The sequence below is a fragment of the Cygnus atratus genome, chromosome 3, assembly GCF_013377495.2.
Source record: "Cygnus atratus isolate AKBS03 ecotype Queensland, Australia chromosome 3, CAtr_DNAZoo_HiC_assembly, whole genome shotgun sequence".
NCBI classification, from domain to species: Eukaryota; Metazoa; Chordata; class Aves; order Anseriformes; family Anatidae; genus Cygnus; species Cygnus atratus.
Window position 1 is genome coordinate 82,551,276 of NC_066364.1, and position 288,358 is coordinate 82,839,633.

At 38.2% G+C, this 288,358-nt stretch overlaps 2 protein-coding genes and 1 long non-coding RNA gene across 3 annotated transcripts; 2 read left to right on the plus strand and 1 right to left on the minus strand.

The window, feature by feature from the left end:
* Positions 1 to 11,899: 11,899 nt before the first annotated feature.
* PLD5 (phospholipase D family member 5) lies at positions 11,900 to 189,493 on the minus strand. The gene is made up of 11 exons (XM_035560217.2): positions 189,345 to 189,493; positions 184,267 to 184,452; positions 116,677 to 116,813; positions 82,622 to 82,790; positions 75,336 to 75,450; positions 51,151 to 51,278; positions 24,432 to 24,629; positions 20,353 to 20,492; positions 18,177 to 18,342; positions 14,118 to 14,232; positions 11,900 to 12,135 (listed from the first exon to the last, which is right to left on the minus strand). Exons 2-11 carry the CDS (start codon positions 184,450 to 184,452, stop codon positions 11,900 to 11,902), a joined length of 1,590 nt encoding a protein of 529 aa, XP_035416110.1. The 5' UTR covers positions 189,345 to 189,493.
* On the plus strand, positions 16,181 to 23,139 carry LOC118254715 (uncharacterized). The gene is made up of 3 exons (XR_004780740.2): positions 16,181 to 16,254; positions 22,449 to 22,545; positions 23,016 to 23,139. It is a non-coding gene; the product is annotated as an uncharacterized LOC118254715 (long non-coding RNA).
* Positions 184,519 to 185,328, plus strand: LOC118254064 (basic proline-rich protein-like). Its single transcript, XM_035559049.1, has one exon. It carries the CDS (start codon positions 184,519 to 184,521, stop codon positions 185,326 to 185,328), a length of 810 nt encoding a protein of 269 aa, XP_035414942.1.
* Positions 189,494 to 288,358: the final 98,865 nt, after the last annotated feature.

Here is a 288,358-nt window from a genome sequence, read left to right on the forward strand (position 1 = left end):
TCTATGGCCTTGTCCTTTGGCAGAGATCAGGTTAGACAGTTTTAATGATTTCTAGAACTTAAAAAGCACTGCTAAGCTCTTTGCTTCTTTTCAGCTTTTTTTCCTGGTATTACAAGATCTCTGATAAACGTTGTTCTTTCTGGTTTGAGTAATGGGACAGTTGGTAGCTATTGAACAGCAATTGATTGTCCTGTTTAGTCAGGGATGAATTGGCAATGAAAAAATGGAATTCCCTGCTGGGTTGGAGTGTTCACAGGTAAATGGTGTCCTGGAGAAGGCTGCCCTTGCCTAACACCAGGAATCTGACAGGTTCAGATTTGGCCAGTGTAATTTTAGGAATGTGAATAGTCACATCTACGTGTGAAAGAGGCGAGGAGTGGTGCCTTGGCTGTACAGCTGAGTGACGCCAATTGACAGTTGCCTAATCTGTGCTTTCCCTCTTCTTCCCAGGGGACCTGTGGCCAGACTGCATCAAGGACGGTCACCAGTATGTATTGCCCCAGTATACTTCATCTGGGTGCAGTCTGGAAGAGCACTGGTTGTGGGCCAGCAGGAAGGCAGAGAATGCTAACGCGGCTAAGACATGAGGTACTGTTCAAGCTTGTACTGTGCCCCTGTTCTCTTTACTGATATAGACATAGTCAACAAGACTGCTTCATAGGTCGGGTCCGTTTAGTGTGAACATGATTGATGGAGAGACTGATGTGCCTAAAAATGTGGTTCAGGCGTGGTATGTGTGTCTGAAGCCTGAAACACGATACAGAAGACCTGTGTTCCAGTAGCTGTGGAGGTGACAGAGGTGTGCCAGCGCTGCACATCCCTTGTGCATCTCGGCTGGAGGCACCAGCTGTCTGTTGGGGCGTGCCTCCAGTCTGGGGGGTACAGGAGACTGAGGGCTGGGGCTGGGATTTGGTGCTCATACAAACAAACTGACTGAGACGGAACACAAAGAAAATAGGAAAAGCATTATGTACTGAAACGAGATTCTTTTATTTCAGTGCAGTACAAAGAAATAGGAGTTACTTTGCTTTGAATGAAAGTATTGAAACTGAAAAATGAAGCTTGTGAAATACATTCGTGTAGTAGTAGGAATCCTTGGATATCAAAGCAGTGAAAAATGACAGCTATGACGCTGCGGCATTAAAATAAATATTTACATAGCTTTAAACTAATGCATTGCTTTTTTTTCTTCATTTAGTGTTGAATCGTTGGTAACTTAGTTTGCAGCACTATAATATATTACCCACTTTGAAATACTGACAATGCTATTTTAACCATTGGTCTTTCAGCCAGTGATTTCCTTATGTTTAAAATGTACTGGTACAGCAGCAACACTCTTCTGTACCAAGCAACAATGCCCCCCCCCCCAAAAAAATCCCAGCAAAAACAAAGCCAGCCTCTTTTTTTTTTCTTCCAAAGAAGGAATCTGCTCAGTTAAGTACATTGACCTTCCGTTACATATAGTAACGCTGTAAACAGTGGGCCCAGCTCACAGACAAATAACATGAACTCATTAAGTTCAAGAAAAAGTTGTTTTTCAAAAAAAAAATCTTCTATGTTGCCTACCATCCCACAGCATGAAACACAGTAACTGCTCAGTTTTGGACGTTTTAAACTAGAACATCAGCTTTCAAATTGAATCAGGACAGGTCATCTGTTTTCCTAACAAGTGCAGATGAGGTACATTTTCAAAGGTATTAAAATGTACTGTCATACTGGTTTGCATCACAGTCAATAGCCCCATGTACTTGGTGACTTTTTAAGTAAGTAAACGTTAATTACACAGGTATTGCTATGAACCAAGCCCATTGTTTAAAGGAAGCACAATTCTTGCCAAGTTAAAAGTCTTTACATAAGAACGTAGTTTTATAATGAAGAGCTGCTGTGTGAGTTATTAAAATCTTGTGTCTTCCTGCTTGCGCTTTGTACCAATGCAGAAAATGGACAAACATGCAGTAAAACGTAGCATCATTTAGAAAATAATGTGTTAAAAAATTCAGTATCTTATATTAAAGCATTTACGCTGCATAGGCATTCATATAAGGATATAGTATAATAAAACTCATCAAATATACAAGCATGCAGCAGTTGCCTTATTCACAGTTCTAGAAATGACCACACATTGATTTCCTTAAATATAAATTGGGTTATCCAAAATAGATTTTGCAGCCAGTCTCCTTTGCAGTGGCAAACTATGTTCTCATGTGCATTGCAGATACTGACCTATATAACAGGCCTAAGCTATGCCACTGTATTGTACACATCTGTGATAAATACTGTGTTTGAAATAGGAAGGATACTGAGAAGTTACCATACTTCTCGTAGTAGAGCTTGGAGACTACGCAATGCTTGAATTAAACAAAAAATATAAGCATATTTACTGTATTCTCCTTAGAGAGTAACACTGCACTCTTGCCACATATCTAGCTACTGCATAAGCTGGCCATGCAGTTTTCAAAATAAGTTTAGACAGGTTTTTCTATTTGAGATTTCACCCCATCAGAGAAAGTACAGTAGTAAACTCATATAGTACATACCCTTCCTGCCCTGCAAACTTTACAAAGGACTCCTGCTACTCTTAGGTTGTGTAGGGAAATAGAATACAATGCAATGCCAAAGTCACACCCTCAGAGAGGTTTTCTTGTCTTCATTTAATCCTATACAGCCGTGAGCTTCAAGCACTTAGACGTCGCAAGACATGTCAGCACCTAGGTTAGACCCTTTCTGTGGCTGAAGGGCACCTGGAGGGTAAAGTTGGGGATATGTGGTTTGAAGTTGTCTGTGGTTTTGACTAGCTTGTTATTGCCTAGCTTGGCACGCCAGTCTGGTACGTGACTCCAGGACAACAGCGAACAGAAAGTTTGGAGGCAAGGCTTGCGTTAAGATTGTGTGAGGTTTGAAAAATTGGGCTCTAGAGCCTGGTTTTGGACATGCCAAGGCGAAGTTGGAGTGAAGATTATGACTTAAACCCTTTCCCCCTTTCAGATATTTTTTCCGTAATGCCCGCATTCTGCTTTTTCTCGTCTTCGTGTATAGTAGCAAAGATTTTTTGGTGTCTTTAATCAACATGTGCATGTACTTCCTTTTTCTTGGCACTTCAAGTAAAGCTAGTACAAGTGACGTCGCAGGATGTCACAACACCCAAGATGCAGGCAGCGGGGATACATCGCTGTGTAGAAAGCAGCAAAGGATTCCTACAAAAATAGCATGTGGGAAGTAATAGCTTGATAGGGAAAAAGCCAGATAATGAGCAGAGAGGGAGGGAGCAGAAGCATTGGCTAATGAAAAAGGGGAGTATGGAAAAGGAAGAACTGGGGGCAGTGGTTGCTGGAAGAAAAGGAGAGTGTAATCCTCCCTGGAGCATTTAGTTCAGAGAGAAGCATTGCCCTTTGTTTTGTAAAAAAAAAAAAAAAAAAAAAGTGAGCTTTGGCACACATGTACATGGGAATGAAAAGGCAAGTAGACGGCTTTGGTATGTGCTACCAGAATCTGTTACATTAACATACTTGTATGCAGTGGCCAGGAGTTTGCTTTTGTAATCTGTTATTTTGAGTCTCCCTCTCTTAACGTGGTGCGTATTCCCATTCCCTAGTGAAGGAGATGTGTCCCTTACCAGCCAGAGGCGTACTGCTTCCTGTCCGTCTCGCAGGAGGAAGGCAGCAGAAGGCACCGTTGTGCTAGAGATGTGTCTAGCTCCTGTGACATAGTCACTTCTGTGTGTGTGTGGAGCCTCAATACCACATCTGGAATCTGGTATGGGGACATCCGGAACTTGAGATGGATATGGGCTCATCTGAGTGCTTTTACTACATCGACTAACTGACACCTGGAAAATGGGCTCACAATGTGTTACAGCTGGCTTGTTGCTACAGAAGCTGTTTTTCTGCTTTTTCTCCAGACTTGTTACCTAAGATTTCTCAGTTGACATCTAAAGACACAAATACTGTGAGAACTGGCTTTATGTTGATTATTTGGCAGTAGGGTCTGTACAGATAGTAACCCCCTTTTTTGCTGGACCTTTACGCTATACACATCCATAGGTGGGCATAAGACCTCTGTTACCAAAACTTCGTATGACAGATCTGGTGATTCAGAGTCTTCACTGCATCTCTGACATACTAAGAGCAGCAGTTTAGATGTGGGGACTGTCCAGAAATATAAGAGCATTTTTATTTAGAGATTTCAACTTCATTAATCTGAGTACTACGCTGGCCTCCCATTCTTTTTCCAATTCTCATTTATTTTTTAAATCTTGGCAAAAATGAAAATGTGCTTAGTTTCGATCCTGACTTTGTAGGCATTTTACTATTTGCACTAGGTTCTTAGGGTTTCTTACTGAATCTGTCATTTATTTTTCTTTTCACAGGGGAAATTCTATAATCTACTCTGGGAATTTAGAGAATCTGGAGATTGTTAAAAGCAGATGTCACAGCTGCTTTGAGTATGGTGGGAAGGAAGAAGAGGAGCTCTCCAGAGAAATCTGACTGTTGGCTATAAAGAAGTTCATGCTAAGCTTTGAGCACCAAGTTCCACAGGACTGTACCGCCTTTTGCGAATGAATAGACATTGGATGGGTAAGGCCTTTGCTTTTTCTAGAAACCTTATAAGCTCTACTTCTAGTAGCAACTCAAATTGTTCTTGGAAAGAGGAGAAAGTACATTTGCATTTTTACCTGCCTCTTCAACCCCTCTCTCAAAGTGAAGGAACTAATTAAGTTCCTAAAGACAAGGGTCCTCTCACGTGGTCGTGCTAAAGTTAACTACGCATTTGACGCATTGCAAATCTGGCTGTATGTTAAAAAACAGTTGACGTTAGAATAAAGTGAGACCACCAAAAGAGGTATTTATGTCACCAGGTAATACTTATCCTCATTTAAAATTTGCCAAGCTTTTTTTTTTTCTTCTACCTTTTATCCCTTCTTCCACATTTTTCATGTGTGTCTGTCCAGGTGAAGAACTGAGGCACCTTCCTCATGTGTTTGAGCTCCTTTTTATACCTTCTCTAGTATCACAATATGTAAGGGATCTCTGAAAGGGCAAAAGGTTGTTGAGCAGCCCACAGTTACCATAAGAAGCAGGCAAATAAAGATATTTTTTCCTTGCTCCTTATGACAGGCAATGACAAGTGGAAAACCTGGAATGGGTTGCTAAAGGAGCAGAAGACAGAGAGAGGGCAAGTGAGATAACAAGAATAGTTCCCCAACCTTTAGAAGGAGACATCTGTTACTTTCAGAATCATCTTGCTTTTCTGTTAAGGTTCCCAAGTTTCAAGAAAAAAACAAATACAGGTATAGTGTCATTTGAAGAAATACAAATAAGGACTAATGTGGTATGATAGAATAGTGAGCAAATCTGTTAGAAAACATTTGTTAGCAAGTCAGTTGTTAAAATGTGGCTCCATGCTTATATTTGAAGAGTTTCTCATTGTGTTCTATACTGTCTGGTTTATATAGTGCTACATATAATGATCTGTGCCATTAATCTTTACCATGAAATTCTTTCCTCATGAAGAACCCCGTGAAGCCTCTTTAGAGTTGAAAATATAGTTCCAGCTTATAAGTCATTTATAAGCTTTACACAGATAGCATTTTTTTGGGGAAAAAAACAAACAAAACAAAATGTGATTCATGTGTCAGATTTGATGGCCTGATATGTGCTCTTAGTTTTCACTGTTGTATTACTTCAGAATATTTGCCTGTCCAACTTGACTGTGTTTGTATAGCAAGAGAACATACACAACTGCTGCATATGATATGATATTTGCAGGTATGTGCTGTGTTGTAAAGCCTTTGTTTATACAGTGCTAAAGACTGCTACTATACTAGAAAGAGCCCCATTTCTAGTATTGCTTTTCTTCTCAGTACCTGCTACATAGAACTTGATGGGCTCCTGTTCCTGCTATTAAACATATTAAGCTTGTAATTGTTAGTTTCCTTCCTGTTGCTCTGAAACTAATCATGGGATGGGAATTCACTCACGAAGAAAAGAAGGGTGAGTGTCTAAAATGCAGGATTTTGCAGGGAAAAAGCAAAGTGAGAAGTTAGCCCAGAGCTTTTAGGCCAGCATCTGGTCTGTTAACTCAGTCTGATTCAAGTTGGTTTGACTCTGTGGCTATTTTTCCAACCTTTCTCTCTACCCTGATTACATTTTAAGCTGTTGAGGGAAGGACTGCTATTACAATGTGCGATGCAGTGCCCAGGATGTATTCTTGCAAATTCATCATGATACAGATAATTTGCATTATTCACATTGGTTACCATGAAACTCAGAACTTTTCAGTATAAGCACAAAAGAATCCTCTGGAATGCTACAGTTGTCCACTTTACTAGAGTATGGTGTTTTTTTTTTTTTTGTAGCTTCAATCAACCATACTTTTGTTATTAAAGGGAAGACCAGCATGTTCTTTTTACAGAATTAAAAAGATTATTTTTTTTTTTAAGAATAAACCATTCCAGTGTAGAATTTGTTGTGAGCAAAATACAGCCAAGTCCATTGGCTGTGGTAGAATAACTCACAGCTAGAATTGCATTGCACTGTTAAAAATCTTAATTTTAACAAGGTATTCAGAAATAGGCCACAGTGGCTTAATTTTTGTCCTACAAATATATTTTGAATTTAAAAAAACAAAACCACTAACCTTAGTGTATTGTTGCAGTTACAGCGTATTGAAGTGAAATAAAAACATGTTTCCATGAAAAAACAAATTAAGTTATCCTGTTGGAACTGCTAGATTCCTTGTTCTGTTTCTTTGTAAATTCCCAATCTCAAGATAATTGTGCAGCTCTCTCAGGTTCATCTACTGACTTCAGCATCTGCTCAGTGTAAAGCATGTGAGTTCTTCCCTTGTCTAAACTGTTTTGGATGAGGTCTTTTCTACATGCTAGTTTGGCAAGCTTCTAAGGCATTTGTGCAATGTGATGATGCAAGAGCAAGCTGATTCAACACTGAAAAATTTGTAAGTAATGTCCAGCAGTATTTGTAGTGGAAAAATTACAGCTAAGAAAGCAATCCCTCTAAAGTATCATCGGAGCTTCTATAGTGTGCAAGTGTTAAAAGTGGAATATATTTACTTGTGTTTACCTCAGGCAGGTATCAATGTGAATTTAAAATTACCAAGGATTCATTCTTTTTACATAGATTGGATTGTGATTGAAAAACCATGAATATATATGTATAAAAAGGCTAGGATTGGAAGTAAAACAGTGCCAGTGTTCTCTGGGAACATACTATATATGTTGTTAGTGTTTTGTGTTAAAATGAAGGGTTAATTTTGAAGTCCAGAATGGTTAAGATGTCTTAGAGCTCTCTATAAGGCCAGTCTCAGGAGTCAAGTGCATGATATTCAGGAGGAAGATATTTATAAATGACTTCAGTTTGAAAATCTGGAATAGCCAGCTGATGTGTTACCATCTTACTCAGAAAGTCTGTGCTATTTTTCAGTAAGTACACACTAAAGTCACAAAAAAAAATCAACATAGAAATTCTCTGGATTTCTCCTCAGGGTTAAATGGCAGGTAGCATTCACACAGAGCTTAGTTCAGTTTTTATCTATGTAAAACTCAACAAAAAGTAGTAGAAAGAATTTAGGTAGCTAGTAGGAATGCAAGTAACAGGTAGGTCTTGAAAGTAGCATTCTGAGCATTTTTATTTACTTTATTCTTATCTGCTTTCCCCTGAACAATCTCTAGAGCCTGGATTTGCTGAAAGGAATACTGGGTCCTGTAAAACCTTGTACGGCAGCAAGAACCCACATTGAAATATGCCTTTCTTAGAAAAAAAAATGCTGAGGAGAAAAAACAAAGAAAGACAAAAACTTAAGTCCATTCCTGTTAGGTTACAGTTATGGCCGTTGTGTCATGGCACATCATGCTGCTTCTCTGTTCTTTGCAGAGAAAGCAAAAGTAGCTGCAGATACTAGTTAAGGGGAATGCATAAATTTTATGCCCACTCTATTGCCTCTTTTTTCTCCCTGTGTTAAAGACAAAAGAACACCACCCTTCCCCTACCACCAAAAAGACTCCCAACAGCAAAGCCCCAAATACCTGTTTGTTGTTTGGCTTGCAGCATGGTAAATAAGAGCACATGCAAGAGACAGAAAAAAGTAGTAGCCTGCCCAAAACAGCTTGAGGCATAACGTGTGAGATTTGTATAGTAACCACTGTATGAGATTTGGGCTTCACCCTTGGCTGAAAGGAATTTCTGTGGTGATTCTTTTGCTGTCGGCCAGGTATTGGGAGAATTCAGATTTTATTTATTTTTACACCTTGGCAGGACAGACTGCTTCAGTCATGATGTGGATTATAAAGGCAGGAGTAATTTGTGAAGTAAGTTTTAGAACTGCGCTTGGATAAAAATGCTTGGGTTTAAGTGCTTGTGGTTTGGACCAACACATCACGTTTGTTTTTTGTGACTCTAGATTTATGTACTAATCTGTAAACATCACAATGTGTAGTCTTCTTTCTTAGGAAGCTTGCTGTATACCTTTCAGTACTAGATATAAGATGTTAGCAGGACTTCACGTGAGGAACAGTTAAACAAAAACTTCTATGAATAAGGCACTAGTAAATGTTTGCAGCAAACAACAATTACAGTCTGTATTCTTTAAGAATAAAGCCGTTCTGTTTAGGAAATTGTCTTTAATATGACAGAGTTACCAATACCAGTTAGAAGGGGGTTAGAGAAAGTGCATCTTTTGGATTTTATGCGTGTGAGGACTGTGAGAAACTACGGAATGCAAATTCCTGTTAAGGTTGGAAATTTGCTGTGCAATGGTGATATTCAGAAGAACTAAAGCAAGAGGAAACTGGTCTAGACTGATCCCTGCTAAACCAACGTGAAATAACTGTAATGGATTTGCTACAGATTTATTTACATTGACAGAAGAAGCTGAAGCCAGAATTGAGGCTGCTGTAGCAAATCTAGTTAAACGGGAACAATGGTAACCTAAAAGAAATAATTGGCTGTAACAGATTTTAAAAAAGAATCTGCTTTTTTCTTTTTTTTTTTTTTCATTAATTTCCAACTTGCTGAAGTCCAAGGATGCACTTTGTCTGTTGGCTAATGTAACAGACCAAAGCCTTCTGTACTACTTTGGAGCTGCTGCCATTGTAAATAGCTATTAAAATAGCAATCCATACATTATACGAAATTAAATTTGAGCCTGCCAGTCCGGCTGTAGGATGGCTGACCACTATTTCTCATTAAAGTTGCTCAGAAAAACCCCGACCATTCCATCATAAAAACAGCATATACTACTTCTTTTTAAAAGTACTTTTATGTATCAGCTTTTTGGGGGGAGGGGGGGTGTCATTGAAGCACCAGAATTTGTTCATCAAGTCAATAGGAATGCAGTTGTTAACTGAGGGCCTCAGTTAATGTTTGATTGCATTTCCCTAGGATCAGTTCAATGAAACTACTATATCTGAATCGTTCATTTGCTATACTAAACAGAAGGTCAGTGGTAAGTCCACAGTCTGATCTTATCACTAAATACTAATTTGAAAAAAGACATTACCTTTAGCATTTTACAAATTTCTGTTGCACTGAGATTCTTCATTACTTGTACAAAATGTCATTTCAAAAACTTAACACATTTCTAATATCGATAATACAAGAGGGAAAAATATCACATTGATTCTTCTTGTATATTATTGCCATCAGGTGCTACAACTAACAACTCTGAAAAGTGGGGGGGGGTGTCTTTTTTTTTTTTTATCTTAGTGAAAACATGGTAGTAAATTTATCTCGAGCTTTAAGATCACCTATCCATGGGGACCATTTCTGATCTCTCAGAAAATTTAAAACTATCTTAAGCAGTTTTTAACCCCCCCGCCCCCTTTTTTTGCATTGACTCCAAAGACTAAATTCATTGGTGATGTAACCAATGGCTGAAATTGGTTAAGGGTTTGACCAGAAATGAATCTGGATGTATCTTAATTTAATAATAATAATAAAAAACACCCTAGATTTTGTGCTGGGGATCTCTATCATTCTTGCAATACGTATACTAAAGTTATATACAGAAGAAAGAAAATACAAAATTTTCTCTTTCCAAAGATCTCTCCTTTAAAGCAACTCAGGTAACCTTTTTCTTTTCAGATTTGTTTTTTTGTTTCTTATACAAATGTCAGAATATATGTTTTCCTGCAGGAGGGAAGTCTAATAAATTGCATGGGTTTATCGGAATATTATCAAATGTTCTTCAACATTAGAGCTGTGCAGAATCTTTTCTGTAAAAATTGACAACTAATTTTTTTTTTCATGCTTTCCAGTAAGATGATATATATCTGGGAAATTGCAAAAGAAACACAGTGTTTGTTAAAAGTGTGCCTTTTGCAGTCCTAACCAGTTTCATGGTGTGTCTCTATCTCTTGCTGGCAAAGTAGTATGTTGAAGTTGTGCATACATTGCCTTTTCATAATTTTCTAAACTGTGCTTACTTTTAAACAAAACTGACTTTTTTTTTTAAACTTTTCAAATGAAACTTGTATTTTAAAAGTCAAGGTGGCTTTTTAACTTGGTCTTCAGATTAAAATAATCCATTGGGACATTTTTGGTTTTGGTATCTCTTAACCCACTGCTTTCAAAGCACGCCTTCTGTAATATACAGCCGGGTGAAAACAGTCTGCATTTGGAAATAGTTACATGAATTATTAACAAAATGGAGAATGCAGTTTGCTTTCATGGCTGTATTTCTTCAGCAGAAGCAGGATAGTAATGAAACATTTTCATTAAGAAACCAAGCTAATACAGTTCTGGAAAAGAATCTTTTTAAAGAGCAAATTCACACTTTTACAGACAGTTGCATCTCAGGGCAACTGAGTCATGTTTGTAGAGGTGCCTGTTAATACCAACTGAAACTGTGGCCCAAATGAAGGCCTCATGGTTCAGTTTATGCTGATGTATTCGCTTATGGGGACAACATTTAAAAAAAGCCATTTCGCAATTTTTTTTAAGTGACAGGAAAGAAAAAATGTGTGAAAATGAATATATTATCATTTAACAACAATTTTTGCATAATTTTGCACAACCCTTGACTTTCCCAAAAAGTAGTATTTGATTTTTTTTTTTTATTCTATACACTTGACAAACTTTTACCTTGGGGAAAATTTGTTCTTGAACTGATTTTTCTTGCAATCTCTAGTTCTTTGCTTTCAATACGCAGATGTACATTGTTAGATAATACCATAATTAGAAATAACTGTTACGTTGAAATGAATCCGTATTACTTTGATGAAAATTTATTTAGCTGAGAGGTTTTAGGGATTATCGTGAATTTGATTAGGCTAACACCAGTCCCTGAAACCCTTCTCATTCTCTTAGGAGATGAATTACCAGTACCATAACTGTAATGTATTTTAAGGCTATTTAGAAAAGATGATACTTTAAATAAATGTTCAAAACTAGAAAAGACTTACACGACTAGATATTTATTTAAAGGGGATGATTTGTATAGGTGAATATTTGCTTATTCTTCTATCTTTTCTAATAGGGTAAACCTACCATCTACTTGTATGTCAATAATAACTGATCTTGGAATGCCATTTCATAGCTAGGATCTTAGTTCTGCCAAGGGTTCATTCTAGCCAGGATGGCAATTAGTGAAAATCTGAAAACAGCCTCAATCAATTCTTCTGTTTCTGTTAAGTTCAAATGAGGAATGTTAAAATTAACGTGGAAGCAAAAATTGACATTCAGTGTCAGAAGTAACAAATTTGAAAGTCTTAATATAGAGAATATAGTTTAGATAGTTTATATAAGTGTGCTTTTTCCTAAAAACACCCCCCAACCAACCTTTTTTTTTTTTTTTTTGCCTTTTTAAGTCTTTTCTCTGTAAATATGAAAGAGGGCTACACCCAATGTAATTCTTCATTGTTGTACTAAACAGTAAAATAGTCTTTCTAATTCACATTGCTCATGGCAGTCTTATTTGATGTTGCTTTATTAAGTTTGTGATTAAAGCAGTTTGGGATTTTTGTTGGTTGTAAACTTTTGGCATAATGTGAATACCAGTCTCTTTCAAAAACAGCCTTGAGTTGCTTTATGATGCTTGTGCTGTTCCCCGCGTCTGCTTGGTTGATAACAAGGCCCGCTCCAGCGTTCTGCGTAAATGCATTTCCTACCCAATCAAAATTACCTACAAGTAAAGGCAGGAATGTACAATGAGTGAAAACAAGTTCTTTATTTAAAAGCAATCATTCAAAACTAATTTTCTCTTGCCTTCTGTGTATTATGTATGTATATATATATAGTGTGTGTGTGTGTATATATATATATATATATGTATGTATATATATAAAAAAAACTCCATATACTTATTAACCTTTTCAGTGCCTAGAATGAAAATATTTTGGGGCTTTATAAACAAATTAAAGTACATGGATGAATAGTGGTTGCTCCATAATGCTGAACCAAACCACTAGATCTTTTAGATTACCTCTTGACAGATATTTCAGAAAACTGAAACAGGTTTTATTGTTTTACTCTACTGGTTACTACCCACCTTGTCAAAGTCTAAGGTAATAAATGAGAATTTCAGATGCTGATGGTAGCAAGTCAAAGAGGGTAACTGGATTAATGGTAAACCAAGTGTTTAATTTACATCTTTGTATTTCTCCAGAACTCATAACTATTTAAGATCTACATTTATAATATATGCAGTATTTTGGAGAAAAAATGTTGTTACTAGAGCAATCTTTCAAAACAGAATGTCTGAACGTTTATAAGACTTGAACGTATCTGAGAAATTTATACTTTTTCTTTAGGAGTCACTTAAGCTACTTCAATATGAAACGTTAAGAATTCTGAAATTGTCAAAGATGGTAAATTGAATGTCAAAGATGGTAAATTGAAGCCTCTTTTTAAGGGACCTTTTTTACTATGCTTTCAAGTAGAAGATAAATCAGGTCCTTAACATATATTTTTATTACTTTTGCACAGCTTTATTTCTTTGTCCTTACATCTCTGTGTGCGCATATATATATGGGGAAAAAAAACACCACCACAACAAAACCAGCTACGAACCCATACTGTGTAGACACTTCATAAGGTAATGAAATTTGATCTGGGTATTAGAATTTAAAATGGAGTAAAAAGAAGATTTCAGAGCTCATAAAATACTTAAGAGACCAGAGAGGAATGAGCTCAGCTACTTGAAGTGAAATGAGATATGGGTAAATTGAGAGGGGTGTGGGTGCATGTTAAGAGCCCATCCATGTGAGCTTTTCAGAGGAGCTTTTGGACATCTCTCTGTACTACTTGTGATTGTCTTACTCTTCTGTGTGCATGGACATGCTTCTGTGTTTGCAGGCTTTCTTTGCCCCAACTCCCTTAGAGAATACTGGCTTTAAGCCCTTGCAGTAAGTCAGGGTGAGTAAGCTGGCAACTAAAACATCAAACTGCAGCATATTAGAGTGCCTGTTTTCTCCTTGACTTAGTAAAATCTTAAAACTTACTTTTTAATTCAGTAGTCTTTTTTTGATCCTTCAGCTCAAGCACAGCTCAGTCAGTTTTATATATACATATATATTTAAGTTTTTATCATGCATTCAGTCAGCATTTGACTGATAGTGACCTTCTGCTAGGTGCCATGAAGAGACTTTATTTAAATGTACCTTAACCCAAAATACCAATTGGACACATATCTAACGTTAATAAAAGGAGGGTGTCTGGAATATCATTACAGTTAAATGGAATAAGATGACATTAGAAGGTAACGGCCATTTGTGGAGTATTTACTAGGTTTATTTACTAATCTGTCATAGGTTTATTAATGACATGGGAAATAGAGAGCAGTCCACCTTTATTGGACTGCAGGAACAGATAATATGGTGATCATCATATTTATTCTTACTTCATAAAGTATGCTGTATTTTTCTTTTAAGTCTATTTTTAACTACTGAAAGCAGTGTGCTGCTTTTGAGAGACTGATAGGAAAAATAAATTTAAGAATTTTTAAATGACAAGAGGTTCAAAGCTCAGTCTTCATCCAGGTTCCCAGAGAAATTAGACCAGTATTTTAATTAACAAGCATATCAGCTGTAGATTCCTCATGCATAAATGGGTATTGTTTACGGCTTTTGGCTAACAAACAAATATTCTTGAGATGTGGTTACTTACCAATGTATGCAGCTCCATCAGTCACCATATATTTGTTACGGTTTAGTTTGGGAAGGGAAGTGTTCTTCTGTTCTTTAAGAAAGCATGCATTCTCTTCTTCAAGGTCAAAGAATTTCTGCCATAAAATAGATTGGAGTTTAGGTTAATAAGAACTATTCTGTCATGGATGGAAAAAATATATTCTGCTCTTCTACTCTTTATTGAAAATAAGTTAGTGCTACAGAACAGCTCAGGGTTATAGGCAAGCATTAATTTTCATAAAGTACTGCATGTTGTATTTCATACTAAATTCTCATAGCTTGTGATATGCAGTATACCCTGGCGTTGTGAAGTATACAAAGTAAATAGCTACTGCATATTTTAAGCAATACAATGCTGGATAATAAAGGCTACGAAATGAAGAGCAAAAAAAAAAAAAATGTTCTGCATAATGAGAGATAGAAACTTGTTTAGTTCATTTCCCTGTTCATCAAGAAGCCCTGGCATTTGACGTCTGCTTCAGGATACATACTTCCAGGTAAGACAACAAGTTGAATTCTTACATTTATCTGGCACATTGGCAAGTTTCCTGCTGGAAACTACGCCGATCTCAGAAGCTTTTCAAAACCCCATAGACAAAGACCAGATTTACCAGACAACAAGAGGAAAATGCATCTGTTTTACCCTGAAGTGTGATGCCTGATAGATTTGTTTTGAGGAGCTGTAATGCACTCCTTAACTGGCTCAGTGCCAGACAGGAAGATTTTCCAGTACAATACTAAGTAATGTTTGTTTCATCAAGGAAATTAATAGCTAGACAGATTCCAAAAACAGAAGTGGAGAATAACATGATGAAGTAGAAATTAAATATTTACTGCATGACTTGGAAACTTTGATTGAGGTTATGGTGTAGAGCCTCAGAACAAATCTAATTCACGATACATTATTGATGAAAATGGCTGTACGCTGCACCTGCTCCGTGTGTCTGAGGAACTCCTGTACAAGCATGTACGGTTGACAGAAACTATGTACTTAGCAAGTTGGAGATGGATCTGAAAATGTCTTGAATTACTGGATAAAGCCAGAAGAAATGTTCATGTTATTCTCTGCACAACAGAACAGGAACCGAGATAGTTAGCAGCCATAGGGTGTCCTTCAAGGACATTAACTCTTCCTGGGGATTTGGAAACTGAAGCAACCTGCTGTGTAACTGACTATTATTGTAGGAACTAGTCTAAAAATTGCAAATGGGTAAACTATTCAATGCCAGGAAACAAAACATGATAAGCTTCATTCCCAGGGCTATGAGATTTAGCAAAAAGTCGCATATTTTGTTGCAAAAAAGCCAAGCACAATCATCATAGAAGCTTAGAGTTGTGACATTGAGATAGATTAAACAGATGTGCTCAACTGAAAAATCACATGCCAGTTTCCTATTTGTATAAGCTTGTAGGAGAGAAGATTTCAGCCTCAGGCAGGAAAAGATAGAATCCTGGAAAATGTGTGTTCTCCAGCAACAGCAGACAAGTCATTAATTCCTTGACAATGCAGATACCAGTAGGGAGCCACATCTGCCCTCACAAACAGAGTACACAAATGTAGCTCTGATAGGCAAGTAAACCACCACCAGCAGTAAGTACTAGCAGAGACTAATGTTCTCTACTGCGTACCTTCAGCAGAAATACCACCACCTTTGGTTAAAGTTTCATTTGTCTTTTCCATCCTTATTTTAGGAGTTTAGAACTTCAAAATTCAGTTGGTGCTTGGGAGCGAAGGTGTCATAGTTAATATACAGCACTTTTTTTGACTCACAGAACATCTGTATTTTGGTATTTCTGGTTTCCTGAAAATTAGCAAAAGGTTCTGTTTTTTGCTATCTTACCCTAGCATGAATATACCTGCACAGCTTTCAGTTGGAGGCTCAAGAAGGGTTTGTGCCATAGAGCCGTATACCTGGTCCATGGCACTCCTGCCTGGGCTCCTGTTCCCTGATGTTGCTTTACTCCAGTTCAGGCTTCCTGTGGGCTCTTGAGAAGCATGCACCTGCCTCTGGTCAGCACTGTAAGCAACGGACCTGGACCACTTCTAAAGCTTCTTTGGGAGTTAGACCGTGCATTTGTGCATGGAAGATGTGCTTCAAATGTCAAGCACACAAAACGTGAGTACTAGAATAAAGGTCCCAAGAGACATGCCAATGAGCACTTCACCTTGACTTTACCCTTTATGACTGAAGCTTTAATTACATGATCCCATTTGGCTGAGTGCAGGGAGCAGGACAGAGCACCCTAAAGGAGCAGCAGTTTGGTATGCAGTTTAACTCCTTGGTATTAGGCTGTGTGCTTGCTGCATTTACTATGTCCCTAAACAAAGCTTCCTCATAAATTCTTCTCGAGTCATCTTTTTTCAGAATGTGTATTGAATTTATAGTCTCAAAGTCTTTGTCAGAACGTTATTAAGGCACTGGGAGAGGTTAGCAATTTTAAGTTTTCAATCAGAATTTGTAACTTGAGTTTCTCTTAAAATTGCAGAATTCTTGTGCATAAACATATATAATATGTACCTGCACATGACAGTATATTCTGTAGAGTTCTGTGTTCCCTTTCCAACATGTACACACGTTACTACACTTTGATCCTGGCTAGAACAGAGGAATACAAAGGAAATGATTTTTTTTTTAAGTGCTCATCTGTCACGTTTTGTGAAGTAAATAAATGCCATGATGAAGCCTGTGGTACAGTTTGAGCCAAAATTGAATAGTTACCAAGAAAGTCTGAGCCTTAGGCTATTAATTATACCAAACCCATCTTCTTTAATCAGTTCTTACCTAAGGCAGTGACTTGACCAGTGTGCAGAACTTGTGAGGCACAGCACAGAGGCAACTGAATTCTGTTGTACCTTTAAAATTATATTTAAATCTGCTATGCTCCTTTTTTTTTTTTTCCTGGAAATCATTGTATTTCTATTTTAACTACAGTGATTCTGGCTAGAATATCTCTGCCTAGAACTCATTCTTTTCCTTCTATCATTCAGTTCTTTACAATATAATTCTGTACTAAAAATTTTACCTGTTTTAAGTAGATGGAAATGGATGTGACTATGTACAGCGTTAGGTCCCATTTAAATAAAAAATAATTTTAATACATAAAATTTCGATGAATGCAGAACAAGTAAGTTACTTGAAATTGAAGTGGCTTAAGCATTGTCAGTCATATGTAGTTTTTGTCTTATAAACACACTTTATGCTGCTTCTCACTTTAAGAAACTTGTAATAACTGTATTTCAAAGCAAAAATCTCTTTCTAGATATATACATAAGATACCACAGTGTCACACAACTCTTCTTTTCCCCTGCACTTGTTGTCAATTAAAAACAACAAGAAAAAAAAAAAAACTCAGGGGATTGCTTCAGGCAGTTATCTGAAAAAAATAAAAACTGATTCAAGATGACTGATTAGCAGTATCCCTTAATTTCATAAAAATGAATTGTATCAAATTTTAAGTAGTACTTACCATACATACCATACACTGTTCTCTGATACACATGTAACACTAGGTATTTCTTACCTTTCTGATCGCATGCCTTATGCGAACACATAATAGTTCTATTTTTTGTAATCCTGAATTTACAACCTCAATCTAACATAAAATATTATTTTTTTCTTATACTTTGTACTTCAGTAAGGGAAAAATAGATACTTATGCAGATGAACAGTAAGGTTACACAAATCCAGACTAAAACACGTTTGTGCTGTCACTTTTATCAGCCAGCATAAAGAAGACATACGGCTACAGTTCACTCTGCTAGCTTTGCCATGAAAGACCAGATGTAGTGTTTTACGCAAGCTGTCCCCCACACAGACTGCCTCTTGGCATCATTCTATTTTTCTGTCTTAATTTCAATGTCTGTTACTACTAGAAATTATTTTAGTTCACTATATTACAGTTCCTATGTTATTTAATGAAAGTTAAAGGCTTTGGTACAAACAGAGAACACTTTCCAGTTGTGAAGTTTTCTTGATTTTTTTTGTGGGGTGTAGGGGAGAATATCTTAGGATTTCAAAGCAATATGGATTATACTTACAACTTTCAAACTACAGCTTGGAACTTCAGTGCAAATAGCTTTGAGAGATGAAACAAAGTTAAAAGTAAGGGGATCTGTGTCTCTTGAGAAACTTATGAGAAGTCGAACTTTAATACTTCGTAAAACTAAAGCTTCTCGTATCTTCCCATCTAAATATGGCCAGTATCTGTGGAGAAAGAATACGGTATGTTCATATGACTTTAAAAAAAATAAAAATAATAAAAAAAGGATTTTTATCCAATCAAGCCTAGAAGACATCACAGAGAGAACTATATACATTTATTTAATTAATTTTGAATTTATTTTTTCTGTCTAAGAAACGCTGTTCTCATTTGAAGGCGTTCTCACTGAACAGATCAGCCAGCATCCTTTTTCATAGCATTCTGCCCTGCCACCGTGGGGACAGTGAGGCTGTGGACAGCTGAGCCGTAGCTAGGAAGGTTGCTCCTGCATCACTGCCTCTATTGAGAGCAGTGGAGGGAGAACCAGCAGAAGCTACAGCTAGAGGGTGCTGCTTACCCAGCCCAGACAGAGGGACAAGAAGGATTTTCTGTTGCTTACACAAGTAAGGGAACAGGGACACTGAATCCTCCTCTGACTGCCATTCTCTCTTTTCCGGTGTACCATACAGGCAGAGGACTGGAATGCCTTCTGTTAATTTCCTGCTTTGAAAAGGAGAGCTGTGCATGGTGCCTGCATCTGTTAGCAGCAGCAGGAGAGGGGTTGCTTAAGGAGGATGCTATCTTTTCTTGATCAAGATGGGAGAAATTCTTCAACAAGTGGGATACTGGCCTCCATAGTGCTCATCTCCCACCTGTTGAGTTGGCTGTTCTTGCTAGTTCAAGCCTTGCATTCCTGACTCTTGGTGAGACCAGGTCAGGACAGGGAGAATTAGATAAAGAAAATGTACATTTTCTTTATTCCAGCAGTGTCAAGGCATTCAGCCTAATGAAATCTGACCTCTGCAATGCCAGAAAATCTGGGAGCTGACAAGTTAGGGAAGCTGTGGCAGTGCAAAACACAAAGCCATGCTGCTAGGGAAAACGTTAAAAGAATTTACACAGGTGGCTTCTTTGGATATCTCTAATCAAGTGGATTTCTGAATTGTTAGGGCATGAGAACAAAAAAGGGAGGAATGTGGCAGGTAACATAATCTGCAACACTGCAGCAGTACTACATGTGAAGAACCTTTCCAGCATAAAGGAGAAACGAGAGGGCTGGATGCTGTGAAACAGGTTCCTACAGCACTACCCTGGATTCTGTCAGTGTGACAGAGGCTGTACATAATAAGCTTATCTGAAAACCCCTCTTCTGGATTTGAAATAGCTTACACTTGATATCAGTCAAATGATTTAAAAAAAAAAAAAACATACCTTCATGCAAAACTGGAAAAAAACACACAACCATGTTAATTTGGCCTAGTGGTGTTCAATTAAAGTGCATGGATGGAACAGCAAGCTTAAGTAGCTGTTCAATTCATAGCAAGCGTTACCAAGAGAAAGAGGGACCACTGAATACTTGCCTTCTGAGTTGGATGGTTTTAGAACACTGTGGTGGCTTCAGTTGTGGGTCATGTCTGCTTTTTAGTGGTCCATATAAACTGTGTGTTTAAAAGTTACTTGGTTTTGTTTGTTTTTAACATTTCTCTGTTCTTCAAACTACAATATAACTTAAAATGTAATCTGTGCTGAATTCAAAAATAGCTTGCATATATTTCAGTAAGGCTATGACATCTCCCATGTTTTATATGAGAACTCACAGCATGGTTCTTCTCTCTTACATGCACACCCACTCTATATTGGATAGCTATATGGTATTCATAAACTAGCAGTAGCTGTGTTAACAAGGTAGTGAATACAATAGCATAAAAAATAGGATTAATATGTAAGCAGGTTCTTGTATTTCTGGGTCTCTTGCAGGTGGTCAGACTAGACAAGTTCTGATCTCCTTCGATAGGCAGATCCAAAGCTTAGGGCCCAGAACTGGAAATGTCTTCTTAGGTCCCAATTCTGCTCCTACTTAAGTCAATGGCAGAACTCTCACTGATTTCAATAAGAGCAGAATTGGGCCCAAAGAAATTGGTCCACAATGGTAACTAATCTCCTCTGGGTTCATTTTCTCCAGCAGTTCTTAATGGCAATTATGACAGTGTGCTGGCCTGGACATGGACACTCACCGTTTAGCATTTGTGTCAATGACGATCGGAAGGTAGTCCATGACAGCTATGTACACAAACTGTTTCGCATCATCGATAACATTGTATATAGCTTCGATATCCAGGACTCTGTCCTTTGGGCAGAAGAGTTTAGGTGAATTCTGTGAAGGCAAAAATTCGAATACTGCATTTAAAATACGGGAATAGATTTTTTTCTACTCCCCTCATACCTCCTAAGATAGCAGGTACTATTCTGAATTTTAGTAGAGAATATTAACTATATCTTTACCTGTTCTGCTAGAATACTCAAACATACAAAGACTTATTTTCAAGGCTTAGTTTTGCCTTGAAAACTTCATCATTTAGATATGACTGGGTAAAATGCAGACAGCACAAGCTTGAAAGCAGCGCAGAAGCTCTCACTGAAGTTTTCACATTTCAAAGAATTTTGTTGCAAAGAGTTCCAGGACTGGTTACTGTCAGATGGTCCTGTTTAAAGTACCACACAGTCACCATTTGCTCAGTCACTGCTGCAGGGAGATGCTGCAGTTTTGCAAGAAACTTACCTTTAAAACCTAGCTTCAGGTATGGAGTAGCTCTGTACCTGGCACTGCGCCTAGGGCAGTGGGGCAGCCAGGCGAAGCCTGCCAGGAGCACCTGGCAGCAGAGAGGCCAGGGAGCTTCTGCTCTCCTGCCCGAGCAGAGAGAAGAGGTGGAGCTGCTGCCGCACTGCTTGCAGCTCCTGAGAGCAGAGGCTGCTAAAGGTCGGTCGCAGAGTGCAGGCAGGGGCCAGTTACTTACAGCCTGCTGCTGCTGTACCACCTCACCTTTGTTATCTGCAAGGGTGGCATCCAGACATCTAGATGACTGTTTTCTTTAGGAGGGGTTGACTTTTTTTTCTTTCTTTCTATACAATACCTGTCACCTTAGCGCCTTAATCCTTGACTGGTGTTAAAGATTTACTACAGATAAAGAAGTTAGCAAAATATGAGAAAATTAACAGTAGCAAGATTTCAAGACCAATATTCCGGATGCATTCCTGAACACTTAGAAAAACAACCCAAACCTCCTATGTTTTATCAGCCAGTCTGGAAGATGATGTTGTTGCTAAGCAACATCACAGCCACGATTCCTGACTCTTAAGAAAAAAAGTTCAATGACTTAATGTTGTCCTTGTTGTTTTACACAGCACAAAGATGGAAAGCAAAATACATAAAATACATTTTTCAAAGAATAAATTTGAACTCACAAAGAAGTGTAAAGCGATTTTGTTAACATACTTGATATCTAGTATCTGAAACATAAAGAGGCTGTTGCACGATTCTTACACTCAATATTTTCTTGAATAGAAATTTTAAGCTACAGACAGAACAGCTAAAGAACAAAATTGTTAATGCATTCTCATTTTCAGATGCATTCACTACGAAGACCAGAAAGCCAAAGATAGTTAGAAGAAAAACATTGGTTCTGCCTGTAACGCTTGTGTTACATTTCAATTCATTAGCATTCCACTAGTTCGCTTGTGGTATGGGCGACCCGCTCTGGTCATTTTAGTACTTTCTTGGTGTTAGCTGGGCAGTACTTGATGTGCTGATGAACACCTACCTGGCACGTCTCTAACATAACGAGGAAGTGAGACGTGTTTCCTAACTGCGTATTTGATGGTCACTGTCTCCCTCCATACAGGCAAGGCCTCTAACCATCTCAAAGCACATGTCATGTTGGCAATACACAGTGTGATAAAGAAGATCCTTGCTTTGCAAGATCTCTCAATTCCTTCCTTGCCCTACACAGTCCTCATGCAGTAGCTATAGGGAGCTAATTCAGACCAGGCCATTCAAATAGGTTCAGTAGTAGGTAGGTGCTCCTCACTGTGAGCAGTTTTTTTCTATGGCATCAGAACAATATGTCAGAACAACGTATGTAGAAGTTGTTTAGTTACATTAAAGCCCATTTTTCAGCCTGTTCATACAGAAGGAAAGTTACTTTTTTTTCTTACGATAGATATCCTAGTAACTAAACTGGCTGTGACTACATATTCAGGTAGCTCCTGGTATTAGACTTAGCTGATCGGAGCTTCTGAGTACAATAACTCCTTCCTTTTGTTTTCTGAATAGGATTTCAAGACAAGAGGCCTTTGTCCCACAGAAAAGGAGAACACATCAGAGGGAAGAAGTGCACATTCTGCCAACTGCATGCAGAAGAGCAATTTCTGTAAGAGTCTCTCTCCCCTTGTCTTTGTCTAGGATTCCATGTCCCTTACAGTTGGCCTTGCCCAGCTTTCATTACTGTGCACCCTTGCAGGAATGGCTTTCAGCAGGATTTCTCCATTTCTTACAGATTGCTTAGAAAGGAGTAGGAGTTTGCATGCTAGTTCCAATAATGGCAACTACTTCAGGTGGAATTAATTTCAGAGCTCCTCAGCTATCTGTTAAAAAGGCAGTTTTCTAATTTAATCTAGTCTAGGGACTAGCTTAAACTTACGCTAATAGAGACTAGCTTAATTAAGACTCTCCGAAATCAATGGAAGTACATGTATCTTCATAAAACTATTAATTTCTGGCTGTCTCGGGCACTTCCAGATTTTCAGTCATTTCACTTTGGAATAGCTCTTTGTCTCTTGAATGACTTTAGGAGTGTGAAAATCCTGGACACCTGACTTTTCCATGTCTCTCTTCCACCAGGTGAAGTTACCCTGCCCCATTTGACTGTCTGCAACAACATCTATGAGCTAGTGGCTCATACAACTTGTGTGCTACGTACCTTGTATTGTTTTAGACTTACCTGGCAATAAAATGGTGGGGTTTTCCCCTTGTTTTATGCAAAATGGTAAGTAACTCTTTATCATCTTCAGTATTTTCCTGATTTTGAAGTTTCTTTTTAACTCACGTTATCTCCAAAATGAAAGATACTCTTATCTTTCATTATCTCTGTCAGTCTGTGTACTTTTTTCCAGTTTTGCTACATCACTTCTGAGATGGATGACTGTTCCATTTCTTCCCATTAAAAATACACACAGTGCTTCCACAGGGACTGCTACTTAAATTTTAGAAGTTTCAAAATACCATTTAAAAATAAAAGTAGATAATGTTCTACAGAAGCATGAATGCTCTCAAAGGAACGGTGAGGAGGATCAATACTTAGAAATAACACAGATAAAAATCCAAGTTCTGATATCAAGCTTATTATATATCATTTTAGATATCTGATTTACAATTTATTTACTCCAAGTCATTCACCTTATATTCGCTAGTGTAAATAAATCAGCTAATTTGGAAGGCCTCCATATCATTTTCTGAATGCAAGAGGAAAAGTGAAATTTACAGAGAAGGAAAAAGAATAATGCACATGTTCTCCAGCAGTTTTCAGTCCTGTCAAATTGCATGTCACAGAAATCAGAATGAAAAAAATAAACTGTGATTTGTTTGTTCTGCACCATAAAAAAAGTAACACTTTTTAAAAAGCTTTCAACTATTGAAGTAACAACTTCTCCAGACAGCAGAATAATACATAGGTGACAACCATAGTGGTCTTTTCTCTGTAGCTGAGTTTCCAGTCACTTGCATGAGTCTCATTGTTAATAGCTGCTTCTGGCTAAGTACATGGCAGTAATGTGCATCTTTTTCAGTTCGGGCCAATTGAGAGAAATGCTTAAGTACAGGTGTAATCTACACCACATATGTTCCTATTAATGATAATTTCCATCAGTAGTCCTGTCAATTTCTAATAGGTTTATACGCCTTTCTGAACACACATTCTTTTTTTTTCTTAAACATTAGAAAAGAAAATAGAAGATATAAAAGCAAAGGTACTCAAGTGTAGAAGTAAAACTCCTTTTCTCCACCCAATATGTCAGAGAGAACACGACAATGTAATGGACTTCATGCAGGGAACTGAAAATCTGTATCAGTGAAGAGACATCAGAGTTTTTTCATACATGCTACTGAGACCTACTTAACCCAGTCACACCAGTCTGTTTTTTAATAGAAGAGACTGTTAGGAGAGTAAGCAGATGTTATATTTCTGGTCTTCCAAAAGTCTGATGAGATAAATAAGATTCTTCCCCTTCCCCCCTCCCTGCAATTCATGTCAGAACTTACCGACACAAAAGCTTCTGATTTAGTCTCATTCAGCTGCAGTGTCAGTTTATTCTGAGTATCGTACACTCCATATAGTCTCTTAGACCAACTTGGAGGTATTTTATTCTTGTATTTTAATGAACTGTACAGGGCAAATATCCTTTGTAAATCCAGGACGAGGCAGCTGCAGTTGTATACGATGACGCCAAGTTCCTTCATCTGTGAAATTAAAAGTTCATATTATTAGTGATATTTTGGCTGAGGGTTCTGTGGATATAGGCAGTAAGAACATCAACAGTTTCTGAAGGGTACCTTGTACTCAGCAATATTACTGTCAACAACAGGAACATCCATAACAACACTTTTTTCAAAGGCAAAGGCATAAGCTAAATTTTCAAAGTCAAAAGCAGGCAAAAGCTGTAACAGGGCTTGTATGCGCAGTATGTGTCGCAGCCGCATGCCTGGCTGCGACACACACTGCGTAGATGGACACAACTCGAGAGTGATGCCCGTTTATCACAGGCACCATTTTTCCTGTAGGTGTTGCTCAAACTTACTGCTTTTGGCTGGGGTGTTTTTTGTTTTTTATTTATTTCTTGTTTACAGGAAAAGCATCCTCTCTGCTAGGTGACAGTTTCTTACTTCAGAAACAATTTATCTTCTCTGACTTGCGGAAAAGCTGAAAGCAATGAACTTAAGTTATTTCTTGGCTGAAGAAGAAATATGATGCTTCAGCTTCCAATACAAGGATGAAAAACAGGTGTTTAATACTCTGAGTAGCTAAACTGATTGTGCTATTATACGCAGCATGATCCAGTATACAGTACAACCAGTTAGGACACAAAAAGGTTCGATTCTCAGCTCCACCATTGGAACGGTATCTCATGAAGGTACATCAGATTTCTGGTCGTCAGTTCCTTCACGTGTGAAAACAGAGACAGTGAAACACTTCAAAAGCATGACCCTTCTCACATGTAGAAGTATGAGGAAAACCAGCCCATATAGACACTATGGTACAATTAAATGCCTTAACCTTAACAGCCTTCCTTCTCCATTTAACTGAAGGCATGTCTCCTGATTATCGTAAGTCTTGGCTTGGCAGAGATCTCATTAACTACACATGCCCAGTACTTCTGGTGTTGATAGAATTTCACGTATATTTTCTGGATTCTGTAATCAAAGTGTTAACACACACACACTCTCTCTCTCTTCTGTTGCTTTATATCTCAGGAAAGCACTGCTACAGGCACATATGCTATTGACCTCTCATTATCTGCATTTCACACTATTTCGACCATCTCCAAAAATCAAGGAGACAACCTGCATGTACCTGTTGAAAAACAGTATGTAGGATAAATATTTAAAGGACCCATGCTGTTTTTCTGCAAGCAGACTCTCTTGGTAGCATGTCTCAGAGGTCTCTCTCGCATGATGAAGAAAATAAGGAGGATATGAACTCGCCAGCATGTTCATCCATTCAGCGGCACCAAAAATTCCTTGTTGGTTTCATTCCCTCAGATGAGTTCTCCACAATCACATGGCATGGGGTAGTTTCTGTTAGGGACGTGTCTTTCTGTAAAGCGGGTGCGAACTCTGAACCCACACTGTTATCTCAGAGCTTGTTTCTGCACAGCTCTCCCTGACTACAGATGAGAAACACTGTATGAGCGGGTAGAGGAAGGGAAGCGAAGGATAGAGTTGAACCTTTGCTCTTTTTCTGTACTCTTTTTCAACAAATCCCAATATCTGATATAAAAGAAATGTGATGGGTGGCAGGTACTTCAAGTCCCTGTATTGGAAATACTGCATACATAAGAACATACAACTCGTAGCAGTCTCATTCCCAAATACTTACTGAATAGTTCCCGCCCCAGGAACATTACCTAATATTCTTACTGCCTAAGTATTAATATTTCCACTAGTTTCTTTCATTTAATTTAGAAAAAATATGAAATTCCTGTATTAGCCTGCACAACCTGCAATTTCTGGGTAGTTGGAAAACAGACTACTTACTGCACTGCAGCCTTTCTTTTATGAATAAGCTGGTAAATTTATTTTGATGATAAATATAAATTATTCCATGCTGTGCCCAGCATCCTAGTCAAACAGTCTATTGGGAATAACATCTTTGACTTTTTTCCCCTGGGTGCTGGTATCTCTGGGGACACTCCTGTATTCTGCTTAAGGCTGTCGTGGTCCTCCACACGCTGTTTGTCTCCAAACATTTTTAACTATATGTTACCTCTGTTTTCACTGTGTATCGCCAATACCGCTCTCTTAATTGCCAGGCATGCCATTGCAAAGGACTTACTAATAGTATTCTGTTACATGTATCTGCATAATGTGGTTTAATTGGCTTTTCATGGCTGTTACTTGATTCTGACATAATTATGTGGTTACAGTTTTCCTTTCATTTATCAGTCCCATTATTACTAGCCCACTTTATCCCTTCCACTAAAAGTAAAGATAAAACAATGTCCTAACAATGCACCAGAAGCTGCCAGCCTTGCATCCATGTGCGCAACTCTCCTGAGAGGAGGAGAGCTTGCAGTGTCTTCTCCCTGTCGGTGTACTAGAGGACTGCCCTTCCACCTAAGCGCTTCTCCCTGTGGGGAGGTAAGCCCAGGGCACTAGCAGTGCGTTTCAGTGCAGTTTGGCAGGCCGCTGGACAGCCTGGCGCAGCTCCAGCATAGCCGGGCCCTGCCAGTGGCCCCTGGACAGGGCCAGCTGCAACAGCTGCTGGGCGCCCCAGCGCAGGCCCTGCACTCCCCACCCAAATCACAGGCTGGAGCCATTTCAAGAGACACATTTACAGCACGGCCATGAAACCTGGCTTCCCACCGTGTGGCATCTCAAGGTTGGCTTCCCTGGAGGCAAGCGCTGGTCAGAGCTTTCCCTGCTTCTGAAGCTGTGAGGAGAGCTCTCCCCCACACGGGTGGTCCGTTGTACAGACTGGGCTCCTCCTTTCCCTCTCCAGGAAAACAGCTACTCTCTCCACACAGCTGCCTGCTTTTATGGACTTAAGTTCAAATTTGCCAGAACTTGGGAAGTAGATCGAAAGTTACCAGAAGAGGGCAGACAGCGACTCACATGCTTACTGTGCAGAGCTCATTTCCTTAGGAAACCAGGTTAGATGGCAGTCTGTTGGCTCGTTACGGTCTGGTTCAAGTGCCACCTTACAGCACAATATAAAAACAGCACAAACAATGCACATTTGTATGCATTAAAACCCCAGCCTCCTCCTCTCTTATGGAACAGCCCTAAGTAGGTTTGGAAACCAAAAAAATACGCTGCTTCAGAAGCGTCTTCCACACCGAGCCTATTTTTACTCCCATACTCTGAGGTGAGGAGAGACTGCTCTTTTTCCAATTAATCACAAAGCCTATCATCCTGGAGGCATTTCAGAGAGTGGGCTGCAAGGATGTGGTGGTGACAGATTTAGTACGAAGGGGTATGTCATCTAGATAAGGGAAGATATTTTCTCTTCAGTTGGAGAGCTGCTGTTATTACAGACTTTTTTTTTCTTTTTTTTTTTTTTTCTCCCAAACAGTCTCAGAGGAGAAGCAGAAAAAAGACTTATATTGAAAGAATCAAAATCTTTGTGTCGGTCCCTGACTGAATTCCAGTGACTGAAACCTGTAGCTAAGCATCATCAGAGATACATTCTATGGTGAAATCCTCCAGGGAAAGAGCTCATAAAGCAAGGAAAGTATTTCTTCATCTTGAGTTTTTAAAGCAACTTACCCAGTAATGAAAGCATCAGTGAAAAATTAAAGTGAAGAAGGTCTCAAGAAATCAAAACCTTAATTAGTCTAAGGAAGATAATTCTGAAATGAAAATACTTGCAAATTTGATTGCCTCGAAATGGAACTGAAATACATGGACGTGAAAGTCACAATGTTGCTTGTGAGTGACATTTTCAGAGTATGTGTTGTGGTCTGGGAACTAGAATGGTTTCCTGGATAGGGAATTTTGACTCCTCTCTTTCCCTTTTTGTTAAGATCCCCGAGTGCTCTTCTCAAAAAATGAAAAACACTGGAGTGGGTTTTCCTCGTTCTTTCCCACGCCATTTCCATTTGTGCAGAGCAGCTATTAAAGTCTACCAAACCAGCATTTGTCTTTCTTGCCAGTAAGTGCTTTCTTAAACTACCAGGAGTGAATGGTTAACAAGGACTCAAGAAAAAATGAGTGGCTTAAACCTACCGTACAATGATGCTCTACCTACAGAAACCAGTTAAGCTACAAAAAATAATAAATATGTTTTGCCTAAATATGTATATGCCTAGTTAGGAAAATGATTTTTATCACAAGAGGATGAATGCCTTACTAGACTGGACAAACAGCAAGATTTCGCTAACAGAAATTTCTGCTTATTCTTTCCTCTTTTACATTTGTAGGCGTCATATACAAAATGAGAAAAACAAGGAGAAAGAATCTAAACCAATATGAGTGTGGACCCATCACACTAAGTACCACAAACTGAGAAACAGTAAGACTTTGCAAATACATTTGGATCATGGGTCAAGGTGGCACATTATGTCCTTAGCCTGCACTGCACAGACCAGACAGTGTGTTCTATATTTACCTTGGGATACACTCTAGGAAACAACCCCACTGTGTAGGCAAGGTACTATCTGACCTACATAAGAGTGGCACAATCTGGTTCACAGCTTGTAATATCTGTGTTGTGGTAAATCTGGCAGGAGGCTGCACAAAATTCCTTATTCTAAATTCCTAAATTATTCTAATTCCTTCTTCTAAAAAATGTTTTTAATGATTGCTCACTCTCAAGCCTGATCATGAAAGCACCGTGCAGCTCTCCTGAGGCATCAACTGCCATTTGCCCAAAAGCTCTGTCAACCTCCACGTGCCAGGCACCCATTGCCCGTGCTAGAGAAACGCTGGATTAAGCTACAGGTAGTCTACTGAACACTAAATTTACTCAGTAGACCTTTTATATATAGGACTGTGTGTGCATTTGCCACCCGTCTGCCATTTGCCTATGTTTGAAAATGTATTTCATTATCCTTTCAGACCTGTGGGGTTTTTAATGACCAATTTCCAAATGAATGACTGAGCAAAACCAGAATCACAACACCGTAGGCTAACAGAGTAACAAAAAGCATGCTGTACTGATATATCAATTACTAAGGTTTGAAAAGACCTAAGAATTTCTATAGCTTCTAAACAAAAATAATAGACAATGCATTAATTACTACCTTAGAGCAGGCCACATACATTTTCAGGGATACACTCACTATCTTTTCATAAAATATGCTATAAACACGTGGTAGCCTGTGCTCCAAACACACGGTTCCTTTTCACTTGGTTATCAGCATCACCTGTCCCCTACCGAAAATCTCCCTCTTGTTTTCATCTGGTACCAGTTAATGCTGAGAGAATCTTTTCAAATCATACCTAGCATCATCTTAAGGCTGCCTTCTACACGGCTGTTCGGTACCTCTCGCCAAAATCTGCTGAGTGGGTATGCAGCCAGACACAGGCGACACTGGCACGGGAACCTTGGCGGTGGTGCCGGAGGAGGAGGGTGCTGAGAGGGGAGCGACCGTCACCAAGGGAGAGAGAGAGGCAAGGAGATTGGAGAAAGGCAAAAGCATTTCATGTGTAGTAGTGTTTGATGGGACTGTTGTAGCAGACTCGGCTGTAACAGGATTACAGGAGCAGTGCTCATCACAAATTCATTAGGTGTAACAGACCCCACTCGGATAGCTGCCACCGTGATGTACAACAAAAACGCAACCCAACTCTGAAGAGGTTGTGAAGGCTGCAGCACTGCCTGCCTCTCTCTCACAAAACAGATGCAGGTATTAGAGCCCACCAGAATAGCAAAGCATGTACCTCAGCTAATGCTTCGCTAGAAATTGCAACCTACCCTTGTGCATCCTGAGCCAAAACACTCCCTCCGTGCTTGCTAGTAATACAGTGCTGAGGCTGCACAGCTTTGTTATGTTAAAAACAAAAGATAAAATTCAGTGAAATCCAAATCCAGCACAGTCCTGCTTCTATTTTTTCCTTTCACATTAATAAGAACATGGGACCTATGCTACTGTTGGGAAATAATAAATTAATACAAATGGTAAAGCACTATATTCTCAGGTGGTGAGTAAAACTCTGTCTCACTTAAGCTATCTGACAGTAAGTGTAAGATCTAAATTTACAGCATCTGTGGATGTAAAAAAATTGTCTAGGGCAAAATAAATTTTCTTACCTGAGTTCCCTGTTATTCTGAAAACCTCGTAGTGCTTTTGATTATTATTTAGGAATTCAAACATTAGATTTTGAAATTAACTGTTACAATGATACTATTGTTCCTGTTTTCTGTAGGCAATTTTATTGAATAAATGGCATTTTGAAATTCCTAGAATTTAACTCTTAACCATTCTCCAGCGATTCACCTTGCAAGACCTGTACATGGCTCTCTCTTGTGCTTGGCCTACGTCCCACAATTGCATAGATGGCACCAGAGTCTTCAAACGTTACCACATCGTGTTCTGAGACTAGCTCTCCTGGGTGGTTTCTTTGCCAAAATATAATACTTAAAACAACAACAACAAAGTCTCAACAATACCTTTGGAAAGGTTAACAGTTTACAGGCCTATGCGAGTTAAAACATTGAATCACAAGGAAACAGATAAATAGAGCCGCAGTCTAGTATTGTGCCCAGGTACTGTACTTGGACATTACTGAGAATAGGACGTTCAAGTTTCCGCAAGGTCCAAATGTAGGTTAAAAAACCGTTGATGAACAATAATAGAATAACACAAGACATATAAAGTCAGGAGTACATTCAAGAGCATGTAGCTCACCCTTGAAATTCGGACAATAGCAAGTTTATCCAAGTTTAACGCTCTAGTGGAGAGCAAACGCGGAAGCTTTACCATCGCAGCACTGACAAAGGCATTTTAAAAATCTTTGCACATGAAGAGTCTTTCCTACTAGGCTCATGACTTTCTAAAGACTACCACAGTAAAGAAGAAAATATTACCAAGCTATATGAAAGACAATAAAACCAGCCCCCTGAAGGCATTAATAACCCTCCTTTTTATAGAAGGTTTCAGTAGCATGCAGTAAAGCCACATGTTCAACTACAAAAAGTGAAATACTGAGTAGGTGCTGATTCAGTATCTACAGCCCATTGCATATCTGCATGAAATAGAGATGTTGGGGAAAAACAAATATGATCATGTAAATAAAGATTATTGCAGTACCCATCCACAAAGTAAGTTAGTTTCAGAGACTTTTGAGTGTGTGTGTAAAGCTGCACTTTGGCAGCTTTAACATACTGGTTCTGTATTAGAAGAATTCTGTCTAAATAATTTTTTAGTTTTATTTCTTACTGAAGTAGCTTTCTGAACTGGTAGAATTTCACATGCACCCATACCATGGCCCAGTCTGGGAACTTCCCAATTATGGGCTGCTCCTAGTCCAGGTTTTTCTCCAAGTGAAGTTGCTCACTCCAGTGACAAGACAGTGCCCACCCCCAACATTGTTACCATCCAAGGCTAAAGGTTAATTCTCCATCATCTGGGTTTTAAGGGATTTAAAAATAATTGGCAGGCAGATTTCTACTGAACTAGAAAAAAGATCCCTTCCACTTGACATCAAAATAAAGTCTCAGCCTGCGCTGGGAACTTGATCCCATCAGTGAAAATGGAAAACTGTCATTCAAGTCACTGTGCTGAAAATAAATCTCAATGCGTGACCGCGGAGAGAGAATGCATTCGATACACAATGCACACAGCATTTGCGCTGAACATCAGTATAAAGCCATAACATGCTCTCACAAAAAGAACGGAAGAGACATACAGATGGACCAGCTGTACCCTGATAATGTGCATTTGAATTGGCACCCACTATCCCTTCACTGGTCTTTAATTCTCACTTTCAACAAGTCCATTTGATTTCAGTCTGAGAGTCTTGTCAACTGAAAGTTCCAGGGAAATTGGAACTTCATACAATATTTTTACTTTTATTTCCTAATGGTAAAAAGCTGCTACAATAAGGCATAGGAGATAATTCAAAAGCTGCTAATTTTTGTGTCCAGCTCTTTTTTTTTTTTTTTTTTTTTGCTGGTCCACACACAGGTCAGGAACACAGAATTGCACAGTGATGCTCTACTAATTTCCACTTCACCTTACATTCAGTAGATGGCCCTACCATTGTTTTGCACAGCATCCTGATCTTAGGGAAAGTATGCTGAATAACAGTCGGTTCAGCATTTCATTTCTGCTGAAAGATATTACCACAGAGAGGCAGAACAAGCGAGGCATGCAAATGAAGGGGGGCTTTCTTTAAAATGGCATGGCTTAGAGAGAACTTTGTGCGGAAGAGATAGCAATGCTGCTTCAAAGCGGAAAACGAGAAATCCCCTGTGTCCTTGCCACATTAGAAAACAACCATCACAATTTTTATGTCAGCCATCTGCTCACTGATAAACAAAATCCATCAAAAATATATGCATTCATACAAACAGAATAAATAACATTTGTTTAAACCATGGACCACTGTGTGGCAATGCTCACATAGAACCCAGCGCCGGGAGTGGAAGTTTGGGCTTTGCTGCTGCTGTTGATGATGCTCAACAACGAACCAAGTGCGACACATCACTACTTGTCAGAGAAAGCCAGAAGGCAGAACTGAATCAGTTAAAAATTCCTCGCTATATACTCCATCAGCATAATTAATATCACTTGGCATAATCACAGCCTAATTTATCATTTTCAAATGACTTTTCAGTTTACAGTTTCATTACCCCCTCAAAGCAAGCACAAGTGTCTCTTCAGGGAAAAAGCAAACTTGCAACTGCAAGAAACCATTTTGCCAGAATCATATTTGATTTATTTCTTGTTTTACTGTAGGAAATCTAATTAATGTGAATTCTAATTTGATTCTGTTTCTCTTTTCAAATGCAGTTTTTGTTCCTTATATTAAAGAAAAGCACAGGCTAGGAAGAAAAGGACCACATTGTGCTGGCCTTCATTTCACTGCTGGCAAGCTGCAGCACATTTTGGTGCTGGTGTCACTCATGAAATTCAACAATTAGTTACCTCACTGGAACCATACAAAATTAAAAGGTGTTCTGAAGGAGCCTGCTAGCTTCTGGAAAAGCCTGGAATCTCCTTTACTACACACATACGCATACATCCCGCTGCCTCTTTCCATCTCTCCTGCATCAGAACCTGTATCGCCCTCCTGTCAGCCCTTATCGTGCAGCCTCCTCACGCAGCTGGAAATCACAGCACGAGCTCTTAGTATTTGTTCTCATCCTCGGCAGTGCTGCAAGGGGCAGCCTCCCTACGTCTTCTGCTGTATAACACTGAGAGGAGAGCACAGAGGACTGGCCTCAGAATAAAGGCACTATTTATCTAAACCTTTTCTCTCAAAGTGCATGGTTTCTTTGGGGCTTTCAGATTTGCGGGCATCAGGGAAATGCAGCAGCACGTAGTTGACTAATTGGATGCATTATTTATAACATCACTGACACACACAGAGGGTTTTCATTTTACATACCGAATAGAGATTGGTGGCAGGCGTGCTGCGGACACAAACTGGGACAATGACATTACATACGAATTACTGCTGTAACTGTTCAGCCTTGCCAGGCTACCTGATCAGACTTAGAAACCTCTTCCCTTGATGTCAACGGAGGGCCAAAGGCAAAGTTCAAACTTTTGAACCTTGATTAAATGACGTGTACAGGGCCTTGAGGTAAGTTAGAAATCCAACCAGTTTAGACAGGTAATTTAGCAAAATATTACACAGGCAGCCCCAGGATAACAGCTAGCCAATATGAAAATCTGTTTCAGAAATCCATGCTTGCTCTTTGTTCATATTCTTTTTTAGTAGCCAGTTTACTATTTTTGGTTGCTTCAACAAGGAACCATCTCCGCTGTAAAGATGTGGGCCTGCTATATTCTCCTAGGAAGAAAACTTGGAATTAAATTCATATATCATATTCCTGTCTCGTGACCCTAACTGCAGAACACATTGATGCAAGTTGCCTTAGTTTCACTGTGTTCCACTTACATTTGGGTCATCTGAAAAGCCTCTTGCTACTTGGTGAACTGGATTCAGCTGCAGTGTCAGCTGGCTGCCACTACATAAACAAATAGTAATAATGCATGCTGTGTCTATATCATCGTGGAAAGGGGGAAAATAAATCTATTTTTTAAGGAGAAAAAACAGGTCATGACCTATCTCAAACGTGGCAGATGCTAACCCTATCTATGTAAAAGTGTATTTTTTTAATAATGTTGTATAACAGCCCATGTGCAAGAAGCAGAAATACTGTGTCAAAGATGTCAGAGATCAAATATGCTAATAAAAGTATAGTATCTACTTAAATAGCTCTTACATGAGTTAACACTGAACAGAATGAAGAAGAAACAAAAAACAATTGTGAGACCATTAAGGCTTAATGCCATTGCTGTCTGCAATGTTGGGTAATAATCACTTTATAGGAAAAGGAAGGAAATACCTGAAAAGATACCTGAGAATGTGTTATTCCAATTCAGACACAGGCACAGATTTCTAGGTTGGAAGAGACCTCAAGATCATCGAGTCCAACCTCCGACCTAACACTAAGTACTCCACTAAACCATATCCCTAAGCTCTACATCTAAACGTCTTTTAAAGACCTCCAGGGATGGTGACTCCACCACCTCCCTGGGCAGCCCGTTCCAATGCTTAATAACCCTTTCGGTAAAGAAGTACTTCCTAACATCCAACCTAAAACTCCCCTGTCGCAACTTTCGCCCATTCCCTCTCGTCCTGTCACCAGGCACGTGGGAGAACAGACCAACCCCCACCTCACTACAGCCTCCTTTAAGGTAACTGTAGAGAGCGATAAGGTCGCCCCTGAGCCTCCTCTTCTCCAGACTGAACAAGCCCAGCTCCCTCAGCCGCTCCTCGTAACACTTGTTCTCCAGACCCCTCACCAGCTTGGTCGCCCTTCTCTGGACTCGCTCGAGCACGTCCATGTCCTTCCTGTAGCTAGGGGCCCAAAACTGAACACAGTACTCAAGGTGCGGCCTCACCAGAGCCGAGTACAGGGGGACAATCACTTCCCTAGACCTGCTGCCCACACTGCTTCTTATACAGGCCAGGATGCTGTTGGCCTTCTTGGCCACCTGAGCACACTGCTGGCTCATATTCAGCTGACTATCAACCAATACTCCCAGGTCCTTCTCGGCCAGGCAGCTTTCCAGCCACTCATCTCCCAGCCTGTAGCTCTGCTTGGGGTTGTTGCGCCCCAGGTGCAGGACCCGGCACTTGGCCTTGTTGAACTTCATACAGTTGACCTCAGCCCATCGCTCCAGCCTATCCAGATCCTCCTGCAGAGCCTTCCTGCCCTCGAGTAGATCGACACACGCACTTAGCTTGGTGTCATCTGCAAACTTACTGAGGGTGCACTGGACGCCCTCATCCAGATCATCGATAAAGATATTAAAGAGGACCGGCCCCAGTACCGAGCCCTGGGGGACACCACTTGTGACCAGCCTCCAACCAGATTTGACTCCATTCACCACAACTCTCTGGGCCCGGCTATCCAGCCAGTTTCTAACCCAGCGAAGCGTACGCCAGTCCAAGCCCCGAGCAGCCAGTTTCTTGAGGAGAATGTTGTGGGGAACGGTGTCAAAAGCCTTACTGAGGTCAAGGTAAACCACAGCATCAACAATTCAGCATCAACACTCGCAGTCTGAAAACTGGAAAATATTTTTTTTCCTCACATAATTTCTATTTGAGTTGTTATGGCATGTATAGCGTTAAAGATAATAAAATACCAGTCACAAAGGTGATAAAGATGTTTCCAATACACTATGCTAATAAGCAGAATGTACATCATGAAACTGTTTTGTGTGTTCATGGTGTATATATACATGGTATATACACGTGTTGTACCCATGCTGCAGAGCTACACACAAAATGATTTGCTAACCACAGAAACATACCGTACCATTAAATTTGAAAGAAATGCCAATTAAATCATTATATTACAAAACATTAAAATATATATATAAACAATAATATATAAAGTAAATCAAACAATACATTTACATGATGAAATAATAAAGTAAAATAAAAGATAATAAAAACATATTAAATCATTATATTACACAAATTTCCCCAACAGAGGAATTCTCACGACTTGTGAAACTTCCTGAAGACACCCCTCACACGTCTGTTTGCCCGTGCTGCCCGCCCCGTGCACCTTCCTCAAGCAGTGATTCAGTTTGCCACAGAGCAGTTCCAGGCAAACATGAATGATTTCACAGCTTTGGTGAGTGTTGTTTACTTCACAAAGTTAAGAAAAGTGCCTGCACGATGACTTCCAAACTAGGCCTTAATGTTTGTGAAGACTATATCAAAATCTGAACAGGTTTAGAGGTGCTGTTAACTCTGTACATTCATATGGAAGGACTGCTTTGTCGCAATCTATTTTGTTCTGCTTGGCAATTTGTGTATATAGAAAGATGAGGTTTTACACTGCACCTCAGAGCCATTATTCCTGTCACAGAATGACTGAAATGGTTGTCCTTCCTCGCAGTACTCATGGAGATCTATGGCCCTGTATTTCAGCCTGATTTACTGTGTCTTTTTCACAAGACAATACTAAACCCAGTTTTCCTTGAAAGGCTCCCCTGTTAAAATGGAAGGTGGCTGAGCTGCAGCACTGGGGAACCTTTAGGGGTTGAGGCAGTTGTGAATGAAGGTGTTTGTCTAGAAGGGAACTCTCTGCAATACCGAAGTATGCACGTGTGGGTGGAACCACTGACATACCGGGAATATACATTCATGATTATTTTAATGTTGTTATTTTAATTGTTTACTTGAACAAGGCTGATCTGATGGGGTATGCTAATAACTAATCCCTCAGAGAGGAATCCGCCTCCATTCATTAACATTACTGACCAGGATTAGTTGCGAGCAAGTTGTTGTGGGAGATGACAGAACAGGCTGTGGTGCATTAGCTCCCCCCGCAGAGATTCAACTGGGTTTTAATGAACAAGTTCTCTTTCAGCGCAACATCAATCACATCCTCGGGAAAGCAGGGAATTTACAGCCTTTCTTCCACCCACATAAGTCTACTTATTTCAGACTGTACCACTGGCTGTTGAGCTTGGTGCTGGGACCACTGGATCTGAGCGTACGGCCTGTCATGTTGTCTAGGACAGACAACGTGGCTGTAGACCTCATCGGTCTTTAGAGCTATGACTCCGGAGTTGTCTACCCCTTGGATGCTGAACTCCAGCTGTAGCTTCACATGAGCCACCCTGGCACAGATACGCAGCACAAACATGTTTGCTCTGCCCGTGCAGTTTGGCTCAGACTGGAGAGCAGAGGTGCTCAGGCAGGCGCTGCCCCACTTTGTGCAGGCAGCCAGCAAGCTGCGCCAGCATGGACACCGCACAGCCCCTCCAATGCAGCACCTGCAGGAATACACCTTACCTTCTCAGCACATCTCGCTGTTTCAGGGTTTCTTAACACAGATGAAATGACAAGACTTGCACTTGTAAATGTGCTTGGTTGCAGGGTCTATGAACTCAAGTCAAGCCCAGTTTGGGGCAGTCTGCTTTACTGTTCACTGCAGAAAGGCCTTGTAGAGGCTTGCTGGAAACAACTCTCACCACAGTGACCAATGCCTTTTATTTTTTGCCTCTTCTCAATAACTGAACTCTTAGGCTACCGAGTTTTATCTCTAAGGCCTTGGCTCCTGCAAGCACGTCTCAGCAGTACTGTCAGCTCACCACTCTGCCTGCCTGTTTGCTTCAGGACAGCAGCAGTGGACCTTAAAGCTGCCTCCAGGATAGTTGTCTCGATGATTCTTCTGTCCTCTGTGTGATGGCAGACAGTGTACACCGCTGAGATCCTGCTTGCCTGCAGTTCCCTGCACACTTCTAGAACCCACCCAAAGCTCTCAAGCCCGATAATCCTAACGCACTGATATTATTTGTCAGGTATCTGAGGGACCACACACAGACCAGAGCCAGAGACACTCTCTTTGCAAGATCTTCTGACTCTTAGTTGTTTCAAAATGTAGAAATGACATGGCGAGCATTAAAAAGCAAGCAAACAATTATGAGGTTATTTTTTACTGGAGAAAGAAATGTTTTTTTGGACTTCGGAGCTCCAACTACATGAGTATCCCACAAAGTTTTTTAAAGAAATGACTAACTGTTCAAAGTGGATGTTTCATCATGTTGTTCTGTAGGCTTATTTTTCATTGATTTATCCAATTTATTACTGACTACTCCTATGGTAGGTAAACCTGCTCTACTGAACTTTCACAACAAATTAAAAAAAGAGAAAAAAATAGGTATCTAATTTAAAAGGCCAGAGAGAGTGATGAGCATGCTCCTACAGTCAAAAGAAATCAAATAAAAATATGCAGCAAGCTGGGGTTTACCCTGTCTGACACTAAATGCAAAGACACAACGCAGATGATGCACATGAGAATAGAGCATGAGGAGAACTATGCTAAAAGGGAATGCTGCAGCACTCGGAGTAACGCCTTCCTAACACCTCGCAGCTGGGGATCTAGAGGAACTAGCAAAGCCAGCAGAGCATGGGAAGTCTTTTTGGCTTGAAGGGCAAGGAGAATACACAGCCCCAGGCTGTTTGCACTCACTTGATCGCAAAACCAGAAACCCACAGAAGTAAAGAAGAACAAGAGCACTGCCAGGCAGCAACAGAAACGCTCACAAAACACAGTGCAGCAGCCACACTACCCGTATTCCTGTCCAGCTTTAACCAGCCTTCTGTTTGCATTGTACATAATGCTAGCAAGAGACAAAACAGCCCATTTGCTTCACTGAGATTCATTTGTAAATACTGGATGGCCAGGTAATAAATTTCAAGCAGAGTAAGCCTAATGGGCAGGGCTGACTGTCCTGATCTACTGGATGTAAAACCAAAACAAAACAGGTCTTTCTCAGTTAAACCAAAACACCAGGCTTCCAAAAATGCAAACCCTGTACCATGATAAATACACACTGTAAGTTCTGCATGTTTCAAGAGCAGTATGTCCCCTGCCACCTCCCCACCCAGAGGAAAAGAAGGAAAAAAAAAAGACAATGAAAAAGGGAAAGCTGCTATCTTGGAGAAATGTATCAGTCATCAAACTGTTCTAGATTTGATTAAAGAGGGAGACCCTGGCCAATAGCTCCTAGCAAAAAACAGTAAATACATTTTCAGTCTGTCTTTTGGAAGACAAGCTGTAATAACTTCACAGCAGAGTTTTGACAATCCAACTGGCTTTCTATACTGTGAGAAATAAAAACAAAAAAGGAATTTAATTGTCAATACAGCTCTGTAATATCTATTGAGACACATTTTCTTCACATCTTGACTCATCCACCTGTGCTTATACATCTAGGTTGTGTTTTTATCTTACCTTTATAATGTTAGCTAGTTTTGGAAATAATCCCATTGAAGTCAACCGGATTAGCAGCATGAGTATTTTCAGGATTGGATCACACAGCTAATAACATACCCAAACTTTTGGGAAGCAGATATTCTCTGTTAAATATGAGGGATAATATTTAAGACAGAAATACGAATTCAGATGGAATATACAGGTATTCTGCTGCATATACTTTCAGTATAACATTTATCCGTCTGAGCTTGCTTGAACCCCGCTGGATGACGAAGCTGAAGGAGCCGTGTTTCAAGTTATTTGACACTTGAGACTGTGCTCAATTTACTAATAGCGATATGATACTGAACACCACGGGGACAGTAAGAAAATTAAGCAAATTATTAGAAGATGACAGTTAGGATTGGCAATGGTCTAAAGTGCACATGAGGGACAGAACTGTAGCTCATACAAGAGCAGCATTCTATCAGTGGAAACTCTCAATATAATGTTTGCTTGAGTGAAAAGATGCAATTCCACTAAATGTCAGACAAAGTATCTTATCTCAAAAGGACCAGATGCACCATTACATAACTTCAAGAGACGCATTTAGATAAAAGTTCAAAAAAAATGACTGACTGATTATAGCATGCTTTTTGTGCTGTGCAGTTCTGTAAAGATAAGATGCAACTGTCATTAACAGAAATTGCAAATGTACAGATCCTGTCTCAGTGATCAGATTGGAGAGGCAACTCTACTATAGCAAGATTTTTGAAAACAAATGAGATCATCATGATGTACTTTAAAGCGTATAGAAGTCCAGTACTTACTACACAGTGTTCTTATGGGAGGATAATTTAGGTCACACAAATAAATAGAAACTACAGTTTTTAAAGACACAGTTTGAGGAAATGATCATTTCCCTTTACCTGAGAGGGAAAATAAAAATAAAATGTTCCCAGCAGCATTCAAGAACCTCATGAATTGTGGAAAAGTTATGGTTTGGATCTGTATCCCCTGAAATGGAGGCCAAAAGTAGGAGGAGGAATAATCTTGTAATGAGTGGCATCACCTTCCAAGGGCTGCCCTTGAGCTGACAGGAATAGTCCTCCACATATACCTGGGACGAGACTTTTGAGTAAAGAACTAGATAGATTGCGTCCCAATGATTTTACCCCTGAGCAATCAGAGGATTGCTCCTCCAAAATTACCACAACCCCAAATTTCCTCCAAACTTCCCTTTGTGATGCATCTCTCAGTACTTGAGGATGCCATATTCTGCTTCCAATTTTTGTCATCTTGAAGAGACTAGGAAGAAACAGAGGTTAGGTTTTATCAGAGACTATTTGTCACAGAAGACAAGAGGAGGAGAAGGTGGTAGCGAAGAATTCTAACTACCGCTTTTGGCTCCTTTTTTCTTTGTTATAAGGTGGAGAGTCTGAACAACTAAATTAAAACCCTCGGGATCTCTTAATTCAGTTCTGTCCTGTCTGGTGATAACAGGCAAGACAGACAGCAACATTTCATTCAAGTGCGCTCCTGCAGCTGTCCTGCTGCAAGCTTTAGACAGCTGAGTCCAAAAAACTAGTTCATACAAAGACAAAATATTGGCTAGCCAGTTTTTCAAGGTCCTGTATACGGGCCAGGGCCATCCCAAGCACAAATACAGGCTGGGCAGAGAAGGGATTGAGAGCAGTCATGAGGAGAAGGACCTGGGGGTGTTGATTGATGAGAAGCTGAATGTGAGCCAGCAATGTGTGCTTGTGGCCCAGAAAACCAACCGTACCCTGGGCTGCATCAAAAGCAGTGTGGTCAGCAGGGCGAGGGAGGGGATTCTCCCCCTCTGCTCTGCTCTCATCAGACCCCACCTGGAGCACTGCGTGCAGCTCTGGGGCCCCCAGCACGAGACGGACAGGGACCTGTTGGCAATAGTCCAGAAGAGGGCCACGAGGAATATCAGATGGCTGGGGCACCTCTCCTATGCAGACAGGCTGAGGGAGTTGGGGTTGTTCAGCCTGGAGAAGAGAAAGCACAGGGGAGACCTTACAGCGGCCTTCCAGTACCTGAAGGGGGCCTACACGAAAGATGGGGAGGGACTCTGTCAGGGAGTGTAGGGACAGGACAAGGGGGAATGGCTTTAAACTAAAAGAAGGTAGGTTTAGATTAGGTATTCAGAAGAAATTCTTCACTGTGAGGGTGGTGAGGCACTGGCACAGGCTGCCCAGAGAAGCTGTAGGTGCCCCATCCCTGGGGGTGCTCAAGGCCAGGCTGGATGGGGCTTTGGGCAGCCTGGTCTGGTGGGCGGTGTCCCTGCCCGTGGCAGGGGGTTGGAATTGGATGACCCATAAGGTCCCTTCCAACCCAAACCATTCTGTGATTCTTTGATTTTTAGTTAACGTGAAGAAAAAGTGTATCTTTTGTCTGTTTTGTTTCTCCTGAATAACTGTAGTGTTCTTAATTTCGGAAAAATTTGGAATCCAATATACTTAGATTGTAAGTATGCGTAATGTAGATTATTCATGTTTACCAATAAAAAGCATAATTTTACTTATCTATTCCATCTTCAGATGCTTAATAAACCTTTTTCAGAATAAGAGTCATAACTCTCTGACATCTCATACAGCTAATTTGACTGTTGATTTGATAGAATAATTAGCAGAATAAATGAACAGGCAACTTATCTGTAATTATTTAAATGTACTTGATAATTCATACTTGCTACAACTCTGGTGTACTTTAGAAGTCAGTTTACCTGTAATCTATTTTGGCCCTCTTGTATATTTAACGTCTCAGGTGCATCAGGTAAAAACCTAATTCCTCAGATAAAACAGGTCACTGTTTCTAAACTGATAGCGTCGGTACAGTTTATCTAATTTTCCAATTAGCTTAGATTATGTAGATACAATCATTAGTTTCTGATTTATGACCCCAAGGGATTAAGAGGAACATAAAGAGGAAGCTGCCTGAAAAGGAAATGGTGTTGTTTCGTAGTCTTGTCTGGTAGCTGTCACTTCTGAAAGCATTGCAAGGCACTGTTGGGAGTCAGCAAGAACAAATCATTGATCCTCTGCAGCGCAGATGATTAGATAAACTTTTGCTATTCAAAACACCGCCTGAAGTAACTTCATGTAAGAAGCAAAGTCAGATAACTTTTACACATGAGACTGAGCTTAATTTACCAAGAATTAATGTCTTCCTGAACAAATACAGTGGTGATGACATCAGGTATTATTTTCCCAGTCCTCCTTCAGAGTTTTTTTTTTTGTTGTTGTTGGTTGGCTTGTTTTGTATGTTTTTTTAATGTAAAGAAAAATCAAATGCCTTTCTGAAATCGTACTTTGCGTTGGTGAAAGAAATCACACAAGGAATGCAACAGACACAAAGAAAACAGGAAAGACGAGAGCAAATTCACACTTGCTTTTTTGTTTTCCCACAAATAATTACGTTCTAAAGCCATTCAGCCTAATTTGGTCTGAATTTAGAACAATCAGAAGAATGAAGAATCCAAAAAATATACTGATTTAAGAAGCAACTGAAAAAAAAATCTTCTGCTAGCAGTTCTTACACAGCTAACTGTAAGACAGAAAATCATGGCCGTGCTTAGGAACTTTTCCTCACCATCAGTTGAGTCACAATTTTATGTAGGATTTTTAGGGATAATACTTTCAAGGTGTCACAAGCAAGATAGAGCAAATGACTACTTATAGAGGATCTGGATACTGGGGTTCATTTAAGAACCGATCAGGTGACACTTTTCTAACTACTTGATTATTTTGCAAGCACACTCCCTTGCTCTCCACTTCCTGCAGGGAGGTGGCTGCTGGCCTGGGATGCTAGCACAGGAAGTTGGGTCTGTCCCTGCTGTGTGGTTGCTCACCATTGCTCATCTCGAGCATCACCATCCCCCTGGCCTCCATCTCCTCACAGCTCCTTGACCTCCAGGATCTTGCCCCACTCCTAGGATCTTTCCTCCAGCCAGGAACTTCACCTTATTTTCAGGCCTACTTATTTTTTATTTTTATTTTTTTCCCCCAGATCATTTCTTCCCAGCACACCTTCTTTTTTTTGGCACACCAAGACTCACTTTTTTTCCCCTCAATCTAAGCAGTTTGTATGCAGAAGCACAACATGTGAGCAGACTCCCAGCTGGTGGTTCTGACTTCATCTCCAGTAACTGGAGGACTCTGGACGTGCCACTTTTGTTTAGCCCTGGTGTTCATAACCAGCACCGTAGATCAGGTAGACCAGTTACAGAGAGCAAGCAGCAGGCATTGAGAGCTCAAAATCTGGACATTAACTACCTCACACGTACACCCACTTACATGTCACTTCTTAGTACTGACAATTTAAGCTATTTTCTAGCCTATGACACAACAGTAGTCAATATTGGCCCGATTCCACTTCTAGTGAAGACAATCGGATTAATTTTTACTTGTTACAATAATGTCCCATAATAGAATTTTCCAAGGGCTGATTATTGCACATAAACATATTTTTCTGAAATGGTTCAGCTAATCCATTACGGTTGTTCGTCCACTGGATTCAATTATTCATGTGTGAATAATAAAGCTTTTCCAAAAATGTTGTTAGCAATGAAGAGCTGCAGAAGTATATTTTGGGCTGATTAGAGGTTCTGCTTGTACTACAAACCTCATGTTCCTTAAGAGAATTAAGGAGCAAAAAAGCATTTTCAAACTTCGCTGAAACTACTTGAGGCAGTCATGGAGCAAATGAAACATGATTTTTTTTTGTTAGTTCTTGCTCTTCATTAATATTATGGTTGATAATTTTTATATGATCAATTTATTTTAGTTACATTAATAAGCTACCTGGTCAAGTAACTAGAGACTAGAATATAGCGCCACGTCGCCTTTGTTGTTACTAGTGCAATCCACAGGCAGCAATTAATCAGAAGTAGTATGCAATTTTAGGTAGCATTGAACAAACCCTTTCTCAACAAACATTTTAGAGTAGATGTGTATATTTTGCTGACTAACAATAGACTTAAACGTGTCATTAACTTAAATATATACTTAAATACACTGCCCAGCTGTAGCCCAAAGATACTGCCTGACTTGTTCAATGGTCACAAAACATCTCAGGCAAGAGCCTGGGAATGCTGCGAAGATACTTCATCAATTGCGGCAATCACTGACTGAGTGTCAGTGAAAGCGAAAGGCAGAAGTTGTACAGACAATCACACAGATCTCCCATATGAGATAAAAAGTTCAAAGTGAGACTGAAAATTTTACCTTTACCATTTTCCTCTGTTAGTACTCCCCTAAAACACATTTTGCAGGGAAAATGGTACTACAAGCCTTTCTATAATTCTTTCAGGTTCACCAGCTTGATGAAAGACTTGTTTATACAGTTTTTGCACCATTTTATCAGTTTACAAAATTTACCAGAAAAAAGCTAGATCAGCGGAAAGGTTATTTCACTGATGCAATTTTACACATCGTTACTATATCTAGGAAAGTAATACCTCTCTAGGAAAGCAGTAAAGATTGTGGCTGCCCTGGTCCTAAGAAAATGAAGAAAAAAAATTATTGAGAACGAAAATCTGAAAGCCACTACTATAAAAGGAGACTGGTAAACTTTTAAGGAAACCATCACTATTAGTGTAACAGTTTATATCCCTGTCCAGAAATAATGCTTCAGAGCAGCAAAAATAAAATAAAATAAAATAAATAAAATAAAATAATTGTGAAAGCAACTAAACAAATTTACATGTTCAGTAAGTGTTTCAAAAAAAAAATATCATCAGCTCAAAGAACTGCAGAAGGCATATTTACTAGTCAAACATAGTAATACAATCAAGAAGAAACTTGATAGCAGCAAAAAGGGAAAAATGGTAACAGGAGCTTATTGATAACACTACTAGTAGTAGTTCAGCAAAGCTTTCAATGTTTCTAGTTAAGCACATTCATATGTGATGCTGCTAAGCCAGAGCTTCAAACAGAAGAGGGAGAGGAAGGGTGTTTCTCACCCGTGGGCTCCCAGTCCTTATCCACCTCGACCTCCATGCTGCACCCCCAGCCTCTGACTCAGTCTCTTGACTGAAAGTCATTTCTCAGGCCCAGCTCCCAGCCTCTTGTCCCTTGTCTGCTCAACAGCCCTCAGCTCTATTTTCCTGGCACATCATACAATTTCTCTCCTCCTAACTGATTTTGCAACTTTCTCAACACCTGCGTAGTCTCCATCTTCCCATTTCAACAAACCTGTCCTGCAATTTAACCTGCCTGGCTTCCTCCCTTAGCTAATTTCAGTTTTCCCTGGGATCATTGTTATTCAGCATCTTCCTTCCTTCCGACACCTCCCTAGCCTCATTATCTCTCCGTCACAGCCTCCTGCTGGTTCCTCATCCTCCTCACTAACTGGCTTTCAGTCTTGCTAGTGTTTCTTTCCAGTTTCAAAACAAGCAGCCATGTCCCTCTGGGTCCAGAGCAGAGCCACTCAACCTCCCAGCCTCCTCTTTCTTGGTCCAATCAACTCCCATTAAACCTCTGGGCCCAGATCCTGTAATACCTGCCTGAATTTCAGTGGCACTCCGCAACTATCTGGGTCCCTTAGCTGAGGTATATCACCGCACAAAAGCTCAGGGAATGAAGTGTGACAGACAGAAAAGGACTTTCTGAAGAATTACTTCTATGCATGCATGAATTGCAAATTTTCAATGGATTATGGCTGTATTTGGCATGTATTAATGACAACAGTTAAAGATGTATCCCTGACAAAATCTAGACCTGTTCAAAGAAAAGATCAGAATAGGCCACTCTGAGTGAAAAAGCCTTACTTTTTTAAAACTCATTTTTTCAGGGAGGCTGTACACTCACATTTACTTGCCTTCGGGGTTTAATTTCAGACAAAAGCAGATAGCTGGCATAGATTTCAGCCAAAATGATTAGTGTTTTGGAAAACTTGCAACCCACTTGAAACACAATTTTACATGGGAAATGCTGAGCAAACTTAGCAATAGACTGTGCCATCAGTCTTGTCCATAATGTCAAAGCTCAGACTCTGGCAAATATTAAAAATTTGACGGCAAAGGCACAAGGATATATGCAACTATAAATGTTATTCCCTAGGTAATGTACACAGCATATGAAAATCTCTCCTCCTAATGCAGAAAAACTACTTTTAAAGACAATATTAGCACTGTTTCTTGTCAGTGATGGCAAGTCAAGAAAATTACAACAAAACCCAGTAAGTCGCATAAGAGATTGATTTCTAGTGTCCAGCTTATAGATGAAGAGAAGAATTCTCCACATATATTGTAAAAGCAAATCTGACACCTTTGTACATGTGAATCCTCATGCTGTTTTTTCAGAGAAGCTGTTAAAAGTTAAATTATTATTTCAGCTTAGACTCAGATGCCCAAGAAAAGAATAATGCTAACAGTTTTGTTGTTGTTGTTTGTTTGTATTTCCTCCTTTTTCTTCACAGGGACAGAATAGCTATAAATCCAGTTATATCTACCCCAGTAACCTTGCATAAATATTCTCCAGTGAGCTGAGCTACTATATGTTAAGTACTCTGTACAGTAACGTCACACAAATGTTTCTACGCCTCCAGGACTCTATCAAGCAAGAGGTAAGAAGGGCAAAGACTCTGGCATTATAGCTCAAGGTGAGTATTTGCCAGTCTACAGGGACTTGCTCAAGCTTGGAAAGCTGTGGAGTTGTTGGGGTTTAGTTTTGTTTCTTTTTACTGAGGTAGTGAAATCAGGGAGTGGAATCAAGTTCCATCCCCAGCTCTGCTGCAGATTACCGGTGCAACCTTTGGCTAGTAAGTTTATCTGAATATAAACATAGTCACACAGGCTGACAGAACACATGGTGTCTTCCGGGGGGGGGGGGGGGGGGGGGGGGGAAGAGAAAAAAAAAGATTTGCTAGAGGAAGGAAATGTGGAGATTTTATGTAGTACATTACAGGCCTGATGGCACAAACAAAAATTATGCACAACTCCTGTCTGAAGTGTCCAGATCTTCAGGTAGTTCCTCTCCTCTATTACAGTAAAAAATCAAAGAGCTAGAATAGTTCCTGCTTGTTACAGTTCTGTGTGTATAAACCTGCAATAAATGTCATCTTCTATGGTAAAGGCAGGATTATTATTGATGTTTAAGGTGTGCAGGACAGAGCAGTGAAAAAGTCTGTATATAACTAATTAGGTAAAGACACAAATAGCTGGAAAAAAGTTTAATTTCTCAAGAATTATTTTTTTCTTGGAGAAAGAAGTATGTTATATGCAGGTATGATCACAAGTATCACATTAAAAGGGTTAGCTTCCAAAAGTACCCCAAATATACACAAAAGGTTTTGCCTGCTCATCACATTTTATCTGTTGTTAGTCTTTACCCTACACAGTTCTGTGTGTGAATATGCTCCTCTGTGTCAAGTCTGTAAATAAATATGGAAAAACAGTATTTTTATTTTCACTTGACTTGTACACCTGGAAAAGAAAACATGAATCTGTAGACAGAATAAACTGAATGTGCAGCCTACCACACAGAATCACAGAATGTTAGGGATTGGAAGGGACCTTGAAAGATCATCTAGTCCAATCCCCAACAGTTTATAATCCCCAATCAGTTTACAATCCCCACACAGTTTATAGTTGCATTGTGTGCCTGTTATTTTTTCCACAAATGCTTCCCCTTAGAACTAGCTTGTCACTAATAAAGGCTTGGTTACTAAATAAAGGTAGATTCTGCCAATATCCATTTATCAACACATAAACTAATTACCAACTGCACAACTTTTAAATTCCAAACCAATGGTTGAGGTTTGCATCCTTTTTTTAATTACAGCGAGACGAATACAAAGAAACTGCACTTGTACAGCACTGCTCCAGCCTCACACTAATAGAATTGGAGATGCATTTGTACAGCTTAGGCAAGCAAAACTAACAGCCACCTGACTGTATTTGTACAGTATCAAAAGCAAGCTCTGGAAATACTGTAGAAACCTGCTGCATCTTTAGCACAACTGCTACACCAGTGGAACAGGTGCTCCTATATGAATAATGCAGCGTACTGGCTTGAGCGCATGCAAAGGTTCAGTAGGGAGGAAGCTGTAAACATGCATGTAGAAAATACAGGGGGAGGTATGTGAAAAGATATGACAACCATGTACGGCTAAATCTTAAGCTTTTCATTGCATTTCAGGTATTATTAGATGTGAGTCTGAATGTACTCAAACAACTTACACTTGAACTGAGCTGCTGAATAATGAGCCCCTGCTAGCTACAAGGTGACTGACTCACTCACACTGGATGGCTTGTTTGAGTGAGAAGATAACTGCATGCTTGATAGGCCGAAGTACCACGTCTTTCTAGAATAGAAAGACCTACTTTAGACCTACTTTATTCTGTGATTTGCTGTAAAACTGGCCCTGGTGGTTTGCTGATTCAGAACCACAGTTCTGTTACTCTAAAAATCAGATGAGTTTTTAAAGAGACCATATGTGACTAATCAACAGCCCAGTCTGCCTTTTTACAGGCCCTTCCCTGTAGGTAAAGCCAGGATGCAACAGAAAATGTGTAGTGACAACTTGAGCAAGTTTTCTGCTGTTGCAAAACTGCAGAAGCCCTACCCCACTACTGCAGGCAGCGCGAATGCGTGGGCCTGGACAGGCCTGGCGCTCCCTGCTCCTCTACTCCCCAGCTCCACTCAGTACGTACTCTTTAAGGGGGCGGCCTGACCCTCAGGTGCAGCTACACGGGGACATTTTCTGATAATGAAAACCCATGGGAGCCGTGTTTCCACGTGTTTCCCCAGTGAGGACTCAGCTCTTTGCATCATTAGGTCCTACGCATGTGCCAAAGCATTTTCCTTCAGGAAAGTACTCAGACTAAAATGACAGGGTTCTGTGCTTGTTTTGCCTCTTATGTGAAAAGCTCAAGACAGATTATTATTTTAGGACTGCATATCAGATCTCTTTGACAGTTGCCCTGATTTATTAACCTATAACTCTGGGGTAAGGGAATTGGATACTTATATCAGATGTCAACAGGGGCCAAGCATCTAATATCCTCAGGCTCTTCTGAAACCCCAATGTGCATCTCTCAGCTAATTGAAAGCAGATTCTCTTCTACTGCAACTCGTGAGAGAAATTTCTTTTTTTCTCTGTACAAATATTCCTCTGGGCTTCATTTTATCACCACATAAAAAATATGCTAGTAAATGACAGTAAGACAAAAATAATCCAAATGCATACAAAAAATACAATGATAAAATTAACAGTGAGGAATCACATTTGAAACACAAAACTAGCCTCAAAGTTCAATGCAGGCATGCTACATGAGTTAAGATTTACTTCATCATGAGAAGACCAATCCTATAATGAAATCTTAAAAACTCCAACACAACACACACCTCCTTCTCCACAAAGTCATTACAAAGGACGTTCAAAATTATTCATAAGTTTCTGACATTCTGCTGATATTTAGAAAGTATGTTTTTTTAATAGTAATTAATAACTATCAACCTAGGACTGCTTCCTTTACCCTACGTTGTGCATTACAATTAGTGAACTCTAAAAGTACAGGCTCCACGCCCTGAATATGACCAACAGCAGTCTCACATGGTCATTTTTGCTCCATACCACTGACTATTACAGCCTTTATCAATCCTGAGACTGCTGGGGAAGAAAAGATACCTCCAAAAAGACAAATAAGCTGCATCATGGATGAATTACTTCTTCAAAATGGCATCAGACTGTAGAGAGTCCTCAGCACTGGTGGTTGGTAAGAGGCCTTACTGTACATCCCTCAACTCTCTTGCTTATGACAGAATTAAAATACAGAATTTTAATAGATACAATCTTCAATAGCCTTATGCTATTGACTTTCTGTGCCCATAAATCTATCCCTCCCCAGCTGTGGTGGGTATTTCAGGATATTATGTGCTATCCCCTTGTAATTCCTTCTGAATTTTGCTTTTTCTTATTTAAATGGCAGACAAGAGGGACTTGGTCATTCTCATGACACTATCAGGGAGTTTCTTTAGCAGTTTGTTTCCCAACACATTTGTTCAAAATTATCATTTTTTAAAAATAAGAAAACCAGAACTTACAACCTTGAAACAACACAATCATCACTGAAATCAATAAAGGCAATAACTTTTTTTTTTTAAATTAACGCAAAGCATAACTGTTGAGGATAGCTATTTCAATGAAAAGAAGTAACATTTATAGTAATACACTTGTGAGAAGACAGAAGAGTCATCAAAACTCTGGCAGTCCCTCTGCCAGCAAACTATCAGAAAAAGAAAGCTCTACATCTCCACTTGTTGGCATCAAAACAATACTTTTTTCCTTATTATACGCTCAAAGGGTATAGGAGTACTTTTTCAATTAAATTACCTGTCCCAGTGATCTCCAGTCTAGGCTGGCACTCCCAATGTACACATGCTGTTTATCAACAATCCAGAAAGATGACTGAAGGCGACCTTCATTATATGCTGACATGTTCATATACAGCACTTCAGCACCTAGAGATTTACAGACACAACAACAAAAAATACTGTTTAGAAGTACAGAAGTTACAGACATTAAAGAAAAGAAACTTCACATTTCAGGGTCTCAGCTATCAAAGCTACAAAGGGACATAATTAAACATATCATTAAGGCTTAAAGTCAATGATAGACAGTCTTACTGTCCCACTATTTCAGACCTTAATTAACGTATATTCCAGAAAAACAGGTGTAGGGAACATCCCCATGTGTTATTCTCTCTGCTTATTTACCTCCCTTTTTAGAATCATGTAATTGCTATTTTTTCAAGCACTGTATGCTCCTAAAACCCTTTTTAAAGGTCTATGCTGTAACTCTAACCTGTTACATATTATAATGACCTCTGAGATATAAAACCCAACTATATCCCCAACCTGAAAAGCAAACTCTTTTCCCTTGCCCTGTGCAATGCTCTGAGCACAAAGCCGGCAGTGGGTTACCGCATGGAACAGACATCGATGAGAGGACCCCACAGGGAACATTAAGGAGTGAGGAAAGAAATAGAGACCTGAAGTACGCTGAAGCTATGCTCAATGCTACTCATCTGTGACTTTGAGCCTGCCACTTTGTATTGAATGGTTTTCTTAAGGATTAAAGTCTGCTGAAATCAAAGGACCTACTTGCAGGGTTAAAAGCTGTTGGCTCCATCACATGAGTAAAAATGTCTGAATCAGCCCCATCAGTATGTTTGCAGCACTAAACACAGAATATATTCAATATTAGATGAATTCATGGGATTTCTCACATCATTATTTTTCTTTCAGTGCTCCAGTGTTTGTAAGATTAGGTGATTAATCTGAATTAATTATTGCTCAAGGTAATTTAAAGTAACCCAATCTCTTTTTAGTTGTCACAGTAAGTGGGGAAGAGAAGTGACAGTAAAGCAGACTGGAGGGCAGCTATCTCCCATTAAACATTCATGTGATCATCAGTACCACGAATTCCCATAATGTCTGAATATGAATCACAATGTTAGAATTCCAGTATACTTCAGGAACTAAAATATTTTTTATTTAACTTATTTCTGACCTTCTAAGAAATATTTGACTCAGTTTTAAGCTGTAATTGCCAGTGATAAATATTCCTTTTCATTATCATTATTATTGTTATTATTATTATTAAAATTACAAATCTCTCTTGAATGAATGGTTCCAGAAGTTCAAGCATCAGGAAAAAAATAGATATAGTAAGGCACCAAACTTGCAACACAGGACTTTAAGCAAGAAACAGTTTGGCTCATGGTCACTACAGTTACATTTCATGCTACCCAGCTACATTTCCCATTTTTTACAGGTATCATCTAACCACATTCATCTAAGCTTGGAAACAAAGGAAAGGTTGGAAACAAAGCGTTACTCCTTTGAATGTGTTGCTGTTTTCAATCCATGCATTAATGAGTAGAACTGTGCTAATTAATGAGATAATGCGCGTGAACTGGTAAAGAAACCAGAAAACACTATAGCAGGTGTTAAATGGTTTAAATTGTTTTCTGATGAATAAACAAAAGCAACTCCTCCTACTAGCTGAGGAAAACTGTTCTGTAAAGTGCTGAACTTCTAGCTGATTACCTGAAAACTGTGTTTAAAAATCAAGTTTAACATAGCAGTTTGCCTTGATCATATTTTCTTTGCATACATCCAATTTGCAACATTAAACAGCAGTAAGAATTTAACACCCACAACACACCTACAGCAAATATATTATAAATGAAGTGTTAGCATTTTCATATAGGAAAGGTAAAACTGCACCAACAATGATCTTTCTTCTCATAACTGAGAGCCTAAAATAAAAACATTTAAAATATTTTTGAAATATTCAGTGCTGAATAAAAATGTTGATTGCCAAAGTTACAACAGAAAACTATTTTACCAACAATATTAACATTAAAAATAGCAGACATCTTCAGTAACCTGACATAAAATTCTAGGTATAAGACCCCAGGGTTTGGGAGCAGTTCACATATTGGCATAACTGGTGGGAGAGGACTATCACTCTAAAATATAATCTAGGCTTCAATTACCAAAACAGAGATTATAGCCGTGCAGATGATACTGCTAGCATACATACCATTAAAAACAAAACCTGGAACCCAATTTCTTTTCCTTTTGGAAACAGCCAACTCATAAGGCTGAGGAAACAGTATCTCCAAGTTAATTTAAAAAAAAAAAAAAAAAAGAAAAAAAAGTTGTGTGTTGCAGGGAGCAGCTGCTGTATAGCCTATTAATGAGCCCTTAACTTTTGATGAAAGGAAACATGCATCAGTATTGATAACTGCCTCTGTTCTAGAAGCTCTTGAGATGTTTTGTTAAAATAGGCTTGTCAGGCCTTCAACACAATCCATCATCCCTAGCGTGGTCCAGTTCCCATGAGGAAATTAAATTGGACCGATCAATATGTGAAGTCATAACAGAACTCTTTATCTTGCTGCAGTCTCAATTACACAACGCTGGGGGTCTAGTGAGTTCAACCAGAAGGCACAATTTGTAGGTTTGATTGCTGATGTAGATGCCAGACTCTTAGAAAATAAATCCAACAATTTTGGTTCACTGAACATTAAAGTGCAGGATAAGAGCTTAGAGAAAACCAGTGCTGTCACTCAAAACCTGAGTGGATTTGCCTATCCCACAAAATCATGCACTGTGAAGGCTGGGCCAGAGTGCCCATTTCTCACAGGAAGAAAGAATACTGCAGGGATCAAAGCGTGCTTAAGTGACAGACATTTCTCTGAGTAATACTTCTTCTAGGCAGAGAGGTTTGCATCCTCTAACAGGGTGATGACTGATGCTGGCTGGGGCACACAGCAGGACCCTGGCCTTGGGAGCCTGGGCCTTCTCAGGCCGTGTGGGGGGAATGTGGTCCCTGAGGGGTGCCAGGCTGCTGCTCCGCCTCTTGCTCTGCCTTTCAAGGGGGGAGAAATAATACAGAAGGCAACAGGAGTACTTCAAAAAGACTGACCTTTCATCCATTTCCCAAAGGAATCCCAAAGCAGAAGCATGGCACAAGAAAATGTGATTTACCATTTCTAGCGTTGCAAAGTGCTGTTTGGTCTAGCTGCCTGCTCCCAGGTAACTTGATAACACTAACAATGTTATCAAGGCCACAGGGCAGGCTTGACTTCTAAACAGGAGCTTAAGGTCAGGGCTTTTTCTGCATACTTCAGTCCAAACACTCTAAGCTGTTAGTGGGAGACTTTAATCAGGGGCTTATCGTACAGGTGCTCTATTAGGAAAAACCTTGTGTCATCCAGAAGCACATCTTGGTGCATCTGTGTTACAGCATATGCTAGCTGGGGATTTTACTACTGCTGTGGCAAGGTCACCAGGTGGCTACACAAACTGGGAGACTTCTGTCCTGGAGGCTGCAGCAGGCCGGGGTTCACAGGGCTGCTGCTGTGCCTCCAGAGCCACATCTATGAGGCCGACTGCAGGAGGTTCACCAGGAGCCTCTGATCCCACGTCTGTGTGCAGCCTGGAATAGTACCAGCTTGTCCTGGTACAGAGGCAATGTCACTGAGCCAAATCACCTCTCTGGTGGATACAGTAAAACTTTTTTTGTAAAGAAGACTGAGAAAGAGCAACTGCTTAGGCTGCTATTATCACAGCTGCCTTGAAAGCAAACATGCAAATTCTGCCCGCAACAGTTTTCAGCAGCGCCAGTTCCAGGCTAAACTTGCAGTGGAGTTAGCAAACATAACGCCCAAGGAACAGAAGCTTCCTTTGCTTGTACCACGGCTAAAATTGGCCTTCTGTCTTCACAACTCTCTTACTCTCACTGTAAGTCTTTTTAAAACTAGACAAAGAAAAATTGGAAGGGGGAAGGATTTAAGGACTGAGATGAGAACAAGGCAGAAGTATCTGGGAAGCTGCAGCAACAGTGAAGAATGATTCACAACAGGCAGAACAGTGATGAGAGAGAGCCCTGACCACATCAGCCCTGACAGGAGGGAGCTGTGCTGCAGCAGACAGGCAGTGGAGAGGGATGCAAAGCCTGATGGCACATGCTGGGACAGCAGAGCCCCAGGAGAACAGGCTGTGGAGACAGGCTGGGCCCAATTGCCCCCTGCTAGACACAGGGGAGTTGTAAAGGTGGAGGAGATGAACAGGCGCTTTTTAATACTTCTCCTTCTCCATCTTTGGAAAACAGGGCCTGTTATGTGCAGGCCATGGGAGCACAGCAGGCAATGGGAAGGGGGAGCTGCACAGAGCTGTTGGTAGGCAGGGGATGTGGGGAGATTGTAGAGGGCTCCCAAAGGAGGAGGGACAGCAGGATGCAAGGAAGCTCTAGTACACAAAATGAGTATAGTCAGTGAAAGCAATGCTGTTTATAGCTCTCTTGTATATTTGCAGTTTGTACCTGACCAATGCCCCTGCAACGCATCCAATCCCCTGCTCATCCTTCAGCCACCATTCCCCACATCACATCATCACCAAACTGGCCACAGTAGAAACAGCTGCTCTCCTCGGCTTACCCCATTCTTGCTCTCCCTTCACTCGTCATCATGTGCCTATCCTTTGCTCATGGCACTGTTGTTTTTTTTTTTTTTTTTTCCCTCTCCTAATTCTGCGTATTCCCAAGCAAACACTCCTAGTAATATGACCTTTAAAAAGGAATCTGAGAACCTGAGCCATGGCCTATTTGTTTCACCCTGCTGCTGACAGTCTCTTGGCACACAAATATACACATTTTGATCTATACATTTTGGACAGTGGCCTCAAGCTGAAGTCAAGAGCAGGCTTACCTTGTCCAGACCGTGAACCCTAGAGCTCACAAGAGTACACACACTCGGGCACCTTGCACAGCCTCTCTGGGAGGCTACCACGCTGGTGGGAGGCAGCACGTGCTGCACTTACCGTGGTGCCATGCACCAGCTCCACTCCTGCACCTATGCTGAGTCTTCAGAGCAACACAGATGCAGGTAATACTTGTATTGCAAAAATAGCACAATATCATGTGCTAACTCAAAGATCAACAAAAGATCCATTATTATCCCTAAATCCCAAACTTATTAAAAAAATTTGCTCACTAGAAAATATGAATGTGAGTACACACACATATATGGATGTATACATTTTCAAAGTGAACACCTCATTCCTTACATTTTGCAGTAGATGCTTCCATTTTACTTATTTGCTTTCAGCTGCAAAACTTACTACAATGTACACTTACAAATAAAAATAAGTTTCATTTTACTGAGACACAAATCCAGAGTGTTCCATACCCTGCCAAGTGGCAGAGTACCTGCCCCATGCTGGACAGACACAAGTGACCGAGGCAGAGGATCATCTCCCCAGGAACTTTTATGCTCTTTTCTTAGCTGACTGCAGAAAGTCTGGAGTTGTTCCAGAAGCTCCATTAGTGTGACCTGCCAGCACTCAGAGGAGGACAAGTACAAAAGCAGAGGAATGCACAACTTGACAACACAGTTATTTTTACTATGTCTCTGAATGATTAAAAGGCAAACTAGAATATTTACTATTTCTTGCTCTTTATGGAATATTGGATTTAAAATGCAATTTAAAAGTCTGCCTGGCCCCAGAAGGATTAATGATACAGACTTTGAAGAGAAAATACTCAAGGACTTTTAGGGAAATCTCCGATGGTAATACCTTCACCACGAATTGGCTGTTTTGCTTACACTCTCCTCCATTCCTCATCTTCCCCCCGCCCCCTCCTCTTCACAGGACTGATCCTACCACTCTGGGTGTTGTTATTCATTCACCGTATTATTTGCACTCTGGGTGCTGTTCATCACCTCAATTTCATACTAATAATAAAAAAAAAGCATAAATACTTTAACAACTCCGTATGCTACTGGCACACACACATACAAAAATGAAATCATAGGTACTCAAAGAAACTGTGTTCTCTTACAAGATCAACCAATACCCAAAGAGCCTTCCTAATAGAACTAGTGTCCATACCACCTTGAGCTTATATTGCCTGCCCTAAAGTGTAGCACTCAAACTGTATGCTGGACAAAAACGCCTTCCTTCGGTATGAAATTCCCACTCACTCCCAACATACAGCCAGCCATACACTATGTGCACATGCAGCTTCTCAAAACAATACAAGGCCCCAAAGCTATTGCTGTCTGCAGTAAGACGAGGCTGTTTCTCATGGAGTCATGTTCATGAAAAATTACTGGGTTGTTACTGCCTTCCTTTACATCATGTGTGGTCACCGATACAAAGACAGCTTTGAGGAAATCAGTGCACACGAGAGGGATCTCCAGCTGCAGCTCCGTGGGCCCCTCTGGGCCATTGCTGGAGAGATGCAGGTGCCTGCAGCAGCCTCTGGAGTTGAACTGGACGGGCTGACAGGCTCAGGGCTGTGGCGTGGATGGTTCAAGGGGAACATGCAGAAAGCACTCTGCTCCCTGCACGCTGCCACCACTCGGCTCCACTGGCACGCTCCCTAGCCAGCTCACTTGTCTGAGCCTGGCTGTAGCTTGGAGGAAAGGCTGCTCGGGGAGCACTTCCCTGAGCAGATGGGCTGCAGCCAGGGATCTCCCTGCGGAGTTGCGGGTGTGGGAAGAGGGAGGTCTCTGTCACTGCCGGCTGACTTCCCAGCCCCCTCTCTTCAGGCACCGAGCCAGCTCCTCGCCTGATTCCCTTCCCTCCCCAGCAGACCATAACACACTGTCAGTGTGATCGGGGACAGCAAACATCCTCCACAATCACCAGTAGTTTTTGCTTTGTTTTGCACCCATTTAGTGCATTAAAATCATTTCTGTGAACCAGCACAGCCCCAGAAACTGCTCTATCCACCCAGCTGGGGAAACCAAGAGCTGAACATAGGGGCAGGAGTGAGCAGGAAGGAGGAGAAATAGGGACAAATGGAGCATTTCAAAACCCAGCTCCCTGTTTGAAAATAGAGTATTACAGAATTACAGCTGGCATGGTTACTTTTTTTTTTTTTTTTTTTTTTTTAATTAGCAATAATATTGGCATGAACAGATCTCATGTTCAGTGACTCTTCCCTCCACCACCTCCTCCTCCTGGGTAGCTTTTTGGGCATTCAAGGAATGAACCTGATCAGAAAACAGACCCAGGTTAAAAAATCAGTTAAGAAAAAAAAAAAGGTTATTTCAAATGAAGAACTATTCACAATCAGTCCAACTCACCACCTGGCTATGGTGACACAACTGAAGGCACAGCACAAGTATGAGTGGCTTGTGGTTGGGTGCAACAAGATGCAGTAACTGTTTAGGCCAGTGCTGCCATTTAAAGGTACATCCATGTGATCTCAGCCTCAGTTCCAAATCCTAGTATGTGTTTGCCTTTCATCTCGCATAACCATTTCCATCACGCAAACAAAGGAGATATGAGGGCAGTAATGGCATTTGCTTGCAACGATGTTTCCCACGTGCTTACACCAGGGTTTCACAGTGAGAGAGAAGATCCAGAAAAGACCCATCAGGGGATCTGCATGTGTGCAGTTTGCTCATGGCATGCGGGACGGCAAATCCTTGAGAACAAAGGAAAGGTCAGAATTAATTTCTTTCAATTCCTTGTTTAACTTCAATGACATCTTGGGAGCTAGTTAGTTCCCAAGGCAACATATATCCAAACACATCCAGACACTGGCTTCCACAATTTCAAATGTCGGCCTTTGGTGCTAGTCCACGTAATCAAAATACCAATTTCTCAGCTAAGTACCCTGCTGTAGACAGAGTTCAGCATCAGAGCATTACAGCTCTCACCCATGTGAACACATTTTGCACTGACTGCTGTGCCCTTTTGATTTACTCAGCAGAAAATCCAACAAATAACCAAAATGCTTCCTGCCCCATGTCACAGGAGAGATGTAAGAGATGCCTGACAACATTTCTTTGTAAAACCTACTCATAGCAACTAAACACAATTTCTGATTCACTGAACAAAACACTGAAGGTCCATCTTAATACAGGGTGGGCAAACCATGCCAAATACGATTACAGGGAAATAAGAGGTCTCCTCTTCACCTGCAGAACAGATACAGCACAGGCACGCTCCACTCAAGCTTCCCCACAGATAGCAAGTAGCTCAGCTGATTAATCACATACATGCATGTTTAACTAAGCTATGCACTGAATTTTGGACTGCAAATATGGAAAGAACTCGTAGGACTCTAGACCTCTGGTCCTTCCAAAGACAGAAATCCAGTTTCCAGAGGACACTCACGTCTTTCTCATTCTGTAAGTCCATAAAGCACTGAGATTCTATACGGAAAACCACAAAACACAGTGAAGCCCTATATACATTAACAAACCAGTATTTAGAAACGGGAATTGAAGCCTGAAGTACCTTACTCCAATGCAGGATATATCACCACATTAATTTTAAAAGTAAAACAACCTTCTTAACACCATGTAAAACATTTTTATTAATAACCCGTGAAGCGTTTTTTGACTTTTATTATCATTTGCACTGTAATAGTTCTTTCCTTTCTTCTCCCTCTGTTTTCTTAAATGCTGTGGTGTATACTTGATTTTTTAGGTAAGATTTTTAGTTGTTAATTTAGAATTTTACATACTACATTTTCCACCAGAAAGCATCTATTCTACTCTTAATTACGGCACATACATGTTACAACCATGCCTTTGCAAGGCACAGGCTGCCACCCTGTATATTTTTGATACGCAACTACTCCACAAAATGCTAGCAGCCAACAGTACAATTCATTATATGAAATAAGTCAGGAAAGCTGACATGCTTCAACTCTGCTCTTTCCCACCTGGACTTGCTGTTCTGAAGCCAGTGATTTCTGTACTGTATCTGCTAGAGAAACCCTTACTGGCTGGGACAAAGTTTAGGACTCTGATTTTAGGCTATTTGTAAAAGGAAAAAAAAAAAGTCTTAATGCAAAAGAATTCAGAGTATCTTCTAAAGATCCAAACAGTTTTTCCTTGCCCTCTAATAATTATATTAGAAGTATATTCATGCCTTTGTTAAGGGGCTTTACTGCATGATGCAGCAAGCATGAGAGACATCCTCACATTTTGCACAGATGTGACACTGACATCAGAATCAGTATTTTTCAGATTTTTACTTCTTTTAGAGCTACTTAAGGTATTTCATATCAATAATCATAGATTTTTAAATAAAACTTTGAATAGTAAGAGAACTGATGATCAGTTCAATTCTTTTCCCTTAGCAGAACTCAGCATTTTTCCTAGAAAAATGGTAATTTAAATTACATTTTCTGAATATAAATCTGTTTTGTGAGTCTGATGATTCAGTAAAGTCTGTAAGACAACAAGTGTACAACAAAGTTTGACAGAATATATATATAATCTTAATTTCCATATTTTTTTGTTCTCCATTATTGGAGAGTAGGCTGTTCATTTACTAGATGAAGCTATAAATGTGATTGCTTTACAGATTGGGAAAAGTAATTTTCTTAGCTGATTCAGACGACAAAGCACATTACCACTTAAAGGAAGACTATTACACTATCAGTAAAGGCATTACTAAAGTTGGATTGTGGCTTTTTCTCTTTGCCTAATTATAATTGCATAAGTTTTTGCTATAAAAGAAAGTTATTTTAAATACAATAAAGAGATTAGTAAACTCACACACTGCTCCCCTCCACTTTCAAAGATTTTTTACTTGGATTAGCATTATGAAGAACTAGATTGATTCATACACTTCCTAGATGAAACATCCTAGAACACAGGAACATCTTTTTCATCTTAACACATGAAGAATGAGAATCACAGCCCTCTATGAATGAATATTTTAGGGTTAAATCCCTTAAAAAAAATGCAGCAACTATTTATCTCTGACTTTATCAACGTCATTTCATTCTGACATTTATATACTCTAAACCCTTCAGTATTAGCATCAGTCACTTCTAAATGTTGACTAGTAATAACAACACTTGTGCAATTGCTGACAAGATGTGGTCCTCAGACATCTGCAGTTCTGCTTTGGCTTTTGTCAGTCTCCTTCCCACAAAGGAGAAATCCCAGTTCTAGAAGGTGAGAAAGTGTGCTGCAGGGCTGGCAAGAAGGTAAGGGAGGACAGACTGTGCCTCCTCAGAGGGTGGTATTATTTGGTCCTAGCCCACTGGTTTTTATTTTTTACAATACCTTCATAATAGAATTGTCTTCCTGCACCTGCATTAACTTATGGCCTGAACAGCTCTGGAATATTATGTCCAGGCTACAAAAAGCCAGAAGAACAGGCTGACCTGGCCATGACTGTACAAGGAAAGAAGAGGCACAGCCAGAACCAACCAACCTGGGTCTGCCAGTGGCACAGTCATTTCCTTCTACTACTTCTCACTTCTCTAGCAGCATCTTTCCCCAACTCTTTCCTTTGATTCTGTCCTATTACCCTGCCAAGTCAGCCTTTGACTTTTCTAATTTTTTTTCCAGATAATTCCTATCTCAATTCCAATTATTTTTCTCTGCTTTCGTCTACTTTGTCACAAGCCCACCAAGAACATGCCTGGCCTTTTACCAGTATTCTTTTCTGATGTTTTCCTAATTAATTACTCACTTTTCTGTTTCTGCCCTTCTCTTTCATCTGATTCATTCCTCATAGATCTACCTGTTATTTCATTTCCCCCACTACTTTCCCTCAATGTCATTCTTCCTCCCTCTCCCTCGCTCTCTCCCACTTCAGGCTCAGTTTATCATTTCACTCTTGCCTTTGCCTACTAATTCACTGTTTCATGTATCACATATATTCATTCAGTTATTCATACACTCCCCCACTCTCCAATTAGTTGAGAAACATTTTTTTTCTCTAACTACATATACAGCATGATATATTCTCCAAGCCTTTAAAAAAAAAAAAAAAAGGAATGAAAATATTATTTTTCTTGGAGTTTTACAGGTATTCACAGTTTTGGGTGCCCAGCTTGGTCCTTATTTTATTTTGCATGTCCTGCAGGTATTAACTCATGATATACAACCCAAAGGTATACAAAGAAGATTGCTTACAGTTTAGGGCTCTGGGAATTGTGTTTTTTTTTTTTTTTTTTGCTTTCCTATTCCAAACAACAACTGAACCTGGGTCTAAGGTTCTTAATAGAACAAGGCACTTTTATAGCCTCTTCTTTTATAGAAGCATATGCAGAATAGACACTGCAGCTCTGCTGGAACTGACTGAAGTGACTCATGCTTGATTTACTATTGCTCTGGCCATCTCTTTGAATGCATTTGTGAGGGCTTCAGCATTCTGTTTTGGTTACAGAGATGCTTCATACATTAAAATGGAGAAATTTTAGAGACAAATTGACATTCCTTAGTGGCACAAGCAGAAAAATCCACACAATGAACTGAGGAAAACTAAAAAGCATGTAGGGAAACAATGCTTTGTCTCTGGGGAAATACACAAGGGATACAAATCAATAGTTTGTCAGCTAGCAGCTTTTTAACACAGATTGACTTTCAACCAAACAGTCTATTTAAAACGTAGAAAGCAAAATAAAAGGAAGCCACAACTCCACACATTCTATGTTATTAGTTGAACAAAGGACACATGCAATGTACCATCAATATTTAAGTGACAGCACACTGAAATCACAGAGGAGTTTGGTGTCCTGCAGGATTAGATCAGAAGTATCATCTAATTTCTTCATTGTAAACATCTGCAACCATCTGTGAAGGACAGAAGTAAAGATCCTATTATATTATTCAACTAACAGAGCACCAGGCCTGTAGGACTTTCCTTACACTGGGGTCCCTATGAGAGTGGGGCCAGAAGGCAACACGTACAGCTCTAGTCCCAACAGTCACATCATGGACTCGATGCCAATCCCGTCAAGGCACTCACTCTAAAAGGCAGTAGAAAGCACTGCCATCACTTCAGAGGCCCATCTGAAGTCGCTAGCTGGACACCCTGCCGGGAAAGCCTGAGGGATGACAGAATAGAGAAAAGACAGAAGGGGAAATCAAGTAGATTTGGACTATAAAATGTGTGTAAAATGGAAATGTTAAAGACTTGAAGGTGACCATGACTGACTATTGACGTGAAGTATAATGAATGCACAGGCAAGCAGGCAACTTCTGCACAAAACCAATGAGAGATCAAACTGAAAGCAGTACCAGACATCAACAGGGTCATATGAAGCACAGGAGATGGTTCTGCTAGGGAGGGCCTTGGAATAAAGCAGACTGCTGCTGTAGGACCTCTCTCGTGTGGTGCAAAAGGCAAAATGGAGCAAATAAGGCTAGGTTTTAAGAGGAGGGAAAAAAAAAGAAAAAAAAGATAGTCTCATATTTTGAGTGGCTTAAAACTACCCAGAATGTTTGGATCCCACAGCTGATGTTCCACAAAGCTGCTCTGTATGAGAGAAGTCAGGGCAGGGCAGGCACAAATCTCAATTTCTGAGGACTTAATTTGAGCCCCTAGGGTCTATCTAGTCTTATTCACAATGACACTGATGTAAACTAAGTGCTACGCAATGATAAATACTCTGAAAAAAAAAAAATCAACAGATTGTGTCACAAATTGGCATCAAAATAAGTGGACGTCTTGGCACTTGTCTCTGTGTCATTTCTTCATCTGTAAAATGGGAACTAAGCTATTCCTCCACTTTCTGTGAGAATGATGAACATCTATTCTTGAATATTCATGAAGCACTCTTATTTCAGTGTTAACATCACAAGAAAAAAAAAAGGAAATAAATTTGTCTGCAGATTAGGTCTTGACGAGTGCTCATTAAGCAAAAGATGAGACTACACAATGAAAATGATAGCAAAATAAAATACTATATGGATACTTACATGAGCATAAGTACCTCTGCACAATGAATTTTATAGGGTTCAGTGGGAAGAAGTGTATCACATTCACCTAAATTCTGCATCATAGCGCAAACAGTTTAATGGCACAAAAGGTCAGGATGCAGAGGATATATTTTACATGCCATAAGTGACTGTTTCATGTTCATATTAGAGAATGCACCGAGTAGCAACTCCTGATTTATTTTGAGGAATGCATAGTATTGATTCAAGCTGCAACTACCAAAAAGCCTCTGTAAGGATGACTACACTAAAACTCAATGTCTTTATAAGGCTGCATCCCTTAAGCCCCTTCTGGTAATACCTATTTTCAGAAAGAAGATCTTCATAACACAAGAATATACGCTAAGAGGAAATCAACCACCAAAGAGAAAAATCTTTACCGGCTTCCTGGCAATACTTGAAAACATTTTAATAGAGACTCAGTTGTAAACGTATTATTACCAAAACCCACCTCTCCCAAGAGATGATGTAAGTACAGCTTGAAACCAGGCTAAAGAAGAATATTAGGAAATGGCATCCTTCAATAAGTAGATTTGAGTTCAAGAGAGCAAAATAAAATAAAATATCGTAACATAACATAACAAATAAAAAGGGGAGGGGAAAGGAAAGGAAATAAACTCTTGCAAGTTAAATAAAACAAGTTAAAAAGATTGTGAAGAACAATGGATACTGAAGCTGCAGAATACATTGGTACTTGTGTGTAGTGTTTTGTAGATGACAAAAACATGCACAGATTCAAAAGCAATTGTTGAAAATCAAACACCACAACAAATTGCTAAATTCCATCACAAGGGAGTTCCTAATCTACAAATTGCTAAAAGAATATACAGGGTAATGGAAATATCATACTCCAATTGGTTTTGTTATGCTCTTTTTATAAGTGTGTGGTTCTTATGACTCCAGCAAGACAGAAGACAGACCTTCAGTCTGCTGCCATTGTCTGATGGCTGAAAACAGTTGCTTTGTGACCGTTTGCTTACAAAATCTCATTTTTGAAAGCCTGTCATTGCAATCTTAATAATACCCTGTTGACACAACTTTGAAGCTCAGTACAGATATTATACACTCCTATAACTTTACTGGTATTTTTCCCATCACTTTACGCAAACATAGCTACTTAGATTAAAAGCACCAGAAAGCGGGATCTGTTTTGTTTTGAGTCATAGAAGTGACTATCAATTTCTGCAGTACATAAAGACTTATATTTTCACGCTATATTTAGTTAATATTCTGCCTGAAGGACAGAAAAGATGCTGAATGCACTCTGTTCTCAAGTTCAAGCATTAGAGACAATCACTCTATAAGGGTGTGCAACGAGAGATGGAAATGATGAAGAGTAATGCAGAGATATCATTCTGGGAAGTTTTCTTCCAGATGAATTACTCTAGATCAAGCTTAATGTAATTTAATTCCCAACATTAGCCTGTGTAAAAATTCATAAAATACCATAGTGCAGTAGAAGCCTAAGATTAATTTTAAAAGTGATGCAGAAGATTACTAGAAAGATCAGTAGTAGTATAATAGTGGCAACTTCTTGTTACAGAGAGAAATCTTATTAACTAATGCTGTGTAAGACAGAAGGATTTGGTCACATGGGTTTACTTTATGGTACAACCTTACTGTATGCAGCAACCAAAAATTAGTAGCATATGAGTAGCTTTTCCAGAATGTTCATCAAAGGAAAACTAAATGGTGCAGCATCAGCTTAGTTTGGACATGTATTAATGCTCTTAGATACTTCTGATGACTTCTGGTATAACTCTGAATAGTATTTTAATTGCAGGTTCAACGCAGAAGTGTTGTATGGTTTAAACTAATCTGCAAAGAAGTGAAAAGAACTTAAAAACACATACACAACTTCAGAGATCCAAGTGTCAGTGTCATGCCACTTCAGACTGGGCTCTTTCCAGAGCTGACCACATTTGTAGTTGCATTATAGTCTAGATGACATCAAAAACTTGAATGAGGTAAGAGACCAAAAGTTCAGCATCACTGGGAAAGCTGAAGAATGCTCACAAACATTAGCAATCAGAAACAGAGCTAATCATACCAGCAAGACTGCAGCAATTGACTAAGACAGTTCTAGGAAGTCAGTCAGGCTTCAAGTGGATAAGAAACATATGTAAACTATATGAATGGACAAAAGAAAACTCATCAACAATAAATTAACCAGCTTTCTTTGAACCCCTATGAAAACACCGTTGGTTTTCAGCTCTTTTCAGGATGAGATAGTGTTAGTGTTTTTGCAACCATGAGAAATTATGGGGTACCAACATTTCTGCAAAGGAAGCACAGCTACCTAACAAATGTTTTCTGATCTCAAGCAGTCCTGGCAGCTCTTACCAGTTCTTCCAGTAACAGTAGGTAGGTACTTGCATCCTATCCATATGTTGTTAAAATGTCATAACTAATTTCTGCTAATACCATCCGTTATTGGCTCCTCTGTACTAAAATGTATCACTGACTCAAACCAACTACTGCCATGCAAAAATAATCCATTCCAGTATGCAAACTATCAAACAAGATTTGGAATTATTCCCTGTGGGGTGAACCTGCTATGTTGGACCTGACTAGTTACTACTAGACAAAAACAATTTGGCTGTTCACAAGAGGGCTGGATTACCAACACTAGTAGCTATTCTGGAACTTACAAAACACAAGTGCACCCATTTCTGCCAAATCTGTGAATACATATGCATTAGTAACAGACTCAAATTCAAAGGAATTTGCAAACTGCAAATATGTACCAAAATACTGATCAACTGTGAAAGACTTTTTCAATTAAAACTTTTCAAGCCAAAGAATTAAATTATTTCTACTAAACACCTAGCATTTTAAAAGTGCTTTAGAGTACATCTAATCTTAATTCATCAAGTTAGATATAATATTATTAACTACGGTTCTTTTAAACAATGACTACAGATATCGGAAAGCAAGTGATTGGTATTATATAATGCAAAAGTACACACTACCAATGGGAGGATGCTGTCTCTGGGAACACAACCATTCCTCTCAGCAAAGGCGTTCATTTCTAAGGGAAGTCTACAGACACAGGTGCTGTAGACCTTAGAATTAGAATTTGTCACTTGCATGTCTGGTTCTTGGTGGCACAAAGAGTTTTCGGCATAAAAGTGAACCTTTTTCCCACTCTCCCTCTTTCCAAAACAAGCCAGTACAACCCAAGACCCTAGTTGCTTCCAGAATTTAAATTAAAACATTTTGTTTTCTCTCTATTAGTTACGCATTTGACAGCCTCATACTGCTAATTTTCTAATGCTAGAGAATTTTGTAAGGCAGATCATGCCTAAACCTTCTTAAAGTGGGTGGGTTCCAGACTCATAAGAGGAAACTATCTCTTTCACATCACAATCTATTATGGTGCCTATTTTCAGGATATCTGTATGTCCAACAGAAGTTTTATTCCTAGAATAGGCACTGTTTTCTACAGAACTGTAATAAAAACTGGAGTAAAGCACCTTACTTTTTTGAGGTAAAAGACATTTAAACTAAATAGTAGGCAATGTCAATGGAAACTGTGCCATTTACCTCAACACCTCATTCAGAACTGCACAGAAGGACTCATTCTCCAATCAAGTTTCAAAATACTGTCCTACAATCAGAAGCTTAAAATAATTATTTCACAAATAATGGTGAGACTTTTCCTTCAAAAAATATCAGTGGGCAGCAGAAGGAGCAGAAGCAGAGCAAGGACTGGAAGGCCAGTTTCTTCCATCTCAAATAAATGTTTGACTACTACAGAGTCATGTTTAAATGGAGACAGAAATTAGAAGAATTTCTGCAAACTGTTAGAGCTCAAATAGGAAGGATCCATGGAGCTCCTGTACAGAATACCCTCTACATTTTCCAAACCTTCGTTATCATAAACCCTATTTTATGAGGTTAAAGATCTTCAATACTAGCTTACACAATCTTATTTCTGTCATGTGTCTGGTAAGGTAAGTAACTCCTTCAAGCTGAAAATTTGGAAACCTTCAGAAGGAGCAGGATTTTGAACATATTCTTCCAGAATTCAGGCAGATGTTCTATGTCAAAAACATTCTGTTTGCCTACGTGTGACTCTAAGATGTAATAAAAATTTTACCCACCCTCCTTTTTCATTCATGATTTATAAGGTTGGACATGGCTTGGCTTACCTTACACTGCAGGATCTAGCTCCCCAGCTGAAACAAATGAGAAACATGTCTTATGAGTCCTCATGGGATTTAGGCATAAAACCAATGTTGAACATTTCCTTCCTATCAAGACTTCAGTGGACACGTGCACATTTAGCAACATAAACTGAGGCAAAGGAGTTCAGGTGCCGAAACAGAAAGGTGTTTACCACCGCCACCCCAAAACAAACAAAAAACAGCTAAACAGGAGTTTCTGCATGTTAGTGTTAGGTAGATACTTGAATGCTTGAATTTCCAATGTGAAACTGAACCATCACTGTTTAACACTATGAAACTCAGATCAAATTACTTGTTTCCTTCAGGAGGACTAACCCCTGGTCCTCTCAAAGGATCCTGCTTACTAGTTCCTGAAAAATCAAAGACAAAATGAGTCTATTTTTGGTTCTAAATTTTAAAAGAGCAGAAACTTATCTCCAACACCCTTCCTCGCAGTCTTAACAGAACCTGGCCTGGCAAAGACTGATGAAGAAAGCAGTGGAGCTACAACTCTGTTCAGTGCCTTACATATAACCATCAACTGAACTTCAGCTCTTAAAAACGCTCTTTACACTCCTATGGAGCATGCATCTGTCAGCTGTTGTTAATTTTATGATACATTGTACAACTGGCCATCAGGGCAAGCAGAAATCTCTTCAAGACCCAAATTCAGGATTCCAGCGTCCCACTGTACAAATGGAGTGTATTTTCCTTTTAGTCTTTGCAATGTTTTTTATGTTTATTCCCAGCATTTTTTTCAGATGAAGATAGATTAAAGTCTTATTTAAATAGATACGCCTAGGTTATAGTTTCTATAATCATTTGGAAGGATTAAGAACAGTCTTTAAACCAATCTGGACCTTTCCAATGCACCAGAGCTGAATACTCATAAGGCCACTCCACACAGAGGCCTGTCTACTTCTGTCTTAAAATTTCCCATGATTTCTCTTTCATAATCTAATTAAAATCCACTGTCTACTTATTTGGAACACTTTCTCTGATACCGAAACCGAATATTCTGGGCTGAATGTAAGTTAATTTCATCAGTTTACCATACCATGCACTTTCACAAAACCCCAACCTCCCCTTTTCCCCACCAACCCCAACATTTTTACACTTACAGGAGCACATCAGGATGTGGCAACCTCTCCAACTCCTATAGCTTTATCTTTTCAAAAGAAAAATTTTAGTTTCTCCTAAATTAAGTTTCTCCCAATTTAAGGTTGGACTAGATGATCTTAGAGGTCTTTTCCAACCTGAATGACTCTGTGTTACTATGAAATGGAGGACTCCACATTCCTAAGGCTTGCAGTACACAAAGGCTCAAGGTTAAAAAAAAAAGTGCTTAACTGATAGCTTGTTTCAAAAGAAGAAACTGGGCTGATGTTATCAAACATTCTCCATCTCTTCTACAACATAATACAATTTTTTCAGTCGTTCTATATGATATGTTAAAATTATGAAGTCTTCTTCCCATTCCCTCACAACTAGGAATAGAGAAAGGGAATGCGATTGTGGCTGAAGGTAGAGAAGAATTCACATCCCACAAGCCTGACAGCTCTCAAACTACTCTAGACCTTAACTATGCCAACAGAAGCAGACAGAATACAGCTTTAAACACATTTCATCTGATATATATCACATTCACTACTGCTGTCCATTGTGAAACAATTTCATTAAAACAGAAGTAAAGGAAAACAAAAACAAAACAAAACAAACAAACAAAAAAAACTAAACACTAAAAATCCCTAGAAATTACATGACCTGGCAGAATAAGCCTAGCAAAACCAGGTTCCAGTGGTCCTGCCTCCATGGCCAACCCAAGCCACATGTTTCCTATCTCTGTGTTGTACCCATCATTTACGCCTGTGAGATCATACACTGAGCAATGCAGAAACTGAATGCAAATTAGAATTAAGCCAGCCAACAAAACAAAGCAGTCTGTAGCCAAACCATCCCCCTGAACGGTTTTGCCACATGATCACTGGTGCAAGAAAGAAGGTAGGGACAACATATGGTGAGGATGGCAAAGAGGAGGCTGGGATCATGCAGCTGCCCAGACAGACCGATTTGTCACAGAATGGTATCTGTTAGTGTTTGCAATCCAAAAGTGCACAAATAAAAGCTCAAAAAGCTTACAGAGTTCTACTTTCTACTGATTTCTTTGTCTCCCCACAATAATATAACTTTTCTGTTTTTCTAATTTGGTTGCATCTGGTTAGGAGAGAGAATAATCCTGGGCAAATGTGCACAAACTGCTCAGTGACTCAGAATTGTACATATGATCTAATGATTAGAGCCTGCGTTAGCACAGAGATTTCATATTATTCTTCAGTTTCATCAGTAACATTTAATAGCTGTAAGCTAAATTATCTGATTTTTTAATCACATTTGTGATATGGACAGACTCCTCTCTCCATATCTGTTGCAGCCAGCATTCACAAAACAAAACAAAACAAATTCCCTGCAAATATTTGAGAAACGACTCATAAAAGGGAAAAAAAGCAAAAAGAAAAGGAATGAAGCAATACAAATTGAAGAAAGGAAATCCATTGGCATGTCTTAGAAAGCATTAACACTGCCAGCTAAAATAATATTGTAATTAGCAAGGGATTTGGATTCTGTACATGTAAGAAATGATACAACAACCTGCTAATTGGAGACAATACCATTCAAATGTTACTGAGGAACAAAGAGTGGTACATAATTATGTGCAAGGAGTGGGAGGGTTACAAGAAATGTTTCAATCTAGTACACTGAACCACAGCTGAGAAAAGGCTAAAACAATAACCTTGAAAACAAGCATTAATAAGCTACTGTCACAGCACATGAAGGATAAAGAAGAACATGTTTGTTTCCACAGTGAGCCACATTTTGCATACAGGCAGACCTACCTTTCACAAGACAGTCATACACATATATGCATACTATTTGTATACACAGGTGAAAGTGAAATGTTGCTTTAACATTAACTAAAGAGAATCGAGACTTCACCCTAGGACTGCATATTATTAAAGGTACTATAAAAACAGCATCATAGTTTGTAGCCTGTTTAGTAATAATTTTGACAATATTAGCTGGGAGAACATACATGTGGTCATTTTTTTCAGTTTAGACTTTTTTTTTTTTTAATTTCAACTATAAAAAAAACAAATGCTCAAATATGACGTCTGGTGCCTGTGCTGGAATTAATAATTGCTAGTTGTCCCTGAGAGACAGCATCAACCAACTTCTCCTAACAGTGATGTAAAAAGAAATTCATTAATACTGTATTTGCAAAGCACTCAGATACCACAGCGAGCAGCACCATGGAAAAGCCTATGAGGAAATAAATCATTCTATATTCAGTGCAGGATCTGGCAGATGTGCAATAAAGAAAGCCTGGAGACATGCATTAAATAACGAAGATAAAAAAAGATTCTACCCATTACTAACAGAAATAATATCCCCTGAATGAGCATCATCTCCCTTAGGCATTAAATGTTTGATGTATTCTCATTCAATACAATGGAAAAGCCTTCTGATTAACTAATGTGGTAAGATTATAGCAAGCACCAGTTAGGTATTCCATGTAAAAGGTAGCATTGGATAATGTAATTAAAGTCTATCATAAATATATGTTCTGGGGCCTAGTATTTCCTCATTTCCAAATGCTTATTTTTGCTATGAAATAACACTCCCACACTGCAACAATTATTAGCAAATGTATATTATCCCAGCACCCAGAGGTTCCTATCACCACAGCTCTAGGTGTGTGGGCACAGTAAATCAATCTGTTTCACTCTGATGCTGCCAGACTGCTTCTGTCACCAAACTATCCTGCTTTACAGCTAGCTCAAGTGAGTCAGGAGCGCAAAAACGTGACAAAGAAAGGCTCAAAGGTAGTGACAAAACCTGCAGGTTCCCAGCTAGCTCAGATTTCTGTACTGACATCACTCATCGCTCTGTAAATCACTCATTTTATTTTATTCTATGACAGGTCAGTTTTGCTCTCCTGTCCATGTAAGATGGGCTTTATCTTACCCTGTCAGCTCAAATCTGAAGTCGGAGTTCAACTTTCTCCTGTTAGCCAGCAAGGGGGCTGAGGGACAGGAGGGATGTGCGAGGAGGACTAGGATGCGCTCATGGGTTGGGAAGTTCTACCAAAGCTGCTTTCTGCAGGAGATCAGAAATGGGGAGAAGAGCCACGGGGACTCCACTCATGTCTGTCTAGAAAAGTGAAATACCTGATAGAATAATCTGGCTGGCAGATGTAGTCTCAATATCCGTGCTGAGATGCAGCAGAGCTGTTACATGTTCTGACTATGGCATACAACCTGCTTTAGAAGGACGAGGCTAGCCTGTGCTTACCTAGCAAGGGGAAGACGGGCTCATGAATATGTGAAACTCCCAGAGCCCAACGAGTTATGTATGTGCTTTCTCTCCACACTACTGCCTGTGGCTCGGGCTCCAAGCATATTTGCTGCTTAGGGACAACCAGCTCCATTTGTTAATGGTGACCATGGAGTAGGGCTTGGACCCTCCTCTGCTCAATTCGGACATGCCACAAGAGGGACTTTGGGTCTAATTCAGCCAAATGTATTCTGGCTATCCATCTTGAGAAGCTTCGAAATTTGGCAGAGCTATTGATGTCTTTACTGCTTTCTTTCCCACTGGAGAAAATAATCAGTTAAAAAGGTGCATAACATACTTTCTAAGATAAATCTGACCGGTTGCAGGGGAAAAAATATTTATCTTCGTGAATATATGTGTCCAAAAGATGAGTCACAGTTCCCTTTCAGGAATCAATTCTGACTAATTTCTAAGGATGCAGCTGGCCAGATCCTCACGAGAAAAGAGATTAATAATTTTAGTAGATGAACCCTCCAGCACAGCATAGTAGAGTGTAATGACATGTTTGCCATCAGCTAAGATGACGGTAGCAGGTAACAGTCCTTGTTTCTCCAGCAGATGTGAAAAAAGCTAATACAGATATATTTTCCACCCACTGTGTCATTCTTATTATTGAACTACTGGAAATTGGAGCATACCAGTGAACTTCTACTTGACACAAGCAGGACACACCATGTGAGACGAACCATGAGTCATCTATTCATACAAGGTCTGCTCATTTCAACATAGAATTAAGACAATTAAATCTGATATTCTAATTGAAAGTGGCATGTTAAAACTAAGTTCTCTCTGTTCAGGAATGCAGAACTGAATAAAAATTTAACCAGTTTTAATGGGAATAAAAAAAACAAACCAACCTAAATGCAAGAGAACAGAGTTGACAATCACTACATCATAATCAGGACATTCTAACAGAAATATCCGAATTTGTAGACATAAACAAACTGAAACATGGAATAAAAAAAATCATTCACAGTGAGAAAAGCAGGAAGTCCTAATTTTATCTTTGGAAAAGGCCAACAGTTGGCCTATAATTACAAGGATCAAAGAGGATGGCAGCAAAACTCACAAGAATTACTACAGAGAAGTGACTTTGATTCTTTGTAGCTCAAGAGCACTCAAATATATTGATCCCTTCATTTGAATACTCTAAAATTTCCTGTCTCAGGAATCTGAACAAGACATAAGGGAAACCAAAGGTAATAAAATAATATAAGCTTATGTTTTATTTACTTGTTCAAAAAGCTCACAGGACTGATTATCTCCCACAAACTGACAGAAGTACTAATGACAAACACAGTTCCCTTCCCTGGTTAAAATTTTAGCTCATCTCTCTTTTTTTTTTTTTTTTGGAAAGGGGATAGCTTTTGATACTTTGTATTCTAACTAAATGACATCTAAATTATCTATTGCCAGGTACATCAATATAAATTTACAGGTTCTACCTATAATTGTGTGTGACTGGGGGAAACTTGGGACGCTAGAGCCACAGGGAAATGAAACCAGTTTTTCAAAGACAGTTTCATTGGTGTTGCTCTTAAAACATACATTTCTTTTTCAACACATCAGAAAAACATAATTCCTTACTTCATAGATGTCTGTCAAAGCTGATACATACTCACTGGTTATCAAAGGATGAGTATCACTTTTGGTCATGTAACAGAAATAATCAAAGTCCTGGAATAGGCAGTGTCATGAAGTGATATGTCTCCACGGTTATTACATTGAAATAACATGTCAGTTTTGATCAAAAGGTAATCTCTAATGAACCAGGACTTCGTCTAGTAATTTTCTTTTACTTTCTTGGTCAGGAGATTACAAAGAAGTTAAATAAAGATTAACTTTTGTTGGAAAAGTGTGTTCTTTGTTCTTTACCACACAAAGACATGTTATGTTAGGGTGCTGGTACAAGTAGCAACCACTTAATTTATTTTTTTAGAATTCCCTTTGTGATCCATATATTAGACAAATCTCTGTCAAAAATGATTGTTGTCAAAATACACAGGTTCTTTTTGCTATTTAAAGATATATCCTACCCCTAAAAATCATACTTTTATCAGATTATATAGAATAATTAATGTGTTATTATTCAGGAGAAATGTGTGTGAGATTGTTAGAACTCTTTAGGTATTCTTATTTCTTTTAGCATTTAAACGCTCTTTGCTGGTTTTCCACACAGTTTTACATAAAGCAAGTTTAGTCATGTAGTGTCAGCATGTAATACCTCTTTGGTTAGGGATTTTGAACTTCCAAACAATCATTAAGAAAGCAGGCACCTGAGAAATACTTGTAGCACAGGTTTCTGTGCCAGTTGGCTAAAGCTGACTGACAGTATTTTCCAGTGCTTCAGAATCATCAGTAGTGTAGACATGTTGGTTTACTAAATTATTTTGCTATTGCTTAAAAGAGGAAACTATCTTGTCCCACAGGATGTAACAGCAATATCTCAGGTTACATTGCCTACTATTAATATGGCTATAATGGCTTTAAAAATCTACCTAAACACCGCACCACATTTTTAACCACTTGCAAAGTGCAAGCCTCTACTTCAGCTACAGTAAGAGTTGTAAAAGTTTCAGATTTTTGATAGCAAGGCACCAAAGAGAGCTAAAGAATTATTGGACAACACTGCTCAACAACAGTTTGCATTTTATGTATGTCATTTGAGTCTGCATTTAAAGTAAAAGAAACATTACGTAGCAGTCAACAGCATAACAACATAAAGACCTTGGTCTTACCCTTTGTTTTCAAGTCATTTAATACTTTTGATTCCACGGGCAGGATATCGCTCACTAGTTTTATCTCAATATTTCGGGATGCCAGTTCAAGCAATTTTTCAAAAAGACGCTGACCCTAGGAAAAACAGGAAAGGAAAGCAGAAGTTTTAAGATAGAATTTTTTAAGTAGAACATCAAAAAAATTAAAGATGCACATTAAAACAAAACATTTTGTATAACAGCTGAGTAAATATGTTCCAAAATACAGTTAAATCTACCCTAAAGGTTAGAAAATTACTGTTCTGAATGACAAACTTGCTTCCTCCTTTTCCCAGACTGTGCAATACCATCAATGACAGGTGTCACACTGAGAATGAAGTGTCCGGTTCTTTATGCTTCATAAATGTATTTCTATATTAGTTTTCTTATAAATAATTACATTCTGTTAAATTAGGATAAAAAGTGCAAGGAAAAGACTTACAGATTACATATATTTTTGTATTGAGTGGTTTTTTTGTAAGTGGTTCTAACCATAGTACAAAACATTTTCCTGTGGTCACATGTTCGTTTTCAGATGAGCTATACCAGGAAGGAGAACAATAATGTAAATGTATTTCATACACTTCTCCTTTTTACGTTTTTTCTTTATTATGTCAACCCTATTTCTAACAGAACAAAAAAGGGAATTTCATACTCATTTGTATACACATTAGAACAGAAATCAAGGTAATTGTTTCATATGAGAAATACAATTTTCAATCAAGTCACATTTTTCCATGTCCAAGAAGCAAAGAAAAAGTAGACCTTTGCATTGTAAATGTTTAATTTTTGGATTCAATATCTTAAGTTAAAGTAAAATGCTTGGTTAGAAGCATCTAGCTATATGATGTGCAGAATAAAAGAATAAAATATCCAATGTACTATTGGATATTGTGCTGTGGTTACTACAGCCACAGATTTAGAACCCGCTTCCTTGCTGCTGTTCGAGCAGGCTACAGCAGGCACCACTTACAATTAGCAGTAGCATACACAAAATCTTTGGGTTTAATCAGCAAAGTGTCTGCCCTAGCTACATAGCTCACAGAGATTCAGTATTGTGTTGGTCACGAGGAAAAATCTCGTATGTCAAGCTAAAGCAAAAAAGCAAATCATATCAACTTTCAGTTAGGTAGAAGGTAAAGCTTTCCACAGGACCATGTTAGAGAATTCTCCATACAAAATATTACTCTAAAAGTCTTAGAAGGATCTTTCTGTTTGACAAAAACAACCAATGCAAAACAGTTTGGGATGAAGCAATCTGATGTTGTGTGTACTAACAAAACTTCAGACAGAAAACCCTCCTCCCACATCGCAACCAGAAGCAGAAAGCCATCCTTTGCCCTGTAATTACCTGCAGATTGACACTTGGAGCCTTGCTGGGATTTCAGCAGTCACAGAACCTAGCTCTTCATCTGTTTACAGTACAGACATATTTCCCAAGATTCACTTCCAAATGTCTGAATATATGTGGCAAAATAGGAATACCCAGCCTCCTAAAAACTAGGTTTCTCAATATTATAGAGCAGCCAGAGGCTGCAATGGAAACACAAAACTACTGTTTATGTTTTACTTCTGTTACGTATGCCTGCTTGCTGGCTCAAACCCACAGCACAGCTCCCTGCTCATCCCAGGGCTTGCAGGAATTTATCAGCCAACAACAGAGATCAGCTCCACTGTGACCCTGGGGGTCAGAAGTGCACTGGCTGCCCTGGTCCCCTTAGAGGGTCTTTCCTGCAATTGGTGCAGACTGGCACTCTAGTCAAATCTGGGACCTGCAATGACTGTACTGGTTTCTGCTCAGTTCCCAGCCCATGCCTTGACCCGTTTTACCCAATCTTAGTATGTGCTGATGTGACCAACACAGCACCCTGGCTAGACCACCTAGCTGTCTCTTACAGACAGTCTGCCATTTCAATAGGCCATCTTCTGGGTGAACAGATCACTCGGAGTGCAGCCCTGCGTTCCAGTCAAGGCATCTTCTCTGAAAATACATCTCTTTTCCATTACAGAACATTCAAAGCTATACATTTATCATGTTCTTTTTCATCATAATATGCTCATAAATGGTGAAACCTCACATTGATAGAAACATTTAAAGCATCTCTTGTGATGGTTACAGAATCATAAACTGTGGCTGATTAAGACTAGGAGCACACTCACCAGAAACGTGTGTGTTTATACAGGAATACAAAAACCAGCACCCCACCATCCAGTGTCAGAACTGGAAATAATTTCTGCTGTCTCCTCTCAGTGCATCATCCCTCAGCAGGGATCGAAACTCTCACCACGGCTTAGTCTAGGCACTCTGTACAACTATGACAAATACACTTGTCTTTAAAAATCTGCATGTACTACAGTAAAGTAGGATACTAGAGATTCTTTCTTCATTGTCGAAGTACCTGGCCTTCTTTTCCCATTAATATTAATTTGAAACTCAGTTTCTACACTTTCTGACATGTTTATTTGCAGTTTTACCATTTTGTTCTATGAAAAGGGAAAAAGACAGGACAGAAGGTCTGAAGAGTTTTGTCACTACTGTCAGCACATTTGAAATGCTTCTGTTGAATATAAACCTTCATGCTGTCATTCAGACCACATTTCCTTTGTGAGACAATATCAGGCTGCTGTGCGACTACGTGACAGCGATCAGAATAATTTCTATGGAGTTAGCTTGTGAGGGCTGAGAAGTAGTAACAAGCCAAGCGCTATGAAAATGCAGCATGCTTCTTTATACCTTATTTGCATTTTAACAGAATATACCATTAGGAAAAATGCCTATCCTGATGAAATATTCTCTTACACTTTCCACAGTGCTGTGTTAGCAAACCTACTGAAAACGACAAAATAGGCTGTAAAATGTATACGTCAAATGAACAGACAGACACTCTCATGGCAGCTTTAAACTACTATCCATCTGAAACATCAGTCCCAACTGTACACCATAGCAAGCTGGTGAATTTAAAACAGACAAAAAAAGTTACTACTACCAAAAAGCTCTGAAATTCCCCCCAAAGGAATTTCTTAACCCTTACTAGGCAAACTGATTCTATCCTGGCTGACTTCCCTTGCTTACTGTCATCTTTGTTAGTATGCATTCCTCATTAAAAATAAAACAGGGGATATATAAACATGAAAATGCTATGTTTATTAAGTTTTCTAAAATTGAATTATTGTGCTCTTTGTCAGCTTAGATACCTACAATTGAGACAATGCTTAGCTTTTATTGTGACAGAATAAAACTGGTTACTTCCAGATTTTTTTTTCTGAATTTATTCTACATAGTTCTACTAATATTTTAAAATATTATCCTACGATCAACCTTTTGGGTATATCTAAAAAACATCACTAACAATCACCGCTTGCCAGCAGAAACCAACAGAAGAAATAAATGAAGAAATAAATGAAGAAATCCTAAATTCAACTTTTGCTATGTAATGCTGAATAGAGAAACTCAAAAGCTTTCCTCATGTTCTTCTAGCAAAACAGGTAAGGAAAAGGGAGGAAATGTCGATTATTGGAATTTCAGAGTTAAAAAAAATGCTTTCACTATAAAAACTCTCACTTTTTAAAATTTCTTTTCTATGTCTCATTCTGTAGCAGCTGCATCAGGGAAATGCCACTATCTGAAGGGGAGAGATGGCTTTGTAAAGATGAGTTTACAGAAAATAAAATACACTGCAATCTCCGTATCTGGCTATAGCCAATTTCTGCTGGTAGCCACTAAGTTTTTTTAATAGTTGTCAAGGACAGATACTTAAGCTTTGGCAGTGGCATTTGTTCTACCAAACAAATCACGTAAGACCCTTGGGTGATGGCTGTCTGCAAGTGACACACAGCTCACCCTGAGATTCACTGCAAAGCCGGACAGCTGGCTTACATGACACGTTTAGGTGGAGTGGGAGCCTTCTCCCATCAAGCCATTTGGGAGTGCACAATAGGTACGTAGGTAACTAGAGATAAGTCAGAATCACCTGGTGTCTGTGTGATGAGTGTAAAAGTCAGACACAGGCCTATCCTCTGATCATCGTACGGTTCTGCAAATATCCATCCAGGGAGAACTGGCTACTCACGGCAATACCAATAAAACATGATAGCATTGACTCTTACTTGTTAAACTTAAAATGAAATTTGCAAGAGAAGACTTGCTGAAACTATATAAGGTCACTTTGAATTAATGTATCTAAACATGAGATGACTCAGAGGAAATGAATTGTGAAAATCGTGAAATTGGAATGATTTTATGTTCACCTCTCCCTTCACTGCAACTGAATTATAAGCTATCTTCCAAAATTGTTTCCACTGTCCTCTGATATCTCTGAACATCAGACTGCCACAGGAGGATTCACATGTTCACATTCTCCAAAAATCTCAAAGCCTTCTCTGTAACTACCCTGCTATCTTGAAAAATGCACAGATGAGAACACAAAGACGCCAAAGCACATTTTTCCTCTGAATGAGAAAAGCAGGTATAGAAAGCTTACTCATTATTTTGCCAAACAAATATTTGTTTACTTGACCTGCTAAGCTGTGGAAGCACACAGAACATTGTAGCATCATGTATCTGCATTTGAAGACTCCAATTCAGCAAGACTTATAAACTCAGATGCATGAGCACAGCAGCTGCAACCTGGACAGCTCAGTCAGCAATAACTGTTTCTTTAGATTTAGAACCACAAAACATGGCGAGACAACTGGTAAGGACACAAGGTAACATAACCACAAACAAAAACAAAGAAAAATACGGCACAAAATTCTGCAATTTTATACATACAAAAGCATACATGCTTATCTATAGTCCATATATATATTGGATGTGCATATATATATATATATATATATATATATATATATATATGCATTCATGTCTGTATACAATACTGCAGAAACTTCCTGCTGTATTTTTCTTCAGTATGTATATTGGACACAGATTTATGTGTGTATATAAATACACAAACACACATGTAGAGAACATAGCTAAACCCTATAATAAATTGAGAAAAAGCAATCTAGCCTACTCATCTCTTCTTTAAAAATCCACATCTGTTAAAGTGCTCTCATAAAGAAACTTGCTTTATAATATGTTGTAATATTCACAAAATGAAAATTGTTAGTTATACAGCAGAATGTGGGTCCATATGGAAAACGGTTATGTCCTTAGTCTCTGATAAAACAAGCATCATCCAGGGAACAACTAGAACTTACTAAGCACCTCAGAAGCTAGAAGTTTTGCATCTCCCTCCATGTAACACTTCTCCTGTGTGACGGCAAATTACTCCTGAACTCAGATTTGTAAAGACTCAAGGATGTTTGACTTATACTTCTGAAAATTACCGGATAACTGAAGATCCTCTCAAATTTCTCTTTCATTTTATTAGTGGAGAAAGCAAATGCAACAATACAAATTCTCTTCCCTCTTTCACCCACTAAGCTTGGTATACCTTCTCCAGGGCAGTGATTTGCTAAAAAAAACTCTGCTTCTTTGTCAATTTCTTTAGCAATTAGACTGGTCAATAACAGCACAGTGTTTTAGGATGAATAGACAAGCTTGACAGAGAGATCTATCAGCTGTTCAGCCCACACTGCTGTACAAATGAGGAAATGACTGGAATATTAATCACTTTTTAAACAGAAGTAATTACTTGCTTTTGTAAGACCTATGTATTCCAAATAGATAACTAAATAGAATATTATAAAAAATGTCTAATTTTTTATGATCTTAACAGTGTATTTGGGGATGAAGGAGCAAATCCACTTACATGTATCTTCTTTCTTTCCCTGCTCTGACATTCAGCAATATCGTATAGCTTTTACTTTGCATGAAAATGTGGAACAGTGAATGGATTTGATGCTTAACTGCTGAAATCCCAATTTCCAGTTTGCTATTTTTACTCTCTGTTTGGGATTTGTTAGGCTCTGCTGGTTTTGAAGCAAATGACATGTTGAATATTTTCAGAGAAAAAATTTTTAAAAGATTCATGCACATACCAATTCATGCACATCCTGAAAACATCTAAAGCACTATGTCTTTGAATTCATCTGCTTGAATGACAGTACATGGGTTTGAAGTTTCTTAGGCAGTAAATTTAAATAAAGCTTAGCTGCATAATTACATTGTGAAAAATCTCAATATTTTGATACTCAATAATTTTAGTCACTAACTATATTCCAATATTTATAAGCATTGTAAAAGGAAGGGTTTGGGCTACATTTTCCATTTGACTGCTCACCTCAAGTTTTCACTCATTTGAATGGACATGCAGTAGATTTATTCTGAAGGCAAGTGAATGTATGCCCTTCAATTAGGCTATAGCCTCTCTAAAAAGAAGTAGCACCTAATTCACAATTTGAAAACACAGGCTATTTGAAATACTATCTTTGGTTGCTCAGAATACCAGTCATTGTCATCAGCTAGCAAAAGGCATTTTTACTGCATAGCATCGACAGAACTAGAGAGGAAAGTGAAAAGTTTGTGACATAGTATAGTATTGTAGATTCCTTACAGTTACCCTGCTGTCATTTTAACCCAATTCCATGTCAACTGAGTGGGGTTTTTTTTCCATCAAAGAATCCATTTGGTTGAAATAGATACTCTCAGCCTCTCAGTTCTTTGATATCTTAGTTTGACAGGGTGATATTAAGTGGAAACCTGCCCTTACCACCTTTCTAAGAGGATTGCTATCAAGAATTATGTGTTTGTTGGCATAGTATCATTGTAATGACTGTCTCATTTGCTATGTATGATTTATAATTTTTCCTATTGCACATAATTGCAGAAATCCTGAACCCCCACCAAGATCCATTTTGAAAAGATATGAAGAATCATGTGATACATTTTGTACCAGATGAGTTGTAAGTGTAATTCTACTCATATATTTGGCTGCAGAATTAATCCACATACTTGATCTTTTACCTGATCAGTTTCATCAAACAGAAAATAAGTATATGGATTTATGGATATTCCCAAATTATGGATGTGTTAATAGAGGTGTAAATTTGCAGGTTTCTAAAGATTACACAATTACATCCTTTCCTAAGATGGAAGCAATATGAATATGTGATGGATATGTTTGCTAGTCCAGTGTGCCACCACTCTCAGAAAACTAATGTATTGTTAGGAAAATCCTCATAAGAAAATATTTTTTAATCATTTTTTAAACTACCAAACAAATAGGTCTGCTATAGGGAAGGGCTGCAGCTCTAAAAAATTAATAGTGAAACAACAAAAACAGATTGTTAAAGTCCCACCCTTTTGTTAGTCTAGAACATACCTGGCATGCTGATGGATGACTGTGATTGAGGTCCCACTGGGAAGATACTATGTCAACAGACTTTTCAGCCATATTTAGCAAATTCATCCAGCCTTGGAAAAGAGACAAATGAGATGGTGCACTGTCTGAATAGTTGATCCCTTCAGGAATATTTTCCACAAGAGCAACCCTGAGAATAGATAAGGAAAAAATAAGCACTTAACATAAGCACTTTTCTTTATGAAAAAGTCCCAAATCGTAAAAAAAAATGTCAGGTTTGGGCCTGTGGTTCAACATCTGCTCCCAGAGGCTCTCAGCAGTTGGACACCTCACAACTCACTCTGAAGTTGCCAACTGCCATGCTCTGCACTTCCCAAAACAGTAAAATGCAGAGATGATGTACTGTTAATGTAGCAAAGCAAACTAAGCAAAGCAAACAAAGCTTTTGAAGCTCTGCAACATTAAACATAGAAAAGTGGAGTCAGTCCTTAAGGTGAGGATGGAAAGCATGAAATCTCTTCATTCTTTGTGACTCTCATCCTTGCATTTAACTTCTTTAAGATGCACACTCCCAGGCATTCTGTAAAGGTCTGCTTTTACAGCTGGCATTTTATTACATTGCAGTCTCTGCATATGAATTCTCCCTTTCCAACTGCTTTAAGCTACCTAGTTGTTCTGCTTTGTTTACTTGCATATGGCTCTGACTAGGATCATGTAGTTAAGAAAAGGAGGAGGATTATGCTTATTTGTTTTTATTATTATTATTATTTAATTTCCTGTTCTTTTTGGAAGGCTCCCTGATCTTACTGTCAATATTGTTCAAAATGTTTGCAAATTACAAATATTCACATGGATCCAAGAAGCTAAACAAACATTGTAGAGACTACTCCTTTTCACTGCATCCAACTAAATCAAGTACTTCCAAACTGTTTCTGAACTTATTATCACTGTTAATTATCAACCTTAGCAATATAAATATGGTTTTCAAAGGTTTTTTTTGTTTGTTTTTTAAAGCAAATCTTTAATACAAACATCTAGTATAAATTAGAATTGGGAATTGGGCACTTTCTGTTAAAAAAAAACAAAACAAAATAGTTCAGTATCTTCCTACAGGGTTGTATGGAAAATTTTACAGCTATTTCAGAAAATCTAGTATGTTTGTGAAGTTAATACATTAAAAGATTAAAGTTTAGTAGTCTTTAACACTGGGGAAAAAAGTATTTTGATAAAGTAAATTTGTGGTATACTATATTTTTATTTTCCTGGCTTGGCAAAGAAATAAAAAACAGAACAGGCACAGCTCCTCTTTCATTAAAACTTCAAATATTCCCTAAAATCAAACAACATACATATTGCTAAACTACAGTTACTGACAAGGCTCTCCACAACACAATTTGAAAACACTATTCTACTGGTTAACATTAAACTTAACATCATTACAGTAACACCTGTAGCACTAGCAAATTAACTGTAAGAGATTAAAATTATAACTTGTTTTTTAATGTCTTCTAGTATGTTTTATTCTAAAGCATTTTAACTACGTTAACTCTTGTTTATAAACTTTTCAAAATAACTAGTGCTCTAAAATTAAACTGCCCTTATTCATCTATTGGCATTGCCATATTTTCAGAAAGAAAATTTTAGTCTAACACCCAAGGTTTCTAGATTTGTTTCTGCTGCACTTAATACTCTTTTGGAACTTAATAAACATTTAGTTAGAACCCTTGAAATCCTAGTTACTTTCTTTTTAAACAGTTAACGTTGCTAAGAGTCCCAATACAATTAATAGCTTCCATCGTCCCAGAGCTGTTGTATACAAGGACGGGCACCTACTCTCCAAAGAGGGAGAAATCAGGCAGAAAAGGAAAAGTGATCTCTACTAGGACATTGAAAAAAAAGACAGTGACAAAGATGAGAAATGAATTCATGTCTTTCTGGGCCTCTTCCATTGCCCATGCAATCACATGTGGATACGAGAGAGTTACTTTAAATCTTCTCCAAAGACATTTATTTGCTCAGGATATTGTCCACTCAGGTTTTGACCTGGCCAAGACCAGGGAGCTTAATATTATTTTTGAGATTAGGGCCCTGATCCAGCCAAACACATATATGCTTATTTCTGAGGCATTGACTTCATGTTATTGAGTGGTCAACTGTCTCCAAGTGGAGATCAGTAATGAGTGGTATTCCCCAGGGGTCAATATTGGGAGTGGCACTATTTAACACCTTTGTCAACAACATGGACAGTGGGATCAAGTGCATCCTCAGCGAGTTTGCCAATGACACCACTGTGTGGTGCAATTGACACGCAGGAGGGAAGGGATGCCATTCAGAGGGACCTGGGAAGGCTTGAGAGGTGGGCCAGTGCAAACCTCATGAGGTTCAGCAAGGCCAAGTGTAAGGTCCTGCACCTGGGCCAGGGCAATCCCAAGCAGAAATACAGGTTGGGTGGAGAAGGTCAAGGTGTCAGGGTCAAGGTGCCTCTTGGTAAGGAAGCTTGCCCTTACTGTTAGGCTGAACTTGCTCTTCACCAAGAGACCAGCTTCCGGCTTTTCAATCTACCATTCAACACACTAGGACTAACTAAGGGATTTTGATTATGCAGCTTCTGCCATTTTATAATTTGGGTCTGATTATATAATAGAAGCCAAATGCCTTCCAGTTATTGAAACCATTCTTCAGAATGGATAGTATCCGTTAATATATATTTCCCAGTCTTTTGTTTAAGCAAAAGACTTAGACTGTTTTTTGTTCTTTAGCAGACGAAAGACCTAGCTACGACACTAGTTAAAATGCTGCCTTTGGAATTCAGACACTTCCTTTCAGTAGCGAACTGATTTTGACAATAAATAAATAAATAAATAAATAAAACACCCTCCCGACAATACATTCCCTTTCCCTCTCAAAAACTCATTACCAAGCTCAGAATTTGAAAGAAAACACAAAACCAACTACCTAAGTTTCTAAGATTTTGCCTTCATAATCCTCCCTCCTCCTTAGGCACAACAGCAAAGTCCTAGCGCTTAGTCAAAAAGAGCTTTGTTAAACTTTCCTCAAAGAAGTTTGAGTTCACAAGCCCCAGTGTCATCAATGAAAGCTGTTTTGTTCCAATATGACCCACAAAGCTCTTTTTTGAACATGTAACAGAAACTTCCAGAAGAGAAGGTCATTTCCAGACTTTATGGAAGATCAGACAAGGTGACAATTTATTCCGCTAAAGTGACCTATTAAAGCAAAACAGGATATAGCACGATGGTTAAAGTAGACTTTACCTATACTCAAAATCATTAGCACATAATCTTATACCTGTTGGGTGAAATATCTTTCCCCTCTCGGATTTCCTGGTGCTTTATCTATTTCATCTGATTAATGCCAACACAGGCTTCAGTTATATAGCTGAATATTCTCAAACATACCTCACACAGACTGAGAAACCTTAAAGTAATGTTATATGATTCTGTGAAGTCATAGAGGGAGACAAAGATCAGAGCTGAGATTCAGGAACAGAAATGTGGTAAGCGGTAAATGGTATCTCATGCCTACCAAAGAATAGACCTTGACCTATATAGTAAGACGCTTCTAAGCCCAACTACAACTTGCATTTAGAAATCTCAGTTGAATTCTGTCCCAAGCTAAGGATTCTCCTTTATCTTTGACAGTTCTTTGGTCAGAAAGCAATAAGGTTCATTTCTGATCTTACATCAATTTTCTTCGTCTGAAGGAAACAGAGATGGTCTTAGATTAGGATCTTGGCTAATTAGAGTAGAAAGAGGACTAGGACAGTGAAAATAGGCAGAGGCAATATGTCTGTCCCTTCAATAAACTTAGGTTATTGGCAAACATTTATAGCTCTGTCTGTTGAGAAGTTTAGCTGTAACAATTATGCAAGTATAAAAGGCAAGTTTTTTTGAAAATTCAAACTTCATACCATATTAAAAGATTAAGCTGCTGAGTGTTATTCACTCCAGTTAGTATAAATCCAGAGTCTTACACTAGAGAGCATCCAGGTCTTAGGCACTTGAGTATGTCCACGACATCTGAATTTACTCACCATTAAAGGGAAGAAACGTAAGAACACATGGGAACCATTAGTATGAGATAATAAAGAAATGAAAGATAAACAGACAATACTTTTCAACACTTTTGCCCTACGGCTGCTGTGATTCAAACAGGAGAGGGGAGAGGAAAAAAAAAAAAAAAAGGAAAAAGAGGTGTATCAGCTGTGTCCCTAAATTAGGGTTCTATTTAAACATGAACTTTTGTGACCTCTCTCTCTTTCTTAATACAGAAGCCCTGGAACCACCAACCCCTGACTGGAGGACCACAGCTCCTCAGAAAGTTCCAGCTCTTCCTTTATACTCCATATTCTTAATACCTACTCAAAACCTACCATCTTTCTGACATTTGTCCTTTCAATTTTTACCATGTCACCTTCAAGCCTTCCACTTCTTCCTACATCATATCAATCCTACCACTCTTCCTCAGGTCTATTCATTAGCTGTCATGTTGGCCAAAGATCATCTTCTCTTTAGCTCAACAGAACCACAGCTGCAGTTCTTGTTTCTGAAAGGGATTAAGAAATATTCTTCTAGACGAGGTACAAATACTATTTCAAAAACATGCAGAACAAACTCTTTCCCGCATTCAGAGAAAAAAGTGTCCAAAAAAAAAATTAAAAGAGGTATTGACAGTTTATCAATACATTTGAATATTCTATTACATGCAGCGGTAAGGATTTGGAAGGTCAAGCCCTGCATTTCTATTTGAGACCAAACTCCAGAGCATAAAGTTATGTAGTGTATTTGGATAATTACATGGTATATCCGGTAAGGAAAAAATAAACCGTGTATTATAGATATTTACTTTGCAATTAATTCTTTACTCTAATTCTTTTAGTATGTTACAAAATGTATCATGATTACATTGTTGATTTCAATTTTAAATAAAATATTTTCCCTTTAAATTAATGACATAACACAATGATTAAAAGTGAAATGGAGAGCAGGTAAGATTGAATTAAAAATGGATTGTGAACTCTAAGTACTCAAAAGCACCTAGATTATTAGCATCTAACTGAGAATATCATGAGCTCTAACACTGAGAATCTCAATGGGCTGCGCATACATATATATGTGTGTTTGTACGTGTGCATGTGCCTGAATATATGCACACTTCAAAAGCTCTCGACAGACATTTGCTTGTCTGCTTTTTCAACTTTATTCATGAAGACTTTGATCTCCAGAGAAAAATCTGGGGATGATGAGTGCCTTGCTTAAAGATGATGCTTCGAATTTGATCTGCAGTGAACACAGATATGTTCAGATTTCTTGTGTTAAAGATATTTTTCTGCAAACGTGCAGCATAGTACTCCAGGTCCTTTATCTGAACATTTCTGAGTATTCAATAGAGCAGCCTAATGTGATGCTTAAATTGAAAAGCTGCTGTCACTGCTTCCCTAATGAATATGTGTTTTACACAGGATTCTGTGAAATCAGTGATAACACTGCAATGAGCATATTTACAGTTATTATATTAAGAAATCAAACTCTGCTAGAATTCTAGGGATATACAGCACCAGCCTTTGATTTGAAGGAAGATTCTTCACCTCTTGATTGTCTTTATATTCTGAATCTGGCTGGACATCCCTCTGGAAGATAATGGTAACCATATAAGATATGAGGATAAAAAGGTGAAAAACTTGCACAGTGTGTGCAACCAAATGTTCTAAATTAGATTTCCTAACTTTCCTTTCCCTGCTCATGTGAATTGCAACCTAGTGGGATATAAGGAGAGTTGCTTAACAGCATATAATGAAATACAGCCATAGCTACAGCGTGCAGCAAAGCACATTCCTTCCAGCTGCTTCAAGCCAAGGAGACATGTGCCAGTTCTGGGCTTCTGTTCTTCATCGCAAGTGGTCAGTGACTCCTCAGTCACACCTGGGCCAGTGCAGATGCCACCAGGACATCCTGGCACAAGAAAAGGCCACAGAATTTTATGTCAAAAATGCAAGGCAGGCAGATAGTTTGCTAAGTAAACGTGTACGTAGAGATGGTTAAGCTGTCCTGCACCTACTGCAAAAGGTTTGTCCGATCTGCCAACCTGCGGCCTAAATTCTGTGAATATGGTTTGTGACCGGGCTCAGAACACAAAGGGGTTGCCTGATCCCGTTTAACATGCAGCTGCAGGAGGTGGTAGTGGCACAAGAGTTGTAATAAACAGCCCTGCCTACTTCAAGTGTTCACTGAACACCAGTCTTAGGCACTTCAGCTAATGCCTAAAATTAGCAGCTGCCTTTTAGCTTTCCCCTTCTAAGGCTGTCCGTCTTTGCAATTAGTCTCCTTCAATTTTTTCTTATTGGTCTGCAGAAGCAATTAAAGCAGGCTAACTATATATACACTCATATTTTAACTCCTCACTACTTAGGCCTTTTTATGCTTTCCGTAATCGACTTGGAGATCACTTTGTTATTGCTGTTCCCACATAACTGCTTTTGTGCCCACTCATCACGACATCTACAATGCCAAATATAGCATATAGACATGCACAATGCATCAGTCACTTTAAGTGCCAGATTCGTAGCTGGTACAATATAAAAAATAAAAATTTCAGTCAGTAGTTACCACTGTGGAACAATATTGGTTTCCACCAATTGAAGATTCAGCTTAATTCTCTGGGACTACAGAAAAAATAACAATAAGCACTTCAGGAATACCTCTTCTCTTTGGACTGCCCTACGGATCATTATGCAAGAAAAAAATGAGATTGCCTCTCTCCCATAACACCATCATCAAAAAGAACGTACCCAATAAAGGAAAAAAAAATCCTACTGTTTCAGCTTCCTTTAGATGACAAGTAACACAAAATTTGTTTTAACACATCACAGGCATTATTTTCAAATAAAAGACCTGCTACACATGAACACAAATCATCCAAGGTTCAAAGCTGTGAATTACTTCTAATTAAATGTATTTTAGGTGACATTTCAGGTATCTTATTTAATCATTTCTCTTCAAGGGGAGTACTGCAAGAATCAATGAGCACCAGATCATCAATATCCCAACCCAGCCTGCGTCGGCAGCTCTGATGACCCTCTGTACTGTCTCAATAGAGATCAGAATTGGAATGTACCACAACTTTAATACTAACCTAAAAGTTCAGCACCCAGATAAATATATTTACTATTCAGTATAATACAAAAATGTGTTTGGATTGACTGATAAGGCCACTTAAGATGTCAAAAAGACAGCAGTTGAACCAAATCAGCGCAGGATTCATCTGACTGCCCATGTACTGATGGGAGCTAACATTTCAAAATTAATAATCACTTAAAAGGTCAACATACATGCTAGTCTTGCAATTCTTTGCTTGCTGTCATAATTTTGGTTTGCACCCTATTTAAATTGAGTAATTCCCATATTTTTATCAGAGAAAAATTTAAGACTCAAGTGAATTTTGCTTCACTGAACAACTGCTTGTTTGAAATACTCAAAAATAGGTCTCAAATGAAAAAGAGACACTTTTATATCAAAGAAAGCAATGGTATTGCTAGACACTAATCATAATTCATTTTAGAGTAGACTGTAACTGAATTTCACATATGAAAAGCCACAAGGATACAGAGGTCAAATGCTGCACATGATGTTCTGCTTATGGCTTTCTTTATGCATAGCAGGTATAAGCCTTGGGGATGCGTGTGAAATTCATTTAATGGACACAGACTAAGAATGGAAATTGCCATCTGCTCCTCATATGTTTGGGCTTTCTTTATAACAGTAGCCTAATGTAAATGTTTGAGTATGTCCTAGCCATAACAAGAAGCTATAAACTTTGGCTGTGACACACCTCTGTCCTCTTCATAGCTAAAACATGCTGCAAAACTTTTCAGCATCTTGCCATGTGTCAGAACAACCTCCCTTTAAATGGTGATTTCCCAATAATGTTTAAAGACAACATAAGGAAAACAGCTGGCATTGTGATCTTATGAAAAAGAAAAAAAAAAATACACAGATGAAGAAGGATGCCAAATCAATGTTTGCATATGCCTGACATTTATCTGGGGTCACAACAGCAATTCAAAAGCTCACATCTGCTCTACAAAACTTCAGGTAGCATAACAAATTTCTCCCATCAAATTCTCTCTACAACTTCATTCTCCACAACTTCATTCTTTCTTCCCCTTATTTCTCATCGTTTCCCTCCCTCAGCTTTTTCCAGGTGCACCGACCTTCATTCTGGCTCATTGTGGAGCATTTTGTATCAAGGAACAAAGAATTTCTCTTATAGCTATCCTTTTTTTTTTTTTTTTTTGGATGTTTTACACAATGAAACAAACTTCGCTGGTCTGCGCTTAAAATGCATCATTTTGAATGAACTATTCTCTCTTGGGAGATTTTCTGTCTCACGCTCTTGCGAGAAGAAATTTTAGGAGGCAGCCAGAGTGGGGTACCACAGTGGATCCTTTCTTGTGTGGATCCCTTTTTGGGATTAGGCTTCCCAAAGGCAACTGGCTGAGTCCTGTATGTTTTTCTCTGGGTATTCTTTACATCAGAACAGCCTGTTCCAACCATGTGCCATATTTTCTTTCACCATCTTTCACTCTAGTTCTTCTACACGTTGAACTCTTCCACGCCCTGGCTCCTCCTCTCCTTGTCTCCCTCTTCTGTGTATTACATGCTACGTGACCTCTTTACCTTTTGTTTTGCTCCTTCCAGTTTCCTGCTCATTAAATCTCTTCTGAATGACCTCCTTGGCAGAAATCAGCGTTGCTATGAAATCTGCAAGACACTTCTGTTTGTGTGGTCTGTTTTGCTCATCCACCATACCTGATTTGTCTATGTACAGTGAAAGCTCTTCATTAGCGGGACTCCTTGTTACTCTAGCATTCATGACAAACACAGGGGGATCCATCTGTAGTAAATTTCTAGGAAGTATTGCAGAAGGAAGAGGTAGCAAGGGCCTGTGAAAGTCTCCACTGACAGTATGTGATATTCAGGGACAGACTTTTAAGTACTGATGCTTAAATTGTCATCACTCTTTATATCAGAGCCATGAAGCAGGTCTAATTTGGCTTACTTTTTTTTTTTTTTTTTTTTTAAGGGCATATATTGATACCTTGGCAGCTTCCCAATACAGTATCAACAAGCACAGCACTGTCAACTAAGATTTCTAATTATTATTTCTAGTGATAGTTCTTTGAAACGTTGCCACAGATTACCATTAGCTGCAGCAAACAGGAAGAAACAGATGGTTACCAGACCTCCAAGCAAGTTAGATGGCAATACAGAAAGCCAAGTCCATGTGTAGGGACTTAAGTAAAAGCTTCTAACTTATCCTAACTGAAAGGGAAAAGGTTTCCTGGGTGATCAAGTCCCCGTCTTTGCTAGTTCAGGCAATTTTTCATATGCTTTTATTTTTAAATTTTCCAGACGAGGAAAAGATACTAGAACTGCAAATGGTTTTCACCTCCACTTTTTCTACTAGAATATTTTATCTTATCTTGCTGCTCTCAGAGGCAGAGACCTGCCTCACGTTACATCCTTTTACCTACTCTATCCTACATCTTCAGTAACCCATCTCTTACCTGAGAATTCCTCTCTCCTGTGACACTTTTATGGAGGACAATCATTTTCTTTCTTAGCTTTCGCCCTTCACAGCCAAGTGCCTTTAGTTCCTTTTTATTAAATATGCTCTTCATTCCTAGAACCTCCTCCTTGTTTTTGCTTGCACCTACTCAGCATGAGTTCAGCCTTCTTGAACATTCATGGTCAGATTTATACTTAGTAATCCAGATTAAAATTTATCAATGCCTTTCAAACTGGCGTTACTATTTCATTTGCAGTTCTGGATATACCTTACCTGCAGTATTGCACCTATCCCTAAGCAATTCTCTCTTCTTTTATTGCAGTTTCCCTAAGGAGCTGCTTCCATTAAACAGTGTAACAGGAAGAATCTAGTGAAATTACACTTGGACTATTGCCTAGGAGTGACTAAATCAAACTGTTAACCAAAGTGGTATGTATATCCCCATGAGAAACCAAAAGACATATTTAAGATCCATTAAAACCTCACAAATTTGAAAGACTTTTCCCATTCTCAGTCAGAGAAAAAAGGTATTTTTGGATCACCTATATTTATTTTCTGCCTCTAGATCACACATCTTCTGGTTCAAAGTTAATTCTAATGATGTCTGCAGGGGAACGTACCTTTAGGGGGCTCTATAGTCAGCTGGTGTTTAATTCACATACCTAGTCAGAAAGCTGACTAAACCAGACCTCTGCCATTCCCTGCTTCTGCATGACTGCTGTATTACTTGAAGTTCAATGAGTAAAACAAAGTGAAGAAATGCCAAGAACAAACAGACCAATTAAATGCCAGATGAATGTTGAAATGTGTAACAGACTTAAGAAAACCTTTTAACAACTCTTTTTCTGAAACTGTAAACATGTTCCAGCAAAACAGCAGACAGTTGAGATAGCTGTATTTCTCTCAAAGTTGCTTCTGAGGATATTTTGTTATTATTACTTTCAATTTATCCAAGAAGACAGTAACCACAGAACCTAAGCAGTGATAAGCTCCATGAAAAATGAAACATAAAAAATGTTGTGAAGCAGAGAGGACAAATAGAAGGTGAAAGTACAGGAAAGTCTGGGAAGAGCAATTTTGAAGAGTTAACTCAGTCCCTGATAAGAAATCATATCACAATTGGGATCTGCAGAAAACAAAATTAAAAAAATTCTACTGAAAGACCAAGAATTAACCCTTGGCAAAAATACTAGAATTTGCCAGAAGAGAGAATCACCTATGTTGTATTGAATCCCGTGGAAGGCAGACAGCCCTCTGAGAAGTGAACATAAAGAACTCATATCTCTAAGGGACAACTTGATTGGAATTTGCTCTGCTGCAATTTGTATCCATTGCATCTTGTCCTATTACTGGGCACCCTCAAGAAGAGTCTGGTTTTCTTGTCCTTATAAGCACCCACATAGAAGTTGTAGAAAACACTGAGATCTCTCCTTTCCCTGCTTTTCTCCAGGCGAAACTGTTCTCTTAGCCTCTCCTTGTACTAAGCAATCATTTCTCCTGCCCTGCTGGCTATAATCTTGCTGATAAAGGTCAGTATACAGTTGCCCTCCTCTGACTCATATTCAGCTTATTGTCTGCCAAGAACCCCCAGATCCTTCTCTGCAAAGCCTTCTAGCCAGTTACACAGGGTTACTCCAACCTGTGTGCGGGACATTGCATTATCCCACTTCTCTGGCCTGTCAAACTCCCTCAGAGCAGCAAAACAACCCTCTAGCACATCAACCATGCTTCACCCCATCAATTGGCATTGCCTACAAACTTGCTGAGGATCAGTCTGTCCTACTGCACAGGTCATTAATAAACATCTTACAGTCCTGGCCCAAGTATTGATCCCCGAGGGATGTCACTAGTAACTGGCTGCCAGTTGAATTTGTACAGATGATCACAACCCTCTGAAACCAACAACATAGCTGATATTCCACCTCTTCCCTGATGAAATAGCAATGGCATTAACCAGACCATCATCTGAATAAAACAGAAGAAATGGATTCTCCCTAAGTCACGAATACAAAATGTGTCATGTCTATATAATATATAAGTGAAACCAAGCACTGTCTGATTACTTGAGCATGGTCCAACAACTCCTCAACATTATTTTGACATTTGCAGAAGTAGAATTTGCAAACTACAGTCCACAAAGAGATCTGCAGATAGGACATACTCTCTCTGAATAGGTGGCAAAAGCACAGAGCCATTTTCTTTAATCACTAATACACTCTTTAAATGCAAAAAGAAAACTGTTGTCAATGAGAAATGAAATTATTATTTTAGGAAAAAAAATCTATGATAAGGGCTAGTGATATTTCATGCTGCTTTAAGGTGAACAGCAATCTGAGAAAACTGATAAAGTTTTTCATCTAATGCCAGTCAAAGAAAATTAAGCAGCCTGTGCTAATGCTAATGACAAAATAAAATGGCCTGCCCTATTACTGAGGTTCCTCCAGTTCTTCATTTGTAGCAGCCCTTCTTGTTTTTTATCTGCAGATGAATGATCTTGCACTTTGTAATGTTAAGTTTTGTATGTTTTCTAGAACTCCAGACCATAAGATCACCTCTTTTTCTTTTACAGGCTCAAATAGTTTCATTTTCTTTTTAGAGGATCTGTTGACCTACAAACGCTACAGCAAAGCATAAAACTTCAAGTAACCTATCCCAAAGAGACCAGCCTTTCATCACAACAGATAAAAAGAATTTTACTTGACTTAATCATGCATTATAATGACTAAATTAAGAAAATGCAATACAGATGTAATGTGTAAAACTCGCTTGCTACAGTGAATGAGATAGATGGAAATGATCAATTAAAAATTACAGAGCAAAACCTCTAAGACGCGTAAAGATGCGTAAGATGCGTAAAACCGAAAGTAAAGCTTATTTCAAAGAAAATTCAATAGGAACACCAACTAGTAAAGCAAACATATTCCCTAATATATCCCAGTTCAGCAGCTGTACTCATAAAAGGATTGGCCATTTTCAGCTGGAAATTTGTACATAAACACAGGTTCATGCACAGAGAAACAAACAAAATAATCTATTATCTTCATTTACACGCAGTGATTGGATATAAAAACATCTTATCTAGATAGAAAATGGGGCAAAAATAGGGGACTTTATGGGTCACTCAATTCCCTTTCCCTGTGGGGGGAAAAAAAAAAAAAAAAAGCTAAGTGATTTCATTTTCTCACCTCCAGAACTTTTCTGCCCCTGTATTTTTTCAGTTCACATAACTACAGTTGGGTTCATCTGGGCTGCCAACAGTACCACACAGTCTAAACTCTAAACTGAGTCTAAACTGAGTGGTAACTCATTCTTCTCTTACTCTAACAGTTACCATAAACTATGTGCTATAGCATGTAATGGTAACTAACATACCAAGGCTTACTAAAAGAGTGAGAATTAACTGACAGTTCCACATGGCTGAAATTTTATTTTCCCACTACAGGCTAGAAACATTTAATGAAAACTCAGCGACACTTTAAGGTAGGAATTGACTTGCTCCACACCGGTCTTCCCAGGATTTCCACTCACTGTAGCATATTTCCTATGCTGACTATTTTATAGACTTACCGAAAGGTTATTACATCTGAATTTCTTACTAGATCAAGACTAAGTTCCTTCACCTTATCACCTAGGACCCGCACAATCTTTCAAACCCCCCTTCCTGCCTACCATTACATGAAAATTTCAGATCGCCTCTGTTCCCAACACCACTGAAACTTCAGGGATGAGAAGGAGCAGAGGACTTTACTTCTATGAACCCGTACTCTAGTTATAACTGACTATAAATGTTCCAAAGCAAACCAAAAAAACAACACCCCTCACTCCCCAGCAACAACGCTTTCCTGAAAGCAGATTTCCTATGTCCTATTTTCCTTTAACAAACCATGCCAATCAATAGTGATGCTCTCACAGGGCAAAAATCTCCAAGTGTGTCTCCGTCCCTTGGACCCAGCAGATGCCAATAAACACCACAACACCACAATTGATCAATGAGCTGCACAGTATCTTCAAAACAGAGCCCCAGTTACTGCAGCTCCAAAGACAGAAACAGGGACAAGGGTACAAAAAAGGTTATTTGAATGGTGACGGGATTGGGAAAGGAAATAAAATATCAGTTCATCTCTCCTACTTGTCCACTGGCAGACAAAGACTTCTTGCAAAATTGATGGGGTCCTTCTTGCCCTCTTAGATGCATGCCAATTTTTTATGGAAACTGCACTTCCAAGAATTCCCATGAGTCTCTCGCCTAAGAAGGCAGATGGTGGATTGTGGTGAAGTAAAGCAACTTAAATACTAGTCTCCCTGATGTCAATAATAAAATTCCTTGCAATTCAGTTGGAACGGAACTCAGCAGAAACTTAATCATTTTAAATAACCTCTTAAAAGCCTATACATAAGGGATTCTACAGTAGTTCACTTCTCAAACCCATTAACTGTCTGTTTGATCTCATTAATGCTCAACTTTAGTTAATTCTGGCCAAGTGATTTTTTCTATCTGATAAGTTTATGCACATAACAAAAAGAATAAATAATCAGTATGTACATGAATCACAAATGCTTCACCTTGCAAGGCATGAAAATTGCAAGTGAACATTTTAACAGTCCAGCTTAAATGGTTATTGATGATCAAAAGTATTGTACAAAAAAGACACTCAAGGTTGTTTAATATAGGCTGTAAGGGCCTGATCCCACTGGCAGCACCCTTATCAGTGGGCACAGGTGATGATTAAAGCACCTTTTTGAAAGGGCAGATGCAAAGAAAAGCTTACAGCCCAACTCTCTGGCCTTCCACCTACTGCCCACTCCATAAAGGCAAGCAACAACCTCCTCACCTGGCCACAAACCCCAGCTCAGCGATGTGAGCACTGCTTGGTCCAGCCTGAGCACATGTGAATTAAGAACAGGAGTGAGTTAACACATGTGAGTTACGAACAGGACTTACTCCTGTGCCTGGAATAAAAATATTCCGACTGGAATAAAAATACTCCAGTAACTGCTTTTAAAGGATTAAGATCAAGCCTTTGGTAAATAGGGTTTTCCCTGCTCTTCTGAGTACGACACAGATGATAAATAAATCATTCACACTGCTCTTTTGACTCCATTATTAAGCTGTTCTCTGACTCAATTCATCACAATTTTTGTGAATAAAAAATTGTGATCATCACAATTTTTGTGATGAATACTTGTCAATACCCTATTTACCTTACAATGCATTTGTAAAAGTACTCTTTCAAATATGAAGTTAGCCTCTGGAAATCTACCTTGGATAAGAAAATGCAGTTTACTTGGATAACAATACAGCCATTAGTGCACACAGAGGTAAACACTTTTAAATCATTCTTATTTTTTAACTCTGTATGTTCCTTTCCTACCATCCAACTTCAAATACTAACTGGATGAATAGACTCACCTTTTTATTTGCTGCTAGCTCATATACAATCAGAAAAATACAATTTTTAAAACAAGTCTGCTTGCAATAGCAAAGGGTTTATACAAGTTACATACTTATGCAATAAAACAAATATTAATACAAATTGCATGACTGGAAAATCATTTGGGAAACTAGTTTGATCCCTGGAAGAACAAACTGAAAGTCAACATGAAATTCAAAGGGATTCACTGATTAGTATGCCTACCCAAGGGCATAAATGAAAAAAAAAACAACCATGGAATGAAAAAATTGTGATAAGGTACCAAAAAGAAAAACAGTACAAGAGGGAGAGATCTGAGACAAAAGCAACAAGCACCCAAACAGGCAGAAGGTATGCAAGCAATTCATTAGAGGCCAAAGGTGTCTTGCAAATTGCCACAATATATCCAGGCTTTGAAGTTTAGGACAGACTTTTTAGGTACAGATACCTGGAAATGGATTTGGCTTATTCCTGTTACTCCCTTCTGTGCAGTGTCAATGGAAACAAGCTGAAAGCAGAGAAATACGAGATGCCAACTCAAGATAACAGAACTGTGAACAGCTTGATACAGTGGGGCACATTCTGCCTGAAAACTGCTTTCAAATATAAATAGCACCCTTTCAAGAGCAAAGAGACTCCAGGAAAAAAAAATACTGATGCTCTTAAGGGACAGGAAAGTCACCTCTTCTAGACACAACTGCCTGGCAATCACAGGACAGGACTGTAAGAGCCTGGCACGGACACTGAGCATCCCTAAACTTGCTGTAATTCTAAATAAGTAAACCCATAACAATATCCCAAAATGAAACAGGACATCTGTGTTGTAGTGAAGAGAGAACTGAAGAATGTAACAATACTACACAACCTCAGAATAAACGGACTGAAAAAGTTCAGAAAGTTTAAAATGAATTTTGCTATGTAATTAATCCATTATTAATGTGCCAATATTAAAAGTAATCACATTTTATTCTTTGACACAATTAAAATGTGGTGTGCTTGGCAAGATTTTCTATAGGCCTTAAGCATGAGGCTAAATCAGGATTTTATATCATTTTATCAAATGAATTCCAAGCACTATTTACAGGTTTGTTTGTTTGTTTGTTCCAAAGTAATGGCACTTAACTTGATCTCCAAGAAGAAATCAAACAACAGTACAGGATTTGTGGCAAATTAAAATAAAATTAAAAATTGAAAAGCTTTGGCTTTAGGGGGGTTATTTTTGTTTTTAAATCTTAATTAATTCTCCCCCCTGCTCCCTATATAAAACGGTAGTTTTCAGTATCAACTGCAAGTTCGTAATACTGTTTTACATTTATGTAATCCATGTCTTCTTCTAGGCAGTCCTTATTCCTTATCTTCATTATTGCTGAACCTTTATTCAGTATTTAATAATTGCATTGCAGTTATCATTTTGAGAGCTTTGGTGGAAGAAGTCATGTGTTTGTCACTTAAAATAATAACGTTATCTTTCACCACTTACAATTTAGAGATAAGTTTAAGTCAAGTCTCCAGTCCTGGTACCTATGAATGTGAATACTGAAATACACGAGAATCACTTTACAAGTGTAAATCCATCTACGATAAAACTTGAGAAGATGAAAAATATACCCTTTTTTATGTTCTGGAATTTTAGTTACCAAAAACAAGAAGCAACAGCCACATAACTTATAATTATAGAACAGCTATAAAATATATCAGTGAGCCATAACAATATGGTCTCATGAAAAAAATTAGTTCCGCTTTAAAGCATATGAAAGCTTAAAAAACTGCAGTGCTGTCTTCTCCTCAGCATATAAACACACTGCCTGATGGTGGTGGGGCCATTGATGAAAATCAAATGCTTTCTATGATTTCAAGCTTCCTATCACAAGTCAAGTAATTAAAGGACAACAAATGTCTGAAATAACAATTAGAACAATAAAGTCACTTGCTGTTAAAAAATCAATTTAAAAAATATTTTTAAGACATTGTGAAGCTTTGTTGACATAAAAATCTATGGTTAACAACTGCCCTCCATCCCCCTCCAAAACCACATGCTTTGTACAAGTCACAGAATTTGTCGTCCCCCCCCATGTAAACTCTAGCTGGTGGGATGTCCCCCCCATGTAAACTCTAGCTGGTGGGATGTCCAGACTGCATTAAGCTGCGCTTGCTTGACTGATTTACTTTAGGCATTTCAGTGCCTTCTTTACAACCACTCCAAAACTTTTTTTTCTTCAAATAAAGAAATTGTAGTGGGTAGAAGACATCAACTATTCCATCAAAAACCATCAAGGGCCCCTAACAGAGAACCCACATACACAAAGCACCCTTCTGTACAAACTCCAAGAATATAATGAATTATTGACTACTTGATATTTGGGCTTTCCATTGTACTACAAGGAGCAAGAGCAACATGAATGAAGCCACCTCACTAAAGAAAATAAAATTGCTGTATGTATTCAGCAAAATGTTGCTAAGCCTTAACCAAAATGTTTTGCTTTTAGTTAGCAGCCATAAAAAATAAAATAGCATTTGTAATGAAAATCACTTTTTTCCAATATTGACTTTAAATTCCTAAAAAGATTTAACCAGTTAAAAATGCTTTCTATTGCTTCAAATTGGTTCTTTTTCACTGGAAATGAGACATGATTTGAAAATCCACAGTGAACAATCACTTGTGCTACTGCTGCTCTACTTCGGCACTGTGCCAAAATACAGACTTCAAATAGTCTATAGTGCATCACAAAAGCTTTGCATACCAAATATATTTTAGATTAAACTAAACAGACATAAATGTTGTTACTAAGAATCTTACTTTCACTGTCACCTTATTATTAAAAAAAAAAAAACTATTTTAAATGAGGTAAGTTTGGAGGGAAAAAAAAGTAAATTTAACATTAAAAATGTAAATTTAACGTCAGCTCTTCAAAGAAGCTAAGCACCTGGTTATCTATGGGTCTTGCATTAAACTCAAAGTAATTTGTGAGGTAGACTATCTCTAAATGAGAGAGAGCAAACAGTCACAAAGGTGACCAAGCAGAAACTTTCTGTCCCAGCCCAGCCTTCTAGTGGTATTTTCTGCTTCCAGCTCAGCAGTTACTGTACTAAATCTAAAGCACAGTAATTCCTGCTTCAGAGAGGTAATAATAGGCCAACAGAGCAATTTAGAGACAAGAAATAAATACCCAAAGAGTTCAGATGGTGACAGGATGCCCCATCTCTTTGCTGGTCTGAACAGAGATCACAGCTCACCTCCTGCGAAGGGAGAGCTGCAGAGGGGAGCTCCGAGGAGCACTTCAAGGAATTGATGACAACAGTTTTACAAATAAGCCAAATGCTTGATGGTAAAATTAAAGGCACCAAAGGCTGGCATAACAATGATCATTATTTCACTTAGCAACATGACACAGAATTTGCTTACTCCATCCTCTGCCCTTGTGTCTTACTAGCCGTGCCGTTTACATCTGATAGCAACATGGGGCCAGCACCACACCAAGCCAGAGCGGGGTGGGCAGTGCTTTGTCTTTAAAGCAGTTGCAGCAGCAGCTTGCAGCTACTTAAGCAAGAGAAAACAGCCTTCATGGATTTAAAAAGATGAAAAAACATGTTCCAGACAAAATAAGCAAAGATCCTTTATCTTTTCCTCATTCTGCTGCAGAGATGGGCAATTTTCATTTCTGCTACATCTCATGCAATCAGGTATTCCACGTAAATCTAGGCTGACCACAGTGCATGTAATGTGACAATCTTCTAGCATGCATTAGCTTTCTAAAACATCAGTAATGAACAATGGGACAATATTTATAACATGCCCTCAATAAGGAAAGATAGTCACAGGAAACAGATCTCAAAATTCTCCGACTGCTTCTGAACTTGAACAAAGATAACAGCACAGAAACATAGTATTTCCTGGGGATTAAGGAGCAATAACTAAGGCTTACTTCTTTTTCACTTTACCTCCAGCTATCTTGCACTCCTAACTTCCTAATGAAGAGAGTCCCATGCTATAGTCTTTATTAATACAAGGCCAATCAGCATTCTTGCCTCCAGAGATGGTGAGAGGCATAGGGAGTTCATTAAGCTTGAAAATGTCAAACAAATGCCCCTCTTCATTGCCACGTAGCAGTATGAGTTCAATAAATTCTCATTACCTGAAACCTGGAAGAAAAAAAAGTTATATACCATCATCATGATGGATTGCTGGAGCTGAAGGACATAGGGGAGGGAGAGAGAAGATGCAACAAGGAACTGATTATGTAGACCTTCTCTTGACTTGCAATATGAAATAAGCTAGTTTTAAATAAAAGTCAGCATTTAGAAAATGGGGGAGTTACTCTTTGATCTTTGCTACTGATTAAACATCACATCTATGTACCTCCCAAAGAAAATAAAAGCTAACTTTTTATTGTTTGTGGATATGTTTATGGGCTTGATTCAAAGCTTTTGCTATCTTTAGTGGATTTTTCAAATAAACTCACCTTGGTTATAACTAGAAATAACAAAGGCAGAATTTATGAGTTAAGATTCTAGACATGACAGCTCCAGTTTATTTCCAGATATAATAGAAACAAATAGCACTAGGAAGTCCAAGTTTTCAATGAGGATTATACAAATAATTCTTTCCAAAAACTTCTACACATGGTCTAGTTATCTAATGGCATACTAAGTCAACGTAATTAGGGGAAGTGAAAAAAACAGAGAACTGTATTTCTGATCATAACACTCAAATATTCCACAAATATATTAGTGCAATATCTAAGATAATACATACAACATTAATGCCATAATATCTCTAGCTAATTTTCAGCCAGCTCTGCTGATAACCACTTTATCTTGCAGTATGATTTGTCAGATACAGGTTGAGGATCAATGAGTTTGGTATAGTGAGAGGTTATCCAGCTGATAGGCCATTGATTACTACCACAGGATTACAAGAAAATAGTCTGTGATTGCTGAGATCTCAAGATGAAAACCTACTCTTTTATAATTTGTGCATACTTCCTGAGTACATTTGTGCCAGTACTGCTGAGCCTCTAAAGCTGTTTTAAATGTCCTTCCAGAATTTCTAAATGAATGAATCCACAATTGCCTTAAAGGAGGCTGTAGAGAGATGGGGATCAGTCTCTGATCAAGTGATAGGATGAGGGGAAATGGCCATGAGTTGCAACAGGGGATGTTTAGATTGGATACTAAGAAAAATTTCTTCAATTAAAGGGCTGTGCATCATTGGAACAGGCTGCCCAGGGAAGTAGCTGAGTCACCATCCCTGGAGGTCTTCAAAAAATGTGTAGATGTAGAGCTTAGTGACATGGTTTCATGGTGGACTTGGCAACGCTAGGTTAAAGGTTGGACTAGATGATCTTAGAGGTCTTTTCCTACCTGAATTATTCTATGACTCTATTCCCTGGTGGGAAGGTACAATTTTTGCTACCTTCATTAGATTTTGTTCCTATTAATGGGGCTTTCATATATTGCATTGAATACTGGAGTGTGACCCGGATTTTTCTCAGAATATGCTCTAAGAATCTTCAAATACATTTGCTTGCCTCTTTCTTGGCTGCTCAGACTAAAATTAGACAAGATTGAAGTATACGTATTGATTGCACATTTACAAACTACACTGCTGAGATCACTGTGGAAACTTTACTAGGAAGAGCTACTGTTTGTTTCTTGATATTGCTGAATCAAGCAATGCTCATGAAATACTTTTTATGCACTTCATTAATGTCATGAAAAAGTACCTAAGGAAGACATTATTTTGACTTGGTGTTTATACCTGTGTAAAACATTCCAAAGGCGGCAGTGACAATCCTCAGACACATTAACACGTTCAACTGCAGAGGGCTAATCCTACCTGCCTTCCTCATGTGTCATCTAATACAAACTTGAAAGATAAGTTGAAATACAACAAACGAAACAGAGTAATTTAATATGGGTGAGCATACTTCAGAGAATGTATCATGCACATTCCACCTGAACAGCCCATATGGGGCAAAGGAGGACTCAGAGGATGAAATTATTGCATTGTTGTTATAGGAGATGCACTATTACGGTTAAAAAAAGTAGAAATGTAATCAACTACCCCACATTTTTTCAGCCCCTGATTAAGGGAAGAAAATAGCATCTTTGGAAAGAGTCTTGAAAATATAATACATGCATAACAGTTGATGATTTCAGCTGAGAGATAAAAGGAAAATGATTTTTAAAATTTCAGATCAAAGGTCAAAGCCTGTTTCAAAATCTGGATAACACATTCACCATCCTTTTGCACCAAAAATACTATTACTTTCATTAAATCTTCTTGCTTTTAAAGAAAAGACAAAATGATCTCTCCAGCTCAATACTTTACTGACAGTCAAGGGCACAACCCTACGAATTTTACCTGGTCACTGCTCTACAGGATCATCAGCGCACACGCAGTTAAAATATCTGCTGAATGAAAGCTGACCTTCCTACAGTGCTTTTCTACAGAGCTTCTAAGTATAGTGTTTAGTCAGGGGAAGATAGTGCCATTTTGGAGACTACAAAGCAGTCCTTCCTTTGTGCACCAAGAGAGCAGAAGACCACCCCTTAGCCCATTATTTTCTGGGGAAAAAAAAAAAAGAGAAAAAAGAAAGAAAGAAAAAAGAAAAAAAAAAGGTACAGACAGCAAGCACTCTATGCCAAAGTCCTGAGGTGACTAAACAGCCAAAATGTTAGTGATCTTACTGATGGCATAAGCTTCTCTCCCATTGCTTAGAACTCCACATTCCAGTTATATCAAAACTCCCCTAAACGCTTACTCAGCAGTGAAACGTTTTAAAAAGCATTTCCTGGCATCTTGCCCTTCAGCAGAAGAAAATTTGCATTTTTACAGCATTTCAGCCTGTCAGCACTAAAACATTTTAATGGGTTTTGCAGCTGTGCAGGGAGAATTGCGAGATGGTCAGCGGATTCTTACGGCAGGCTGCTGGGAGACGAGTGCCTACGGGTGCTGAGGCAGGAGAAACCAGCTGACCTAACCAGACTTTACATTCCACAGAAAATTCAAACAGCAGCTTTCACCCACAATGAGTATGCCAAGAGCAGGGCTCCATGGGCTCTTTGTAGTAAGGACCATTAAAATCCTTGTTTTTCACTTGATCTGAACAAAAGCAGCAGCTTTCTGTAAGAACTCATGAAAGAGCAAAAGCATAGCCAATTGCAACTTCAATCCCCATAAACTGCACGTAGTATATAGGCTTTAAGATCTTTATTGTCTAACTACTGTGTGGATTTGAGAAAGAAGGCATAAGCAAAATCAGAGAAATGTGGCATCCCAGGGTTCCACTTGGAGCAGGGGAGAGCAGCGGGTCTGACTTCAAGGTGCTTCTTCAAAGGATGTTACTAAAGGTACAAGCGAGGCGGGTGGGCCTGGCAGGGCAGGGAGGCAGCAGTAATGCCAGGAGCTCGGCAGCACACGCAGCCTCGCTGAGTGCTTCAGGCTGGCGCAGGAGGGTTGCAGTACCACCAGCTGCCCTTCCTCAGGGTGCCTGGACAGTCGGTGTCAGTGGGTGAACAAAGTCAGGAGTCCAAGTAAAGGGGTAAATGCACATTCCTCTCTGCTAAGGGAAGAGGAGCGCTCCTTCTCCAAACCTCCTCCTCATGGTTTAACACTTGCCCTACATACTTCCCCCCAAAAGACATCCATTGGGCATCCCAAGCAGAGTCGGCTGTGTTGTTTCAGTACACTTTAATAAAGTCCAATTGCAGTCAGAAAAAAAAATAACCCTGCATAGAACAGCTTAAGTATTTTGATTCAAATAAAATTGAATAAAAGTAATAAAATTGAGATCACATAAGTATATTCACTGGGTTAGCTATCTCATGACACAGTCTTTAATAATTGCATCAAAACATTTCTGAACTAATTAGCCAAATTCTTCTCTTAGATATACTAATACATAACACTGTGGATTTGTTTGGTATTTGCAGCACTGTGGCCAACGCAGATTTATCCTGGAGTCACACTGTCTCTGAATATAGACTCAAGATAATTCATCGAGGCAGGGAATATGCATGTGTGTAGGAGGGAGCCTGAAAAAGTTCCAAGGAATGGAGCTTCTGCCACTTGCTAAACCACTGGGGGATGAGAGAAGACCACAAAAAGGCCTGGATGGAAAAGCCGAGTGGAAATGCAAGAACACAGTACAAACCTCACAAAGCCAATCCTAAATGACAAGGAAAGGAAAGAGAAGGAAAACAAGGTTACAGAAGTCTGTCAAGGGACGGAAAAGGAAATAAAGCTGTAAAAATAAAGCAATGGTAAGGCATTTTTACTACAACGCAAAATCTTATTAGAACGTAAGCCAGCAGAAAAGTAAGCCCACAGAGCAGTGACACCTCAATATACACCCAAGGACTCAACAACATATGAGAACTGTAGATCAAGTATTAACAATTTAACACACCACCATTTATTATACAAAATGTCGACAGCCAAACTTCTTGAAACGTGTCTTGCTACTCTGATCTGGAGTTAATGAGAGGAAAGGTGCTCTCCCCTCAGTGCCTGCCAGCATCCTGCCCATGTGGCACAGAGCCGCTGTGCCTCTGTCCTTGTCCTGCAAGCAAGGTGTTACAGCAGTCAGTGCCTTAAAAAAGTAAAGCCTTGCCCTTGTAAAGGGCAGAGCTGTAGCTCATGTTATCACGTTATTGACAGCTAGATGTTACGTTGAAGGGTAAAGCATGAAAACATGAGGATTCTGAGGATCTTCTGAAGTGAACTGAAGTAAAACGAGGTATGGATTGCTAAAGCTCCCACTGAAAAATGAAACAGGGCGACCTGATTCCACTGAATTCTGTGTAAGAAATGTATCTGCCATTGCTGTTTATTAACTAGGATGCCATACATACTATTAACCAAGACCCCACATCATTTTGTTTTCTCTTGTTCACTACCATACTGTAATTGAAGATCTACGGGATTTGGTTCTCAAAAAACTCACACAATTGTCTTGTCTACGTTCATGCTTAATCTATAGACATGAAAGGACAAGGGCACCATCAAAAGAGAAACATTTTTAAGCCCTGATTTTAGTTACTAAAAATTTTATTTTTCCCCCCTTTTGCTTTCTACCTAGTTTTGAGGAAAGACCAGCCAATTTCATCTCATTTAATTGCTTTAACATTGGCCTTGTTTTTATTTCTGTTCTAAATACCTCTATTGCAGCTTAACGCCGCAGTATTACTTTATCCACAATTTATACAAAAGTAATTCCTGCTGAGCATATTTTCTTAACAGCTTCTTTACATATTCTTAATTGTTAGCTAATGTTCACTATCTATGAATTATTTAATATAAAAGTTATTAGAAAGCTATTAGACTTTCTATAATAAAAATCTCCCAAATACAGTGATACACAACCATTTCCCTGGCACCAAGCAAGCGTGTCCTGGCAGTCAGTGCCGACAACCCGCCCAGCTGCTGCCTGGAGCAGCTCTGCCCACGGCAAGGCGGTTGTCTCCTTCCTAGCAGAGAAGAGGACTGTGAGGGGCACACAACTCACACGATGCTGCATGTCATAAGTGAAGTTATTCTTGCCCATCATGAATAAGGAAATCCAGCTGCTGTCCTTGGTGTTTACATCATATTTTTATTTTCTTTTTTCCTCTTTTGGTATGCGTACTGCAGGGAATACCCTGAATATCTATCAGCCAGGAATCAGGAGCTTGTATTTCCCAAAACAATCTATTAGGCACTGACTCGGTGCCTGTTTATCCACTGGAAAGAATCTGTCTCTTTCCTTCGTTTGCACTGTATTTTAGCCCTGGGTAAATACCATTACCTTTATTTTCAAATTCTCTAAAATTTAACAGCTAAGTGTCAGAGACCTGTATAGCTGCTGTGCATCTCTGTACAAGCCCTTCATCAGCTGGGTTATGCCTCTTCAGCTTCTTTGAGCAGATACCCATTAACTGTGCACCTATATGTAAAACTGCCCAACGTCTTCTAACACATCACCTTTATTGAGGCTCCTAAAAGGTCAACAAATATAATGTAAATAGCCACTATCGTATATATGAATTACTTGGTGAGATATTATTTTAGATCAGCTTGTGACCATGTAGGCTCATATAAAACCCCTTTTTGAGGCTTAAATATTGTAAATAAATATTAAAGGGATATTTAGATTTTTTTTCTTTAATGACAAAATGTATGTTGTCTTTTTACTTCCTTCCACAGAACCCTGATATTCTTCTATGAATGCTTTGTAACTGTAAATAGCAACATTAATTTGGTCTGAATAATCGTAAATCATTAAGCGGGAATATGACTGCTGCCTTCATTCCTCCCAGCCTGTGTATCTTCCAAGAAGATAATACTTGATTATCTTGGTACGACTTGGAATGGATAGATGTGTTAGCTCTCAGCCGCAGAAACCAGTCAAGAATAAAGATGTTATTTTTCTGATAAATGAACGTGATTTTATGATGTTAATGGTAATTTAAAGAGAACCTTCTGAATAAGAACTCTCTTCCCAGAAGAGGAGCAAAAGGATATTCTATAATGTTAACATTTCCAGAATCCAACAATCCTTTAAGTTTAATTAATGCCCTTCTTGCCCAACAAGAACAAATAAAACTACTCTGCAAAACAATGAAGGAAAATTCAAGGTAAAACCTTTAGTCAGCAACTATTTGAAATCAGCACTGCAAATTCAGCAGATATACTCTAGGTAGGAATGGTAATAAAAATCCACAGATGAAAAGAAAAAAGTACTCAAAGTATCCATTCCCAAAGGGCATTACCAGCACTCAAATTACAAAGGCAAGATTCTATAGAAATTTCCAGGACACCTTGGGAGCATGAAGATTGATTTGACTACTGTCTGTTGCTTTTAGGTATCTATTTGTATTTATGCTTTACAAAAAAAAAAAAAAAAGATAATTCAGTCCATATAGATTTGCATATGGTGAAAATTGCATCAACTATAGCTTAGCATGACCAAGAAATACTGTACTTTCATTTACCCATTTTTCTATTGAAATACTTTAAGGTTTTATGAACTTACATATATTCACATTCGTAAAACTATATTCTTCTTCAGTACAAAGCCAGTAGAAGTTGAGCTCTAAGACGTATTATTTTAGAGACTGATTCAAGTCCAGCTGGCTTGAGGAGATATTTCACAGATAACAACAAAGAATACTAAAACCTCCTTTTATTTTCCCAATCATTTTGAAATAAATGTGTTGCAAGATCAATGAAGATCGATTAGCTATATGCCTGCCAAGTTAACAAAAGATAATAGAATATCATCTGTGCTCAGATATCAATATATTCTCAGAGTCCCAAGCAGTTCTAGGAAAAAACAAAACAAAACAAAACAAAAAAAACAAACAAACCAAAAACCAGTAAAAAGTCAAAGCTAAAACTTCTAATGTGTCATTAAATGCTCATCAGAGATTCAGTCTCAGAGGCATGATGAATCTTCCCCCTCATATCAGAAGGCACACAAAACACTGATGACTCTTAGAAGAACCATTTCAATACACAGAATGTGAAGAAACCAGATTTAAAATTAACAGATTATGATGTTCTCAGTCATGAAAACTCACTTTGAGCTGTATGATCATTTTCAAATAGCCTTTTTTGAAAGGCGGGCCATTAAATACAGAGTAAATGACATATGGGAAATTGCATCCTGCAGAAATGAAGGCTGGTATTTGTGCTTTATTTTTCTGTTTTCAGCTCAGGTTGACAGGAAGTAAATACATGAAGGAAAAAAATCTAAAATATAACATGAAAAGATAGTACTGGCAATGAGATGGATCAAGATCTCCAGCACATTTTTTCATCTTGATCAGGAGGGTTGGATGTGGGAAAGCTGAATAAAGGAACAAAACTCATGTTTGTTTAACAGAATACAAACAGGTTCAGCTGCCCAGCAAGCAAGAGTATTTTGTATCTGAGGCATTAAGCACAGGCACTGATGCTGTGGACTAACCACAGAGACATGGACATATAGAGACCAGTGCCTCTGGACCTGTATCAGAATATATCGCCATGTATTAACATGAGGAAAAACAAAATCAAGAAGGAAATCCTGAAAGTTTCAGTCTAGTAAATCCTAGTGAAACACATACAGAGCATCTGAAGAGAACAGCCCTAGCAAACCTCAGCCATTCAGTCTCCTCTGTGCCTCCCAGCGAGGCATCAACACAAAGATCCACCACTGTCTGACTGGAACTTCAGTGCTACGACTGGCAAAGTGTGCTGCACGTGGCTGGAAATGACACTGCCAGCTCCAGCTTACCCAACCAGACAATATCGATATCTCTGGGATGCTGAAAGGGCTTCCCCCCATTGACAACCCGACAACTTTTTTGTAACTGTGACACTGTCCAGCCGCTCTGGGATGTGCACCCTGCCACGTCCGCAGCAGGTCACCAGAGGAAGTGTCTAGTGTCTTAAACCTGTACTCTTGAAGAGTATCAACTCACACTAGCTGAAAGGACACTCACAGAAGCATTGTAGGGTTAGACACAGACCTCCACACATCTCCTGTAAGCTGACAGGGTAATAAGTACTTCTTCTCTATGCCAGCGGGAGGGTGGAGCAGCAATTAAACTAAATGGTGTCACTGGAACAGGTGCTTGCTAGGATCTGAGGCAGCGCCAGCCCCGGCTGAGCACACAAGTCTCCCTGCAATAGAGCATCAATTCAGACAGATCCTACTGGGAATTTTAGCCACTTTTAATGCCTTTTTCCACAGAGAAAAGGAAGAAAGATTTACCGGGGAGCTTTATTAAGTTGGATAGCTATTCTCAATAGGGAGAATAAAAGCCTCTGATATGTGGCAAATCAGTCTTCAAGATCAGAAGAATGACCAATAATTTTAGATTTAATAACTCTTTTTAGAACAGGCTTACAATCCAGTAAAGAAAATGACCTTGGAAATTTTATGAGTCCTGTTGGGAAGAAATAATCCGAGTTTTCTGCACATCTTAAGTTAAGAAGGAAAAAAAAAAGAAAAAAAAAAGAAGAGATTTGATCATAGAGAATCGCCAGCAGACTGAAGAGAAGAAAAGGCTACTCTAGTACACAAATTGTCCCTTTATCCCATCCACAATACTCAGGATCCATGAAATAATTGGAATTTGATTTCTGCTAAGGGTGGAACATTTTCTCTGAGGCAAGTTCACAAATTTTGAGTCATGAACCAAGAAATACATACTTAAATGTATAAATCGCAAGAATACAAAAAGACATCGATCTCTGTATTACACCCTAAACAACGCTTAGCGTAACAGAAAAAGCTGCCTTAAGGAGACTCTAACACAATCCATCAAACTCCAGAGGAAACCATTGGATTTAATTGAACAAAGAGTGGGTGAAAAAGAATGGCTTGTGAATTTGGACAAAATGCATTGAAGCCCAAACCCATCCACACAACGTAATTAATGGTAAACTACCTTCTGGCAGTAATGCAGTAGAATAATATCTACACAGAACATGCTGATGAGTTGTGGCACTTTTTTTTTTTTTTTTTTTAATTTGTGAAAGCATTCTTTATAGCTGAAAGTAAATGCAAAACAAACCAACCCTTTTTAGGTATTAGGGCAGGAACAGACAAGAGAGAATCTTATTCTGCACTGACACCGAAGAATCATTAAGAGAACATCTTTTCCACTGGAATACATTTCTAAAAAATGAAAAAATAAAAGGTAGGAAAGGTTGAGCTTCCTCTGGTGCAAATCTTTTGAATTACTGACTTCCCTCCCTGGCCCAATGAGTTGAATGCCCTTGCAAGTGGTAGGTGGTCCACCAGCTCTTTGCAGCATCCAGCCATAAAAATTTCAATAGCAAGGGTGCTCCTTCTTCTGATGCAAAAATAAAAATGACTGAAAATATGGAACATTAGAAAAATTAAGTAGTTTTATAGCTCACTCTCTCCATCACCCCCAAAACACGAGGACAACAGTCATCATGTTGACAGAAGGCAGTTTTATGCCAAGTGCCTAAGTGTTTTGTAAATAGAAATCTTCAGTTGCTCTTTAACAGGCTTATTTTCAAAATCTGAGCATCTTGTTCTGTTTAGACATTTAATTATTATGCCTGTCATAGTTTGTTTATTAAATAGAAATCAGTCAATATAAACCTTGCTATGTTCAGAACCCACGCAGCGTAAGAAAAATCTCCCCCACAATCAGCCAGGGGCAAAGCAGTTCCAAGGTAAAACAACGTAAGTATGTGCTGCAGTATGTTCACTTAATAGTGCTGCAAAACCCTACTGAGAGAAATACCAGAGATTTTTTAAAATTTTTGTGGTTTATTGCTTTATAAAACTGTGGGCCATCTCTCACAACCTGAGAATAAAGGAATATCTAACAAAACTCAAAGCAACACATGGTAACTGTCCAACTGTAACTGCAAGCCAGAGGCAAGATCTACTAGGAGCTACTTGCTATCTCTGCTTCAATGGGCATCAGACAGGCCAGACAAGGAGAGCTAAGGGTGTATGCAACTTCTGTAGGACCCCTAGCATCACTATCAGCAGGAACAAGCAGAAAAGGAGGCTTATTGAACAGCTGAAGTTACCAGTAATAGATCAAAAAGACGTTAGTTCAAACACTTCAGAGAACAGACCCTCTCTATCATCTGTAATTTCTTCTGTTTCCCAGCTTGTCATTTTTAGAGTTCACCAGCTAGTTTCAACACAGCCACGTAAGTTTCAACTAACGTTGTTATGCCAGAGGCTAGCGAAGATTTATTTAAAAGAGATCAGCCATTAAAAAGTACTATTTTCAAATTACGATAATCTAATTTTTAAGCTGCACTGTCTAATGGACCCAGGGCAAGACAGGCAAAGGTCCTGGACTGCTAAGCATACGCTCTTAACCAGCCTCATCCACCAGGGCTGCCTAACAACATTACTGTGGACGTCTCAGGAGAATTATTTGTATCCCATACAAAGCACAAACTGTAAAAATTCCACTTTTCACAGTCATTACTAATTCTTTTAAATCCCTAAGTGTCAATCAGTTGGCATTCCTTTTAATATAAAGGGTCAAAAGCCATTTGTACTTCGTTAAGTCCAGCATTCTAAAATCAAATTATGTGGAACCAAGCCAGGAGTGTACTGCATTCTCTGAAGCAAAAAGATGCCTCTTAACAGACCTGGTCCAACTGTAAAAAAAAAAAAAATTAAATTAAAATTAAAAATTAAAAAATACACAACTACTTTCAGTAAGCCAGTTTCTCCATAAGTAACTCAAGGTATGAAATTTATATGGGAGACTACAGAGTATAAAGAGCATTATTTCATCTAAACCAATACAATTTTCCAGTCAGCAGAACTCAGATTCTAATTTCAATTCTGAAGCCAGAATCTGTCTGCCAGACCAATTTTACAGACCTTTCCCCACCTCCACGCAGATCTTTTTCTGAATGGCGCCATGTGTGTCAGTAGGAGACAGTAATTTTTAGAATGGTTCTTGGTGATTATTCTGATGAGTACATGTATTTGCCCTCAATTACTAGGACAGAGTTATAATTACTTTTAAATTATCAATTTGTACTTTTTGGATTATATCATCATAAGCAAGATTTAAAAAATAATCAAAATAATTCTGTATTTACACATCAAATGAACAGGAACAAGATTTTCAGTCATTTCTTAGTTAAATACTGAATCTGCTCAATATTACTGAATATTGAGTATGTCTGCCCATGTAACAAACGAAATGCAAAATGGTTTTGTAGCTTCTAGCAGTCTGACTTCATATTGTGACAGTCAAAAATGGTCTGTAAGGTAAAATGCTTTTTAGTTCTCAATCATAGGCTGAGCTTTTCAACAAGAAGCTCAAAGATTACAAATCATAATTAATAGTTCTGGTTTCAAACTTAGTTTCATTTCTTCAAATTGCTATTTCCTGTATGTTTTTTTCAGATGGGCAGTAACAATCCTTTCAGCGATGGTGAACACATGCAAAAAAGCCTGCTTCTCCACTTCCCTGACAAGCTTTTGTTACAAAATTCCCAAGAAAAATAAGTACATCAGTAAAGAGGAAGGTCTTTATGACAACACATCTAGTAAGTATTCCTTATGTAGTACAAGTTTAAGGATTAATAAAAAAGGAATCTCATGTTGAATTACAGCAACCCAATCAGAAAGGTTGTATTTGTATTCCTGAACAATACAATCACAACAACTTAAAGAAGATGTAGAGGCTTTACGTGAAAATACTGCTTACAATATAATTCACCGATATCTCTCTCAGGCTACAAAAAGATCTGGACTTCTAAAAATGTCTTCCTTTTACTTACCCTCCTCCCTCCCCCCAGTTCTCAATTCTCACTTGTTATTTTTTGGCAAAAGCTCCAAAAATTCCTAGCTGAAGCACTATTCTAGACCACAGTTCTATTTTAGCTATATTTTCCTTTAGAATCAAAACACAGAAATGAAGTTGATTTTCAGGAGATGAAAGCCTTTAACAAACCATCATAGAAATTCTTGTCAAATCAATAGCATTCTTTCCCATCAAGCTTCCTCACAGAAATAATATAAAAAAATAACTAGGATGATACACATAAACTTGTACTTCATAATAATTTCATCTGAAAAAATGACATTCTATTGCCATCCTGTCTCAGCACATCCTGCAAATGTAAGCACCTGTTCCTGAATTTCAGTGAAAGTACTCACACAGCAGAAATGTAAGAATTCAATAATTCTTGTCTTACTTATTAAAAGTGCTTAGCCCAAGTACTAAATATATGCCACACAGCAATTGATCTCACAGCACTTCAGTTAAGTCTGCAATATATTTAACACAAAAAGGAGCCCATTTTCATCACGTAAAGAAGGATTCAATGTTAGTAGGTAGCAGCTGCCAGCACTTGGATACTGCAATAGCTGTTATTAGAAATGGTTTAGGCAGTTTATAGACACAGCATTGATGTGCCTTCTGGTTCAAGTATTAGTAGCTAGATCACGCACTTGAATCACTCTGTGAAAGGCATCTTAAAATAGAGCTGGGTTCTGAGATCACTTTTATCACTGTAAATGCAGAACAGTTTCATCGACTCTAATGGTTAACATCAGCATGCCGGATTTACACCCAGGCTCCTCTTACACAGTCCAAGAGAAACAAGAACGACACACGCCAACCAACAAAGAACTGAGCAGAGATGAGTATTCTTTGGAAAGGGAGATTGGTGTATCCCAAACAAAGAGACAAAAGCAGTTAACCTCTTAGACATGGAAAAAATCGTATGCCAGTTCACAATAGTACTGTACATGGCTCCCACTCTTGATTTTTTTCCATTTGAAAAATACAAAGTGAAGAATAAGTTCTTCCTTGGCTAGGTCTGGGGACAAAATGTGGAACCTTTAGTTTAAAAAACTAAGAGATAAACACAGTCCACAACTAAAGTCATGTGCAAATTGAAGCAAATGAGCAGAAAGACTTTCTCCTCATCTGACCTAGTTCTGTCAAAGATTCACACATAGAGAAGTGGGTGTAGAGGTGACACATACAGTATCTTTAAAAATTTTGGAAGGCAACAACTCACAGTAGAGAATACCTAAGACCCTGATGGGGAAATGAAAGCTAACTGAACTCTAGAATATACAGGCAAGATCTTAGAAGGCTGTCCAGAACCGTGGGCATACCTGAAAATGAACAGATTTGGGCCAAGTCATTTTACAAGAAAAAAAGTGCTGGAAAAATGAAGTCCTGGAAGCATGGTGTCAACAGAATGGGTTTCAGGACAAGGCTGCCTGCAGGATACAGGTATGTAATATTTGAAAGAATATTCTGGCAAGCAAATTTGAGGAATCTCTCTTTGCTTTTTTACTGGATTGTAAATTGCTGCTGACTGCGCAGTGACAGTTGCACCACAGAAAAATATTAAGATACTGTCCCCAAAAAGGTTGCACACAAAATCAACAACTTGCAGAAACAAGAAGAGAAGGCTCCAACAGACATGAAAATTTCATTAGCTTATGCTAAAAAACAAATATCAATTTCTCCAACTCACCATAGGCCACTGGTAGCTGGGTAGATTCTGAACGCATCCTGTGGAGCGGTCAGCCACAGCTGCTGGACCAGGTTGCCCACGGTGGCCGCGGAGCCCATCCTTGGAGCTACACAAAGCCCAGCTGGGGACAACCCTGAGCAGCCATCTATAGCCGAGCCTGCCCTCGGCCAGGGATGGACTGGGAGAGCCCCAGAGACTCCTCCCCACCCAGGCAGTCCCGTGACCCCATGAGAATGGAGAAGTTACTTAAGGGTAACTGTTCTCCCACAAACTGAATCACTGAGGGTGCTCTACATGCAAGTTAAAGCCTTGAAGAAAAGCAGAATACAACTGTGAACAAAGTCCACAAATGTTTGTTGTTGTGTTGTGTTTTTCTTTAAACCAGCCTTGCCAGAGAACAGAAGAGGGCCTTGGACAATACGATGTAGAAAAAGCACTGGACATCACTGACAAACAGATTTGTGGAGGAGCCTGCCAGGGAGGAGAGGTAGAATGAAATTCACAGGCTGGAAATGAAAGGCCTGAAAAAACTAATCACCTACTTCAATTTAAGGTTGAAAGAGACGCAAAACCATGGCAGGTGTCTGAGGCAAATCTTAATCTAATACAGTCAATACTCCATTCTTTCTGTCTGTGTCACTAATTCCTCACAGCTCCTAGCCAAGGCACTGTGCATGTAAAGGGAGTGCAATGAGCAGGAATAGGCTGCACAAAAGGGGCAGCCTTAGGTCGAAGGTGATCAGTGACCTTCCCTGTGAAAGAAATCTCTTGATGAAAGAAAGATATGGTGGAACTGGGAGCAGCATGAGCCACTTCAGTCCTCATTTACTGAAACGTAATGGACTTCGACCCACGCTTACAAAATAATTGAACTAACACAAGGGCCTTGCTCAAAACACAGCACCAAAAACAATTTCAAAAAGTGTGTGCTTTATTTTGTCAAATAAACCTCCAAAAGAAGAAACCATCTTTTCCTGTTTCCTACTCTTACCAATTACACCACAGGATTATGGTAGTTATTACACATCATTGTATAGCACATAAATATTCTTATCCACCCCAAAAGAGAAGTTTTGTTTGTTACCTCTTACCGACAGTTATTTTGACAGTTCTTTTCTGAGAGTCCATCCTCATCTTCTCCCATAATATCCACTGCCGAAAATATCAGTGCAACCAGAATTGCAAAGCAGCATACCAGTGCAAAGATCACAATGCATCTTTGCTGGGACTGAAAGAGATTAAGATTAAAAAAGTTTTAATGGGGTGATCACATTCCAGTCAATGACCTGAGACTCTACAAATTTTAAATAAGATCTAAACTTCTTTGAAGATCTTACTGCCATAGCTGTCAACATGAAACACACCTCGGGATGAAAACAGCCTCAAAACCTTCCTCGGTGTATCACCTTGAGATGTATTTTATACTTCTCAGACACTGTTAAATAATTCATGTCACAAATAATATTCATAATTTAAACTGTCTTCTGTTTGTACCACAAGGAAAGCGTTATACATTAAAATAATGTTTCTCACATTAACTGCATATTTTCTGATTGTGCATCACAGATACAATACACACTTCAGCATGGCAATCAAAAGCCTTGAGAGTTTTGTTGTGTTTGGCTGAATTAAATCATGTAATTGCAAGAAGACTGAAGGACAAAGTCCTTTTTATTGCTACACAAAGTGACTGGCATTGTTATAATCCTCACAGCAATTGAGACACTGGCCAGTCCTTGCCCCACAGCATTTATAATACAAGGAAAACAAATTCACAGATGTTAGATGGGATTCAAGGAAACAGTGGGAGACTGCTGGTCAATACAACAGGCAATGCTCTCCGCATTTGAGAGGAAATTAAACACAGCATAGCACGTCCTTACCCTTCAATATGAAATCCTGCAGCATTAAACGGGATACAAGTGTGTACAGCCCTAGATAAATGTGAAACCTTCTCCAGAATTTTCTGACATGCAATTTACACAGCTGCACAAATAAAGATTATTTTTATTTTGAAACCTACTGTTTAAATATACAGTGTGTGTTTTTCTATTGAAGAAAAAATTTTATTGAACATGTTTTTGTGCAAAAATCTAATTTGTTACCATAGTTATTTTCTTAATTTTCATTATTGCCCTATAAATGAAATTTCACATTCAAAAAGGTTTTATACAGAATGGGAAAGAGGGAAAATGCATAAGAAAGCAATCAACCTAATGCTTGTGCCTTGAAAACAACTTTATAGTATTTCCATCGCTTTTCACACTTATTTTAAGAGGTAATATGTTTCAGACTAGCAAGAACTTTTCCATGTCTGCATAAAGAAAAGGCCAACTTTTTTCTTTCTTTAAAAATAAGCTTCCAAAACTTCCAATTCAGCACACATCCCAGAAAAACCAAGCTCGTGTGTTTCAGAACAATTCAGATCTTTTCACAGACAGAAGTGAAATGCTTACTTAGAACATAGTAAACAACTTCCTTGGAGAAACAGGAACCATTTTTCTGAAATTCAGTGAAGAAAGCATCCTTTTACCTAACACTAACACTGAATATATTTAGGTTATATGCATATTTTAAATATAATACATATTAGACAGTTCTACACCTTTCAGATGTATGTTTAAACTTGTGCTAATACATTACCTAAAATCTTATGAGAATGTAGCATAACAAAATCTTCAAGCATTTGCAAAATCTACTCCTGAAACAAATACCATTTGGACATTTTTTTTTTTTCTGCTAGGTATAGTCATGGCAACATATGAACAAAAATTAGAAATGACTGCATTTGGGTGCCCAAAACCAAAGCTGCACTCACATGCCCAGTAGGACATCATTCTCTCACTAAGACCACCTCTCTCTCACAGTTTGCTACAGTTCTCTAAGGGTATTTGCAAAAACCAATGCAGCTTCTTCCAAGCACTGGCTTTATTTCCATGGCAGCAAGATTGCAAGGCTACTCCCATACCAGCAAGCCAAACAGAGCCAGGGCTTGTTCTCCACCCTAAGGACAGAGGCCGTGAGCCAGCACAGCTCACGCCACTAGTGCTTGTTTTACTCTAGTAACACGATAACTGCAGTCATCCTACTTGCTGGAAACAGTCTTGAGCCCATACTGTGGTCAAAATTCGGCTAAACTGCAGCAACAGGCATCCTAGCTCCTACACTGTACAAATGACTGCGTGGCACCACTCCAGGAATTGCCTCCCATCCTCTTGCTGTGTCTCCATGCAAGCAGCAGCACAACTGAGCACTCCAGGGGCCCCGGGGCCAGGAGGGAGCACGTGAGCCTTCAAGGCTGGGCCAGCCAGGCTGAGGCAGCAAGAGATGTTTCATTGAAGGGAGCCTGCAGTACCTTCTATCATCCTAAAATGTCCCTAAAAACCTTTGTGAGCACCTTAAACCTAAAAGGCCAAAAGCTACAGCAGATCCAAAATGATATGGTATCACAAGAGGAAGAAGAACAAAGGCGAGTGAAACCGATAAGTGCCTTCAATACCAGGACATTTTATGGTAGCAATATCCAGGTGGTTTTGTTCCAGGAACATGGAAAGGGGAGGCCAAAATGATCATAGAATCATTTAGGTTGGAAATCGAGCTTTAAATTCCATTCCACATAAATTCACAGAATATAGTCAAGGCTTCTAGACTTCAGTGTTGTAGTCTAAGTTTGTATAAAGTTTAAATCCCTATTCTTTCAGTTCTGAGCATGCACAGCTTGCCAAGCTCTGCAGTTTGACTGCTTCTTATTAGAGCAGCATACCATTAGCACCACTAATAAGACCACTGCTATTCTACCAGCACTAAAATAAAGACAGAATCACATACATCTAATTTACTGCCCTTATTTACACAGATAATCTGTATCAAGCATTCCTCTTTGACAGTCATAATAGATTAGTTATTTCTTAAGTACCAGCCTAACCGTGTGTTCACAAGTAGTGTAGGGGACCTTTTAAATTCACACATGCTAAAAAGGAACCTTATCAAACTGTAACAATATTTTCTTTGAACTAAGGATAGCACAAAATATTAAATAAATAAATAAGCAAAGTTTCCAAAGCTTACTATTCTCCTAATCCCACATTATTAGTCAGAGATCTGAAAGGCTAGGTAAAGATCATTAAAAAAAATAAATCATACAGATAGTAAAGAGGGTTTTGAATGTTTTTACAGTTCATCTTGAAAATACTCTTGCTGAGTGGTGATTTTTGCCAGCTTTTAAAACTACATGTTACATTAGAAATGAATATTTGAATATTGCTTATCTTCAAATTCATGTTTATATTAGAAAACAAAGAAACAAAAATAGCTACTGGCAACAAATAAGTCTCCAGAGCCTTTCTTTTGACAATGGTAATAAATCTTAATTTTCATGTACTACCACCAATACTGCAGACAATTTTATAATAGGCTTTTTCCAATTATAATAGATTGGAACAGCCCATGCCACTGTTCTATTCTACTGCGTGCATGTGCGCACGGGCATGTTTGAGTAGTAGCAGGCTTCTTGAAAGAAATTAATTCAACACAGAAGAGCTCACACCGCAGAGAGACTAGAAGGAATTTGTTAGATTTGCTCTTCAGGCTCTTGCATCAGTGAGCTTGGGCAAACTGTTTGCTTGATGCTATGGTGTTGTGCGGCCCCTTGGCAACGGGGATCTGAGCTTATCAGACCTATCGTCTTGCTGCTTTCAGTACATGCCTAAAAACCCTCTGTGTTTAAGCTTTCAGTCTTCAACACTTAGTTATGGAATACAGTTGGAAGACCTCTAAAGCTTATGTAGTCCATCTCTCCATACACACAATTAATTTAGACAAATATTACTTCTAAAAGAGGTTTGTTCTAAAAAATTTCCAGTTGAAAGAGATCCTGCAGAATTATCTTCAGGTAACCTGCCCCATGCGTTGGTACCTTAATGATGCCTAGCTAATTCTCTCCTGCTGCAATATAATCTTTTTCCTTCCCATATGAGCTGAAAATAGGGAGACAGTATTTCATTCTTTCCTGCTGTGACCTTTTATACATCTGAAGGTTGCTGGAGGTGCTATGAGGCCTGTGCCCAGAGCATCAGAGGACAAGGATGGCTGAGAGTTTCACTCTCAAGAAGTGCAGACTTCTTTCCAGCATGAGCCCCAAGATTCTGTTACATGACAGACATATTTCTTCAAAGCTCAGAAAGAGTGAGAAATAAACCCTGCAGAAATGAGGACTATCAAAAATGCTGCTATTTTCCACTTCATGAGCAAAGTGCATTTCTTTCACCTGCCTCATCCACCTTAAACAATACCATTGTTTAAAACAATAAAATCCAGTCAAATACTGCATTTACTAAATGAAAGCATGGTATTTTTCATGCTGTTATACCCCCAGGTAGAGAGCGAGAAAAAGAGCAAAACCTGAACACAATGACTATGCATTACAGCACTACTCAGAGAAGATTTTCTTCTGAGAAGGACTCTATCTGTTTATTTTTATTAAGAAAAATGATAATCTGTGTCAGTTAAGGTTGCATCAGAGCCAGGGCTATCCAAGCAGAATTTACAATGAGAGCAAGAAAACACCCTCCATCTTTACTGCATTCCCATTGCTAAAAGGCTGGTAAGAACATTTCAATGGCCTATAGCTTTAACTTTCTTCACAGACAGTAGATATCTCTGTAACATACACATAATGAAGCTATTACATGTAAACACACAAAATAAGAAATTTTGTCAAGAAAAAGTCACATTAATCATTTTTGATTTCCATCTTTCCTACTCATAAACCTTGTTATCCTGCTGGAGAAGGTGAAAATAACATATACTTTCTTGCAAACTCTACAAACTTTGTCCAGATTATTATAGGAGAGAGAGAAAACTGGATGGAATATCACTCTCATTGAAAAAAAATGGAGGACATTTTAGAAGTGATTCAGATGATTCTGCTGCATATATATATATATTTCCATGCTTTTAACAGTAATCTAAATTATGGAATAGAAAGGAAATGTGCTGATTAAGTTTTCAATCAAAAAAGCAGAATATATTGAAAGCATGCTGGAAGACTAAATTAAAATTTCAAAATATTCTTGACAATCCAGAGAATATGTTGAGAAAAACAGGTTAAAATTCAATTAAGGAAGAAAAAAAGCTACCAGCAGGTATGAGCAAGCAGTCGCACAGATACAGAAACTTAGAAACCATTAGGAAAAAAGGACAATAAAAATGATTAAGAGGCTGGAACACATGCTTTAAGAAGAGAGACCAAAAAAAAATAAAATAGGACTCTGTAGTTTGGAGAGGAGAAAAATCATCAGAGCACTGGATAAAGTGAAGGCAAAATTACTATTCACCAAGTAGCACGATACCAGAAATAGGGATGTTTATTGAAGCTAGTAGAAGTTAAGTTTCAAACAGATCAAGTACTTTTTTATACAGTGGATATTGAGCATATGGAATTTGTTGTCACAGGAGGCTGTGAAAGCAAATAGCAGCGGCAGGTTTAAAAAGGGATTAGATAATGCCTTTGACAACATGTCCAGAGCAGCTGCTAGAGGAAACAGACAAGGATGTGCCTTTCTAATACAGAAGTTGGGTGGCATGCTATTGCCACTGTTAAACACACTGTGTAGGACTAGATGTGTCACTGGCCTGAGCAGTAGGTATTATTTGCTGTGTTTGTATATTATTTTTCCATAGAAAAATTAAACTAGTTATAGCATACTACAATGTGGACGTGAATCAATCATGTCACACTGTAGTATTTACTTACATTTCTACATCCTGATGTAGTGTTTGTAGTGCATACAAGGCAACAATAATCCCTACCTCTACTTCAAGTCTGCATGTTTTGTTCACCTTTCAATAGTGCACTGAGAGAGTTAAGAGAAAAATCAGCAATAACCATTTACTCATATAGTCGCCACAGAAAGAAGAGTTAATTCACTGAACAACATTCTTTAATTTCAGTGTTTTCCAACCAAACGACGCATACGAAGTCATACTGTCTGCCCAGTTTCTTTTGAATCTGTATTTGAAAGAAAAATTCATAGAAATGTAATTATCTCAGATGTTTTATGAAATCCAGCATCTAGGTAGAGTTGGCTGAGAGACCCAACATAGTGCAACTCCCGAGGAAAAGATGGTCCAAAGCTTTGTCTTTCAGCACGTACACCACTCAGCGCCACGCAGCCTCATGCAGCCAGGGATGGGAAGAGTCACTGCTGCGGTGCTCTGTGGCAGGGTGCAGGGCCTTGAGTGCGCACCCACAGCGAAGCAGCTGCTTTGGTTCCACTGCTCTCTGAACGAACGTTTGATCCAGCAGGTCAGGCATGTAACACAATGACAGACCCATTACTATAAATAGAAAAAACTATAAACTACCTTGAAAGACATTCAAGGCTTTACGTACTACTTATCTGAACCTCCTCCACACAAAGTGCTATATTACAGGAAGCTATTAACATTCACAATATGAGCTCTGTAAGAAAAAAAAAAAAAAAAAAAAAGAGGTTTCCAGCACACGACCAGCTAATATCTAATGTATTTTGTTGACCAGAATTGGCATAAGAGAGAGGACTGAAGCATTTAAGTGTTCACATGCCATTTTCCTGAAATCAGGCCCTGATGTCTGACCATGATATATTGATTCAGTCTTTAGCATAATGTAAGACAGTATTGTAGTTTGAGAAAGGCAAAAAAGGCCAATGTATGCCCTAAAAACAGTCTACTGAAATCCAGTGTCTCCTGCAAAGAAAAAAAAGTGTATTGAATAATCACAACCCAGATTGAACAACCAATTCAGAATACTATTAATAATTCATTAGTAAAAAAATCACTGTAAATACTATTTCTATATCCAAATATCAGTTTACACATCTCTAAACCTGGAGACACCAGGTAGCTGCTCTTACCACTGCTAATATTAATTCTATTACTCCATCAGGAATTTTCCAAGTAAAAATCGCTGCGCAAAAGAAAGCTGTAATTGACTTCTTTTTGGATGAGCACGTCCCCATATGATCAAAGACACACTACCTCTAGAAAAAACATACCAAACTGAAAACAAGAACAAGCAAACAAAATAAAACTACACTATAAAACCCCAGAAGCCAGAACCGATGGCAACAGTACTTAATTGCTGTTTCGGGGTGACCAAAGAAAGGTCATTAGGTACAGTGAAGGTAAGGGTGGAGAGAAAAAATAAATAAGGGGGAAAAATATTCATTGTACTCTTTCAACTTTTAATCTAAAGGCTAATCATGTTTATTTCAAAGTGAAAAGGAACATTTTTAAATGTTGAAGAAGGGGAAAAAAACTTTTGTTTCGTAAGTTGCAGGTGAAACATGCTCAGAACACTTATAAGACATTTCAGACTTATTTAAAATGTCTCACCAAGAAAAGAAAGACACCCCATGTTAGAAGTAGATCACTTCAATGATTACTTGAGATCATGCTTTTAACATATACATGACACATTCCCCTGGACCAGTCTAATACACATAGCTCTGACTGCACAATTCTGCCCCAAACTAGGCAGGATTGCCATAACCATCAGACAGCTTTAGCTCTTCAGGTGAGGCACCTAAGCTAGACCAAACCATACACAGATGAATACATTGATTTGATGCTTGTGATCTCTAACTTACAAATGGTAATGTCTCATGTTTAAAACTACAGTTATTTTAGTACTTTAATAACTGTGACAAAAAGTATTAATGACATGCTCAGTTGAGTAACCTAAAGCTTGCTGTCAGGACAAATCTGCTGTCAGCAAATCTCATTTATTTCAAGAAAATGTTTTAAAGCCTTATTAGCAGCAATCTTAGTTAAGACAAACTAAACGAAAACTAAAAGTCAATTAAGACATTTTTCATAAAAGTCAAATAAGACATTTTTCTGCCAGTGTTTGCATGTGCCATTTTTGTACAGTTACGTCAAGCTTCTTTATGCACACAGCCTTTCATCATTTTTCTGAGTTTTTTTTTCAAAAGGAGATGAGACAAAAAAAACAGACTTAAAAATACGAAAACATGGCTATAGGCACAGAAACACCATCAGGGAGGCTGAAGGTACAAACAAATTTAAGTTCAAGTGTAGTTCTGCAGCATAAACTCACCACTACCACCAAGGTGCTTTTTTTTCTTAGCTAGTTGAATTCACAAGGCAAAATACATTACCTTCAACTTTTTCCACTAAGGTTTAATCATTTCACGCTGCAGCTGGGACAGCTGGCTAAGAGCACAAGCACCATCAATTGCTGTAACATAACATTAAGTCATAATAAAGCAATCATACTCTACAGTCTACAGCAGTGGTGCAACTGAACCTGGCAGTACTTAACTTAGTTTCAGTTAGTTTAACCATAAATTACCAGCTTCCCTTTTATAAAGCATAAGAAACAAATTCATTTGAACTCTTCTGAATTTAAAAGGAAGAGGAAAAAAGATCTCTCTCACTCAGTAATGAGAGGCAATTAAGGGAAAAGTTTTATTAACACTATTAGAAATTGACACAAGTTCAAGAAATGAGACTATCTCATAGGGAAAGCACTTATTTTTAGCTCATTCTGAATTTCTAACTACACTTTTAGTAGATGTGGAAATAATAGATTTGCCACTCGGCCAAGCAAGTTAATTCCATTGTCACAGAGAACACAACCAATGTGACATTCACAATAGGAATTATGTTCCACTTTAAAGAGAGATAAAGGAAAATAAAAAGAGGCTTACAATCCAGAGCTAATCAGAGAGATAAAGGTAAACTAGTTAATTATAGTGATTATGTGTATCTGATCCATGCTTTCTTTCTTATGACAGACTTGAGAGGTAATTTAGCTACCATGTTTTTATCCTATAAAATTCTGTATTTGAATTAAATGACAGTATTTGTACCTTTTATATCTTAAATAATTCTACTTGATGGATAATTCCTTTACTGGCTGGAAAATATATAACAATGAGCAAAGATGAGACTACTGTTTTGACTTCAGCGTCTCTCAGAAACCTTCCTCCTTGGCATTCCCTGCCTTTCCCAATCATCTCGCGTTTGTCTGTGATTCCAAACAACCCTTTTTATAGCAAACAGGGGACTGAAGAGTGGAGTGTCACGAACAGCACCATCCCCTCCTCTACATGCAGAGCTCTGGCATGGAGAAAGCCAGGCTGGAAGTGTCAGCTTCCACTTCCATCCCACAAAGGCAGCTGGTTCTCCTTGATGTGGTGCATAGGGGCTCTGCTTTACTCACTTGTCTCCATGTAGAAGGAACATTCCGGTTCTAATGGTTTTGTCTTGCATTTATTTGTTTGTTTTAATGAAAGCACTTCCTAGCAACACAGAAATGATTTAGATAACAAAAAGAAAATAAATGAATTCCTCTAAGTTCTCAGTGACTGGAATGCCTGTTGCTAGCTATTAATAATAATTATTAAGTCTTAGTGTTCCAAAAACATTTGGTCAGAAAGGCTTTCCCTGTATCACAACAAAAGAAAAAAAGAGCTGAATATTTACACTGGATATAAATTTATGAGCACACGAGAATATATAACAGGCAAACAAAGAACCAAGAAAAAAAGTCAAGGCACAAACAGCAACAGATCTCGAAGACCTTCAATATTCTATTTCCTTTTACCACAATCTCCTTCTGTATGAGATCTATTACAGTGCTCTCCATATACTCCATTACTGGAGGAGTTCTTTTCCTAACCCAATGAATAGAAACACACCTTGAATGTGGAAGAAAAAAAATCAGAAGAATCAAGTAAACTAGCCAAAGGAAATTGTTTCTGATGTGCTCTGGATGTCCACTGTTCCAGCTATGTTGACCCTTTCCTCCTTCCTTTCTCCACCAAACAGCAAAACAACTCATTATCAGTTTCCCTCCCACTAAGAAGTCCCCACTATATTCTGCCTTCTTACCTGTTTCTCTCTTCACACAATGCAGAGAAAAGTCCACAAAAAGGATACCGGGTTTCAAAAGCAGTGGAAGATATCAAACGCCTTGAGGGAAGGTCGGAAAATCACCACCAGCGAGCTTTAGTTCTGGTAGGTCCAAAGAGATTTGTTTTCTAGAGAGTGCCACAACCATGCTCCTACACCAGCAGAGGTGCAGAACTACTCTGATTTAACTTTTCACCTCTCACTGAAACTACCCGAGACCTCTTCCACCAGTAACATCACTCCTGCCCCCATTCGCCTTTCCTCTGCTGCCTTGTGACTATGTTAATAAGCTCAGAATCCTTCTGGTATCTTGGGATATGAAGGTGTCCTGATTTACAGCCTTTTGTCAGGTTTTCTCTATCTGCCCCTTCTCATGTATTGCCCTTGTGGAAAAAGCTTTTGCACTATCATTTTCTTAGTCTGAAAATATATTTTGATATTGTTCTGCTGTAAGAAGCTCATTGCCTACTGGCCTATTATCTACTCAACATTTATTTTGTTTTTCTCACTCTGTTTATATTAGAAATGCCTTAGCTTTTTTAAATCATAATTTCCACAACCTCATACATAAGGATAATCAATCAACATTGTAACTGGCTGAACATTTTCTCTATTTTGCCCTTGTTTTTTGCATGTAAGTCGTTGAAAATTCAGATAAAGCAGAGCCCAGTCATGTGAAGCATTTCAGTGCGGACTCTGCCGCCTAGTAAAGTGCTGTTTGTGCTGCAGCTATCCTGTCAGTTGGACCACTATTTCCCTCAACCCATTATCAGTTTTCATGACACCTGACTTTAAAGCCTCCACCTTTCTATTACATATTGTTTAAATCAATCAATGGATTTAGAAGTTACTGGAAGGAATGAAGGTGGATGAAGCACATGAAGATACATGCTTACATATTACACACAACCTTGACCATAAAAGTCTCAGTTTGATCAGAAAACAGTCTTAAGGATTAAATAGGATATCCAACATATACAACTGCTGCGGTAAAAAAGAATGAGGCAGGTATGTGGCTGTTGCCATCAAAATGATCAAGTGTTCTGGCTGACCTGAATTTGTGACTAATTTTATGATTGTTTTAAATCAGGTAATCACTACTACAGATTTTTTTTTAATTAAATTACCATTACAAATATGGAATTTTTAATCATTCTATAAAAACAAAATGCTATTTTTGTGAAATTCTGGTTTCTTATTCTCATTTCTGTTGCAGAGAATCCCAATAAAGGCAAAAAAATTAGAGAGATGAAGATGAACATTGGATACAGACCAGCGAATCCTGCCACACAGCAATTTGACATGGCGGAGGCACGCATCTCTCTGATGTTTCAATGTTCTTGAAAGGAGAGGAGGTGTATTGCACCTCACCAGTACAAGTGATGATGTATCAGAAAAAGTTCCAGTAGAGAGTAACTGCATGCCAAAGAGTGTCACTAAACATTATCACCTTTCATCCTACAGTGCAGTCCAATATTTTTCTGAAGCTTTTTTTTTTTTTTTTTGACAGCAAACTTCACTGTGAATACTCTTTTAGGAGGAAAAGAAACTAAATTATTTGCAATAACAGCATCTTACAGGACACTATCAACTGAAGAAAATTGTTTTGGGCAAAGATGTATGCTCAGAAAATCTTACAAGTCCTTTCTAAACTGCAAAATAAAGTGCAGCTTGAGTTTTCAGTTAAACAGAAAGGCCTTAATACAGAAAAATCATCTAGAAAAATAGTAAGATTCATCTCTAAAGTCTGGGGATTAGACAAAAATCTCGGGATGCAATATGAAAATAAAGTCCTAATACATTATGAGGAGCTCACTCCCTCAAAAAGTTGCCATTGTGTTAAGTGACATAAAATTCACAGAGACATCTGAAGTTCATCTGCCATGTTGTCACAAATTGTCTTATAAAAAGTTTCATGAGTCTCAAAATATGGAAGTTTATTCTTTTCTCAGAAAGTAGGAAAATGGTAAATAATTGCTACCATTTTGGAAGGAATTTGAGATATGAAGATCTTACACTATTATATTATATTAATTGGCATTTGAAGTTTTATCCTGAAAGCCAAGACTGTAAAATAAATGCATCCTACATTTATGAAAACTAGCTTAGAGTCTAAATATTTTTTGTATGTACTGGTTAAGGCTGAGAAGTATTTGACATGAAAAAAAAAAAAGATTACTGTGTTTATTGTGTGCTCTGGTAAAATAATAAATGAAATTCAAGTAAAATTAAGAACAGATTTGCTTTTTGAATGCATAACCTTTTAATCTGTATAATATTAAGCAATACATACAGATGCACTACTACTCACAAACAAGCTCGGATATGGGTTGATAACATTTCCAAATTATACTGCATCACCATATGCATCACCATGTACATATTCATTGAGACAACAGTGGTTCTCGCAATTCTAAATTTACAGATTCCCTCTGTATAGAAAATGCAAACCTAATGGCAACAGGCTGGCTTTTCTTAGTCTCCTAGTCATTTATAAAGAAAATTACCAAAATGTCTGGTGGTGTATAAAAATATATATACTAAGTACATACTTCTTCCAGAGCACATTCAAAAACAAGCGGTATTGATTGTCTGAGACAATGTACAGTATCAGAACAAGACAGACCTATTACAGAAGCTATAAGAAGAGGGCTGTATCTGTGCTTACACTTTCAGCCGATTGATACTCCATTTTCATTTCCATGGAGATTTTATTTTTACATTTCAGGTATTAATTCCCATATTAATCTACTAATTTCAAAAAAAATATATTTACAGAAAGGATTGCTCCACAATCTAAAGTTTTATCTTGTTGACTGAATTAATGCCTGCCAAGCAAATTAATAGATAACTTTGCTGGCATTTATAAGAAATATGCACATATACACATACATGTTTTATAAAGCTTATTTATCGGCAAATGCCATCATACATCAAAAGCACAGAAAAGCATTTCCCAAAATTTCTAAAAGTTTGAAATTTCCAAAGTTTAGTGATCATGGATCAAACTTAACTTTTCCTATAGTGGAGAAATATGGGGAAAATGCATGGCACTCTATTGTCAGACCCCACTCAAACCTAACTCTCCAACCTACTGCAGAGATGTCCAGAATACTTCAGTAAAGGACAAAATTTTGTAGTGGCTTTCAGATAAAAATGTGCATAAGCATGCATTTTAGATATAAATGTTCATGGGTACACTACGGGCTTTGAGCAAACCACTATGGATAATAGCAATTTTGCCACTGTCTTTAAAAGGAACAAGACTTAACTCAATCTTCAAAAAGCATATATAATTATTTTTATAATGCAAAGACCAAAAATCCAGTTTGAATAAAAATGTGATAAATTTCTCTCAAGTCATAAAACTATAGCCTTTATCTTTCAAAGGGCATTAAAATGCAGGCTGTAATCACATAAAAGTCTCTTGTTCAACAAAACTTTTTTTTCAGGAACAGTATGCTTTTCAGAGTTTAAAACCTCACCTTTCGTTCGTTCTGTCAGGCTATGGAAAGTTCCAGTTCCCCATGGACATAAAAGGGATAATTAAATATGCACCTAAGCCAAAACTGATCCACTGTGCTGAGCTCAAATTCAGATTTGCCAATGACATAAAACTGCAGCTATAATCTCCCCCATTCATTTTGCCATGTTCAGAATGTACAGCCAGGAGCACTCGAGCACTCCTCCTGTTTAACATGGTGCACTACCACACAAACCACTAGATCTCATTTTGAGATCACACTAAATATATAGAAATATTATCCAGACATCAGATATGTTATAAAGTCATCAGCTCAATTTAGATTTTGAATACAAAAGCCTTGATCAAAATTTAACAGATGATTCAAAGCATCTGGCACCTTATTAAATATTCATATATTACCCTATTTACATATAAGCAAGGAGATAAGGCATTTTGATTTTCCCTTATTGCTAAGACTTTTTGACAGATATATAGTTTTCTTTCTCCTTTTCTTCTGCACCAATCTCTAAAGCCCCTTCCACAACAGTTCGACTATGTCTTTCTTACAGCAGTTATGCTTCTCTCAGGGACAGCAAACAACAAGTCATCTCACTCTCAGCAAGGACTGCAAAACTGGGTTTATTTCTGAAAATTAGCTTTTTGCACACTCAGCTGCTGAGCTTTTTCCAGGAAAAAAGAAAAGAACCCAAACAATAAGCAAGCCCAAACATTAACCTCCACTTTTTCTGTTTGCAATTGTGTTCTGTTATCATACAGAGGGTGATAAAATAACCTGGAGCTCATCGGCTTTCTTCAAAATTTGCACTAATCCAAACATGAACAGAATTTGGCCCTTGTTATTCCAATCTCCTCCATGGCTGACAACTTCTACAAAGTTATTTAGCGAAGATGAGAATGTTTAAACATGTCATTCTGATACATTTGTTTCTTGCATGGCTTTCAGCCTAGTCCTTGCATTGAAAAACAAAACCAAACAAAAATGGACATGATGGAAACTAACTGAAGTCACTATGTCGACTATGTACTAATCATTTTGTAATAAACAGATGCTTTGCCAAAAATTACTATAAAGCCCAACAGTTTTGCCTAGATCTCTGTGTTAGTGTAGAAGCATGGAAATTATGTTTTTAAACATGGGGGGGGGGAGGAATATCAGTCTCCATCTAGCCGCTGTAATTCAGTCTGAAGGAAACTACCCAGCAATTTCAAAATTAAAAAAATATGCTTGCGCTTATCCACAGACTGCTCCAAGGACACTGAAACTACTTGCTATACATGCAGAAATGAATACTGTCACTTTCTGCTGTCTTGTAGCTGTGCAAATTACTTTGTAGATGGCAACTTTGGAAATTTGTCTCTCTACTATATAAGAACAGGCCCAGAGGCTGTAAATGATTGTTTGGGCCCTCTGACAAAAAGCTTCTCACAATTTTTGGCTCAATGTGAGAAATTTCCATTGCTCGGTCCTCTGTTACACAATTACAATTCTTCTCTTAGCCAGATGAAAGAAAAGTATCCAAGCAAACTTCTTAATTGAAATGATCTACCAGTACTTTGGGAGAAAGCAGAAACTACCTGAAGGGGGAAAAAAAAAAAAAAAAAAAAAAAAGGCAAAACCAAAAGCACAGTGTGAAAAATTTTGCTACTTATTTTGCTTTAGATAAGCCCAGTACAGAACACAGCATCCGCTCTAACTGATGGTGTGGATGGTATCCTTTTCAGAAATATAAGATATAAGCCCTACTTCCTCCTCTCTCCAGCCTCTTTATGCTGCCATCCTTCAGCTGGGCTGCAGTAAAGCCAGCAGAGAGCTACTTCAAGGAGGGTACCTAATGTGTAGGCAAAGCAGGCTCTTCTGCTGTGGAAAGAGAGGGAAAGGGAATAGCCATGTCCCAATATTATTCTGAGAGCTGGAACGGCTACAGGGCAACACCGATGCCATCAAAATGAGTTAATGCACACCAGAAGATGGAATTCCCAAGGCAGCCAAGGCTGATGAGGTTGCAGAAATTGTTTAAGGCCACTTTTCTCAATGGCAATCTTGACATCTTGTACAAGGTGATTAAAAGTCAGCTGGCAGATAGCGGGCTGTCTATAACAGCCCGTGCTGCTAAAAGGATTTTTTATTTTTTTATTTTTATTATTTCTCCAAGGTGTGCATAGCCAGAAAGATCAGGAAGGTGGTTCTGTTGACGTAATGTTACAGGATCTGAACTGCCCTTTTCGGCCTCTCGGAGAGCAGACAGATCTACCGACTAGAATGGAGTGAAAGAGGACAGCAGAGGAAAATTGAAGTTGGAGCTCATCCAATAAGAGTGATATAGTAGTAAGACAGAGGACCTTAAAGAATTACTCTCTGAAATGTGAAAAGGCAAATACCATAAAAATATTACTGGTATTTGATACTGAGTTGCCCTGAAAATGATACCTTGACTCACAGGTAAATCTAGCCAAGACTCGTGTTTACATCCGTAATGCCACCCAGAGTGAGTGCTTCTGCACTTCCATAGTAACTACAGTGCTTGTGTTCACTCTCCCTGTCCTTGATGCTGGGGCAGAGACCGTAAGGAAGAGAAAATCCAAGCATGGTGAATCTCATATTCTGAAACCGTTTTCATAATTAAGCTATGCTCAAACTCCTTTAATCTTTTCTTTCTTCTCTTTTACTATATAAGTGGCTGGTATACCCCAGGAATAAAACCCAATCTTTTCATATAACAGTGGCAGTGTATTTCTCTGCTTCTTCTGCAATCATGTTATCTTTTTGCTACCACTTACTGATCCTCCTTTGGTTTCAGCTAGCTTCCTGCCTCATCTTTGAGAAGATATCTCTGCACTGGAGAACAAAGATGCACTTAGACTTGGTAGCATGCCCCAACACCTTCACTCAAAAAGTCAGGGAGACTTCAGTATGTTCTACAAAAATCTTTTAACTGCTGTCAGAAGTGTCAGAAAACAACATCAAAGTCCCCTAAGAATACAAGAGGGTGCCAAAAACAGAAGGAGCAGCAGAAGCAAGTTCTATCTACCATTTTAGACTGTCTTCATTTACTACACGTGCTCTGAAACTTTCAATAATTTCAGCCTGTCCCAGTCCATAGCCATAGCAAATAGCTTATTATGGCTCTTATTGTTGTTTATCCTAGCCAAAATACCTTTTAAAAAAACTAAGAAACTGTGACAATTCAAAATACCAGTCAAGTATTAAAACAGTAAAGGCTGACTGCCAGGAAGACCTCCCTCACTTTCTCTACCTGAAGTGTTTTTCAGTGTTTTTTTTTTGTTGTTGTTGTTTGTTTGTTTTTTTAAATGAAGGTTCAGAGAGCTTTATCCTCTCTTTGAATGCCATGCTGAGTTCTGCTCCTGCTGTAAGAGTCTTCTTAAACCATCAGTCATGTTTGAATTCTATTAATTAAGATTTCAAATAGATTGAGCTTATAAATGCATTGCAGGTATACACAGATAGCATAGAGGCTTTAAATACCATGACTATGGAGGAATTCCGTCTTGCATTTTAGCCTCCTAACTCCAAAGGCTAGGACTTCTATCCTTAATCTCAGTACAAAAAAAAATAATAAAATAATAATAATAAAAAAAAAGCAGAGATTTAGAGTTGGGTAAAGGAGGAAGAAAGTTGTTAATTCAGAGAGTTCTACAGACTGGGAGCTAAGAGAAGTACTGCTAAGCAAAACATTTAAAAAGCACTACTTGGCTAAAACCACCTCTATATCACTTTCATTTCCAAAACCAAAAACAAACAAATAAACAAAAACATGCACACAAACCAAATAAAAAAAACACCCCCCAAATAATCTGTAAAATCACATCAGTTCATCATTGAAGAGTCTAATACAGTAAGAAGTTACTAACCTTAAGATTTCTTCCCCCAACGTTAACAAGTGCTTTTTGAATAAACATTCATTACTGCTTTCATTATTCATTTTCTTAGTTAAATTACAAATTTTTTCCTAGTGGGCAGAAAGATGTAGGTGACACAAAGTTAGTCACAGATTAGTAAAGAAGGCAATCAAAGGCAAGAAATGGCAGTGGGATCCACTCAAGCTGAGTGACTGGATAGTAGCAGGAAATGATATAGTTACATATAACAGTGCACTAAAGTATACGTGATTCTTCCAGCTTTATTTGCCTCAAAATTAGTTTTAAACTGAGTTGTACAATCTAGGAACAAGATCACAGTTACTGTTGGTAACTTTATGGAAACATTAATATATTGCCCAGAGGTCAAGAAAGCCAACTGAATTACTAGAAAAGAAAGAGAAAACCAAAGAAAATTTCTTCACACAAATGTATAAATTCACAGTGTGCCCACAACCTGAAAGCCATGTGCAGTTCTGGTCCACTAATTTCAAAAATCACAGAGCAACTGGAAGAAATATGGAAAAAGGTAAAAAGGACAATCAAAGCCCAGAATGTTTCTGTATAAAGAAAGATTAAATAAACTTGAAGTCTTCACCTTGGAAAAAGATATGAGTAAGGGAGGAATGTGACAGAAGTATAAATTCATAAGTGACATGGAAAAGATGACTAAGAAACAGTTATTCACCATTTCATCCAATAAAAACATTACAGGGCATTCGATTAATTATGTTGGCAAGTTCAAAAGGATCAGAAGAAGGTACTCTTCACACAAGGCACTGTTATGCTGTGGAAACCCTTGCTATAGGACAATAGATGCTAGAAGTTTACACAGATTTGTAAACCTTCAGGTTTCTTCAGGTTTTCTTCTTGAAGGAAGAAGCTATCAACTCCAGTAACTGGAAATTAGAATGATCAGTTCTGTTTTCTTCCCTAGCTTCCATCAGAGACAGGACTGCTGGCTGGCTAAATATTGAGCCTGAGAAGCCTAACTGTTTTCATTTTCTCAGTACTCCTTTCCTGGAGAACAAGGCTGGCTTAACACTCTAGGACTGTATATCAGGGCATTACTGCTACAATACACTGCCCACTCAACATTAGCAACATATTCACTTATAACACAAAATAACAATACTGAATTCAACACCTCCAGAATCCTCATGCCCACCACTTTTGATTTCAGTATCTGCAAGGGACATATAGCACTAAGGAAATAACCACATAACACAGGTTGGTATCACAGCCCTGAGGGCACCCATACCCCTTACAGCCCCCTGGGGCTCCATCACCCTACCCACAGCCCAGGACCCCATTTCAGCCCCTCCCTGGGGCCACAGCCCCTATCCCAGTGATGCCGTAGCACGGCCATTCTCCAGGGTCCCTCGGCGCTGTCCTGCAGAGCCAGGCCCACTCACAGTCCAACACCCCAGCCTAACACCTGGGACTGAAGCTGTCCCTCAGCTGCCCCCGTCCCTGGTGGTGCCGGGGTGGTGGGACAGACGCTGGCTGCCTGGCCCTGGCTGCCACCCACTGTGGAAAATCTCTACTCGTGCTGGACCCTGTTCTCCAGGGGGCCCTGGCCTACCTGGCACACTGACCGCAGGTGCCCGCTGCACAAAGCAGCCAACACCTCACGTGGAGAGGCACATACAGTCCTGGAGAAGGAAGAGGAAGGGAGCTTTATTGCTGTTGCTGACACCACAGAACTTGCACCAAAGGACGGCCTCAATGATTGTAATTCTTAGGGCTGCACCTTGCCAACAGCAAGAGGTTATGTGGGCTACCACAGGCAGCAAAGGGCTCTCAGCTGCTCCTGCCTAGGGACTTGGAATTTTCACTTCAGAGTTACACAACATTAGGACTGTCTACTTGCATAGTAAAGAGTGACCATACAATCAGATTTTGTATCTACTTAACTTAAAACACACCAAAGTCATGCTGTTTAGATGCCCACAGATGATAATTAATTGCCTATTCAGTTGAACTACCTTGCGTTTACCACAGTTTCAGATTCCACATGTACACTCTGCGTATGTGTAGGAACTTGTTAAGCTTTTTGAGCCTGAGCTCACAACTTATCCAGGAGACTTTGAAGTATCTAGTCTGAAGGACTTTTTCAAGGTTTCTTTCTCATACATTAGTGTAGAGTGAAGATTAACGTTAACCTGTCAGCTTTATCTAGTCATCATTACAAATGAGATGTATTACTTGGTGGGGGGGGGGGGGGGGGGAAGGTAATTCAACCCTTGGGCAGTTCAGTAAATTTTATTCATGGCATAGGAAGAAGAGGAAAACTAAGACACTCCTTTACAGAAATCTTTAAAAATGTAAGGCCATTGGTAGTTGGATTTATGATGGTAATAACATACTTGAGTTGCTTGGGTTTATTAAAATTAATGACCTTAATAAAAACAACAGCAATAGCTACATATAAACAGCATCTACACAAATTTAGAAAACTGGCTTCAATGGTAAAAAATAAAGCTATTAGTAACAGTGTCCAAAGTAATGCAACATCTGATATGATCTATCAAAAAAGCAATCCTATCTATTTAAACCCAGATAGTAATGTATTAGTTCTAGCTTTCAGAGACATACATTTTTTCTTCATTACTGTACAGGACCCTGGAGCTTTCTAGTTCCAAACACTGCGAGATGTTCTGTGTCAAAGCACAACTTCCAGAGAGCAAGTGCACTAGATTCATGAAGACAGAAGTTTGATTTTTACTTGCTTTTTATTTTAAGAATTAGGGTAATTAAGAAAAGTAATGCTTGTCTAGCTTAAAAACAGCCTTTATACCTATTGATATATGTGATTTCACATGTATATATTTCAGACAAATAAAAGCAGCAATGAAAATGAGTCTCATTGACTGCATACACAGGGGTACTGTGTACTTTTGCTGTACAGCCTGCTCCTCTTTCACAAATCATAATGGAAGATAAATCTATTCCATCAGTACCTCACAGCCACCTGAGAAGAGCAGTCCTCAGAATTATCTCTGTTTTGCCTTTAATAGACATTTTAGTAAGTTGCTTTTTCCTGATTTGAATAGACTGTGATTATAACAAAAGGTAGAGATATTTATCACCACTGAAAAGTAAGTAGAAAGGACAGGTTTCAGCTCCCTAAGTTGCTATAATTACCAAGGACTTGGTACAACGACTCTCATTAAATAGGAGGAGTCATACACTCAGCATCAGCCAATGAAGCAAGATCCATTGAATTTAATGGAACAACTGGCACAAAAGTCACTATGTTGATATCATTAAGATGAATGAAGAAGTTCTGCTAGTCCCACTGGAAACTTCTACCTGATAAAAATTTTCTCCTAAACAGAATTAACAACTAACAAATGACGTAGGGAAGATAACTGCCATCACCACTTTACAGCTAAATGACGTAGGTAAAACATGTCTTTTCTGTGGTCAGCCAACACAGAGGAGACACAAAAACAGGCAGCCCGTTGCAGCTGGGCAATCTCTGGCTAGTTCTCTGGGCAGTCTCAACAGAGCAAATAGGAGTTTATTCTCTTCTATAATTTAACAGAGCTCTCATGATCTAAACCTAAATTCAGAGCTTACCAGGCCATGATTCTAGGAACATAGAACCAGCTATGTAAAAATTAAAGTTATTCAAATAGAAAGAAAAAAAATAGCAATTGAAAAATAAATTCAGTTGACACCAGTAAAACAAGGTTAACAAGGACTCTCAAAAACAGGATTTTTTTACAGTCTTATGAAGCAGGATCTCACTCCTAACTTAAAAATACATTTTAACATCTCCATAACAGACCCACGTTCCTTACACCTACAAATGTAAATCCCCTATGAAATTATTTTCTGGATTACTGGTTTCTAAAACTTAAGAACACCTAATATGCATCAAGACAGAAAAACAGCACTCCTTGCCTTATACAACATTGATTCTTCAGGTAGGAAGAATATATTCCAATTCAGATGATGAATGAGACATTTGCCGTTTTCTCCTATGCACTCTCCCTGCTTCTCTTCATTTAAAGAAGATGCAACATGTACGAGACCAATGGTGATAGCCCAATTAGAGTTACATTAATGCACCATGAATTTCTTAGAGCAACACTAAAAGCAGCAATGCATCTTGAATTTAGATGCTGAAAAGGTTCATAAATTTAGACTGCCAATAACATACGCATCTTTGTATTATACAGTCTGCAGGAAGAAAAGCAGGAAAATTTACAGCTTTTTCTCTAAACTTAAGCAATGAACTTGAAAGTATAGCCTGATTTTAAAAAGCTATGAAAAATTATTCAGTAATTCAAAATGGCATTCAAAGAATAGGAGTCCCCTCTGTGACTTCAGTGACCAGAGAATAATTTTCCTTTGTGCTCTCTGTCTTAACATACTGTCGTTTTCATTTATGCTTTGCTTTTAAAAAGCCAAATCAAAGATTTCTCACCAAATCAAAGTATGCAAAACTCTACCCTGCAGAAGACAATGTCTTCCACTCCAAAAAGTTCAAAACTCTTGGTTGATTTTCAACCAAACAACTGCCTAAACTGATTCATTTCAAGTGATGGCACTGGCTAGAGGAAAGGGACGGGCCTGAGGCAGGATGGCAGTATGCAACTTGAACTGGGTCATTTAAGTTGCCTTGGAAGCACAGCTTGAATAAAGATGGTCTTGACAGCCTCCTGGAAAACCTTTCCCCTCTCTGCAGAAGCTGCACTGAACGAAAGTTGTTATGAACCATTGTAGCTGTTTGAGACAGACACTTTAAGTTGGGATATGTGAGCATTCCTTCTGTATTTCTGTTTTCAGCAATACTAGAGCATAGATATATGAAATTAAAAGATACCATGGATATGCTCCACTCTTATTGCCTTGTTACTTTTGTTCAAATATTTGCAAACTCACCGTGGTCACTAGAGATCAGCAGAATGATTCTGTCAATGCTCTTCCATGATTTTCAAGCTACTAACTGAAACAGAAGACCTGTAAACTTGGAAAGCAAATGTACAGTTCTTTGTTGAAAAGACCATGTGCTTCCCAGATGATTTTCTAGGAGTCCTAGGTGATTTGTAGCTATCAGGATTTGTACTATATGTCTATCTCAACAAAAGTCATCACCAAGAAAAACTGAAGGCTGCAATTTTAATATTTTAGAATGAATTCACAGATTCCCCACTTCTACATCTAATCTGCAAATAGCATCCCAGGACTTCTTGCTGAAGGCTTCAGCACCAGAACTCATTGGAAATCCTTTTCTCTCAGCGCTGAGCAAGGAAAACTGCTTAGTTTATGAGATGATCTGTCACCAGTGCTAACTGCAACTTTGCATCGGGATCAACGTTGTGATCTTGATGATGGTTTGCAGACTGAAGATAGGTTTCCACAATTTGAATTCACCCAATTTTTAGCTGCAGTTTTATATGCTGAAAGGAAAATATAGAGCATTTTCTGACAATGCTTATGCATTTTGAGGGCAAAGACCTGATGTTACAAAGACTTCCTCCTTCAAGTCTTCCCCCCACCTCAAAAAAAGTTGTGGCACGCTGACAAAACAGCATGAGGAAGTTTGGACTGCCACTGTCTAGGGAGCACATAGTCCGTGGGCAGGCAGACTATTTCATTTGCCAGAGCTGTCAAGCCAGCCCTTTCTACAAACACTAGCTTAAGACAAAATAAAAGAAAAATTATAATAAAATGTTTTAAAAGCTGCATGCAGAGTGCTGAAGCAAATGCATAGTAATTAACTGGTTTCCTGGGTAACCAAGAGCAAAATGATCAAATCTGCCTGCTTAAAATTAGATTTTTAAATTTACATTTAGACATCTAAGAGTTGCACAACTTCCAGGTGTTTTGAGCTGCAGCTGTTTTGATTAACTGCACCTCTAGTGAAGTAGAGAAGAGACAGGCCACAGTTTTGGGAATATAAACTCAGTAAGATTCCTCTTCTCCATTCTGACTTCAGGATGAAGTATAGAAAGGGCCCGACTTGCCAATGCATCAGCACCCACCAGCTGTCAGCAGAAGTGACCTTTCAAAAATCTGAACAAGGTAAGACTCTAAATTTAAGCGTTAAGAATAGATATGTCTGCCTACCTAAACACAGGTACAAATGTAGCCTGCAGTACTAGAGTACATAACACGAAAGGAGAGCTTAAAATCTGTCTGACTTTAGGGGAAAATTAATGGCACAAACCTGAGAAGAAAGCTTGGAAAATGGCTTCTCTCATCCCCCTCTGTATGTATTTGCATTTCTTGAAAGGGGCAACAGAGAAATGACACAGGTCATGTGGTTATTTCCCTGCATAAATCCACTAGACTACTCCCCTCATCCCGGTGGGCTTCCCACCTCACAAGCCCAGTATGGGTGCTCTGCGTGCACTGCACATCCTTTTGGCTTTCTGTTTGTCAGTATCTGCAAGCATGAAATCTCTGTAATGAGCCGTGCAGCAATGACTTAAAGAATTACTTTGAAATTTTATTTACCACATGAAAAATGAAATGTGCACGCTGGCAGATGGACAATCATGAAAGAGGTTTTGGACTAAATCATTTTTATTTCAGGAACAGATAAGTTCTTGTGCAGTTTTCTAAACCAAGGAATCAGACATCTGGAGACCTAATTGTCTTAGCTTAAAGCTTATTTCAATACTATTTTTTTTTGCATCTTTTGGTATGTAGGAGGCTATGTACATGTGAAGGAAAATGGCGTTAACTGGCTAATCAGTGATTTCACATTCCTTATAGATAAAGCCTATTATGCATGTTTTTCTCTGGTTTGTACAAAATACTGGCCAGTTCCTGGTGTAACTTAACAAAACGACTGGATTCCCACTAAGTATGCATTTGTCCAGGTGGGTTACAATGCTATAGTAGAAATAGCATGTGCATGTAGTTTACCGACAAGAAATCAGAAAAGAACCTGCTGGAAAAAAATATGAAAAAAGAGGTAGTCTTCTGCAGTTCACTCTTTTTATTTATTTGTGAGAGAGACAGAGAGAGAATATGCACTCTGAAAGTGAAAAAAAAAAAAAACACCAACAAGTGACAGGTGGTAAAGATGCATCTGAATTATGTTTCAACTCTTTAAGGGATAGAGTCATGGGAATTTTCATCTTTCAAAATAATTTGAAATCTTCTGAATGTTAATTCTCTATGGTATTTCCTAGAAGCTTTTCTCCACTAATTTAAGCAAGAACAAACAACACTGAATTTTAATTAACTGTCAGGTACATCAGTGTATATTCCAAGCCTCCTCCAGGAAGCAACTATTTTAGAATTTAAGATAGGAGATAAGATTGCGTTTATAACACAATAAATGATATGCTTCTCACTGCAGTCTGGTGAGTGCCAAGCCCTAAAGGTAGTAACGATTTAAAACAAAGCGCCGTCTTCTATGTCTTGTATCCATTTCCCCAGAGAGTACTGTCCATTCAGAAATTACACTTTTGATTTAAAAAATATATACACATTTACACAACATGGTCTGAGATCAGAGACTCAACAGAAGATACACATCAGTACTGAAAATACAGAGACCTCTGTGAGGTCAGGATAGGATCTCCACATCTAGATTCTGCAAGTTTGCCATATTCAGCTACAGATTTCACTTTGACCACTAAAAACAACAGCACCTATTTTAAAAAAGTCAGACTGTTGTATGGGTTTGTGTTATGATTCCTCTTAAACCTAACAGAAATATGGCTTCATGGTTTGGGTTGGAATTTCGCTGAAATGAATGTATATTGAATCCACCTACCTTTCCCCAATTACTAAGATGCAGCGAGGTCAAAAACCTCTGCTGCTCTCTGTGCATCACACGACACCGCAACACAGCAGAGGTGGCAAGAACGCTCAGCCGTATGCACAGCTCTGGTAATCACACCTTGTCTCAGCATGGCACAAAGACAGTTGCAATATCCTAACCTAACTCTTTCTCAGTAACAAAAGTTTGCAGGAAAGCAAGATGAAATGAGCCTGTCTTTAAAACAGAGCAATGGCTAAGCTCCCATTTTTCAGCTATGGATTGCATATGGTCCACCCATTTTCAGCAATGCCATGGATTGCACCAGTTTTTGTTTTTTAAACACCACTTGAGTAAAAGTCATTTGATAGCACCAATGAAACCTCCCCAAAATAAATGATGGTGGAAAGCAATCGCCACAGCATGCTTTGCACTGCTCTTCTTCTGTCAGGCGTGGAAGCAAAATATTACGAAGCAACCTCTTTGCTTGGTGAAACACTCACTGGTGGTGGGTGCAGGCAGGGGGTGAGCACAGGTCTTGGCACAGGCCCTCCTGGCAGCAGTGCCTGGCTGAGGGCCAACGCACCCAGCACTCTCTGGACACATGGGCGCTTCCTGCTGAAGGTTTCTTGGGCAGCACGAAGAGCATAGCCTACTACGTGGGGTTTGGCCAAGAGTTTTTCCAGGTGTGTCTAAGCTGTCCAGTCTTAGAGCAAAAGTCATCACACACGCCGCCTATAGCTTTATTTGGAGATAGTTAAAACAAACAAGATCCACTGAAGCTTTTTTCTTCCCACAGAAAATGGAAGAGTAGTGGGAACTGGAGTATTTTTTAACTATTTAGGATGTGATTAATCCCAGAAAAGTCACAACACACCATACACAGTAGTAAGTACTTGCAAGATTTAGCTCTAAGGAACTGACTTTGTTTCCATATCAGATGTCTGAGTCACCTCTGAATTACTAAGTAACATAGGATTTAGCAGCAGGTGAATTAATATTGTCACCTATTCTGGACATTCTTTAATGAAAAATGGGTATGATCTGATAACAATGACAACCACGTACACAATTTAAAGGGTAATAAAACGACTGGAAAATCTATGTCTTCAGAAAGCTTTCATAGTCCCCATATTTCTGCAAAAGCAAGTGATTTTTAAGCTATGAAACAAACCTTGACGATAGTGGCCTGTATTAGTTCTATATTAAAATTCCCACAGAATAATACATCAATAACAATTTGATCTGAAATTCCTTTCTGAAGAGACAAGGACTATCAGAAAAAATAGTACTTTACAGGTAGGAAACAAAATATTCAGAAAAACTCTACACCACTAGAAAATTAATAACACATACTATAATTCCAGAGAAGTATTTTTTTTCCCTATAATTATCCATTTCTGTTAAGTACTTTCTCAAGCATCATCTTGCAGGTATCTTTTACATACATGCATTTAATTATATTGTTCCTGAAAAATCCTCCTACTCTCTCTCCGTCTCTGACTGGAAGCATATAAGTGCTTCCCCACTACCATCAACAGTGTCACAGAACAGTGAATATTTCACTGGTTTTGGACCATTAAAATGATCCACAGCAAATGTACTACTTCCATAAACACGCACTAGAGAAATCATAAGGCTACTACAGATAGTAATACTATTAAGGGCATTCTACATCAACATTCATTAGCAGTCTTTTAACATTTATTCACCCTTCAGATTCTGCTACAAATATTTTTACATTTCCTTTTATTAAAAAGAGAGTCTCATCAACTGTGAAGCCAACTTTAGCGAATGTATAAAAGAGGCACAGCATTTGCAGGACGTGACATACAAACAAGCCAAAAAGGACTACAGATATTAATGTAACACAAAGTCATAAGCTTATAAGTTCCAAAGTACTGTATAATAACCTTTCTGCTATAATACAGTTAAGAAACTGAAAGTTCTCTCTTTTGTTTCACAGCATCATGAATGGTTTCTTCAGTTAGTTTGTTTGCATTCATGATGATTTTAAGGAGATCCAAAACCAACACAGTAGAAAGATTCGTGTTTATCCTGGTATGCTCTTACATTTGTTGGCTTTTCCCAGGCACTTCGCTGTATATGCGTATGTCCTATTAGACTGCAGCACTGCTCCCCCTGTGAAGTGAAATACCTAAACACTCACTTGGTAAGAGTTATGTGCACTAATCCCACAGAGGCAATTGTTTTTCTTAAAGACGAGAACAAACAACAGTTTGCTGCAAAGGCGCACGCTGTATTGTTCCTATTTTTTCCTTCCAACAAACTTCTCATCCAAAATCACGGCCACCTTTTTTCTTGGGACCTAGCAATACAAGTTACCTGCCAACTCCAAGTCATGAAATCCACCACTAAGACCAAAGATTCACTAAAGATTCTTCCAAGACTTAGTCCTTCAAGATCTTCTGCAACTTGTCAGAGCCCAAACTAAGCAATTAGGCTTGGATGACAAATGCATGAAAGACTGAAATGGAAAGTACACGAGGCACAGGTGGAGAAGGAACTGCCCATCACTTGCTGGCTACAGGGCCACACCCACACCGAGGCACAACTGAAATGCAGCCCACAATCAGCCCAAGCATACAGAGAGGAAGCAGCTAACAACATTTCATGGTAGCTTCTGCAGCAAACAGATGAGAGCTCAGACTCCAATATATTTCGCCTGTAGCATTCCTAGTGTGCTGTATTCATCCCTCAAACAGAACCCATTTTCTCATGCTTTGCATGTATAAGAAAGACAATTTTCTCTCTAACTGTGCTGTAGGGGAAGAATTATTAGATGTAACTGCTGCTTTTGTGATTGATCCTCTGTAATAGTGGAATGAACAGTAGCATAAAAAAGGTTTCTTTCTAACATGCCTATCACTTTTGACAATCCTTTAAAGAGAAAAATAAGAAAATTAACAGCAGTGCAAGCAATAAGTTTTATGTAGTCAGAAAATAACCTAACAAAGCCAAATTGACTTACAGGAACTTTTCGTCATGGAGTTCTTCAGTATTATCTAAAATTAGTCCCATCAACTTTTCCAATGAAAAGAGAAAAAAAAGATCATAAACACGTTTTTTGACCAGTTTTGCAGGCTGGTTTCAGTCAATGGAAGATTTTTTATTTTTACCTGAATGACTCAGAGGTCTACAGAGTGGCTCCTCAGTTACTCAGGACCCAGTTATCTCTGACAGTGTGTTTGGGCCAAATCAACTATATATCCTTCCAAAACGTTTGTAACTTTCTCTCCAGAACTAATGCTGATGAAATCTGTATGACGTTACAAAGATTTTCCTCACTGAACATGAAGAACCAGAACAAAAGCTATTAAAAATACTGTCAGGGAAGAAGTAAAATGAGAGGTACAGTCTTACAGCATCCTTCTCCTTGCCATTTTTCCCAAATGAGTCTCCACTCAGTTATCTTATGACCAAATAAATACCCATTATATTGCCACACAGAGTTCTCCTTGTTACTAGATATGTGTATGGCATATGCCCAGTATAGGAAAAAACAAGTCAGCAGTCTCTAGACTGGTAGCCTGACACACGTGCACCATCTCCTATCCTGTGTCAAGGAGGAAAGCCACATCCCATCACATAATGGGGAGAAAGGACTGCAACACACAGTCCTCATAACATCTCTGACCTACCCGAAAGGTCAGCACTGCCAAGTTAAAGCCATGACTACTAAAGCCATCTTGCTATGGGAACGGAGGCAGAAGAGCTGGGGGTTTCAACACAATATTTGTCTCCCTCTTCAACTGAATGAAGATCTACACCAGAAGTTGACAAAACTTCGTTCTGGCTTTGAGTCTCATTCCAAAATCTTCATGGATCCAAAAGCTTTAGCCATATACCTGAGGTGTATGTTGGTGAGCTGAGGGGAAGCAGAGCTCCTGGCACAGCCCTAGGGCAGTAGATGACACTTGTCTCAGAGTTCTCCACTCCATTATTACATGATAAATAGAGCTCACTGTAAAGCTGTATCCCCAGATGACACAGCCACGTTGGAAAACATAGTTACAGAAAATCTTCTTAACAACTGAGATACCCAGTAGACTGAAAACTAAGTGCAAGAGCTAGAGGTACAGAGCTTCCCATCACCGTGCTGTGCAGTCGAGCAAGCCTGGAAATCCAGCCAAACTGTGCAAGAGTCTCCCACCAGCACACACTAACCAGCCTCGGATCCGACCAGAGCACACTCCTTATACAAGCACTGGAAGCACATCCTACAGTGCACAGCTCCGTAACTGATTCCTCTTACATCTCCATGCTATCAATTGTTATAGAGTTGTCAGTACCCTTCTGTCTTCTCCCAGCCTTTTTATTTATTTATTTATGTAGAAGGTCCACTCTAAACCTCAACCTTAATTTTCTGCAGTATTCTCAATAAGGTCATGATGTATGTGAGCAATTATGTGCAGCAAAACATGGCATTGTTATGACAGTCATAACACATACGGGCAGCAGTCTTGTCCTGATATTTAATGGTCTAATATGAACATCACCAGATGCAGAAAAAAATAGGTATTACCTACCCACCTTCTCACTTTAACTCTATTTCTCAGAAGCTGTTCCATTTAATTATTTCACCTAGAGACCAGACTGACCTTTTCCCCTGTCTTCATTTTCCCCAGCCTTCCCTTTTGATGGCATGACAGGATAAAAGCCAACAGGACAGAATAAGGCTAAAAGCATCCCTTCTTAATAGCTTCTCTGTATATTACCCAGATGAAGGAATAAAACCCTGTCTTGAACAGACACAGCAGACATGCTAATACATTATGTAAACCACAGCAAATAATTTATAACTCCCTGAAAGCACCTCATTTTATGTCGTGCTGCCAGTGTATTGGCACAATTTAAAACATGGATTTCAGAGAGCTAAACTTGATATGTGGAGTATACTGATAATGAATCAAAAGGAAAGCATCTTAAAAAAATCCACCACCACCACAAAAAAAAAAAAAGAAAAAAATATTCCAGTTTATAAATCCTTGCACAAACCTTTGAAACCTTGTTTCTGTCACATTTTGTTCACTGAAAGTATTCAGGCTCCATAAACATGGATGTTGAGATTTCAAAACACACGCTCTTTTCATTATAAATAAACTCAAGTATATACCTGGAGATATTTCAGCATTACATTTCAATTAAAGGTCAGAATGCTTATCCTTTTCCTCCTCAACATAAACAATATTTATGGAGCATGTAAAGTGTGTACTTCATTCTACGTATGGTGCACAAACCTGCTGGCATGGTAAACAGCCTGCTGTACAGCTATAGCATATCACCTGAACAAAACTGTGCCAAAAGTTAGTTGAGCCACGTAAACTAGTACTAAGCACACACAATCTGTGATTTTACCAAAACTGTACTGTATTAGATTTCTTCTTTTTTGACTAAGTCTGTTCAGCAGTAGTATTATGAGAGCCAGCATGAATGGACACACCGTTTTTTTGTTTTTACCAAGAAGGTGGCAGGAGAACAAGGCGAACAACTAGAACTGTAAAATCTGAGGATATTACCAAATCTTGAGTCAAGTTCATATCAGGTACAAAGCTATTGCTCCCCCTCATATTCCCCTATGTGTGAAATATAGTTCAAATATGTATAGCAGTATTTTAAAATACAAGATTATATTTTCAGGCAGATCATTGGACTTCTGTTCAGCCATTGGGATTTTTAAAAAATTATTTAACCCAAATTCATTTGTATGAATTTTATATCTAATTGTTGAGGTTGTTATTTTGTGGGTTTGTCTTTTTTGTTAAATTTTACACTAAAAAGACACTTAAACTTCACTGTACCCAACTTCTCTTGCAGTAATCCTAGATCACACTTCATTAGAAGTTTTAACTACAATAGTTATGTTTACAACCTCCCAATTTTTCAAGTAAGGCTTGTACATTATTATTTTTTGCTGTTATTCACAAAACATATTTTGAGTAATTAAACCTAGGTATCTAAAGCATTTGACAGTTTGCAGTGCTAACCCCTCTATAACAACTGAGTATTTGCATTCTGAAAGAACTCCTCTCATGTTCAAATCATAAGAGGCTGTTCCACTTGGACTGGATGAGCCATTTGTTACACGGCTGACTATTATTAAGGGTTCTTCATTTGGGGGATTGGGGAGATTTGTTTTTCTTTTCTAGTGCCACCCCTTGCCCTATGACCAGCATATGCAAGATCCTCTCCCAAGCAATCCAAACTGAAAGAAACAGATCCCTTCTGATCTGCCTAATTACCTAACTAATCCATGTCAAGCAGGTCACAAAGCAAGTTTACTTTGGCTTAAACTTTATCAAGAGCAAATACATGGCAGTACATGAATGCTTTTGTTTCTAGAAGGGAATGTTTTCCTTAATTTGCTGTAATGGAAGGATATCTGCATTTGACTTGTATAGGAACTACAAAACCACACACCTGGAAATACATTTAACCTCATTTGTAATTCATCAAGTTCAGTGTTCATAATGAGAAAACGCAGCCAGATCTCCTGTCTCCAATCCTTTCCTGTACCAAAATTTCGAAAATAGGCATTATCAACTATGAGCACATTGTTTTCAGAGAATAAAAAACATTATTCTAAAGTCTCCTCAGTACTACAGAAGTACTTAATACACAGCAGTATTTAATGTATATTCAACATCGGGCATTTTTGACAAGAAACTAGTAGTAGAAAAATGATAATGCTTGGATTCCTACTTAATATCTTTCCAAGAAGCTTAAGTCTGGTTTCCATTCAGTTATTGATTTCCTAATCTATGGTGCATGTTGAGAAGGAAAACATAAATCTTGAATATATCAAAGTGTGTTTACAGTCATAACCTGGAGCATATAGGCCAAGATAACAATTTACTATTTACTGTACTTCAGTATTTAATTTCTCTCTACACAGTAAAACCACTTAGAATAGCAAAAGATCAGACAGCATTCAGGGATGGTTTTTAGCTCTTCCATTCTAGTTTTCATACTGCTGAGCAACAACAAATACAACAGAAAGATGAAAAATAGCAAATCAGACAGTTTCACATCTGCTGTACACTTTTCAAACTCCCATAGTTGCTCTTTTAAAATTCTCTGCTACCATTTGAATCACAAAGAGAATAATTTCCCACACATCAGCTGGGCTGTCAAGTAAGCATATTTCAGTACTCTCCAGACTTATTTAGTAATTTGTATTCCTTTCACCCTGATGCACTGTAATTTCATAATCAATGCATTCCTGGACTTCAGTATGCACTTAAAATGAATGGCTGAGTTCCCATATAGGAGACTGTTGGTTGTTTTTAATTGAAATATGCATTAAACCCAGTCTTAACAATGATTCTTGGGAGCAAACAGTACCCAGATATGCATTTCCACCCACCAATACTTTAATAACTAAAAAAAAAAACTAATAAAAATATTTTATTGCATCTTCAGGCATTGTTTAAACTACTAGTAACATTGGTATTGATTTATAATAATTTCAAATTTTATATTCACGTGTTTTATATTCTACTTCTATTGTTTTTATATTCACAGTAGAATATTTAAATCATTACAGAGAATAAAATCACTATCCCAGGAAGTTCTCCTTGGTTATTTCTCCCCCCCAACACTAGAGAAACACAACATAACTGACAGGTCTTCACAAACTGAAAACCCAGGAAAATAAAAACTTCATAATTCCCTAAAAGTCAAAAGGTATCTACTAAGCATTTCTGTTCTTTAAAACAAACAAACAAAACACAACACCTAAAAGACAATATGTAAACATACAACCTACATAAGCAATCAGCACAGGTTTATTCATATTTTTATGAATAAAGTCTCTGTCAGTGGTAATTAATGTAAAATTATATTAAAAGCCCATGCAGCTGTCCGTCTGCAATGGAACAAGTAGACAGGCTTACATTTTACATCCAATTCTAGTCAGCAGTCTTTCCCAATTTTAAAAGATTTTATATAAGCTGCACAACATGTTCAGTGGCAAAGATATTTGTAACCAACTTGCTTTGCTGATCTTATCCAGCAAAACATTGATAATGCCACTGTATCTTACACACTGTTTTTGGTTTAAATACTGTTTCCCTCCTAATTTCATCATCACCTTTTAAGCATTCTTTTCTAAGTAATAATCCACAACTGGTGAAAAGTAAAGTGCTTCTTACCATTCTGATCCAATATTTTCCCCGTCTCTGGAGTCCAGCAGCAAGGAGCTGTTGCACTGCTTACTAGAGACACCGGAGGCTTTGGAAGCAGAGAATGTTTTATGTGGTTAAAATGTATCACCACTGATTATATTTCAGTCCCCCAGTTCCTAGCCTTGATGCTCTGGAAATCAGCCAATCCAAGCAATAAAGAGGTTTGCAATAAGAAGTTGCAGAATTTTCACAGCAAATGCTTCACGAAAATGTTTTGCTTCTTGATACTTGTTTTTTATATCCGCTAAATGTTAAAATAAATCCTGGCTCCCTCTTCCCTCCTCCTCCTCTTTTTTTTCCCCTTCAAAATGAGATTCATATATTGTTCACAAGGGACTTTAGCACTTGCTACAGCTAGGCACAGTGCAGACAGGCATCATGCCAGATTACGCATACATCTCTGCCAAGATACCTGAATCTTGACTTGCAACACACCCTGTTATTCCAAACATGGATCTTCCTAAGGCAAAGCTCTTAACTTTGCCAAAACACACAGTGTTTTTGTGAGGCAGCCAAATGCCCCTTCAGATTACTAAGGATTATTTGCAATGTGGTTGTTCTTTGTTGGCTTTTTTATAAAACACTTTTTCCTAGTGAAGACAAGGTGGTAAGTTCCAAAGGGATAAAATGATCAAAGTGGCGCTCCTACTACACACTTCTACCACACACTTCTACGCCCATCCCTCTCAAAAATACACATCACAGAAAATCTCTCTGCAATGCTGTGACTATGATTAATTACTTAGTTCATATTATAACAGCCTTGGTGTTCCTAGTAACAGCCCAGGATGCTGCTGTGCTAGGGATACAAAAAAGGGAATAAAGTCCATGGAGTTTACTATCAGAGAACGCACTAAGAAATGATCAGGGATACTGAATCAAATCAGTCAATAATGTCTAGTTTAATAGGTACTTACAATAATACCCCAGCAACCTGGCCATTTCCAAGCCTTTTTGGGCATCACAATAAAGGAGTTTTAGAGAAAGCCTCCATAGTCTTCTGAGGATCCTACCTTGGAGATGCTCTCAAGGAGCAAGCATATCATTGTGTGAAGTTTTGATGAATGCATGAAAGAGGATAGAGTGATACTTCTGCCATGACTGAGAGTTCATAAAGGTCCAGGAAAGTTAAGACCATGCTTTGTGTAAGGGAGAAAAAGAAATTCAGAAAAGATGCTCACATCTTTTTGTAACAGGATACAATAACAATTTCCACAGGATCTGTTTGAATGTGTATGACAATGCAGGTCTGACCTGAAGGAAAGCAAGAAAAAGGATGATGGACTAATTGGGAAGCAAGTTGAAGAAAAGCTGGACAGAAATTCAAATTCTTTGCTGAAACAGCAGTGAACTTATTTTAAAATAAGATGAATAAAATTTAGATATCAATAACACTGACGTTTATTTTTGAACACAGATAAAGATCAAAGCAATAAGTGACATGTATGTTATGGACATCATGGCGAGACAGGTTGTTTCCCAGAGTGACAAGGAAGCAGAAGCGGAGGAGTTTACAGGAGGCCTGTTTTAGCTAGATATCTAGCTCAACAGCCACAAAAAGCTCTCTTCAGTTCTGGCTGAAGAAGAAAGGTCTGTAATAGACATATTTGCAAATCTTTATGACAAAGATGAATGTGATTACATTTACAGATGAGAGCATCTGCTACAGGTGAATAAAAGAAGGGACTACAGTTCAACCCCTAAGAAACACAGCAAGATAGAGTGGAAAGAGGCATTGAAAGAATGATTAAGAATACAAGTGGGAAAAATTAGGGAAAACAGGGTCTGCTTCCCTGAAAACAGACAGAATTTCACAAAGAAAATGGGCAACAGTATCTAAGATAACCACTATGCTACAGGAAATCAGAACAGAGGACTGGCTTTTTTACTTGACCAGAAAGCTGTCCACAGGAACTTTGCCATGAGCAGCTTCAGCAATATGCAAGGAGCAGGAGCTGCCTGTGAAGTGCCCAGCGCCACACCACAACTTAAGCAGGGACAGGAAACAACTCATACAGCCACATGGGTTGGGTTGTTAATGGACACAAATTCACAAAAAGATACTGGGATAGTGATCAGATGCTGAATATGAAGACATGCAGCCACCACCTGCCTGTGTGGGTTTCTGCAGTAAGTATGTATGAAGTCGGGTGATATGACCCTATGCATACATACAAACCTCAGAGTTTGAAGTCTGCCTCTCAGGCAAGGCAGCCAGGATGCTTCTATTTTGTTAACGAACAGTTAAGAATTATTTGAATGCATACAGATTTCAGAGTGAATTCTGTCACCATCTTCTCATAATTAAAACACACCTCCCAGATTCAAGTGCAAATATCACCTCCTAAGCTCAACTAAAAGACGTTTCTGCACAGAACAAGCACTATCAATACAACTGTACAGGCATAAAAAATATTCAAGTTAATAGACTTACTTTAACATTAGCACTCTTGCTTCAAAAGGTCATCTTTTTCACTTAAACTCCTTCCAACATACACGCTGAGTGTCCACATGGTAAAAATTATATGATGGTATAAATGCAATACCTTAAACTTGAACCTCAATTTTTACATCTAGATAAGCCTTAAAGATGAAATATTTTCTTTGCCTTACACTGACAAAGGATCCACACACAAAGGGGAACTTATATTTTCTGAACAGGTCTATAATTTCTCCTTTTTATAAGGAATCATCTTCCCCCAGCTTTGAGCTAAAACCCTTAACTTAATCCTGTGCTGACTGCTTTCAGCCTTCTCATGCAAGGGCAGGTATATATTGCCAGACTTTACTCTCAGCAGAGTAACTGTGATCAGGAGCCCCATGCTTCAGAGGCCATTTCAAAAGTGAGATCAAAGCTCTCAAAGGCATCAGACCACTTTCTTTAAGCACCTGTAGCAGCCCACATAGTAAAAACACTTACTTAGGCAGCTTTCCTTGAGAATTAATGTTTTCAATGACAAAAGGAAATCCCTGAATGCTCTAAATGATCAAGGAACTCGGACTGAGGCTGGCTGACACACTAAAGTTTTGATCAAAGCAATTTGATTTTTGTGATGAAAATATCTCATGTTGTCAGATCTACTCCTGCCTTCATGCATGCTTGTCCTTTGCAGCACCCAAACCCTAGACACCAGAGCTTTCAATCTGCAACAACTGAACAGCTGTATAAAGAGGTACCAAACAAAGCAATTGATCAAAGAATTTTTGCCCTGGTAGAATTTCTTTTATTTTGGCATTTCATTACTGCCTTAAGACAGGATGGAGGGGGGGGGGGGGAAGTATCTCAAATTTTCATTAAATGAAAAGTCCTAGAAAAATTAAATACAGAACTGTTGAGTCATTCTGGATTTGCTTGAGATGCCGCAAAGCCAAACAGGACATGCAGTGACAATTTTCTTGGCACACCCTGTTAGCCTGTCCAAACCGTCACCAGCATTGTGAAGCAACATCTCTCCCCCTAGATTGTAATAAATAACGAAAAGACCAACGGACATTTTGCTATGAACAGCTAAATATAAATCATAGCTCTAATGAGTAATAAGACAAATGTATGCACTATTATTTGACTTCACAGAACAAAGATGAACTAGGTTATGCCTGTCTACAGAAATTCTAAACATCAGAAAACCAAACCAAATGCACAACTTCAAAAACACCTACACAAAACAGGAAATTTATTAATAAAAGACTGAATTATAAATAATTTAATATTTCACAAAATATGTTTTTTCCCTTAATCTTTCTCAAAAAATTTCACTCAGAAAAGGTATAAATCCATCATGATTATCTATACAGAAAGACACATGCATTTTCTCAGTTTAAAGATATTCCATTCAATCAGGAATGGGAAAGCAGTAAACCAGGGTGGAACACAGTAGGACTTTTCAAAATCTTTAGGCACCCATGTAGCTTAAAATCCAAGCCCATATACTTTCATTGCGGAGTTTAGCCTGTGCTTGCCAGGTAGACAACATAATTCTGCATTTTATCGTTAAAGGCTTAGAGCAAAGAGAAAGGTTCTTAAAAACTACCATAATGGTAGGGGGATGGATACACACGACTGCAGAATGGATACAGCTGCAAAAATCTTTGTTTTCTACCTTTCTGCATAGACAGCAGATGACCAGAACCACAAGACCTACTACTCTGGGAGCAAGAACCATATTCCTATTTTATCGCGACATTATTTTCATACAGCAAATGTCAAGACTGCACTTCAGATAGCAACTTCTCCATTTGCTTGGGTCTTTTCAACACCAGGCCCATTACGTCAAGACAATTTCTAACATCCTGGCAGTTTATTGTAGGTTTTGTCTGTCAATATCCCAACTGATTTTTCAGCAGTGGTTGAACACAGCGCAAGAACCCCTGTAGAACAACAAAGGCCGTTCTTACCAGTAAAGACTCTACTCAGCAGTAGTCAAAGGATGAAGCATGGCCCTAAAAGTTCATCTTTTTTGTAAAGTCTGCTTGCCTCACTCAGCCCTAAACTGATGTGCTAGCTCACCATGCGGGCAATGACCCTGTCCAAAGCCACTGCCTGCTATTTAAATGGGTAGTATCAATACACAGACCATGAGGGGTTTTCACTGTCAAGACCAAACATTGCTTACAAATTTCAAAGAACTATTTTCCCATTATTTTGGGAAGAGCTAAAATTGCAAGTAAGAGGTAAGAACAGCTGCAAAAGAAATGCCATCACATTAAATATATTTTATTTTTGAGGTAAAGTTCTCGTATCGATCAGATGCAGCTGCAAAAACATATGAGTGCTGCCTCCCAGAGTCCAGCTGCCTAGAAACGATTTTTTCTATTTTGCTGTGGAGCACTGATTCAGTGCCCAAGGAAGCAATCCTCAGCTGCTGCAAAACGATTACTGGATTCTCTGCCAACCCTTACACAGAGGGGGTCACACAGGGCCACCCCAGCTCCAGCTATGCATAAACCCAGCCCTCTCTGTCGCCTGAACAGCTCTGCCACATAGCATCTTCAAAATGGAGTTAAACCCATCCCTCTGGCTCACATGCACATGAATTCCTGCCCACACGAGCCTGTAATGGAAAACGCAGCTGATAGGCCCACCAACCCAAGACAGCTGTGCAGTCCCTGCCACCCACCACTCGTAGCACACCTGGAGCAGCCCAGCGGTGGCACAGCCTCCGCAGCACCCTGGAAGGCTGGAGAGGAGAGGCACAGGAGTGTGGCACAGAGCTGCACTGGGAGGGTGGGCAGCTTTCACCCCCGGTCATCACCAGAGGCGATGATGCTGTTTCTATGCCCAACAACTCAGACCAGCACAGCACACTTTGATCTAACTACTGAAATTAGCACACAACTGTACTTGTGCTCCAAAGCAAAAAACAAATGTTTAAGGAGTCCTGTTTAAAGTAATTTAGGTTCTAAATTTCTAGTGGTGGTTTGAGCACCAAGTCACTGTCTTATCCACAACAGATCACTACTTTGCAACATTTACCCAATACCCATGCCAAGCACCTTTCCATCACAAAGGAACTCAAGAAATGCTTCTAAAAAAGCCAGATACAAATAGTCTGATCCTATGTTTTTCCAATCAAAAGAAAAACAAAAAAACAACAACAACAGAAAAGCAACAAAAAACACTACTCTTTTCCATACATGTTAATGAAGATGGTACATAGCCTTTAAATACTGAAGTTGTTACCAGTGTAAGACCTTGTCAGTAAACAAACCATTTCTACCACTGAGAAAACTGGTTAACGGAGCAGCATTTCCCCCAGTAACTTCCATTGCCAAAGAAATACCTGCCCACGTTCACTACAGGAAGAAAGCACTTAAGTGTCGACATAAATGAGTGCATCTTTCATTTTCAAGTTGCTTTCAAGACGACTCCTGCCAGGCGCTCTCTTCCTCTCCCTTTCACCACAAGAGGGAGGCACAGCATTGCTCGGGCCCCGTTCGCCACAAACGGAATAAATAGCAATCACAGAAGTTAGTCATTATCTTACAACAACCACTTGAATTAACTCAATTAAGCTAAGCAAGAATGATCACGCTATATGCTAGTGAGTACTTAATAAAACAGATTTTTATACAAAAGCTTACATAATGTATACACTGCAAAATAGCCAATTTTAAAAGCAGCTACTCATGATACATATATTAGCATTTGGTCTCCTGCGTAACAACATTAGCTGTGTTGATGTAATTCAGTTTTGTTTCCATGTGAAGTTACACGTAATATGATTTTCCTGTATTATAGAAGACATTTAATTCTGCTGCAGTACTCTGCCTAATGCCAGTCACAAACTTGGATAGAAGGGGAAAAAAACGGCAAGATCATCAAAGCTACTGCCATTAAGTTGAGACTGGTCTGAGAGAAGTGGAGAACAGGAGTAGAACAAGGAGAAATTCAGGGTTTGGTGTGACCTTAGAGCTACAACAGACGAGGGTTATATGTGTCTGACTTCCACAATCACAACATTCTTACAAAGCTGCATTCAGAAAGCTGGTTCCTGATACAGAGATATATGCTACAAAGGGATGGCTCTGGAAAACTCCAGAGGAAATAGAGGCACAGCAGGGTACTACTGCATGGTCATATGGACAAGAAAAGGCTCAGAAAGGCACTGGGTGACTAAGAGTCATCCAATAGTGACAATAAAGTACCTTACAGACATGGTGGCACAGTATGAAGCAACAGGGTTGGGAGAGTGCCAATTTTTTTTCCAGCATAACTAGCTCAATGACAGCTACACCTATTTCAGAAATCAAGATGTGAACCTCACCAACTGATCCTTGGGGAAGGAACTGGTCCTAAGAAAGAATTCAAAAGTAGCTGACCAGCTCCAGCATTTGTTCAGGTACCAGACACTAGCACACCAAACGAAGTAAGTGGCACTGATTAAACCCCCTCCAAATAAAAAGAGGCTATCAGCAAGAATAAAGCAAGTAAAAGACTGCCACAGATTTGTGAGAGCTTGAGAAGTCTAAGTGTACACTATATGCATCTCTAGCACAGAATGAGCAAGAAATGGACCTGCACAGTGCTGAATGACATATACGAGATCAGGATTCCCTTTGCCATGGAACAGGAACAGCAAGGAATATCTTAAGGTCAACACATACCTGGACTCCATCCTGTGAGCTGTCATTCTACCCAGTATAAGCTCTGTAAGACAATCTAAGCAGATAAAATTAGGAGACAGTCTTAGAGAAATATGGAAATGAAATGCACTGGGATTTGGCCCAGGAATGGACCCTACAGGGCAGTCATCTGAGGTGCACTAGGGGGTTACCAAAGAAGCCCTAGATATCACAGAACAGTCTCCATCCACCCACGCACAGTGAAAACAGAAGAGCAACAGAAAACAGATGCTATCAAGTAGCCATATGCAATCCTGCAGGTACATTACTGTCAATTCAAAAAGTCAAAGTGGGAAATACCCAGAAAGGACTGCATCAACAAATAAATTAGAATAAATAAATAAATAAATCAGTATTAGAGCTGAGATTAACAAGGACACTTGAAACAGGAAAAGATAGCAGAGACAAATACTTCAATACTCCACAGGTTTTCTTGATGCTCTGAGAAAATGACTTTCTGAAAAAGTGATTAGAGGATTACCACAACTTTCACCAAAACAACAGACTGAAAGACTTGATTGCGTCTTGGGAAGAGACACAGTAAGTGGTCAGACAGCTTAACAGAAACCATCTCTAGAAATGACAGCACATCTGAAAACCTGATGATAGTAGCAGATGACAATCTAGTCCCCTTGCAGCTAAGTGTACAAGAGAGTAGAACAGGGAAGAGTTGATTTTAGCAACAAGATCTTTGAGAGGCTTTTGGAAAAACTACACAAGCATCTGAACTAAATTCTTTAACCAAAATCCTATCCATGTTAGGGAAAAAAAAAAAAAAAGAAAGAAAGAAAACTGAATTAAGGGATGGGCTGTTTTCCTAAAAGACAGATTGACAGCGCAGCTGAGGCTTTTCCCTAAACTAGATGTGGGCAAATAAATTTTAGCAAGCTTAAAAAAAAAAAAAAGAAATAAAGTCCATTCAAAGAAGTGGAGTATTCCTTGTCAAGTGGTGTGTGGTGCCTACGTATGGAAAAGTGAAGTCAAGAGTCTCATAATAAATTCTACAAATAGCTGGTTCAAAACAAACAAACAAACAAAAAAATGAGTTGCCAAAAAAGAGGTTTTCTCACTCTGGAGATTGATAGTCAGAATTGCCAGACCAGTTACCAAAAGACTCAAAGCACATATACATGAAAATTAGATTATCAATCTGCTGTTATACAGCTAAATTTGACCTAACAGGCACATAAAAGAAATATCTGGCAAGCTTGTCGCCACAGATTTGCAAGTATGCTTACATAATATATATTTATTATGTAGACTAAACAGAATATAAATAGTATATAAATTATACTTACATAAACTACTGTGATGTGATGATCCCAGCCAGCAAGCACCATACAGCCATTTACTCTCTTATCCCCCTCAGTGGGACAGGGGAGAGAATAGGAAGAGCAATGCACGGAAACCCACAGACTGAATATGAACAGCATAACAGGCAAAGGGGGAAAAAAAGAGCAAGCGACCCAAAGGACTCAACACCTCCCCCAAGCAGAATGATGCCCAGCAACAACTACCACAGAAGTCAACACCCCATGTCCCCCACCCCACTTGTTGCTCTACACCTCCAGTTTGTATTGCTGAGCATAACACTGCATGGCATGGAATACCCTGCTGATCGATTTGGGTAAGCTGTCATGGTTGTATCCCCTCCTACCAACCTCTTGCCCACCCCAGCCAGCTCACTGTGGGTGGCAAGAGAGAAACAGAGACTTAGTGCTTTACAAGCATTGTTCAGCAAAAGCCAAAACATTAGTGCTTTATCAACACTGGCTTAGCCGCAAATCCAAAACATAGCACCATTTGGTGCTGTGAAGCAGGCTGACTACATCCCAGCTGGACCCTGTACATCTCTTCTACAACAAAGTTGACTGTCATTTCAGGAGACAGCAGGGCAGCAACCTGGGCAGCTTCCTGCACTTGCAAGGTCTTAACATGAGAGAATGTTGCTATTTCCCTGAAGGCAACACAGAGCTGATGCTGACTCAAAAGACACCATGGAGAAATAAATGATCTAAAATCAGACACAACTTAACACATGGATATTCTCAGCTTTGCTCTTTGATGTTTCTAATGTTTGCCTGGAGTCAGCTAGTAAGATGACATCAATAGCTGTAAGATGGAAACAAGAGTGAGAAAGAGCTGATCAAAAAAAAAAAAAAAAAAAGCTTAGCTTCTCCAATCATCTTCCAGATGAATGATGATCATCTGCTTGTAAGGCTGTGTTCTTCAGGCTAGCAGGAAGTGACTGGACAGTGGAACAGTGGTTGAGTACCAAATTTAAAAACACTATGATGAAGCATGAGACAGAACAAGAATATACGACGCGCCTGGTGCATACAGTCATTATACTACACTGGCAGAGGAAGAAAGAAATAACAGGCATTTATAGTAATTTAGATTAATACTCACATTTTTGCAGAGTAGCTGAAAGCTACTGTTCAGAAATTTAATGTTGGGTAATGAATAACGTAATGAACTTATTACTGGTCAAGCTGAACTGAAGACACAGCGTAAGTTCATTAATGGTTTAATCATCTAATGATTTTAAGGTGTCTGAAGTTAGTCCCAGGGGTAATTAAGGCCTGGGTATCCTTCTAGGCCAAATTCTTTGCTGGTTTAGCACATGCTGCTCCTAGTAATTTCAGCTGTGTTTCACTTGTTTATATGACTGAAAAATATGGCCTTGATGAGATTGTAGAATGCCAGTCTGACCTGTCAGGTAAAAAATTGCTTTTGAAAAACTAAGGGCTGATAAATATATGGAGAGAATCCCACACGCTATAGGGAAAAAAAAAAAAAGAAAAAAAAAGAAAAAAAAAGTCTTAAGTCTCTTACTCTCCTCCTTTGGGTAATGGCTCTTGGATGACAAAACTATTACCCCTCACATTAAAGAAGTCCCAATGCCACTTATTTACCTGCAAAATGCTAAGAACATGCTTTCCCAGGTGATGCACAAAACCCTGCAGAGCAGCGGCCAACTCTCTTATTCTGAAATTTAACAACTAAATCACACTACTGCTTTCCACTATTGACTCACAAATTTTGTTCATTCCTAAAGAGGCAGTTTAATTCCACAGTTAAAAAACACTGGACTTCAAAATGTAGGCAAAGGAAAAACAGATCTGAAGACACAGAAGAATGATTTGCCAAGTATTACCAAATACGTATCAGACATGTCAAATGCATACTTTTGCCAGATCAAGAGTCTTGACTGGAGCTAGGCAAAAGTAAACAATTTTAACCTGCATATAAAATTGGGGTAACAAAATAGCCCTAAAACAAAAAATTCACATCAGAAACTAAAAAATTCAGACAACTCACAAAAATTATGACTACTAAACATAAGAGTGCACTAAACAGCAAGAGTAGTATCCAACTGTGCTATGTTGTTTGTTGAATACTGTGATTTTCTTTTCAGTTTCATTATTTACAAGGATTACACATAACATTTCTGCAGCTAACAGAATAAAACTTGCTGAATATATAAAGTAATTTCCTTAAGACAGTAACAGTCTTTGAATCTGATATAAATAATTTGACCACTAACCGGAGACAAAGCCACAGCATGTCAACATTTTTGGCATAGTTTACACGAACTATTCAAGAACATGAATTAGCCTAGACTGAGTTGCACACTTCTTTCTATGGATCTGAACATTTGATTTATTTATTATTTTATTTACCCTTTACATATAGAGAAATTATGTTTGAATTATATTCTATTAATATCTGGAGATCGATAAAGAATGTCAGAGGTGTCAACATCTTTCTCAAGGACTGCATTATCATGTTTTTCAGATATTTTATGCTTTCCAGACAAAAGACTGGAAGTCTCAAAACAGAGAAGGTGATTGCTTCATAAGAAGCAGTCTCAGAAAATGAAATCTTCAAAGCAGGTTTTTTATGTATATATATATATTTATTTATATATTGGAGAGAGAGAGGTACCTTCTGACTACCTTCTAGTAGGCTATTTTCAAAGCTTTACTGAGCCCTCTGAGCAATGAAGAACCTCCAACTCAGTCTTGATTTGAGAAAAATATATACATATATATTTGTGTAGGAAAAAAACCAACAGATTCTCCCCAACCCTGCATACCAAAGCTTCAACCCCATAAAGTGAATTTGTAAGATTATGTGAACATAAGGCCTACCTCATTTTTCTGAAGAGTATATTTTTTGGCTGTATGATGGATATGTCTAAATTAGTATTTTATCTTGCTTCAAGAATGTATTTTTGTAAATGTACAAGTCTCTTAACCATCTCAGTCTTACTGGGAGGTAAGGTGCCAACCCCCTTTCTGGATCCCAACAAGTAGGGAACAAACACTTTCAAGACAGGCTACTTTATTAATACTACAGAAAAAAAGTGACAGCAATTTATAAAATGCTATATCTCTTCTGACACTGGGAACCCCAAGGTGACAGAGCTTCAGATTAAATTCTGATCAGGGTATTGCACACCGCACTGATGCCATCCGTGCTGAGGCTGACCCATACACTTACATTCCTGTAGTGTCTTGCTTATAATGCAGATTCACCTGTCACTCACAGCAATCAAGTCTGGAATACGGACTTGCTGTTGAAGAGGACCTTGGCAGTTCCTAATATTCTTATCTCTTTAATAAGCTAACAGTTCCTGGGAACAGGTACATATAATATTTGCACACTGATTAAATGCACATCAAGTAACTAGCACTCATGCTTTACTCAAGATACATACATTTGTATTAGCTATCATGTGGAGCACCCTCTCCATGTGCAAGTCCTCTTGACCAGCCACTACAATCCCAAATTAGGTTTCCTTCATGGAGTGATCCAGGAATATACAAACTAAACCCACAGATGTGTTTCAGAAGTGCAACTAATACTCAAAACCTGCTAATAGATATTCAGTCAACAGAACCAGACTAGAGCTATTCCTATCTAACCCTCCCTAATGTGTGCAGCACAGACACTCAGCCTCAGCACCAAATATTTTGCTCTGCAAATCTGCTTCTATTGCTCTGGAATATTTGTTGTTGTAGACACAGTCTGTGCAAGTGCCAGGGACAGATGAAAACTGGGGCCAGGGTGTCTCATCTCACAGACACAATAAAAAAGACAAGTCAAAAAATATAGTGGCTAGGACACCAAGCTGGGAGTCAGAGAACTAATTTCAATCCAAGCCCAACAAACTGCGCAAGATAAATTGCCGTTTGGTGCTTTTATTTCAACTCCTTAGCCTTCACAACAAGACCTGTCTCTCACTCCATTTGGATGCTGCACAGCCCAACAGGCCCTAATACTGGTGGAGAACGCAAATAACTATTATTATACAGTACGCTCTTAAAAATATACAGGCAACCTCCAACTTTTTCTACATTCTCTCAGACAAGTAATTTAATTTCTGTGGGATTAGGAGACATCCATACTGTGTTCATAAAGTATGACTGAGTCACACAGAGAGCCCAGAACCTGACCAACTCGGTCCCTATAATCCACGAAGTCAGTCCAAGTCTCTGAACGCTTATTTATGACGTAGCCCCATAGCCAAGTCTCTGCATTTTTATTGCTCCCAGAACTGCAATATTGACAATAGATGCCTACATTGGTTCAAGGGTAGAGCGGGTTCACCATATACTGACAACTCAGTTTGAACCAAAACCACATTTTAAATTGGATTTAAAAAAAAAAAAAAAAACACACAAAATGACCTCACCAGAATAAGCAGATGTGCCAATGCTATACTTCACATCTTCCAACCACTGAATGCATATCAAATATTATATAAAGTGGCTACTGCTGTCTCCTGAGACAATGGAGAAAAAGATAAAGATTCTTAGTGTGTAGATAAAATGAATTATCCAAAGCAGCTTTTTTAGATTCTCTTTCTATCCAGAAGACATGGTTTACATACTTTTCTGCATATGTTTGTAACATTATCCTTTGGACGTTTGTCACAGCAGGGCCAAATCTGTAACAACGTAAACAACTGTTAAAGTCTGTATTTTACACAGATATATTTTACATGCATTAAAAAAGGTATGAGAACAACTTAATTAGGGGAAGAAAGATGAAGATTGTAACCTGAAGTAATCTGAAGGTATTACTAAATGAGAAAATAATGGCAGTTTTTGTTTTAACCTGTATTTGTGCCTGTACACAAATAGAAATCAAATAGCTATTTCCTAAGGAAAACAAAGAAGCAACAAAAAAAAAAGGAATAACAACATAAGTTGAAAACAAACCTTTCTGTAGCAAAAGTTCGAAGAGTCAGAACAGAAAATAATGCGATATACTTCATAAGCAAGGCATAGCTGTTACAATCTAGCATCCTTAACAGTCAGTCATTCTATGAATTACTGCATTCATACATTTTTTTAAACTAATCTCTACCTTAGACAAATGCAATTACTGATAAATAACTATATCTATATTTTACCAAAAAAAAGATGCTTTTTGAGCACTTTACTGAAAAATGCTGGCACAATGACTCTGACATCTGAAAACCAGAAATAATGGAATTATCTGGCTGAAGATTAGGAGTGCAGTGATCACAATGGTATGGTAAATGTAGTCTGATTTATACCGTCCCTCACCTACTGCCTATTTGGCAGCACTCCAAATCTATAGGCACTGAAGTCATTGGGATCCCAGATGACAAGCAGTGCAGAGCCTGAACAGATTCTAAATCATCCGGTGAGCTCCAGATAGGTGGTAGGAAGAGACAGTAGGATGGCAGGACAATTAATCTTTGCCACTTTTTTTTTTTTTTTTTTTTTAAATCGTGAACTTTCTTTCTTCAGCATGCACGCTCACAGAAGTGTTAAGGTACTTAAAACTATGAGCCCTACTTGCATCAAAATGTGTTTTTGATGGACAAAAGATAACATTCATTTTCTGCAAAAACACCACGTAATTATGTGATTTTTCTGGTTTACAGCCCTAAGTAAAGCATGACTGCCTGTTACTACAGTTTTTCTTTTCACTAGAGGAAAAAAAAAAGAAGGTACATTGTAAATATATGGTTACCCATTCATTTTTAAATTAAACAAACAAACAAAAAACACCCACACCCCAAACCTTCAAGTAACTGTAATACAATCTTACTATCCACTTATAAAGAAATGGTCTCAAAATTATGTCATGCTAACTAACAAGTCAAACCTTGTGCTGAATACACTCATAAATGAAGCACAGCCTAAAGCCTTCAAAACAAGGGCTTCACAGTAATCAGCACTGCATAAACCATCAACATTTCTTCCTGCAGAGCTTAACACTGAGAATTTTAAGGCCTTGATCACAAGTTCATTGGAACCACTGAAGAATTTTCAATGGTTTTGGATTATGTCCCAGAGAAATAAACAGGCACGAGAAGACAGGAAGGTAAGACAAGTTAGCAGAAAAACACGTTAACAGTGAGGGTAAGCTTACTTTCTGTTATGAAAAACAATTTGCACACCTGCTTTATTTCAAAATCCTAATGCAATTATACAGCAGGCTACATTTCTGTAGGAGAGGCCGCACTTTCTTTGAAGTGAAATTCTTTAACCTATTTCAAGATGGAACAGTAAAAACAAGCATTTTAAAAATAAAGTATTAATATCCCACATGGACTGGGTAAATTTGTAAACAAAGAATATTATTTAATTGCTTTTAAACAAACCGTAATGAAAAAGACTAGCTAAAATAGTCATAATTCTGGAAAGTGAAAATGCAAGACAGTATAGTAAGCTCTATATATTTTCATACCAGCAGCCGCTATTTTCATTTTTTGTCCTGATGCTTAGAAAGAAACTTCATCTGCAGTTGTGTGTTACACTTAAGTTACAGTTAAAACAGCCCAGGGGCATAAGCATGGATTATGTGACTCTTAATGACCTTCCAGTCCTGTTTTTCATGATTTACTTAAGAGAACAATGTATTTTGTGGGCATTCTTCCAGTGATCCAATTATGAAACATATACTGTTTTAAGAACTGATAGTGAGCATACGCAAGTATATATATACTATCTTATTATACCATTTTTCTTTTTCACATTGCCCAGCAAAGCAACCTTGGCGTTCTGAGAAAAAGTAGTATAAAATACACGTATTACATTTACTTTTTGTGCAGTAATCTTTCACCACTGCAATAGCTATTAGTTAACAGGTGTCTGTGTCACATTGTTTGCATATGCAGGCTATAATTTCATGAAAATGGTATTTTATAAAGTTACATAGAAATGTAACCAAAGGTGTTAATAATTATCTGTCAAAGGCTGCCTGTTGGTTTAAATAATTACTCCAGTTACTTGTGAAAAATGAAATGAGGTGGTAATTTGTTTTTATAGATTTGCTCAAGCATAAACATGGTTTTGTACTTGATCTTTCACAGGCCTTGATGTGCTCAGCTCACTGAATATATTATTTAATACATACCATAAGCACAAGTCCCATTTTACATAGGAGGCTCACTGAATATATTATTTAATACATACCATAAGCACAAGTCCCATTTTACATAGGAGGCAGAGAGGCACATGGAACCCATGGGCAGTGACTGCGCCAGCCGCTCAGCACAGAGCCGGACCACTTCAGCATGCTCCCTGTTCTCGCAGTGCCAGCTTTCTCAGGCTAGCAAACCACTTTCCCTTCACTGTGTGCTGATAAGATAAATACTTCCCAACCCAGCAGAGCATCTTTGAGTTGTACATGAATGTTTTTAGGGGATGGAAGCAGCCAAATGACACAAGACTGAAATTCCCCACATAAGCTGGCCTCAAACTTACTACACAGATTTTTCATACATTAGTGTTAAAAATATCCTGCTCAGTGTAACAGTACACAGAAGCGTATAACAGCTATTGAATGAAATGAAGTATGCGTACTCCAGGTAAAAAAAACAGTTGACTTTGGGAAAGTTGGGAAGACAGCAACAGAGAGCAGGCTGGAGCATGATAAAAGGATATCATTCCATAGATGAGGAGAAGAGTGGCTATTGTCTACCTCGACTTCAGTAAGGCTTTTGACCCTCATAGTGGTGTTGAGGTATGGGCTGGATGAATAGACAGGGAGGTGGACTGAAAACCAACTGAAGTGCCAGGCCCAGAGGGTGGTGATCAGTGGCACAAAGTCTTGTTGGTGGCCAGTAACTGGTGGTGTACCACAGGGGTCAATACTGGGTCCAGTCCTGTTCAGCAGTTTCATTAATGAACTGGATGACAGGGCAGAGCATGCCCCTGGGAAGTTGCTGATACACCAGAGAATCTTGCTGCCACCCAGAGGGACCTTGACAGGCTGGAAAGGTGGGCTGACAAAACTCCCATGAAGTTCAACAAGAAGTGCAAGCTCCTGCACCCAGAGAACAACCCCATGCACCAGCAGATGCTGGGGCCACCCAGCTGGAAAGCAGCCTGGCAGAAAAGGACCTGCATGTCTTGGGGGACACCAAGTTGAACATGAGCCAGTAGTGTGCCCTTGCCACAAAGAAAGGTAATGTTATCCTGGGCTGCATTAGGCAAAGTATAGCCAGCAGATTGAAGGAGGTGATTTTCCCCTGTACTCAGCACTGGTGAGGCCACATGTGGAGTACTGGGTGTAATTCTAGACTCCTCTGTACACGAGACACATGGACATATTGGAGAGAATCCAATGAAGGGCCACAAAGATGATTAAGGGACTGGAGCATGAGGCAGTGTGTACAAACTGGACCACATGAGGCTCCATCTGAACACCAGGAAGCACTTCTGTCCTGTGCAGGTGACTGAGCAGTGTGAGGCTGTGGAGTCTCCCTCCTTGGAGATCTTCAAAGACATGGACCTGGGCAGGCTGCTCTAAGGGCCCTGCTTGAGCAGGGGGGTTGGATGAGGTGCCCCTGCCAGCCTAATCACTTCTGTGATTCTGTGAAGGCACAGCAATGAGTTCACCTGCAGGAGCTCTTTTCCCAAACCTGCCTTGAGCTTCTTTCCTCCCCCAGCCCCAATGTTCTAGGTTTCCCTAATGCTGTTTTTCTTGTTCAGGTATTTCCGTGGAAAATGTCTAGCAAAAGTGAGTATATTTTACGCTGTATATTTTGAGAGCAGAAGCTATGTACAAAGCTTTGACGATGTTTTCCCCGTATGGTTTTAAGATATAGAACAGTTCTGAGGTTAGCCTTTTTCTTCCCTCTCAAGTGCAAGAAATAAAAATTACGACATCTGTTTTTTCAGTTTCTGGAGGATTCTGTATCTTTTAAAAAACAGGATGAAATTGCTCTTAATAGTTACAGCCAACAGATCAGGCTGGCTGAACTTACCATTTTTCATTTCTACATAATCTTTTCCATTTAATACTATGAAGACTATACATCATGGAAGCATTTTTTAGAACATTCACTGTGGCAGCAGATTCATGTTTCTTAACATAACTATTTTATTCCACCATCTCCAATAAGACCTTGCATTGTTTTTCCAATATTTGAGGATAAGTGTCCTAATTTGCTCTAAGCAGCTATGGCCACCCAGAATATACAAAGAATAAAAAAAAAAAAGCTATAAAAGTCATTGCAATGTATGTGTCGTGTGTCTGTTTTAATAAGTGCACCGCATAGAGGAGCCAAATAAGCACTTTCTGTGGGAAATGAAGTGACGGGTCAGCAACATCAGGAATCTGTATTAGTAATACAAGGTTAATCCAATAAGTCCAGTAACACATGCGTCTTGAAGTTTCACCCTTTCTTTGAAGGAAGAATAGCTAAATTGGTATGTTAGGAGACTGAAGACAAAAAAAATCTGAAGATGAAGTCAAATTAAGGTTCTCTAAAGATTGTATTACTAATTGTTCAAATTAATACTGTCTTTCAAAACAAACAAACAAAAAACACAGGACTCAAGTGCTCTTGATCCCATGTTCTTCAAGAAAGCAAGGAGACATCTTCTAAATCCAAGAACAAGTTGGAGCCTTACCTAGGAAGCAGCAGGCTGGTCTATAGAAATAATCTAGTCTCATTGTTTTGGGCAATATTGTCTATGTAATGCTTTTGAACTGGATGAATAGAATTTTACTTTCCGAAAGACAGCTGGATAATGGTTAATGTTGACATTCACATTAAACAAACTTACATGTAATTTAAGCAATCTATAGTAACAGAAGCAAATATAATTGTGTATTGCAATAGCCTGCAACCTTGGACCCCAGGCACCTATGCTGAAAGAGACAGAGACCTAGAAAGAATAAGAGGCCATTATGAAGTCAAATGCATTCCTCAAGACGCTCTTTTGCTATATTTCAACCGACTCAAGAGTATAGCAGCCACTAAAAAGGGAAGTTTCTGATCAGCTCCCCTCCCCTTCTCACATTCTTACTCTTTCCTCTACATTAAATTTGGCTCACTGTGCAGCAGCATTTCCAAATCAGCCCATTTATCTGAAAGAAAGTCAGTGATTCTGTTTGGGAGGACAGGTAATTCAGCAAGTTGATCAGCTCAGCCTCTGGCCACATGATTACAAGCAGCAAACAAGAAAGGTGGCAGACTATATAACTCTGGAAGCTGGGCATCGTTTCTCAATATCAACCTGCCACTGGACTAGATGAGACATGCATAGAATTGCATATAAAGTTGTCACTGTTCCATCTACTCTGAAAAGCTGATATGAAAAGTCTTGTATTACCTGAAGTATTTATATGGCTCACAACTTGTCTATATGTAGGCTTTATCAGCTACGCTGGACACATCCTCACAACCCTTATAAAAAGCTGAGTAATGCTCTTAGCCCATTACATATGCAGTGATACCTACCCATTGCGGCAAGGGCATGACATCTTGCCCAAGGTCATATGGAAAACACAAAGCCTGATTTCACTTGATCTTTAAATCAAGTAGTAAGTCACTGTCCTGAGATCTCATTCCCTGCCTATGCCCTAAACACATCTTTAGGTTAAGCCAACTTTTGGAGACCCAGTTTAGAAATCAAATATAAGCACAAAATGAAATTAAAATTCGACAGCATTTCCTTTGCTCAGCTCAGCTCTACCACTCTTTGAAAGAGTAGCCATTTTCCTGGAGCTGGGTAAACTTCAAGGAAATTAAGCCAAGCTAACGTTGCAACAGAAGAAACTTCTGGCAGATAAAGAAACAGTCAACATCTTGAGACTGAAAGTAGCACTGCTACTGTTAGATACTCTTATCTCTACTACAAAAAAAAAAAGTTTCAAGTACAGCCTAAAGTCTCTCCATCAGAGTAACAGACAAACTGCAAGCAGTTTATCTTGGAGTCAACCTGTGAAGGCAACAGCCAGATGCAGTAAAGGGCAGCTACAAGGGAGGTATTTACACCCACTTACTTCCTTCTTTAGTACTAACCCGACAAACACAATTGCCTTCTGTGTGAGATGACTAGCTCTGTGCAAAAGAGGAGAGCAGACTACATTGCATATCTTGACATCAACAAGGTTTCTTGACGGTCTCCCATATAACCCTTACAGACAAATAGGTAAAATGTGCACTGGATAAGCAAAAACTATTTAATTTTCGTAGTCTTGGCTTCAAATCCTCAGGAAAGTATTCCACTGTCAATGTAGTTTCTCTTTGCCAAGGAGTATAAAACCTGCTTGAATCTTTACACAAATCGATTGCAAATTTATCTGGAATAAGAAATGCAAAAAGAAAATTAAAAAAAAAAAAAACACCTGCATCTCAGAATAAGTACATTAAAACAAATCAGGCAAGCCTGTTACATATCAAAATCAACATTAAAAAAATATTTTTTACCTCTGTTTTTGGGTGACATCTACAGATACAGACATATGGAGTGGGCTTTGTTTGCTTGAAAAAAAGCTCACTTCAGGAATATTTGTGCAAGTGTACATTTGCAAAGGTGTTTGTCAAAGGTATTAGTACAGCAATCTAGAAATCACTGGTGTGACTTCCCTCCAGATGGCATACATTAAAAAAAAAGATGAAGAGACAGCATTATTCCTGTCCAGTTATACAGTGACTTGCAAATAAATAAGAATTTAAAAACAATAAAAATTACCAATTTGTCAGCTCAAGTGAGGCTGCATTACAACTTTGACAAAATTCAATCACAATTAGAATAAACACGGGGGCCACTCTTGCTTTTGAAAAGCTGGATGTAGACTAAACACTTTGTATTCGCTTTTGGGGTCTGCGTAGCTTCCATAATCCTTGCTTAAATCTAACAGAGGCTAGTTAAATGAGCCAATGACTCCATGTCCCAGGCAGAAATTGTAGTCAGTGGTTCAAATATGCTTTAATTAATTACACTTAAAAAGTGCAACAAAACCACATAAACATTCTTGTACCTCCTGCTACCACACTTGGCCAGTTTGTTTGTGGATACTGATGATGGAGTTTTGTTCAGCCAGAGCTTTCAGGTGAATCACTGTCCACTCTTTAAAGTGAGTATGCCCAAAACAGAAAAAGCAAATACCAAAAACAATAACAAAAAAGAACACAAGCATATTTCTAATTACCAAATTCTAACCCAAAACTCAAAGCTGATGTGTGGGGGGAAAAAAAAAAAAAAAAAGAAAAAGAAATATAGGTCCTATCATCTTTCAGAGCAGTTTCTTTCCTCAGATTTCACACTTCAGCCCAACAGCTTGCAAAGACTGAGTTGGGCAATCCCATGTTTTCCTCCCTGAAAACATGAGATTTTTCATGTTTTAGGAGCTTCTATCTTTCTACCATCACCCTACTACAAAGAGCTCCTCTGCTTCTTTCAGCAATCTTCCAGACTACATTTTTCTTCAAGCTCCCCCACTCCTCTTTCTCTTCTTGTCCCCACCTCTACCCTAAAAGCTTCTCCAGGCTTCATGGCTCAGCTGCTCTCAAAGCAAAGCAGCCAAGACAATATAATATGACTGCTTTCAGTCTGCTGCCAAGACTTTAAAAGCAAAAACAACTCAACGCCTGGTAAACAAGCAATAAATACAAATAAACAAACCAATCAGTTACGGTAGGAATCTCACCAGCCAAAAGCATACACATATATATACACTTAATTAAAGTTAATTAAGTAGAGCTAAAACAACCTACTATATATCCAATATAACTCACAACAGAGAGCCTGCTATCAGTGGTTATGTTGGTTTTAAATTACATAACCATCATGTTGTCTCTAACTAGACCTGCAATTGTTATCTGGAATGATATTTTGGGAAGGTGTTTCGGTCATGATGACAATAATCAAGTGCCCATCAGTAGCTGGTTCCTCATCACGCTATTCCGCTTGAGTTGGAACTCCTGTGCTCGGAGCCTGAAGAAATTAGCCAGATGTTATCAAAAATTAATGATGTCCAGAAATACATTGAGAACACCGAATACCAAACAGAATCATAAAGTGAATAAACAAAGCAACAACTATTCATAAAGTTTCTTATGAAAAATGTTCAACTGCTAACTATTGAAAAAAACAAACATTTTAAAAATCACAAATAGCTGGTGGGGAAAGACTTCTCAAAAAAGAAATCATAGAAAACAATGGCTCATCTACAGTCCAAACATGAAGGAATCTTGGTGTCTTTCAAAAATTCTACCACCACCACAACCCTTACGTAAAGAATGTATTTAAAAACAACAAGACAACACGCACACAAATCCACAATATACAGTGGTAACCTAAGAGCAAAACCACGAAAATTTAAGACTTCAGGTGTTTCTTATGCATTCTGGCTTGTAAATCAGAAAGTATTAATACACAGTACTGCTCCCATAAAAAGAGCACTTCTATACCTGCTTCAAATTGCTCCCTAGATCAGAGAAAATCCCATTTGCTACCTGCACAAGCTAACTTCAGAAGATGCACTCTTATCTATTTCTGAAAAATAAAAAGCTCGTAATCTCTCTGGAGACAGATTCCATAATACCGAGAAACAGCTTTCTCATTCCTTTCAAGGCACAATGGTACAGTTGCTTGTATTTCTGCACACTGAAGACATCCAAGTGCTCATTTAATTTAAGGAGGAGATTCTGAAAGAACTCGCTGTCGGTTGGCATGACAGTGACACTGGTGGCAAAGACTTAGTGTAATCATTGCCTTTCAAATTATTAGATCCATAGACAGCCTTAGCGAGGTTGTCACATAATTCAAACCTTCCATTTTCGTTGTAAATTCAGGGTTTTCAGAAGTACATACTCCAGATTTACAAGCTTACATCACTTTAGATCTTCAGAAAGTGTTATCCTGCCAGTACAGAAGTTAGATATAAACCTTCGAAGAGAACACGATTCTGCAAATCCTAAGTATATTGCACTCTTCATACCTTCCCTGGGAGTTCCACACACAAGACCCACCACAGGATGGAGCATGCTGTGGATTAAGAAATAGGGCTGTGGATTTGCCAGAGAAATTCAGGTGGATTGGGCAGTGGGGCTTGGACTAGGGAATTAAATAAAAATCAAGCATTGTGGAAGAACTGACATGACAAAATTATAGAAAAAGAAAAACCAAAGGTCTTGGTTTGGGTAGGTAAATCCACCCTTGGAGAAGTAAAAAGGGAAGCAGCTGTGCAGTGTGACAGATTTTTAAAACTGGATAAAAAGCAACAATTACTTAAAGCCAGACAGAATGCTTGTAACAGCCGCAACACAGGCAAGCTTCACAAATTAAAAAAGTATATATTTTTTAAAGAATTTAAATTTCCAGAAGTCTAAGGTTTAACTGTCATGTGGTTGCAGAAAGAAACTGATTTAGGCTAACACACATTGAGACCATGTGCCACACAGCCAGAGAGCACAGGCTGGCACATTCCAGCTTTCTGCAGGAGTTTGATGCAACCAAACAACGAGAACAAAACTCAGAACAATACTGCATAAAATGGGATAAAGCAACACAAAGGGCTAGGTGCTATCTGCCTGCTACATGCCCAAGGGGGAATTGAGAGCAAACTCTGCAGAGACAACAGCTTACATTGACAAAGGAAATTGCATTGTTTAAAATGGTAGCATTTTCAAAAACACTTAAATGATTGTTTCTTGCTATACCCAAAGGAATTGCTGTTGTTATTCAAACAATAAATCATACCTACTATAAGAGCCTGAAACAGCATTTGGTATATCGATGATCTTTTTACACTTATAGCATCCCAAATAGGCATCGGCCTTCAGCATCGCACATTTGGTGTAAGTCACATTCTACAAATATATCACTCCAAACAAAGTTTAAAATTGAAAATAATTTTTAAATTGTTGGACTTTCATTCATTGATGTTCTTTTATGTTTGCTTAAGCCATTCATTTTTAAATTGTGTTTCCTTCAAATCACCTTATCAACTGCACCAACCACAGTGACTGTAATCTCTATTCACATAACGTAAAGATGCATCTTCTTGGGGATTTAAAAATCACAGATGTAATAGAGGAAGCACAGGAAATACTTCATCACGTTGTTTTTAGCAGCACTTATTTGCAGTCAAGCATACAGTCCTGTACCTGACTTTTTATCTAGCAAACAGAAGTTGACTCTTCACAAAACATGCTGATTTTCCATGAAGAGGTACATGGATAAATAGCACAGTTTAGCAATACTTTAAACTACGACTGAAACCATCTCTAAATGATGGGAAGGATAAGCTCGCTATCCTACCAGAATTTACCACTATGTATCCTGTTGAAAAACTAGGTAAACTGCTTTTTCTGTAAGTCATCAAAAGATCACAAAGGTCAGTAGAAAGTTCAATGAATGCTAATACTGAAGGCACGCCAGACACACTACACTACAGGCCATAAACCAGTTTCTTAATTTAGGAAGAAGTTACTTGACATGCTGGTTTAGACGAAGAAAGGAACAAGCATGATGGCTATGTCAGCCAAGCCATTTGCTGAAAACCTTTGAAGCACTGTATTCCAGAAGGTAACAGTGAACGAGCAGCAGAGGGTTACAAAAGCACATCAACTTCCATTTATAAAGGCAGAAAATGCCAACCCATCATACTGCACAGGCACGCAGGGCCGTTCAGGTACTAGAGTAAACCTACAGATCTTCAGTCCTACCTTATTCCATTCTACTCATCTTCCCGGCCCAACTATATTGTCACTGCCCATGAAGTGGCTCACCACAGGCCAGCTTCTGCCAGCAGCCGCAAGAAAGCCATGGGAAAGATGCTATTGCAGAATTTCTATAGGTTATCTGTTCACTTGTGTGTGTGTGTTCCACAAATAAAACTTTCTAGATGATCATGGGTCTTCCCCAAATAAACAACCATGTGGAAATAGCAGAACTTGACAAGAGTCTTCATCTTTGTGGTAGCTACCAGTTACATCTACGAACATTCTTCTATTTGCTTACCTCATTTTCCAGAAGACAGGGTTTTTTAATTATCATTAAAGCAGGTGCATATTTCCACATAAATAAGCACAAAACAGATGATTCCTGCTATCATTAAATTGAGATCATATTTCAGTTTAGATTTGTGTGTGGGTTTTTTTGTTTGTTTGTTTTAAGCATGATGGGCATTTTTTCACCCACACTTTCCCATTAGAAACAGAAGCATTGTAATGGGGAGCACAGATATCATTTCACAAGTAGCCTTGTTTTTCTTAGTCTTCCTTAGGTATCCATTCATTATTCTTTGCAGCCAATTGAAAGTTTTAAACGCACCCAACTTCTTTCTGTACTCCCCATTATCAAACACCTTAAGGAGGACTCGGATCAAGTTGCCCACCATTTATCTCATTTTTTGCACACTCACATAGATCTTACAGTTTCCTACATGCCATCTGTTGTATTAGGATCCCTCCTGTCCTTTTCATAGCCTGTCAAGGATTTTCCCGTGTGCTAACAGCAAAGTGTTTATATAAGGTATCCAGCAACTAGCCTGACAATGCAGAGAGTTAAGGCTCAAGAAGAAATGAGGACTCTGAGACAGACTTTTCCTTTACCTACCTTGCATACAATTGGACTTCCATTTTTTGCCCTAAACCCATGACAGTTGAGCTGATCCATAGTCTTCTCTCAAGGAGCTGATATGCAACTGAAATTTGTAGCAGCAAAGTCAATGGATACTTTGCGGTGTCTTTAGAAGAAAATCAATAAGAATTGCACAAACAGCACTGAGAAGCAGGGCTCAAATCACTGCCACCTGTAACACAGTTCAGTAGGTAGCCTCAGCTGAAGTACTGCCTGCCTGAAGTTTGTTCAGCACATATAATACATATGCCCTTACCAAAAAAACTCCTGCCTAGAAAGGGATCAGACATGGAACTTAATGGGCAGCAGCACAGTTTCTGTAACACTAAAAGCACTATGTGGCTGGAAGTGCCAATGACATTACCAACTCTTACTCTTCCACATTTCAAAACAAATGCACATCTTCTCACTATGATAGGCTTTTTATGATATACTAACATTTACAAAACTGTTAGAGTATAACCACAAGTAAATACGCCGTTAGTGTGGTAACAACAGGATCATGAAAGTTAAACTGGTGACTGATAGTCTTACAACCAGTCACTGCCAAAGTCCCCTGCTCAGCACTGCTCTACGTTTGGTTCTGCTCCAAACAGCTTAAAATGCCTTGGGGAAATCCAGCCATCTAATTTATCAGAATGGCAGGAATTATCTGAGTCACTATTTGCTTTATTAGTAGCAATTCTCAAATACATTAGCTCTTTTTTATTCCATTAAACATTTTATTACAACTGTAAATAGTGAAATACAAATAGCAACAAAAAATAAAATAGGGTGACTACTATTTATAAGCAGCAACAACTATATAAATTGTAAAACAAGCTGCTGATTATGTTGACATCATGTAGTCAGAAATAGAACTAGCAAAGCTTTTTGAAATTCTTGGTTTTAATAAGAAAAATAAGATGCACAACTGTATTTACCTATGAACACCGCATGTAGAGAACATGGAGAATAGGTAAATTTGTGTCTGTCTTCAAAGCATGAGCCAATGAAGCACTGCTAAAAATACCACAGATATTTCTCTGTCTAGGACAAGATATTGCCTATACAGCCAAGTTATGCAATGCACTGATCAAAACAAAATAACCTAAATCCCTTTAAAAATATCCATATCCTATGTATTTATAAAAGTGAAAGAATTCCGAGGAGCAAACAAACAAACAAAAATCAGACGAAGTTTTGATAGATAAACATCCAAAAAACTGGAATAGGTTTGTAAACTAATAAAAATTAACGTCAGATTAAATTAATTCGCTTCAGTTGTAGGGTATAATGAATGATACTAGGGTATCATTCATTACTTCTCTTTCTCCTCCTGAACCTGAGGTTCTAACTCCTTGCACAGATTTTGTCACTTTTGCCTGAGTGGCCCTGTTGTCCACCAAGGTACAGTATGGTAGCCATATAGTCACAGTAAACCCACTCTGTAGGTTACTTTGAGAGAACAGCAGGCTAACTTGCTTCCTTTATAGCACCTAAATCTGGTGAATCTGTGTGTGCCTGAGTTCTCAGTAAACGGCTCAACTGCATCCCCACCAGCTAAGGTAACACCTAGGTATGCATTCACTTCATCATTCAAAGTGAATAATGGTTTCCATCCTGGAAACCTGGGCATACAGTGTCACAAGCAAGCAGCAGCACAGGTCCCTGATTTGGCTGAGTAGAAGACAGATTCTAGCATAAACCTGCCGGCTAGTCTAGATATATCCCCAAGTATTCTCCTATTCTACTTCTCAAGATCAGAAGAGGATAGATTTCAAACAACTTGATTATCTGGTCAGATTACACATTGGTGACACTCCTCTAATGACTGTAGACTGGAGAATTGCTATTATTTTTTCTAACAGCTGTTATTTAGTAATGCAAAATGTAGTGATGCAAAGATTTAAAAAAAAAAAAAAAAGCATCTGAGTCTCATATTTTAAGAAACCTCCTTTCAGAATCTGAAATGACAGAATACAGAGTTTAGGAGCATGTATTGACCTTCCATGACATTAACAGACTACCTGATTCACCACCACCACCACCCAGAAACTATGTAAAAGACCTGGGAATCAGTCTTTAAATAATGTTACAAAGGTAAGCCGGGAAAGAAGTGGGTAGTCCTCCATAAGCATGTCCCTCAGGAAAAGGCTCCATCAGGAGAGACAAATCTAGGGAATCTATTGCTCACGCTGGTATTTCTGTATTGGGAATAATCAAGAATATGACTTCCCATCTTGAATGGGAACAAAGCTGAGTTTGTCATTGGCATGAGCTGGTGTGTTGTTTCTGTCTTTGGATAGTCTGGGAAAAGATTATCACTGGAATATTTTAGCATGGCTTGTTCTGGAATGGGAGGCCTAAGCTAGACATACATTCTGCCACAGACACTAGTTCCTTTTGGCATCTTTCACAATCAGTGAAGCGATTGCATTTGTGAGGAGATATTCACTAAGGATAATTTTCTTAGTGTCTTAAGCACCCATGTTATCCTTCAGAAGTATTATTGTCAATGCCCTGCTAACAAGACCCAACCACTGAAAACTGCAAAGTACTTGGTTGTGTAGTAGACAAGGAGCTTAGGTTGCAAGTTTCTGGAGCTGCTGTTTCAAAAGGATGGTCAGCTTTGATGAAAAGGATGACAGTAGCAAAAAAGTAATTTGGATTTTCCTTAACGCTGGTAGTATTAGGAAAGGCATAGCAATGAAAACCATTTTTCCCATATCTTCAGAGAATTTAGCATCTGAAATAACAATAGCCTAAGCTTTACATCTTTTGTTCAGAAATTTGAAAAGCAATTTCTAAGAACACTTAAATGAATTTAATTAAATTTATATATGCATATATAAATCAATTTTAAATGTAATTTTGAAACTTCAAGTTTTGTTTTCTTATGCAACAACACAAAGCCAAACACTATAAATTAAGCCTGTTACAGAGACTACATGCCTCAGATGTTTTAATTTTAGCTTGGACAGTTTAGACTTTCGAAGTGACTGATGCTGAATTCATCAGAAACAACGCATTAGCTTAATGCAATGTCAAAAGTTTTTTCTGGTATGACAGAAGAGTAGCGTCTAAGGCTAATGTACTGGGTTTATTGTGGCAAGGTTCTGGTAGCATGGAGGCTGCCGCAGTGGCCTATTTGAGAAGAGGCCAGGGGCTGCCCCATGTCAGACACGGCTAGTTCCAGCTGGCTCCAAAACCAAGTCAGCTGTGCCCTGCAGCATCTATCAGCAAAGCAGGCAGCACCTCTGGGAAAACATTTAAGAAAGCGTAAAAACCCATGTGCAACAACTGAGAGAGTGAGAAAAATATGATAGAAAAAGCCCTGCAAACAGTGAGGTGGTGGGGGGGAGAGACACCACAGGTGGAACAGAGACTCCCCTGCACCCATGGAGAGGACCATGATACCATGATGTCAGAGCAGATATCCATCCACACCTGCAGCAGGTGGATGATCCTTGAAGGAAGCTGCAGCCTATGCTGGAGCAGGCTCCTGGCAGGAACTGTGGCCAGTGGAGAAAAGCCCATGCTGGAGGAGGTCATCTGGCAGGAACTGCAGCCTGTAGGGGAACCATGCTGGATCAGTCCATTCCTGAAGGACTTTACATCACGGAGAGACCTACACTAGTGCAATTCTTGAAGAACTGCAGCCCTTGGGAAGGTTCCGTGTCAGAGGAGTTTGTGAAGGACTGCACCCTGTGGAAGAGACCGCACGCTGGCGCAGGGGAAAAGTATGAGGAGGAAGGAGCAGCTGAGAAAGTGCTGTGAACTGGCCACAACTCCTGTTCTGCATTCCCCTGTGCCACTGGGTGGGGGCAAGACAAGGAAGAGGTGTAAGAGTCAGGAAGAAAGGAGTGAAGTTGACCCCAGGAAAGAAGGAGGCATGGGAAGGTGGTTTTAGTCTTGTCCTTGTTTCTCACTATTTTTAGTTGGCAATAAATTAGTTTTCCCTGAGTCTGTTTTGCCCATGGGAATATTCGGTAAGTGAACTCCCTGTCTTTACTTTGATCCACAAATTTTTTAATCTTATTTTCTCCCCCTGTCCTATTAAGGGGAGTAGGAGAGCATCTTGGCAGGCATCTAGCAGCCATCCTAGGTTAACTCACCACAACCACAAAGGGAAACATGAACTAGGTATCATATTTTCAGTCTTTTCAATATGAAATTACTTTGGTGACTAAAGTTATTCCTTCCTCTCCAAATCTCCAGATGCCACTACAAATTCCCCATGCTATTTTAAAAACAAACTGTTCTACACTCTATACCCTAAAACTCAGTATTTTCCCCACACTGTTTCAAGTATTTTTGGTCCCCTTTTTTCCCACTTTTCTGAACATTACTTTTTCTCTAATTATGTTTGTCTACAAAACATTACAAGAGACACCTTCAAGGAAAACAGCATTTTAACAGAACCTCTCCAGTCAGTCTGCCAGCAGGGAAGCCAACTGCATGCTACTACTTCAGCAGGGACCTCAAAGCATGCTAGTACCACTGCTGCAGGCAGGCATTTATGAATGTCAGACTTATGTTGAGAAAGAGCCAAAATCACTCTACTTAATGGAGTTCCCCTGATTTTAACAATGAAATCTACATACAGACATCCCTCTCCAGACCCAGATAGGTATTTGGAATTATCATCTGCAACCATGGCATGAAAAAGCTCTCAATGCTGGAAACCAACTCTTTTGAACCCTCTGAATAGTATCCATTTATGCACCTTCATGGATGGTATACTCCATTCTTCTTGCAATTTAATATTACTCCATTATTTGTTCCTGCTTAATGCCGAAGACTCTTAATTCATTTAACTCAAGCAAAAAAAAGGCAATGCATTTGCATTCACAGCAAGACAGAGGCTGTTTTGGGAGTATGTGGAACAGTTATTGAATTCTGATTCAGATCCCTTGATTATTCTCCCTTCGGTTAAAGTGTTTTGGCTTGGCTTTGAGTCATACTCATGTTAACTTGCTTCACTATGTTAACCATGTTCACCTTCTCCGTTTACATGTTACAGATTATTGCTGTGCATGTGATATTTTCCACCATCCCTAGGATGTATTTAATTTTTGATTTGGTCGTGAAGCTCTGGGAAGTACCACAGACATGGCTGAAAAGCATCATCTTGAATTGTTTCAGCCCTAATATTTCCACATTGGATACCTGCCTCTGTTGACATACAGCATTGCCCTCCCTCTGCCTCATTACCTCTTCGCTCTGGGTAGCGATGCCACCAAAGGCACAGTGGTGAGCTGATCAGCTGCATAACATCAACTGGCCAAGTCAGCTCTCATAGCAGCAAGAGTACTTAGAATCTGAAAATTCCAGCATTGCCTTTGCCGTTGATTAGAATTTAAGTAAAAAGAAGAGAACTATCAATAATGTTGCCTCTTTATGACATTATTACAGGTAACAGATTGATGATCTCATGGAAATACAACTCTTATAACAGGTCTCCCAACAACGTATCATCTTGAATCCAATTTATAAAAGCCAGGTTTTAAAATTTTTTTTTAAAGCACATTTGAGTAAACAAGTAAAATTAAAAGTTAGAAAAAGACTGAATATCTACATAGTTGAGAAGAAATACCTGTGTAATAAAAAAAAAAGAGTATATGCTTGAAGCATCTGTTGTAGCTTACAAAATCTGTTCAGTTTTTTCATTACTATTTAGAATTAAGTTCTCTTTAAAAACTGAGGGTTCTTAGTACCTCTTTTGCTGAGGTACTAGGAAAATAGCTATACAGTATTTGTCATTATTGAAGGATGCACAGATATGATGGAGAATCGCTGTGAATTGAATCAGACATAGGCTACTCCCACCAGCTAAAGGCTTGTTAGCCGCTCTTCCTCTCCATTGTATTCTTCCCCTCTTACCCAAGTCACATCTGATTAAAAAGGCAACACCAGGCAGAGAGGAAAAAAAAAACACTCTGCAAGGGAGATGGTTTTTCATACAACAATTTCACTTCAATCACTTCCAGCAGTAGACAAACAACTTCACAAGAAGGTATTAGGAACCAGCTGAAGCAGATACTGCAGGAACATCAGCTGAATGGTTGCAACATCATTCTGGTCACACCTGCGACAAAGTTCCTCGGACCTCTAATTAGTTCCTCTATTAAGCTGAGGAATTACAACCCTTTGCACCATTAGCTACACCACACATACACAGAGGCACCAGTTCAGCACAAACACCTCATGGGCAGTCCCACTTAATCTCAAAGATAGCATTCAAGTTCACAAGAGAAAACGGGTGAATTGTGTTCAGATCCTGCACGGTACAAATTGTGTTACTGCCACTTGCAAAAAGATAACCCACATAAACATTTAAGCAGTAAGGAAACACTATATTAAGATTATTTGATGAACAATCAATTAACAAGAAGCCAGCAATACATTCTGGCTTTTGGCTTCCTCTGTGGTCAGTCAATAATTAACCATAGAACTATTAAGAAACTGTATCATATTTGTGCATCCCAACTTCTTCTTGGCTTTTAGCATCTGAGCATTATGGCAACAGCTGAATTTTGAACCTCTTTACCACACTCTTCAAATTCAGATTTGTTAAAAAAGCAGAAAAAAACATAACACGACAACTTTCTTAAGCTTAGAAATCTACAACAAACTATTTTTTTGAAGTTTTTATATATATATATATATACACACACACACACACACACACACACAGGCACTGTCATGAAAACTGACTTCAGAAAATATTTTTCAGTCTCTCTACTTATGAACTATATATGAATTAATAAGAAATGTCACACATGAATAAGTCATGCTAATCACTTTAACAAAAGTCAATATTATATCTACTGTGATCTACCAAAATTTACTGGAAATAGCATACAAAATATACCGGCACAATTTCATCCCTATTACAACCACACTGACGTCAATTTAAGAAGATTTCTATGAGGGAAAAAAAAAAAAAAAAAAAACACCTTCTAGAAGGCCTAAAGAGCACATATATAAGACTTCAAAGTCAGTTCATGCATACATCTTGACTCACTGTATACACTTCTGCCTATATCTGCCATTATGTCATTATAAATATCATGCTATATAGTTTCAGAAAAATGAGTGCCTATATGAATGCTCACTCCTTGAGTATTGATTTTCTTAGTAGGTATCAAGCAATGTAATTAACTTGAGGATGGGGGGAGGAAGAGGGCGGGGGCCTGCAATTAAAAGTTTTTCATGTCTGCCACTTGTCTCATGAAGTTTGTACATCATCCAATATTGGCCATAAGCTCACATATGTTAATAACTACACCATTGAGAACAATGCATCTCTAATTAATAGGTTTGTCTGCTGGACTAGAAGAGTGGGGTGTAGAAAATAACTTCTTTGGCAGGAAAACACAAAAAAGCCCTTAAAGATTTGTCTGAAAATGGAAAACAACCTTGCAACAAAATTGTATAAGCAAAATGCAATCTAGAAATTAATACATATTTTATTTACATTCATTAAGGGAACGTATTTAACAGCCTGTTACAACACTTGTGAGTAATGCAGTTACCTTAAATCACAGAAGTATTTTCACATAGATACAACTGGAACAACTAACGTACTGCAGGGTATTCACAATAAATGCCAATGAAATAAATACTTCATTGCAAGCAAGAAATATCAATGTTCCATTTTTTTTCTTTGCATTGTTAAAGTAGGCTCTGGGAATAAAAATAACTGGATCAAATGAGAGGGAAATTCCCAGAAAAACATGCATTCATACCAAAGTGATTATAGAAAAAGCATTTCACACCAATGCTGCAGGGTTATTCAAGACTACTACCGTGACAACAAAATACTGACTTTATCCAAAAATGGGGGGGGGGGGGGGGGGGAGGAAATCCCAACATCCAAAATAAAGGTTTTGCACTTTGTCATCCTCAAGCAAGTTAACATCTATTTTCTTTGTCCATGGTAAATATGATGGTATGATTTCAAATGCGGATATTTGAATGTGCTAATATTCAGCTACCTGAGCAGCATTTAGCTATCAGATTTGACAGATTATTCACCACCACCCCAAATTAATAATCATTAATTTGCTGACACATATCAACATGTAGCAAAATCCTGTTAAAAAAGCCAGAGGTCAGATTTCTGGGTCTCCTGTGTTTTAGCCATCAGCCATACCGAGATAAGGCACTGACCTTTCTTCTTGATTCACAATGGGAGAATACTCTGCTTACAAGCTTACTACTGTGAAGCTTTGTTGTTAGCGTGAAGAATCACAAAAATGTGCGTGGGAAGGCAGATAGGATTCAATACCTTTCTCAAAATTCAAAACGTGGCATTTCCAACAGTTCATCACTTCTTGTCATTTCCCCAGAAGTGTAAACAACTCAAGTTTAAGATTTCACTAACATGGAAAAGATATTCTGCAGGTTGGTGGAAAGGGAGGGTGATGCCCTATCAACCAGTTGATAGGTTTTTTTGTTTTATTTTTTTTCAGGTTTCATTTTTAAAGGATTATACTATGCCATCTAGATTTTTCATACAATAAAGGCAATTTATCCTTGTTTCAAGATCATTTCTACCTAAAGAGACTTCAGGTGGCAGCATCACAGGAAATATTTTTCTGTGCAACTTGAAGTCAATGTGACTGTGATTGAAAATTATTCACTAATATAAAGGATGGCAGACTGTTGCATTATGCAAACCCATCCACATTCTTTTGCATCCCTGTAGATGTGCTGCTACTTCCCTGTTTTGATTGCACTGTAACAATGGAATGCACCTCATAAGCTACTCAGAAAACTCTTAGACAATATGCAGGTCATCTCAACCCATTTCCTTGTTGTTAAAAATAACATGAAAAATGCTTTCAAACATCATGAGACAGGAATACTTAGAAGCACCTTAAATTCTCATAAAATATTCACTACAACCACCCACAGTATCAGTTCAACTGTGGTCCCAAACACAGTTAAGTCATGTATTGTTGCTGCAGAAATAGATGCCTTGAAGGAAATCTCCTATATCCCTTATAGACTGAATATTTTCAGAGTCCCATATAGGAGAAAAAAAATACAAGAACACGGCTAAAATTTTGAAAAATCTATTTTCTTCGGGCAATTTTAGAACTACATTATAATCACTGTGAGATAAGTGCTCTAACCTCCATCTGCACCATCCCAATATTTCTCCTCCCACATCAGTGCTGAATTTGTGGGAACATAAGTATGAATAAGCCAAGAACATTCAAAAATATTTCCAGTTAGGAAAAAACTTCCATGTGGTTTGGGAACAATACTGACATCCTATTTGCCTCAGATTTGACCAGTCTGGGACCTCTAAGTAGCGCCTTTCTCTACCATTTGGGCAACGTCATGCCCAATCACTGGAGCAACACTTTTCTTCTGGAGTCCAAGCTGGTAGCAGTCTAACAGAGGCGCTACACGGAGGTGTATAAAGACAAAAAATAATAAAAGGAGGGAAATAGAAGCTGGCTTACGTGCTCCAGTTTGTCTTTCCTCCTCAGCCAGACGCTGGCACTGTAGTCCTGCTGCTTGACGGTGCTGTAGAAGTTCGCACCTACTCTCGTGAGGCTCGGCGACGGCTCCCTGGGTCTGCTCTTCAGCCTCATCTGCTCGAAGCCCTCATGGGGGGATGAGGAAAGCCAGTCATGCCTGACTTCCATCTTGACATGACAAGGCAAAGTCCAAGCAGAAAAATCAGAAGAAACCAAGAAATTAAGAGCCACTAGATGAAGAGGGTCCAAAAAAAAAAAAAAAAAGAGGATGGAGGAAGACGAGAAGCAAATAAAAGCAACCCCCCAAAACCCAGGAAACGGGAAGTGAAGAGGAGAAGCAACGAAGGGGAGTGGCGGGAGGGCTGCAGGTACGACAGGGGAGCGGCCGGGGGCGGAGGGGGGCGCCCCGAGACGCCGCCGCCACCCGCCAGCTGCAGCCCGGTGCCGGCGCCGCGGAAGGCGGCTGCGTGCGGGACGGCGGCGAGGCCGGGGGACAGGAGAGGAGGGGAGAGCAGGGGAGAGCAGGGAAGGCGCGGCCCCGTGCAGGCGGAGGCCGGGCGCGGCCGCCGCCTCCAGCCCGCCTGCAGGTTGGCGCAGTGGCGGGGCCGCCGCCCGCCCGCCCGGGGCTGGAGCCGGCTCCTCCCCGTCCCCCCTCCTCCTCCTCGCTCCCGGAGCTGGTTGCCGGCGACGAGCACAAAGCCGGGCGGGGGGCCGCCGCCTTCCCCTCAGCGGAGCGGTTACCGCCGCCCCCTCGCCCCCGACCCGCTGCCTTCCCTCCTCCGGCCTCCTCCTGGAAGCCCCCGCGGCTCCCGCTGCCCCTGGGCGCGCCCCTCGCCGCCGCCCGGGCCCCGCAGCACCGCCCCGACCCTTTCCCCGGGGACAGCGGCAGCACGGCTCGGCTCGGCTCCAGGGGAAAGCCTCGCCCCGGCACAGCCCCCTGCCCGGCTCCCAGCCTGCCCGCACCCCGGTGCCGGTCTCGGGCAGGTCGTGCAGCCCGGTGCCAGCTCTGTCAGTACAAGTTGGTATGCGTTGCTATTTAGCTGAAACTTGTTTCACCGGGGGAAAAAAAAAAAAAAGAAAAAAAAAAAAGAAAAAAGGACTTTCTCACGCTGTGAAAAAGCCACCTTGGTAATTGCCCACACACTCTGCAGAGCTATATTAGGCACAGACAAGAAAACTCTCTCACAAAGCACCAAGAACTAATTATTGGAGCTCAGAATGGCTCTTCAGTTCTGGCAAATGTTTGCCAGTGGGCAAGCTGTAGTTTGCCACAGAAGTGAATTGCTGTAGTTATACAGATACACCGATATCGAATTGAAAGGCTACACGTGCATCCGTTTAACTGAAAATATCCTTTGAGTGGTAAAACTGTTCATTCAGACTGTTTGGTGAGAGCACTGCAGAAGAGCTCTCTGCTAACCACTTCATCTGGAGTGAAGCCTGTCAGCTCAGAAAGTACATTTAAAACATCCTCATGGTTGGGCTCAAGGTGTATTACTGCAAAATGCCATTCAGAAAGCAGCTGGATACTGAAGTACATGAATACTACAAAAACCAAATGTAACAAAATAACAACAAGCAGAATCATCAATGTTATTTGCTGTACTGGGTTTACATGGCAAGGCTTTGGTAGCAGGGGGGCTGCAGCAGTGGCCTCTGAGCAGAGCCCAGCAGCTGCCCCATGTCAGACCAGAGCCAGCTCCAGCTGGCACCAAAAGGGACCTGCCACTGGACAGAGCTGAGCCAGTGAGTGATTCTGGTTGGGCCTCTGAGAGAGATGATTTAAGAAACGAGGAAAAAAAACCCCACTGTGCAACAGCAGCTGGAAGACAGGAGCGAGAAAACGTGATTGAACAGCCCTGCAGACCCCAAGGTCAGTGCAGAAGGAAGCCAGGAGGTGCTCCAGGCACAGAGAGGCCCCTGGTGGAGCAGGCTGTCCCCCTGCAGCCCATGTGTCCCACATGGAGCAGATCTCCACACTGCAGCCCATGGAGGAGCCCCGGTGGAGCAGGTGGATGTGGCCTGGAGGAGGCTGCAGCCCATGGAGAGCCCCCACAGGAGCATGCCCCAGGCCAGAGCTGCAGCCCGTGGAGAGGAGCCCATGCAGGAGCAGGGGGCTTGGGGGGAGCTGTTGCCCGTGGAGAGGAGCCATGCTGGAGCAGTTCTTGAAGAGCTGCTGCCTGTGGGCAGCCCCCACAGGATCCATTCAGGAAGGATGGCATCCCATGGGAGGGACCCCATGTGGAGCAGGGGCAAAGAGTGACCGTGAAGAAGCAGTGGAGATGAAGCATCAGGCACTGACCACAGCCCCCATTCTCCTGCTCTGCTCAGGGGAAAAGTTGAGGAGGGTGGATGGGGAGAAGGTGTTTTTAGTTGGCTTTTGGTTTCTCACTGTTCTAGTTTGCTAGTAATTGGCAATAAATTACATTAATCTCCCAATGTTTGTCTGTTTTGCCCACGATGGTAATTGTTGAGTAATCTTCCTGTTCTTATCTCAACCCTTGAGCCCTTTCCATCGCATTTTCTCCCCTTTTCCTTTGAGGAAGGGGAGTGAGAGAGCAGTTGTGGTAGAGTTCGGCTGCCCAGCTAGATAAAACCACCACATACACAAATAATTTTTACTCACTAGTGTGAAGGACTTGCAGCCCTCCCCCCAATAAATTTCTCTAATTTCCTGTCCCTCTAAGGCCATCAATGCACTCTCATGACACCTGGAACAAAAATTAAGTCTACATGAGCCAACTGAGTGCAAGATACAATGAAGGTGCTAAAATTCAACATAAGGCATATCAGAGCTGCAATACTATCTCAGTTTAATAGTATCTTGATTAAAAGCCCACTGAACCATGCTTTATCTGCTGATGCCCATTTATGAATTTTATATGGACACATGCAACTACTATCAAAGGACAGAAATGCATGAAAGCATTCAATAAAACACAAGCAAACAAAAAAATCCAAACACCCTCTTAGGTTCTTCAAATATACCATCAGCTTGATGTTGTTCTTATAAAAGTGCACATATGCTGTAAATAAGAACAGCCTGCTTTATACTGTTATTTGCATAAGAAGTTTCACATTATTTCTATAGCAGTATAGAAAGCACTCCAACATTTTCTTTATTCCTCTGGCTTTCTTGTTTACAGTGCTTGCAGATACTTCCAAAAAATTTATTAACACTCTGCAGTTGCCACCTGCTTTTCTACCCATCCCTTAATACATTGCACTGTGACAGACCAGAATCAATATGCCACCATACTTCAGTACAATACGTTGTCACACTCTTCCATATATATATATATATGTGTGTGTGTGTGTGTTTGTGTGTGTTTTTAAACAGACTTAGCTTTTTTTTTTTGTAGGGTTAATTTATCTTATCTTCCCTAGCTACACTACTAGTGGCATTCTCAGCTGCCAAATGAACTTCCTTCTACCTCTCCAGAACAGCCACAAAGTGGCATGCTGAGGTTGCTCTTAACCCCTAGGCTATAAAGAGGTTTGCTCACCTTTCTAGGCATCTTCTTGGTTGGCACCAAGCTCTTACCTACATGTCTTTCTACTAATACTGCTGACATTAATATTACCCCAGTCCTAGTCTGATGACAAACAAGAGAGAAAAAGAAACCTAGAACGAGTCTATTGAAGTTGTATGAGCAAAGCATGCTTACAAAGCCTTTGTTTCCTAGCTCTAAGCAGTAAAGAAGCTTTTGATTGGGAAAACTCAGTCAAATGACTGATTTTTTTTTTTTACTTTCATAAACATTTCACTCAAGTGGACTAACAAGCTACGAATACAATGACAGCCCCTAGAGAATACATAGCCATTAATCTAATTTGAAAAGAGTTACAGAACTCTCTTCCCCAAATTTTCTCTTCCATTTTGGATCCATGCAATAAACAAGTTTGTTCAGACCACAAGCATAGGATCCAGCTTAATTCAGAGATAATTCAACTCATTAAAATTCAATCAGTTTTGTAGTAGATCAGCAATTCCAATTGGCTATATAAGCTGGATTAAGCTGCTGTCCTTCTTTCATGCAGTTTTCAGAGTTACCCAAACACCTGCTCCCGTCAAGGCCCTTTGCTTCCATAGCCAGATGACTACAGCAACAAGGATGACTGAAATTACAAACATTGTACTTACATCATTAGCAATAGATGCAAGCCAAGCATAGCATAACATGAGTATACCCTGTTGTAGTTCACACTGCAATTTTCTCTAATTTACTACCCATCCTAATATCAAGACTCAGGGAAACACCTAGGCAGTCTTCAGAACTCTCCAGTTTCTATACCAACAGAGTGAGAGCTGTAGGGGGCAGGGTTCACTCAGGCCAATGAGAAGAATCAGAATATAAGCAGAAACCCTTCAGGTAGGACTACTACATATATATTTTCTTTAAATTGACATCCATTTCTTCCATAAATCTTGCCCAGACAAGTTTTAAAGAGTTGCTTTCTAAGCCACAGCTTTCTAAATTTTTTTTTATAAGATACTTTAGCAATACAGTTCACATACAACAGCATTAAACTTTTCATCAGTAAATATCATATACCTACATATAAAAAAAAAAACATACCTGTGACAGATTCAAGCCCTCCTTACAAAGTTCTAGACTCCCTACATTTGCACTGCAGAGCTGAACGCTGCTCGAGCCCTGGCCCACTTTTCATAATTTCCTACACCTGACAGACCAGCAGGCAGTGATTGCCTACAGGCTTCAGCTGGTGCCCAGTCAGAAGGCTGTGCCCGACACCAGCTACAGCAGCTCCTGGCAGCCAGGCAGAAAGGTGACAGCTGCCTTCCTCCACAGCTCTGCTGAACTTGCTTTCTCACCTAGGAGCCATCAACAAGACTCAGCTGGGGAGGTCTTTGTAACCTCTCAATACCACTGGCACATCCCAGCTTAAACTGTTAGTCTTTAAAACAGTTTCAAAATAACCAAACCACCAGTTCCTGCCTAGCCTCTTGAATTCTAGTAGCTTACAAAGAAAAAATCCATTGCAGCAGTCTGCCTCCTCTGTGCTGACGGCTTTACCACATGTGTGCCCCAGCCTACCTGCTCCTGCCTCCTGGAAGCAGTTGCCAATCACTGAAGCATGGGGTTGCTGTAGGAAAGAAGGACCATGGAGTGGGGGGGGGAAGCTTTTTCCGTGTAGTGTGATCTCCTTCAGTAGCATGCACAAGGTTGGGATAGTAAATCACACTAGATGAGATGTTGAAAAACATTAAGAAAAAAGCTAGAGTGAGAGAGTTGTAAATAATTTCTGCATTGTTGCTTTCCCAAGTCCTCTTCAGCAGAACATGCAACCTTTGGACAGAATATCTATATCTTCAGCTTCTGGACAGCAGCTGAAGTTACAAGGATATAGTAGGATCAGGCTAAGATTACAGTGAAGGTTTGGAGCTGGAGATGCTTCAGAGTTCAAGTTATGAATATATCAGACACCTATCTCATATATAACATGGAAACATTGTCCCACACTGATCACACTCCCTGCTTCAGGCCTCCATGTCTTTCTGAATCCAGCTATTAACTGAACTATTCTGTGTCTCTTGCCTCAAATTTTAACCCCAGACTCTTTCCTTCCTGCATAATTGCTGATTTTCCCAAACCCCCACAGCTACCACAGTTAGGAACATCTGGACACCACTCTTGAGACGTCTTCCCTCTGTCAGGTATAGTTGAAATCAGCCATGTGTTTCAGAACATAACAGTTTGGGACTGACAGACGAACAGTATAATTATATAAGCTTTGTTTCCTTTAGAAAGCAAATAAAAATATCTGAGAGATCAACTAGTCCACCTCCTATTTGAAATAAAAGATTATTCTGCAAATATAATCACAAATTACAGTTAAACTTGAACTACAGTTCAAGTGAGGTGAGGGGTCTGGAGAACAAGTGTTACGAGGAGCGGCTGAGGGAGCTGGGATTGTTCAGCCTGGAGAAGAGGAGGCTCAGGGGCGACCTTATCGCTCTCTACAGGTACCTTAAAGGAGGCTGTAGCGAGGTGGGGGTTGGTCTATTCTCCCACGTGCCTGGTGACAGGACGAGGGGGAATGGGCTGAAGTTGCACCAGGGGAGGTTTAGGTTGGATATTAGGAAGAACTTCTTTACTGAGAGGGTTGTTAGGCATTGGAATGGACTGCCCAGGGAAGTGGTTGAGTCACCATCCCTGGAGGTCTTTAAGAGACGTTTAGATGTTGAGCTTAGTGATATGGTTTAGTGGAGGACTTGTTAGTGTTAGGTCAGAGGTTGGACTGCGTGATCTTGGAGGTCTCTTCCAACCTAGACGATTCTGTGATTCTGTGATACATGGCTAGAACGTGTCTCCCATGCCATCCTTTTCACCTCCATACAATCTGATGGCTTGAAGCTGGTCCCTTGGGTCCACCACATGCTGACTGCATATTGGTGTGGATTGGGATGTTCTCACTTTTCACCAGGGATTGTGACAGAACATATGATATGTTTCATCTCAAAGCTAATTCTGCCTTCTCTCTTTTTTCCCTCTTTCATCCTTCACACCCCTTCAACATTTTTTCAGATCTGGGCCTTGATAATTTTATCCAGACAAGTTTTCATCCTGCATCTTAAAATAACATTCATTTAGTGGCACATGCTAATGGGGCCAAATTTTGTCCTCCATTACACCCTCTCTGTCCCCACTGGAGTCACGAGACAAAAATAATTGTATAATGATGGTGTGACCAGGGGGCAGAATTTGGCCTACATTTCTTTAAAAGAAATCTGCAGCAAGCAGTGCCTGTCAGCCTCCCCTGGGAATGAGACCCTTTACATCGGTGCGAAGGACATGGGCTCTCTTTTTTTTTACTGGCTAGGTTCATGTCTATCTCAGCTTGGGTTCTTCATGCTGAGTCTACCTGGTTGGTGCAGCTAAGTGCAATAGGCAGACTGCTGACAAGATCTAAGCTCTCGAGTGCTCTTGCTCTGAAGTGAGTAGTTAAAATTCTTCCAAGGGTGTGGTAGTCAGCAGAGGAAAAATACTGTAAAGAACACTTTTTTTTCCAATGAACTGGAACTGAAAGCACAGCAGGTGAGGGATTTGCACAAGCAGAAGGAGGGATCTTCAGGGCCAGAGGAATGCTTTTCACTTTTATTTTCAACACATACATAAATTGTGGTTGATAACAAGGGATATATTTTCTACATCTGCACAATATGAAGTGTTGGGAGGGAGGAGAGAGAAAAATGGAACCTTTTGTGACTGTTCCTACATAAACAACAGAGGGCATGAAGAAATGAAAATCCAGTAAGGTGGTGAAGGAAGAAAAACAGGGAATTAAAACAGAGAAGAAAAGGTTTGGGAATGCTGTTTTTTTTGGTGGTGGTGTTTTTTATTTTTTTATTTTTATTATTTTTTTTGTGGGTGGATTGTTAGTGTCATACAGGGAATGAACATGCTTTAAGACTAACATGCTCAAATGTCCTCCAGATATCTTCTTGGAATGCATTAAGAAAGGAAGACGTATATTCCAGAAAGGATAAAACACTGTGTAGAATTTTTTCTTCTTTGCATATATATGTATGAAAAAAGTACATCTGTATTGTACCTTTCTAGTTAGGAAAATTTTCAGTAAAAGAAGTATTAGATCAGGAAGTATCCAAAGAGCTCTTACATGTTTCTTTCTAGAAAACCTTGTTTCTACTATACAAAAGAATATACTTTAAAATAATCCAAAATCTTTTAAAGCAGAAATTTCTGCATCTCCAAATTATTCTTCAGTATATTCTACCTAATTTCACAGCATAGGAATTATTTGAAGATATTGCTTTATTTCTTGAACCAAAGAAAAATGCCCTAAATTCTAACTGCCTTTTGGAAATTAGCTCAAAGCTTCCTGCTCAATAACATCATGCTGCAAGCTATAGTATTATAAGCCTTAACACAAAATGTTTTCTAATTGCAATAAAGCTTAGAAGCGAAAGTGATTAATCTTTATTTGTGCCATCCTTTGTACTGTAGATATAGTTTACTTAAAACATTTTGCAGTGTAGTGTTTTTAAGAGTCTGGATGCTGGCTTTCAATGAAATACAGGTGAAAGGGTCATTTTTTCCTGGAATATTTCTCACTGAGAGCAAGCAGAAAGTTATGCCACAAAATCTGTACTGATGTTTTCCCCCCAAAGAGATGTCATGTTACATCACATATCAGACTTAATTATGTGACCAGAAATATGTTTATTGGTGTGTCAGCACCTAAAAGAAGATGAAATAAGACCTTTGAGACAATATGACATGAGTTCGTTAACTTCGTGCTTATCTTTGTACTCTTATCTAACTGATCCAATGGCATTTAGTGTGATTGGCTTTCAACCAGACCAGGAGAGCCGAAGTTGGGCGGGGGGGGGGTTGCTACAGCAGCCTGGATTTAGAACAGTTAAAAGTATGGGGAACTATGACCTTACAAATATGTGTATGTTCTATAAAGCTTGACTGACCTGTAGGGATTACATACAAGATTAAGATTTTAGAATAAGCTTTGTGAAGGTTAGCATTCATCAGTAACAAGTATGCATTATAGCACAGGTACAACATAAATAAATTAAATACAGTGTTATATTTAGTTTTGCTGTGATGGAGATCTTGGGACTCTGTCAGCTGGCTCAGTTGTGTTGCTTCCTATATTAGGGGCTGTGAGTCAAAGATGCCAAACCTCTGCCTCTGACAGATGTTTCCACCTAGACCATCAACAGCTGCTTTGAAGACTAAAATGTATATATATGTACATACATAGTATTTCACATTTCAGAGAAATGAGGAAGCCTGAATGATGTATTCTTTTCCCCTGCCTTAGAAGTAAATATTTTATTTCCATGTGTACATTTATATGGCATTTCATACATTCTAAAGTGGTCTTGCTGGAGCTGGCCAGAAAAGCAGTTGTTTCATACTCATTTTTATGCATTTGTATATGCTCATTGATGTGCAGTTGTGTTAAGGTCAGGTGATCAGACACTTTGCTGGACCATTGCTGCCTACAATTCTGCAGGAATGAATCTGACTGCTCCTCATAACTTAGGATAGTCTTACTTTCTATGAACCAATGTGAACTTGTGGGATGAAACGAACTTAATTAAACACAATATATTTTGCCTTTAGAACCACAGCTTTAAAGAAACAGTCTTAGCTCATCCTCCCTTAGCTGTATCCTCACTCAGTTGATAGACAAGTAGACAAAGGCTGAATGAGGGAGTACGGATATATTTCATGCTAACAAAATCCGCATGAAATGTATTCTAAGGGAAGAGTTATTTTTCTTATGAACACTCTCAATGTCTTAAACCAAGTCTTCTTAAAAAGTAAGAATGAAAACTCCTAGGAAATTGAAAAACTTCATATCTTAAATTCCTAGAACAGCTGTAAACAGGTAAGGGAGAGAGTGCAGTCATCAGATATTTTGTATATGGTACTCTAGAAAGGAAAAATTCCAACTTTCTTCAGAATACTGAAATACATATGTTAACTTATTTGAAGTGGAATACTGATCATTTGCAAAGTCTAGAAATTGCTATGAATGTTCAAGATATACTGCATAACCCTTTACAGAAAACTGACTGCGGTGCATGTGATACCTTTCTATACTGCACAAGAAGGAATAGATTAAGCTCTGGGATGTGCAGCAAGCAGTTCACTGACACATTGCCTTGATTTAAAGATGAGCACATATGAGATAGACATTCATCTACATATTTCGCTTTCTTCTGTCAGCAGGACTTTTTCATGCAGAAAACATTTGCAATTTTGACAGTCCTAAGGAAAAGGTAGGCAAGATTCATGCATTAAAAGGTATCTTGGTATTTAGTAGGTATAATATTGCTGGTTTTGTGGTTTTGTTTTGTCTTCTGGTGAATTTGAAGCATTCTACTTCCCTTCTATAGAATATTCAATTCTCTTCATATAAGGAAAATGTGCTACTATAGTACAGCATACACCCCACTAGAAGCTGAAAGACCTGAAGCAGTTAGGTTAATGTGCAAACCTTTCAACTAAGTTCATGAGGAGCTCTAAAATTCACACATTCTTAAAATATTAAAATTAAAACAGAATGGCCAAGTGACATAGCTGCACAATGGCAAAATGGCACTTGGAGTGAACAGGGAGGATGGGGAGAATATCATAGCACTTACCTGTATGCTTATGGTGCAAAGATCTCCTTAAGTGGAGTTTCTCTGTTCAAACTATAATCAGTCTTTTTCAGTCTGCCATGGTGAGAGATCCACAAGTCAAGATGAGAATGTCATTACTTACATTCGATTCTAGAGTAGAGATGCATCTTTCAATGCATCAATTTCAATGCAATCTTTCAATGCAATCAATTTCAAAGCATCTTTTCAATTTGAATTTTATTATACTTTAATTCTGTCAGGTAAAAAGGATGAAAATTCCTGTAAGAATTTTGTATTTAGTTTTCTGTAGCAATAATGCAATGAAGCCAACATATTTATGAAAATGTTGAAAGAATCCATTTTGAACAATTCTTCACAGAATAATATCTTCAAAGATGAAGTTATTAATAATGAAAATACCTTGCAAATCTAGTAAAACAGTCAACCTATTTACTTTCCTCTTATAGCACAAGCTGCAAAGCAGTTCAAAACAGTGACAAGGAAAGCATGCTGAACAGTTTGAAATTATGGCACGGTTATTAAACATTAAGTGTTATTCTAACATTTAATCACAGTATTTTTGTGCCAGTAATCTGTTCTTATATTTTGGGTATGCGTCTCAAAATTTTCCCAATTTGACACAATTGTTTAATATTCTTCTCCTTGTTATTTCTGTTATTCTTTTATCTTATCACCTTTAGCTGGACATTTCCTGATGTTCTCCCTGTCTTCTCAGTCACTCATAGGTATGTACAAGACCATTCTGGCAGGCTGAAATACCCTTTTTGTTCACTAGGTCTTTCTGGCATGGTTTGTATAGTTCATAGCCCACTGTTAGCTGTGATGAATCAATTCTTTTCACTAAGACCTAGAGGTGAAAGCCAAGGAAGATATAAGAAGGCATGTAGGAGAAATAGTATCCTGGGAAAGGTATTTAAAACCATATGGAAAATATTATGAATGCAAGAAATTTCCTTATATGTCAGAAGATCCTTGGAAGAAGTAAGTTTTGGAGTCATTACTATGTAAGGCTTGCCACTACTTCCAACCAAAATTCCAGGATTGTTTTATCAGAAGGATAAAGGTTGCTAAGTTAGTGACTAATAATTAACCTGACATCCTTTATTTCACTACCCCAGAAAGCAAACTCTGGTATTCCACCACAGGCTTTTAGCAAAATGGCTGCACATTAAAATGTCTGAAGTGCCCTTGAGTGACAAGTTCTAACAAGTTCCGAAGTTTGTAAACAGATAAAACCCTGAAGAAACAAAATGTGTCTGTCTTTCTCAAAGAGGAGAATTGAGGAAATTGATCCTAAATAGACTTGCTATGTCACATACAAGTATATCCTTTTCTAATCTCTTAAAACTTGTTGCTGGCAAGGATATTGTTTTACTCATTCATAGAGTCCAATTCCTCATATGAGGAAAGACAGTAAGATGTGGAGCATTTTTCAGTACCTTTGGGCCAAATTACAAAGAAATGTCAAGAACCCCATGACAGTTTGTAAGATCACCTAATGACATTCATAACACTCAGTAGAAAAGAACAACCAAGCAAATCATCCAATCAAAAATAGCTTCTGAAAATGTGAGAATTTTCTATGTTGCATATTTGGGGGAGGGAAGAGAATAGCCTTCTACGTTTGTAGAAACCTTGAAAATATGACCCAGCTGCACCTGACAGTTTTAGAAAAACAGAAAACAGTTACAAAAGGTAATTTTACAGAGAATTTTGGCATTTTGGGATATATTGTGATTCATCTTCTTTACACGATTTGCTTTATCTATAATATTACAAAAGATTTTCTTTTCTGGATAGCATACAGACTATCTAAGTCTCTTGCTTTTGTCTTACTCATTAGGCTATAGATAGTACTTCTACAGAGTGAATTGTGGTTTCCCAGAGTGTCTGTTTTAGGAATAAGAAACAATACAGTTACTTTTCTAGTTCACAGAATGGCTTGCCATTAGGACTTGGAAATCAGCTGTAATATGCTATATCTGTGGCTGCAGTGTGTAACTATAGTTTCTGTAGTTTTGTATGGTGTGATAAAAACATACAGGAGCTTGTTACAGAGCCATCCTTAAAAAATCAAACATTTGCTAATTTTCTGCTTGGCACTACTTGGACATTTGGTATCATAGAGGAAAAACAACACACTGAAAAACAACACAAGCAGGAAAGATCCTGAAAACAGAGAATAAACCCTGTCAAAGCTGCATTACTAGGCAGAAAAGCTTGGAAATTAAGATATTGATAGCAAATTCCTCAGGCTGCCTGTTTTCCTTTGGGCCTCCCACAGAGGAATGGGACCAAGAAAGAATGAAAGGCAGACAAGGAAGGAGGGAAGGAGGGAAGGAAGGAGGGAGGGAGGAAGGAAGGAAGGGAGGAAGGGAGGAAGAAAAAGAAAGAAGAGAAGCAGCAGCACATTTTTTATGCTGCTGTGTTTTTCTTCCTGCAAAAGGAAAGCAAATGGACTTTTATTCCCATTGCTGCCCACGGCACTTTCCTCTCTGTGGATCCCATTAATTTTAACACACAGGTCTTAACATCTACGTCCAAGCTTCCATCCCATTTTTGGAGCCTTTTGGTGCCCTGAAGATGCAAAAGAGGAAATAGGATATAGCTTCACAGGACAAAAGAGGGCAAAAGCTCAAAGTAAGTGAGAATTTTCTGAAGAAATGACAGATTGATGACAATCTTGCAAAGCAGTTCTTTCCCCTTCCTCTCTTCATTCATCTTCATCCACTTTATAGTCAGAAAGGGGAAAGGTTATTGTGCAGAAGTTGAGCTTCTGTCCACTTCCTAAATAGCCAGAACTTGTAATGACATAAGTGATCATTTCTGGACTGTAATAAATGGAATTCCTATTCAAGGAATTAAGATGTTATTCAGGATCTTAATGAAATAAAAACATGTGTATGTTTCTTTGCAATTTTCTTCAGTGACCTTTTGTGTCTTAGAAGTGCTTTTCTTTTTAGGCTTAATAATGCATAAATGATGTTCAAATAGGTGGTCTATTGATGATTGATCAGTGGCTAATAATCACACTACACTGCAGTTCAAGAAACCTCTAGATTGTTTTACAATACAAATGTACAATTACATGCAAGTTGGCATGAATAGGATGTAAGCAAACTCTATTTCTGTGTGAAAAGTCCCTTTAGTCTATTCTTGGTTCCTGATATACAAAGTAAAATTACACTTTTAAGAACAGCATCTCAGAGGAGTTCCAATTTTAACCCCAAATTTTCTTAACTTTCTTTCCCTGTGATTGCACAGGACTATACATTATGCTGGGTGGAAAAAAAGGGGAGAAAGTGAGGCAACCTTACTCTGCAGCAAACTCCAGAATTCTCATTTCATATATGATTAACAGTATTCTTTCCCAAGCCACAAGGAGAAGACCTCCCAGGCAGAATGGATCACAATTCTCCATTCATTTATTCTCCATTTTTATGGAGATCAGTATAAACAGGCATTTACTGCCTTTTCATATTGTCCTCGAAGTCTTCAAAGATATCATTTTTGAATGTCAATGTACTTTTTGTATTGTCAGAAAGTAACATGCAATAAAAAATTGTCAGAAATATTTATTATTCAAACTGAAGGTAGTTTAACATGAACGTTTTACAAACTATTGTATATTCTGCTAAGCATATTCCTTAAGTTTCTGAAAGAATATACCTATATTTTCTGTAGACTTCTGGAGAGCATCATGATTTAACCCATACAATTCCAAATACAGATATAAAAAACTCATGCCTCCCCCAGGACTGATCAACAGGGAATATACAAAGTAATGTCTTCCCTTTCTTTTCGTCCTGCCATTTTCCATCCAGCATAGCTGATTTAACACTTGAGGAAGTGATGACATCTCTAGCTATAGGGAAAGAACTGTGGTTTTTGGACAACCATGAAATAAGCAGTTGAAGCATTGCCTCTTATGATGGACAAATGATAACTCTAACTCACAGTGATATTTCTGAATTGACAAACAAAAAACAAAACAACCTGTTTCTGTCAGTGTTTCTCACACCTACAGAAGATGTACAGAGGAAGTGATGGAAGCAGGGAATGCTGACATGTCCATGGCCATATTATCATTGTCCTACATATGTTTCTGGTCACAAGACATTGAAAGTTTTATGCATTTCCTTATCTTCCCCTCCATTACCATCACAGTATGCATGGTATGCACACCTGCTACAGCACAAGCAAAAGTTTTAGTTCCCCAATCAAAAATGACCAATTGAAGTCATTATGGAAAAGTGATTTGCAAAGATAGTTCTTTTTTCTGTTCTGTGTGGGACTGGGTGAAGCTGAAGGATGTATCTTTTCTACCCATTCTGGCTAGCTAAAACAATATTGCTAATCTCTGTTCAAGTTAAATTGTTCAGTAATACTAGCATCTGAAAAATGGTTGAATTAAAATGTCACTGAATGTATCATTGGTATTTTTTTATGCATGACACTATATCTCAATAGGTTTTTATGCATTTCTCCTGCCAGATGAAAAAATATGGTAGGAAAATATTCACTAAAGTGGTATATTAGATAATCAAAGATACTGACAGTACTGAGATTCTTCAGTAATTTCTATACTGGCTTGCACTTTACCTCTAATTTGTAATAGGACTGATTTCATTACTGACTTTTAAGTGAGGCTTATCAGGAACTAACAACAGAACATGAGAAGTAGCTGGAATCTTTATGAAGTGAAGCAATTGTTTGTACATGTTACTAAAACTACGTCCAGTTTAGTGAACGGCTACATTATGAATTCTTGTACTTCGGAAATTATGCACAGTTGCAGAGCATTTTCCACATACCTCAGGAGCTAAACATTAAATGATTTCTCCTTTCTCATTAATGGTTGCTGTGCAATTTTTATAAAACACTCAAAAAGCAGGTTGGTCTCTCCTTCAGTCAGTAGAAAAGCTGAGGATTCTGCTATATCAGGCCACTCAAGCTAAGAAAATATCTGCATTAGAAAGGTCATATATAATTCTTAGGCATTTTCCCTAACTTATTCCTGACTGTCCTGATCAGACACCTCTGCATACCTAAGAACATGCTATATAATATGCTCAAAAGCAAGCACTACAGAAGCTTCTAATAGCAGATACTCAGTCCTACTCTCTGGAGGTTTCCATGGCACTCAGGAATGCCACTAGCACTTAAATCCATTCTTGGATTCACACACACACAAAGAAAAAGAAAAAAAGGAACTCCAAAGCCATAACATATTTCTTGGTTGGTTTTAATGCAAAAGGCTGAATTGAGCTCTTTAAATATGGGTCTTGTGATAACGTTGTTTCTTGAAGTCCTTTGCCTGATCTTCAATCAGACCAAGACATAATCAACACATAAATCCGTCTTTCACAGTTAAATTAATCCCTCATTCGTCTCGATCAAGAGAAAAGAACATTTCAAATGATGCTCAAACAGGTTTTCCAAAAATGAAACCAACAGCAGTGAAATAGAGTTTCTGTCAGTGAGCAACTTTCTCTCTCTTACATTTTGGTGATTATGTATGCAGATATTGATACATTTTAGCTAAAGGAAAGCAAATTTGTTTACCTCTGAATACAAACTGCAGTGTTTTGGTTCTGTCTGATTTTTTATTTTATTTTTTTTTTCTTTCCCTGGAGCAATAAAAACACATGAAAAACAAATGACTAAAACCCCAGATCATCATAGCAATATTCTGGTTTCCTCATTGCTTCTATCCTCTACAGTCAGCTACAGCAGTGCTCTTGTTCTGAGACATATCCTTGTTTAGAAAACATTTCAGTATATATTTTGATTTCATTTTTCCAAAGTCTTATGGCATTAACATTGCAAGTCAAGTCTGAGGATATTATAACAAGCTAGAAATGAGCCAGTGAGACTGTAGTTGTACAAGGCTGCTTCAAGAATACCCCGAACAGCACTCTCATTTAAGTGCAGTTCTAGTGTCCAACTATTTGAGCTGCTGGCTGCAAACCAACACAGTGGAAGGCTCAGGCTACTCAAAACACAGGACACTTCTTGCCTTTTGGCAGGAAAAGCATGCAAGCTGCAGGCTGCAAAAGCATCAGCAGCAGACTGGCACCTATGTTTGACCAATAGTGTGACATACATTTTAAAAAGTGCTTTATCCAGAGAAAGTACAACATATAAACATCATGTGGTACTTCTGGGTTTTCTCCTTTGTGGTAAGTAGTAACCACTACGTTGGTAGTCTTAGTGATGACTTTAGTTAGGAGGGAAGGCTCTCTCCCATCTATTCAAGACCGTATTTAGATGAGATAAATTAATTAAAATCAGTGTTCTGATCCTTGAAATTATCTCCCCTACAATTTTTAGGATACATGACCAAAGTATCCATTGTAATTAAAACAACAAATCAACATAACCAGTTTGACTATCCAGAGGTATTTTTTTATGTGCATTTTCACATTAAGTAGACAAATATTAATGATGTGTGTAGTAAAAACATGCATATCTTACTTTTCATCTCATGTAAACTCAGAAGACTTACAGATGCATGGAAAAAAAAAAGAAAAAAAAGAAAAAAAACAACTGCTGCTGACAGTGCATTAACAGAGAGATGTTCCTGTTTTCTTGATGCAGGTTTGACTACCATATCTCCTCTGTTTGGTAACCTAGTAATCTTTCCAAACTCCACAGGGGATATGAATTCTTTATCAGGCTTAAGTCATACTGGAGTAAATTCAGATGAAAAAAACAGGCTGCTCTTTGTATTAATGCCAGCAGCCCCATCGATCAAGTAATGACACAGAGAGCAAAATGATACATAATGGATTCCATTTGGGGGTTAAGTGGGAAGGTTCTTGCAATTTCAAAGCACAATGCTGTCTTGTAAGATTCTGTAAATGGGACTAGATTTTGCATTCATTCAAGACTACTTCTACATCTTCTCTCTACACGAAGGAATTAAGTAGCCAAGTAACTCCCAAGTTTATTAATTGCTTCCTCTGGTCTTCAGCTACCCCCAGTATACAGGTGCACAAATAGTTTAAGATTATTCTTTGTCTCTCTGCCAACCTCTTTTGCAAACTATTTCATCAAATAAAGTCAGGAAAAGCAACAGGCATCATTGCTGGAAGATGTACTTCAGCTCCTGGGAAAAGCCTGCGAGCTCCCTGGGTAGTTCTTTGTCCTTGTGTAGACAAACAAATTTTTACCACATTTGCCATAATACAGGTTTGGGGATTGCTGCTATTATCAGTAAAATAAATAAAAACAAGCTCAGGAAAAACAACACATAAATCTATGTCAAAAATCAGGCTGTCACTAGGCTGAACTGCTGAGTGTTCCTAGGGTCAGGAGAGGTAGCCTGAAATACATAATACATAATACATTAATCAGTCCAGTTCAGGTGAGTTCCTACAGACTGATGCTACTTCAAGTTAATACTAATACTGATGTCTGAAAACAGGGCTAAGATAAAATACATCAGTTTTTATCCGTAGTATAATGCCATTTATTTCAATGTAGTTGCAACAAAAATATGCACCATTATTTTTATTTAAGCTGCAAGTGCTACTAACCTGCCATCATAAATGAATCTCCTACAGAGTATTCCCAATATATTCTTCCTTGCCTAGGACTGATTGATATAAAAATGTTCTCTACAGTGATTAACAATATTCCATAGCTAATGGATTTTGATTTTTTTCTCAGTATCTTCTAAGCACACTTAAGAATTAATAAATGTTTCTGAGTCAAAGTCATCTGGTCTGCTGAGAATTTTCTCTATTTTACTTGCTGTTATGGGGAGAACAAACTGAATTTGCTTTGTATGCCCATCTGAGCTGACCACCAGCAGTACATTACAGAAGCAGAACTGAGGCTTGCAAAAACTCATGCTTAGAAATCTATTGGTACTCATCGCATTTACAGTCAGCCTATTTCATTTCTTATCAGCCAGTAAGTCCCTTCATAGCAATAACTCTAGCATATGTGTTAGTCTGGGATACAATACCAGAAATGGAGTTTAGACTGGAGGAAGACAAAATGTTACAATTCATTTCAGGGACCAAAGTTGTCAGAGAAAGAAGAGGCACTTTCATCTGAGAAGTTGCCTCAGCTGTAGCATTTAATCCTCAAAAGAGATATGTTCAATATTGCACTTCTAAATTTGAGCATGTCTGGAAGGCCAGAAAGGAAAAAAAAAAAAAAAAAAAAGGTACATTTCTGCAGCTTTTTCCAAAAGAAATAATAAAAAGTGCACTTTCGTTCTCTTCCTCTTGTTGCTTTTAGCATGAACAAGGAAAAAGTAAAATATAAAAAAGAGTGCTGTGAAAAGTGCAGAAGCAAAGGTAAATTTGAGGGTACTTTTCAGAAACAGAGGCTTTGCAGGGAGAAAGCAGAGAATTAGGGTTCTTTTATTACTACATTAGGACATTCTAAAAAAAATAAATATGCATATCACCTTATTAGTCTTTTTGCTACACTCAGGTAAAGCATCAGAATAATGTCTGACATACTGTTTCCTGAGACCATTTCTCTACTGCTCTTCAGGCTGTTTCTTAGATCATCATCTACAATATTTTTTCATTCTCTGTTTTCAACCTGTAGCACTGCTGTAGCATTTCACTCCTACCAAAGTTAAGAGAAAACCAGAAGGAAGCTACCAAAAGATATTATTCATGGACCGAGTTCTGAGAATGACATAGCAGTATACCATTATGATGGACAATTATTTCTCAGAATTTGTCATTCAGTTAAAAAAAATGAGAGTATGAGGAGTTTGTGTGTGTGCCAGGTGTTTTTATGAAGGCCAGAAAGATTTTTGCCACCAGAAAAAGAAGGGAAGGGAAGGGAAGGGAAGGGAAGGGAAGGGAAGGGAAGGGAAGGGAAGGGAAGGGAAGGGAAGGGAAGGGAAGGGAAGGGAAGGGAAGGGAAGGGAAGGGAAGGGAGGGGAGGGGAGGGGAAGGGAGGGGAAGGGAGGGGAAGGGAAGGGAAGGGAAGGGAAGGGAAGGGAAGGGAAGGGAAGGGAAGGGAAGGGAAGGGAAGGGAAGGGAAGGGAAGGGAAGGGAAGGGAAGGGAAGGGAAGGGAAGGGAAGGGAAGGGAAGGGAAGGGAAGGGAAGGGAAGGGAAGGGAAGGGAAGGGAAGGGAAGGGAAGGGAAGGGAAGGGAAGGGAAGGGAAGGGAAGGGAAGGGAAGGGAAGGGAAGGGAAGGGAAGGGAAGGGAGAAAGCCATTGTCATTTGCTGATAGTTTAACTTAGTTGAGACAGCACACATCCCTACTTTGTGACCCTGAAATTACTTCGCGCTTCCAGACACAAGGAGTATTTCAAAAGTCAGCAAGTTTTGACTTTTCCTTCTGTAAAACACTTCCCCACTCCATCCCCCAGCCCTTGCTTTTACTGTCTTGTTTTGACAGAAAATCCACAAACAAATGAGTTGTCATGGTCTACAAATGTGCATTTGTATAGCAAGGTGGGATTTGGGAAGTGACATCCACACCAATGGACATGGCTGATATGAAATCAGAACAACTTTTCTTTCTTTCATCATAAAGTAGCTTAACATGAACACCCGAATTCATCAAGGCTCTACCATCAGTTACAGGACAAAGATAAGAAGAAATAAGAACTAAGCAGAGTAGCTGAGTAGTAGTACTCAGCTGCATAGTTTTAAAGATTTTCATTACTGCATAGTAGCTTCTGTTTATGCATGCCTATTGCAGATACCTATATCTGTCTGAAAAGAAAACAGGAAGTTGCTGTATTTTTTCCCCCAGAGATGGCTTTATTGCAGTTTCACTAAAGAAGCTGGTATAACAAAAAATAGAAAGTCTCCAAATACTTTGGAAAGGAGAGCTCCTAATATATGTAGCTGACAACTCCCTAAAGACTCTAGTTTTAAAGGCAAAACAAGTATAAAACAAATAACAACCTGAAGCAGCCTTGTATTATTCCACGGGTCTATGATTATACTCTAAAGCAAGGAGTCAGAGCCACACAGCTTTCAGCCTTCTGGGATACCTGGTCAGGAGACTGGAGAAGACACAATCCTTTCATGTCATCTAGTTTAAAAGCAACTATCATGATTCTCTGAAAATCCCAGAACCAAAATATGAATGCTGACATGCAATATCTGTTTCTATCATCCTTGTTGTCAGAAGACACTCTTTCTGTAGAGGTTCATCAGTTCCAAAAGAACTGAGTTAGGTAGGTGCTCATCAACAAACTATCAGCTCTTTGCTTGTGTCAGTACAATAACAGAAGGTTGCTACTCTTATATGGCCTTATCAAATGATAAAGTCTTCATTTCATTAAAATCTTCATAAAATCTGTTGTGTTACTGACACTTTTGTGACATCTTTGTGTACAACACAATTGCTGTCTTTCTGCTTTCTGATCTTTAAAAAGATAAAATGAGCTTCAAATACTTAAAAACATCGAAATACAATTTTATGTCCCAAATAGTGGGTAGGTTGGGATAAATAGTCATTTATTTGGGAGTATAGTCATTTCAAATAGAGGTGAGATGAGGAAAAATAGCAGCCTTTTGGATTTGATGTTATCTAAATTTTGTATTTTAGAGTCTGATTTTGAACAGTTGTACACCCATGTGAGAAGTTGCCATTAATTTTCTGAAACTAATTCAGTTAAATAATGTTTTTTTGTTTGTTTCAGAGAAGAACACCGTATATTATGTCTATCCCCATGAGAATAATTAAATGGCAATGATATAAATGAATTTTCATAGTATCAAAATCACAAAAGTGTCTAGCAAAAAAAAAAAAAGTTGGCTTTACCAAGAGAGGGAGCTATAAACACCTTTGTTGCTGTTCCTGGTGGGGAAGGAAGAGGATTCATTTATGGCTGAGACCAACTCTCAGGAGAGGTATAGGAAGCTTTTTCATCAGATCATAGCACATACTTCTATCACGTTTCAACAGCCTTTAGTTTCCTTCAACTGCTTTCTACACTTCACAAAATGTCAAGCTCATGAGGACAAGAAGAGGATGAAGGGGATTCTACAGATAGACAGAATTTGAATCAATAGCTGAATTCTGAAATTAGCAGAGTTCAGACTGGAAAAGATGCCATATTTAATAGTGAGACAGTGAGAGTAATGATCATGGAACATGAACTTCATCACCTGCAGTTAAGATTGATGTTGTTCTAAAAGATGCACTCAAATGGAGCTTAAAAAATTAGATTTTTTATCTTTCTGAAATCACTTTTAGAAATTCTATCCTTAAATTTTCAGGAATTCTATCCTGGTATTACCTAAGATGTTCAGCAGACATTTAAAATATTTATCTGACTTTAAATTCTATGAATGCTATTAATAGAAAAATCTAGCAGAAAAATCAGATACGTAAAATAGGAGAATTATGAATAAGTAAAGGATGAAATTAAGTTTAATGATACTGATTTTCTTTTTTTTGCACTTGTCCTTAACAAGAAAACAAATTGGATAGTTCTACTGGATAGCTGTAGTTAATTGTAATTAATGTTGTAAAATAGCTATATGCTAAAAAGCTATATACAAATCATAAATAGCAATAAATGTGCTTTAGAGGGCAAAAAGGAAAGCATTTGTTAGCCTTCTTGAATCACCTGTTTTAGAAAATATGTAGAAATCAGCAGAGGTAATTTGAAACAAATTTATTGAACAATATCTGTTCAAGCTATGTTCTTACTGGAAAATGCTGAGGGACAGGTGAACTACTCGGATGACACAGGTCATAGAAGCCACCTGCTCTGAGCTGGAAGAATCCGTTAAAAAAAAAAAAAAAAAAAAAAAAACTTAGTTTTTTTAAGCTTCAAACTTCAGGAAAAGACAGCACCTATGTGACATCCTCCATCTGGAGGGTGTGATCAAAATGGGTCCATTAAAAAGTAACTGCAATGTATAAGTGGTTTCACCCTGGTCACAGCTAGAAGCTAAGCTGTGGCTTTGTAGGTCAAGTTTTTACACTTATTGCTGATAACTGTTAGAAGCTACGTGAAGTGCTGGCAGATTCTTTTCAGGCACTGACCTAGATTTAGCCTGTTTCAGTTCAAAGTGCTTTTTGTTGGGAGAAAACCCCAGCCTTCCTTATATTCTAATGTATACGACTCATTTAGTCTGGAGACATTACAGGCAGCAGAATAAGAAAAAAATTCAAAGCATCAAAGGCATATACTAAATATAAGCAGATCCCAGTTTCATATCCTCTGTGTGAATACAAAAAAAGATTATTCTATAGCATTATAAAATCATAATTCCTGTCCCACAGAAGGACATCAATCAAAGATTCAATCTCATTATAGACTTTGACAAGTTCATGTTCAGGATCATGACTTTGACCTCCCCAGAGCACCTCTAAATCCACAGAAATAGAGGGCTTTGGTGGTCTTTATCATGGGCACCTTTTCCTGTACATCCAGCAGAGCAGCTTGCAGAAATTTTCTGCGATATTCACTATAAACCTAGATTTCACTTTTCCATAGTAGTCCTTAATACACCCAGAATCTCAAAGACAGGCAGGGGACTTACTACTTCACTCATCTTAACAGTTGTCTACTAGAAGCCTACCTATCCTTAAAATACCAATATAACTTTCTAATTAGTACCTTACATCTATACAAAATATAAAACCATGCTTTTCTTACTGAAAAGGCTGTGCACAGCCTTAGCTGACCTCAAAGATAAGAACGATGTGCCCGGCTACACAGGGAGTTTGTGACATTCTGTACATTGATATGCCTTCAACCCTCACCTTTCCAAATATACAGATTTTCTGAAACTCCTGGGACTGCTGCTATCATATAGTGCTCTTACCTTTAAAATGTTTGAATAACTATCTAGCAGAATATGCAGTCAGAAGCAAGTACAGTATTTTTAAGACTGACAATGACTGAATTAATCCAGGCATTTTTCTTTTTTAAAAAAGAAAAAAGAAAAGAATATTTTTACCTCTTTCTAAACTATCAGAGTGCAGTGGGACAGCCTCCCAAAATAATTGTACAGTTCTTTTTTTTTTTTTTTTTAATTCCTATTCTCTCTGTAGTAATGTTTCCATTGCAGAATGAAGTCCTAATTTAGGTTGACTGACAATCACTTGATAAGGGCTTTAGAGGAGACCCTGTTGCATGCAGGGTTACTATATTAGGATATTAGGTCTCAGTTTTATAAGGCTAATGTAAAAATTCTTTTTTTGCATACTGAGGATATGCTGTAGTATAACTTAGCAATGGGAAAACTGGAATCAGTCCAAATTTCTATGCCAAGATGCATACTATTTTTCAACATGGTATGTCAGTCAATTCACTGTTGGCTCATCTTTGCAGTGAAGATAGCACACTCACTGCTGATCTGTGCAGTACACTACATCTTACATGACTTAATCTAGAATGTTCAAAAGCTCTAGAAGCCACCAAAATGCTATTTGAATGCCACTTCCAGAATATTTTCAGGGGTTTGCATGCTTGCTTTGTATCACATCCAGGAAAGAACACCTGAAGCAGCAAGTACACACAGGAAAACAAATCAGTTGATCCCTGTTTTTGGCTCTCCTAGAAGATACTTGCACTAAAACTGGCAGATAGATAAAACTACTGGAGTGCAGCAATCCTTAGATTTGGAACATCTGAGTTTTAAATATGCATTGCTATTTTTCCTGTTCTTGCATAACATTCTTCTTTTAATAGGTCATTGTCTTCCCAGGCAACTTGTGTTCCAGAAGTGTATATCACTTACCTTCAAGCCAATCTCTAACTGCTTGAGATTCAATTCAACCTTGCAGGACATATTAACAACATCAAATGCACCACCATTTTTTTTCCTGTTCTTCTCTTATTTTTTCTTTTCTATTCTACTTTTTGAAGATTCTAATCCTATACATGATTATATGATCTGCTTATTTTTTCCTCTTTATCTGAACTCTCATTTACTACTTTTCAGCACTGGGGTGGGGTGTATTTTTTGTATATATCCTAAAATGTTGCATTTATTTTCTTATTAGTAATATCACTGATTTTTTCTTTTTCCTTCTTAAAAAAAATAAAAAACACAAAACAAACACAAAAAAAACATGATGAACATCCAAAGACACAAATTGAAACAAATTTCAGTTCCTTCACCCTGAGACTGAAATTAGTGTTACTGATTTAAAAAGAAAACACAATATCTAAAAAAACATCTAAGCAACTGATCTACTCTTTTCAAAGTTATCAATATCTGTGATAAAAATCTTTATTTTGGTATGTTAATCTATCTTTAAACTAGCCAAAGTTTCCACTCCTTGAATTCTGCTTGTCACACACACTGTCAATTTACATAGTTCCTTAGTTCCAGTTTTTGTCTGTTTGTTTGTTTGTTTCGAATCCAGCCCTTACTAGTTATAAGTAATCTAAACAGTATCTATATGTGTAACCAATATAATGCATGCAATACATTCCTGCTTCTTGGATTGTCACCAATATATACAGTTAAAATGATGGCAGACGAATTCATTTGTATAATTTGCAAATATCTAACTGAAATGCTTAATCTAGTCTTCTTTGGTTTTCTTGTGCAGTCAGTAGTGAGCAAGAGGACACTTTGGAGTGCCTAAATTAGTTTTCTCCTTTGACTTGCCTAGTGAGTATTAACTATATAAGGAACATCAACGTGAGATTTGTCTGACCGAAAGAAGATATGAAGAGCTGAGCTGGTCTCTGGATGCTCCTCTTCTAGGTCATTGGGAGAAACAGGGAGTAAATCTTCTCTTTCTAAACTGGCTGTCTAAAATAGGCCAATGAATCACTCTCTGCTTCTCCCATTGACCTTAAAGAGAAGCCTCAAGTGACTTGCCTAAGTGTATATGACTACAGCATATGTTGTAAATGTCTGAAGTTCGGTGAGATGAATTCCACACTAACCACTTAATTTAGATGATTAAATTTAGCTAGCGACTTTATGCATAGCTCTAGGGTACCCAGTAATTAATCTATTTTTCCCAAGTATTGACAAGTGTATTATTTTATTTGTTATCTCCCAGTCTTCAAAGCACAGTTCATCTTTAGTTTTCAGGCAGCAAGAAGAATTTAGCAGATAAATTTCACTTCAAAACTCATCCCACCTACTCCTTCCAGACCTGTATCTCCCACTCCATATCCACATCAGATAGCCAAACAGATTCACATAGCTGAAGTTCTTTAACTACCATAGTTTCTGTTTTATGCTTGCATAAGATCGATGGCCTGCTTGACCATGTAGGTGCATAGTCCTTGTTCAAAGGTTACAGCCAATCATTTTAATCTCACCACACTACCCAGAAACAGCCAGACAGTTTGGAAGTGATGCTCTCAAGCCATTGGACTATCCTTCTGTTATAAGAGCACCATCCTGGCCATTGGATTAGTGACTAGTATGATGAAGATGAAGAAAAGAGACATCTGGGTTATGTTAGGAGTAATTAGACTAGGACCAACAGGGAGACAATAAGCAGGGCTCCATGGGGAAATTAAGAGGAAGACAGAAACCAGGTAGGAAAACAAAGACCAAAGACATAATCTTAATCAGGCCAGGCACTGTCCTAAGGATCAAGAAAGAGCAGTGGGTGCTTCAGTTGTAGGGAGGCTATTGCCTGAAGCTGGACTAGCTTGTGCCCAAAAGGCCAGTGATCCAGCAGCTTTTCATATATACTTCAGATTTCTGAAATGCACCAACAAGATCTGATGGCTGTGTAGTTCACTTGCAATGTCATGGGGTCAGAACCACAACCTTTCATGAGGTCCGTGAGATTACAGCCCTCAGAAGGACCATTAGCTGCTTCTGGATGGACAAATTTTTGGATGCATCAGGAAAATACTAGTGGATAAAAGGTGTATAAGTACTATGACTGTACATCATCTTGCCTAGAAACAAGGAAGATCCAAGGTGACACTCAGCTGAGATGGCTGCCAGAGTTTTCAAAATAGTCTATGAAATTGGACTATCACCCAGACAGTATTGGTAGTAAAACACAAGACAAACAGAAAAGGAGCAGAAGCAGGAAAGACTCTGACCTGGACATCAGGAGAGAACATGTCATCCTTTTCTGGTAGAGTTCTGTCTCAGCTCAAGATCTGTAAATTTTGGCTTGAACACCTTCCATTGTGCAGCTGGGACACTGGCATATGGAAAAAAATGAAAAAGTTTGAACAAGTGTAAACTAAGAATTTTGGTTATATTCTTATATACTTTTAAAATTTTCAAAGAATTTTGAGAAATAAGAGATAACTAATAAGAAAATTATTAATACAATTTATGGTGGTTCCTGCTTGGCAATATGTACCAACAATCTCTTCAGTGATTTTAAAAATATTTTTCACTCTTTTCAGTTATTCATAGTGCTCTACAAATTATGAGACTATTTTTTGCTTTTAGAACTACCTCTTAAAAAACAAAAGACAGCACTCAGAATATGTATGTATGACTTTTAAATGATTAACAATACTTCTAATAATGCGCCTTTCTTGTTTGGTTAGATTTTTACATAAGCAAATGACACACAATTAAAATAATGCCAATTTTAAAAAAGCTCTTAATCCCTCTGAAGGAAATGTGTTTCTCCCATCAGCTGGCAGCATATTTGGAAGCAAGATCAACACTTAAAATTGTGTACCTGTAGTAGGGTAAAATGAGAATGTGAATTCTCCTACTGCTGCTTCAACTCCCATCAAACCAGAGCTGTCTGAGAAGGGGGAGGGCAACACATGTGTATCAAAGCACCCATTGGGGATGTGACTTCTCTTGGTAACAGCAATGAAACCCCCACAGAGCAGTGGCTGGAACTCCACCTCTTTCCCCAAGAAGCAGTAGCAAACCACTTCCACAGGGAAGAAAGAAGGGCTGCAAAACTGAAGCTAATCTGTATATGAAGATTCCACCTAGTAACTACCCATATCTCATTGATGTGATAAATCAAATTATTTGCTTCTTTCACTGCATAAGAAATATGATGATGTGAGAATTGGAGGCATGGTAAGGAGTAGAAGTTCTAATACTCTTTACAACTGCAGTGATAACTGAAGCTGTTGCTCTGGACCAGCACCTTTATGGAGCTGAAAGGGTTGCTTCTGCAGTAACAGCAGCTCAGGAACTACCTTGCTGGTTCAAGATGTTGGAATAATACAAGGTGTGATGTACATGCCACAGAGTTGTTGAGATACAATGTGGTTTAAGTAGCTTAAGGAGTTGAGGTGCAGATTATCAGTTTGGACAAAGAGAGCAGGGATGCACAGTGGGAGCCCCGGAAAATAGCAGTGACTATGACTGGACTCTGGGCTAGAAACACTGACCTTGAAGGAAAATGGTTAAGGAGGTAGAAAACAGTATTCTGGAATGGTGGATTAACAAGCAGAGTGTGCACTGGGGCTAGAGGATATATATATATGTGTATACATACATGTATGTTGGTGTTTTTGTTTGTTTTGATTTTCCTATAGAATACTATTTTCATTGATTACATTTGTTAGCAACTGTAAGAACCATTCAGCAGCAGCAATATGTCCTTACTTACATTCAAGCTTATTTATCATAGAAATTGAACATCATATCACCACTCTCCTTTTAGTTAGTATCCCTACTGAAAGCTGCTGGCCTGATTTACAGAACAGTACAGCAAATGCAAGATTACACAGATTTCATTATAAGCTGTAAGCACCTATGAAAATGAGGCCAGCTCTGTACTTGGGTATTACACAACTCAGAGCTGATGAACCAGCCAGACTGCTGAACATCTCCTGTATAAAACATTCATGATGAATACTATACATTACAGTGTGATAGCTGATATTTTGAGCCTTTGTTTTTTTAATCAGCTACTTTTCCCTGAGTTATGCAATATCAAAGAGCATAGAAACATGACGAGAGACGATGACTTTGATTTTTGGTGGCTGTAAGCGTGAGACATTTTTATTTTAAACGGTCTTTACTTTATCAGTTTATTTCAATACCAAGATATGGCTCACTATGTTAAAATACAAAGCATGAAGAAAGCAAAATTTCTAAATGCAGACAAGCTAAACCAAAATATAATATAAAATATTTTTGATAAGAAAGCTAAGTTCTGTCTACTTGAAGATTTCAGTTTGATTTTTGATGGTGAAGAAATATTTACATGTGTTTTCCAAATTTCACAGCCTCAAATGTGATAATGATATCTGCTCTGCATCCTTCTGAAATCAGGACATGGCTTATACTATGAACCCTGTCAATCCGCCATTTCATGCTGCTTAAATTCCTGTAGGGCTCACACAGTTTGAGCACAGCTTTCTCAAACTAAAACCATGCATACATTTTTAAAACTAACATGTTAGTCAAGCTAGGGAAAATACCGTGTTGCGTGACATTCAGCCCTAGTCTAAGCAGTCTGAAGCCTCCTAAATTGGTGAAGTTCAGACTATACTCCAGCTGAGTTTGGCCCATCACTTTTGTAGAAATTGTGTTAGAAGTTATTCAAAGCTTGTACTTCTGCTTCAGCTTTTGGAAATGTTATTGTCCATGTCACGCTTGTTGTTTAGCATTCAGTAAGTACAAATTGAAAATATTTAATATTGTAGTATTTGTAAAACAAGAGTATTTTTTCCAAAATCTAATCCAATGCTGCTTGCAGGATCCTTGAGAAGTGCACTAAGGGATTTACAAATGCTGTTGCAGTTCATGCATGCCCAGGAGAACTGAGTGCTGAGCAATGATTAGAGACTGTTCCTGTAATCTAAATGACCTCCCTGACACTGGCCATGAATGTATTCATAGCAGCAACGTTAATTACGTGTAATGGACTGTACCTCCTTTTTGCTAAATTAAAACCATTACAAAGCACTGATATATTAAAAGTGTTAGGAATTAATTAATCCATAATTGCATGATGGAAAATAACTAATAGAAATTTTGAAGGAAAGGATAACCTTCCCAGAATATTAATGCTTTGCTTTCTAAATATGATCCAGCAATTTAAGCCACTGAGTTGCAATATCTTTGCTGGGAATTTACAGTAGATTTCAGTCAACATTAGACCTTTCCTTTTGTTTAACATTGTCAATTAAAACATGAGAAATATATTTTAAAAGCCTAAAGCCATGGGACTTCAGAGTTTAAATAAATTTCATCTCCCTCATTCATACCAGCATCTTTTACAGGCTGCAGTACTTTATGTAAATGAGGCTGTATTTGCACCTTCACAAAAGCCAAAAATTAGATCAGGCATTGAGCCTAATTGATTGCAATAAAAGATTTAAGTGAAGGCTTCAGCACAGGGTCCTGTAATTCACATTATCATAAGAGCATAAGCACCCTATCCACACCCATCTGCCAAAACACAGAAACATAGTATCATCTAAAGCCTGATTCCTCTGTAGCATCTTTAAAAAACAAACAAACAAGAAAACCACCACAAACTCCTAGAGTCTTTTTGTTTTAAAAATTGAGACCTGTGTTTTTAAATCTTTTGAGGAAACCTCAGTCTCTGTTTAACCTCAAAGTACTGGCATAATCTAACACTTGTCCTTCATCAAAAATGACCCAACTACATTAGGTATTTTTAAACTGAAGATTACCCTTACAGAAAAGATCAGGCTGGAATCTTTTAATTGCATCAATTATAAGTAATTCATTAAAATGTCACAATACTGACAGATGATGCTCTCCAGAGTTCATATATATGTGATCTCCGTTCCTTTAATGTTTATTTTGTACCATCTACTACCATTTTTCTCAACAAGGATATCCTCACCACAACCATTGTAAAAATGTATGCTTACACTTCTGGTGTATGTAAGGAGAACAATGAAATGTCTTTAGTTTCAGGGCATGTAAAATTTGAAGAACCTGTATGCATATCTGAAAACACATTTTTTCTCTTAGTATGGTGATCTGTTCTTTTAAAATGTCAGTCAAACAATTGCATAAGGTTAGATGAATACTTACAAGTAGATAGAAGCTGTGATACATGAAAATAAAGATTTCTTATACATATCACTGAGAATCCATGGACGTGTAATAGCGTAATCTTTAACTCTGCTGTGTATTTAAAAGTCTTCAAAGAGAACGTGTTTTAATCAGGTATTCAGTGCTCCATTAATTCTTTCAGAACACAACTAAAGACTTGTTTGAAGGTGAAGGCAGTCAGAGGACAGAAGAAAAAAGTGGTAGCTTGAGTTCCCGGTCTCACAAAAAAGTAAGACATTCATTCATTAATTTAAATTCCCTGTTACCTACAAACAGTGTAAAGAATAAAAATGTTTCCTTGGTGATTATTACATCAAAGCCATTGTTATGGCACAGGTTAGAAGAAATAACTTCTGTTAAACTAAACAGACATCTTTTTTATTGATGTTAGTAAGGTTAGCAGATAGAAGTATAGCTAAGACTTGTTGAAGTGATGCAATTTCACTAAAAGCTAAATTAATAAACTAAATCAATACAATATTAACGCTGCATACATTAAAGAGATTGGAACCCAGTGACAGGTTTTGAAATGTAATGGATACCAAGATCCTCAAGCAGAATCCCAGTAGGCCCTACTAGAATCAAACCGTTTGATTTGATTTGGATTCCTCCCTTCAGGAATAAAATCCTGGCCCCAGATTACTTCACATTTTTACTGTTGACCTGCTTTCCAATGACAAGATGAAGAAAGTGGTAGAAAATGAAGGCAGACTTCTGATACAGTGACAATCATTTGGTTAAAAGGGCATGGTTCTTAGACACATTTACATATAAAATCGTATCTCTAGGGCAAGAATGTAGGGAAAAGCTGGAGAGAGATCACTGTCCTTGGAAGAAGTGACTGGATAAGCCTCCTGTGATCAGTGTGGATGATCAGATAAACATGTTCTTGTGGTGTAGTCAAAAGAATGAATATATGTACCAACAGTCTGTGAAAAAAGGGAAACATGTAAAAGGGAAACATTAGAATAGAGAGATGACACCAGTGCAGCTGAGGTTAGAATACAGTTTCCACTTGTGTCCGCATGTGGAGGAACGTGAAGCATGGAAATAGGAGGGGATCAGTGCCTCAGAGTCTGGTATTTAATGCTGTGGTTGCCTCTTGAAAGTTCTTAAACTTAAAAAGTTATTAACTTAAAAGTTCTGTCTTAGAGCCAGTTTGGTTTGTTGTCACGATTAGTATTCGTAGGTTGTTCTAAGATCCCACTTCTCTGATCCACAGGGCAAGAAACCATACTCCAGAAGAACTGAAGAGATGTGAAGGGATTCTATGGATTTGATCTTTTCAGTTTACTCAAAAGATGATTACATAGTGCATAAATATTATGAGAAATAGTTTGAAAACATCATTAGCCTAGTAGATGAAAGCAAAAGAATATTAAAAGGCTGAAAGATAAAGTTGGACAACATCAAGCACAAAATGACATTTTCAACAGTTAAAATATGTAATGTTTGGGGCACTTTAGCTAATATTTACTTTTTCGCTCAGAAATCATGTTTTAGAGGTCACATTAAAGACATATAATATAGAAATTAATTTGTAGAATGTAGGGCTATTGAAACACAGAAGAAAGAAGAAAAATAAATGCCAGGGTATACAAAGAATCTGAGGCTGAATAAGAAGGCTGAGAGATGGATAGGATAAGATAGGATAGGATAGGATAGGATAGGATAGGATAGGATAGGATAGGATGGAATGGAATGGAATGGAATGGAATAGGATAGAATAGAATAGAATAGAATAGAATAGAATAGAATAGAATAGAATAGAACAGAACAGAACAGAACAGAACAGAACAGAACAGTTCACCTGGAAGATCATCTAGTCCAACTAGAAAATTGATCTAGTCCATCTAGATAATTCAGAACAATCTTTATCCTGTGAGTTTTTCAAAGAACTGAGAAGATATGGGGAAAATAAAACCACCCTTAGTTGGAAATACTACATTCTCTTCAAAGTAGATCATAACTCTTTGTATGGAAAATAAGGGGAAGGACCAGGAAAAAGCTAATGAAAAAAAGTGGAAAAATGCTAAGCTCTAAGCTGTGATATTTCAGTGTAAATCAATGATTAATTTTTAAACATAAATGCAACTGGAAAAGGCAAAGATGGGATTGAGACATTCAATTTCTAGATTTTTCAGTACCACTCAGCAAAAATAAAATATTTAAAGGGCGTATTTTCAAAACAACTGATACCAGTTTCAGATACTTTGCCATCTGCACCAAGGATGTTGCTTGTGCTGCCCAGTCCTTAAAGAGGTCTTTCAAAGCATAATGTCATCACCCAGAAACAAGCCCTCAGCTAACCCAAAACAACATGTCTGCATAAATCAAACACTACCATGCAGCAAAATTAATCTGAGCAAATAGTCTTTTATTTTCCTTGCTTTCACGTCCCCTAGTAGAACAATTATGCTGCTGAGATTTTATTATATCCTATCTATAATTTATGAAGCTGTATTTCCATAGTTAGGTATATAAATATACAAATACTGAGTTGTGAACACATATGAAACAATTTGAGATTTATTTAATATATTATTTGTTTGTTTCAATGTTTTGGCTTTTATCGTTTCTATAAATGTATACCCCAAAATTGTTAGTAAATTATTTTCATTTGAAAACTCTTGGCATAGCTTGAAACTGTGGTGATGTATTTCATATAAGCATTTCTCATTTTTTTTTAAAGCATTCCACTCTGTAAATGAAAGTAGCTGAAATTCCTAGGTCTTTGTTTTTTCTTTTTAACTCTCCTTCACATGTTGCCGAAGACAGACCCATCTTAAAGTGAGCCTCTCATACTAACCTTCAGATAATTCTTTGATGCCTCATTGGGTCTTCCCATACTTCCAGGGAGTGCAACTCTAGAGAGGGGAATTTATTGCACTCGAGAATAATGCATTCAGAATGACAAGGAGCACAATGAATTTACAAATGAATGATATGTCTTCTGGGAATAGAGATGGTATTCTTGAAATCTGCATCATTATATGCTAAAATAAGTAGCATGTATAGTTTTTTTGTTGGTGGTGGTGTGTTTTTTTTTTTTTCTTTTTATTAAACTTTTTCTAATTACACATACAAAGACATGGGCATACATAATAAAATCACTATTTGCAATATCTGCTTACAAATATATGTGAAATAGATGGGAAGCTTGGGGGCCCTAAACTGACTGTAATTCATCCACATTAATGAAATCCTAGAAATTTTATACCATCAGTGAACAAGGAGAACAGAAATTTTATACCATGCTAGAGGAGAACAGAAATTTTATACCATGCTAGACAGCGCTATTTCAAAGCATCTGTGCTGTGAAAAACATAGTTGATGAAACAACTTTCTAATAGAACTAAGGAGTGCCAGATGAGAATATGTACGCAACTTTTATCTCTGAAAGCAGGGAAGACTCTTGCTTTAGAATAAAAGAAGGATGGAACTAGAATAAACCACAGCACCTAATCAGAAATAGCATAACTACAATAACTAGAATAAACCACAGCACCTCTCAGAAAAGCCAGGTATATACTATCTGTTGAAAGTGGCATTTTGACCATTCTGGACAAGATTCAGAAAGTAGTTTTATGTAAGAATTTCTACTGACCCCAGGTGTCAGAAAGCAATGAACAAAATAATTTTAACTTATCAAAATAGTTAACATAAAAATCAGTGACCATCTGAGTTTGTTATCATTGAGCTGTGCACTTCTCATAACAGGGAGTAAACTATTTCTGTTTTTATTACATTTCTGCTACTACACTTAATGAATACAAGCAGTTATTAAAGTTTAATCATGCTCCAGTTATACATACAATACATACAGTCATTCACAGAACACCATATGGCAACTCTACATCTAACTAACCCTTTGGACTCAAACTGTACTAATTATAATTCGCTTTGTAAAGCAAAATGGTGCTTTGGTAGAATCCAAAACTGCCTGCTAGAGAACTGAGAAAGCAATTCCCAATGGATATAGAGTATTAGGCTATATATATCCAAGAAAAAGGGAAGAAAAAAGGAAAGTCTGACCTAACTGGGAGAAACTTCTTATCATTTATGAACAGTGAATGTCTAATCTAAGTTTAATTCTCAGAGCCAAGTACTAAGGGAGATAAATGGAAAAATGTGAACAAATAGTTCTAAAGCCAAGGCCAATTACTTGCTGAGTTTTAACTTGGAGATAATCAGGTTTCCATAAACATGTGAAAGATTCAGTGATCATATCAGTTAGTTTTATTGATCTATCTAATACCTGGGAGAAACACTTTGATTAAGCTGATTTTGGCCTGTTTGTGAGAAATGTCTTGGGCATTAAACAAGTATCAGACCACTAGTATTATCACTAGCAGCCTGAATGTAGTACTGATCACCAGCAGCAGTTCAGGAATTAGAAAAGGCAATCTGAGCCTTGCATATGATGAACATGGCACCTTTCCTCAGACAGAAAGGCTGGATAGTATTTACAAAAGACTACGTGCCACAAACTAGATATAATTTGAGGCTATAAATATGGTATTAGCAAGCCCACCTCTTGAAAGCAAACATTTTAAGGCACTGCGGAAAAGCAATTTATCATCTATGGGAGTATGATGTGCTAGGTTAGGTAGCAGTACAAAAGCAGTAATCTGTATCACAGTTAAAGACACCATGAGTGCTTTCAGACAGAGATTTAATTTATCCAAATAGTACATGGTGTTATATAACCCTAAATGAGAAAAAGAAATAAGAAAAAAAAAAAAAAAAAAAAAAGAAACTCACTTCCCATTCTCAGGACTGGAAGATTTAATTAGCCAGACAACTACAGGCTTTCCCTACTACAGCTTTTTCTAGACACAAGTAGTTAAATTGTTTAGGATTTTTGTAGTTGCCCTTCAGATGACTCTTACAATGCAGAGGGGACTTCTGGATTTGCCTGTTACTCCATTGTAACTATTCAGTTACGGGAAAACAAGCATCTAGAGTTAAATTAGGCATCCAGGAAAACAAAATAAATTTCCTGTTTTCAAAATACATATAATTTGAAACACTTGCTTTTCAGGTCGTATTGAAAACATAAATCCTTCTCAATTTACCTAGTAATTTTCTTCAGTTTTATTGCAGATACCTGCATGCACAAAAGGAGCAGAGTGGGCCTTTTGATATTAGAAAATTCTTACAAGATAAAGAAGATTTAAAAAATCTATGGTGAGCTGTTATGATTTTGTTGCAATTTAATGCAGTCCTGTCAAAAGTCTTGTAACAAGATATTGATCGGATATAGAGGACCATCATGCTTCACAGAGTGGCAAGCAGAGTCTTTTATCATTCCTCAAAGTAACATGAAAAGGAAAGAATCTGAAAATTTTTGATGCTAATGACATGACAGGTGCTCAAATATTGTAACTGGCATATCTCTAAGATAAAGTTCAATTTTATTGTACCTTTACTTATGGCAGTTACTATGCGTTTTTATGATCAAAAAGCAACAAACACATTTGGTCAGTAAGAACTTTAACCTTAGATAAATAGAGACATGAAACAGGAGTGAACAACTAAAACATACACTCAGAAAGAAGAGCTTTTCCTCTCTTACGTGATGCTTCACATAAAAGCAAGCTTTGAAGCTTCCCGGTGGTGTACAGTTACATAAATACTTACTTTTCAAAGCAAAAATAAATTAAAGTTGCAAAATTATATTAAAGTTTCATAAAAGAGTTTCTACGACAACTCTAGAAAGTTGTCTTTTACTGTCCTCACTAGATACTGCTCAGCAGCACACCAAATTTTACTTTGGTATGTGAAAAGGCAATGATTAATCTATGTTTTTTTTTATTAAAAAGCTTACCAAAATGTAGCGACATAACTGTTTCTTCTGGGCTTAAAAATCATACAAAAGGTTACATATTTTCACAATGGTTGATTGGGGTGCCATGTGTATGCAATTAAAGTCAAACAGAATTATAATTCCAGAAAGATTATATATCTGAAAGAGGTTTTAAATTAGCTGATACCATCAGCTATATGCAGAAGTCCTAAGAAATTCTAAATATTCAGTATTTTGGCACACATGAAATGAAATAGCAAAGAGAATTAAATAAATTCTTTGTCAACAGCAAATTTAAACAGAGTACTGAATGGTTTTGATTTCAGTCAACAGAATTTTCACTAATATTTTAGCTAATTTCCACTAATTACTTCTGGTGTATCTAGCAGATTCCTTCCTGAGTTCTATCTTGATATTGTAAATATGTTCAGTGGAAGGATTTATTTGTGGACACAATCTGTGCATTACGAACTCTGGACTGCTGGTTTGAAGAGCAAGAAACAGATTTAAAGAAATTAAAAAATCAGAGTTTAATTCCATGTGATATTTGTTTACCCTGTAAACAGATTGAGATGTCCCTTCAAAATAACTTCAAACTAAAAAATCACAGACAAAAGGTAGAGAAATTGACACTAACATGAAGATATTTATGGACTGGCCTTGCTGTCTCATATAATAGTGAAAACTAGGGGAACTCTGCCAGTGTCAAGGGATTCACATTCCTGCAAAAGTGATTTGAAAACAGAATACAGACCATTAACTCTTTGGCATCTTTCCAGCTTTAATTTAGTGCATATAGCTCATTCTAGCATTCACTGCATGAATGATTTTATCCTAAGCTGTGGCTCAGTGTATGTTGTAGATTAAGATCTTCCTTCAGTCTTAGAATATATAACTACAAGATACACAAGAAAATAAGATTGACATGAGGACTAAATGGCCTAGTTGACTGATTTAATGAGTACAGTAGGATTTGGGCATTGAGAAATACACCATGGACCCTGTGAAATCCATTTAATAACTATGAACCAAAGTTAAACCAAAGAATGTCTGCACTTACAAAGCTTAATGCAGAGTTCTCTAATTACAACACTGAGGTTTGCTTTGTGTCCTCTTCCTTTCCTTTTGCATAAATGCTTTTTGCACATGAAACTGGATTGCTTTCTGCATTTACTGATCTGTTCTCTTCTTAAACCCCCTCTTCTTAGATCATTTTGGAGAGAGAGCAGCCTTAACAGGTCCCTTCCCTTTAATGCTTACAGATAAGTTGAATAGCTGGTTATGCCATGTGTAGATTCCTACAAGGAACTCCACAAGGTAACAGTGTGGTAGATCAGGCGTATTGTCTTTCCTGGAGTTTATCCTGTCTTTAACCCAGTGTTCAGCCTATCTTTAAATCTGAGTTCCATTGAATTTATACTCATATAAAGAAGAGAAAGCAACCATTCAGATAAAAATGATTGGACATGACAGACTTTCTTAGGCCAGAGGACCCTCAAACTCAGTACTTTATGGTCTCCAATACACCACCCTTAACTAGTTTTATCAGGTGGTTTAGTTACAAAATCATGCCCCTCAACACACTCAGCATACTTCAGATTACTTCTCCAGCTCACTGTCCTCTGAATCTGTGAAGCTGAAAGCCATAACTACGTTCAGTCTTTGCCTATCAAGGTAAAGATTTGTTATATTAGTAGAATGCACAGTCAGTGGAGCTCAGTCAACAGAGACACTTTCAATAAAAATGGTTGTTCCAAGGGCTGAAACTGAAAAGACAAAACAGAGAAATTGTTTCACAGACGGATTTCAAACCCATACGCTACATCCACAGGAATTATACAAACTGTAATACTTCCCTTCACTCACATACTTTCCTCTATTTCTAAATAAAGATTTATTTATACTTAATGTTTACTTGTAATAATCCTTTACTCAATCCATTAGCTTTGACCTGTAAACAAACCTAATTTATTTTAAAAAACAATAAATGGAAACAGTCGTTTATGCTCCTCTTTTCCTTCCACACTTAAGAAGGCAGTCACAAATATGATTAAAGCATCAGTCAGTACAGCTGAAGGAAAAATAAATCTCCAGTGGTGGGCAGAGGCTGGCAGGCACCAACAGCAAGAAATGTACAGGAATATCTGCTGCCACTGACAAACTCTTCTATCATGTAGCAGTCAGCTGCTCTTTTGGGGGTTCTTATGCCTCAATTAGAAATGCTTACTCTATTCTGTGTTCAATTGTCTATATCCCATTTTCACATACTTTCTCGCACCATGTAAATTCATTGGCATTTGTGAAGTCATTCTCAGCTTACACTGGGAATGCTTAATTAGCCTTTTAGTTTGGTTCAAGAGTGTGCTTTTGAAGTTAATCTCCTGTTCATCTCTATGTATCATATTTTGGTTCACACCACAGAGCAAAAAGAGTTCTTGAATGAAACTGAACTGAAAAATGTCCTACAGGAATGCACCTCCAGCACACTGGACGTTGCGTCCTCAGCACTGTTTCTCCCTACACATCCAGACCTACTGAATTGCACTACATGCTCATACAGACATACATACCCAAGCTGCATGCAAGCAGCAACAGGCCAAAAATGTCCTCTGCTTACCAAACATTGAGGGTGGTGAGAGAGTGGAACACATTGCCCTGAGATGCTGTGGATGTCCTGTCAATGTAAGTGTTCAAAGTCAGGTTGGACAGGGCTTTGAGTGACCTGATCTAGTGAAAGATGTCCTTGCCATGGCAGGGGGTTTGGACTAGATGATCTTTAAGGTCCCTTCCAACTCAAACCATTCCATGATTCTATAAAAATAAGCTATGTCTCTCAGTTTTAAAACTGTTTGAACACATGTGAATTCTTCGTAATAAAGGGATATGATAAAGGGCTCGGCCTCTTAACATGTGAGCCACAGAGAAGACAGCTTGGGAGCATGGTGTGAGATAGAAACAGACCTTTCATCTAACTTTGGGTGACAAGTGCACATGGCAAGCAAAACATGCAAAATGTGTATTACATCAGTGGTGGGAAGAGAAGGGTGAATTCTGTCAATACTAGGAAATACTTCCTTATTTCTCTTATCTCCCTACACATATTTCAATTCACCATCCCCCACTTTATTTATTTTTTTTTTGTAGCAGTCTTCAAAATGAGCAAGTAGCAAGAAAAACAGGATAGAGATCTTCTGTATCACCTACCAAAGAACACTGTCTATGCTTGCTCCAGATATTAATTTGGAAGTGGGGTGCAGGACAGGGATCTTTCCTAACTGTGATCAACATGTTCAAATAAAGAGAATGAAGTGGCTATCTGATCCAGATGTTAGTATCTAATACGTCTTTATTTTTTTCTTCAGATCTGAATAGTTAAACACAGATTGGGGTCTTCCAAATTGTTTCTGTTTTACTTTGAAGCTATTCATGAAGCTGACATCCTCATGTGCAATGATAATGAAGAGTTGTTTGGACTTTGGTATTTTATTTTGTTTGTACACATTCTGCACTCAAAATAATAATTCATAGTTCTAACTGGCATGAGTGTTACAAAGGATTTAGGAGCTGCACCCAAACCCTGCAAACACTAACCTTTTCACCAAATGCCTCAAAACTGGAAAAAACAAGAGCAGAAATTATATACCTGTTTGTGTCCAAACTGGCTTTTCTGCTTGGCAGTCCTCCAAGAAAGATCAAACAGTTCTGCCTTTGGTGAATAGCTTTATCTGGTAATACACAGCAACTTTGTGAGGACCTTTAGAACACATAGCACCCAGACCTCAGGACACTCAGTAATCTGAACTCTACTGATGGAGCCACAGATTGAATGTATGTAAACCACAGTCTTCACTGTATATATTTCTTAAGTTACCATGCATGACTGTATCTTTGCCATTTGTGGCACTTTTCTGCTCTTGATTCATTGTTAAATTGAAATTTTAGGAGAAAAAGAGAAAAGGATTTGAATTCACACCATAAACTTACTTCCTGACCTAGTAAATTCCAAATCTCTGAAATTCTGTCACTTGAAGCAGACAATTGCAAAGGATGAAAATATAAACATACAAGACCATGAAAAACAAATGAAAAGAAAAACTGAGAAAAGGAGATGTTAATTTTGCTGGAAGAGACTTTCATCAAGTCATATATCTAGCTAGAAGTAATCTAAGCCACTTTTTTTATACTGTTGATTTCCTGTGCTGGGCAGCGTTTCCCTAAGACTACACTGAGGTAGGGGCTTAGGCACTATTTCTGAAGGCAGTGTGTTTACTCTGAATCATCCAGACATCTTGATGCCCTCATCTTGGAGATACTTTTTATTGGAAGCTTTGTTTTCTTCTCATTTGAAGTGTCAGATGTAGTTTTGAACTAACTTTGAGGATGTTAACAAATGGTGCAGGGTCAACTAGGGGGACTAGAAGTTGATTTTAAGAAGTAGCAGAGCTACCAAGCAGTGGAGATCTCCAAGTTGAATCTAAGAACTCCAACACGAGTCATCTCCAACTTGAATGTTTGATGCTTATGATTAAAGACAACACATCTACCCCTGTTTTTTTGGTGACCACAGCTTCCAGGTTTTAGACTCCTGCTGCCACACTCAGAGTAGACTCTTGTTTTGGGGTGCTGTCAGCATGAAAGGAGAGCTATGCCTAAGCTCATACACCAGTTATAGCTTGAATTCAATTGACAAAGTAAAGCCAATAAGAGAAGAAGAATGCCATCAGAGTACATGTGGTACTTCAGAGGTCTCATTAGTACTAAGAGCAAATGAGGCCAAGAGCTAGTTATAGCTAACTAGCAACATTTGCACTTGAAGCCCAAAATACCTTTTTGTATTATTATTAAAAAACTAACATGAGAGCTCCTCCTAACTTACTGCTCCTATAATACCACTCTGGCATTTTCAGTCTATCCCCACACTCCTGCAAACTCATTTCTCACCTTTCTCTAGCCTGTCTACAACTCTCTTTTGCAAGGAGGCTCACCTGTCTTTATTTAAAACCTCATTCAGTCCTGTGAGCATGCCTTGCTATGACCTTTTATAGCTAGCTTCCGCTTTGCTCCCAGCTTGATTAATTCTATCTGTTTTTCCTCCTCCAGTGCTCTTATTAGCGCATACTTCTCTCTTATACAATCTGATTGGCCTTGTCCTCTATTTGCCTTTGTCTCTCTCTCCAGCTCTCTACATCCTGCCTTCTATTTATGCTCTTTCAAAAGGAGTAAAGCTCTCCTTCCTGTATTCCAAACATTCTTCTTTCTTCCTTCTAATATAGCCCCCTGATTGTCCTCTTTTGCAAAGCCTTACTATAATAGATTTCACCAACAGTGTTCCTGACCTTTTGTTTTTCAAAGAGTTAGTCTGTAAAATTGCTTAGCAGAGAAACCTCAAGGATGTCTGCAATGCTAAAATGGAAAGGATCAAACCTGAGTGCTTGAGCCATGACTGTGTATAATGTTTAGCTGTTCTTTTTTTCCCTAGGTTTTGTCTTGACTGTTCAGACTAGTTTTCTCCAAAGCATTCCCACTTGCTTTGGGGATAATTGATAGCAGGGATCACACTGAAGAAGAGAGAGCATAAGACTGTATTGGTTTTAGTTCTCTCCACACTATACAATTCTCCAGCACCACCCCATCTTGAGCAACCAGAGCACTTCAGGGAACATCACAAAAAACATCTGTACCAGATGATAAAAACAACATTCTGATGGAATGCAGAATGTCCTTCACGTAATTTCAAACACTTTGAATGTACAAGTAATTGTATTCTAGGGCCACAGGAATAACACATAGGACACCCAGGGACAAGTACCGTATAGTTGTTCTGCTTCAGAAGGAACCAGCCTAAAGTAATGCAGACATAGGCCCATCCAAACAATATGGCTTTATGGACAGGGATCTTTCCCTGTCCCCTTTCATTTCATTGTACAGATGCATTCATTCTATCCTCTATGGAGTGAACTAGGCATGTATCACTCACTGTATTTTATAAACATTATCTAACACATCATGATAGTATCTTCTCCATCATCACTGTTGTGGTACCACAGAACTACAACTAATACTCAAGGTACATATTTCCTCCTTTTAATCAACATTTTTGTTTTTAAAGTAGGCCATCTTTGTACTCATACATGCATGCATAGCATGTGGGTGGAATAAGGCAGGTGGCGAGTTTTCCAGCTGCCCAGTTTCCACTTAAACTCAGAAAACGTCCACTTACACCTACAGCTGAATACATTAAAGGCTTCCTAGTCTGGATGCTGCTGCTTCACTCCAGTGCCCACAGGATTCCTCTCTCCTGTTACTAGGTCATGGGCTCACTCTAAGATCCATAGAATATTATAGGACTGTCCAATTTAATAAAAACTGGATGCTAGACAGCATTCTAGTAGTTCAGCCATTGGATAGATGGCAAATAAATCTTTAGAGGTTATATACCAATATTTCTAGAAGAAGAGAGCTCAGAGGAAATTGTCTTGCTGGCCTCTGATGGGGTAGTCATGGTTATGATGATCATAATGAGGTTAGAGTAAATAAAGTCATATTGTTTTTATTCAGAATTCATGAGGGTCTATACATTAGCAGAGAACATATGTCAACTATAGTTTGATCGGAGAACTATATTTTTTTAGACCAGCCAATAAAGTTGGAAAAAATAGACAAGCATTTTTACACAGATTTTTTTTCTTTTCAAGTCAGAAAACAGAAACAACAAACCTCACATGTCTCATGAAAAATTGCTCTGAGTTTCATTTAATTATGTTCATGGTCTGAATTTAAAAAAAAAAAAAAAAAGAGTTAGGAGTTAATCTCTTAAGACAGGGTGTTTTGTTAACACAGTAGTGAGGAAAGAAGTTCAATAGCTCCTGTAAGAATAGAGAAAAATAAGTAATTATCACCTATAGAATAATGAGATATGTGTGTCCCTTTGGCACAAGGGAAATTCTAAAACCTTGATCTAAGTCTATGAATTTTTGGTTCTAAAAATTATGAACTTCAGTTCTTAGTCTTGCCTTTTAATGATATTCTGAAAGTCTTCCTTGAGGTCAAACTTGTAATAGTAGTTTTGTGAATGTTTTACTGTTGGCAATGAAGCTCCTCTAACAGCTGTATCAGCATGCCTTGCATGCAGTCTTTTTGAACCTTCCAGGTAAGTGGAAGTTATGAATCTAATAAGCAATATGCACTTTGAATCCTGTGCTGGATATTTTGATAGATAATGTTCACTGCACATTCAAAGGGAGGTAGACAGGGCAAAATGTAAGCAAATGAATAAATATTAAGAAAGGCTAAGAAGAGACAGACTGCTCCTAGAGAATGGTGGCAAAGGAAAGAGAACCCTACCTCCTGCTGTCTCACGTCAGAGAAGAAAAAAATAGAAGAAGGTACGTTAGACCTGAGGGAAAAGATATAGTCAAACTCCTGGTCTACAAATGACCCTGAGGGTCATGGATGCATTAAGGAAAGTCCAAGGCAGAAGAGCCTGAGAAAGGGAGGATAGGCTGCAGCTTTGCAAGCTATCATTGAAGCAGCTAGAGAAGATTCCTCTTGTTAAATATAATCCAGATAACATTCATTATTGCTTTGTCTTTTCACAGCTCTTTCAAATATTACAAATTTTCAGTAATCTTGTTTAATAATAATCCCAATTTCTACGTAAATTGCAAAACAGTAGGTACTCTGCTCTTTTGGCCATGATGAGTCACTGAGAACCATTAGTTACAGTATTGCCTAATATTAAAGATACACAAAATCGCAGAATCATCTAGGTTGGAAGAGACCTCCAAGATCACCTAGTCCAACCTCTGACCTAACACTAACAAGTCCTCCACTAAACCATATCACTAAGCTCTAAATCTAAAAGTCTTTTAAAGACCTCCAGGGATGGTGACTCGACCACTTTTCTGGGCAGCCTATTCCAATGCCTAACAACCCTTAAGGTCAACTTGGGGTTTGGTAATTTGAAGAGTTACACTTTGTACTTGAAGAAAGAAATTCTCATCGGCACTAATTAATCACTACCTTTCACCAAACAGCAGAGGAGTGTGAAACAGCACATGACTTGGAAAATGCGTCTCATCAGTACATGAAGCCAATGAAAAAACTGAGCAACTTCATTACTTTTACGACTGGCCAGTTCATCAAATTTTGCTGAAAAGTTGTTTATTTGAAAGCGTATGCATGCAGCCTACACATACTAATGGAAATGTATGGCAGAAAAGAATTTTTCCTTCCTTAGTAGTCTATAAGATTACATTGAAAGTCTGTATTAAGCACTCTCTACTTCTCACGCATGTTTTTGTAGATCATTACTTGTTTACTTGCTTTTTTAAAATTTTATTCCAAGGTCACAGAGTTAGTACCTTATCATATAAGCAGTACAGGAAGGTAATAACCTAGTGGGGTTTGAATTTAAGTGGGCAACAAAATAGACAAGCATTTAGTGGGCTTAGTTTGCAGCAGCAAGCTAGGCTTTAAGCTTCCTGGGCACACAGTGCCCTTGCACAGAGGTAAGCAGGTCCTTCCTGTCTGTTTTCAGTCCTCATCAGAAGTAAGAATAGATATAGCTTCTGTGAGTTTCCCTCCAAATACTATTTCTGAGGGAACTTTGTGCTCTTGAGGATAGGAATAGAGAAAAACATTGGCTACTTAGAGAGAATGTTCCAGTGGGCTATGAAAACCCACTTGAATTAGACATAATGTTGGATCTAAATGAGGGGAAAAGTGGGCCTTTATTAATACACCTAAGCAAAAGTACCCTGGATGTCACAGAGTTTGGGGAAACCCAATTGCTGTACTGGTTTGATGAGTACAATCCTGTTACCTGCTGTTCTTACTGCCTGTGATTGTCAACAAGCAATTTTTAGCTTGCCATCGAGGATGATACTGAATTCAGAGTAAAAAAAATAAGAAAGAGAACAGCATTAGACTAATCAAAATAATGTCCTCATTATGATGAGCTTAATAAGCCAGAAATTCATATTAATTAATTAGCTTTAAATCAGAGTCTAAAAAAAGGATCTGGGTTTTAAGTGGGACCTCAGATTAACTAATTAGTTAATGTTTGTAAAGTGTGGTGAATATGTGGAAGGAGGGGGAGTTTGTTCTGTAGTGCAGGATCTGCACTTAGTCTGGGGAGTTTGGTCTCACAGCTAAGGCTCTGTTTGGAGTCTACATTTACAACTAAGAGAGAAAATAACTAGATGGTTTATTCAGCTATTGACAGAACCTTGTGGTTCTCAGCTATCTATACTACTGACTTACTGTGAGTGGGAGCAAGTCTATTTGTTCCTCTAAAAAACAGGGATAGTCCAAAAAAAAACTACTTTGGCAGGGCAGTAAGACTCAGTTGATGTGTGTGGTGCTCTGGAAAGGACATAGAAAGGTATTAAGTGCAAACTGAATCTCCGTATCAATGGCAATGAAATGCAGTCCTAAGGACTGTGCTGGTAAGAGGAGAGTGCCGGGTTCTCTATGGCTCTCACAGGGCCATGTGAATGGCACATGTGAATTCAGTTATGTTGTGTCTTTGCTTTGTTTGCATACTAAACTGCTTTGATTTGGGGATGTACAACTGAGGTGAAGTTATCACAGTACATAACAAAGGCTAGATGAGATGAAAAACAGAAGAGATTAAGGGGCAGCTCTAGCTCAGAAACATAATGGATTGAAAAAAGAAGGAAGGTACAAGGTGGGTTGTGCAATGGAAAAGGGAAAATTAAGGAGCAGGTACTTAATATTGTAATTAATCTTCACTTCCTTCCTTGACAAATACCAACACTTTTAAATTATATTCTGTATGAGAACTATACAGAAATAGACAGGGAAGGGAAATTCATTCAATATTTTGTTGGTATGGAGTAATTTTTGAGCACTCATGATTGATGGAAGACAAATGATTCTCTTCTTGATCCTGCTGACTGGACTAAAGGCATTACAAAAAAGTAGGTATGTTCATGTGCCACAATGGCTTCCTCACATACAGATAAAAACAACATGGCATTCACTGTATTTTGTACAAAAAACATGGCTGTTTGTGATATTTGCTTTCTTCCTTGATGATCTACCTCTCTTTCTATCTACTCTTTGACTCACTGTTGCCTTTTTCAGTATTGACCACCCATGTGTCAGGATTCACAGTACTGCCTCAGAGCTTGTGCCTCCACCCAGCTGGGGACACTTACTCCTCTCTTAGCTTTATCTACAAAGTTGGAAACTAGCTAGACCTCAGCCTCCTTCAAGAAATTACCAAGCATAATATGAAATGCTAGTGCCAAAACTACATGTCATGATGTCCAGATGACAGTAACCTGAATCCAAAGAATTCAAGCCACAGCTCTTTTCTATAGCCATTTACTTAATTCCTCACAGTAGCATGCATTCCTCCATCAGAAAATATACTTTCTAGTATAAGTTTAATTTCATTTTTACTTGGTGTTATTAAAATGAAAAAAAAAAAATCATTTCCCCACTACAGAATGCTGTTCTGTTTCAATTCCTACAATGTATTTCCTTTATTAATCATTACTCCAGACTAAACAAACAGCTCCAATTTTTTTATGTCCCAGTGCAAAAATGAAACTTCTATTACATTTTACCCATTTTTGAAAACTTCATACAATATTGCATATGACAGCACACAATTTCTTAAGTAGAATTACTAATTAATTAATTTCAGGATTATTTCTGTTTCATTATTAATATTTATCTTTGTTTCAACAGCTGCAGCTGAATGCCACTAGAGGCTTTAATTCGTTGGGAAACAATCATCCTTGTGTTTACACTTCAGTATACTGTCATTTAGAACTCAACAATGCCTACAAATAGCATCTAACATGCATTATCATGGATTTATCTGCAATGAATGTTATCTTTTAGGATGTTGCCCATTTTTCTACCTTTTCTTCTCAACATCTTTAGACCTGACTAATCTAATTACTCTTTTGTCCTTCAAAGCTGAGAGCACCTTGACTCATCAGAGAAAACCAGGACCACTGAAATGGCAACGTACAATGGAACTGGGTAACAGGGAAAATAAATTCTAGTGATTTCAGTATCTTTGCCTTGAAAATACCACCTCCTTATATTTTTTGTTTCATATTTTAGCTGCGTTCTGGCATATATTCAAAAGGAAAATTATGCCATATTCACAGAAAGTAGTAATTTAGAATTCATAATCATGATGACTCACACTAGAAATATCAGCCAACTAGTTATGAGAAAGTACAGCAGTATCAGGGATCCTTACTCTTCCATGACCTAGAAATGAAACACGTGAAATTTGTAGTAGTTGGACAAGAGAGTGTGGCATTAGAGTTTGACTGCCTTCTTGTGTTGAGGAAGATGTAGCTAAGTACTTCTTTTGTCTGCCCATTCTCCTGATTGCCGTGAAGGTAAATCTGCAGTGGGTACCTATGTGTTTTTGGCTTGGATGGAGTTAGTTTTCTTCCTAGTAGCTGGTATAGTGCTGTGTTTTGGATTTAGGATGAATATAGTGTTGATAACACACAAGGTACGGTTGTTACTGAGCAGTGCTTGCTCTGAGACAAGGAATTTTCAGCTTCTTATGCTGCCCTGCCAGCGAGGAGGCTGGGTGTGCACAGGAATGTGGGAGGGACACAGCTAGGACAACTGGCCAAATGGATGTCCCATATCATATGGCATCAAACGAAACAATTAATATGGGTGAGTTGGGGATGGGACTGCCACTGCTTGGGGTCTGGCTGGGAATCAGTCAGTAGGTGGTGAGCAATTGCATTGTGCATCACTTGCTCTGTATATTCTTTTATTGTTATTATTATTATTATTTTCCCTTTGTTTGCTGTCCTATTAAACTGTCTTTATCTAACCCTTGCGGTTATTTTTCCCCATTTTTTTTCCCAATTCTTTCCCCTATCTCAGTGTGTGTGTGGTGAGAGTGATCGACTGGCTGTGTGATGCTTCTTGCTGGTGTAAACCACAACAGTCCCTTGCAGAGTGAAGGGCTCAGGCTATACCAAAGGGCACATGTCCCAGATCCCAAGTTACTCATGGCAGTCAGAGAGGTGCAAATACATAAGGACATACACAAACACATAAGGATTATACTCTATCCCCACAGTTCCCACCACAGATCCAGAAGAGGGACCAACTTTCTGGCCTCGCACTCATGACTCTTTTTCTCTTCTAATCTTCATCCTTTCCTCCTAGAATAAGTTCCTCAATCCTCACCCTATTTACTGCCAGTATCTCCTTTTATTTCTTTGCAGTAGCATTTATACCCCTGCCTATATTATCTTTTTTTCAGAGTTCACTATGAAAATATTGCCACGCATCCTGTACTTTTCTAAAACAGACTTTATCTTTCTTTTAAAGTGCATCACTCCTTTGTTGTTGTGTGGCCCCCAATGACACCTAGAAGACAATGAAGCTGGCACACACAAAGCAGTCAAACATACTGCATATGAATGACAGATTCTTTCCTTTCATTAACTGTGTTTCTGCAATATTAGGCATCATTTGGGAATAATTTTACAAATTTGAAAAAAAAAAAAAAAAGGATTTTAAATTGGCAATACCCCTTTAAGTGATTCCAGCTTTTCTTTAAAAGATATAAAAAAATAGATAAAATACTGCTAGTGTGAGATGTACTGTCAAGGGACATGACAGTGATAGGTTTTGAAGAGAAAGCTCAGATAAAGAGTGTTGATGAGGCAGAGCATGCTTTCTTTGTTTCTGCTTAGTTTGATTCAGCAGGGGATATAACTATGAGTCTTGATATCTGCATTCAAAGAAGAGCATAGGAATCTTTTCTCCCACAAAATAAAACTGAGCTGAGCCAGTACTTCCAAACAGATCTGGAAGTTTTGATAACTGCCCATCTTTTATCTGAGGTGTGCTTGTCAACCCTGCATTTAGATCAATTTCATCATATTTTAGCTTAACATGATAAGGAAGAAATGGTTTCTAGGTTTCTAGGAGAAATAGAAGGTTCGAGGCAGCTTTTGCTTTTATCATGAGTGGGCAGCTGGTAGCTACTCTTCCAGATATTTTGTCCACAAAACAACCACACGTAATATTCTTAAATGCCTTGTCAGGACAAACCCAAGGATAGGAGAAGAGAACAGTAAGTCAACACATTCAGTGTTTTTCCTGTGATACAGAAATGTGATGTTATCTCCTGTCTTCCATGACACAAGTTTGGTTTAGGGAGTGAAGAATTCATTCTCACTAGCAGTGGTGTTGAGGGGAAGATGATGTCTGGGCAAGAGTAATGAAGATGTGTGTTTCAGTCTGGATGTTTCTTTTTTCTTCCTCAGGAGACCTAAATAGCTATAATTTTTTTTTTTTTTTCCCAACCCTTTTCCTTGTTCCTTATGTGAATAAGAGCCAATGTGAAGTTTTAAATTTTTATCCAAGCTGTAATTTAAAACAGAGACTATAAGAGTTTTACAAGAAGAAAAAAAAAAAAAAGCAGAGAGAACAGCAGAGAGATATAAAATTTTAAAAATCTACTGAAAATAACTATTGCAGCCTGATAATTACCTATCACTGTTTATTACACACATTACTAATTAACTATTGATTTAAAAAATCTATGTAAGTAGTAAAAATCATACCCTTGTATCCTTGGCAGACCTGTCAGACATTACAAAACAGAAAAGGAGCAGTGATTGTCTAAACCACATAGTTCACAGACCAGCCATAATCGGATTATTTTTTTTTTACATATGCTATTCAATTGTGGAAACATGAATGAGTAGCAAAATGAAAAAAAAAAAAAAGCTAAATTTATCTTCAATTATACTTGGTCTGCAGGCTGGAAAATATCTTTATGAAAATACGCTTTTCAGTATTTGCTTCCTTTTATTCTCTTTCTTCATTGTAAAGATTTTAGAGACTTCCTGAGTTAATGCCATGCCTGATTTTTCCAAAAGGCCTCAGCCTTCTCAGTAGGAAGCTAACAGCTGACTGCTGATATACTGCTTCTTTAACCATTTTATTATAAGTACCAGGGTGCAGCTGAAGTTAGGTTTATCCCTGAAAGAGAGAAAAGACAGCAGCCACATAAATTTCTTCTGCAGGTCCTGTGCTTGATGGCTCAGTACAGAAATCAGATGGCATTTAAAGCTCTGTACCTAAGCACTATTTGGTTCTTTTCTGAGGCTGCCAACAAGCTTGCCAATTAATGCAAGAGGTGAGAAGATAACCTATTCTATAGAAACTAGAAACAGACAGGCAAAAATCATTTTGTACAGTCCAACATTGTTTTAGTAGACTATGTGGCTATGCTGATCAAATATTCCTATTATCAACCCCACCTCCTAGGAGTGGGAATGCCCCCAAAACCTCTTCCTGTTCCTTTATATATAGATACTTAATTATGTCACTATGGCTTCATAAGCTAAAACTTACTTAGCTCCAAAGATAATTAAAAAGTAGAAAGTTACATTGTGACTTCACTATGACAAAAAAAGAACAGTCCTTTTAGAGAACTAGAAAACATGTTAAGCAGCAAGAAGAATGTCCTTGCAATTCCAAAATGCAAATGCAAAATATCCCCTCTACCACTTATTTCGTGTATGGATGCAATTTACTGGTGAAACTAGAAATTGCAAATAACTTGAAACTTCCTTTGAATTCTGTCAGCCTGTTATTTAATCCCAGCAGAAAAGCCCTAGAGTTTCACTTTAACTGCTGGGATTCTTTCTACCAGGAATCCATCTTCTGGTGCTTGTTGCAGCCTTCCAGTGGAATAGGCATTGTAACAATTAAGTTTGTGAAGTTTCTTCAAGAATTCTTCTCAGATATGTGGGATGCAGGAGCTCAGATGGCTGAGAGCAATGGTGGACAATACCAAAGAAGGTTTCTGAATAACTCACACTGGCTTAACCCACAGGTTTGGAGAGAGAAACTATCAAAGACTAGCCTGTCATTTTTCCTTGGTACCTCTAGATCCTCAGACTCTCCTGAAAAATAAAGACGTGTGAAAGTGATGATCTTTTTCTAACCACAAAAGAGAAAATTTTCACAAGTGTCCTCTGATTATACAAAAGCATCCATAGCAGATTAAGAAAATGGCAGAGGGAATCTAAAGCAGATACACAGAAGGATTATGCCCTTCTTGGTATTAACTAAATGCTTCGTGCTTAGAAGGTGGGCCCTGAATAAGGAAGGCTTCTGACTACATCTCATGAATATACACTTTTTTATTTCACTGCCTTTGTGTTATACACCTCTGCCTGTACTATTAACTGAAGAACTGGGCTTTGAGGCAAGGTGAAATGAGGTCTCTTTACTAGGCAAATTTTGCTATAGCAGCTTCTAATAAGAAAAAAGTAAGAACCAGAGAAGATTGTTTAAGTATTGCAGAAAAGTAAATTTTAAAATGAAATTAGTATTGCAATAACATACATTGTGCTAGCTACAGAGCTTCATTTGTTAAGAGGCCTGACTCAGCCAGGTACCAGTTCCAAACGGCTTATCAGCAAGTCAGTGTTTGAAATACTAACTATCCTCACAGTACAGTTTGACATTACCTTAGCTCAAAAACCTAGGTTTCAGATAAAGTGGGACCTTTCGCTATTGCTAATGAACTAAAAGGGTAGACACTGTGTCCTTATGCCAGAAAAGAATCAAAACAGAAAAGCAATTACAAGCTATATTAATATAATTTATAATCCTACAAAGTGTATTTCTTGTAGAAGCTAACAGAATAAAAGAAGACCGCCCAATAGTTGCCTGTTTATAGGATGGTTGTGAGAGGTCTTTTTCTGAGGGAACTTAAATTTTTCTACCAGTGTCGTAGGTTAACCCTGGCAGGCAGCTAAGCCCCACACAGCCACTCACTCACTCTCTAGTGGGATGGGAAAGAGTATGAGAAAGGTGAAAGTTAGAACTAATTCGGGGGTTGAGATAAAGATGGTTTAATAGGTAAAGCAAAAGCTGTGCATGCAGACAAAGCAGAATAGCTACTTCCCATTGGCAGGCAGATATTCAGCTATTTCCAGGAGAGTAGGGGTTCATCAGTAGGGGGTTGGAACGACAAACACTGTAACTGGCAGTGTGAGAAGCAGAAAAGACCTTAACTCTGTGGACGCACAGTTCATCAATATCAAAAACATTGATATGTTATCAACGCTGTTTTTCAGCACAGATCCAAAATATGTCACTATATGAGCTACTATAAAGAAAATTAACTCTGTCCCAGCCAAAACCAGAACAACCAGCATTTCATGTTCTACTATTCTGTTCGGGAAGAAAGCCTAAATGGAAATAGCTGCAGAAATCTGAATATATTAGCATATTTTTTTTTTTTCAACAATAGGAATTGTACCATTTTCCCAACACAGTTGCAAAAGATATACAAGTTGGAGTATTTTTTGGAGCATGACTTCATGAAACTTTCTTGCACTAACTTTAAATGCTAAATGTCCATTTTCTAATGCAATATGAATTTCATATGTTTAGCTGTAAGTTTTCTTGATGCTATGTCTGAAACTCTGATTTTGGTTTAATCTCTTCTTTTTGTCCTTGCTGGCTAGCTCTAACCAAACTTATTTCTTTCAATTTTCCCCTCAGGTGTTCTGTCACTCTGGTACTCTTTCCTCTATAAATACCTTCAGGTCTTCAAAGAGAAACCTTCTTCTCAGCACCCCCGTCTCCACCTTTCCAAACCTAAATATTAATATCTGTATCTTGTTCCATTACTTCTTTCTTACCTTTGACAAATTTTCCAAACTTTCATTGTATTTTACTTCTGCCCTCTTGGAGCTTAAGTTTCTTTTCTTTATATAAATATTTCTCCTCTTTCTGTTTTAGATCATCATTCTGTTTTGCATCAGTGAATGCAAAACACAAATTTTGTACTTCTTCAATAAAGCAATGTATTTATAAAATCTGGAGCTATTAAAATACATCCACAGCAGGAATGTGCATTTTTATTACAACTGAAAATTATATGAATTACAGAATTTTTGTTATTTTTAAGAAATTTGTGTATTTCTATGTCTAGCACATGCATATGCAGAATCACAGATTCCTAGACACCTCTGCCAAAAGCGATAATGAGCTTCAGTAAAATCACACTCAACAGTATATCTCTTCCTTCCCACAGCTCTCATCTCCTACTAGTGAATTCAAAGTACTACAGAATCGTGTATGTTAAAACAACAGTAGTCTGCTTACCTCCCCTTCCCAAATAGAAAGGAAGATTAAGGAAAATTAGATGGGCAGACTAGTAAGCCCTCAAGTGAAAGAAACCCTGTTCATTCAGATGGGATGAAAAAAGGGCTGAATGATTTTAAAAGTTAAGGACTCTGGAAGGAAAATACAATTTTGCCAGTATCCTTGGCCTTAGGCTAAGAAGATAATAGATACTCTGCTTACCACAGCTTTTGCAGGATGACAGGAGGATGTATGTTCTACTTTAAGGACACAAGGCCTGGTTTCTTGGTATCTTGGACTTGGAAGTAAGAACACTGATAGCCACTGAAGATCTTAGCAGCATAGAGGTTGGGTTCACCCTACTTCAAATATTGCTCTCTCTAAGTTATGTGTTCAGGCTAGCCTAGCTATCTATGCCTCTTCAAAAGTGAATGAAGAGAGAAAATCCCCTTCAGCAAGTAATTCTTCTCTATGAAATAGCTAGCTGTGATGAATCACTTTCTGGTGGAATTTTGTCTTCACTGATTTTAGATATCTACTTTGGTAGTTTAAATGGTTTTAGACGGTAACAATAAGGCAAGACGAATCTTGTCTACCAGGCCTATGCTTTTGGAACAGGTACTACTACTATTCAGTAAGTTGACATCATGCCCTCTTGAATGCAGTGTGTCTAGTTGTGGACTCCTCAATATCCCAGAGAGACACAGACATACTAGAAAGAGTCCAGTGGAATGCAAACATGACTGCTAAAGGACTGAAGCAATTGGCATCATGGAATATTGAAAGAACCCAAGGGAGTTGCATCTTCAGTCTGAAGATGAGTAGTTTAGGGGGATATCTAACTGTAGTTTTCAACTACCTAGTGGATGGCTATGTAGAAAATGGATGGCAAAAGTCAGTATTTTCGTGAGAGTGCACAGTGAAAAGAGCAGAATCAACACTCCCAAGTTACAGAACGGGAAATTCCAAATAGAAGTAAAATAACTGTAACAAGGAGTGTGGTCCAACACTGGATCTGGCTGCCCAAAAAGGCTGTGGAATCCTTGTCACTGGAAATACTCAACATTCCTGTGCACAAGGCCCAGAGCTGTTCTGATTGTGTGATTAGCCCTGCTGAGCTAGAAGCTTATGATGCCTTCCAAAAGTCCCTTCCAAGAAAGTCTCTAAATAGTATTTAAAACAACTTCACTGTAGTTGAATGTCATACTAAGTAGAGGTGAAATGGCTGTATTATAGAAAAGCAAGGTCAAAAGATGCTACGAATTTGTAGAACTGTATAATCACAGTCTGTCATTTCAGCATGAAAAATTAATTGAATTTACTGTGAAAACTGGGTTAGAGACAAATTGCCTTATGCTATTTGTCCATGGTTTATACTCCATAGTTTGGCCCAGTTTATTTTTAACACATCAAAATGAGAAGCTCAGTTTACCTAAAAATAGTTTGGGGAAAAAATATTTTTGTGAAAACACCACAATAAATAAAACTTGACGTTGTCAAACATCAAGCTTTGATCTCAAAGAGATTCTCTAATATGTACTTACACATAACACTTACTGAACGATAAAATATTGATTGAGCCTGTGACTTCGGCAGTGTTCAGCTTCAGATGCTTTGGTTCAAAGTTGTGAAGGCAAATGGGCAGACCTAAAAAGCATGAAGCGCGAGGACTTGATGAACCATTAAGAAGAGACAGCAAATAGGCTAACAACTTGATACTTAACATTTTGTATTTGCTGTAATGTCTTTACAATTTGCTAAAACTATACAAGTGCTATTTCCAGTAATACTGTTCCTTCGCATTACACTTACATACACTTACATTCATCATAAATATAAAAAGGAAAAAATATAGTACATGTAATATTCAATATTGAGTGTACCAATGCCACCCTACCAAGGAACGTGGAAATGTAATTCTACTCTGGAAATAAACAGCATTCAAAACACTGCTTTTCATGGATATACTCACATTTACAGTGTATTTAGATCAGATCTTACTAATTTAAGAATGTTTTAGCACTGTTTACTCTGAAGAGCTGCAATTAAAATAACAACAATAATGAAAAACCATTACCATTATTATTTAATCACTTAAAGATCTGGACAACCAAGATCTTAATAAATTTAATATGCATGAGCAATAGTATCAATGGCCTTAAATTTAATTCAATTTTTGCCTGTTAAATCATAGCATTTACTAGAGAATTGGCTCACTAAAGTAACACTATAGAAAATCATGATAAATATATAGAGTACATATATATATCATGTACATATATATTACACATATATGGCCTAAAGACAGTTAAGATATTTGTCTTATAAAGTTGCTGTAATGTAGCATTCTGTAAAGTAACTAACATGAACGTAATCACATAAGTAACTTTTGCCACAGATTTTTTTTTTAAATAACCTATTTTATGACTAAGCAAAATCCTGTGTTAGTCTGTTGTACCATGCTTGCTTCCAGGAAAAAAAAACACTGACTACTGTAGCAACAGAACCTGGTCCTCCTGGTTTATGAAATAAAAACTAGCAGTGTCTTATAGTCCATTTTCCCTGCATTATCTGTGCTTTTCCCCCCAAACTAGCATGCACTGATATGCATTTCACTTAGGAACTCCAGAAACACAGCATGGCACAGTGTTGTCCTGCTTCTGTCTGTATCTCTTAAGATAATTTCACTCAATCTTACTTTTTTCTGCCAAGCACATCTACTGTGCCACACGTCCTATTCCTGACAAATGTTTTCTGCAACATTCATTAGAACTCCAGATCTTCTTTCAGCATTTTAGAGTTCCTTTTCCCTTTGTAACCACCATGTTTCATGCTAAGGAGAACATCACATTAATTATTTATTCCTTGATTTAATGCAGTGCTGAATAAAGAGTAGCCAAATGGCTTCAGCTTACACTTTGCGCTACAGAAAACCCTGAAAAAGGATTCTTGTCAGCCACTATGATTCTCCAGCATGAATCCTCTAGAGCAGCTGCATTAAACATTTTATCTAGCCCTTCTTTTGAATCTAATTTTTCCAGGTATTACATTTCTGGAGATCAAGAAGAAAAGAGGTGTAGTCTGAGCAGCATGTCAAATGGGTTACTCCTACCCAGCATTTGTCTTTTCTGTAAATTAATGTCCTCTCTTAGCAACCCAGGAATGCATGACAAAACAACTCCTTCAAAGGGAATCACAGAAATCCTCACGAGAGCTTTCATTGTGTATATTTTTGATAAATTACTTCCAAAAACACTAGGTCAACCTCAAAGTGAAATGTATATTAAAGAGAAAGATTTACTTCAAATATTAACAGCAAGTAGGTTGGAGCTTCTTGGGAAGTAGATACTATTTCATATTATGAGAACATGACATGCAGGGATCTAAGACTAGAATTATATCACAGATCATCATCTTTTACAGCTCCAAAATGTATAATTAGATTTCAGCTTTAAAATACTTTATATTTTTAATATTTAAAACGTGTATATAAATTATAAAGAACAATATTTTTGTACTGGAGGAATGAAAGAGTCCTCCCTTGACAACACCTAAGCACTCAAGCAAAACACATAGTCAGCCTTCTGAGGGGAACTGGGAAAGGAGGAAATAAATGCACCATACAGAAAGATTCCTAAAAAGTAGGAAAAAAAAAACAACTTTTTTTTTTCCATTCTGTATGATCAATACACTTTTCACTGTAATGAATTAAGTCATATAAATGCCTCATGTCATGAGTCTCAAGAACAGGTTTGGTCTTAGGACAAAAATTAGGTTCCTTTGCCTTCCCATCCCCAGCATCAATTAATTCTATAACCTGTAAATTTGTATTGACTCATCTCACTTATTTAGCTGTAGGGACCAAGGACTGCCAGCCTTAACCTAAAGAGCCTGGAAACTTTAAATGACATGCATTGGAATTTGTGGATTATCTCTTTGTCAAGTAGAAGTTTACACACCTAATTATTAATGAGATTGTTGCTAATCTACTTAATTAAAAAACTAAATAGTCTTTCCACAACTTTTAGCCTTCTGAAGATAAGAAACTGAAACAGAGTCAATACGATACTACAAAACCTAACGTTTGTTTCAAGCGGATCATCTATTATAGTAAACACATCAGTCAGAATTTGGGTGATTGCTATTCCCACACCAGTGTGTTCTCCAAATGGCAGAATACACTTCATTCAAGTTGGTATTTACAGAAGAAATACCACATGCTGTAGAGAAAAGGTTGCGGAAAGAGTAAGCATTTCAGTCAGCTGTTTTCTTGTGAGAAGCTTACTACTCTTGTCCCACTGCAAAAAATGTCAAAACTCACAGTAGACTTCAGCCATTATTCCTTACACTTGCAGTCATTTGCAAGTGAAAAAGCTAACAGCAAATATTTGTAATCATGTTTCTGAAAATAGACAGAAGGTGTGGTGATTTGATGTTCATAATGGCAGGTTTGAAAGAAAGAGCACTCTCAAAACTGTCTAAGTCAGTTCACCCACTTACAACAGCAACTTAACACAAAAAAATATTGCACATATATATGAAAACTGTAGGAAAAAAATCATCTAAAAATAATCAGAAATTTCCCTTGCATGGTTGAGAACAAACATTGTTAGTTCAATTAGCAAGAATTCAATACAAGAATTAATGTATGGTTAAGTTAGCCAAAGAATATCCACGAGATTCCCATATTCCTCTAAAAACATTCATATTGCGACACTAACATTCCAGAATCTAACATTTATGTAGCATTTAGTAATGAATTTCATGTCATTTTTAACCTTTTCACAGATATGACGAGATAACTATCCCAACCAAAATCTAAATTTCTCAAGATTTTCAGAGAAGACAGGATTTCAATAACGTGTTTGGGAAATGGTTGCTGTTAAAAGTATTTGCCATAGAGTCAAAATACTAACAAAATATGAGAGATTAAAAAAGGTAGATTCTCAGGGAACATAAAAGATGACCTGTTGAAAGCAAGGAGAATTGAGATGAATTAAAATTTTGCTTCAAAACACATGCAATAACCCTATGACTGCAAGAAAATATCTGTAGTATAAATAGCAATCTTTCACTGTTGTACTAAAGTAATTCTAACTGCAACTCTTCTTAAAATCATCTTATATTTTATTTATTTCTCAATTGAACTTCTGATATATTAGCATACTTATGCTGTTGCATCAATAAATCCATATTCACAGTGATGAAAACATTTGAAAATAATAACTCAAAAGTGATATGTTTTTCATACATCTGAGTTCCACTACAGATGCTCACCAACTTGAACTGAAGTTTTGTGAATCGGAAGTATGGGGATAAATCAGTCATCCTATGTTTGTTCAGTTATATGGTTCAAAAGCTCTCTTTGTCCTAGTCAAAGATATCTGGACTCATAACTATACAATAACTTCACTGAGTGCAATTCTGAGTTCATTGCAAAGACTGTAACTGAAGTCAGGTCTATAATAATTGTAAAAACATGAAACAGAATGACAAATAATAGTAAGTAAAATAAGTAAGTATGGATGTACAAAATTTCTATTGAGGATAACACCTTATTTTTCATAACTCTGTAGAACTTTAAATTTGATTTGATTTATTTCATTTTTGACACTATTCAAACGAGGACAGTGCATTTCTGATATACTAATTTATACTAATAAAACATGTCTAGACAGGAACATGGTTTTGTCTGTGCAGTTTCGAGCAGAAACTCTGTCAAGAAGATAGAATAATATCAAGTAAACCTGCAAGTCAATACCTACAAATGAAAGGGATACTTTTGGAGACAAAAGTTCTGCCCACAGTGCATGGTTCAGTTTGAAAGAGATGAATGCTTCCTCCTTGCCGTGGATGTTCCTGTGCCTTCACCAGTTTCAGTGATAAGAAAATTACATTTCTGTATCTATTTTTCCTCCAACTTCCCGTTGATACTACCAGAAAGAGCTCCATACCTGCAGTGCTTTGGTGACGCAGTAAGAAGTTTGGTGTTGTAGACTATGGTACAGTAGGAATTTCAAAACTGCTCCTTTTTAGATATCCAAGCAAAATTAAAAGGAATCTCAAGACTGCACACATATATGTGCAGACATGCTGACTCATACACTCAGTATGGACACTAATATGAACAATTTCACAGTGGGCTCAAGAGCACAGAAAAACATGTCCTGAAAGAGGGAGCAATGAAGCAAAAAAAAAGATTCATTGAAAACATCTCATACTATTTGCAAATACAGTTTGCATTTTAGAAGAGCGTAAGTTAAAAGAGAAATTAACTATCTTCAATATGAATCTTAAAGAAGAAACACTGTTCTGAAGCTCTGACAATTCTTTTTCCTTCTGCATTTGTTTATCCATTCATAGTGAATTTGAGTTCTGAGTTCCCTAAAATCTTCTCAGCGGGCCTACAACGTCATCTTCACCTAGCACACTTCAATTACATAGAGCTTATCACTTTGTTGTGAAGATATGCAGCATACTAAGTAGAGGAAGAAAATGACTTCTCAACTTGCTGTCTGCTCAGTTGGAAAACACTCCTTAGGTTTAAACTCTACACCAGGACAGATCTGGCAGATAAAGCAGAGGAGTCAGTTCAGTCTCATAAAATGGTTTGGTACAGAGTGCTGACTTAATAGCATCTAAAAGTGGAAAGTACAGTGCCAGCAGGGATGGAAAAGTAAACAGGTGTTGTCACTGCAGGAGAGGGCGATATGCAATGTTATCAGTATCCTTACTGCCTCCATTTCAGACAGTATAAGCTGATTTATGAAATCTTGTGGTAAGAAAGAAAATCAGCAAGTCAGGAAGTAGCCAGACCTGCTACTCCCAGTTAAGTCTGAACACTAAGATATATCCACTGTGTCACTGCTAGTAAAGTCATACAAGGGTCAAGGTCAGACAAGTGAAAGCGCTATGGTATTAATTGCTGGACATATTAGGCTTATATGGCAAGGTTTTGATAGTGGGGGGGTGCAGGTGTGACCTCTGTGAACAGAGTTCAGCAGCTGGCCCGTGTCAGACCAGAGCCAGCTCCAAAAGGGACCCTCCACTGGACAGAGCTGAGTCAGTGAGTGATTCTGGCTGGGCCCCTGGGAGAGATGATTTAAGAAAGGGGAAAACAGACAAACAAAACAACAACAACAACAAAAAACACTGCTGTGCAACAGCAGCTGGGAAAGAGTAGTGAGAAAACGTGAGAGAACCAGCCTTGCAGACCCCAAGGTCAGTGCAGAACGAGGGCAGGAGGTGCTCCAGGTGCTGGAGCAGCAGTTCCCCTGCAGCCTGTGGCGAGGCCCCTGGTGGAGCAGGCTGTCCCCCTGCAGCCCATGGGTCCCACATGGAGCAGATCTCCACACTGCAGCCCGTGGAGGAGCCCCCAGTGGAGCAGGTGGATGTGGCCTGGAGGAGGCTGCGGCCCATGGAGAGTCCCCACAGGAGCACACCCCAGGCCAGAGCTGTAGCCCGTGGAGAGGAGCCCATGCAGGCGCAAGGGGTCTAGGGGGAGCTGCCACCCATGGAGAGGAGCCGTGCTGGAGCAGTTTGACAGATGGACCCCGTGGTACGGAGCCATGTGGGAGCAGTTCCTGAAGAGCTGCTGCCTGTGGGAAGCCCCCACAGGATCAGTTCAGGAAGGATGGCATCCCATGGGAGGCACCCCACGTGGAGCAGAGGTAGAGAGTGACCGTGAAGGAGCAGTGGAGATGAAGTGTCAGGGACTGACTGCAGCTCTTATTCCCCATTCTCCTGCACTGCTCAGGGGGAGGAGGTAGAGGAGTGGATGGGGAGAAGGTGTTTTTAGTTGGCTTTTGTTTTCTTACTGTTCTAGTCTTCTAGTGATAGGCAATAAATTATATTAATATCCCTATGCTGTCTGTTTTGTCTGTGATGGTAATTGGTGAGCCATCTTCCTGTCCTCATCTCAACCTGAGAGCTTTTTTTTTTTTTTTTTTTAATCACATTTTCTCCCCCTGTTCCTTTGGAGGAGGGGGAATGAGAGAGCAGTTGTGGTGGAGTGTACTTGCTCATTATTGTAAAACCACCACGCTGGAATGGAGCTTGGAAATTGAAATTTCTGTGCACAAGGCCAGTCATTCTATATTATAACATTGGTAACTCCTGAAAGCTTGATTTTGGACCTATTTTTGAATGGTCTGTGTTTATAATATTACCTACAGTGTTTTGCCAAACAGTGATTGATTTTACATCTTAAATTCTAAATGAAATGTGTTTACTTGTTACGAAGTTGGAAATTAATGACTTGGGCAAGAACAGAAAATAAAATAATTGCCTCAGCTAACTACATTCCAGCATGATAGAACAGGGTTGATTTCAAAGATGTACCTACTTTCTTCAGTTGATTAGATTAATAGCTTGCCTATGATATTTTCCAGCTAAATTATTGCTTCCCAAAACACATCGTAAATGCAACCAAGAACTGACTATTGTCCCAGAACTATTGGAGGTCAGGGACTATCAGCACTTTCAGTGGCAAAAAATATAATGCTACTTTGAATCTTTATGCACTGTTTCACATTTATCTGTACACAGAGTAATTGATTATTATTTTTGTTTTGCATGAGACTCAGAACTTCTCTCAAGTAGACCAGCATAAATTATTCTGATTCAAACACTTTCCTGAGATAGACAGTGCTTTGCTTTCTTTTAAAGACACCTCATTTTCTGTATCAGGCAGTAGCTGCTATATCCATTTAGAAACTTTGCCTAGGGAAAACAATTAAAACAAACTTAATGACCTTTTTATTAGTTAAAAGGCTTCCATATTAAAGTTCTGAGGCCTTTAGGTAAAATTCCAACAATTCAAAGTTGCATTAAGGTCAAAACTACATTGCTAGAAAGTTCTTTAAGGTGAGTACCCATCAATAGAAAGAGGAGAGAAAAAAGAACAGGAGGAAAAAAGTGAGAAGCCAATATTCAAGACATACAAAGACAAAGACATCCTGGCCTTGAAGGAAGTAATTCTGCAATACATTTTATCAATGTAGAAATAAAAATACATAGTGTAGTTGAGGTAGCACTGTCCACTGATTTCCTCCTTCCCTGTTTAGATTAACTCTACTCCTCATTTTTTCCTCTGAGTTACGTACAAAAATATTATCATGCATCTTTAAGAAGCTGCTTCAGTTTTCCCCAGAAAGGGACATGAAAGTTTCTGCACATAATTGATGTGCTTTTGCAGCACTTTAGACACTTCTGTGCAAAAGGTTATGCATAATTGTGTTATATTGCTATCATTATTACACAGCATGCCCAAAGCTAGCTCTAGCACTTATTAGATACCCACAGGCATCCTACGCAAATAGGTACTGAATCCTCAAGTCAACTTTTTTTTTTTAATCTTAGATAGCAGAGAGATGCTATGAAACTGTAGACAAGCTGGGCTGTAAGTGTGCTGGATGACAAGATGGGAATCCAAGGGGATTTTGGAAGATTGGAAAAATGGCGTTAAAAATTTCAGATGCAATTCACTAAGAACAAGTATACCGTTCAACAAATATTTACCCCATAAGTACAAAGGAAGGAAAAGCACCTAATTAGCATTCCTTCAAAAAGGACCTAGGGTGTAATGTAGTTGAGAAGCTGAACAGATGTCAACAGCAATACGATGTCAACAACAACAACAACAAATCCAGTCTATAGTAATCACCTCTTCTTGTCTATAACACTCAAAAGACTTCTTTTACTCCACTCAATACTGGTAAAGCCCCACCTGGAGTATGAGGCTGACAATTAAACACTGTATGCACTGAAGATGCAGAAAAGAGTGCAGAGAAAAAAAACATCTGAGGTCTCAAAATGATCTACAAGACACAGTTGAAAGAAATGAATCTGTTTGGTCTACAGAAGAGAAAACAGAGCAAATATAAGACTTAGAAAGAAGCAAATAAACATTCTGCAAGGTTTCTCTGAATATCATTTAAAGAAATAGTAGATTTACATTACAGCAAGAAATACTCAGAATAGGTATTAGAAAACACCTTCTAGCCTTCCTGGTTAGGAGATCCAAGGTCTGAGTAATTGTCTGGTTGTGGAAACTGTATCAATTTATCATTTTTTGGTTGTTCAAGAATTATGTCGGGTTGGGGAGGATCAATGTGGCAATATTCTGGTACTCTTCCAGCCTTATTTATGTTGTCCAGTGAACATACGTGCACATATATGACTACATATCACTCATTCATATTTTCATGAAGCCTGTTTTTTTTTTTTTTGAAGAACAAACCAGCAAAAACATCAACACAGTGATAACAGTGAAAAAAATAGTCTCAATTCCTGACTTTATCTGATTAGTACACTGTATAACTTTTTACAGTCATGACATAAGATTGTCACTTCATAATTGTTTTTCAAAATAAAGGTATGAAATTCTAATTATGTGTGTCATGGTTAATATTTATGCCACAGTACCTTTAACAACTGCAATACTAACATAAAACTAATTATGGTCAGATGTGATGTACTTGTCTAACTTTTTGCTAGTTTCACTGAGTGATGTTATGTCATCAACGTTTAAGTATGCACCCTATTGATTTCAATCAGAAGTTCTTCTTAGAGTCTGATGACACAATATGGTCTACTGATATTAAAGAGCATATGAATACATTTTAAGCAGGAAGATAAGCATAGAAAATGATCAAAATCTTATGTTTTGTCAGCTGCTTTATTTCAAAGTGACTAAAATAGAAGAATCATACCAAACGTTTTAAATGGTGATAAAAAAATGTAATGCTATATAAATAGTGTAGAATATAAATGGACCACTTCAGTCTCACAAATATTAATTTTACAAGATCCTATACACCCACTAATATCCTTGGAAGACACTAATTGTCATGTTGATATCATGACTTAAACTGTGCAAAAGCTTATTTTTTTCAGGACATACACTGTTGCGTAGACATGAAATATCGTCCATAATATATGATCCTCACAGGTTTGTACTCTAATTTTGGAAACAGTGCATTCTGTGTTTTTTTTTTGTTTTGTTTTGTGTTTTTTTTTTTTTGATCCTACAGTCATAGAAGAATCTATAACTGTTTTGGTTTTGACGCAAAATTACACGTAATTTGTCTCATCACAATATCTACTCAAGTTTTATTAACTTTGGATTAGTAGCTGGATCCTGCTTGACTAAAGAGTGGAGCCACGTCTGTGTGGCAAAATCTCTAATTTCAAAATGCAACTCTGTTCAGTGGTTGTCAGCTGATGGTATCTGCACCATCTATGTCAAGAAAGCAATAAAACAAGATGGATCTGGTATTTGCGCATTGGGATCAAAGATGGTATGTATCATCATCATCCAGAGCTGTCACCTGTTTGGAGGACATTGACACTCCTGTATGGCCTATATGCTTGCCTTTCATTTTTGTGGATATCAGGAGCAGAGAAGAAACTTGTGGGCACCTAGATCATATGATGCTTTGTACTTGGGACTGGTTGTTCAAAAGCACACTTACGCACAGCAATATCCAAGACATAGACATGGCTACCAAACTGTGGATAACATTTCAAAGGAAGATAACAAAGAAAACTATTAAAAGGTCAGCCTCTCACTGCACCTAGATATCTTTGCAGTTCACAGGGCTAGACTTCTGTTGTTTTGTATCTTACACTTTTAATTTACACCTGTGAAGAACAGCGAAAATCTGCTTCAGACCCACAATTGTAAGCAAGTCCATTTATCTTGTATCAAATTGTTAGTAAGAGGTGACACAGCCAGAAAATACAAGAATCTAAACAGGGAATGTAAAAAATAAAATAGTCTAAAAAAGGAAAAAGGCAAAACACCTGTCAAAATATACAAGCAAATATTTTGAATCTGACAGATTCAGATTAGAGTTAAAATATAGAATCATACAATACCCTCAGTTGGAAAGGACCCACAAGGATCACTGAGTCCAACTCTTGCCTCTATACAGGACCACCCAAAAATCAGACCCTGTGTCTGAGAGTGTTGTCCAAACGCTTCTTGAACTCCAACAGGCTGGGAGCCATGACCACTGCCATGGGGAGCCTGTTCCAGTCCCAACCACCCTCTGGGTGAAGAATTTTTTCCTAACACCCAGCCTGACCCTCCCCTGTCCCAGCTCCATGCTGTTCCCTCGGGTCCTGTCACTGTCCCCAGAAAGCAGAGCTCAGCGCCTGCCCCTCCGCTCCCCTCGTAAGGGAGCTGCAGGCCACCATGAGGCCTCCCCTCAGCCTCCTCTGCTCTGGACTGAACAAACCAAGGGACCTCAGCCACTCCTCATACATCTTGCCCTCCAGACCCTTCATTATCTTTGTAGCCCTCCCTTGGACACTCCATTCTAGTTTTATGTCCTTCTTATGTAGTGGTGCCCAAAACTGCACACAGTAGTGCTGGAGATGAGGCCGCACCAGCACAGAGGAGAGCAGGACAGTCCCTTCCCTCAGCCAGCGGGCAATGCCCTGCCTGATGCACCCCAGGATATGGTTGGCCCTCCCAGCTGCCAGGGCACAGTTTTTAATAATGAGGGAATACAAAGCCATTGCCTCTGAAACCTCTGAAAATCTAAAAGCTTAAGTGAGTATAAAAACCAATCATCCTGTTTCAATAGAATTCAGCATTCAGTTGGTCTCCATGTGGATGACAACATATCCCACACAACCACACACATCCTTTATGGAGCAGGGCCCACACTCTCCTAAACTGACCTATAAAGAAGTCTTATTCAAGCTAAAATATGCAAGAACAATAAAGAAAGTGTATATAACTTTGGACAAGGAAATCCTTTAGACTGGGAAATCGGCCCTGGAAGAACTGCTTGAAATTCTTTCAACAATAAATTACCAACTTTGATCAATTACTGCTCTGAAGAATAGAAGGTAGACATTAGTTTAAAGTTGAGTTGAAGTGTTTTTATTTATTGGCAAACGCTGCCTTTCTGATGGCTGTTACTGTGATTTTTCATTTCTCTGGCTCCTTTTGTTCCTATTAACTAAGCATAACTCAGCACAGACAAGCATTGTTTTTAAGAGCTGATTTACCCTTGCAAATTAGACGCTTTTGTACTACCAGTCTTCAAGGACAGCCAGGGCTAATTGAGCAAAGGTGGAGCAATAAAATGAGTAATTGTGTCAATAGGGACGGTAGTCCTGAAAAGTACAACCTGACTGGTAATTACATACAAGTACATGTCAACGTTTATCCTGAGGGCCGTGAGGTACTAGTCACAGCTTTTGTTTTCTCAAACTCACTCCTGATACCTTCGTGCTCTGCAGTACTGGAAAGAGCTAGCACCCTGAGGTTATCCAACTGAGAAACTAGGTATCTTACATTGTTTAAAACACAGTTTCTGAAGCATACAAACATATTGTCTTTTAGTGTATTTCTGTACAGAGTTACCTTTGACAAGACTTTGTATGATTACATGGTTTGATAGAAATCCACCCTATTTCTGCAGCGTATCCTCAACTCCTAAACCTTTGGAGACATATGCCAAATAGCAAGCATATAAGAAAATATTATTTATTCATGTGGTATTTAAATATCTATAGGCATTAAACCATATAATGAGTGTTATCAGTGACATATTAAAGATAAAATAGGCACCTATTTTTTTTTCTTTCAATTTCTATTACTTTAATCAGTAAAGCTGTGAATCTCCCAAACTGCTAAAATGTGTAAGGCAGAAGTGAATTAAGTAAACTGCCAGGATTAATGGGGAAGATACTTCTCAAGCTGTATTTTGGCTGACCTTCATGATTTAATTGGCAGTGCTGTAGAATATCTAGTGTCAGATAAAGAACTGGTTGAATAGTTGACTGCAAGCATTGGATGAAAATGCAAATGAATGTAATTAAGATGGGACACAAACACTTGCATTCATATTTCCTCACATGTAGGACCAAATCTCTGTCATTTGGACCACACAACTGTGTTCTCAGACATGGATTTTGGTACCTTCAGTTAGGCATCAAGAAATAAAAAGCTTATTTTCTTTTCTAGGGTTTTTACATTTTTCTTCCTACATGTATTTTCTCTCAAGTTATCCTTAACTAACAAAGTTGCAAAAATTTAACTTACTGAGCTGACCTCGAGGATGTGGGTATCAATGTGCTCTCTACCAAATGCTGGTACTTCTCGCTACAGTGCCATTAGCATCTTAGAAAACCTCGTCTGACTTTTCAGAGAAAATATGACTGCTATAATTGAATTTAATCTAGAGGTACATATAGGTTCCATGACTTGAGATGAGAAAAGAGGGTAAATGAACCAACCCCCTCAGACATAAAATAAACTGGATAAAGAGGTCAGCCAGCATTATGCATATCTAAAATTTTCTTTTGTCCTTTGTACCTCTCATTTATAATAATATCCATCCCAAGAATCATGGAAAAATCTCAAGTAAGAAATGCTGTATTAAGTGTCTGTAGGTTTTGCAACAACAAATAAATGATCAAATTTTATGAAGTAAATTAGACACATTAAGGCACTAAACAATTCTAAGAATAATCTTTTTGCTGTTCTCTTCTAAGTCCAAAAAAAAAAAAAAAAAAAAAAAGACAAAAAGAACCCAAACCCCAGAAAACTCCTTTTAAGTTCTTGAATCACCCTGAGGTTATTCCAAGGCCACAAATCTCTGAAGGGAAAATTTCCTCATCCCTTGAAGAGCTACCTGAAAAAAACACTGTTCTGAAAATGACTTCATGTCAAGGATATATTCAGGAAGATTTCTATAGTTGCCTGTAAGGTAACAGACTGGAAGAATTAGTCTTTTGCTTTTCAGAATCCATTGCATATGGAGAGCTTCAGATGATCTATCACTTCAGACAGTGAGAGACAACTCCAAATTAAAATTTCCTTTTACATAGCTAGAAAAGGATGGATTGTAAGACTGCCTCCCTGTTTTGTTGTTGTTGTTTGTTGTGTTTTCCAATGCTTTCTTTGCCTCAGTAAACTCTGGCTGTTTTTTTCTTCCTTCCTTGAACAGGCTTCATCCTCCAAAAGAGAAGGGAAAAAATAAAATAAAAACATTGAGGAGTCTTCTTTGGTTACCTGTGAGAGTGAGAAAGGAAGACTGCCCATATCTAACAATCTCACCATCGTTCACTAGACTGACAACTGAAGATGAACACTTCAACATGACATATCCAACTGATGTGCTAATTTATCTGTGCTTCACTTACTCTTGAAATCACAGGGTGAAACAATCTATCACAAATTGAATCCTGCGTATACTACAATTAGGCAATGGTGACGTATCTTTATGCAAATAAGGCTTCCAAGCCACTTGCTACTTGTGAAGAAGCAGCAGCTCATGATACTACATTTCACGGATTCTCAAGTGTTCACGTATGATGCTGGTTTTATTACTGAAAAATAGCGAGGAGACTAATTTTGGCATAGATTACTGGTCTATACATTGATTATTTTAATTTTTAAAATACAGAGATTTTAACACAAAAAACCATATTTTAATTCTTCCTGTATGCTTGTGAGATAGCAAGAGACCTGCAGGTCACTGCAGTAATGATAAGTCACTGACTCATCATGTATATGTAAAATATGTAGCCTGTGCTATTGGGAAGTGACTTACATTGTTTGTAGTCTTTTTCATAGTGATGGCTGCAGTGAGTAAACATGGGAAAAATAAATCCTATTAAAGATCTTTGCTTTTAGCTGGTTCTCAGGGTGGCTTGGTTTGGAATGAGTTCCACTTTGGACAAAAACGAAATATGTCATGACGGATTTTATAAAGGAAATTTGAAAAGCTACTAGGAACTGAATTTATTTTCTCCTACAGGAATCACAAGTGGTCTTATGCAAAAGTTAGAAATGCTAGAGTCTATGATCATGAAACTTGGCTCTCATTTGATTAGCTACTGGTCTACCTAACATTTTCTGAAAAAGGCAGAAAGCTCTTCCAAGTGCTGTTTCCTAATACATAAAACACAAACAACCATCCCTTCCCCAATTCTCTCACAAAAAAGGGCATTCAAAATAATGGTCCTTTAAGGTAATTGGGCAGTTGGGTCACATGACATGTGAAAAGAGGCTGAGAAAACCAGATTTTTGAATCTGGAGAAGATGAAGGGACTGTCTTCATCTACTTAACGGCATGTTTCAGAGAGGATAGAGCCAGTCCTTTCTCACTAGTACACACTAAAATATATAACTTGACATTTAAAGGATACTGCAAGAGGTTTAATTTTTATCTCTTACCTTATAGTAGAAGGCCCAGGCAAAAGCTTTAGAAGAAAAAAAAAGCTTTTTCTATTATTTTTTTACATGCAAGCAAATTCATATGTTCATAAATATATTTGTAATGTCTAATTAATACCTATTGCTTTTGCTAGATTTATAGGTGATTGGGAGGAATTTTGTTGAGAAGTATCACTCAGAGAAAAACACACTGAATTGTACCTTTTATGTCTTATATGATCTACCCTGAATAGACATGTAAGCAGTTCTGAGCCCTACCAACTGATGCATTAAAATGGATTTGTAAATCATTTTCAACAAACTTACAACAGAATTACTACCATTTTATTAAGTTAGAATCTTATTACAATCTAGCTGCTTGATTGGTATGTATTTTTACAACTGAACACTCTCAATTGACAGGCTATCCTGCCTTTATTGTTCTTTCTAACTAACAAATAAGGTCACTAATAGCTTTCAGAATATTAAGAAAATTTCTGTATAAGGAAATACAAGGCGATTAACTTATATCAATGTTCCTAGGTTTAGTATTTCATCCATAAACTCCTGCAAAGCTTTTCAATACGGTCAATGGTACATAAATTAAGGGAGCACCTGCTAGCATAAACTGGTAGCATAAAAATAGGAAAAACAAATGGGACTACTAAACAGTGTTCTTAGCAATCCTCATTATGCTAGCAAAGAGCTAGCTTAGTGTTCCCCTACTATAACTAATTTCCACCTGTGGAGAGCAGCTTTTCAGGACTACATCCTTATGATAGAATTGCACTCTCATGCAGTTTTTACCTTGGGCTTCTATAGCAGCACTTCATGCCTATACTTGCATGGTCAAGACCAGGATGACCTGTGATGGTCTCACATTTTCAATACAATCTAATTCTGTCTCATCACTGTACAATTCTATCCCATATGCCCCATCAGTCTAGTGCAAGCTGTTTCAGTCCTCTGTGGTCCTTTTTGCAACAACTCAAAACTTGCCTTGACTGCATCATTTATTGTCTGCCTTCTTAAATTCACCTTGTAGTCACTTCTGTTGCAGTTTTTTCTCTCTCTTGCAAAACATTTAATGGCTCTCAGAAATAGCTGCCGTATTTCACCTAGCTCTATTGCCTTTAATATTGGTAATGTCAGCCTTTGTTCATTTCCACTGTGTAAATACCCCTACTATAGTAAATGTCATCTCAATATAAACACTTTAGAACATTCTGCATGAACTACTACATAAAAATATACATTTTTACCAAGCAGATCAAATTCAAAATACATGGTAATTGGGCCGACGTACCAGTGCACACTGCAAACATAATGTCTCGCATCATATCTTGTAATGACCCCTCAGCTCATAGGGAAACTCACAGGCTGTGAAATTTTTGTACTTTTCTCTCAGCACTTTAGTTGAATTGATACACATGTAACATGCTTCAAGCAGTTCTTCTGCTGAGGGGAAAAATACTGCAATGGCTAAAGAAATTAAACAGACAAAGAGACCTTGGAAGAAAAAATGAAAATGTGAAAAAGATTGTCATCTGTTTTATTGCAGAACATATTTTCAGTAGGAATAACAGCAAAAAAGACCAAGAACTAGGAAAAAAACAAGTTTCATCAGTGCAGCCAATGACTGCACTGAGTTTAAATTATTTACAAAATTCAAGATGTCTGAATGTTTCTAATGAAATCAATTAGAATGATAAAAAGCCTTGTAAAAATGTTAAGTTTCTTCAAGAATCTACTTAAAAAGAAATGTAAACCTAATGAACTTTTTTCCTTGTGAAATCATAACTTATTCAACGAGGAAGCAAAGCTTGCAGCAGTTTTGTGCAGGGATACATCATTTGCTTCATGTATAAACAAGAGATTAAAACCCCTATCTCCATGCAGAGCACAGTTAACAATGGAGCTAATACACAAATTTTTGGTGCTTCTGTGGCTATCAATTCTCCTGGCTCTCTCCTTGAAAGAGCTATGCAAGAACTCGTAAGAATCATTTGAAGAGGGGAGCAACTCTTGTGGAGTTCTCCAAATTTGCCTGAGAGATAGCCATGGTGAGTCCAAATAAATCCCATACTAATTTGGTCTGAAGGCAATTTCTTCAGTTTCCAGTGCAAATATAGATTGATTTTTATTTAATTATATATTTTTTAATTTTTTTTTCCAGGCAAAGGTCTGTCCCACACAGGTGCACAGAGATGTGTTCTATAACATGCATTTTAGAGCAATCCTTTTATAACTGATTCTTCTCTTAATTATCAATACTCCACAATCATCTTGTCACTGCATAATTTAAAGGAAACCTCAGAGGATACTTTAAGCAATGCAGGAGGGAAAGGACTTCCAAAAGCTGAGGTGTGTTACACCCATTGCTATATCAGCATCTCAGAGGCAATTGAGATGTCTGAATTCTGAACTACCTGTGAATATTTCAGTATTCAGTTCTATTTCCACCTAAGTAAGGAAAGTCACTGCAAAAAAATGAAGAACATCTAGGAAGCATAATCTTAAGGAAAAAATCCAACAAACATTTGATGTACAATTTTCAACATGCTTTTAAAGTCAGTAAAAATTAGCATCATCATTTTATATCTGGAGAAATTTAAATGGTAACTTAGCCTGTATATTGTTGACCTCTTTACACTCCTAAACCTGCTAGATCATCCTTTTGCTAGCCAAGCCTGTGCTGAAAAAACTGTCAATATCCCATGATTCACTGAATCCAGGTCTACCTAGTCCCGGTCCTTCCTCTGACAGCTACAAATCTGTCCTAAGCCTACCAAAGCCTAAGGAGTTCTGTTTAGATTTCCTTGATTATGCTTCTGCCTTCCCCTTGCCACTGCATGGATCCTACCTCTTCCTTCTCTTATCTGCTCTTAGTTGTGGCTATGCTGGTGCTGAAACCAGAATAACAAACCCATTGGGATGCAACTGATTATGTCCAAAGTCATTCTGGTACCTCTGCACTGCAGCAGAGGAACAGTGCAGAGGCCCTAACACTAGTCCTGCACAAAGTTAGCACTGATCTGTGTGGCTCATTGTTTGGACTGCATCAAAAGAAATGCCTACTTGTAGAAATCACTTTCCCAGATCACATCATCTTATTTTGTGCGTTTCAGATTTATGCAGAAGCAGTAAATGTGCAATAAGCTGTGCAAGGTAGGCAGTAGGTCTTCCAGTAACAATATCTGCTACATATGAAGACAATGATTTCTCTCCAGTTGGTTCACTGGGGAAACAAAATTCATTAGTGATATCTACAGACACCGGGATTCAACCAATGCATGCCAGATCAAAATAGCATTGTGAGAGTATGAGAATTTTAGTGGATTTCAGCTTGCAATATAATTCGCCTAAGATGGATGTAGCAATCTATCCAAAGACTGTAGGAATCTAGCTTAATAAAAACCTATAGAGAAAGAGACATCCTTTTGCTGCTTCCATATTATAATATCCTATTTTACAAAGTACCTGACTTTGCTACACAAATTAAAAAAAAAAAATGTAATCTGAGCAGCTGTAGAAATCTATGTAATTTTGAAAAACTAATTGTGTAATTCAAACAAAATCAACAGTTTCCAGAATAGACATTTGCAGAATATGAAATGATAACTAATTACAACTGTGGTCTGCTAACAGCTACTCCCACAAGGTACTATGTGTAAGACTACACACTGAGTTACTACTACAAACCTTCAGTTGTATTGACTTGAAAGCATATAATAGAAAACACCATGTACTGCGCATAACTCTGCATGATTGATATCACATAATCCACTACTATAATACTCCAAAAGATGAAGAGGCAGTAGCGACCATGTGATCTTTTCAACCTACTGGTCTGATCCAGAGCAGTGTTATATATCTTTTCAAGGTATCTGGAAACCAAATAAAAATGAACATTGACTAGGTGTCTGATGGGTGACTTCTCTGGCGTTAATACTTCCTAGTCCATGGGGAAAAACAAGCTGATTTATGCTTAGCTGTAGGGCCGAATGGGAAACATGAAGACTGACTGAGTGGAATAATAAGTGCCACATGCATGAGTAGATAGGACTACTGTTAAGAGTTTGTGGCTCAGGGGAGAAAGGTGGAACAGTGTAAAGGATGATTTTGTGGCAACAGTGGGAGACCAGTCTGCTTTATTTGAAAGGCAAAAGAGGGCTCACTGAGCTATTCACACTGAGAAGGAGCACAGATGGTTTATTGACATATTTATCAGTCACTCCAGTGATGGGGTAGCAACTTTTATGCAATGACAATGGGATTTATGTTTCTGAAAAGTATTTCAGTAAGGATTTAATTTTCACCAAATTCACCCACAGATGTATGCATACAAATCTAACTTCCTTCAGTTAGCATGGCTGAAGGCAGTTAAGAACCTCTAAATTATACTGTGCTAAATACTGAAATATTAATTAAAAATCCTTATTCCTTCCAGCACCAATGTAAATCTCACTGGCATTACTGCGAATTTTGTGATAAAGAATAGAAGAAGAGTATTTGGCAGGTGGAAATTCATTCATTAATCCATTTCAATAAAATGATAAATGTCATCCCAATTTGAATGAACTAGCAAATAAATACTATTTTTGTCACAGAAACAGATAAGATGGTGCTGGATAAACTGATCAAAAGGCTTGCTAGAGCTTTGTAGAACAGAAAGGACAATCTTCTTAAATAGTCATCATCATCATTTGTACTTACACAGCACCTTGTCATCCTCAATGCTGCAAATTCTTTAATGTGAAGCTTGAGTGTACATTGTGAAAATAAAGGAAAATCAGCTTTTTAGAAGGGATCACCTCTGGGATAAGTTGTAGTTTAAGTGAAACTACTGATTATGCAAAGTGGTTTATTTCTCATTCTTACTCAAACTGCTAAACAGTTCTGTATTGCAATGTTGAAGAGAGCAGCACAACGGAAGACTGAAACAAGAGGAGAATACCAAGGAGCTTGGCTGTACTGCAGCACCTTGCTGATCAGTTAACACTCAGTCTTTGCTCTGCCAGAAAACTCTAGTCCATCCTTTCGTTAATCCTGGGGATCTGCAGAGGTTTACAAAACAAAATGGCTGTTGGAGAGGTGATTTTTTTTTTTTTTTAAACTTTGTGAGGTAAGAGACTGGTTTGCAAGTTTTTTTTTTTGTTTGTTTGTTTGTTTTTTTCCTCCCCTCTAATTTCCAGGTTCTTCAGAACAAATCACAATGTTTTCATGTTCACTCTGTATTTAAATATTTTCTCCACAAGGAATTGGTCACAAATATTCAGAATTTGTAGTATACTGCACAAAAGTAATATGCCACCAGTTCCTAACTGAATGAATGTTTGAGGCAGCTGAAATACCGACTTTTACAAATTTAAACATTCTACAAATATTCTTCCATATTGCATTATCATTCACTTTCTGTGAATGTTTCTGCCAGCAAAACAGTATTTTTCATATGCTGGTATAAAACAAACATGAATAAGGTTCAAGCTTCTCTGAAACTAGTTTATCTTAAGTACTCTGATGAGATCTATGGAGTATTTCATTTAAAAAAAAACAAACTGACTATTTGTTATAGTTTCTGTTATTAAAGTGAGATTTCAACATACATACCAAGTGAAAAACATATTGTTTCCATGGTATTACATATCCTGAAATATGTTTTCAGTAAGAAAAAGGAAGACGTCAAATAGAAATAATGTATTCTCCACTGCTGATCAAAGCAAGAGAATGTGTGTGACAGAACTGATTGTCTCTTAGAACAGCAAATACATGATGCAAGGAAAATAGACTTCTCATTTTTAGATTTTATTCCATCTGAAATAACTAAAGAGTATTTTAAGTTGAAGTAAGAGACCGACATCCTTTTCAGGTAAAGTACTAGTTCTGTTATACAGAATGTGGATCCACAGCAATGACAATTTAAATGCTGTTCCCTAGATCAGATGGGACAACTGACATCAGGAGCAGAAGTTTCTTCCGTACATTCGGTCCTGTATTTTGTCTGTCTTCATTTGATTCACTGAAAGTATCTTCATTTTATACAATGTTTCTTTTGTATGTGTGTTAATTTGAATCCTACACAGTTAATTGTTCAGTTTTTAAAAGAAAAAATTATGTCTTTTATTGAGCATCTGTATAGCTCTTGCTCTTTCAGAAAAAAAGTGCCAAGAATCTACCAGAAATGATTTTTTCCATAGAGTAAGCAATCTGTCTCCATATATAGGATCTATAGGATGCTTCAAGATAAATATATATATATATGTTGCCAACATTCTCCCGCTTTTAAGAAAGTCATTGTGGTCTTTTGCAAGTGGATGTACAACAAAAGCACATAAGATAAGCCTTTATTATTTTCCAAGGATTGGTGGTATCCTAATCAATTCTAATAGGCTTTCAAGAGATATTTGTCAGGAGACTAGGAAAATCCAAGGATTAGTAATGGACAGAGATCTTTTATAGGACACCATATCAAACACAATTGAAATTGGAAGTTTTAATCGAGATGATGGTTTGGCAGTTTTAGACTGATTTCTTGCTGACAGATAAAGTAATTGTATTGCCATCTGAGACATGAATTGAGTCTTCTCAGCATAGCCAGCCCAGTCTAAAGTCTGAAACAACCACACCTAATAAAATGCATTCTGTTCACCTGAATGTAGATGAGAAGAAATGTCATTACCCAGTAGGGACTGCACTGTTAAATTAAGCTTAATCATAACACCGTTATTCCTCCATTCCTACAGAAACCATGACAAAACATAGCTGACAAACTAAATACGAAGCATTTTCACATGGTCTAGCACAGAAGTCTTAAGCTGAGGCAATAAGTAGTACTGTGCTCCCTTTGCCTTTGCTTAGCCTGCCATATGGTGGAGTGTTTGGTAACACATGGTACCTTTGCTAAAAAAATTTACATACACTTAAAAGCAGAAATCAAATGCTAAAAGAAAAAAAAAATGGACTTGGGACTGGAGGGCCTGCCAGGTTCACAGAGTCTGCTTTCAGAGGCCATTATGTCATGCAGTGCTTTTCATGAGGTAATGATGTAACACTTTAAAGTAGCTAGGGCTTTCCATCACTACTCTAATTCTTATTGGGAAGCTGTTCCCAACGCTCACCACTCTGTTACTCAGGTGAAAGGTACTCACGATCATTTAATATTTAGTTTTTCTCATACTAAGAATGACGTAATTACAGTATCTCATTTTCTCCCTGGAACCATCATGCTCGGAAAGATCCTTTGTATTACCTCTAATATTACATTAAAGTATAAATTTATGTTTTCTCAACAAAATGTTTAATTCTTGTGATATTCTAATACTAATTATCTCTGATCTTAAGGCTCTGAATATTAGGCTAGACCCCCAAGAAATGAGGATATCATCCATTCATATTCACCACACTACCATGCTCCTCTGAAGGACGCTTCTCTCTACAGGCAAAATGGATGTGCAGAGAGAATACTGGCCTGTAAGTTAGAATCAGCATTTATCTGTTCCTGTGTATTTTAGTTAATAAGACATACAATTTGTAAATTTTTTCAGACTAACTTAGCATTTACTTTATTTCCATGTGTTTATATTAACCTAAACCCACTCTCTTCTGCCCTCCCAATCCAAGACAGTCCTATAGTGATCCAGAGCTGTCATAGCTCTTACTGAAACATCACATTCTATAACACAGGTTGCGTTATGGGAGAAAAAAAAAAAAAGCTTAAATAACACATATGAAAAAAGACAAGAGCTCAGGATGCCAAGGGAACAGACCAGACCCTCTGTTTGACAATATGCAGTTAACAAGAAGCTTTTTTCATCCTTCTTCTCCAAGCAGAATATAATAATATGATATATATGTATAAGATATAATTCTTCATCTTTTCTGAAATTCTTGCTGTAAAGAGAACTGGCACCTAGATCTGGACCTACATAGTACAGGTAAGCCTTGTTTGTAGGTCTGTATAAGATATAAATAGTACCTAAGACTTTTAACTGTCTTTCATTCAGTCAGTATAATCCCAAGCAAAATACTCATCTCACCCCCAGCACTTGTAAAGAGGAAAGGAATGATTTCTGACAGCATGTAACATCTACACAAAAGGCTTCAGTTTCTATTTGGGGCCTTCTGACATACAACAGAAGTATTAACTGTAAATCATGATACTTAAAATATTGTTAGTAACTTAGAAAAACACTATTTACTCACATGGCTTTCAGATCCCCCCAAAATTGTTTTAGTGGTTTTCAACCTCAGAATCAAGTGCATACCTAGATCCAAGAAGTTAACATGTAAACAACCAGGGTAACATTCAAATAGCCCTACAATATATACTGTTTGGCTGGAGATAAAACTGTTGTGAGTTAGCAAGACAGTATCACATTCATAAAGTTAAGTGCTTTTTAGAAAAATATCTAGTACAGTTCAAAAGAGATACATCTTACAGCATGCACCTTACTTAGGCAATGTAGTCCAACTATATTGTCTGTGTAATTCAGTTACAAATAAAGTTTTTAATTCTTAATTAAATAACATCCAAAAGGCAATGAAACATTCCTCAAGCACTTCTCAGATTAAAGACCTATAGCTGTTATTTTTATTAATGTTTCTCAAGAAATTTCTGCTCTATTCTATAGTAATTCACCAAAAAAATCTCATTTAAACATCACTTTTATAAAAATTAATTTTATTACATCAGTAAAATTGCAATATGAAGAAATAAGTTTCCTTCTACATCACACTCTGCAAGAAGTTCTGCTCAAATTAATGGCAATTATCTTTATGAGAAAGAGAGACTATGAATCCAAAATTACAGTTGTATAAAGGGTACAGAAACAAGAGAAAAATGAGGGAAGGAGACATGAAGAACATATAAGTGAGCCTCAAATGTTCTTAACTTGATGCCTAGCCTGATGCTTTTCAGCCCCTAGTAAATATTTATTGGAAGAGTTACAAACAATGGTAAAACATTTTGAGTAGGTTACAAGCTACCAACCTTCTGAACCCCTGTATTCCACAAATAAGTCACTCTGAGCCCTTCACTGTATCTGGTACAGCTTTTCCAGACCACCCAACGTGGAATGGACATGACTGGAACAGTAGCAGTGTAGCTGCAGAGGAACTCCCACATACCCTCTATCATCTCTATCCAAGGCCTTAGCAACCTCAATCCTCAGAAGAAATACTTTTGGCAGCACTTTTCTTGCGCAACAGTTACCAGGCCATTGGGCCAACAGAACATCCACATTGCTGGTACTCACATCAGGCAGAATTCAGAACACCTGGGGCATTTGTCCTCACAGACCTCCCCGTAACACTGCTGTGTTTGTGTAGGAGAAAACACTGTAATGCCACTGTGATTAGCAGTGTTATTTTTAAGGCTTTTTGAGTCCCCATAATTAATTTATGTACATGCTAATAAAGAGAGAACTGGACAATTTCTCCAGAGGTGTAGCAGGGCGATCTGCTAAGTGCCAACTATTATTTTTAAGGTCTGTTTCTATCTTCAAAACAAATTGCCATAATAGATTAACTTCATAACCTTCAGCTGGAGCTCCTAGCGTTCTGATGAAATTACAGCTGTAGGCAAACAAATAGCTGCTAAGTAACTTAAATAGCTCTTTTCCCTTGTGTATGATGTGTCAGTTAAGTCTGTGACACAGAGTATAAGCACAGTTAATATAAAAGCAGTTATTTTTTTCCCCTGAGCAGAGCTGCTATAATTTTATAGTTTTTTCGTTTCAAGTTGCCTTCCCTTTTTCCTTATGTTGCTTATACTACATGTCTATCTCCTTGCAACTTGCAACGCAAGCAAAAACCAGAAAGCTGGGATCCAGATTTTCAAAAAAAACTAAGATCTTCAGAGCCACGGTTAGGAGTACCCAGTTTACAATGTTATGAACCAAAATCCCATAGCTTTTGACTGAAGTTACAAAGTTCAATATCTCTGCAGAATTAGGGTTGACAGTATCTTCAGATGAACATACAAAAATTTAGATACCCAAGATCTGTGACCTAAAAAACACTGATAAAGTGCAAGATTTTTAGAGGATATCTATATCATTACTGAATAATGAAACAAATTATCTATATCCTAGGCGTAATTCTATTGAATTCAATGACATTGTATCAGCTCTGAATTTGACAAGTAACTTCAAATGCCATTTACTTCAAAAACTGAATTTTTCAGTACTGGAGCTTTTGCAACAACTGAAAACTGAATTGTTCACTGAATACATGAACTACATGTAATAAGACTTCTCTATAAACCAAGCAAACATTTTAAAATGTAACATATCAAAACCAGGGACTGTATAATAGAAGTACTGACAAAGTATCATAACAAAAAGGGATGTTACCACAGAGAAAAAAGCAAAGAAATGCTAAAGAAGAGACTTACTAATATAAAGAACAGCTGAATTATTCGCTCTACTTTTATAGCAAGAAAATGGAACATCTATACAGACATAAATACTTTGCAGGCAGAACTACTTCAGGCACGTATTTCTCAGATAAAACGGTGTGATCGTGAATAAATAGTTTCCAAAGGGGTGTTTTGAGTTTGAAATAAATGTTTATTTTCTCTGAGGACTACTCAGCTACTGAATGCCTATAGAGAGAGGAAGTTGTGAGGATCAGACATAGATTTTTCATAATTATACAGGTTTATGTAAGGTTTCTTCATTTACCTCGTTTCTTCTCTTCTTAATGAACATTAACAGTAAGTTTACTTGGGACCCTGAGTCCAAGTATTCTTATTGATATTGATTTTAACAAAGGTATTCAGATTCAAAGTGCCACAATGAAAGGATTGGCTTCATATTTTGTCTTTTTCCCTTCATGCAAGCCTCACTGTAATTATACAGATGCAGTAGCACTTCCTCTATTAAGAAAATACTTTAAGTAAAAATTTAATTTAAAACTTAATTTTTTTAAAAACTTTAAAACTTAATTAAAAACTTAAATTATTTAAGTAAAAACTTAAATAATATATCTTTTTTCATGTGAAGAATATATCTTTTCCAATGGATATGACAAATCTGTGAATAGATTTCTTGGGGATTTGAAAGTATGTTGCAGTTTCTGAGGCAGAATAATAACTAAGTTCTTGAAGCATACCTTCAGCATAGATTTGTAAAGATGTTAACATTTTTTTTCTCCTTGTTTTTCATATTGTATTGAATTTCTGATTGCTCAGAATGAATGCTGGTTTCCACTGCATAGTAGAAACTGCATGAAGGTAACATTGCCTGATGGGACTTCGGTCTTTTTTTCCTCTACAAACACAATGGTAAAATCCCATTTGGGGATTGGTGAAATCCAAGACTTTTACCTTAGTTGTAAAAGTATTGAAGTTAATGGATTTTTTTGTTTGTTTAAGGAAAGAGGAGTCTGACTGATGAATTACCAGTTTCAGCGATACAGAAAACACAGCTTGCTGTCTTGTCAAAAAAAAGTATTTTGACATATATATGAAGTTGTTGTCATATACTTCAACCTCTACTAAAATATGAAATTTGCTTCCTCTGTTTGGTTCATCACCACAGATTACATTGATTTCTTATATACAGAAATAAGGGCTTCAGTGCTACTGTTTCTCTCTCTCTCCTCAGTATAAAAATTATACAGATCTCCAAGAGCTAGAAAACAAGTGTATCCTGTTCAACTTCCAAATTTCCATCCTGTGCTCCTGTGAAGTCATTTCCAGTAATCAGCCATCACAGCTTAGACACTCAAGCTGAAAGAGCAACTTAGTCATTTTATTGACCAAAATCTCCAGGCACGTAGTCCACATTTATTTATGTGGGTACAAGACTGTCTGGTTTTGTTCAACAGTAGAATAAAGAGAAACAAAGACCCTGATTTCAACTTCTAGTTGCAGGAGAAGTGTAGCCTATGAACTAGAGATGATTTAATTAAGCACATGGTTTTGGCAGATTTTCCTTTGGAGATAACTGGGATGAGGTAATTATGCAGAAGGTACCAACATTAGTCTAAAAAATATCAGGTAGTACATATTTATTCTTTGGTTCCTGGCTTTATGCATCTTCTCATCAGTTAAAAGGTATTTATTTTCCCCATAAACCAGTAGCCAATTTTAGATAACTGTGGTTTTTTATGTGACATTAAAAAGTGTGGTATGTTTATGATTTGGTAGTGTCAGAGACTGCCTGTCTCATTGCAGTGGCTGGCATCAGGTAGGAGAGTCCTTCTAATATTGTTTGTGGGCAGATTCTGTGACTGGAGGCTGGGTGATTTCAGCACGCAATCCTTGCTTTTGGAACCCGTCACCTTATGACATTGATCTGTGAATCTAAATCAAGATTCATATTTTCAGTCAAAACTTTGTCTCAAATGTGCTCTATCGTCTTCTTATAGATTTATAAATCCATTTCCTTTTAATATGTGTAACAGTAGAAGTCATAAATCCCAATGTCAGTCATGTCATTATGGTGGGTACTTTAGGCAGTAACTTAACTGCCCAGGGAGCTCAGACTTTTAGGATTTGACTCTGCCATTTGCAGTTTAAACAGACAGAGTAGAAGTGCAAGAAGATTCCTCCTTACAAAGCACAGATCGAGAAGGGGAATATTTTTCCTCCGTGATTTGAACAGTAATAGAGCATTGTTCATTGTCTGTAGATCAACAGATACCTTCAGAAATTGGTCACAGTATTTTACTATGCCTCCAAATATTATTGTACATGTGCAGCCTGTAGGCAACAGGCCTCACAGCTGACAGTACACAGCTGGTGTTCTAAGCTGCACAGAGATTACAGTATCTGCAGTAAATCCATCAGAGGTTTTAAGATACTAATTGGATCTGCTGCAATTTGGAAATTCCTATATGACTGTGAAGATGCAATGAATCATGCTCAGCCTTCTCTGCTGTTAGCACACAGCAGGAATATTTATGACAGCAGATAGCATTAAAATCATGAAGGACATGCCATGGTCACATCCCTGGAAGATATATGTATATACATACTGGAAAATGTAATACAGTAGTGTATTTATCACCTATGGCTTTGCATAGGCCCTTGTCACTTATAAAAGTAATAAAAATTGATGTGCGTATTTAAATCAAGCTTCCTACAAGTTTTCAGTCACATAAAAAATGGTGCAGTTAGGCAACTAGATTTACATAATGCTCAGTATATATGCTGAGGTGATCTTAGCACAGAACTTTCAATGAATTTTTTAAGACATCATTTTCCTTTCTTTGCTGTTATAGTAAGCTGAAGATTCAGTATGTTTTTATTTGTGTTGCAATGAAAGACTTAGCTATACAGCTGTGGGTGCTGTCTTGATCATGGTTTTTAATCTAAAGCCTAGAAGTGTGCTTCCAGTAGTTTTAATCTGCATTAATTATGTTTATTGTCGTACACTGATACCAGAGAGAGGAAGATCATTTTTCAACTTACAGACAAGCCTACTGTTTTCTGCACACCTTGCTTCTTCCTGTCCTTGGAAGATTTTTACTTATACCATTCCTGGTTTTGGAATCAGGTCTACAAGAACACAGAAGTATTTTCCTTGCAAAGGCTTTTTGTGTGTACTAGAGGCCAGACTCTTGAACTGGCAGGAAAAAAAAAAAAAAAAAAGATGCTTATCCAATATTATTTCTTCAATGAATTCTCTTCAGGGTTTCAGGCAATTTAGAGAAAGATGCAGCTACTGACAGAACAATGAGAGAAGAATATATTGGGAAAAGATTTGAGCCTCCTAACTTTATGTACCTGTCCATTTAGGAGTAAAATATCTTCAGACTCCTTATATAATCAAAGATATGCAAGTATTCTTAGATTATTTTAATTGTCTTTCTCTTTCTGCAGTGAGTGCATAGAGGAGAGTAAATGATGATTTTACTCCTAAGACTGGTCTCTATATTACACACCTGAAGATGGGCCTGGGTTTATTCTAAGAAATATTTGTCACACCGGGAAGATGATTACTGGACAGAAAGCCTGGGAGATGGGATGTCCGCAAAGTAAAAAATCATGTTCTCCAAGCAGGTAAATTACTGGGGTTGGAATATAAAATTTGGACTCAAGTATTAGGAAAGAGACGAATCAAAATCTGAATGAATGATGGACAATATAACTGCAGTACATTAATTATACAAAACCAAGATTTTATCATGCTGACCTGCAAAGTGAAATACCATGCCAAGAACATGTCCCATAACACTTTCTGGTCATCTTGAAAGACAACACTCAGCTGCTGCTCTTAATACTTCAATAACTAAAGTAGCAGCTATCAGCCTGACAAGGCTCCAGCCCTGCTGATGGTAGGTGTTAAAATGATGCTCACTTCAGCTTTGCATGTTTGTTTGTTTAGCCTGGAAATTACATGCCTGAAAGTTGACATTAAAACAACAGGATTAACACTGAAAAGTGCAGTTCCCAGGGATAGTAATGCCAGAATTACAAAGAAGTTTGCTGCTGAGCAATTCAGACATGATTGATAGCTTTCCTGGGCACATACAATAACAAAACTACAGGTTTCTGGTGCCTGTTGTTGCCTAAACACTAGCAGGTTACTTAAACAGTAGGCAGGGTTTTTGTTGAGCACATTGCTAGAGTTAAGTGTCTAATTTGGGTGCCTGTGTCCATCTGTATAGCTGGATATGATTCTTCAAACAAGTGGTTTTAAGGGGTGGTAAAGTGGACTGAAGCAGTTTCTATATTGTCTTTCCTGGAAGTGCAGTATATTCTCTCTTCAAGTAGAGGGTTATACTCACACTCCATTAGCAGACTGTTAACTGCTTGGAGAAAAGATGAGAACGACACATACTTCAGGTTATCTGCCAAGGGCCAATGTGCCAATAAGCAACACTAGAATTGTTTCTGTTTTCTCTCCCTGTAGGACACATGTGAAAACACAAATAAAATTTGGAGTTAGATATTAACACTCTAATCTGCAAACAAGTGATGCACACAACTATGGACTGGCAAGGCTAATGACAGGAACCATGTACATAAGGGATATTCCTTTTTATCTTTAAATTCAGTTGTGTAATGGTAGCATAGGCCCAGATTATATACAGCTTTATGCCAGATTGTACAAATCACCCATTGCTCAGCAGAATTATGGAAAAACTTGAGAAAACAGGATATGGACAGTAAATATCAAATAACTTTTTTTTTTTCCCTACAGTATCTCATGCATGAATATGAGATACTACAATCTCTCCTAGATAAAAATTCAGGAATATCATATCATCCAGTGCTGTTGGTTGGGTACCTTTAGACTTCATATCTTGCTGCCTGTCATTTTTTTGTGAGTGAGTAATCTATAAATACCAATGAGCTGTAGTCCATTTTCTACTAAAGTAAAACGAAAAAATCACATTCATTTTTCATGAGATATACATTCTACAAGTTCTGCTGGAGAATAATTGCATTGAATTAGATTGTTTCTGCAGTTACTAACTTAAATAAAATCTATGTATGCGGATGACCTTTTTACATTACATTGTAAAAAATGCATGTCAAATTAGAAATGGTTCAGCTTTTCTAAAAATTCAAGATCCGTTGCATAAATTATTTAACAAATATTTAACACTGTTCCTCAGATTTCAAATATAGATGAATGTATGATTTATATATGAGAGAAAGAGACAGAGAGAAGAGCTAAAAGTTAAACTTTTCAAGTAAAATTTAGAGGATTTATTTTGAAATATTTACCCAGGTTTCTTCAGTAAAGGTATGCCACTGTTCAAAAGTAATGACTGTAGACAAGAATGTTGGCAACCTCCCACACTGAGTTGACAAATATTTTTCTGAAGGATAGATGAGGAGCAGGGGATTGTTAAAACCACTATTTAAATTCATTTCATAAAGCTTAATGGAAGACATTCAAGCTATGGTATGATTACAAAACTCCAATTATATTCCCACTTGCTCTTGTGCTAGAACCTTTCTTTAGAAATGAGCAAGGAGAAGATACAGCTGAAGTCATAGGCTTGATTTGCTTGTTTTTATGTAATACGAACTTTTAATATGGTGCACATTGCAAAATGAAAAGGAATAAAAATTGCCATATGCAGAATGGATCAATACAGAGGGACAGGCTGAAAGACTGCCGTGTCAGATATCTGAATCTGGGGAGCAAGAATAAGGCTGTTTTATTTTTTTTTCTCTGATTTATCTTCCATCCTAGAATCACTAATAATTTTCCCAAGCTCACTATGAATAAGATGCACACATTCCCTTCTCCGTTGTGCTCTGGTATGGCCTCACCTCTCCAGTACTACTGTGTGCAGTTTTGGGCACCACAACATAAGGACATAAAACTAAAATAGAGTGTCCACGGGAGGTCTACAAAGATGGTGAACGGTCTGGAGGGCAAGATGTATGAGGAGCAGCTGAGGTCCCTTGGTTCGCTCAGCCCACAGCAGAGCAGGCTGAGGGGAGGCCTCGCGGTGGCCTGCAGCTCCCTCACGATGGCGCTCAGGCGCCTCAGGCGCTGAGCTCTGCTCTCTGGGGACAGCGACAGGACCCGAGGGAACGGCATGGAGCTGGGACAGGGGAGGGTCAGGCTGGGTGTTAGGAAAAGATTCTTCACCCAGAGGGTGGTTGGGACTGGAACAGGCTCCCCAGGGCACTGGTCATAGCACTGAGCCTGCCGGAGTTCAAGAAGCGTTTGGACAACTCTCTCAGACGTGTGGTCTGATTTTTGGGTGGTCCTTTGGAGATCCAGGAGTTGGACTCGGTGATCCTTGTGGGTCCCTTTCAATTCAGGATATTCTATGATTCTGTGAATCTTAGCACCATAACCTTCAGTTTGAGGTGCTGAAGCCACACACTCCAGCTGAGCCCATGTGGCCTCAGTTACGCTTTCTGTGCCACCGCTTTGTCTCTATGAGATGTTCCCACAAACATCTTTGCGTATTAGTGACTGCAATAATTAAATAAAACTGATGGATGCAGAGTTGTTATGGAAGGCAGTTTCAAAGTGTCTTTTTCTTCTACAGGTGACATAATTTGAAATAAAATGTCATCTATAAAAATAGTTTCAACAGAAAACAAATTATTTAAGTAAGAAGATACAGGTGGGGATTTTGTCCTCTCCCATATTTTGGTATGGAATCAGCAAGAAATTTAATACTGAATTTTCTCAATGTGATTTTTCCAAGGATGCCTATAGCAGATGAAATGCCGTATGAACAGATCCTTTAGCTCAAACCAGCATGGGTGACTCAGAATGGGATTCACACCTACTGAGATGTCTCTCTGAGCCCCTCTCTGGTCAATGGAGATCAAGCCATCCCAGACAACAGAACTGGGGATCTCCTGACCAGAAACAAGGTAAGTTCACTTTAGAGGAGCTGAAGAGCTCTTCAGAGTCTGTTTACTAGATATCCACTGACAAAGAATAGGAGCTCAGACCCAATTCAGTTGGCCACATGCAATGTCCGGTGTCCTTCGAGATGCTCTTGCTATCTGGAATAACCATACTAGACTGGCATGTGCAACACAGAATGTAGGGAAGACCCACAAACAGCTTTCTGAAGCAGCAGCTGAGCCCAAGCAAGGCAGTCTGCATGGCTTTCTAGTGACATTTCAACAACTCAGTTTGGCTCTAAGGCATCAGGGATGTCACACAGGCTAGCAGTTAATAGATGGAGTTGATGGGGAGACTTGTCCCTTTTAGAGCAACACCTGGCAGCAAGGCAGGTTGTTTTAGGGCTATATAAAAGGCACCAAACACATTTAGGCAACAGAACCAAGCTTTTAGCATGCCTGTGGACAAGTATACAGTTACCTAAATGTAAGTGTCTTAGGAACTGACTTATATCCTCATTGTATGCTTAACAGACAATAGACATCTTGCTTACTGATATTTCCTTTACAGTTGCCTCATACTTATTGCATTCAGAACCAGTAGAGAATATATCCTGAAACCAGTAATGTATCATAAACAGCTCCCATTACATAAATTTTTCCTCATCCACTGTATCAGTAATCAGTGTGAGTTTTTTAATATCAGACAGAAAAAAAAAATGCAGAGAATTATGTTATCAAAAGTAATTCTCTGAAAATCCTATTTTTTAAAATCATAGTGTGTTATTAGTAGTTACTTCTAGTTAGTCTCCAATAATAAAGTAGTAGCACAAGAGGTGCTGCAACAATTATTCATTATGATTGACAACGGCATGATTCTGGCAACCTCACACATGTTGACTGATATGTTGCTCTGTATACTGTCCTAGTAACAATAGGTCATTATACAGATTAAAGTACAGTTCAAAGTGCGTGAGATTCTTGAAACATTCCCTAAAAAAATAGAACAACGCATTCTGTATATCTTGTTCTTAAGTAATAGAAGTCATGACAAACTTTTCATCTCACTAAGAAATCAGAGTTTGGCTGTTCAGACCAAAAAGTTTATTGTACATAGCAGAATTTACTTACTGATTGACAGGAACTCACAAATCTTTGCAGTTACAAACAGAATATTTTCACCTACTTAGAGTGATGTGTCACTACTACAGGAAGACTTTGACAGTTTTATGTTTTTCAGTTTTTCTTTGATTTTTTTTTCCTTTATGACAATGTCTTTCAAAAACTTTAATTAGTAATTTTTCCTCCTTACTACTCCCCTTTAAAAGTAGGGCAAATGTTGCCTTTCTTCTCTGACTTGCTGTGCCTACATTTGGAGGCAGGGAAAGAGAGATCTTTCTGAAGGATAGATGGGTGCCTATTTCCATATTTGAAAACTATTATTACCATTCTGTTGATGAATGTACAAAGAGACTTTTCAGATATCCTGAAGACTTGCATCTATCCTTCTTACATCATCACTGCAAAGCTACACTTTTCTAACAGGAGTTGCAATAACATATTAGTTTTGCCTACTGCAGCATAGGTGTTCAAGGAAAAAATAGCAAAAGCACATGATTACCATGAGCTAATTAAATCTTGCATCTTAAGCTGAAACTATAGTTTAATACTGTTTACAGTCTTCATTGTTGAGAATAAATTTCATTAGCATGGGAAAACAGTGAGATTCTAGTTCAGGCCTTACAGGAAAAAAAAAAAAAAAAAATACATAAATAAATTGCTTATCTGCTCCAAGACTTTTGCAGAAAATCAAACTCTAGATTATGGATTTATCAATTTTTCTCCAGCTGGTTAATATTTAGATATGAAATTGAATTCAGTATTTTGGCTTAATACAGAAAAAAAGGTAAATTCAACTACGTAATATTTTTTTGTTTTCTACATGTATAATTTTATTAGTCTATACAGTGCCTCAACTTGCAAAAAAGTTCCATGTTTTGGGACAATGAATAAGACCTCACACCTGCCTGTCTAGAGTCATGGCACTGTTGCCATGATTATACATCTAGCTGTCATCAAGCTGCACTTGAAGAGATGTTCTTTCCTTTGTGGGGAGATACACTGGATGATCTAATAGGTCATTTTCTATTCCTAACTTCTACGGCTCAATGAATAATAAATAATATTACTGTGTATATGTAATGTCTTGTTCCAGCAATAAAATATCACCCACAAGACTCAAACACTACCGAGATCGTGATATAATGCCTCAAATGTTCAGACGTAAGATCAATTTATCAAAAACAGGGTAATTTTTCAATTCTGTGGGCCATATTTAACATTGCTGCTGCTCAACAGATCAATTTGGTTTTCCCCACAAATTAAAAAATAGGGAACATGAGTTATAAGAACAACAAAGAGAATCCTGTGAACTAAAACTCTTTTTCTATTTTGCTTCAGAAAGCATGATGCAGATAAGTATCTGCAATACTCTCTGTTATATATAGAAGAAAAAAAAAAAGTCTTAGTACGTATACAAAGTTAAGGACAGAATATTTTATTTATATTATAGCTGCCCAGAATGTAACTAAATCTTTCTCACGTTCCATGCTTGCAATCTGAGTTTGGATAGGTACCTAGAGAAATTAAATGCTTTCCCCAATGCTGATAAACTGGAGCAGAGGCGAAAAAGAATAAATACATATCTGAGAACAGCAGAGAGTCCAATTAGATAGCTACAGTGGTCAGATATGTCTTTAGGAGGACGCTGGGTTTCTGTTTCCACACACCTTACTTAAAACAGCTTCTCAAATAAATCAGAAGTGTAACCTCTGGGGGGTTTTGCTATAATACAGAACAAAAGGAGAACAATCCCAGCAGTTAACAATGTTTGGCAGTTAATCAAGTCTCTGAATTCTGCTGGACCCGAGGCAAAGAAAATATTATTTCTATTCTAAAGATAAACAATACTTAAGAGGTTATATAGTTTCTGCTGTTATCACAGTCACCATAGTCTCTGTCATAAATCCTGAATGAAGTCCAAGGAAAATCTATACTATGACTTCCACGTCGTTGTACTAGAATAAAACACAGATGTATAGGTAGCATCCCATCAGCCACGTAATTAAAAGGAAGTACTGTGCCAGGGGTTCTTTATAGCTTCAGGTGGAAGAAAAAAAGTGAATTGAGTTCCAGCTCTCCAAAGGATCAAGATTCCCAGAAGAATGTTTCTTCATATTTTTTTTAATGAAATATACAATAGCAAAAGCTTCAAGCCGTAGAAAGCAATTTATTAATGTCGCTGATAAAATGTCAATGACGGAATGATTTCTTCATGCTACAGCTAAGGGAAAATAGCTACTTCCCCGAGCTGCACAAGCAACTTTCAAACAGTATAATTACAAAATGTTACTTGTTCTTATTTAAGAATTCCTGTAGTGAAGCCACTTCAGCCAACTGACTTGTTTGCTTTTGCAAATGAATTTCAGCCTATTTGTTGCAATATACAGGTCATTCTGCACACTCTCATAAATTTTATATTTGAAAATCAAGCTATATAATTATCTGTATAAATTACGTGATGTTTCTGTATTCTGAATAGAAAATTGTTTAATTATCTTTCCCCAAGCTAGATCTAAATCAGAGAAATTTCATTTAATGATTAGCTACATCAGACAAAGGGCTAAGACAGGAAAACCAACAAAAAAATCTCATCAATTTACATTAGAATCATAGAATATCCCGAGTTGGAAGGGATCCACGAGGATCATCGAGTCCATCTCCTGGCTCCACACAGGTCTATCCAAAAATTCAGACCATATAATTAAGAGCACAGTCCAGAAACTTAACTTTCTTAACCTCTGACAGGCTTGGTGTTGTGACTACATCCCTGGGGAGCCTGTTCCAGTGCGTGACCACACTTTCTCTCTACATTAAAGATAATGAAAAAGAATGAGATAAAAATTAAAGATTATTTTAAAAATATTTTTCCTTATTATTAATTCTTATTTAATAGTTTTCCAACTCAAGCAAAATAATATACTGTTTCAAATGGCAGAATTGTTGATGAATTTTAATTTCTTTCATGTGCTAAACGCTGCATTTTAATCTCCTTCTCGTTATCTCTAGGGCCTACAACTTTTTTCCAAACTATAGAATGGTTTCTAAAGAAAAAGGCCAAAGGTTTCTGTGCCCCATATCATCTAGGTGAAGTTTTTCAGAAAGTTAAAATTTTCTCTCCCATCGAATAATGACAGCAAATCATGTCTTTGTGTAGTAAAAACACTAAACCAGACCTCAAAACCTCATTTCAGCTCTGCAACAGACTTCAGCTTAAAGTAGATCAACACACTATAGTTTCTCCACTTCTAGAAAGGAGTAGCATCGTGGCCTCACTTTTAGTTTGTACAATTCACTTGGACTCTAAGTTCACCTGCACAATGAATTTTTTTAATATACATGTCCCATGTTAGTTTAATGAGAACTAAAATCCATTTGTAGCTTCTGAGTACTACTGTAATTAGTAAATGATTGGATTCAATCTACCTTAAGACTCACCTAATCTTGAATTTTGTCAGCTATAAACTGCAGAAATCTAGAACAATCCTGCTTTCTCAGTTGTGCAGACTACCTACGCCAAAATTCGTTACATTCACTGCGTAGCCTAAAAGTTCCATCGATAGCTTAGTACATCAGAAGTTCTTTTGCTCTGTGGCTATAACGCTTATCTCCCATTTGAAACTCCATCATAATCCAGCTTAGTCTAAAATATGACTACTAAAATAATGGAAAAGACTAAAAAAGTCTGCATGAATAGAAATACAGAATTATCCTTATATAACAATAAAATAGAGCATGTATTTGTGATTTGAGGATGTCAAAATGTACAGTTATACTCTCTACTTTTACTTATATTGATTTTAAATTTCATTGACTGGTAATATAAAACAATTCCTATTGAGAAAATGAATGAAGCTTATGCCAGGTTTTGAAAATGAGTACACCACAAATAATCTACACTAATGGCTTTGGTGAATCAAACCAGATAACTCCATTCATGTCCTTGTCTTCAAGCCAAGAAATTGGACTCCTATAAATTTCTGTAGGAGTCCATGAACTGAAGCAGAACAATGAACATGATATCTGGTCTGGTTTCATGGGATATTCATCTGCTGAGAGCAAGAGAACTTCCAAAGAAAAGAAGGAGGGGGGAAAATGGATGTTATTCCATAAAACTTCTGTTAATATACATTTTTAGAATGCATTCCAATCCTGTGTGCCCTGCAAAGTGACTAGCAGCTTTTTTTTCTAATGAAAATAAGTACACTGCAGTGTTGTGGTAGGGTTTTGCACTGTTTTGGGAGGAAATTCTTTGGCAGGGTGGTGGTGGTTGTGTGTAGTTTTTGCCCAGATGTAATGCTTGTTGTTTCTTTGCTTTAAGGAAGGCAATATCAAAGTAATATCTTTACACCTAAGGCAGAAATTCATGAGATTTTTGATAATCTCCGTTTCCAGGAGGGATTTCATTCCATGGTCACAAGCCAACTCCTCCTTAAATTCTGTCTTTCAGAGGCAATTTTTACACCCACAACTCTGCTCTTGCTGCACAGATAGTCAAGAATACATAGAAAGAGAGAAATTATCAGTAGCAGTTGGCCATCCCAAAATCAGGTGCTAACTTGACAATAAGTGAGTCTAATTTGAAATTCCATGGAAAACCAGAGATGACAAAAACAACTACTGCTGTAATGTGCTTTCAGAAAAAAAGTAGCTTTCACTCACTGTTAGGAGCCTGACTTCAGAACCAGGATACAAATCAGTGCGAACAGCTCACACCATGTTCCTCAGCCAAGTGGTAGGAGAGAAGTGTTCAATGGCTGCATGTCCCAGCTGACCAGCAGAGAGCAACATGCAGGGAGTGTGACCACTCCAAATGGCCACTCAGGCAGGCAGCCGTGCCTCTGTAAGAGATGTATCAGGAAGGCATCCATAAGTCCACTCTAACTGTGGACTAATCTGTAGATATGTGCCTTCAAACAAAGACTAAATTGTGCCTTCAGATTTTTCAGTATTTCTTCTCTACTTCATCCTACTGTTCTTCACCATGAAACAGATCTTTTTGAGTACATGTTCCAAGCACTGAACCATTCAGAAAGTGAAGGTGGTAGAAATGAGTATCATCTGTGCATTTCTGGCACCTAAGTCCTGATCATCTCAACAATTTACCTAAAGCATAGTGCTTATTCAAAAGATTAGAAGAACCAGGATTCTACTACAAGTTAGGAGTCCTGTTTCGCATTACCACTTTCCAGCTGTCACTCTTTGCAGAATGAGTCAGAACACTTTACACTCCTAGACTCCTTCTATTTCTCTCAAATGTGAGAACAGTATTTCATGGTCAATGCTGAATGTGCAGTGGTTCCCAGGACTTGTGAGTGTGGATATCTGTCTGTGGAGCACTGAAAGGACGAAATCATTCATCAGTGCTACTAAGTTCCACAGCCTGGCTTGTATCCACATTCCTCACCCAAGTTTGAGATTTCAGTCCAATACCTGAGCAGAAACACAATCAGTCCAATACCTGAGCAGAAACACAATTTCTATTAACATAGAAAACAATATAGCCAGTGATTTAGTTCTGTACACAAAAAATCTATACTGACTGTAGGCAAATATTTTTCAATATAGTATCTATAATATATTGCTGGTAAGAAAAAGCAAAAGACATGAAAGAATCATGCAGCCCTTGGCCATGATAATGCTTGACTGCAGGCTGAGGAAATCCTCACACTAAAAGTCTCCACAAGCTTAAAAGTCTTATTGTGAATATCCTATATATCCCATGGAATAGATGCTTTTCCAGTACCCCAGAAATATTGGCTTTATGTGCAATCAAAGACCACTGTTTTTGTTTGTTTGTTTTTTCTATTTATTGTCAATGTTCGCTTGCTCACAATGATAAGAGAGCAGAACACACTGTCGTAGTTGTTATTTGAAATTCTGGTTTAGGACAGGAACACATTAAAGTAAAGCCAGAAAGAGTTACTTGTTTTTCTATTTCTATTTGTATAAGTCTCTTCCTGTCTGGGATTTTAGCTAACCTCTGTTTCTTACAATTTCCCAAAGTAGACAAAACATTAATCATGAAAAGTGAGCACCTGGTATGAAAGCAGTTTAAGACAAGCCATACTTCAGAGGACTAGCAGATAATAGCTATCATAAATTAAACTAAGTAAGGAAAACTTTGTCTTGTTTGCTTATACTGTAGAGACTAGATACTAGACGGAGAGCTAGAGGATCTGTGCTGAAATATATATATATATATATTTGAAAATAGATTGCCTCCCCTTTTTAAAATGTCATCTATGGGAATTAATGTCCACTACGGCAAAGAACTCAAACAAAGATAGATTCTAAGGAGCTGCTTTGAAGATTATTTTTTTACATACTGGAATTATCATAACACTTAGAAAAGCTGAATCCTGCTACTGAGATAAAATGAAATTGTCTAGCGGTCTCAAGGGAGGAGATTTCTTTGCAATCAATCTGACAATGGTAGTAGCTACCTATTATTCCAAACATAATAAAATGATTATGGAACTCCTTTACTGAGGATTTCTGTCAGCCACTCATGGTTCTTGAAGATCCCACAAAAATTATAAGTAGATGCATGGCTGCTAACTCCAGGGATTTCCACCATAGTAACTGGTCCAGATTAATTTCTGTGGAGAACATGAATAGAGTCCACTCTGCATAAAGACGCCAGAATTTGTAACTCTGTAGGTAAAGCTGTCAATTATCCTTAACCTAGTTAGAAACATGAACCAGTAGAATAACAGGTAGGTGACTAGAGCTGCAGATATGCTAGATATGAGTTCTGTGAGATGCCTATTTGTATCTCCAAGTTCCAAAATCTCTTTAATAAGCTGGTTCATAGCCTCTTTGAAACAAAGTTGAAATATTGCCAAAAATTCAGCTATTACTTTCAAACTTTTACTTAAATAAACTAGCCTGGTTTTCACAAGGTCCAACAGAAAAATAATGAAAATTTCCAGGCAAAAACAAAAAGCAAGCAATAAAACATGTTATCACAATTCACAGTTCATTTTCACATTCTAATATAAGCAGGTTTCATATATATATATATTTATATATATATTACTTGTGTAATCATAGATGTAACACACCTGTATAAAGCACTTGTACTGATGAATGTTCTTCGGAACCACTGTGATGGTAAGAGCAAGAGCTGGGCTGTTAGCACCTCAGCACTCTGAGTGTTCTTTTTTATGTGTTGAACCCTCATGTGAACAACTGTGTAACTACATAACTATCATAAGATCTTTCCAAGGAAAAACAGATGCACAAGAAACACCAGAAATCTCACAAAGCTGAAAGCAGATCACTCTAATCCAGCTGCCAAGATTTTCAATGCATATAGTTTAGTTAAAGCTAAAACTCTGCAGTGTAAAATTTGTCCAAGATGAATTCAAAGGCTAATGCATTTTTATTTGTTTATTTCCAAGAGTTATGTGGATATTTGATTCCAGAACACTTACTAGCAAATAGGAGATACATTCTAAATTTTGAATGTAAAGTCATAGTAAAACTTTTAAAAGTTGCTTAGCTTACAAATACTAGCAAACTTATCTCTGGCATCTACATTTAACAGTGTTTAGTAAATCACTAAACAATTTATGGACAAGCTCTTGGGTAACTTAAGACAGAGGCATCGCAAAAATTTACAAAAAAGTGCAATGAAATTTACAAAATAATAAAGCTTTATCACCATAAACACATTTCAGCTATTTATCTTGGTACTTTCTTGATCCAGTCAGGAGTTACAGAAAGATATCTAATTAGCAACTTAACTATGTGAAATGGCACAAGGGGCAGTGGAAACAAGACGCTACGCAACAATAAAACAAGCTCTCTGCATTCTTGATAGGCAGACTTGGCTCTATGTTACCACCATAGCAAAAGGACAGAACTATTGCAATCTCAAAATAAGTTATTTCTATTCACTTCTTTCTGCAGCTAACACTGATATAGAAATATTTCAGTAAGCTGCTTGTTTCAAAATGCGGAATTGACTCTCTTGGAGAAAGTAGATAAGGTGAAAAAATAGATTTGTCAATATTTTTCAGAATCCTTAGTAAAAGTAGTAAAAGTTACCTACTTCTACAGAGATCTGTTTCAAATTAGAAAGGATTTAGAATTATGTAATTATAGGACACAATAGTCCAAATAGTAATTTTTTTAATTATGTCTGTGAAGGCTCTGGTATCTGAGGTCATAATGATTGTCTGGTATATCAACAAGCTTTTGCAAATAAGGTTCCCTTCAGAAACAGCTCGTTTGAGCTCCATTCAGAAATTTCTTCATTTCTAGGACCTTTTTCCCAGTCCTCTGCTTCAGGGAGTTCTTGGAAGACCTCCCTATAGAAAAAGGGATTTTAATTCTTCTCTTCTTGCAAACAAAGCAGAATTTGGGGGAAATTTGGGGGGTTGAAACTAAGTGATCTTTAGGGTCCCTTCTAGCCCAAACCATTCTATTATTCTATGATCTTATTTTTAATATATGTTGGTCTTCTAAGAGCTTCTTAGAGCTTCTAAGAATGAAAAACCAGTTGGGAAATTAGTTTTCCAGAAAATTCTACTTCCTAATCATGAAGACAAAGGATTACTAGAATGATTGGATGAGAAGCTGTAGTGTGTCTTTCATTCAGTACTTTTAAGAATAGGTACGACAAAAATCCGTCCACAATGAAATAGCGATCAGACCCTAGTATGTCAGGTTGGAAGACTGTTTATATAAATTCTAACGGTCTCTGCCAGCCTAGTTTTTTTCCTAATTCTATGTCCTTAGTGCTCACTTTTAACTATGAAAAAAATATATGGTGCCATATTTAAAGTTCTTGTCTTTACATGAAAGGTGTTAAGGCATTAGTGTGAACCGATCATGTACAAGAAACTGCAAGATATTTTGTTTGCAGTTGTTTTGGGATGGTAAGAAGTGTGGAGAGACTTCAGTAAAATCTGAATATGGAATTCAAATTTCATATTTAAAATTCAAGTTAGCCATTTACAAATCAAAAATAAATAAATAAATAAGTCCTACATGCCCTTCATTCAAACCTTGCTTTGCTTTCATCTTTTGACTGTCACAGTGATGTAAGCAGTTGCAAAGGTAACATGACTTCAAAAAGAAAGTTCTGACATAAAATTGCTGCTAAAACAGAGACAAAAGAAAAAGTCTGCCAGGCCGGAAACTGAAACTGAGAAACATAATGCTTAAGCGTGGCTGAATACCTCATATGGGAGGCAGCCTGAAGATACCACTCCATTGGTAACAATCAAATAAGAAACATACATTGCTAGAGCAAGGGAGGGCTGATTTACTGCCTGGAAAAAAAAGTCGGGGGGAGGATCAATGCAAGCACTTGTTGCTACCTAAGTGGTGGTGTCGATGATATAAAAAAGTCCCAGTTTTTACCCCAAAACGAGCTTCTCTCTCCAAGAAACTTCCCAGGCTGCATGTACTCCTTCTTTCCTTTCCTTCTTCTTATTTGTTCCTTTTCCACTTTAAACAGGCTGAAGCTTCACTGAAACATTGGGTTAACTCTATGACTTGATGATGTCAACACCTAAACTCTGTAACACTCCACGCACAGTGATGTGGATCAACTTTGAACTGCAACTCTGTACATTACTTTATTCTTCTTTTGGGCCCATTCCTGGGGGTGGTAGTTTTCTTTTGATAATATATATATATATGTATATATTGGACCTGTTTGGTGGTCCGTTTTCGTTTTCTAATTGTTGGGGGGTTTGTTGTTTCAGTAACTGTGATTATCCACAGAACACTTAGTCACTTTTTATTCACTGCACAGAGAATCAGGGGGTCAGGTGTGGGGAAGGAAGAAAGAAGGGAAAAAGAGTCAGGAGTAAGGGCATGTCTAGTGGGCAGGACACACAGCGGGATAGGGCTGTGGCACAAAGATGAAATGGGAAGAGTTTAACTTTTCTTCTTTGGATATGGGGGAACCCCTAAAGAAACACATGCTCCAGCTTGAGTGAGGCCTAACCAAGGCATGGAGCAGCTGGCTTCCCAGAGCAGAACAGATGCGAAGGCCTGTCCTGCCAATGACAGAGGTTGCAGACACAACAAAAACGTATGAGTGGTGTCAAATAGTGAATTTCAGGCAAAACGCACAAAATGTAACAATGTGCAGTTTTGCAAATCAAGGTAGACAGAGGTAATCCTTCCTGCACAAATTACAATTTACTTAGGAGTAAGATACAAGCATTTTGAAAACAGGGACTAATGAGAGAACAGGAGGACATTCACAACTAAAGAACCCATTCTCCATCTGCATATAGCCTTTAAAAGCTTATTTCTACAGTGTAAAGGCATCATCTTTCTGAAGAAGTGAAATTTAATTTTATATCCAAGAGATCTTGAAGAATGATTACACAAAGAATCAAACAGAAGTCCAGACATATGCATGGTGTCAACCTTCTGGAGTTGGCAAAGCTGGGTTGACCTGTCATGCTTCTTACCATATTTGAGATTCTGTCACCCAGGCTTATCATCAAAAGAGGCATTTTGCATATATCCCCAAAATCCATGGACAAGAAGAGTGCTAACTGGTCTATAAGTCTTTTAAATTGTAATTGAACTGTCTAGTGTAATGAATGAAGCATAGAATAATGCGAATTCTCTTTGTGTTTGTTTATTCAGCCTGTCAGCCTGGTTTTGGTTCACTTAGTGTTAAAGAATTGTTTACAGGCAAATTTCTCTATTAATGCCCATATAGTTTCTTTCTAGTTTAACTTTTGAATGCTTAGCACTCCTTCAGGCACAAGACTCATTACAGTGCTAGACTAATAAGTGAAGGGGTTTTCTTTCTGTCATTGTTCTATCTAAATAAATAGCTGGAATAATTCTAGAATGCTATGTATTAGATTAATGGCAGTCATATATGAATGATTTTTTTCCTTACAGTAACTTAACATTTTCTGTAAGTTTCATCAGTCAAGTGCCCCCAAAATCTGCTTTGAACATCAATCTCACCAACTTCTTCAATACCTGAGGAAAAGAATGTTGTTTTTTCTTATATTCCAAAGCATTCACTCAAAATGTTTTTCTGATAAATTAATATTTGACTGTGCCGTTTATTCAGTTTAAATACATAACAAATTCAGCCATAAGTAAATAACTGTAAACAAATATTTTGCAATTAAACATATGCAGGCACAGGTATGTTTACTAAAGATATTTCTGGAGTCCCAATTTGTCCTACATAAACAGAAATTCCACTATAACTCAAGTATACGGCCACCTTATCCTTAGAACATGAACCAAATCTCACCACGGTCAAGAGGAAGCTTCTGTGGCCTTTCAGTCATTCTCCTGAACTTTAATTGCATTTGTAGAGATTCATTTGGGGCTTACAGGGATAGAAATCTATCACTCCTGCTCTATAACACACATGTCCCTAGAGCAGTACAAATTTTCTGCACATTCACAGTTCTGGTCTTCCAGACAATATAATATCGTCTGACAGTATTTACATACAGAAATAAAAGAGTGAAGTTGGTTTTATTGCACAAACACCTTTATTAAGAAACCTAAAAATGGACCAAGATTGTTCCAGCAGCTCCATACTTGCAAGAATTCAGTTAGGGATTCTGCTTTGTAGCAATTTAAAAAATGTATACCTAAGGTTAAAGAAAATGGGGGGGGGGGGGGGGGGGGGGGGGAGAATATACATAAGCAACCACACAGAATATCCTTTGGTTTAAAAAGCCTATGAAATGATTTATTATTGTTTTTGACAAGCTTTAGTTAAAAAGCATTGGATGTAAAATATACCTACCTGCCTATATATCTATCCGTATTTTTATCTGTAAGTTGGTTCTAGCTTATACTTCAAATCAACGAATGGATTTCTAAACAGGAGATCTGGATCCCCACTTTCCATCATTTCTAATGAAATAAGGCATCTGGAGGATGAAGTCTTAATCCTCTACAGAAACAATCAAATAATTCTTTCTGACAGAACGGATTATAAAGCCAATGAATAAAGTTTTTTCCTCTGAATTTTGGAAGACATTTTTCCCTATGGATTGCCATATCAAGTAGGACAGCATCCAGGAATGTTTGGAGTTTATCAGACTGTGTGAGGTTCAGGTTATTCATGGTCTTTTTCAAATATGCAATGAAGGTCAAGGGGAGATGGGAGCCCATTTTTTCTAAAGCGTTCCATCTCTCACCCTCACTAAGCAGAGCTGCAGAATTTCAGATTTCTCTCTCTGTTCGTGGACAGGCATAAAATAAGAAAGTTCAGCCCTGACACAGATGTGTCATTTCATCAAAGTTCCACAAGAAGAAAGATCTTCTAGAGAGAGTAAGTGGATTCCAAGGTGGCCAAATAAATCCAGAATTCACATGGTTGCTCCATATGGAGCAAGTTTAACATGAAGAAGGTTGGGTGCCAACTTCACAGACAAATACAATGTACTTATCTCTCAGGAGACATCAGGGTGCAGTCAAAATGCCTCCAATAAAGAGGTATTAAATGACACCCTCTTTATCCCAGGACAGAAAAGATCTTTCATTTTATAATTCCTTTTGGTCAGAAGAAACCAACAGAATACATGGATATCTCAGACAATGTACTGAGTTTCAAGCTTTATAGGAAGAGTGCCTGTGGTTCACAATGGTCAAGGAGCACATCTTGAAACCTGCCAGTTCCACAGAAAACATAGAAGGAATATAAAAAGAGTAAAATAATAATAATAACAATAATAGCAACAATAATAATAATAATTAATGATAATAAAAATACCCCCTAAGAAACATAAATTTTAAAGTTCCTTAAATAAGAAAGAAGACAGAAGCTGCAGAAGAGTAGGCCATTGCTTGTAAGACAGAGGAAATGCTCAAAATTATCTAAAAGACTGAAAGGAGCTGGAGGCTTCAGAGCTGTACCCTGACTTTTTATACCATGTTTACTTCAGAGAAATGAAGTAAAACATGAATAAGGTGCTATAGGTACTACTAAAGCTGGAAATGTATATGAATGTTTGTATACTTATGCTATGAACAAGATAAATGAAACCACTTGAAGAAAAGAAATGTTTATACCTGAGAAAGATGTTGAGAAAACAGCTGGACTGGAGAATGTTCATCTACTGTTAAAACATCTGTGGTTAGCAGATCATGGTGAAACTTGGATGTCAAATTCCAAGAATGTTTCACACTAATCACTTGTTACGTGACACCATTACCACTGACTACAGGAAAGTAGCAGGATTAGTAATCCAGCATGGTGATAAATGTTATACAGCCAGTGATGACACCTCTGCGTAGTACACTGACCCAATTCTTGGTTTTGCAAGAACAGAAACACTACTCAATCTAATTGGCAAAAAGTTTAAAAGGAAGGAGGACAATAAACTCAGAAGGGAATATGAGTGAGCCAGTTGAAATAGGCTCAAGAGTCTGCAACTAGAGTTGTTAACAAAGAAGCTGGAGACCAAAGGGTATATTGCCTTATTCTTAACAAAATACATAATGTCCTACAATTGAACTCTGAAAAAAATAATTAAGCTTTGAGTTCTTCTATGGCTACAGTTGCCAACACATTTGGTTCCTGCCATATATTACAAGGCAAGCTTGGGGGGAATCTGCACAGCCCCCTCTTAGTACTTTTAGAAACACGGCCTGGATAACAATGGCTGGTAAGGTAAGAGTGTGTGTGTAAACAGTATGTATAACACCCAAATCTGTCTGTTCTGAGCTGACGTTTCTCCCCAGACATGTAGCACTGATGAGGAAATTCACAATTACAAAGTTTACTTAAAACGACCATTAGCCCGATTAAACAGCAATAAGGGGATTACCAGGATAACGTTAAGAAACGGAGGAGTCAGATTGAAAAGAATTACAAAAGAAGTATGACTAATTGTAGAAGCGGGGAAAGAGACATGCAAACAAAGCAGTCAAAACTTGGCTTGACTGTGAATCCCATCCCAACCTTCAGTACAGGCACGAGCACGCTGGAGTTCATGTGCCAAAATTGAATACAAAAAAGGGATGGAGTTTTTTACATCGCCATACACTTTATTTTTCTGAGTGTTTAGGAATCACCACCTGTTTTGTCAAAGTCTGCAAGGTAGTATCTAGAGTTTGAAACAAAACCTGAAATAAAGCACAACATTGGAGAAGAAATACTGTTCCATTATGATTGTTCTTGCTCTGACATTCCCTCAGAAGGAAGCTCATAGCACAGTTTGATGAAAAGAAATACTCTGAGCAGGAGGTAGGTTTTCTGTCAAACTAATATAGAGGCTGTATATTTTGGACACATTTTTCCCTCTTTCTTTTTCCTTTTGGGAGACCTCTGGTTCTTCTGACTCCATTCTTAGAATATTCACGTCAGAGGCATCTGACCTTTTTCTCAAGGTGAAGCAACCCAGTTTTCCCTCTTGTTCCTGTCCCAGGGGAATAAATGAGGTCAGCATCTCACTGGAAATGGGCTTTAGAGTTTGCAGAATATTTCCTCTGTTTAACAGACATTATAGAAAATTATTAAACAGAAAGATTAGATGAGATATGACTTCCTTTGTTGCAGATTTCTCTTCTTGCTCTCTCATGGAACACAATCACTTCTAAAAATAAACTTCTGAGTTGCAATTTGTTTTCCTGATCCTACAAACAGATGTCTGAGATGAGTTTTCAGATGTCATCTGACAAGGTTAGTGAGACTATCCAAAGGGATAAGGAACTGCCCATGACTATTCACTTGCAAGTCTTGGATCTGTATTTGGAAAGAGCTGAAACCAAACACAGAAAAAGATAGCACTAAAGGTTTGCTTCATTTGCTGCCTGTCTCTCAACAACAACATGGTAAACTGTGCTAAACACCTTCCAATTCTACTGACACAGAGGGGAACCATAAATGAAAATCTATGAAAGCTTGGTTAAAATTAGGGAGGGTGTTGGAAGAAGATAATCCCTCAGTATGAACCTGAAAAATCTAGTTCAAAAACAAAGCAAAACAAAACAAACACAAGCACACACACACACACACAAAAAAAAAAAATACTGAAAATCACAACAACCTGACTATCAAAGGTGTTATGATTAGACTTGCATAACATGCATCCACAAATCTTTTTTTTTTTTTTTTTTGTCTCATTCACACTGTAGACTGACTGGCTGAGAAGCAGAGTTGGACTCTTACTGCTTGTATTACTTCCTTACACTGCTCTTATTTCTCCCCTATTCCACAATTCAAAAAAAAAATCATAATGAAGTATTCAGCCATTATCATTGATTTTACATCTTGATTGCAAAACATGTTGCTGAAGAAAATTTTTGAGCATCCATGTCAAGGTAACCTAAACAAACAGGTCAAGAAATACAGAAGCAGGGCTTGGGATGTCAAAATTTTTCAAAAGAAAAATGCATTTTAAATTAACATCAGAATGCCTTGTTTAAGGTTATGGTTTGTAACGATGTATCAATGAGCATTACTACTTCAAATGACAGTAATTCTAATAAACTTTTTATTCTTTCAGAGAATTAGGTGTTTTCTCAATAATAAATGGAATGGCCCCATGGGGATAGATATGCTTGCTAATTATAAGATTTCTTTAAGCCGAACAACCACCCTCAACATGGGAGGATTCGCCTGACTGAGGAAGCAATTTGTAAGTGTGCAGAATGAATCACAACAAACAGAAAAGAAATAATGGGGGATGGTAGATGCTAGAATTTGGGTCCCATCAGCATAACTACTTAGATGACAAAAATCCTCTTAGCAAAACAAGAGACTAAGTTTATGAAATGTATCTGTTTATGATAACAGGAACAGATACATCCTTCAAATCCCATAACAAATGTAGTATCTATTCACATCAGAACATTAAAAAAAAAAAAAAAGAGAGAGATAAAAGTACAAGCATACAGAAGCTATAGTACACAAAGAGGTCAGTCCTGGGGAAAGAAGTTTGCTGTGAGGAAAGCAATGTTAATGGGACAATAAAATAATCCTTCATAATGTATCACTTGGCAAAAGGAGGTGACAGCAGCATATATATTCAAGGGAAGACAGCAAGATTAACAGATACAGTCAGCAAAGGAGAATAAAAGGAAAGGTCAGAACAAAGTAAGATTCTGAGTCAGGCCATTCACAAGGGCAACTCATTGCCAATTCTACTTTTTTTTAAATTAGGATTGAAACCCCTAGTACCCAGCTGCCAGCATAGCATTGTCCTCTGCTGCGTGGGGCCACAGGGCAGGGCCGCAGTCTGCAGCAGCCTCTGTGCAGCCACCTGGAGCCCCAGTGGGGGGAGTGTAAAGTGAGAGGAGTTTAAGGGATCTCTGCAAAATTGCCAAGCCCACAGACTGTATGGTATGAGCCACAAATGCAAAATCTATCACTTGTTTCCTTGTGACAGGACCTTGCCTAGAAAAAGAAAACTTCCATCAACAGTGTCTCAGTTTTTCCTGGGAGAGCAGGGAACCCCTGTCTTAAATCTTCCCACTACTGGATCAGCAGATTCAAACTGAGGGGAGTG

Coding starts and splice junctions, on each gene's coding strand:
- LOC118254064 (XM_035559049.1), top strand. CDS start 184,519: ATGAAGAGGGTCCAAAAAAAAAAAAAAAAAGAGGATGGAGGAAGACGA.
- PLD5 (XM_035560217.2), bottom strand. CDS start 184,452: ATGGAAGTCAGGCATGACTGGCTTTCCTCATCCCCCCATGAGGGCTTC. Junction 116,814..184,266: donor GGAAAGACAAACTGGAGCAC/GTAAGCCAGCTT, acceptor AATCTCTTTCAG/TCCCAGCAAAGATGCATTGT. Junction 24,630..51,150: donor ACTGGAGATCACTGGGACAG/GTAATTTAATTG, acceptor TTAATTTCACAG/ATGAAGGAACTTGGCGTCAT.